This window comes from Watersipora subatra, chromosome 2 (assembly GCF_963576615.1).
Source record: "Watersipora subatra chromosome 2, tzWatSuba1.1, whole genome shotgun sequence".
In the NCBI taxonomy this organism is placed as follows: Eukaryota; Metazoa; Bryozoa; class Gymnolaemata; order Cheilostomatida; family Watersiporidae; genus Watersipora; species Watersipora subatra.
The window spans coordinates 41,269,141-41,557,498 of record NC_088709.1 but is presented as its reverse complement, the minus strand read 5'-3'; the positions used below and the strand labels follow the sequence as shown (position 1 = coordinate 41,557,498).

The 288,358-nt window shown below is 35.2% G+C and overlaps 8 protein-coding genes across 9 annotated transcripts; 6 read left to right on the top strand and 2 right to left on the bottom strand.

Moving 5' to 3' along the window:
• The first annotated feature begins 101,381 nt into the window (after window positions 1–101,381).
• LOC137387586 (tetratricopeptide repeat protein 28-like) lies at window positions 101,382–105,494 on the top strand. Its single transcript, XM_068074054.1, has 2 exons — window positions 101,382–102,214; window positions 103,803–105,494. The coding sequence occupies exons 1-2, from the start codon at window positions 101,450–101,452 to the stop codon at window positions 105,132–105,134; spliced, it is 2,097 nt and encodes a 698-aa protein (XP_067930155.1). The 5' UTR covers window positions 101,382–101,449; the 3' UTR covers window positions 105,135–105,494.
• Window positions 105,495–127,249: 21,755 nt separating this feature from the next.
• LOC137387417 (band 3 anion transport protein-like) lies at window positions 127,250–146,824 on the top strand. The gene is made up of 23 exons (XM_068073836.1): window positions 127,250–127,369; window positions 128,130–128,171; window positions 128,958–129,015; window positions 130,101–130,289; window positions 131,757–131,846; window positions 132,726–132,818; window positions 135,581–135,684; window positions 136,872–137,064; window positions 137,275–137,410; window positions 137,516–137,560; window positions 137,816–137,900; window positions 138,325–138,448; window positions 138,763–138,947; window positions 140,049–140,247; window positions 141,137–141,358; window positions 141,697–141,845; window positions 142,244–142,438; window positions 142,653–142,916; window positions 143,347–143,606; window positions 144,160–144,413; window positions 144,525–144,697; window positions 144,802–144,975; window positions 146,193–146,824. The coding sequence occupies exons 2-23, from the start codon at window positions 128,169–128,171 to the stop codon at window positions 146,286–146,288; spliced, it is 3,291 nt and encodes a 1,096-aa protein (XP_067929937.1). The 5' UTR covers window positions 127,250–127,369; window positions 128,130–128,168; the 3' UTR covers window positions 146,289–146,824.
• A 1,055-nt stretch (window positions 146,825–147,879) lies between these two features.
• On the top strand, window positions 147,880–165,214 carry LOC137386734 (ankyrin repeat and BTB/POZ domain-containing protein 1-like). Its single transcript, XM_068072857.1, has 11 exons — window positions 147,880–148,051; window positions 151,635–151,697; window positions 151,930–151,985; window positions 153,272–153,416; window positions 155,394–155,553; window positions 158,441–158,603; window positions 159,759–159,877; window positions 161,350–161,426; window positions 163,375–163,546; window positions 163,867–164,067; window positions 164,550–165,214. Exons 1-11 carry the CDS (start codon window positions 147,996–147,998, stop codon window positions 164,754–164,756), a joined length of 1,419 nt encoding a protein of 472 aa, XP_067928958.1. The 5' UTR covers window positions 147,880–147,995; the 3' UTR covers window positions 164,757–165,214.
• On the bottom strand, window positions 165,135–171,840 carry LOC137386735 (uncharacterized). The gene is made up of 4 exons (XM_068072859.1): window positions 171,656–171,840; window positions 170,903–170,957; window positions 165,921–166,022; window positions 165,135–165,386 (listed from the first exon to the last, which is right to left on the bottom strand). The coding sequence occupies exons 1-4, from the start codon at window positions 171,740–171,742 to the stop codon at window positions 165,337–165,339; spliced, it is 294 nt and encodes a 97-aa protein (XP_067928960.1). The 5' UTR covers window positions 171,743–171,840; the 3' UTR covers window positions 165,135–165,336.
• A 5,586-nt stretch (window positions 171,841–177,426) lies between these two features.
• Window positions 177,427–242,878, top strand: LOC137387678 (protein Abitram-like). 2 transcript variants are annotated; one of them, XR_010977938.1, is made up of 8 exons: window positions 177,427–177,529; window positions 178,887–178,938; window positions 182,050–182,179; window positions 185,823–185,969; window positions 199,973–200,054; window positions 210,936–211,007; window positions 216,599–216,711; window positions 242,819–242,878. XR_010977938.1 is itself a non-coding variant. In XM_068074165.1 (7 exons), exons 1-6 carry the CDS (start codon window positions 177,442–177,444, stop codon window positions 210,989–210,991), a joined length of 555 nt encoding a protein of 184 aa, XP_067930266.1. In that variant the 5' UTR covers window positions 177,427–177,441; the 3' UTR covers window positions 210,992–211,007; window positions 216,599–216,840. The 2 variants fall into 2 exon arrangements, 1 of the variants encoding a protein (XP_067930266.1); XM_068074165.1 differs by lacking the exon at window positions 242,819–242,878 and having other exon boundaries at window positions 216,599–216,840.
• LOC137387501 (growth/differentiation factor 8-like) lies at window positions 233,517–239,373 on the bottom strand. The gene is made up of 3 exons (XM_068073940.1): window positions 238,789–239,373; window positions 236,117–236,493; window positions 233,517–234,546 (listed from the first exon to the last, which is right to left on the bottom strand). Exons 1-3 carry the CDS (start codon window positions 239,345–239,347, stop codon window positions 234,151–234,153), a joined length of 1,332 nt encoding a protein of 443 aa, XP_067930041.1. The 5' UTR covers window positions 239,348–239,373; the 3' UTR covers window positions 233,517–234,150.
• A 17,948-nt stretch (window positions 242,879–260,826) lies between the features above and the next one.
• On the top strand, window positions 260,827–275,392 carry LOC137388658 (uncharacterized). The gene is made up of 2 exons (XM_068075125.1): window positions 260,827–261,070; window positions 274,574–275,392. The coding sequence occupies exons 1-2, from the start codon at window positions 260,917–260,919 to the stop codon at window positions 275,341–275,343; spliced, it is 924 nt and encodes a 307-aa protein (XP_067931226.1). The 5' UTR covers window positions 260,827–260,916; the 3' UTR covers window positions 275,344–275,392.
• Window positions 275,393–283,504: 8,112 nt separating this feature from the next.
• LOC137388214 (uncharacterized) lies at window positions 283,505–284,953 on the top strand. Its single transcript, XM_068074717.1, has 2 exons — window positions 283,505–283,585; window positions 284,438–284,953. The coding sequence occupies exons 1-2, from the start codon at window positions 283,505–283,507 to the stop codon at window positions 284,951–284,953; spliced, it is 597 nt and encodes a 198-aa protein (XP_067930818.1).
• The last annotated feature ends 3,405 nt before the right edge of the window (window positions 284,954–288,358 follow it).

Below are 288,358 nucleotides of genomic sequence, written 5' to 3'. Positions count from 1 at the left end.
TACATATTATGGCTTGAAATATGTTGATACTCATTTACATCTAGAGGTATCTATTAGCTATATCATTAGGGTCATACAATTTCCATTGGTTGAATATATTGATGAAAATCTACAAAAATACCCTGTAAGTTGTGGGCTTAAAAATTTATGTGTTGCCTGATTGATGAAAAGATTAGACACTACCAATGTAAATAATTATTTCCAAGACCGCGGACATCCTTGGGGCCATGCATATAAAGCGTAATATACATGTAAATTGTCTAATCAGCTCTAAGATCATTCTAAACTCACCCGTTTGGCCCTTCATATAGGAAAAACTAAAATTAACCTGTTAATGTAATGGCTGTACTGTGATTGCGCTACTATCGCTTGATATCCAAAACTTTCCTCTTTTTTATCACTTTTACCTTGTTTAATGTTCATGATTACAGCAGTTTTAATCTAAGCTAAAGAGGTTGCACACCTTCGACGTAAATATAGGTCTTTTTTTTTACTTTTTTGTAAACGGCAAGGTCTATGCTGCAAAAAAAAGATAATTACTTTAAATGTATTTAAATAATTACTTTGAATGAAGTGAAACGACTTACTTGTATTTACTTTAGTAAAAGTTTAATTTATTGGTCAACTGCCCTAAACTACAAAAGCCTTTTACATATCAAATAACTAGTAGAAAGTGTAGCTTTTTATTGAGTCATGAAAAGGTATACATAAAGATTTAGCCAGTTACTGGCCAACTGATGCTTCAAATTAACTGAAATTCGGTGATCATGCATAAAAGATCTTAGCAACACCATTTTGGCAAATAGTTTCACATGAAGATGTCATTATAGGACTCTGATTTATCATTAGTCTTTTACTCTGAGACCTTCAAATTTATTGATGTCAATGATGACTGCCCCAGAGTTTCAAGTTTTACTTTCCTATCACTATTACTCACTTGGTTGGTATTCTAAACTCCATAGACATCAGGGTGTTTGCATTCTCTATTACTTTATTGGCTCATGGTTATATAAGTTTATAGTTTTCTATATCTATCAAGAGTGCACAACTCTTAGTACATTATTGATGTGACCCATTATATCTCTTCTCATATCATCCTGGACAAGCTTATCATATTCATCTATCAGATACATAACCAGGTGCTGACCACACAGAGGTTTCTTTTTCCATCTATTTACTTTGGTTTGTTCAGGTCCTTCTTTGTGTTATCCTTCTATAAGTCCTCCATTTATAATTGGTCTGACAGTTTGCCTTCTTTCTACAGACTACATTTTTCTAGCCTTACATGTTCCTCTATTCTTGCTAGTCCTTAGACAATGTGTCTCTTTAGCAACACATAGATTATTTAGTTGTATCTGTTCAGTCATGTCTACACACTCTGATGTCAATGTTACTACTTCTGTTTACTGTTTTCCTAGCAAGGAGGATTATATGTGTTTGCTATTTTAAAATCTGCTCATGACGTTAGAACATTCCACGCTTTGCCCTTTGAACCTTTCGAGGAAATAAGAGAAGTGGGGTGACATTATAAAACTGAAAAACCATACATACTTTAGTTGACTGCTGGTAGTTTGAAATGACCTCGACACCTACTCCCTTATTACTAGTATTAGACTCGCGAGACTTTCTCACTACTTTTAAAGACTTGAAAGACTCTCCTGTACTGTTAGTAATAACTATCTTGTACTGTTAGTAATAACTATCTTGTAGTGTTAGTAATACCTATATTGTACTGTTAGTAATAAATATATTGTAGTGTTAGTAATAACTATCTTGTACTGTTAGTAATAACTATCTTGTACTGTTAGTAATAACTATCTTGTACTGTTAGTAATAACTATCTTGTACCGTTAGTAATAACTATCTTGTACTGTTAGTAATACCTATCTTGTACTGTTAGTAATAACTATCTTGTATTGTTAGTAATAACTATCTTGTACTGTTAGTAATAACTATCTTGTACTGTTAGTAATAACTATCCTGTACTGTTAGTAATAACTATCTTGTAGTGTTGGTAATAATTATGTTGTACTGTTAGTAATAAATATCTTGTAGTGTTAATAATAACTATCTTGTACTGTTAGTAATAACTATCTTGTACTGTTAGTAATAACTATCCTGTACTGTTAGTAATAACTATCTTGTAGTGTTGGTAATAACTATGTTGTACTGTTAGTAATAAATATCTTGTAGTGTTAGTAATAACTATCTCGTACTGTTAGTAATAACTATCTCGTACTGTTAGTAATAACTATCTCGTACTGTTAGTAATAACTATCTTGTACTGTGAGTAATAACTATCTTGTATTGTTAGTAAAAACTATCTTGTACTGTTAGTAATAACTATCTTGTACTGTTAGTAATACCTATCTTGTACTGTTAGTAATAACTATCTTGTATTGTTAGTAATAACTATCTTGTACCGTTAGTAATAACTATCTTGTACTGTTAGTAATAACTATCTTGTATTGTTAGTAATAACTATCTTGTACTGTTAGTAACAACTATATTGTACTGTTAGTAACAACTATCTTGTACTGCTTGTAATAACTATCTTGTACTGTTAGTAATAACTATCTTGTACTGTTAGTAATAACCATCTTGTACTGTTAGTAATAACTATTTTGTACCGTTAGTAATAACCATCTTGTACTGTGAGTAATAACTATCTTGTATTGTTAGTAATAACTATATTGTACTGTTAGTAAAAACTATCTTGTATTGTTAGTAATAACTCTCTTGTACTGTAAGTAATAACTATATTGTACTGCTAGTAATAACTATCAATAACTTATTGTAGGTAAATAAACTTAGTAAACGTAGACTAACTTATCAACATTCAGAGATGAAACTTACCTGAAGTATGTAAGTATCATTATAAAATACCTAAAAGTAAGTGCAAGTACCTAACGTAAGTGACTCTAGTAATTTGATGTTTGCTATTCTCTGCTATGATTATAATACATGTTGGATAAATACTATCGACTATATTCCATCGGTTTTCCGAATACTTACCATGGAAATCCAAAGAGCAACCCTCACAGGGCTTCAATGGGTAATCAATTGTGTCATGGTTAGAGTGGTGTGATTCACAACTATACCTTTCCTACTACAGTCATACCTCGACATACGGGTGCCCTAACATACTAGAAGTTTGAGATACAAGCAGAGTCTCGAACAAGATACAAGCATACAAGTTACGAGTACACGGTTTTTGATATTGCTGCTAGGTGACCAAGTTTATGAGAGGCCACTTTTGAGAACAATATCGCTTCATCTTTCTTGTCAGATCAGTTTCAAAAAGTTTTAAAAGGCAGACGAAAAGTGACAGCAAAAACAAGTCAACAAGCGCCAAGCCAGAAGAAAATGATATAAAATGAATACGAAAATAGAATTAATATTAGACGAATATTGGTGAATTAATATTAAATATATTTTTAAGTGTTTTTAATAAGCTAAAGTTTATTTTATGTTACATAGTGTCACAAAAGTGTAGGGTACCGAACAGGCTGCCGTGAAGTCTTTCTCTCACACTATCGTTACCCACCACCACCTGTTTTATAGGAGAGATCTCCATTCAGTACTGTACATAATAATGTTAGGCTACCCTTTGTTGCAAATGATTACCACTAGATTGGTAGAATGGTATTTATTACTTTTTGAGTGTAGGTAGTGAATTATGACAATTAGGAGATGTTTTTTCATCGTAATATTCCATTTTTAAGTTTTTCAGAGGGTAAAAACAAATCGATTCGTATTTAGGGTTTTTATATAGCAAACATTGCTTTAAGATCTGAGAAAATTGATATATGAGCTCAGTTTCGGAATGCATTAAGCTTGCACGTCGAGGTATGACCGTATGTTAGAGGACATTGGGCTACTAGAATGTTCCATCAGTAGTCCTAAAGAAAGGTATTACTGATACATCAGTTATTAAAGCTGCTGCTACATATTGATCTTATGATCTGGATACGTGCAATACATCTAGTGGTGGATTTACCATTATTACAGGGTCATGCGACACCCTTGAACACATTGGAATGTTTTGACAATGGTTTTTGGAATGGTTTCATTCGGCGCGGTTTGGGCTACTAAAATATTCTATTTTTAACCTGGCATAGGGAGACATACAGCTGCTGGTACTGGTACTATGAAAGCTACTGCTCATAAATTGACCTTTGACCTAAATACAAGCATTACATTCAGGAGATGGATCCGTAATTGTCATAGGGTCACCTGTGATAATGGAAGATCAAGAGTAGTGTGACTCCTTTAAAGTAATATTGTAAGATATGAAGATATCTAAAAAAAGAAGAACAGTTTATTCCCAATGATTCATCTATTGGTTTTGATCTGATTTTGTCAGTCCTAGCAAATGTGGGGCTAGGCATTTATTTGAGAACCATTATCTCGTTATAATTACATCGCTGTAACATTCTAAGAAAGTCACTCATTTACACACTGCAATGTTTACGGATTTATCTATATTAACAGTCATTGCTGATATCGGCTGCTATGAACTCTGTTTGAAATGAACATTTTCATCCTGTGTCTGCCTTCAAGGTTTCTTCTCAAATAAGCAGTATCATGATACATCTGTATGTGAACTGCGGTTGTGTCATTTGTGTCTAAAAGATAAAATTTATATTTTTGGCTAATGTTGTGTGTCACATATACCAAGTTGTGATTGGCAATCTTCATGTTTTGACATCAGTCATGCCATCAAAACTTTTATATAAATGAAGCACTCTTAGCTATGGGGATCAGTTATTTTGCATGTGATTGCTATGTACACACTGTATCTGACTCAAATACAATATCTGACTTAATGCTTAGAATGAACGTCTTGTTTCACGCCGAACCCATAAGTGTGAAGACAGCACACCCTCGCAATATAATGTATTTGTCTGCAGCACTTTCCATAACTATTTTCCTAACTACACAGCATTTTAGTTAGCAACATGCACTGTCTATTTTATTCTATTTGCTCTGTCTTTTCTATGCAGTCCTACATCAATGTCACTAGTCTGGTTTACTAGCTTTATACACCCTATCACTCTTTCTGAAATTCTGCTCCTCACATTACACCACTCCAAGCATTGCTCTTTGAAATTCATGAGGAAATTTGATAAGAGGAGTGACCTTTCATGACCTGAAAAATCATGTATGCAGCGTATCATACAGATATGGTTTACTTTGTAGAGAAAGTGTAACTCGTTTCATGCACGAGAGAACTGAGGAGCAAATCCCTTTTTTACAACTACTTCTACAGAAAAGAAGTTTTCATTTTTCATTCAGGATACTCGTAGGCAGACCTACTCAGAGACCTAAAAGTGCGGAGAGAATATTCTTGTAAGCTGAACTGTGAGTATTACAAACTTGTAAAGGTCTCACTATCTTCAAAGACTTGAAAGACTATCCTGTACTGTTAGTAATAACTATCTTGTACTGTTAGTAGTAACTATATTGTACTGTTAGTAGTAACTATATTGGACTGTTAGTAATAAATATCTTGTACTGCTAGTAATAACTATCTTGTACTGTTAGTAATAATCATTTTGTACTGTTAGTAATAACTACTTTGCACTGTTAGTAATAACTATATTGTATTGTTAGTACTATCTATATTGTACTGTTAGTAATAACTATTTTGCACTGTTAGTAGTAGTATAGTGAGAGCAGATCTACACATTTATGCACTTAAAGTTGGATTTTGGGTACATTTTAGCCTGAGAACCTCGGAGAATGGTGTTGTCTGATGGAAAGTTTGGGGGGTAGGTGTGTGAGTGTTGGGAGCTAAGGTTATGAAGTTTGAGAGGAATTGTGGGAAGGATGCGGTGCTGGTCGAGAGGAATTGTGGGAAGGATGAGGTGAAGAGGGCGATGGTTTCGGGTTTCGATGCGATGGGTTTGGGGTTCGGGTGTCGACGAGTTGAGCGATCGATCGTCGAATGGTTGGGGTTGGGTTGGCGACCGGTGGGGTGAACGGTGTTATGTCGTTTCGGTTGAATGAACGCTGATGTTGGACGAGTTCGGGCGTGTCTATTCGTGGAATCGATTACCTGTCCATTCACTATTTATAAGTTAAGAGTTATATATATATGAACATTATATCATTGAGAAGTTCAACTAGAAGGAATATAAAATTATGGAAACTATTCATAAGGATAATTCTAAAGTTTACAATTCTTGTGAAGAAGAAAAAGATGAAACAGATGGATTAGTTGAAGAGGCTGTATTATTACATAATCATTTTGATAACATCACTAAATCTACATCAAAACCGCTTCGACAAAGTTTGCTTCAATTTTTTGGAGTGGTTTTAATATTACTTGCAATAACTGTAGCTTCATCTTTGATTGAATATTTTTTTATTCGGATTACAGGAGAAAAGATGAATGCTACTGTGAACTATGTAGAAGTATTTTTTCAAAATCTTGTGAATAATAAAAGTATGATTATAGTATAAATGAAACATTGAATATATACATAAGAAAATGTTCATGTACAATCTTTATCAGTACTTTATAATAATTGTACATATACTTATTCTCTGTACTTTATTAACACACCTGATGATCTCTTACAGCACTTTATAATAATTGTACATATACTTATTCTCAGTACTTTATTAACACACCTGATGATCTCTTACTACACTTTATAATAATTGTACACATACTTATTATCTGTACTTTGTTAACACACCTGGTGATCTCTTACAGCACTTTATAATAATTGTACACATACTTATTCTCAGTACTTTATTAACACACCTGATGATCTCTTACTACACTTTATAATAATTGTACACATACTTATTATCTGTACTTTGTTAACACACCTGGTGATCTCTTACAGCGCTTTATAATAATTGTACATATACTTATTCTCTGTACTTTATTAACACTCTTGATGATCTCTTACAGCACTTTATAATAATTGTACATATACTTAATATCTGTACTTTATTAACACTCTTGATGAACTCTTACAGCACTTTATAATAATTGTACATATACTTATTATCTGTACTTTAATAACACTCCTGATGATCTCTTACTACACTTTATAATAATTGTACATATACTTATTCTCTGTACTTTATTAACACTCCTGATGATCTCTGACAGCACTTTATAATAATTGTACTTATACTTATTCTCTGTACTTTATTAACACTCTTGATGATCTTTTACAGCACTTTATAATAATTGTACATATACTTATTCTCTGTACTTTATTAATACTCCTGATGATCTCTTACAACACTTTATAATAATTGTACACATACTTATTCTCAGTACTTTATTAACACTCCTGATGATCTTTTACAGCACTTTATAATAATTGTACACATACTTATTCTCTGTACTTTATTAACACTCTTGATGATCTCTTACTACACTTTATAATAATTGTACACATACTTATTCTCTGTATTTTATTAACACTCTTGATGGACTTTTACTACACTTTATAATAATTGTACACATACTTATTATCTGTATTTTATTAGCACTCTTGATGGACTTTTACTACACTTTATAATAATTGTACACATACTTATTCTCTGTACTTTGTTAACACACCTGATGATCTCTTACAGCACTTTATAATAATTGTACATATACTTATTATCTGTACTTTAATAACACTCCTGATGATCTCTTACTACACTTTATAATAATTGTACACATACTTATTCTCTGTATTTTATTAACACTCTTGATGGACTTTTACTACACTTTATAATAATTGTACACATACTTATTCTCTGTACTTTGTTAACACACCTGATGATCTCTTACAGCACTTTATAATAATTGTACATATACTTATTCTCAGTACTTTATTAACACTCTTGATGATCTCTTACAGCACTTTATAATAATTGTACATATACTTAATATCTGTACTTTATTAACACTCTTGATGAACTCTTACAGCACTTTATAATAATTGTACATATACTTATTATCTGTACTTTGTTAACACACCTGATGATCTCTTACAACACTTTATAATAATTGTACATATACTTATTCTCTGTACTTTATTAACAATCCTGATGATCTCTGACAGCACTTTATAATAATTGTACATATACTTATTCTCTGTACTTTATTAACACTTTTGATGATCTCTTACAGCACTTTATAATAATTGTACATATACTTATTCTCTGTACTTTATTAATACTCCTGATGTTCTCTTACAGCACTTTATAATAATTGTACACATACTTATTCTCAGTACTTTATTAACACTCCTGATGATCTTTTACAGCACTGTAGAATAATTGTACACATACTTATTCTCTGTATTTTATTAACACTCTTGATGGTCTTTTATTACACTTTATAATAATTGTACACATACTTATTCTCTGTACTTTTTTACCACACCTGATGATCTCTTACAGGACTTTATAATAATTGTACATATACTTATTCTATGTACTTTATTAACAATCCTGATCTTCAATTAAATTAAACTAGTAGACTTGCTAGCATCACATTCTAACTGATATCTTCAAAATATGGAAAAGACTGTGAAGTGATATATAATACACAATCTTTCGATAAAATCATGACAAAATACTTTTGGTAAAGGGAACCCTGTTATCATTCATCAATCTTTGAGAGAATAAATAATACATACTACATTTATTCAAAACAATACATATATTCATTTTCTTTATATTCTCTTCAAAACGAATACTTACCTATACCTACCTTAGTACAATTCCTCCATCTGTCCATTGGGCCTTCTTTTTTTTGCTCATCCCTCTATTTACTGGGTAAGAGACGGTTATGGAATGGTTAAGCCAAACCAAACAGAAGAATTCCATAGGCAAGCCTGGGAAAACACTCAGGTCGATTGCCAAGGCGCTTGTCCACACGACAGCCTGAACACAGCGACACTCAACGAACTTAATTGCGAGTAGCCGGCTAACAGAATTCTAGCTGAAGCATACAAGCCTTATGGTATCAACGCTCGATTGCCCCAAAATCTCAATCTGTATATAAGTAGGCATCAGGAGCAGGACTAAGTGATGAAAAGGAAAGTTACACTGAGCAAGCTTCTTATACAGAGTATTGAAGAATAGTGGCGTATCCAACAAAATCAATGAAGCGAAAATAGTAAACAGATTTTCGCGAAATTGAATTTCGCGAAATTACACATTATATATATATATTATATAGTCATCTTTCGCGAAATTGAATTTCGCGAAAGTGAATTTCGCGAAAGTGAATTTCGCGAAATTACACATTATATATATTATATAGTCAACTTTCGCGAAATTGAATTTCGCGAAAGTGAATTTCGCGAAATTGGATTTCGCGAAATTGGATTTCACGAAATTACACATATATATTATATAGTCAACTTTCGCGAAATTGAATTTCGTGAAAGTTGACTATATAATATATATGTGTAATTTCGCGAAATCCAATTTCGCGAAATCCAATTTCCCGAAATTCACTTTCGCGAAATTCAATTTCGGGAAAGTTGAATATGTAATATATATAATGTGTAATTTTGCGAAATTCACTTTCGCGAAATTCAATTTCGCGAAAGTTGACTATATAATATATATATAATGTGTAATTTCGCGAAATCCAATTTCGCGAAATTCACTTTCGCGAAAATCAATTTCGCGAAAGTTGACTATATAATATATATAATGTGTAATTTCGCGAAATTCACTTTCGCGAAATTCAATTTCGCGAAAGATGACTATATAATATATATATATAATGTGTAATTTCGCGAAATTCACTTTCGCGAAATTCAATTTCGCGAAAATCTGTTTACTATTTTCGCTTCATTGATTTTGTTGGATACGCCACTATTCTTCAATACTCTGTATAAGAAGCTTGCTCATTGTAACTTTCCTTTTCATCACTTAGTCCTGCTCCTGATGCCTACTTATATACAGATTGAGATTTTGGGGCAATCGAGCGTTGATACCATAAGGCTTGTATGCTTCAGCTAGAATTCTGTTAGCCGGCTACTCGCGATTAAGTTCGTTGAGTGTCGCTGTGTTCAGGCTGTCGTGTGGACAAGCGCCTTGGCAATCGACCTGAGTGTTTTCCTAGGCTTGCCTATAGAATTCTCCTGTTTGGTTTGGCTTAACCATTCCATAACAGTCTCTTGCCCAGTAAATAGAGGGATCAGCAAAAAAAAAAGAAGGCCCAATGGACAGATGGAGGAATTGTACTAAGGTAGGTATAGGTAAGTATTCGTTTTGAAGAGAATATAAATAAAATGAATATATGTATTGTTTTAAATAAATGTAGTATGTATCATTTATTCTCTCAAAGATTGATGAATGATAACAGGGTTCTCTTTACCAAAAGTATTTTGTCATGATTTTATCGAAAGATTGTGTATTATATATCACTTCACAGTCTTTTCCATATTTTGAAGATATCAGTTAGAATGTGATGCTAGCAAGTCTACTAGTTTAATTTAATTAAAGATCAGGAGTGTTAATAAAGTACAGAGAATAAGTATATGTACAATTATTATAAAGTGCTGTAAGAGATCATCAAGAGTGTTAATAAAGTACTGAGAATAAGTATATGTACAATTATTATAAAGTGCTGTAAGAGATCATCAGGTGTGGTAAAAAAGTACAGAGAATAAGTATGTGTACAATTATTATAAAGTGTAGTAAAAGACCATCAAGAGTGTTAATAAAATACAGAGAATAAGTATGTGTACAATTATTATAAAGTGTAGTAAAAGTCCATCAAGAGTGTTAATAAAATACAGAAAATAAGTATGTGTACAATTATTATAAAGTGTAGTAAGAGATCATCAGGAGTGTTATTAAAGTACAGATAATAAGTATATGTACAATTATTATAAAGTTCTGTAAGAGTTCATCAAGAGTGTTAATAAAGTACAGATATTAAGTATATGTACAACTATTATAAAGTGCTGTAAGAGATCATCAAGAGTGTTAATAATGTACAGAGAATAAGTATATGTACAATTATTATAAAGTGCTGTAAGAGATCATCAAGAGTGTTAATAAAGTACTGAGAATAAGTATATGTACAATTATTATAAAGTGCTGTAAGAGATCATCAGGTGTGGTAAAAAAGTACAGAGAATAAGTATGTGTACAATTATTATAAAGTGTAGTAAAAGACTATCAAGAGTGTTAATAAAATACAGAGAATAAGTATGTGTACAATTATTATAAAGTGTAGTAAAAGTCCATCAAGAGTGTTAATAAAATACAGAGAATAAGTATGTGTACAATTATTATAAAGTGTAGTAAGAGATCATCAAGAGTGTTATTAAAGTACAGATAATAAGTATATGTACAATTATTATAAAGTTCTGTAAGAGTTCATCAAGAGTGTTAATAAAGTACAGATATTAAGTATATGTACAACTATTATAAAGTGCTGTAAGAGATCATCAAGAGTGTTAATAAAGTACTGAGAATAAGTATATGTACAATTATTATAAAGTGTTGTAAGAGATCATCAGGTGTGTTAACAAAGTACAGATAATAAGTATATGTACAATTATTATAAAGTGTAGTAAAAGTCCATCAAGAGTGTTAATAAAATACAGAGAATAAGTATGTGTACAATTATTCTAAAGTGTAGTAAGAGATCATCAAGAGTGTTAATAAAGTACAGAGAATAGGTATGTGTACAATTATTCTAAAGTGCTGTAAAAGATCATCAGGAGTGTTAATAAAGTACTGAGAATAAGTATGTGTACAATTATTATAAAGTGTTGTAAGCGATCATCAGGAGTATTAATAAAGTACAGAGAATAAGTATATGTACAATTATTCTAAAGTGCTGTAAAAGATCATCAGGAGTGTTAATAAAGTACTGAGAATAAGTATGTGTACAATTATTATAAAGTGTTGTAAGCGATCATCAGGAGTATTAATAAAGTACAGAGAATAAGTATATGTACAATTATTATAAAGTGCTGTAAAAGATCATCAAGAGTGTTAATAAAGTACAGAAAATAAGTATATGTACAATTATTATAAAGTGCTGTCAGAGATCATCAGGAGTGTTAGTAAAGTACAGAGAATAAGTATATGTACAATTATTATAAAGTGTAGTAAGAGATCATCAGGAGTGTTATTAAAGTACAGATAATAAGTATATGTACAATTATTATAAAGTGCTGTAAGAGTTCATCAAGAGTGTTAATAAAGTACAGATATTAAGTATATGTACAATTATTATAAAGTGCTGTAAGAGATCATCAAGAGTGTTAATAAAGTACAGAGAATAAGTATATGTACAATTATTATAAAGCGCTGTAAGAGATCATTAGGGGTGTTAATAAAGTACAGAGAATAAGTATATGTACAATTATTATAAAGTGCTGTAAGAGATCACCAGGTGTGTTAACAAAGTACAGATAATAAGTATGTGTACAATTATTATAAAGTGTATTAAGAGATCATCAAGAGTGTTAATAAAGTACAGAGCATAAGTATGTGTACAATTATTATAAAGTGCTGTAAGAGATCACCAGGTGTGTTAACAAAGTACAGATAATAAGTATGTGTACAATTATTATAAAGTGTAGTAAGAGATCATCAGGTGTGTTAATAAAGTACTGAGAATAAGTATATGTACAATTATTATAAAGTGCTGTAAGAGATCATCAGGTGTGTTAATAAAGTACAGATAATAAGTATATGTATAATTATTATAAAGTGCTGTAAGAGATCATTAGGAGTGTTAATAAAGTACTGAGAATAAGTATTTGTACAATTATTATAAAGTGCTGTAAGAGATCATCAGGTGTGTTAATAAAGTACAGAGAATAAGTATATGTACAATTATTATAAAGTACTGATAAAGATTGTACATGAACATTTTCTTATGTATATATTCAATGTTTCATTTATACTATAATCATACTTTTATTATTCACAAGATTTTGAAAAAATACTTCTACATAGTTCACAGTAGCATTCATCTTTTCTCCTGTAATCCGAATAAAAAAATATTCAATCAAAGATGAAGCTACAGTTATTGCAAGCAATATTAAAACCACTCCAAAAAATTGAAGCAAACTTTGTCGAAGCGGTTTTGATGTAGATTTAGTGATGTTATCAAAATGATTATGTAATAATACAGCCTCTTCAACTAATCCATCTGTTTCATCTTTTTCTTCTTCACAAGAATTGTAAACTTTAGAATTATCCTTATGAATAGTTTCCATAATTTTATATTCCTTCTAGTTGAACTTCTCAATGATATAATGTTCATATATATATAACTCTTAACTTATAAATAGTGAATGGACAGTTAATCGATTCCACGAATAGACACGCCCGAACTCGTCCAACATCAGCGTTCATTCAACCAAAACGACATAACACCGTTCACCCCACCGGTCGCCAACCCAACCCCAACCATTCGACGATCGATCGCTCAACTCGTCGACACCCGAACCCCAAACCCATCGCATCGAAACCCGAAACCATCGCCCTCTTCACCTCATCCTTCCCACAATTCTTCTCGACCAGCACCGCATCCTTCCCACAATTCCTCTCAAACTTCATAACCTTAGCTCCCAACACTCACACACCTACCCCCCAAACTTTCCATCAGACAACACCATTCTCCGAGGTTCTCGGGCTAAAATGTACCCAAAATCCAACTTTAAGTGCATAAATGTGTAGATCTGCTCTCACTATACTACTGTTAGTTATAACTATATTGTACTGTTAGTAATAACTATTTTGTACTTGTAATAATAACTATCATGTACTGTTAATAAAAATTATCTTGTACTGTTAATAATAACTATCTTGTAATGTTAGTAATAATTATCAAAAACTGATTGTTGATAAATAAGTTTACTGAGTGGAGATAAACTATCAGAGATGTTACATACAATATAATAATAATGTAATAATAAGCAGGGTTATGACTATTACAAAAAACTCATAACTTGCCAATACTGTGTGTTGATAAGTACTCACTGATTCCTCGATGTAAAATACATTTCGGTTGCAGTAGTTGCATTAGCAGTACAGTAGCAGTAGTAAGATTGTTACAGTCATTCATTATGTATAATTACATTGCATACTTTTACTACTGCACAGTAAGCAGTATTGGTGCAGTGATGGTATTAGCCACTGCATAGTATGTAGTACTGAATGCAGTGTGAATATTGCTAACATGTAATTAGCACTGTTGGATGCAATAGGAACTATGTCAGTACACTGGACATACATACACAGAAAAGTTTTGTAAAACTCATCACATAATCGAGTATTGATTTGATTTGGACGCAACCACAACACAATTGCATGATGGGAATGCCGGGCAACTTCATTATGAGGGAGCTAACAAATTGATCACAATCAGCATGTAGTATGTATTTGAAATGAAAATCTATTATGGTTTTAATATAAAAGCCTAATGTTACATGTTGGATTATTAATATTGCTCAACTTAACACAGCGTACTTATTATACTAAATTTCTTTTCACCTAGCTACAATGTAATACTCAAAGTCTATGAGTTCTTAACAAGCTGTCTGGCTCCATTCTGTTAGCGATTTTACTCACTTTTGTTTTTCAACAAGCAGTCAATATCACTCTTTGTACTTATTGTCAAGAGGTTATCAGGAAATTAACATAAAATTGTTAGATATCTACAGCGTAGCCAGTGTAACACCTCTATTTGAACACCATGACATTTTATTTTCCCACTCTTTCTCTGTAAAAGAGTTTTATTAGGTGTGACGTTCAAATAGAGGGTGGCATTGTATTTTTCAACTAGCTGGTCAGAAAGTTGGAAAGCTGAAGTTAACCCTTTTGCAAGCGAATGTGGCCTATATTTTGCACTTTCCTTCAACTAGAGCAACATTAATTTTTTTGGATGCAATAAATTTCCTTTAACTCATCTCCAACTGGTTTCCAAATAAAAATGCAATGGAAAGCCGAGAAATATCCCTATTAGCCCATATCTATTGCTTGTAATTACCTAAAATGGTATTACAGCCTGCGGTGCAATTTGTTGAAGATTACAATTTTTTATTTCATTCAAAATTTGAAAGTATATTATTTTATATCTATAATTAACAAGGTTGCATTAAAGCTCATTGCACTCATTGATATTTTGTTTACAGTTTGCAGCCAAAACTAGTTCTTTACGTGCAATAGAAGAGGAGTTATGAGCATTGATCCATTGTATGCCACGTTTAGATAACCGGAAAGATGATCTCAAATAACTTGTGAAAAAGTAACTTGTGATATGGAAAGTTATGTATATTGGTAGTGATTGCAATATATTGATATATAGTAGTAGCTGTTGCGAGATGTCATAACTCAACAATCATTATACTTACAGGTAAAGAAAAAGTTATTAGACTATATTTACATGTACATGACTATATGACTATATACATGTACGCTTAGCCAGTTACCAACAAACTGAGGCCTCAAATAACTTGAAGTTTGGTGATAATACATAACAGACTATATTTAACAACATGGTGTTTACAAATTGATTTATAATGTTGTGCTGTCTGTAGAAGTTTCTTTTTCCATCTATTTATTTTGGTTTGTTCATGTCACTCTTTGTCATTCATGCCATTTCTACACACTCTGATATCAATGTCACCTGTCCTTTTTACTGTTTTCCTAACAAGGAGGATTACATCTGTTTGTTATTTTGATAATATACTCCTGACATTAGAACATTATAAGCTTTGCCCTTTGAACCTTTCGAGGAAATAGCAGAAGTGAGGTGACATTTTATGACTGCAAAACCATACATACTATAGTTAACTGCTGGTAGTTTCAGATGACCTTGACACGTATTTCCTTATAAGTATTTATCGAGTACAAATTAACTCGTGCTGACAGGTATGCCTGCTATCAATGTATAACAGCTGATCCTCTACAGCTATAAAAATATGATCCACTAAATGTCTTCCTTAGTCACATTCTCTCCTCTCTCTCTATCTACTCTAGTGTAACATATCAGCCTGTATCAACTCTAGGGGATAGTATACTAGTATGTAACATTCATATAACTCTCCTAACATTTGTATATTTACAAATGTAGTAGTAAACAGTTGATATAAATATAAAGGAATAGTAATAACTAATAGTAATAATAATAATAATAATAATAATATTAATAATAATATTAGTAATAACTATCTTGTACTGTTAGTAATAACTATCTTGTACTGTTAGTAATAACTATTTTGTACTGTTAGTGATAACTATCTTGTACTGTTAGTAATAACTATCTTGTACTGTTAGTAATAACTATCTTGTACTGTTAGTAATAACTATCTTGTACTGTTAGTAATAACTATTTTGTACTGTTAGTGATAACTATCTTGTACTGTTAGTAATAACTATCTTGTACTGTTAGTAATAACTATCTTGTACTGTTAGTAATTACTATATTGTACTGTTAGTAATAACTATCTTGTACTATTAGTAATAACTATCTTGTACTGTTAGTAATAACTATCTTGTACTGTTAGTAATAACTATTTTGTACTGTTAGTGATAACTATCTTGTACTGTTAGTAATAACTATCTTGTACTGTTAGTAATAACTATCTTGTACTGTTAGTAATTACTATATTGTACTGTTAGTAATAACTATCTTGTACTGTTAGTAATAACTATATTGTACTGTTAGTAATAACTATTTTGTACTGTTAGTAATTACTATATTGTACTGTTAGTAATAACTATCTTGTACTGTTAGTAATAACTATCTTGTACTGTTAGTGATAACTATCTTGTACTGTTAGTAATAACTATCTTGTACTGTTAGTAATAACTATCTTGTACTGTTAGTAATAACTATCTTGTACTGTTAGTAATAACTATCTTGTACTGTTAGTAATAACTATCAAAAACTTATTGCAGGTAAATAAACTTAGTAAGTGTAGACTAGGTTATAAATAATCAGAGAGGATTCTTACCTAAAGTACACATGACCTTAGTAATTTGATGTTTATTATCATCTGCCATAGTTGTAATATCTATAGCCCGAACTACCGAGTAATAGTACATGTCATACATACCATGTACATATTATGGCTTGAAATATGTTGATACTCATTTACATCTAGAGGTAATTATCTATTAGCTATATCATTAGGGCCATACAATTTCCATTGGTTGAATATATTGATGAAAATCTACAAAAATATCCTGTAAGTTGTGGGCTCACTCATTTACACAAGCAATGCAATGTTTACGGATTTATCTATATTGACAGTCATTGCTGACATCGATTGCTATGAACTCTGTTTAAAATGAACATTTTCACCATGTGTCTGCCTTCAAGGTTTCTTCTCAAATAAGCAGTATCATGATACATCTGTCTGTGAACTGCGGTCGCGTCATTTGTGTCTAAATGATAAAATGTATATTTTTGGCTAATATTGTGTGTCACATATACCAAGTTGTGTTTGGCAATCTTCATGTTTTGACATCAGTCATGCCATCAAAGCCTCTACATAAAAGAAGCACTCTTAGCTATGGGGATCAGTTGTTTCACATGTGATTGCTATGTACACACTGTATCTGACTCAAATACAATATCTGACTTAATGCTTAGAGTGAACGTCTTGTTTCACGCCGAACCCATAAGTGTGAAGACAGCACACCCTCGCAATATAATGTATTTGTCTGCAGCACTTCCCATAACTATTTTCCTAACTACACAGCATTTTATTTAGCAACACACTGTCTATTTTATTCTATTTGCTCTGTCTTTTCTATGCAGTCCTACATCAATGTCACTAGTCTGGTTTACTAGCTTTATATACCCTATCACTCTTTCTGAAAGTCTGCTCCTCACATTACACCACTCCAAGCATTGCTCTTTGAAGTTCATGAGGAGATTAGATAAGAGGAGTGACATGTCTTGACCTGAAAGTTCATGTATGCAGCGTATCATACAGCTATCGTTTACTTTGTAGAGAAATTGTAACTCGTTTCATGCACCAGAGAACTGAGGAGCAAGTTTCTTTCTTACAACTACCTCTATAGAAAAGAAGTTTTCATTTTTCATTCAAGATACTGGTAGGCAGACCTACTCAGAGACATAAAAGTGCGGAGAGAATAGTTCTAGTTAGCTGAACTGTGAGTATTACATACTTGTAAAGGTCTCTCTATTTTTAAAGCCTTGAAAGACTATCCTGTACTGTTAGTAATAACTATCTTGTACTGTTAGTAGTAACTATATTGTACTGTTAGCGATAACTATTTTGTACTGTTAGAAATAACTATGTTGTACTGTTAGTAAAAACTATCTTGTACGGTTAGTAATAACTATCTTGTACTGTTAGTAATAACTATCTTGTACTGTTAGTAATAACCATATTGTACTGTTAGTAATAACTATATTGTACTGTTAATAATAACTATCTTGTACTGCTAGTAATAACCGTCTTATACTGCTAGTAATACCTATTAAAACTTATTGTAGGTAAATAAACTTAGTAAGTATATACTAGGTTATCAACATTCAGAGAGGATATTTACCTAAAGTACACATGACTCTAGTAATTTGATGTATGTTATTGTCTGCTGTGGTTATAATATCGATAGCCAGAACTACCTAATAGTAGTATATGTTATACACACCATGTACATGTTAAGGCTTGAAATATGTTGATAGTCAGTTACATCATTCTGAAGGTAGTTATCTATTAGCTATATCAATACGGCCATATCAATTTCCATTGGTGGAATATATTGATGGAAAACTACCAAAGATGTCCTGTTAGTTGTGGGCTTATAAAAATTATGCGTTGCCGAGTTGATGAAAAGAATAGACACTGCCAAAATGTAAATAATTTTTTCCAATACCACGTACATTCTTGGGGCCATGCATATAAAGCGTAAGATATATGTAAACTGCCTAATCAGCTCCAAGATCATTCTAAACTCACCCGTTTGGCCCTTTATATAGGAAAAACTAAAATTAACCTAGTAGTGTAATGGCTGTACTGTAATTGCGCTACCATTGGTTGATATCCAAAACTTTCCTCTTTTTTATCACTTTTACCTTGTTTAATGTTCATGATTACAGCAGTTTTACCCTAAGTTAAAGAGGTTGCACACCTTCGATGCAAATATAAGTCTTTTTTTTACTTTTTTGTAAACGGCAAGGTCTATGCTGCAAAAAAAAACAAATGATTACTTTAAATGTATTTAAATAATTACTTTGAATGAAGTGAAACGACTTACTTGTATTTACTTTAGTAAAAGTTTAATTTATTGGTCAACTGCCCTAAACTACAAAAGCCTTTTACATATCAAATAACTAGTAGAAAGTGTAGCTTTTTATTGAGTCATGAAAAGGTATACATAAAGATTTAGCCAGTTACTGGCCAACTGATGCTTCAAATTAACTGAAATTCGGTGATCATACATAAAAGATCTTAACAACACAGTGTTGACAAATAGTTTCACATGAAGATGTTATTATAGAACTCTGATTTATCATTAGTCTTTTACTCTGAGACCTTCAAATTTATTGATGTCAATGATGGCTGCCCCAGAGTTGCAAGTTTCCTTTCCTATCACTATTACTCGCTTGGTTGGTATTCTAAACTCTATAGATATCGAGGTGTTTGCATTCTCTTTCACTTTATTGGCACATGGTTGTATAAGCTTTTAGTTTTCTATATCTGTCAAGGGTACACAACTCTTAGTATTTTATTGATGTGACCCATTATATCTCTTCTCATATCATCCTGGACAAGCTTATCATATTCATCTATCAGATACATAACCAGGTGCTGTACACACAAGGGTTCCTTTTTTCATCTCTTTACTTTGGTCTGTTCAGGTCATTCTTTGTGTTATCCTTCTATAAGTCCTCCATCTATAATTGGTCTGACAGATTGCATTCCTCCTGCAGACTACATTCTTCTGGCCTTACATGTTCCTCCATTCTCGCTAGTCCTTAGACAAGGTGTCTCTTTAGCAACACATAGATTATTTAATTGTATCTGTTCAGTCATGTCTACACACTCTGATGTCAATGTCACTTCTTCTGTTTACTGTTTTCCCAGCAAGGAGGATTATTATGGCGCCTTACAGTGCCTCGCCTTGCGCGTTCACAGTTCGAGTTGTACAACTCGAGTTGCCATGTTGTCCAACTCGAGTTGCCGAATTGTACAACTCGGCCTGGGTTTATGATAAACTCGCGTGGTGTTATACGCAAAACTAACACGGGTTTGTAAAAAAAGCAAAGTGAGTAATTGGGGTGTCTCATTGACAGAACATTTACAGAAATTTAACACTCTTTATTTAAATGTATATACACATTTAAATTATATAATTATATTGGTGATGTTTATTTCTATAAATATAACGAGACAAAAACAATTGTAGAATGTAAAAATCAAACTAAAAACGATCTATATGAGAGCCGGGCAGCGAAATTTTTTTTCCCAAACAGGTTTACATACGGCAGTAAAATTTTGGCTCATGATTGGCTTTAGTAATTGAGTTTTAGTAATCAAAACCTACATCATTACATTGAAAGTCAATAGTTATAATTAGAGAGGAACACAAAATTCCAAAATTTTATTCAAAATGGCTTAAATTAATGAGTTTTAAGTGAGCGCCTCTTACATTTTAACATCACTTTTTGAATGATAACATCAGTTTTGCTACGTTATTTAGAGTTTTGTGTTCCTTTCTAATTAAAACTATTGATTTATAATGTGATGATGTAAGTTTTGGTTACTAAAACTCAATTACTAAATCCAATCATGAGCCAAAATTTTACTGCCGTATGTAAACCTGTTTGGGAAAAAGAAATTCGCAGCCAGCCGGGCAACTTCTTTTTCAAATAAAAAAAGAGTCATCTCTCTAGAATCTGACAAGAAACTGAATGAACACCGAAAATGAACATAGAAATTATTTCAACGGCGTTTAATGATGCACCAAAATAAACTCCATATATAAAAAATATTGCTAGAAAAAATAAAATGATGAGATGTTCTCAAGTCGAGCTGTTGAACTCGAGTTGCTGTTGAAAGAACTCGGCTTGGGTTTTGATGAACTCGAGTTGTGCAACTCGAGTTGTACAACTCGAGTTGCAAACTCGGCACAGTATAATTCTAATAATTCGCTATTAGCTCTAGTTTTACAGTACATACATAGTTTAATTTCTATTAGCTAATGGGTGCCTATTGATATACCATTGTTAATATAACCAGATCTACAGTTATTCTACCGTAATACCAATATATTGCACCTTACTTTTGAAAAATCGTGTTGCGCGTTCACAACTCGAGTTGTGCAACTCGAGTTGATCAACTCGAGTTGCGAACACGCAACGCGAGGCACTGTAAGGCGCCATAAGATTATACCTGTTTGCTATTTTAAAATCTGCTCATGACATTAGAACATTCCACGCTTTGCCCTTTGAACCTTTTGAGGAAATAAGAGAAGCGGGTGACATTATACACTTCAAAACTATACATACTTGAGTTGACTGCTGGTAGTTTGAAATGACCTTGACACCTACTCCCTTATTACTAGTATTAAACTTTTTAGAGTTTCTCACTACTTTTAAAGGCTTGAAAGACTCTCCTGTACTGTTAGTAATAAATATCTCATACTGTTAGTAATAACTATCTTTTAGTGTTAGTAATAACTATCTTGTACTATTAGTAATAGCTATCTTGTACTGTTAGTAATAACTCTCTTGTACTGTAAGTAATAACTATATTGTACTGCTAGTAATAACTAAATACTAAATTAATTACTAAAGTAATACTAAGTAATTACTAAATAAACTTAGTAAACGTAGACTAACTTATCAACATTCAGAGATGAAACTTACCTGAAGTATGTAAGTATCATTATAAAATACCTAAAAGTAAGTGCAAGTACCTAACGTAAGTGACTCTAGTAACTTGATGTTTGCTATTCTCTGCTATGATTATAATACATGTTGGATAAATACTATCGACTATATTCCATTGGTTTTCTGAATACTTACCATGGAAATTCAAAGAGCAACCCTCACAGGGCTTCAATGGGTAATCAATTGTGTCATGGTTGGAGTGGTGTGATTCACAACTATACCTTTCCTACTACAGTCATACCTCGACATACGGGTGCCCTAACATACTAGAAGTTTGAGATACAAGCAGAGTCTCGAGCAAGATACAAGCATACAAGTTACGAGTACACGGTTTTTGATATTGCTGCTAGGTGACCAAGTTTATGAGAGGCCACTTTTGAGAACAATATCGCTTCATCTTTCTTGTCAGATCAGTTTCAAAAAGTTTTAAAAGGCAGACGAAAAGTGACAGCAAAAACAAGTCAACAAGCGCCAAGCCAGAAGAAAATGATATAAAATGAAAACGAAAACAGAATTAATATCAGACGAATATTAGTGAATTAATACTAAATATATTTTTAAGTGTCTTTAATAAGCTAAAGTTTATTTTATGTTACATAGTGTCACAAAAGTGTAGGGTACCGAACAGGCTGCCGTGAAGTCTTTCTCTCACATGACCGTTAGCCACTACCACTTGTTTTATAGGTGAGATCTCCATTCAGTACTGTACATAATATTGTTACCCTTTGTTGCAAATGATTACCACTAGATTGGTAGAATGGTATTTATTACTTTTTGAGTGTAGGTAGTGAATTAGGACAATTAGGATACGTTTTTTTCATCGTAATTTCCTGTTTTAAGTAGTTTTTCAGAGGATAAAAACAAAATTGATTTTTATTTAGGATTTTTTATATAGCAAACATTGCTTTAAGATCTGAGAACATTGATATATGAGCTCGGTTTCGGAACACATTAAGCTTGCACGTCGAGGTATGACCGTATGTTAGAGGACATTGGGCTACTAGAATGTTCCATCAGTAGTCCTAAAGAAAGGTATTACTGGTACAGCAGTTATTAAAGCTGCTGCTACATATTGATCTTATGATCTGGATACGTGCAATACATCTAGTGGTGGATTTACCATTATTACAGGGTCATGCGACACCCTTGAACACATTGGAATGTTTTGACAATGGTTTTTGGAATGGTTTCATTCGGCATGGTTTGGGCTACTAAAATATTCTATTTTTAACCTGGCATGGGGAGACATACAGCTGCTGGTACTGGTACTATGAAAGCTACTGCTCATAAATTGACCTTTGACCTAAATACAAGCATTACATTCAGGAGATGGATCCGTAATTGTCATAGGGTCACCTGTGATAATGGAGGATCAAGAGTAGTGTGACTCCTTTAAAGTAATATTGTAAGATATGAAGATATCTAAAAAAAGAAGAACAGTTTATTCCCAATGATTCATCTATTGGTTTTGATCTGATTTTGTCAGTCTTAGCAAATGTGGCGCTAGGCATTTATTTGAGAACCATTATCTCGTTATAATTACATTGCTGTAACATTCTAAGAAAGTCACTCATTTACACAAGCAATGCAATGTTTACGGATTTATCTATATTGACAGTCATTGCTGACATCGATTGCTATGAACTCTGTTTAAAATGAACATTTTCATCATGTGTCTGCCTTCAAGGTTTCTTCTCAAATAAGCAGTATCATGATACATCTGTCTGTGAACTGCGGTCGTGTCATTTGTGTCTAAAAGATAAAATGTATATTTTTGGCTAATGTTGTGTGTCACATATACCAAGTTGTGTTTGGCAATCTTCATGTTTTGACATCAGTCATGCCATCAAAACTTTTATATAAATGAAGCACTCTTAGCTATGGGGATCAGTTATTTTGCATGTGATTGCTATGTACACACTGTATCTGACTCAAATACAATATCTGACTTAATGCTTAGAGTGAACGTCTTGTTTCACGCCGAACCCATAAGTGTGAAGACAGCACACCCTCGCAATATAATGTATTTGTCTGCAGCACTTCCCATAACTATTCTCCTAACTACACATCATTTTATTTAGCAACACACTGTATATTTGATTCTATTCACTCTGTCTTTTCTATGCAGTCCTACATCAGTGTCACTAGTCTGGTTTACTAGCTTTATACACCCTATCACTCTTTCTGAAAGTCTGCTCCTCACATTACACCACTCCAAGCATTGCTCTTTGAAATTCATGAGGAGATTTGATAAGAGGAGTGACCTTTCATGACCTGAAAAAATCATGTATGCAGCGTATCATACAGATATGGTTTACTTTGAAGAGAAAGTGTAACTCGTTTCATGCACCAGAGAACTGAGGAGCAAATCTCTTTTTTACAACTACTTCTATAGAAAAGAAGTTTTCATTTTTCATTCAGGATACTCGTAGGCAGACCTACTCAGAGACCTAAAAGTGCGGAGAGAATATTCTTGTAAGCTGAACTGTGAGTATTACAAACTTGTAAAGGCCTCACTATCTTCAAAGACTTGAAAGGCTATCCTGTACTGTTAGTAATAACTATCTTGCACTGTTAATAATAACTATATTGTACTGTTAGTAGTAACTATATTGGACTGTTAGTAATAAATATCTTGTACTGCTAGTAATAACTATCTTGTACTGTTAGTAATAATCATTTTGTACTGTTAGTAATAACTACTTTGCACTGTTAGTAATAACTATATTGTATTGTTAGTACTAGCTATCTTGTACTGTTAGTAATAACTATTTTGCACTGTTAGTTATAACTATATTGTACTGTTAGTAATAACTATTTTGTACTGGTAATAATAACTATCATGTACTGTTAATAAAAATTATCTTGTACTGTTAATAATAACTATCTTGTACTGTTAGTAATAACTATCTCTTACTGTTAGTAATAACTATCTTGTACTGTTAGTAATAACTATCTTGTACTGTCAGTAATAACTATATTGTACTGTTAGTAATAACTATCTTGTACTGTTAGTAATAACTATCAAAAACTTATTGTAGGTAAATAAACTTAGTAAGTGTAGACCAGGTCATCAACAATCAGAGATAATACTTACCTAAAGTACTCATGACTCTAGTAATTTGATGTTTGTTATTGTCTACTGTGATTATAATATCTATAGCCAGAAGTGTTTGAAAAATACTATAGCCTATTAGTTTTTCTGAATGTTTACCATGGGAATCCTAGGAGAGACCCTCAGAGGGCTGACATGGGTACTCAATTGTATCATGATTGGAGCGATACGGCTCACAACTACAGCTTTCCTACTACAGTCATACCTCAACATATGAGTGCCCCAACATGCTAGAAATTTGAGATACAAGTAGAATTCTGAGCAATATACGAGCATACAAAATATGAATATAGGTACGCTATTCGATTTTGCCGCTAAGTGACTAAGTGTGCGAGAGTCCATTTTTGAGAACAGTATCATTTGGTCTTATTTGTCAAATAAATTTAAAAATGATTTTATAAGGCAGGTCAAAAGTGACAGCAAAAACCAGTCAACAAGCGCCAAGCCAGAAGGAGATGATCACAAATGAAAACAAAATTAGAATTAATATTAGACGAATATTAGTGAATTAATAATAAAACTCATTTTTAAGAACGTCCTTCTTTAATAAGCTAAAGTTTATGTTGCATAGTGTCATAGTTACTTCTACAATGTAACCCTGAAAGACTATGAGTCATTAAAAAGCTGCCAGGCTCAGTTCTGTCAGTAATTTCGCTCACTTTTGTTTTCCAACAAGCAGTCAGTATCACTCATTGTACTTATTGTCAAGAGGTTATCAGGAAATTAACATAAAACTATTAAGTATCTACAGTGTAGTTAACATAAAACCTTTATTTGAACACCATGACAGTCCTTTTTTCAACCCTTTCCCTGTAATAGCGTATTGTTAGGGGTGACGTTCGAATAGAGGGTAGTGTTGTACTTTTCAAAAGGCTCGTCAGAAATTTGAGAAGCTGAATCTAATTCTAAGCAAATGTCAAATAGCGAATGTCGCCTATCTTTTGCACTTCCCTTTGAACAGAGCAACATTAATCCTTTTGGATGAAATAAATGTGCACTAAAGAAATATCTTGAGAAATAGCCGAGAAATATTTTTATTAGTTCATATCTATTGCTTGCAATTACCTAAAATGATATCATAGCCTGCATTACAATTTGTTGAAGGTGTTAATTTTTTATTTCGTTCAAAAATTGAATGCATATTTTCATTTTATTGCTATATTTAACACAGTTGCATTGAAGCTCATTTTATTCATCAATATGTTTGCTACAGTTTGGCTTTTTATGTGCAATAGAAAAGGAGTTATGAGCGTTGATCCATTGTAAGGCGAGCTTAGGTAGCCGCAAAGATGCTATCAAACAATGTGCTATAAACCTGCAAATTTAAAAGTTATATAATAATAATCTATCGAATGCTATAAATCTATATTCAAGAAAAAGTTACATAAACAAACCATAAGTATAATGCATGCTGAAACAAAATTAATGTTTTTGAAATAAAAAGGTTAATGTTTTCGAAACAAAGGTATTTGCATCGTTTGCTCAGCATGTTGCATTTTGATTTTGATTTTCAAATCGACCCATTTTGACTTCTTCCGGTAGTTCAATGCCTTCTACAGTGTCTGCTGACCTCAACTTTTCCTCTGCACTGCTGAACTAGTCGGTATTAATTTTTTAACAGAGCAAAACTTTGATGCATCGTTAGTTGGAAAACCTTTCATGAAAATAATAATAAACTTGTAGCCGCATGAGCGCTAAGCCCAAGTTACAGTCTGAAAATAGTAGTACAAATTCTATCATAACTGTATACCGTTTTTCATATGCGTCGAACTATCAAAACCGCTTTACACAAGGAACTGATATTAGTCTTATATAATTATTATACATTTCTATGACATTGCTTTCAAAGTTTTAACGAAAACACTATAAGCTTTGGAGTTAGAAAATTGTCTTGGATACAAACAGCAATCGCAAAAGAATTAGTCATTAATGATGTTACCAAGTCATTATTACTACTACTTTATAGACATTTTTCTACTGATCACTTCTTATTACGGGTTTGTAAACATCAAAGAATGTCAAAGTGGTTGTCGAATGGAAGAGTTCAATTAAAGGTTATTGCTCTGTTTTTCAACCCTTCTCCTTTAGTGGCAGTCAATTAGAGGTGTTACGGTGAGTTGTCATTACATTTTGTCAAATTAATTAGCATAAAATTTTACATCATCCAATGCCAAAAAAGGCTACAATTGTGTTGCACAATAAATTTGTCAAACACTTTTTGTCCTTTTCATGCTACAGCACACCCTCGGGACACGATTTTAGGGCCTTTCACGGTTGGCATCATATAGCAAAAATGTCATATAGCGGTGTATAAAAACCATAGTAATTATATATGCAAACATACCCTGGTAAAAATCATCAAAATTTGATATAAGTACCGCTCATACTAAAAACTAGTAACAGCATAATATGTTAACCTTAGTAACTATAGTTACCTACAGTAACTTTATTATATTTAAGGAATTTATTGGTTATGATTTGCATTAAAATGTAACATTACAATGTTCTATGTGCAGTACGTACCATAGGGAGTTCTTACCTTTAAGATAAACATACGTACAACATAAACTGTGAATTCAACTTAAATGTTTTAGCTTTAACACACGCACGCATGCACACACGCAAATACACTTAAAGCTAAGATTTAGTACATATGTTCAACTATTTTACTAAACTTTGAACCATCAAACCATATATAGTTAGGATTTCATTCCTCCATGGATGAAGAGTTGTTTACTTTTTAGAAAAAGTGAACCTCATTCCATGTACCAGAGAACTGAGCAGCAAGTCTCTTTCTTACACTAGCCTCTACAGAAAAGAATTTTTCATTTGCGTTCAGTTCATTCAGCATACTAACAGACAGACCTACTCGGAGACCTAAAAAAGTTCATAAAATGTTCTAGTAAAGTGAACTGTGAGTAATAAATACTTGTAAAAGTCTTTAGACTTGAAGGGCTTTCTTGTATTGTTAGTAATATCTATCAAAAACCTATTGTAAATAAATAAACGTAATGAGTGTAGAGTAGGTAATCAATAATCAGAAATAATGTGATAAGATTAACATAATAAAGTGTGGCAGAAGATCCTTACAAGATACTCTCGTAAGGTTTGGCCACAATATGGCCAGCAGACGCGCTTAGAGTGCGGATCGAGGTGCAGACCGTCTTGTTGAAGTACTTGAGAGGCTGGTGATGGTGCCCCGGAGCTAACTCATCAGGCTAACTCACCTAAGTACTCTGGCTCAGGAGGTGTAAGGTACTTCATCAGTTGATTCTAGAAAGTAACCAAAGCAAATAGCTGAACAGAAGCCACCAGCATACTCTACCTGCAAGAAGTTCTTAAAGAGGAGGCAGAGAACTGTGGTCAAGCCAACTGAGTTGAAGCAAGCTTAAGTGCGCTGTTGCTGGATTCAGCTTCTCTTCAGGCAGACTCAATGTGAACTGAACTCTCTGAGAAAACCCACAGCTACTACCCTCCTAAAGCATTCTTGCCAAGTGAAACAACTAGTTGGAGTGGCCTACAAAGACTTGCCAGCACCCTGCAGAGCAGGCATGGCCAAAGAGCTGTTCTGCCGCACCGTGAACCACAACGACATCCGTTGGCAGTGCCAACTCCCACATTGACAGACTCGGTCAGAGCTAGGACAGAATTTGTTAGGTCAAGCCTGAGAGATGCCAGTTGACAGCTGTCAAGTCCAAGGATGAGGTACAGACCGAAAAGTCTGCTGTAGCGCAAGACCAGACCATTAGCCAGCTAGCACTATTTGTGCAGCAGCTGACAAGGCAGATTTAGTAGCGACAATAGAAGCATTGCTTGCTTTGAGAGGCCACTTAAATAAACTTCTGCAAAGTGAGTAATGCAGAAAACAAGGTCATGTTTGCAAAGCTGCCCCTGTCAGAAGCCACACTGCCGTCTACCGATTATTGTGAACTACCCTTTGCACTGAGGCCTTAAACAGACCCTGTCCCAGCAAAAGATACTCGGACCTGATGGTTGGAAACATTGTGCCACGAAGGTACCTGATGGTGCCAGAAAGGTACCTTGGTCTATTTGAGCTAAAAAAGTAATAGAGAAATGAGCCAGAGGAGGTCTGCATTCACCACACCAGCCGAGATGGGGGTGAAAGAGACTCCAGGCGTAGATCTACAAAATTGCTACAACGCCCAAGAGGAGCTAGAACTCAATTGCCTGGAGGACGGTACAGACATAGAAACATACTCTGACCCAAACCAAGCCATTCTCTGCTGTGTTGCCAATAGTGTGCTCAGATATCAGTCAGGAGGACCCTGGTCAGTGCACTGTTGAAAGCCTGTCTTACAAACCTACAGGACCTCATTTCTGTGTTGAGCCGACACATCAGGAACTTGCTTTAGGAATGTACCCCAAGGTTACTCTTGAAACTGAGTACAATAGATCTTGGTTAGTGTGTAGTCAACAGTCTGCCTTAAAGGCAGCAAGGGTGACTTTCCTTACACCCCCATTTTGGACTTGAAAGACACTCCGCAAGGCTGCACCGACTGATTCAACAGTGTCAAGCTCTACAGATTTTGTCTTGCGAGGCAAGAGTGGCTGATCAAGACACAGGCTTTAGACCGGCTTCACATACTTTCTTCCCGGAAAGCCCATCCAGTTTTTTATTAACAAACTTGTTTGACAAGCTTCTTCAACATTTGAGGGGCTTGCTCAAGGACAGTGCCAGTCATGGTCTCGGGGCCAATGGGACCAGACTGCCATTCTATTGAGTCATGCTTCTGCCTGTACTGCTCTGTGACGATGAAGACTGAGGAGGTCTTTGTGGTGAGCTAAATTAGCGAGGATGCTATTCTAGAGATGCCTTTTTGGCGGCCCTTCAAAATGCTATGGAGTTCTAGCACCCCATGGTTTCCATGAACAGTTAATTATTGGCCTGTATAAATAAACACTAGGGGCTGCTACTCAACCAAGTGATGGTAGTGCGAAATATGGTAGTTCTAGCTTAGACAGAGATGGCTATTTCATGCCAAGTCACTACACAGCATTACTGCCCATTGGAGTTGATAGAGAATTTTCTAGAGCGTCACCTGCTTGCTACAGCTTGATCCGGCCTGTGCCAAAAAGAGCGTAGTCATGCGGTGCTTGAACCTCACAAAACCAACTCTACATTGCCGAGCCAGTGCCACAGTCAGTACATACACGGGTGTGGAGGACTACCAGTTGGATGATGAGACCCCTCTTCAGCTCAAGTATCACATTTCAGAATGCAAAAACGTGGTGTCAGGATGTCAGCCTACCTGGAAGACCTGTTCATTGCAGTTAGGAAAAACTGCATAAAGCTGGGATAAGCCGAGTAACTGGTGAGACTGCTGAAGTGCTACCAGAGTGCATTCAGCATCAGTGACAGAGATGTGGGACAGAAATGCGAGGTAGAGCTCTCCATTCGACTAAAGAAAGAGACCCCATTATTGGGCAGCCTTCCCATTGACTGGAACCAAAGAAGAAAGCCAAAACAGAGCGAAAAATTCAAGACCTGCTCAACAAGAACTCATTAGGCCAGATGGAGATGCGTCAAGCTCCCTATTAGTGTTTGCCCATAAAAAGGAAAGAAAGTTGCGTTTCTGCATTAAATACCTCCGACTAAATGACGTCACATGACAGGACGCCTACCCCCTTTACCCAGGTTGACGACAGTCTCGGTGCAACCCAGCAGGAAATTCTGCTGCACAATAGACTGTCAATGGCTATTAGCAGGTACTTCTGGAACTGATACTCCAGAGATGTTGCCATTTGCTACTCACTCTGGCCTGCAGAAATTAAAAGTTCTGCCATCCGGAGTCACTTCCGAGCCAGCAACTTTCTAGAGGCTGATGGAATGTGTACTACACTGCTTGCATTGGAAGACGCTGTTGCTTCACCTTGATGACATTATCGTCATTGCCCCTGATTTTGACACCCACCTGCACCAGTTGAAGAAAGTGTTATAGCGAGTGAAGGGAGCCAGACTGAAGCTGAAAGCTACCAAGTGCAAACTACTCAGGTCACCGGTGCATTAGCATGCCATGTGGTTAGCGTTGAAGGAGTAGCTAAAAAAAAGAAAATCTTGAGAAAATATTGAGGTAATGAGAGTGGGCCGAGAATGGCCCACCTCCTGAAAACTCGAAGAGTTGCAAGGCTTCTTGGGCATGGTAGGATACTACGGCGCTTGTGAAGTGTCTGGCATCACCACTAGTGCCTGAAGGAGTAGGCAGCAAGTATTGTTACAAGTATTGCAGCACTTCACCATCTATGTGTGCCTCTGCTGTTGGCAACAGGTCTCTCATGACTAGGTGATGTCACTCTGAAGGGCCCGAAGTGGCGAGTGTAGTAGTGTGGTTTACTTAGTAGATGAAGCCAACTGGCCTACCTTCTTACAGAAGAAAGAATGGCCTACCAACCTTCCCATAAAGCTGTGTACCACACACTGAATGTGGCCATCAGGCCCTTTAGGGAGCCGAAAATCAAGTCGGTGAGTGTGGACCGGCATGCGCTTAAGGGAGGCCAACCCCAGCAACAGGCTAAGCCATCAGAGCTAAAGCTGTCTCAACAATCTCAGATTGCCTTTCCAGATTTGAGCTGACCTGGATCGATCGAGTCAAGAGCCGCTAGCCTACTTGCTAGAACTAAGAGATAAACTGAGGAGCCAACCGGTAGCCGGCTGCCCAGTCCATGAGACAAGTTTCATGGAGTTTCACGGCAGTTTCTTTTACAAATGAAATTATAATCAGCTGTGGCCATTACGATAAAATCATAACTGTGCATTGATAAGTACTCTCTGATGCCCAGATGTCAAACATATAACAGTTGTAGTAAGCATATATGCTATATACCGCAGCCATGCAGTGTTATTGCACTGTATAGTTTTACTGCTGCTCATTACGCAATATACACATTGTACAACTATTTTCTTTTGTGCAGTAGACAGTATGGGTGCAATGACGATATTACCTACTGCACATTATGCAGTGCTAAATAGAGTGTGAATGTTGCTAACATGTATTTTTTCAGTGTATTATGCAGTGGGAACTATTGAATTACACTGCAAATGCATACACAGTATCTTCTTTTAAGTTCATCACACAATCAAGTAATGATTTGATGTTGATGCAACTACAGTTGTAATATACTTCTCCAACATCAAACAGTAAGAGCACACTCATTCTATTGAGACTACACTTTAGTGATTAGATCAGTTGATGGAAGTTACCTGAAACAATCAGAGTTGTAGCTGTGCCAGTTCACATTCTGTATTCAGAAAGAAACATATGTATGTTGTTAGGGTACTACATCCTAGCATCTTGGCATTCTCAGCTAAAGCTGAATGTTATGAGAAGAAAGAGTTTGTTCCTAGGTTACCCGATTCATCTTGGTTTCATCTCTGTAGTCATTTTGTAGCACTTGATGGGTGACTTTCCATATTTGGAGTTTTTGACTAGATCATACTTGTCAAGAGCAAAAACCTCCTGCCACTGGAGACACTACCTTCAGGTAAATTGTTTGTAGAACTTAACTTAGACTAGACTTTAATACAGTGATTGCCCAAAAAACTAAATCTACTTAGTGAGTGTGTGAACCTGTTTTGTCAATGACCTCACTAGTAAGATGTTTAAATATGATTAAGTTAACGCAAGCAGAATAAAAAGACATGACTAACTAGCTCAATCAATATATAGCACTAGTTTGGTCAATAGTGATTTTATGGTACAGTTTAGCCTCTGTGGTGATAGAGTGAAGATGATAGAGATTGGTTAACAGCTCAACAGGAAACATTCGAGACTATATCTTACTATTTCACCTTATATTTACAATGCTCTTTCTAAAAATACCTTTTTGTAGGCTCACGGGCTAGCAAACTATTGCTTCTCGTATGATCCCACAGATGATAGACAAAGACTTGTTTATGAAATAGAAAAACGCTGGTACCGAAGTAAACACCCCATCGATTATAAAAAGTTTCGAAAGCTTATCAGAAAACACAAGCTATTGCTTGAAGATTACAGAAGAGCGACCAAAACTGACTTTGAGACTTTGGGTAGTTTCATGGAAAAGTTTGATGTCGATGAAGCATTCTCTGAGACCAATCTGACTCATGCTAAACAATTTTCTGACAAACTGTTTTCTATAAGTGAATCATGCAGTAAAAACTTTATAAGACTTTCACAGAAGATTATCGAATGTAGTTACCAACTTGCCAAACAACGAGGCTATCAGGCTCCTTGCAAATTTTCAGTCGTTGCTTTAGGGTCAGTTGCCAAAGGAGAGGCAACGCCATATTCTGATTTAGAATATGCATTCATCGTCGAAGAAAATGATGGGTACTTTGAGAAGCTTGCAATGGATACATACTTCAGAATAGGAAACCTGGGTGAATCTCCATTAAAAAATTTTGACATCGAAGAAATTGCATTACCACACAACCTTCATCTACGGGAAAATGTTTTCATGAAACCAGGTTATCGCATCGATGGGATCACGAAACATTCCGGAAACGTACCAACAGGAAACGGCAGAGATGATGGTCAACGACTAACATTTACATTGGATGAGCTGAAGGAACTTTATATGAAATCTGCTGAGGCTCCTTTTGATGGATTTGCTGGTGACAAATCTGATATGCTCTCATCTTCCATCCTTCTCTTCACAAACGAGTCAAATGCAGACAATGATTCTCTGCTTTCAGCATTCTCTAAAGCAAGACATGACTATGAGTGCACTGAAGCCAGTCAAAATGAAACTGTTATGAAAAAACGCTTCAAGTCCTTTACTCAGGACATGAGAAAATACAGTTTCTTACCTGAGTTTATTCGGTATCAGCCACCAGAGAACCGGGATATCAAAGTCAAAGCAGACATTTTTCGATATCCTACTCTACTTGCAAATAACCTTAAAATGTGTTTGGGGTTGCAAACCAGTAGCTCTTGGGAACACTATGACTCTCTACACAAGCAAGGTTTGCTCTCAGATGATAACCATATGTACTTAAACATCATACTGGCTCTATCTATCTATATACGAACTGCTTCCTATTTCAAAGAGGGTTGTCAAACAGAGTCGATCCAAGTTGATCCAAAAATCAATCCAGATGCAGCTACAAGATATTATGTTCCAGTCAATTTTTTTGTGTTCCTTGGATGCCTTCTTATCCCAGTCAAACAGTCAATCGAGTCTGCATTAGTACAAGTTGAAAATTACAGTACTAGTTCGGTTTATCAGAACAACTTTGCTGAACAAATTGTAAAAGCTGTTTTCGTCTCTCGAGAAAGTTTTTTGCCCAAGATTCAAGTTCTCTACTTCACTGGCCAGTACAAAAAGGCTAAAGATCACTTAAGTAAAGTAGTTGGTAAGCCAATTCAAAGCGCAGGCTACTCAGAGTATTGCCAACGCATAGAGAGCTTGACTACGGAATGCAGTACCTCAGCGAGACCGCTAACTTCAACTTCTACAATGCCCACAGGTTTCTCGACCCACAGCAAGTATTCCGAACTTTGTGCTTACATTCTCTACTACACAAATAGCTATGATCGTGCTGTAGAATATTTCAACCAGTTCCTTATTGTTTCCCCTGAACAGCAAGGATTATGGAGACTCCTCATAGCTCATTGTCATCAAGAGATGGGAGACCTGATAACTGCAATGAGTTTCGTGGATGAGGTGAGTATTTCATTAGATGCATAGACTTTGTTACAGTCACAACCTTTTTAAGGTATTTAATGAGTAATAATTTAAACTGATTCAGTCAAACCTCAATTTATAGTCATCTCTACATACAAAACTTGTCAACATTCTTCATAAAATTTGAGTGATTCACATATCAATGTATGAAATATGTTTTAACATTTTAACACGCACAATTTGAAGTTTTTCAAAACAATATTATTTTTAAAGTAACACACATGCACAAAGTTGTCCTTCACATAGTTTGGTTCTACATTTCTCCAATAATATTAAAAAGTACTTCATTCTTTAGTTATAAAATCGTGGATCTCAAGACACCAATTATATATGTGTAGTGATATTATTGATGAAAAAAAGGCAATGCTTTTAGAACTTTGATATGCACTATAATTACAAGAGCCGTGCCCGTCCGTCTGTTCATTTGAAACCATGCTAAGAGCGTTAAAAAAAAAAAGTGCACCGCATGAGACTCCAACCCGGATATGCAGATTTGTAGCCAACATGCTACCATCTGTAGCACTCTATTATATTTCCACACCTATGGATAATTGGGCACAAAGTCATTATACATGACAATCTCTCACATACACTGAACTGCCAGTATACTGGTAACAAATATTAGAAAGTCATAAGCAAACATACTTGAAATCTATTCTTTGACCAATCTCTAAGTGGAATTGATAAATAAACAATAACAATTATCTACTATATAAACGGCAAAAAATCGGTCTATATATTTGTGTGTGGTGCGCAGTGCGCGGTGTGCGGGGTGCGGTGTGTGGTGTGTGTGGCGTATGGCATGTGGTGTGTCTGTTTGCGTGTGCGTGTGTGTGTTTATCCACCTTAGAGAGTGGTCTTTCCTTTTTTCGTCGTACGAATTTTGGTCATACAAAGCAAACTGAATTAATATGAGTAGTAAATTATTATCAGCCGCTACTTTTTTCTGATGATTTGAGCTATGCAGCTTATATAAGGGTGCAGCTATTTTGTGATTTTTCTTTCACCGCTAAGGTGCATTAACCAAAATATCCAGTTAGTTGGCCTCTAGCGATGAAAGAAAAAACGAAACAATTCATAGCGGTACAGTTCCATTAGGCACTAGCTTAAAAAGCATAGGTTAATACGGAACAGTGCCCAACGGCGCTGTTCGGTTTTAAACAGTAAAGTTGCTGTCGTGTTAAAAAGCACCGTCCCGAGTTCTGTGGCCTATACAAAGGGGCCTATACAGCTATACGAATGTACTACTCATTAACTAAATTAACGAGTAGCAATTTACAAGTAGTTAATATTTACTACCATTGAGAAAAGTCACAGTGAACGTTTGTTTTTTTCCGTCCACCTAGACAATTGTTTTCGGGTTTTACCTACTAACTTTCTACATCAAAAAGGTAAGTACTTCTCATTAAATGTTGTAAGGTTTATGAACTGCTACACCTCCACTACTTAAAAACGTTGGATTTGCTACGGTTTGTGATAGTTTGTGAATGCTGTGTTCCTTCAGCAGCTGAGTTACTAGTTTTTTTCTAGCTACGAGTACCAGAGCTGTGCTACTCGAGTACAAATTCGAGTACAAGTACTACTCGAGTACCGATTTCAACTACTCTCTACTCTACTCGAAGGGGCCATAATATGGGATAAATATACTCTAATTGTACTCCCTTGAGAAGAAAGTACTCGGAATCTACTTTCAAACTTAAATATTTGTACTCGGAATCAAATTGTGATACTCTACTTGTACTCGGAAGGCAGAAACATGTGTATACTTGTACTTGTACTCGATTTTGTTTTGAGTACTCGCTTACTCTACTTGAACTGAAAAAAAGTACTTGAGCACAGCTCTGACGAGTACTGTAACTTACTACTACATAACTTGCATGGATACTCCAAGCATTCGATAGGCGATGTTGAGAAGAAAGAGAGTAGCTGGTATCTAATTACTGTCATCCTGCTTTGGCCATGACAACCTGTACGTCGCCGGCTCAAAAGTAGGCACAAACCAAAATCTGTTTGTTCATACACCCGACAGAAAAACAAAAAATGTCGTCTATCTGCAAGTATTGCGTTGAACTAACAATGTGTTATTGTTATGTCATGCTTATATTGAATTAACAATATGTTATTATTATTTCATGCTGTTTTTCATGTTCTGCTATACCTACATGTACATATTATCCACATGCAGCATTTTCCAACATATTTTTCAGTATATATATATTTTAATGCGTTCTTTTTTTTATTGTATCTCATAAAAAGGCTATCATGTTGGCGTTATGTTTTATAATTGTTAGGTGCTAATGCTGTATCTGCCTTGATATCATACTGACTGTGGTGTTATACATATAAATTTTATCAACACAACAGCATTACTGTTTGGTTTATACCATGTTAAAACACAGGCTATAGACGGAGAACTGATGAGCCATGATTAGTGTTTTAAGCATGTAGAAGTCTCCATTCAATAAATGATGGCGATGGCAAAATATTTTGTAGAATTTCTTAAAACATGCAAAATTTTTCAATACTGCCAGTTTGAAGAACTTCAGTTTGCCTAGCAATGTCCATTTCATTATCAGTTCTCTGTACACAATTAGGACAACTCCGATTTGAGTGGTTTGAGATTGATGCATTGTAGACTAGTTGTAAACATATTGCAGATTTTCATTGTTCTCTCCAACATTATTGACATGTATGACTGCATATGTGTACGCATAGTCTAATCAGGGAAAAAAATTTCAGTTGACTGCACATTTGGAGTTGTTTTACAGTATGAAAGACAAGTCTCAATAAACCTTTTGCTCTACGTGAATCTGTTCCCGCGGATGGGTAATGCAGCTAGCGGTTCGGGTTTGGGGCTGTGACGTAACCCAGGAATTTGCGTAAGACCTTTTTTGCCTCGACTGCAGCAAGAGTCTCCAAGCGCAGCACTCTGGATGGATTAGTTGGCGAGTGCGAGGTGATTGATTGCAAAGCGATTCTGTGCTAGGTGGTTGATTGCAAGGTGATTGATTGCGCATGCAAGGTGATTGGTTGTGAGGCGATTGATTGCAAGTGGGAAGTGATTGATTGCAAGGCAAGTGCAAGGCGATTGATTGCGATACAATTTATTGTGAGGCGAGTGCAAGGCAAATGAGCGCAAGGCGATTGCTTATGCGAGTGCGAGGTAGTTGCAAGGCGAGTGCGAGACGATTAATGGCGAGGCGATTAATTGCAAGGCGATTGATAGTGAGGCAATTGATTACGAGACGAGTGCAAGGCGATTGATTGCGAGGCGAGCGCCAGCTGATTGATTGCAAGACGATTGATTGCAAGTGCGAGGCTATTGACTGTGAGGCGAGTGCCAAAGCGCGATTTTCAACTGCTCGGCGGGTAAAGACTGGTCAGCTGAGTTGGGGACTCGGCGGAAAAAGTGTACGATCATCAACTGAAAATATAGATGGGTATGAACGGATGCATGAATTTAGACGAGTGATTTTAGAATATTTACTAGATTTTACACACATCTAGCTGCAAAACACATTGCAGATTGTCATTGTTCTCCCCAACATTATTGACATGTATATGTGTATGCATACTCTGATCAGGGCAACAATTTCAGTAGATTGCATATTTGGAGTTGTTTTATAGTATGAAAGATAACTCTCAAAAAACCTTACGTTTTACGTGAATCTGTTCCCGCAGACTGGTAATGCAGCTAGTCAAATATAAAAACACAACATCTATATATAAACAAGTTGTCTTGAGCTAAATTTCACATAATCTTAGTAAGACTAACTCCATACCTCTTTCATTATTTCTAGTTACGCACCATCCATATCCTTTCTCACCAAGGCTATATCTCAATTCACCAGCTGCTAAAACAAAAAACTTTTAATTGCACCTAATTTATATTTATTTAACTTTCCATCAGTAACTAATTTTTTTCAATTGGGCCTTGTACATAAATTTATATCATTTATTGTAATACTAGATGCAATTATCTTACTTAATATTTTTTTAATATAGAGCAATTATATGGAACAATGTATTTTATAAGAATACTTGCTACAACATGTAACAGTTTGACATATAAAACAATATTCACTTTATTGGAGAATAATCATCTTTCTGCTCCTATAAGTTTACAAGGTGTTGAGCATCTGACCATCAAGGGTAAGATTACTCCAAATCTCTCACAAGAAAATAACATTTTTCTTTTTCATATAATATAATGCAGGCAGATGTAAGATATTATAATAACTCAAAAAAAAAGACCCCCTCCCCCGGAGTTGACTTAAATATGTCAGCGTTATATGACAACCATTATCTCTTTATAATAACATCACAGTAACATTCCAAGAATAACACTCATTTACACAAGCTATGCAATGCTTACTGTTTTATTTCTATCGACAGTCATTGCAGACATTAGCTACTTTGAACAATGTCTAAGACCAACAATCTCATCCTGTCTCTGCCTTCAAAGTTTATTCTTGATACATTTCATCATACTTAATGATATATTTTTCTGTGAACTTTGGTCGTGTCATCGGTGTCTAAAACATAAAATGTATATTTTGGCTAATGTTGTGCGTCACATATACCAAGTTGTGTTTGGCAAAGTTATCCTTTGACGTTAATCATGCCATCACAGTTTTTGTATAAAAGAACCATTTTTAGCTATAGATCAGGAGTTCTTTACATGTGATTGCTATGTGCACAGTGTATCAGACTCAAATACAATATCTTGCTTAGAGTGAACGCCTTGTTTCTTGCTGAACCTATAATTGTGAGGACAACACACACACTCGCACGCACGCACACACGCAGGCACGCACGCACGCACACACACACGCTAAAGATGTTTGAGCAGACCACAAAATGTTTAAGTAAGGAAGTATTTCACACATAGCTTGGCATATCAACTGTGAATATTCTTGAAATATTTTATCACGGGAGAACAATAAATTGCTGTGAAACTTTTCAGCGCAAACTGTGAAAAGCTGATGACGGTAGTGATCTTCAAAATTCTATGTTCACTTGCTACTCTCACAGCTGTTGGTTTGTTCTGCTCCAATCAGGGCATAGGTTCAACAGTTATTACTTACCATTCTCATAGCAACAGTTTACTGCAGTGAGAGCTATTGATTTAGCCTGTGATTTTACATATAAATTTTGAGATTGTGGTATCAACCTACCATAGTGAAGAGTCAGCAGGTTTATAGGTACTAAAGCTAATTATTTCTTGACATCTTTACTCTTAGCAACTTAGTCAATGCGTTTCCCATCATTGTCAATTCTCACTGGCTTCAGAAACTTTGTAGCATTTTATCATTCATATTAACCAAACTTTTCATGATCTTGAAAAGACATCCTTTTCCTACAAAAGACAGTAATAATAGTATTATAAACACTCCTAAAAGGTTGACTTGCAACAAAATTCACACCACAGTTTTTTTGTAACAAAAAATTCATCATGTCTTACTCTGTTGTGTTGTAGGTGCAAAATATGTGGGAATACGATCACAAGCTCTTAAAAGCTAAAAAACAAACAGTTAATCGCAGCCACACGATACCGCCATAGTTCAGATTCTCTTTCCAAAACGGTTCAAATGTGACGTAGCTGTGGTAGACGGTTTCTGTTTACACTTTCATGCAACCTTATTCGTCAAAATATTTTCACAAATATACTTCACACATTCAATAAAACCATGTCTATTGTTCTTACGCGCCTGTTTTATCGTCATTGTAATGCTTTCACTTTTAGCACTGATATCTTATAACTTGCCTTAAAAATTTGTTTAATTTTTTAGCCTTAGCTTGAAGGAGTACATATCAATGTCTGATAATCATAACGAGCCCGTTGGTCACTTGTGATAATTGAAAAGTGCTGCAGAAAATATTTGCGAAGTATTGGCTCACATGATCAGATTACGACTAGCCGATTAGACCAAACCTAAACAAAATTGTTAAGTAGCGAGCATCTATATTTGGTACGGGGTCTTCGGTAAAACCCGAAGTGTTTGTCATAAACTAGGGCTATGATAAGTTTTATATTGTGCTTTTTAATGGTCTTTCAATTCATGTGAGAACATCACGTGACAAGACAATAACCAAATTTCATGGCAACGTCAGAGAAATAAAGAGATTCCAACGTACGGCGGATTTTCGTTTTTGAGCTTTGGGAACCTTGTAATCACATTTCCACATACATGTATTTGGCACCTACAGCACAACAGAGAAAGACATGGTGAATTGTTTGATACCAAATAACTGTAATGTGAATTTTGTTGCAAGTCAACCTTAAAGGTAAGCTCTTGTACTCTAAGATTTTTTTCCGGAAACGGGTAACCTAGTGCATACGTACAGTGTAGATAAATTTTAGCTGCCTCAGTACGTGGTCTGAAAGCTAAAAGCTTTTCCTACGACCAAACGAGCAGAGCGAAGTGTGGGAGTTTTTATGATAAATGCATGTGCACACAACTTACGAAAATTATTCATCAACAATGAGACGAACCCTCGTCAAGAAATTTCATCATCGATTTTAAGCATCGCTTTGTAAAGTCGTTAAAGTATAATAACGATACAAAACACATTTAAACCTATTTAAATATGTTACCAAGCCTTTGAAGGGGTACCACAAATTCCTAAAACTAACCCATCTGATCGGATTATACACAAATAGACAGATTAATTTGGCCGAAAATCGCCACAAAACGCTTGAAAAGCTTGCTTTAATAAAAATTAAGACCGGAAATTGAAACGCCGAGCGACAGATAATAGAACGATAAAGTCTTGCGCATTTCATGAAAAAATAATGTGCACTTTTCACCAGTCTATAGCATTGTCGAATTGTCGAAAGTTTTGGCAATTAACATAAGAGTACAGAAATCAGTTTCATTTTTACCGATTTCAAATTTTTCATTTTCATTTGCCGACACATTTGAATACTTTCGCATTCTAACTGATGTCCAACGCAGTGTAAGTAAAGCAACTGACAATGGTATTTTTTTAATGTTTCTTATGAGATTATTACAATAATTAATTATAAGTTTGGATGACTACAGAACAATGACTACATAGTACAGATTTTCTAAAAATCTACATAAATATCACAACTTTGTGATATTGTTAGCTATGCCGTTTTGAAATGTAAAAAAAAATTGTGCATTGGTTTTATATTATTACTATATAAATAATATTGGTTTTTCTAATAATATCAGTGCATTTTACTTCTAATATTGGCCAATATTGCATTTCTCTTTTTGCAGGAGGAGAGATATAAACATATAATCTTTTCCTTTCATTATTGCTATTTGTTGCATATAATAACACCCACACCCAGTACATTACAGCTACTATTGCAGTTATCCTATTTGACTGCTAATATTGCATTTCTCAACCATGAGTACCCTTTCTTTTTTCCAATATCTCTTTGGTCGTGGGCTGTATGACAGTGGAATTTCTAGTTGACAAAATGTTGGTTTATGTTTAAACTAAATGCATTGCTGTATATAATTATTGAGTTATTATTCATTACACAGATCTTGAATAAATTGTAGGCAAAGGTGAACTTAAAAAGTCTGAGCACCACTTCTGACCAGAGTTCAACTGATTTATTGAGTTTAGCCTTTAAACCCAACTGCAAACATGAGGATGCATCTACAACCTACAACAACATCGGTTGGCTTTTTCAATGCTTAAGTGACTACAATGAGGCACTGGATAATTATCTAATGGCTTTAAAATTAGATGTTGATTGGCATGGGGAGATTTGTGATTCTAGCATAGCCAGTGATTATCACTACATTGGTATGGCATATTGTGAGCTTGGTGAGTATGAAAAGTCTCTAGAATATCATACAAAGTCATTAGCTATGAGGCAAGCTATATATGGTGCAAACACTAACCATAGTGACATTGCCAGCACCTACAATAGCATCGGCGTAGTATACTGGAAATTAGGTGAGTATGAAAAGTCTCTAGAATATCATACAAAGTCATTAGCTATGAAGCAAGCTATATATGGTGCAAACGCTAACCATAGTGACATTGCTGGCTCCTACAATAAAATTGGCTTAGTATACAGTGATTTAGGTGAGTATAAGAAGTCTTTAGAATCTCATACAAAGTCATTAGCTATGAAGCAAGCTATATATGGTGCAAACGCTAACCATAGTGACATTGCTAACTCCTACAATAACATCGGCTTAGTATACACTGATTTAGGTGAGTATGAAAAGTCTTTAGGGTGTCATACAAAGTCATTAGCTATGAGGCAAGCTATATATGGTGAAAATGCTAACCATAGTGTCATTGCCGACAGCTACACTAACATCGGCTCACTATACTGGTATTTAGGTGAGTATGAAAAATCTCTAGAATATTACACAAAATCATTAGCTATGGAGCAAGCTATATATGGTGCAAATGCTAACCATAGTGACATTGCTATGAGCTACAGTAACATCGGCTGGGTGTACAGTGAATTAGGTGAGTATGAAAAGTCTCTAGAATATCATGAAAAAGCATTAATTATGTACCAAGCAGTATATGGTACAGATGCCCATCATAAACACATTGCTAATAATTACCATGGCTATGCCGAAGCATACCAAGGTATGGGAGAATACTCGAAAGCATCAGATTATTGCCACAAAGCCTTAGCTATGTATCAACAAGTAATTGGTGCAGGCACTAATTTTATTGGCATAGCTGAGTGCTTCAGTACCATCGGAGAAGTTTGTAATATGGTAGGTGACTATGAAAAGGCTTTGCAACATCACACCATGTCACTAGCTATGTACCAAGTTGATGGCCCAGATGCTAACTATGCAGGTGTTGCTATGTGCTACAAAAGGTTTGGTGATGTTTACAAAAGGCTCGGTGAGTATTCCAAGGCTTTGGAGTACTTTAAAAAATCACAGATATTGTATAGCGTTATATTTGGGGTAGACACTACCCACCCTAAAGTTCTTGAGCTAAACGCAGCCATAGCCAATGTAGAGGTAACACAAGAATGAGAGTCTATGATAGGCTGGTTGTATATTATTATAGAGTTGCATAGACATATTCATTTGGATGTTTATCTTGTGATTGGAGTTTTATAGTAGTATGTGTTAAGATATCAACTATTCGGCTAATGCCGCGAGTACACAAGACTCATCTACTACCTGTTACTAACAATTTTACTAGTTTATGAACAAAGAAATGAAACTGTATTATCTTAATTCACACTTTACTAACATATTTTGTTCTGTTTATACCTTTATTATTTATATTGTTATACTGCTCCATTTGTATCATTGTGTTATGTGACACGGTTTGTGATTTTTAGCTGCTATAGTAATAAATGTTAGATAAGTCATTTATTGGTTCATATCTGCACAAACTACCAGACAAGTAGTTTGATATGTTTGTTATCAAGATTTTAAAGTGCTGCTGATGGATGCCAAAGACTGTTAGAAATAAAAATAAACTTTTTATGTCGATATTTTTACTCTTATAGCACAATTGTTAACAGATTGTGTCAGCTCTAACTGCTAAGCACTTGCAAAAGCTATCATGTGTAGACAACTTCTGTTAATCAGTCATACCAGCGCACTGCTGTTAAATTTTTATTCACCTGAAATATTTCTTCATCTTTGTCTTTGACTAATGATATTAGGTTAATAAAAACCCTCTAACACCCTTCAAATACAAATTCCTTATGACCAGGTTGAGAGGTTCTGTTTTTGTATAGAGTACAGCATATTTACTAGCCTATGTACAAATGTAAAATATGACACTCTAAATGCTGACCTGTCCAGAATAAAGACAGTCATTGTTACAAAAAGACTGCTATAAAAATGGTATATTAACCAGCTCTATTGCTGTTGAGTGTCCACACACAATGACATTCTTCTCTCTATTGGTACATTAACTTACCAGATGAGATCTAATAGCTGTTTAACCATTTAGACAACTTCCTATGTAGGCTAGGGGTCTTTATAAAACGTTGTCTATATATTTAGAAAAATTCTTATGCAGGCTTCCTCAGGCTATTCACTCTGGCACACACCAGTGACTTGGCATATTAGCATAGCACAAACTATATTTCTGCTCATAGAGAGTGGAGGTATCAGCACAAGCATTGTTTAAAAGAATGAGGGTTATGAAATGATAGAGAGCCATAATCGCCCATATCCTCACAGGATGTAGCACTTAGAGAGAGAGAGAGAAAGATAACTGAAGCAAATCCCATTTAAAGGCTTGTCTCATTGTACATGTCTGATGAAATCAATTACTCCATTGAAAACACTAAATGGTGCATTTGTTGGCAAATGAATTAGCCAATAAAAAGTTGGCTAATCAAATAAATTAACCAATAAGAATTTGCCTAATTCGTGTGAGGCCCTTGACATTTTTGTTGGGTTTCCCACTACTATGATCTTAGAATCGACTTGTCACATTATCAAATAGCCAATTGGTTTACTTAGTTTATCCCTATGCGTGATAAACTTTCAGTTAACTGCACAGTAATAGTAATAGAAGTAGCAATAGTATAAAGGAAAGCATTGGTGCACTCTGATTCGAGTAGTTTTACTTATTAGAAGTAGAGAACTAAGTCAATTTCTTTATGCTGAGAGTTAAGAGTCGATTCAACTCAATTTCTACTGGTAAGATGCTCCAAGGCAATATATTCAACAGTAAATAAACTATTGTGGTAGACTGTGTGAGCCGAGGAGGCGAGGCCTCCCGCTTTATAAGCACAAGCATCTCGAAGAAGAAGGTAGAGCTGATCTGCGCCTGTTATACGACTTGTTGCATGCTATTCTTGTAACCACTGTATACTAAGCAGATAAAATATATGTATGAACTCTTGCATTGAGTCTTGTACTTTGGAGCAGTAAATGGCAGCGCACAAAACCTTTACGCTATAACATTTAATCAATTCAATAAATTTGTGAGATGAGCCTCAAGGCTTTTTTTAGCAAGCATGTTAACTCGAGTACCCATCTCTGGTTAACAGTGAAAACAGCAGAATATAATAATACTGCAAGTTCAAGACATGAAGTTAACCGCAAAAAAAAATTGATAATAACACAACTAGTTACCAAAAAATTATCTAAAATGCCTCATGAAGCATCAGAACTTGTAATAGTAAATGTTACGGAAAAAGAATTTTTTTTTCACATATATAAATAGTTGTTTGTGTGATCATCATTCAAAAACCAATCTCTGATGGAATTTGTCCCAGTGAAACTGGGCAAAATTGAATTGAGATTGTCACCATCAACTATTTGAGCCAATCACAGGGCTAGTATGTTGGTTTTACTTCTGCTGATGTCAGCAATGTTCATTTCAGAACAACTCATTGAATATGTATCACCAAGGCACTGGCCACAACAAGTCATTTCATCGGTGTGGGTAGCCAAGACTTACTTCTATGTTATTGTATTATGTGTTATTCTTTTTCATGAGTAAGTTTTTTGTTATCCATACAAATACTGGTAACTTGTAATATATGTTTAACTTTATATGATGACTTGCATATAGGGAGGCCATATTGAATATATGTAGTGCTGTCAAAACTTATAGAGTTGGCTACGTAGATATGTCTTCCGATATATCTCTGTATTATTGAAAAGATAACTCCATTCGCAATTGTATGCCAAGCAGACAACTCTACATGAATATTTTAGTTGCTTTGGCAACTCACAATACTGCAACAGACACTACTGATAATTCCTGTTTGCTTCAGCAAGTCACTACCATAAACAGTTGTAGCTGTTTGATTATTATATTTTGATATGCCATTTGATACTCCGTGTTCAACAGAAAGAGTCATACCTGCAACATGGGCTAGTAGTGTTAAAAACAAATCAGGCATGATAAAATTGAATATTTGTTAATGCAACTAATTTTATTTATAGATACTGTAAGCTTCCTATGCCAGTCATCCTCAAAAGCTAGTAAAACTATTAAGTGTGAGGTTGAGTATACATAATAGTCTGTTAGAGTACTCTAGACAGCAGAGATTTAGAAATACCAAAAGTTCACCAAGTCCAAAAATCTCCAGTCATTGGATTTAAGTATATGCAAATGGAAGGCTTCATAACGTTTTTATTATCTCTATAGCTTCTCTATACCCTAATAGGCCATATCAACCAATATTACTCATAGAATGGTACAGAGTTGAATAAAGCAGTAACTTGTTCTATTATTTTGAATATATATTTTCACTAATTACACCTTCACATCATTTGTACAAACAGATTGGTACAGCTGGAAGTTGTGTACTCATGATACTCATCAATAGCCACATTTAGCTAAAAGTCTTTCCTTACAAATTGCATATTTAGGATCACTGCATGTTATACTTCCTAAAATTCAGAATAGGAAAAATCAGCTATAAATTTTCTGTGGCTTGTGTTTTGAAAGGTGCAGCAAGTCTACAATAAAAGGTTGTGACCTCCTTGAATGGATCTCGACAGAAAAGCTATGAATTGTAGTACTACATGTGCTTTCACTTACATTTATATTAACATTTGTTTTGAAGGGATAATTGGATTTGTGGCCATTTTTTCATTGATTAATTTTGATTGCATCTGTTAGGCAGTCAAGCTTCCTCTTCTCTTCTTTATGCAATACACAGAAAGTAAAAATTTCTCATCATCACACACTTTTGTAGCCAAGTTACAGTTACATAATCATCAGGTTTGGTATATTCATCTGTTCATCTCTCTTTTGAAGTTTATCAAGGAGCGTAAAGCTATTCTCCGATGTACCAAAGTGATATCAGCCAGATACTAAAGCTATATTATTAGATAGGCAGTGTCAGGTCTACTATTAACCTGTAACAAAAATTCTGTAGGCCATGTTTATTATATACTTGATGAAAAATTTGACTACTTGACTACGAATTCTAGTCTGCTTTGTTGAAGATGCTCCAAAGAAGATCGTAGTTAAACGAGATGTAACATTGACTTTTGCTATTTCGACCATCAAGCGTTTTTAATCTGGAACAATATGATAGATATACTGCCACTGCATGCTGTCACTGAGTAACTTCAATCAATCAAGTTAGAACTTTCTTTTTATGTTTATGTGGCTGTTCCATGTGGTGCCAGACACCGTCAGACTAGTTGTTTGGCCCAGATTAATGATGCAAAAGCAGAGGAGTAGTGCCTCATGTCTAGTTTCTGTCTAAGACCACACATTTAGCAGATGAGTAGTGCTTCATATCTAGTGTCTGTCTAAGACCACACATTTATCAGATGAGTAGCGCCTCATGTCTAGTTTTTGTCTAAGACCACACATTTAGCAGATGAGTATTGCCTCATGTCTAGTTTCTGTCTGAGATCACACATTTATCAGATGAGTAGTGCCTCATGTATAGTTTCTGTCTAAGACCACATATTTAGCAGATGAGTAGCGACTCATGTTTAGTTTTTGTCTAAAACCACACATGTAGCAGATGAGTAGTGCCTCATGTCTAGTTTCTGTTTAAGACTAGGCAGAAAAGGTCTCAAGACAGAAACTAGATGCTACTAGATGCAAACAGTGCTAGTGTTTGACAGTGATTTGCAAGTGACTTGATATCAAAAAGGTTTAACTAATGACTCAATCTAATTATTTTTATTTAACATTTAACTTTTTCATCTATTTTCATTCATTCATACATAATTTCCGTTGTACACATTGCTGTAAATCATAATTGGGAGTTGTGTGCCTCCGTATCACAAGATAACTGCTATTACTGTTCGTTTTTTATAAAATCAGTTCGTTTTCGGTTTCGGACAATAATACACATCTTCATGAAATGTTCTAACTAGAAATTCCCCCATCATACAGCCCACGACCAAAGTGATATTGGAAAAAAGAAAGGGTACTGATGGTTGAGAAATGCAATATTAGCAGTCAAATGGCACTGCAGCGCAATAGGATAACTGCAATGGTAGCTGTAATGTACTGGGTGCGTGTGTGTTATTATGTACAACAAACAGCAATAATGAAAGGAAAGGATTATATGTTTTTATCTTTCCCCCTGTAATAGGAGAAATTCAATATTAGAAGTAAAATGCACTGATGTTATTAGAATAACCAATATTATTAATATAATAATACAGTAATAATAGAAAACCAATGCACAATTTTGTGTACATTTCAAAACGTCATAGCTAACAGTATCAAAAAGGTGTGATATTTATATAGAGTTTTAGAAAATCTATTTAACAAAGCTATTTAGTAACAATAATAACAGTAACATTGCCCATCATCGAAGTTGTTAGTGTGACTATAACACTTCAATAGTCATTCAAACTTATAATTAAATATTGTCATAATCTCATAAGAATCGTTAAAAAAAATATCATCATCATTTTTTTTACTTTCACTGCGTTGGACATCAGTTAGAATACCAAAGTACTCAAAAGTGTTTAAAATGTCAGTTACTTTGAAATCGGCAAAACAGAAACGACGATATTTCAGTACTTCTACGTTAATTACAGAAACCTTTGGCAATTCGACAATGCTATAGACTGGTGAAATATGCACGTTATTTTTTCATGAAATGCGCCCGATTTAATGGTTTTATTCTCTGTCACTCGGCGTTTCAATTGCCGGTCTTAATTTTGATAAAGGTAAGGCTTGGCAAGTTTAAATAACGATTTTCGGCCAAATTAATCTGTCTACTTGTGTATAATATGTTCAGATGGGTAAGTTTTAAAATACTGTCGACACTTTTCAAAGACTTGGTAATATATTTAAATAGGTTTATATGTGTTTTGTATCGTTATTATACTTAAACGACTCCACACAAAAATGGTTAAATTTGTTGATGATATTTCGGTACAAGGGTTTGCAACGTTGTTGATGAATAATTTTCGTGAGTTGTGTGCACATGCATTTATCATAAAACTCTCAAAAATATTCGCTCTGCACGTTTGGTCATAAGATTAACTTTAGTTTCATCTGTAAACGCTTACTAAAGTTATAAAAGATTGGCGACGAGGATTGAGAATTTGAACTCACAACTATGTTTATCACCATGCCTATTGGAAATGTTGAAGATTTCAAGCCAGAATCTGAAGATTGGCCAACCTACAAGACCAGATTAACTTCATGACTGGTGGTAAATGATATCGAAGATTTTAACAAGAATAAGGCTTCATTGATTGCCTTGGCTGGTGCAGATTCAGTACAGCTGCTCTTAAATTTGGTTTCGGCAGACAACTTGGAGGGTAAAAGTTATGAGCAACTGCTTTAGCTCTTGGATACTCATTATGTCGTAAGAATGAGGTAGCAGAAGCATACGTTTTTGACACTCACACTCAGTCAGCTACTGAGTCTATTCCAGAATTGGTACTACATTGTAGCTCTTTAAAATCTTTCAACACACTGTAACTTTGGCCTGTCAGCCCAGTTAAAACAGAAACTCAGAAAAAGACTTGTTGCCGGGGTACGCTAGGACATTATTAGACAGGCTCTAATTAGAGAGGGGCCAACTTTAACGTGGGATGCAGCAGTAACGCTGGCTACTCAGATGCACGATTATCAATCTAGCACTATAGCGCAGCAGCATGCGCAGCAGGATGTTAAAGCTGTTGGAGTTGGGAGAAAACCTAGTGGGAAAGGTCCTACAGCCAACAGGTCCCAGGCTCCTGTCAAAGGCCTGGGACCGTCGTCAAACAAAGTTAAGTATTCTAAATGTTGGAGATGTGGAAGAATCAATCACCCTACAGAGAGTTGCCGTTTTAAAGAGGCACGATGTCATAACTGTCAATAAATAGGTCACATTCGACCTATGTGTCAAAAAATGTTCAGGGGTCACACTCCCAACCTCATGTAGTAACTGCCCACATTGAGGCAGAAAACTTTGAGCCAGACTCACTTGATATCTCAAACACACTTGTAGTTTATAAATTAAATGCTGATAACCCTTATGTGTTAAAAATTGATGGCAACGGAGTTAAAGTCCTAATAGAAATAGCTATTGGTGCATCTATATCATTAATACCTTACGCTGTCTACAAAGACAGATTCAGTAATTTGAAATTTACTAAATCTAATGTTCAATTTTGTAGTTTTACGGGTGATATGGTGAAATGCTCTGGTAAAGTGTCAGTAACTGTGAAATATTTTGGTCAAGCCAGGGATCTCTGTCTGCATGTGTTGGAGGCATCCCGGTTCACACTATTGGGTAGAGACTGGTTGCAGAGACTTCACTTAGACTGGCAGTCCATCAAAAATGTAAGTACATTAGGAGCTGTAAATGGTCTGAATGCTATAGTTTCTAAGTACGCTGATATCTTTACAGGGCAAGGTCTATTAAAAGGTCTGCTAACTAAACTTGAATTGGTCGACGGTGCGAAGCCTAAGCGTTCTAAAGCATATCGCGTGCCAATCGTGTTACAAACTACTGTGGATAAAGAGTTAGGTAGATTGGTTAATGAAGGGATACTTAAACCGGTAGAGCACAGTGAGTGGTTCACAAGCCTGATATTTGTTCCAAAACCAGACGGTTCAGTTAGACCGTGCGGTAATTTTAAATCTACAGTAAACCCATTATTAAAAGGAGTAGCTCCACCGCAAATAAACATAGATGATATTTTATCGGATCTGGCAGGAAACAAATATTTTTCAAATTTAGATTTTGCTCAGGCATATAACCAGATGCCAATTGATAAAGAGCCTCAAAAGCTCTTGACCTTAATCACCCAGAGAGGTCTATACCAATTATACCCATGCTTACCTTATGGTATAAAAACTGCTCTGGCGTTACGACAAAGAGCAGTTGAGTGGGTACTGAGTGGAATTGATGGTATTCACAGTTACTATGATGACATTTTTGTGGTTGGTCGGACCATAGAAGAGCCCAACAGTAGACTCAAGCTGGTGTTTAAATGCATATCACGTCAGGGTCTGAAGCTTAAACAATCTAAATGTGTATTCCTTCAATCTGAAGTCAAGTACCTTGAGCACATTATCAATGACAAAGGCATTAAAACCGTACCTGCTAAACTTGAAAGTATCATTGAAACTGACACACCTAAAGATAAGTCTAAGGTTACAGCATACATAGGCCTCTTAAATTTCTACAGGCGTTACTTACCCAATCTAGTGGCCGTATTAGCCTCCCTCACAGTGCTACTTAAAAACCATGTTAAGTTTCAATGGGGCATAGAAGCTGATCAAGCCTTCAAGCTATTGCAAGAGATAGTCAGAACAAGTGAGCTTTTGGTCTACTTTGACCCAAATAAACCAGTTAAACTAACTTGTGACGCCTCCCGTGTAGGCATGGCGGTTGTATTATCTCACACTATAGATGGAGAAGAGCGGCCAATTCAGTTTGCATCTCAGAAGCTAACTTCAGCACAAACAATGTATCTTCAAATAGAAAGGGAAACCCTCGCCATTGTATTTGGATTAGAAAAGTTCAAACATTACCTTTATGGTCGAAAATTTGTGCTAGCAACTGATAGCCAAGCATTGAGTAAAATATTTGCCTCAAATAATAGCTTGCCGGTCATGACATCTGAGAGAATCCAACATTGGGCTCTAAAACTTTCAGCCTACAATTATTCAGCAGAATGGCAGCGCAGCTCAGAGAATAATGCAGATTTTCTGTCCTGTTATCCTGAAGTAAGCCAAATGGAACATTCACGCGAAGAACCAAATGCGTTTATATTCAAAGTGGAAAGTCTAAACATCCCAATCAGCTTCATTCAAGTCGCTAAGCTAACGAGTAGAGATTCTATTTTGTCTAGGGTTATAAAGCTAGTTGTGAATGGTTGGCCAAGTAGTTTATTACCTGAAAATTAAAATCTGCAAGCCTTTTTTTCTCTCGTAGAAATGAGCTATCGGTAATGTTGGGGGTACTAATGTGATGTGTTCGAGTAGTAGTGCCAGAGGGTCTACGCATTAAGCTTCTCCATGAGTTACACATCGGACAGTAAGGAATGTCCAAAATGAAATCTATTGCTAGATCCATAATGTGGTAGCCGAACATAGGCCAAGACATAGATTCTACTAGCAAGGCTTGTGAAGCATGTATGGTGATAGGTAACGATCCAAAAGCTGCCACTGTTCACCCTTAGTTGCCCAAGTCCCGACCATATCAGCAAGTGCATGTTGATTACGCAGGACCAGTAGAGGGTGATAATATGTTATTAGTCATAGTAGATTCTTACTCTAATTGGCCGAAGGTGTACATTACAAAATCCACAACATCTACTAGCACAATTAACATGCTGAGATCAATTTTTTCTAGATGGGGTATACCGGAGGAACTAGTTAGTGATAATGATCCCCAGTTTACTAGTGCAGAGTTCGAGCAATTCCGCACTTAGGAATAAGACATAAGCGGGGAGCCCCTTATCATCCAGCAACTAATGGCCTAGCAGAACGTTTTGTTCAAACTGTAAAACGTGCGCTCAAAGCTTCCCAATTAGAAGGTTTAGATTTGCGTTACAGATTAAATAAATTTTTGATGGCGTACCGTAACGTAACGCACCCCACTCCGTGACAGGCCAAAGTCCAGCACAATTAATGATGAGTAGATCCTAGAGAACACGATTAGATTGTTTAAACCCAGTAATTGGGTCAAAACAAAGTCCATTGGTACTAGTGGTTGAGGGGGTAAGATAATTCAAACCTGGAGATCCAGTTTGGGTGAGATGCTATCTAGGCGGAATAAAGTGGAAACAAGGCACCATTAAGGACAAAATAGGAATATTATGCTATGAGTTAGTTGTTGATGGCAGAGTCTGGAAGCGCCACGTAGACCAACTCAAGAATTGTGTGCAAAAAGCGGACTCAATTTTACCCAATGTGGGTTCTCGTCCAGATATAAGCGAACTTGCATCAGACCAGTTACCACTATTATAGAAATGATGAACATTTTCTCAATTCAGATGTAGAATGTTTGCCAGATTTTACACAAGTGAACTCTCCTCTGCTAGCCTCTACTTAGGTGAGCCCATTGCAGCCACAAATGGGGGTTAGTTTCCCGGGTTCTGCACAACCAACAACTGTAAGTACTAACCCGCCGCAGTCTAGCAAATCACCCGTTCTAAGGCGTTGTCAACGAGAGCGAAAGGCTCCTATGCGTCTCAATTTGTAATAAAGTATGAAGTTAGTAATTATTGTTTCATGTTTTTTTTATGTTTCATGTGTGTGTGTGCGTGCGTGCGTGCGTGTGTGTGTGTGTAGCAATTCTAGCGATAGTCTAGCAATAGTATAGCGATAGTCTAGCGATAGTCTAGCGATAGTCTGGCGATGGTCTGGTGACGGTCTAGCAACGGTTCAGCGACGGTCCAGCGATGGCCCAGCAATGGTTCAGCAACGGTCTAGCGACGGTCCAGCGAAGGCCCAGCGATGGTTCAGCGACGGTACAGCGACGATCTAGCAATAGTCCAGCGATAGTCCAGCGATAGTTCAGCGATAGTCCATCGATAGTCCAGCGATAGTCCATTCTAGCGAGTTCTGTTGATGAAAATAAATAGTGTATTTATTTTCATCAACAGAAACAATACAGAAAAATAAACTGCATTTTAGTAAATATATCAGGTTAATTACAAATTAGTGAGAAAATGAAAAGAGTATAGCAAAATTCACTCAACCTGAGCACGAGATAATGATGATGGAGCCATAGGTGCGCTGTAGCCCAGCTAATGTTGCGCGAGCCCCAAAAACAGTCAACAGCAGCAGAACAAAGGCAGATCCAACTTTGCAGATCCAACTTTGCATTTGAAAAGGGAGAATATGTTGTAATTCATAATTGGGAGTTGTGTGCCTCTGTATCATAAGATAACTGCTATTACTGTTCGTTTTTCTTTGAATCAGTTCGTTTTCGGTTTCGGACAATAAAACACGTCTTCATGAAATATTCTAATTAACTTTAGTTTCATCTGTAAACGTCTACTAAAGTTATAACACACATATGCACAGCTACACTATATATAGCACTATTTTTAAATTAGCGAGCTTTTAATCTTTCAGACACATTTGTAAACCTTTAAATCTAAAAAACTTAGGCTAGCTTCATGAAGCATGTTTTAGACACAATTGTAATTAATTTAGTCTGAGATACACTAGCTAACTTCATCAAACTTTTAAATAACAAACCAATGTTATAGTATCAAAAAGACATTGTATAGTTAACTATAAAGTGTTTTGGTTTATTCACCATGCTCCTTATTAAAAGATGCAAAACACTTCTCAATTTCAATTTTGCGATTGAACATAAATTAAACACAAATAACTTTAATGCATTAAATTTTGAATTTAATAAATCCAATTAAAAAGAAAAATGTTTTTTTAATTTTTACCTCATCGGATAATAATTATATAACAATAATTTATCGTGTTCAGTTAAGCAAGGTTTCTTCACAAAAACCAATTCTTACTGACAAGCAGACCACCATGTTAACCAGCAGTAAACCTGTCCTCAGTGAGTTGAACTTGAAATTAGTTCTGTCACAATCGACCACTCGTAACTCGCCCACCTTGGCCATTTTTAATTATCCTGCAAGCGAGGAGTGAAGATGTAATTGTTTATTCGATAATTCGATAATAGTTTATTCGGTAATTGTTTTCATTGTTTAATGGACTATCGCTGGACTATCGCTGGAGTATCGCTGGACTATCGCTGGACTATCGCTGGACTCTCGCTGTACTATCGCTGGACTATCGCTGGACTATCGCTGGAGTATCGCTGGACTATCGCTGGACTATCACTGGACTCTCGCTGTACTATCGCTGGACTATCGCTGGACTATCGCTGGAGTATCGGTGGACTATCGCTGGACCATCGCTGAACTATCGCTGAACTATCGCTGGACTATCGCTGGACTATCGCTGGACTCTCGCTGTACTATCGCTGGACTATCGCTGGACTATCGCTGGAGTATCGGTGGACTATCGATGGACTATCGCTGGACTATCGCTGGACTATTGCTAGATCGTCGATGTACCGTCGCTGAACCGTTGCTGGGCCATCGCTAGACCGTCGCTGGACCGTTGCTAGACCGTCACCAGACCATCGCTAGTCCGTTGCTAGACCGTCGCCAGACCGTCGCCAGACCGTCGCCAGACCATCGCCAGACCGTTGCTAAACCATCACTAGGCCGTCGCTTGACTATTGCTAAACTATCGCTGCACTATCGCTAGACTATCGCTAGACTATCGCTAGACTATCGCTAGACTATCACTATACTATCGCTAGACTATCGCTAGAATTGCTACACTATCGCTACACTATAGGTCACAAGGTCACAGTAGCTCTTTGGTAGGGAAAGTTAGTTATGTGGTTCTTGTAAGTAACTGTAGTAAATATGAACGCGCACAAAATTTTACTTGATTTTGTCAGAAAGTATCCATATTTTTGATCATTTTTGATTGTTTTTAATGCTTGAAGTTATCTGACTGCCAAGATGTTTCAAGATGAAAATCTATTAAACTTAGTAATGGCTAAAATACTCAAATCAAGCAAAAGTGTGATTTTAAAAGTGATTATGGTGTCTATAAAAGTTGGAGAGATTGACAAAACGGATAACAATGTAACTCAAACAAAATAGTTTTTATCAACTATCACAACAATAATAACTAGTGATGTGATTTTGCAAATATTTTTCTTATGAGTTTTTTAACTGTCGATTTTAATCTTGAAACATCTAGGCAGTCAGATCACCTCAAACAAGAAAAACAATCACAAATGATAGAAAATACCGATACATTCTGATAAAATCTACTAAAATTTTATGTAGGTTCATCTTTGAAAAATATGTTTCAGAGTTTATCTTTTAAATAAAGATTTTGAGAAAATAATTGCTGCGCTTTTATTTATGATTTAAAACTTTATATGCAGAGTCACAATCGAGAGGTATTCTTTGTTGGCACAATGAACTGTGAGTTGGCAACTTGACCAACTCTATACGCATGGAAAATAGTTCTATTAATGGACAGGATAGGAAAGGCATGTGTGGCAAGGCAGTTAGTTTTTATTACAAAGGATAGCAGAAAGGAAATGACGAGTAGCCCTTGTGGCAGGTTGTCACACTCAAATGTTAAAGCTGTATTATTTATCCATCGACAGCTTTCAACTTTTTAACTAAGCACTTCTTTTCCATGGAGAAATTGATAATTATGTAAAAAAGCTGATGATACCCGTAGACTGGTACAAGCGTGATTATATAATCATTAGGAAGTTATGAGTTGTAGCCACATGTAGCGCCGACATATATAGTGTGCCTGGCTCCTAAACCGAATCTCAGAAATCAATTCCTAAGTAATGCATTCTTTGTTTCCTAACGCTCTTAGAGTGGTTTCATATGATTGTAAAGTATTAGTGACTCTCAGTTCAGGAAATCAGTCAATAATATTCATTATGCTTCCATGGGTCACATGATACACAAGTTTTCACCAATCCACAAGTAGTTCATGAGATAAAAACAGTAAGAATCTGCAAGTTAATCAAGTTTTGTCACAAATCTTTATTGAATGTTCCATGCTTGCAAATGATGGAAATGGCATAGGTATTTTATATTTACTAACTTTCCATTCAGAGATACCGTAGCGGCACACCCCCATATGGCACTGCAATACTACCATAGAAACAGCCGTATCACTCTCATTCTTTCATGATTGACTGTTGCTGTTTGGAAGTGAAACGCCTGTGTGATGCGTCATCTTTGTGTCTTGGAAAAGGCTTTAGCGATCAGGCAATATCAGGCAGTTCAGATCTGCTTAGTTATTGGATATACATGTAAGTTACACTATCTTGGTGCCACCGTATATAAAGCAAACCCATAACCACACAGGCGGATGTTGTTTGACACCAATGTTTGACATCAATGTTCATCACCAATATTGGACACTGATTCTGACACTTGTATTTGGCATTGTGTTCAGAACTCACTTGGGGTGGTGACGTCACAAGGTCTACCCTGTCAGCATTTGTTCAGAACATGCTTTGGCATGTTCTAAACAGATGCTCGTAGCTCATAGGCTAATTTTGATTGAGCACTATTTTACGTTTCATTACTAATAAAATATAGTTAACAATTGCCGTTAATGCGTAGTTTTATTAGTCAAATTTTGTCAATTTTATTAGTCAATTCTATTGGTCAATTTTATTAGTCAATTTTATTATTCAATTCTATTGGTCATTATACAGTGACCAAAACCAGTGTACAGTAAAAAGTTAATAAATTATAAAAGAAACAATGGAGATCAATCATATGATCCGTGGGTGTATGGCCACTCAAGCATCAGTACTCTACAAAGCTCAACCTGTAGTATAGAATTCTTTAAAAGTTGAAAATTGAAACTACTGGTTGATTGCCTAAGTTCAAATAAATTGGGAAAGAGGGGACAAATCTCTTAAATAATATAAATTCCAGTTGTAAAAGGAGACAGTATTAAATTATGATAATAATCTACATAATAGTTTAATAATTTTACTGCCAATTGTTATACACTAGAATGACTATGTTTACAAATTCAATCATTCTTGTCAAGTTAAATATTTCAAGGCGCCTGGCTGAGCGCATAGAGTGCATTGTTGGTTTGCTCATTGACAACTTCAAGTTCCATAACAGCTGTTTTTACCAAAAACTTATTAAAAACAAATCAGCTGCTTAGCTTTGCCAAAAATAATGGCTATCTTTACAATTTCATTCAGTGACACTTTTTCCTGCAACTCCCTGGTTACAAGCCAAACTGAATTGTGAAATCGTTGCCCTTTGAGGCGTTCCTGGGCGGAGCAAGGTACAGTCAAGTATTTGCATTAGCATATGACTTGTGTCAAGGGAGAAAATTGAAATATTTAAATTTTATTATATTTAAGAATTTTAAATTTAGATTTTTTTTAAATAATATTGAAGAGTGTATTGTTTTTGTGTGTTTCTTCTGATTGTAATAATAATATGGTTCTATGGTTCTATGCGTAATGGTTAGCCTCTGGACCTTAAGTTCAATTTCTCCCAAGACAAATTTTGATTGCGGACAAAGTGGCACTTCTGCCCCACACAAATCAGACTGCTGCTATAAGGCCAAATTGTAATAACAACTCAATCAATGAAGATGGGCACTCATATTAGTTCTAGTTGCAAATTGTTTTGACAGTAGCTTGCTATTGCAATGATGAGCCCCAAGTATTAAAGTTCAACACAAGTAGTATTGAGATTCAAGGCCTACTACTGATTGTAGGCAACTATCTAATAACAACAAGAATGCGCCAGTGGTTTATTCTCAAGTGTCTGCAAACTCTATTTTCTTCAGGTCAAAAATAACAGTAATGCTGTCAATACTCACTAGCCAAAGCAAAAATAACAATACGCTTGTATAATTAGCCTTATTAGTTATGGCCTTTCTAGGTTTAATAGTTACGTGTCTGCAATGCGATGCTGTAGTGAAGCGGCGTGTAGCGATGGCTCCTTCTGCTGGCAAGAGGGGCTGAATAAATTCTATTCTCTCAGGGCTTAGTAGCTTTCCTGGCTTCCCAACTCCTGGGGTAAAGTGCTCTGCTGTATGTTTTCCTCCTTAATGGGGTGATCCTCTGCAGGCTATTTGCTGCAGGCTCCTATGGCTTATATTAGCCTCTCTCTATGCAGCCCTTTTTTCTGCTTGGCTCGCAGCCAAGTTGCTGTCTCTGGCTTGCTGCCAGTTGCCCTGCCTTTCTCTGGCTCGCTGCCAGTTGCATTCTGCCTTTGGCCTGCTGTCAGCTCCTCTTTTTATACTTATTCTCAGATCGTTGACAAGTGTCATTAGCTGCCTGAGTTCATTCTTGCGTATCTCACAACATTCCTGTATATGTATATGTATATTTTTAGGTGTCAATAAAGCCGATATTATTTACCAATATTTAGTCAGCAATATTTTTACGCCAATAAAGCCGTGCGACAGATAGTAGAACCATTAAGAAGGGCACATTTCTCGAGAAAAACGTGCTCATTCCACCAGTTTACAGCATTGTCTAATTTTGCCAAAGGTTTCTAATATTTTTCCGTTTTTAATATCTTGCAAAAATGTTTAATTATAAAAACAATTATTTGATTTTATAAAAGTATCATAAGAATAATTATTTGAATTTATTTGTCCGAAGGTTTCTGTAATGAACGCAGACTGTTTGAGGCGTAGACCAATTTACAGGTATGAAATTGTGGTACACAGTCTATCAGCCTATGCGTTTTCCCAATTACCAAAGGTTTCATTAAATTATTTAAAACATTAGCCAAAATTCTTTACATCTTATGTACAAGCTAGGGCTGAACTACAACGCCCCTTTATGAGGAAAACATTATTTTATTTTGCTCCAGTTTGCAGAAAACTTCCAGACGAGTGAAAGCTCATACTTGCTTTCTGCTAGAGAGCTATCAAAACCATTCTACATTCTACCCAACCAAATTTCAAACTGTGTATATTACACAGCAGCTTGCCATTTTACTTCTAACACTGCATTTCAGAGATATAATAAACATATTTCCTTATTGCTGTTGTTAAATTACATACATTACAGTAGGTTAGGCCTACAGCTTTAATTAATAATCATTTTATTGTTGTAAAACATAGGTTTGAGATAGTAGTAGATTAGGTGTGAATTTTTTACACCCTTTTGTTTTGCATAATTGACTTTTTGAATTTAATTTTAAAACAACTTGACAACTACCATGGACATACAACTTCCCAGAACACCACATCATGGCCGTCGCAGTGGCCGTCCACGTGTCTCTCAATTATTACAGCTCAGTAGGAGAATAGATAGAACGCCCTCACAGCAACCATCAACATCAAATGATAATGTTCAACAACACACTACTCAAATTAATTGCGACAACTCATCTGATTCAGAGAATTCTTTAATAGATGTTGTAGGCAATGTAAATGGCATGGACTTGGCAGCCCTTTTGTTTCCAGATGATTATCATGATTTTATGGACATCATTGACCATGAAAATATTGCACAAAACAATATTGCTCCTACCAATGCTGCCCCTTCATCACATTCCTCATTTTCAATCTTTAGATTGTCCTGATTTTCAAGAACCGCATAACAACTTTGTAGGCTGACTGGACAACAACATATCACAGCTCAGGTGTACTGGATGTAATGAGAAACATTTCATTACATACAATGCTCAAATACAACTATGTCATACGTGCCAACAAGTTCCCCTGTCAAATTCCTAGATTACTAAAATTTCCTTTTTGAAGTCGTGCTCCCTCAAATTTATTTTATATCATCTCGAACAACTCTCATTTACACTATACTCTGTCAATTCCTGCTGACAACTACTTTTTCAACAACCTGCACTACCCTTTCTTTTTTCCATTATCACTTATTCCATTATCAGGTCATGGGCTGTATGCCAGGTGAACTTCTAGTATGATTTTTCTCTGTTTTATGTATCATCTAGAGGAAACTAAAATAAATAGTAGAATATCTGAGTGATCTACTATTTGACCCATTCGGGGAGAAGACAACTTCTATATTCAAAACTTCATATTGTTGCAGATACTGCCCTGTGTTGAGAAGACAAATGGGAATAAAGAAGCCTTGTTTAAGTCCTTCTCAAAATATTTCAAAGCTCACCAAGATAGCAAGTTAGTGTGATGATAGCCAGATGAGGTTGTACATACCAGAATCCAAGATGTTCTTCTACGGACACCATATGCTACAACTAAACTGTATTTAAAACTGTTATTAAAGTATACCAGTATATCTGTGTAACTCTGGCTTAAAAATATTATTTTGCTTTTTGCATGTAACTGTTTAGCTTTATTAACATGGTAAATACTTGAACTGGTGTGCTGGAAGTGAGTAAATCTATATGGCATATGACTAGCTACACATATTACCTTATAATGGCTATGATTGGCTACATACACCAACCTATATGGGCTATGATTGGCTACACATACCAACCTATATGGGATATGATAGGCTACACATACCAACCTATATGAGATATAATTGGCTACACATACTAACTTATATGAAATATGATTGGCTACATGTACCAGCTTGTATGGGCTATGATAGGCTACACATACCAACTTGTATGGGCTATGGTAGGCTACACATACCAACCTATATGGGATATGATAGGCTACACATACCAACCTATATGGGATATGATAGGCTACACATACCAACCTATATGGGATATGATAGGCTACACATACCAACCTATATGGGATATGATAGGCTACACATACCAACCTATATGGGATATGATTGGCTACACATACCAACCTATATGGGATATGATTGGCTGCAAATACCAACCGATATGAGATATGATTGGCTACATATACCAACTTATATTAGGTATGATTGGTTACACACATCAACTTATATTTGATATGATTGGCTATTCATAACTACTTTATGGAATATGATTGGTTATGCATACCAATTTAAACGGAATATGATTAGCTTCGCATACCAACTTATATGGGATATGATTGGCTATTCATAACTACTTTATGGAATATGATTGGTTATGCATACCAATTTAAACGGAATATGATTAGCTTCGCATATCAACTTATATGGGATATGATTGGCTATTCATAACTACTTTATGGAATATGATTGGTTATGCATACCAATTTAAACGGAATATGATTAGCTTCGCATACCAACTTATATGGGATATGATTGGCTATTCATAACTACTTTATGGAATATGATTGGTTATGCATACCAATTTAAACGGAATATGATTAGCTTCGCATACCAACTTATATGGGATATGATTGGCTATTCATAACTACTTTATGGAATATGATTGGTTATGCATACCAATTTAAATGGAACATGATTAGCTTCGCATACCAACTTATATGGGATATGATTGGCTATGCATACCAACTTATTTAGGATATGATAGGCTATGCATACTAACTTATATGTGATACGATTGGCTACGCATATCAACATTCATGGAATATGATTGGCTATAGCATTTCGGCTGATGATTGAATGCTCAACTGCTCTGCATATAAGCTTGAAGATAGCTAATTATTGAACACAAGCAGAGTTAATACTAAATACCAATTCTGAATGTTTTATATTTTTATATGTAAGTTTATCTTTAGTATGTTTCTATGCCTGCTTGACATATTTTTGCATACAATAATATCATATTATATTGTATTAGACCATAGTATATGTATTAACAGTATTTCAAATGTTTATATTTTCACACGAAAGTTTGTCTTTAGTACATTTCATCTTGTAATAATCCTACTGAGTGGTATAGCATCTACTCTTTGTAGTTATCTCCCCTTAGTTAAAAGTCAAATCACTTTAACGAATCAAATAGATAGCTCTGATGTTTGTGTGATTCTCCTAGAATGTGTTGTCTTAGTAAAATTCATTTTGCTTTTGTGTTCTCTGAATACTTCTATGTTTCTCTTTAAACACTTGTGTGTACATTTATATAACTCACTTAAATAAAATATGGTTTGGGAGCGCACAATTCCAACAAAGGGTATTTTATGTTTGACAAATGATTCACTTCAGTTACCTTAAATGCTATTGGCTCTTGCAGCTGTCAGCGTCATAGTATCAGGTTTAATAACCACCTGGCACTGACAGTAACCTGATGGTAGTCTGGCATGTGTGGACACTGGTGTAGCTGACAGAAACCTGCAGTGTGAATGAGAGTGCTTGGTGTAGAACTGTTCAAACCAGTGCACCAGTACAAAAATCGACTGCAATAAACAGCATTTGTATGAGTGGAATTACACTGTATTTGATAATTTAAATGAACTTTAAGCAATTTAAACTTTTAAAATTGAGTTCATTCAGAACAAGATGTTAACAATGTGGATTTTTCTATATTCTCAACTGGAAATAATTTACATACCAGGTGATATTCACAGAGAAGGAACTTTCTAACAATTTACACGTTCCTATATTCGTACAGATGCTATCTCACAGGTGAGCCAGAGCACTTCTCCTTAGAGCAACTCGGTCATCTCAAATTATTTTTCAGGAAACCATCTTGACACAGTGCTTAGCTCAGTTACTTATTCAACATGGCTAAGCAATCCTTAAAGGTCATGACCTCAGGTCTTCCATTAAATCAAGCTTGCACATAGTCAGATGAAAGGGATACACCACCACTCCTAGCAGCCTCATTGAGCTGTTCTAATTTATTAGAGAATTATTGTATTAATAGTCAGCACAAAGGCAGCATGTAGATGTATGCTTGTGTCCGGCCTAATGGTATGGTGCTGCTGACTGTGTGTTCAATACAAGTTTCTTGCAGATCTTTTAATAGTTGAAAACAATGTTGACCTAAATCTGTTGTTACATACTAGGATTTACTTTTGGTAAAAGTTATTTCTGAGTTGAAATAAAATTGTTTGTTTTTGATAAGCATAGTAACAATATTTATCGGGGTGTAGATAAACAACCATTTTATATCTTTGTTAATTAATGCATACAAAAGTTGAAACTATAAACTAAACTATGTTGACTATATTTTGATTACTATAACATACTTCCTCTGGTGTAATCATGATCAACATCACCATAATAATTGTGATGTACATTAGACAATGCTTTGAATATTTTAATAAAGCTAGTCAGATAGATCTAATGAAGAGTTGCTTCCTCAATTAGTTTTGCTACTCCTAGCTCAATATTCTTATTTAATAGCAACTAGTTTATCAGTATTGGTCTCTGTTGAGTTTTACCAAATAAAGTCACACAATAAACCTGCTATTGATGATCACTCAAAAAATTAAATGATTATTGTAATTAATGATAACCTTTAGCTACTATTGTCATTAATGATAACCTTCTAGCTACAATCTGTTCCACTCATAGCTTAGTTTTTAATTGAAGGTGCTGCCTTTTAATACGCTGTGAGCTTTTGCATGTAATACTGCTGACAATCTGTGGCAGAGATAATCTTTTTAAACAGAATCTTTTGAATGGTTTATTTGGCGACCCAATCGGACCATCTTGGTTTTTTCGACTCTGAAAAATATAAAAGCTATTCAGCCAATTACACTTATAAACAGCAATAAGTGTAGGAAAATTGCTAAAAATGTTACATAATGTTATATTAAGATACAATATAACTCGTTGCACTAATAAAAATACTAAATTTTACTTTGGCATATTGCATATGTGGAAAGTATTTTATTTGCTAAAAAGTTCCAGAAATATACTTTATCATCTTGTAGGATTTGCTACACTTTTTTACAATAATATTTTCAGCTCCATTTTTTCACACAAACTGATGGCAGTTCACTTTCAGCAAATCTCTTGAATACTCTAAAAATTAGACCCAACAGTTTAGAATAGCTGACACTACCAACACTCTACGAAGCCACTATTTTTTCGCTAAAATTAATTTCTCATTTTCAGAGTTGTGTTTCCACAGTGGGAAAAATCTGCCTAAAAATAGAATTACTATAATTACAAAGTAAAATATGCTGTTTTGCAGTATTCCAGCAAGGTGACCAGTGAATAGCATATAAATCATAAAACTTTTCATATGTTTGTTTACACAATATCAAAGGAAGAAATCTTGATATGAACAACTATTAGTGTAATTACTATAATTAGTATATCACTTTAGCATTGGTAGTCATAGTAACAGCATTCAGAACAATCAACTATGGTGCTCAATCTTTGATACAGGGTTATAACAACTGTTCCCTCTAAGCATGGATTGTAAACAAATGCGTACTGCTCTCTGCATGTCTGCGCACAAAATATCTGAGCCGCGCACCAACTTAAAACCCATCCAGGATTGAAAATAAAAGAAATGTATAGTTTATTCGGTATTATGCAACAAGTGATTGGCTGTTTCTGGATGTTATCCGATGTGATTCATTTACACATTTATGTCACAATGTTGTTTGCCGGCCGCTGCGTCTGAGTGCTGCTGACATCAGGTGCTTCAAGCAGGTGTGCGTGTTCATTGTGGAGGCTGGGCCGACTTGAGGAAAGTTATTTTTTCTCATCGTAAGAATGGCAAAACGAGAGTGCAGTGGCACATCCAGTCACCTAGTAAAGAAAAAGTGTAGTTCATTTAAGATGGAATGGCTGTAAGACTACAAGCAGAAGACAAACCAGTAAAACTTGGTGAAACTTTTTCTGTTTCGAGTGAGAAAGGTCTACTCTGTAAAACGTGTTGCAAAGCGAAAGTACCAAGCAAGTTTTCGGAGGATAAAGGTGTGGAGCGATTGAAAACAGGACTACCTCCAGCGACACATTGAGCATAAAAGTCATTTGAATGCAGTAAAAACTGTACAATGATGCAAGATGGGAATGGGGATCAACACATTATTGGCTGAGAGCACCAAAGATCGAGAGAAAATAAATGAGCTGTCACTCGTTAACAAATGTAACCAGAGCAATTCAAGATTCTCATCGGCAATGTTTTACTCGCCATCAAAATGAACGCATCAATGCTGTCGGTACAAAAATTTCTCAACCACATCATGGGCAAAGTATGTGAATATACAAGACAGTTGGCGAAGTGAGAACTATGCTTTTGAATTTGTTGATTCAATCAATACAGCAGTACAAAATGAGACGATGTGCATTGTTAAAAATGCACCTTGGCACACCCATATAATAGATGAGAGCACAGACATATTGGTATATCTTTACACAAATATCGAGGGGGGGGGGTTTGGGTGGTGTTTTGGCGACCTACCCATTTATTTTCAAGGTCATGTTTATGAAATACTTTAGACTAAAGAAGAATTTATCGCTCTAAGTCGAGATGAATTCATGACACACGAGTGAGATACAAGTGGTTGGGAGCACGTTAATACCTGCTGACATCGAAGCAGAAACCATGGACCAAACTGAGTGCTAAACTCACCTCATCAAACAAATTGCAGCAAGCCACAGGTGTTCAATTATTTCACATCGTTAGCAGCAGCAAGACTGAACTCATTAACTTGATACAACCATGTCCACTAGTGCTAAACCTTCACGAAAAACCTAGTGTAGCTTATAAGCCCTCTAACAGTGCAATAAAAATCTAGCTGAGACATTGCAAGTAAGTTCTTGATTCACAGGTTCAGGAATTTTGATTCGAACTTGAAAGTAAAAGAAAATTCTTTTCACATGTACTGATGTATCCTGTTTTTTTATTCAAGAGGACGGGGAGGGCGGGGTATAGCGAAACCCGTCTCAACACTTTAGCTCCCGAAGGGGTCAAGGACGGCAAAACCTCAGTCGTTAGCCCCGGTCTGTGGGCATATGCGGCTTGTTGGTAAGGGCGGCTAGATACCACATGCGGTTTGTTGGACGGTTATTTTTTCCTTGTGTGAGTCATCTGTTTGTGAGCACAAGCCGAGCGACTTGTGCATGAGGACTTGCGGTAGTTTCAACTTGAGCTCTGCCATTACTTTACTACTGTGTCTTAAATGAACTTTTACAGCTGATAATTACATAGAGTTGCATTTCTACTTCACAGTAATGACTAGGAGCCTAAAATATTATGTTATTCACAACAACAAAAAATAAAAATGATTTCATAAAAAGCGGTCTTTTTTGACTGGTTTAAACAGCTCAGTTTAAACCATCAAGCCAACCTTAGAGCCAACCCTGTTTGTAACATAAATGATTATTTGAGGTAAATTATACCTCAAATTTGGTTCAGTGAGGTAAATTTGATTCAGTAAGTATGACTAGTTGCTGTTAACCACACTATAGTTTAACAATTCCTCATTATAACATTTTTACTATAACAGAGTTCCATGCTTTGCTTGTTAACCTAGAGACTAGATTTGTTCTCTCACAAGTTCATCACCACATATGGCCAAGCAAATTAAACAGGCAATGATGAGTTAATTTCACAGTAATAGCACAGGTAAGTTATTTGAAATTCATGACATATATTGATAGTTTCAGGTGTCTTTAGACCTAATGACTTCGTTCACTGAATCTGTTTGTATAAACTTATTTTTACTTTTTGCCGAAATTACCGAAAACAAATTAATATATTGATTAGTTGTAACAAATGCTTGGCTAAACCAAGCAAGTTTGAGCAGGCTAGATGAGAGTTGTCTGCTCATGATTAAGGCTGCTGTCTCCATGAGTAGGCAAGTCTTTCCTATCTTCTGGTTTAACTCAAAATGTAGTAACACTTTCAAACAGATAAAGTACTGTGGATCATTTTGTCTTGTTGAAGTCTGCCAGTAATACCAGACAGGATGGTATACTAAATATATGCCTGTTAGTGTAAGAGCATTCGTTTTTTATTCATTTATTGGCTAGTACGGAGTATTTGAGTTTTTGTTCATAATTATATTATCCCATAAAATCACTCCTTGCATCTTAACAGAGAGTTTTCCTAGTTTGTTTTGTCCCCTAAGTTGCATATTTAGTTCTACTAGCATCAAACTCATTGCTGTATAACAAAATAGTTTTTACCATTTCTTAGTTTTTCACAATGTCACTTATCTCGACCAATATCATAATGGTATGGTTATACATGTAAATAATCATCATTTTAAAAAGGGGTCTTGCAGTTGTTTCTAAAATACCATTAATCTATTCTGTTTTGTCTTTTGATTTTGAGTGAGTCCAGTTCACGGTCCAAGTTCGCTTTGATATTACCATCAACAGATCACAGAGTCTATTTCAGATGTTGACTGGCATTGACTTAGGATCTCGTCACTGTTTCCATCGCCAGCTGTATGTTTTCTCTGGTTATAGTCCAATGGTCTATGTTTATAGACTGAAATGAAAATTATATGGTTTCGACATATAGAGTATGAGTTGTTAGAGTAATATACTACAGTGATGTACCATTAATAGAGTGGGCTACAATACAATGTAGCCCACTCTATTAATAGTACAACCACGCATATAGCATTTTTCGGAGTTGTGTTTCTCCAGGTATTCATATATACTTTACAGCCTTTCATGTTGATTCACTGGACATAATTTGAGATGATAGCCTGTACAGTCTTTAGAATCTATACTAGCTTTCAGGGTGGGTTACCTGCTCTCTCACCACTCAAACTATTCTCAATAATTCTCTAGTCTCTGTTTTCATGGACCACCTGACTGACTGAAATAACATTTCTTGTGAATGTATACTTCTATTGATACATTTATAGTTTGTGATGAACCCAAGTATACACAGTGAGAAAACTGCTAGTGAGGAAGTAGGGGGACTTGCATTTGCTAATAATATACACTGAACACGGTCTTCTTGTCTACATACTAGACTTGACCATTGTCGTTCATCTGTTCATATAGTGTTACTTCAGCAAGTAGAATAAATGGCTGGTTTAAAATCAGTTTTTTATACATTTAATAAAAATTCTCATGTGACTGCCAAAGTTTCAGGAGCAGCGAAAGATTCACAAACAAGTTTAGTCTGTAGTATAGACGGACATCTACCTGAGCTAAGTGAAGTACTGTGAAGCACTGCTCTGGTAGTTGTCTACTCATGACAACAGCATGACACAGAATCGCAACACAATAGTTGTTTTGCAACTCCGTGTATACTGTTTTCATTGTAAAGATTTGATATGTTGTCATAATGGTTCTCCTTTAGGGTTTAGTTTCAGACTTGACCAGCAAAGTTGGGATTGAACAGTGTTGCTTATGTTGTAGAAATTTTTTGTTATGAAGAAAAGGTTCAACCAAATTCCTTCATGTATCGCACTATAAAAGAATGGATGCATCCTAGTGGTTTAGTGTCAAATTTGTACCAGGTAAGGGCTTGCATTCTTACTACAGTCAATGCAGTGCTGCCTTAGTCATGACAACCTTACCTTAGTCAAAACGATACTACCTTAGTCATAACAAGCCTACCTTAGTTATAACAATCCTACCTTAGTTATAACAATCCTACCTTAGTCATAACGATCCTACCTTAGTCATAACAATCCTACCTTAGTCATAACAATCCTACTTTAGTCATAACAATCCTATCTTAGTAATAACAATCCTCAATTAGCAATAACAATTATATGTTACTCATAAAAATCCTAGTCATAAAAATCACTTAGTCACTTAGTCACTTAGTCATAAAAATCCACCTTAGTCATAACGATCCTTCGTTAGTCATAACGATCCTACGTTAGTCATAAAAATTATACCTTAGTTCTAACAATACTACCTTAGTAATAACAATCAAACCTCAGTCATAACAATTTACTATACTATCTTACCAAATATAAAAGAGGCATATAATCTAAAAGAGGCATAATTAGTTAATATATGATAATATTTGATTAGGATGAATGTAGATGTAATACGTGTCCTGTAGAGATATTTATAATTTATAAATAGATTTGGAATGAACCACTTTCATGCTGTTTCATACATGTGCTCATATACATGTAGTATAGTCTAGCTGTTGTGGATCCTCAGTGTCAGAAGTATATCTGGTGGTAGAAGTACCTTACCAAGATGCATATAGTAAGTTTCAAATAGCCTTTTTTTCTTTCATTTTTTTGCAGAATGATTTTAATCTTTTTGTTATAAAATATGTTTTTTGTGTAAGCAAACTCCTTTAGCTTAGGTGTAATTAGCTTCATCAAGACTTTGAAATAACATAAAAGCTGTACGAGCTGTAGATGGTAACGATTTAACTAGCTCCAGCTAGTTTTTAGTACTCAGTACAGTAGCTTTGGATAGTACTAAGTATAGTAGCTTTAGATAATACTAAGTACAATAGTTTTAGTTAGTACTCAGTACAATAGCTTTAGATAGTACTCAGTACAGTAGCTTTAGATAGTACTAAGTACAGTAGCTTTAGATAGTACTAAGTACAGTAGCTTTAGATAGTACTAAGTACAGTAGCTTTAGATAGTACTCAGTACAGTAGCTTTAGATAGTACTCAGTACAGTAGCTTTAGATAGTACTAAGTACAGTAGCTTTAGATAGTACTCAGTACAGTAGCTTTAGATAGTACTAAGTACAGTAGCTTTAGATAGTACTAAGTACAGTAGCTTTAGATAGTACTCAGTACAGTAGCTTTAGATAGTACTAAGTACAGTAGCTTTAGATAGTACTCAGTACAGTAGCTTTAGATAGTACTCAGTACAGTAGCTTTAGATAGTACTCAGTACAGTAGCTTTAGATAGTAGTAAGTACAGTAGCTTTAGATAGTACTAAGTACAGTTGCTTTAGATGGTACTCAGTACAGTAGCTTTAGATAGTACTCAGTAAAGTAGCTTTAGATAGTACTAAGTACAGTAGCTTTAGATAGTACTAAGTACAGTAGCTTTAGATAGTACTCAGTACAGTAGCTTTAGATAGTACTCAGTACAGTAGCTTTAGATAGTACTAAGTACAGTAGCTTTAGATAGTACTCAGTACAGTAGCTTTAGATAGTACTCAGTACAGTAGCTTCAGATAGTACTCAGTACAGTAGCTTTAGATAGTACTAAGTACAGTTGCTTTAGATGGTACTCAGTACAGTAGCTTTAGATAGTACTCAGTACAGTAGCTTTAGATAGTACTCAGTACAGCAGCTTTAGATAGTACTAAGTACAGTTGCTTTAGAGAGTAACAAGTACAGTAGCTTTAGATAGTACTCAGTACAGTAGCTTTAGATAGTACTAAGTACAGTTGCTTTAGAGAGTAACAAGTACAGTAGCTTTAGATAGTACTCAGTACAGTAGCTTTAGATAGTACTAAGTGCAGTAGCTTTAGGTAGTACTCAGTACTGTACCTTTAGATAGTACTCAGTACTGTACCTTTAGATAGTACTCAGTACTGTACCTTTAGATAGTACTCAGTACTGTACCTTTAGATAGTATTCAGTACAGTAGCTTTAGAGAGTAACAAGTACAGTAGCTTTAGGTAGTACTCAGTACAATAGCTTTAGATAGTACTCAGTACAATAGCTTTAGATAGTACTCAGTACAGTTGCTTTAAATAGTACTAAGTACAGTAACTTTAGATAGTCCTCAGTAAAGTATACAATGGTCTCTCAACAACCATATAACAACAATGCCTTTCAAATAGTTTACTTCCCTCCATCACATGTAATGAATAATCCTACATCATTCACAGACTGTTTACATACATGTACACACTGTTAAACGGGTGTAAAGTCTGTTGTTCACTAACTAATAACAACTATAGATAATAAAGATTCAACATTTCTGGTCTCTACTCATTGCTAATAACCTGCATCTCTATTTCATGATGGAAAGATTCGACAGCTTAGGTTTGTATGCAAAGTCACACACAACTTTTTAAGGGATGCAGTTGGTTTTCCATATATTAAACAACTATTCTTTTTGAAGATGCAGCTTGGCTTGCTTATTTTACCTAGTAACTAGTTTATCATGTAGGTAGCAACTGAGAACTTCTTTGATACTAAGGCTCTGATGAACTAAGTATACCCGATGACCTAATTACCTAACGTAGATTGACAGAATTATTGTCGGTACTCGTATGTTTACACAGCATTTAGAGGAAACTAATGGGACAAATTTCAATTATTTTATTTGAGACACCTATAGCAATATATATGTAACTAAATTAAAATTAAAACTATGTTTAGACAGTAAAATGAAAGGTATGCCAATAGAGCCAAACTTGACTTTCGTAGCAATAGCTGACGTAAATACAAGCGAGAAACCAGCAGCTTCGCTGCTATGTACATCATTTTGAGTAAGTCTGGACACATATTTCTGTTCTGAACATATTAACAGCAATAAAGTTTTATCAATTTTAATCTATAAACATCTTAGAAGTCAGTCAGGCCTCATCAAACATCAAAACAATCACAAATAATAGAATAATACTTATATTTTCTGATAGAATCAGCTAACATTTGATGCAGCACATTTTTATACTATACAAAACGTCATGGGTGACTGATTTGGTTAGTCGCTTGCAGGGAGATTCTTGTTACTGATCGTTCTTTGTTTTATTCTGATTGGATAATAAAACTGTCATAGAATGACCTAAGCCCGTAGCACAGCTAGTCTTAGTGAGTAGTAAGTTCAACATTGTTGCTAGGTTGGAGAAAATCCGCCAACCAGTACTTACATTTCCAAAAGAAAAGATAAGACGGATATATAAATTTTGTTAATGAGATACATTGGACCTTTGAATTTTTATGGAGTCGAGCTGCTAACAAGGATTATGCTTGTCTTTGCTTTCAGCAGGAGTTTACCACTTCCCACTTCATTTATCATCAGAAGGAGCTCATCATACCTACACAGAGCTTCTATCTACTGTAAGTATTTCTATAGATGTTGATAAAAGTCTGTTTAAAGTAACAAGTGAAGTTAGCATAACCAGACATGAATACTCTGTCTTGTTCCCCTCACCCACAATGTAACCATGAGTTATTTAGCAACTAACTGGCTCAGCTCCCTCAGTCATTTCACTTACTTCTCTCTTCTGATGGAAACACAGGAACTCATTGAACTTATTGTTGAGAAGTTATCAGGATATTTACACAAAACTTTTAGTAATTCTTTAGTTATATTTAGTAAGTAGGTCCAGTCAATCCCACTTGTTTTACCATCAAACTATATATAATTATGATTTTATTATTACATGGATAAAGACCTTGTTTACTTTTTAGAGAGTTTTACTTTTTTTTACTTGTTTTTTTATAAATGTAATGACTGTACTGTAAGTGTGGTTGATATCCAAAACTTTCCTCTTTTTTATCACTTCTACCTTGTTTAATTTTCATTATTAAAGCAGTTTTACTCTAAGTTAAAGAGGTTACGCACCTTCGATGTACATATAAGTCAGTTTTTTTACTTTCTTGTAAACGACAAGGTCTATGCTGCAAAAGAAAAACAAATAATTATTTTAAATGTCTTTAAATAATTACTGCTAATGAAGTGAAACGATTTACATTTGCTTTGTGTAAGAGATTAATTTATTGGTCGGCTGCCCTAAACTAAAAAAAAACATTTTACATATCAATTAACTAGTGGAAACTGTAGCTTTTTTGATGAGTCATGAATAAGTATACATGAAGATTTAGCCAGTTACTGGCCAACTGATGCTTCAAGTCAACTGAAATTCGGTGATCATACATAAAAGATTTTAGCAACACAGAGTTGACAAATAGTTTCACACAAAGATGTTAATGCAAGACTCTGATTTATCATTAGTCTTTTACTCTGAGACCTTGAAATTTATTGATGTCAATGATGACTGCCCCAGAGTTTCAAGTTTTGCTTTCCTATCATTGTTACTATCTTGGTTGGTAATCTAAACTTCATAGACAGTGGGGTGTTCACATTCTCTATCACTGAACCAGCTCATGCCTATGCCAGGTTTTTGTTTTCTATATCTATCAAGGGTGCACAACTCTTAGCAGTTGATCAATGTGACCCATTTTATTTCTTTTCATATCATCCTGGATAAGCTTTATATTCCTCAATCAGATAGATAACCAGGTGCTGTCCACACAGAGCTTTCTATTTTCATCTATTTACATTAGTTTGTTCAGGTTTTTCTTTGTGTTATCCATCTATAAGTCCTCCAATTGGTCTGACAGATTGCATTCCTCTTACAGACTACATTCTTCTAGCCTTCTATTCATGCTAGTCCTTAGCCAATGTTTCTCCTTAACAACACATAGATTATTAAATTGTATCTGTTCAATCATGTCTACACAATCTGATATCAATGTCACTGGTCCTTTTTACTGTTTTCCTAGCAAGGAGAATTACATCTGTTTGCTATTTTTACAATTTGCTCATGACATTAAAACATTCTATGCTTTGCCCTTTGAACCGTTCAAGGAAATAAGAGAAGTGAGGTGACATTGTATTACTGCAAAATCCACACATAATTGAGTTGACTGCTGGTAGTTTGAAATGACCTTGACACCTACTCCATATTTACAAGTATTAGACTTTCTAGACTTTCTCACTACTTTTAAAAACTTGAAAGACTCTCCTGTACTGTTAGTAATAACTATCTTGTACTGTTAGTAATAACTATCTTGTACTGTTAGTAATAACTATCTTGTACTGTTAGTAATAAATATCTTGTACTGTTAGTAATAGCGATCTTGTACTGTTAGTAATAACTCTTGTACTGTTAGTAATAACTATCTTTTACTGTCAGTAATAACTATCTTGTACTGTTAGTAATAACTATTTAGTACTGTTAGTAATAACTATCATAGCCTTTTTAATTTACTATTAGAAGTTAATATTATACAAATATATATTGCATATGTGTAATATAAATAAAATCGTATGCGTATACAATCATCTCTCAACAACCATATAAAAACAGCTTCTTTCTAAGAGTTTTCTTCTCTTCATCATATGTAATAAATAATCCTACATCATATACAGACTATTTACATACATACTAATACACTGGTGTAAAATCTGTTGTTTACTAACTGATAACAACTATAGATGATAAATATTCAACATTTCTGGTCTCTACTCATTGCTAATAACCTGCTTCTCTATTTCATGATGGAAAGATTCGACAGCTTAGGTTTGTATGCATAGTCACACACAACTTTTAAAGGGATGCAGTTGGTTTTCCATATATTAAACGACTATGCTTTTTGAAGATGCAGCTTGGCTTGCTTATTTTACCTAGTAACTAGTTTCTCAGTGGGTAGCAACTGAGAACTTCTCTGATACTAAGGCTCTGATGAACTAAGTATACCCGATGACCTAATTACCTAACGGAGATTGACAGAATCTGTTTACACAACATTTAGAGGAAACTAATGGAACAAAATTCAATTATTTTATTTGAGACACTTCTAGCAATATATATGTAACTAGATTAAAATAAAAATGTTGTTTTGACAATAATGAGCAAATAAAAGATAAAATTTATGCCAATAGAGCCACGTAGGACTAGACTTTTATTGCAGTAGCTGTTGTAAATACGAGCGAGAAACCAGCAGCTTCGCTGCTATGTACATCCTTTTGGGTAAGTCTGGGCACATATTTCTGTTCTGAACATATTAACAGCAATAAAGTTTTGTCAATTTTAATCTATAAACATCTTAGCAGTCAGGCTACGTCAAACATCAAAACAATCACAAATAATAGAATAATACTTATACTTTCTGATAGAATCAGCTAACATTTGATGCAGTACATTTTCATACTATACAAAAAGGTCATGAGTGACTGATTTAGTTAGTCGCTTGCAGGGAGATTCTTGTTACTGATCGTTCTTTGTTTTATTCTGATTGGATAATAAAACTGTCATAGAATGACCTAAGCCCGTAGCACAGCTAGTCTTAGTGAGTAGTAAGTTCAACATTGTTGCTAGGTTGGAGAAAATCTGTCATCAGTACTCACATTTCCAAAAAAAGGTAAGACGGATATATAAATTTTGCTAATGAGATACATTGGACCTTTAAGTTTTCATGGAGCTGAACTGCTAACAAGGATTATGCTTGTCTTTGCTTTCAGCAGGAGTTTACCACTTCCCACTTCATTTACCATCAGAAGGAGCTCATCATAACTACACAGAGCTTCTATCTACTGTAAGTATTTCTATAGATGTTGGTAGAAGTCTGTTTAAAGTAACAGGTGAAGTTAGCATAACCAGACATGAATACTCTGTCTTTTTCCCCTGTTTTTTTTTCTCCGTTATTTAGCAACTAACTGGCTCAGCTCCCTCAGTCATTTCACTTACTTCTCTCTTCTGATGGAAACACAGGAACTCATTGAACTTATTGTTGAGAAGTTATCAGGATATTTACACAAAACTTTTAGTAATTCTTTAGTTATATTTAGTAAGTAGGTCCAGTCAACCCCACTTGTTTTACCATCAAACTATATATAATTATGATTTTATTATTACATGGATAAAGACCTTGTTTACTTTTTAGAGAGTTTTACTTTTTTTTACTTGTTTTTTATAAATGCAATGACTGTATTGTAAGTGTGGTTGATATCCAAAACTTTCCTCTTTTTTATCACTTCTACCTTGTTTAATTTTCATTATTAAAGCAGTTTTACTCTAAGTTAAAGAGGTTACGCACCTTCGATGTATATATAAGTCAGTTTTTTTACTTTCTTGTAAACGACAAGGTCTATGCTGCAAAAGAAAAACAAATAATTATTTTAAATGTCTTTAAATAATTACTGCTAATGAAGTGAAACGATTTACATTTGCTTTGTGTAAGAGATTAATTTATTGGTCGGCTGCCCTAAACTAAAAAAAAACATTTTACATATCAATTAACTAGTGGAAACTGTAGCTTTTTTGATGAGTCATGAATAAGTATACATGAAGATTTAGCCAGTTACTGGCCAACTGATGCTTCAAGTCAACTGAAATTCATTCATCATACAAAAAAGATCTCAACAACACGGAATTGACAAATTGTTTCACATGAAGATGTTATTGCAAGACTCTGATTTATCACTAGTCTTTTACTCTGAGATCTTCAAATTCATTGTTGTCTATGATGACTGCCCCAGAGTTTCAAGATTTGCTTTCCTATCATCGTTACTTGCTTGGTTGGTATTGAAAACTTCATAGACATCGGGGTGTTCGCATTCTCTATCACTGAACCAGCTCATGCTTACGCCAGGTTTTAGTTTTCTATATCTATCAAGGGTGCACAACTCTTAGCGGTTGATCAATGTGACCCATTTTATTTCTTCTCATATTAGCCTGGATAAGCTTTATATTCCTCAATCAGATAGATAACCAGGTGATGTCCATACAGAGCTTTCTATTTCCATCTATTTACTTTGGTTTGTTCAGGTTTTTCTTTTTGTTATCCATCTACATCTGTATAAGTCCTCCATCTATAATTGGTCTGACAGATTGCATTCCTCTTACAGACTACATTCTTCTAGCCTTCTATTTATGCTAGTCCTTAGCCAATGTTTCTCCTTAACAACACATAGATTATTAAATTGTATCTGTTCAATCATGTCTACACACTCTGATATCAATGTCACTACTTCTGTTTACTGTTTTCCTAACAAGGAGGATTACATCTGTTTGCCATTTTTACAATTTGCTCATGACATTAAAACATTCCACGCTTTGACCTTTAAACCTTTCGAGGAAATAAGAGAAGTGAGGTGATATTGTATTACTGCAAAATCCACACATAATTGAGTTGACTGCTCGTAGTTTGAAATGACCTTGACACCTACCCCCTATTTACAAGTACAGTGCAACCTCGCTTCTCGACCATAATCTGTTCCTGAAGGTTGTTCAAACTCCGAGTTGTTCGAACACCGAAATCATTTTTCCCATTACAAATAATGTAAATCGTTTTAATCCGTTTCAACACCCTGAATTTTTACCTTGTTAGTACATGTACATGTATTTTATACATTATTTTATGCATGAAATTGCACATTAAAATGCTGACAACACATAAAAAGCAATGTATATCTCAGAAAATGTAAAGCAAAATGGCAAAGACACATATAACATAAACATAAATGTAACCCAGGCTAATCGTACGTTCGCGTTTTTGTAATTTTCCATATGAAAGATTACGTTAACATGAACGTGTAGAAATAAAAAAAGGATAAGGAAAAGAATTATGAATAGGATTTTTACTCGGCTACAGGATGTTCTTTTCTCTTAAAACATCTATCCAATTACACTTGCTTCTGCCTTCTTTTTAGCACTTTTCGGAAGTGTTTCATGATAGTGTCGTTAACGTCATTGATGACTCTGGTGGCTGCAGCTTTTTCGGGGTGGTGGAGTTCGACGAAATTCTGTAACTCGGTCCATTTGCTACACATTTGTTTAATCTCGGACAATGCGACAACAGTTAGTCACGGAGAGAGCGATTTACACCCGTACGCCGATCAGCATCCCACCATCACGCCTTCACGTACGCACTCACGCGTCGTACTGGCGTTCGAACTCCGAGTTTTGTTCGAACTACGAAGCAAGAATTTCTCGATTTTTTTGTTCGGACTCCGATTTGTTCGAACTGCGAGTCGTTCGAAAACCGAAGTTGCACTGTATTAGACTTTCTAGACTTTCTCACTACTTTTAAAGACTTGAAAGACTCTCCTGCACTGTTAGTAATAACTATCTCGTACTGTTAGTAATAACTATCTTGCACTGTTAGTAATAACTATCTCGCACTGTTAGTAATAACTATCTTGTACTGTTAGTAATAAATATCTTGTACTGTTAGTAATAACTATCTCACACTGTTAGTAATAACTATCTTGTACTGTTAGTAATAAATATCTTATACTGTTAGTAATAACTATCTTGCACTGTTAGTAATAACTATCTTGTACTGTTAGTAATAACTATCTCGTACTGTTAGTAATAACTATATTGTACTGTTAGAAATAACTATCTTGTACTGTTAGTAATAACTATCTTGTACTGTTAGTAATAACTATATTGTACTGTTAGTAATAACTATCTTGTACTATTAGTATTAACTATCTTGTACTGTTAGTAATAACTATCATGTACTGTTTGTAATAACTATCTTGTACTGTTAGTAATAACTATCTTGTCCTGTTAGTAATAACTATCTTGTACTGTTAGTAATAACTATCTTTTACTGTTAGTAATAACTATATTGTACTGTTAGTAATAACTATTTTGTACTGTTTGTAATAACTATCTGGTACTATTAGTAATAACTATCTTGTACTGTTAGTAATAACTATATTGTACTGTTAGTAATAACTATCTTGTACTGTTAGTAATAACTATCTTGTACTGTTAGCAATAACTATCTCGTACTGTTAGTAATAACTATTTTGTACTGATAGTAATAACTATTAAAAATCTATTGTGAGTAAATAAATTTAGTAAGTGCAGACTAGATCATGAACATTCAGAGATGACACTTACCTGAAGTATGTAAGTACCATCCTAAAGTACTTAAAAGTAAGTGCAAGTACCTAACGTAAGTGACTCTAGTAATTTGATGTTTGCTATCCTCTACTGTGATTATAACATTTGTAGCAAGAACTGTTTGATAAATACTATCAACTATATTTTATTGGTTTTTCTGAATGCTTACCTTGGAAATCCAAAGGGCAAACCTCACAGGGCTTCAATGAGTACTCAATTGTGTCATGCCTGGAGTGGTGTGATTCACAACTATACCTTTCCTACTACAGTTATACCTCGACATACGGGTGCCCTAACATTTTGAGATACAAGCAGAATCTCGAGCAAGACACAAGCATACAAGTTACGAGGATACGGTTTTTGATATTGCTGCTAGGTGCCCAAGTATACGAGAGGCCACTTTCGAGAACAATATCGCTCCATCTTTCTTGTCAGATCAGTTACAAAAAGTTTTGAAAGGCAGACGAAAAGTGAAAGCAAAAAAAATTCAACAAGCGTCAAGCCAGAAGTAAATGATATAACATGAAAACGAAATTAGAATTAATATCAGACGAATATTAGGGAATTAATATTAAATATATTTTTAAGTGTCTTTAATAAGCTAAAGTTCATTTTATATTACATAGTGTCACAAAGGTGTAGGGTACCAAACGTGCTGCCGTGAAGTATCTCTCTCCCACCGTCGTTAGCCACTACCACCTGTCTTATAGGTTAGATCTCTATTCAGTACTGTACATAATAATGTTACATTTTGTTGCAGATCATAACCACTAGATAGGTATTTGTCACTTTTTGAGTGTAGGTAGGGAATTAGGACAATTAGGACACCATTTTGCATCGTAATATCTTGTTTTAAGTAGTTTTTCAGAGGATAAAAACAAATTAATTTGTATTTAGGGTTTTTCTTGAGCAAATATTGCTTTGAGATACAAGAACATAGATATATGAGCTCAGCTCCTGAATGCATTAAGCTTGCACGTCTACGTATGACCGTATGTTAGAGAACATTAGGCTACTAGAATGTTCCATCAGTAGCCTGTCATAGGGAGAAGATAGTATTGTTGGTACTGATGCTACTAATACTGGAGCTACATATTGATCTTATGGCTTAGATTTGTGCAATACATCTAGGGGTGGATTTACCATTATCACAGGGGTCTCACGACACCCTTACACGCATTGGAATGTTTTGTCAATGGTTTTTGAAATGGTTTTGTTCAGAATGGTTTGGATTACTAGAATATTCTATTTGTAACCTTGCATCGGAAGACATACCGCTGGTGCTGTGGCTGGCGCTATTAAAGCTACTGCTCACAAATTGCCTTTGGACCTAGATACAAGCATTACATTTAGGGAGGGGAATGGATCCATCATTGTCACAGGTTCATCTGTGTTAGTGAAAGATCAAGGGTATGTTGTGACCACCTTTAATGCAGTAGAACGTATTTGTCTGCAGCACTTTTCATAAATGTTTTCAATTACACAGAAGTCTCCTTATAACAACACATTGTCTTTTTAATTCTAACCACTCCATCTTTTCTATACATTCCTATATCAATGTCACTAGTGTGGTTTACTACCTTTATACACCCCTTCACTACTTCTGAAAATCCGCTCCTGACACTGCACCACTCCAAGCATTGCCCTTTGAAGCTCATGAGGAAGTTAGGATGATGTGTGACATTTCATGGCCTAATAGTCTATGTATGCTGATGATAGCTGCTTGTAGTTCTGATGCTCTTTCCACTATTGCATATCCTAATCATGATGCATGTCTATATTTCATCCCTTCGTAAACTAACCACAATACAATGCTTGTCGTACTATGAATTATTGTGAAGATAGTTGGCTCTGTTTTTACTGGGATTCAACCAGTATAAACAAAGCCAGCTTCACAATAATTCAAGTTAATTCAGTTGATAATAAGTTGAATGAGTGATATTGTGTTCCTGTTTCAACCGGAACACAATATCACTCGTTGAACTTATTATTAAGAAGTTGTCAGGATATTCACACATAACTCTTAGGTAAGTATCTACTTATATTTAGTAAGTAGGTCAAGTCAACCACTTGATTCACCATCAAACTATATGTAATCATGATTTCATTACTACATAGATAAATATATTGTTTACTTTGTAGAGAGCGTGTAACTGATTTCATGCACCAGCGAACTGAGGAGTAAGTCTATTTGTACAGCTGGCTCTACAGCAAAGAAATGTTTACTTACATTCAGCTCATCCAGTATACTAATAGACAGACCTACTCAGAGACCTGAAAGAGTAGAGAGAATTTTCTAGTAAAGTGAACTGTGAGTAATACATACTTGTTGAAGGTCTCACTACTTTCAAATACTTGAAAGACTATCTTGTACTGTTAGCAATAACTATCTGGTACTGATAGTAATAACTATTTTGTACTTTTAGTATTAACTATTTTGGACTGCTAGTAATAACTATATTGTACTGTTAGTAATAACTATCTTGTATTGTTACTAATAACTATCTTGTACTGTTAATAACTTTTTTGTTGTTAGTAATAACTATCGTGTACTGTTAGTAATAACTATCTTGTACTGTTAGTAATAACTATCGTGTACTGTTAATAACTTTTTTGTTGTTAGTAATAACTATCTTGTACTGTTAGTAATAACTATTTTGTACAGTTAGTAATAACTATCGTGTACTGTTAGCAATAACTATCTTGTACTGTTAGTAATAACTATCTTGTACTATTAGTAATAACTATCTTGTACTGCTAGTAATAACTATTAAAAACTTATTGTAGATAAATAATTTTAGTGAGTGTAGAGGCATCAACAATCAGAGATCATATAATATTAATCATATAATATCAGAGAGCTACATATAATATTATAATAATGTAATAATAAGCAAGACTGTGACTATTATGAAAAACTCATAACTTGCCAATATTGATAAGTACTCACTTATGACCAGGTGTAAAATGCATTGCAGTAGCAGTAGTTGCATTAGCAGTACACTAGCCGTAGTAAGATTGTTACAGCCACGCAGTAGGCATTATAATGCATTATAATTGCGCTCTAATTGCACTATGCATTACAATTGCATTGCATATTTTTACTACTACGAAGTATGGAGTACACATTCTGTACAACTATTTTTCAATGCACAGTAAACAGTATTGGTGCAGTGGTGGTATTACCTACTGCACAGTATGTAGTACTGGATGCAGTGTGAATCTTGCTAACATGTAATTAGCACTGTTTGATGCCGTAGGAAACTATTACATTACACTGGACACACATACACAAGTTTGTAATACTCATCACATAATCAAATGTTGATTTGATTTTAATGCAACCACAGCACAATTACATGCTGTGAATGCTGTACAACTTCAGTATGAGTAGACAAACAGATGGAGCATGTTGAGCATGTTTTATTTGGTTGAAATGAGGTTCTATTATAGTTTTAATATATAATGTTAGACGTGGGATTATAAGTAGTTCTCAAATTAACACAGCGTATTTATTGTACCAAATTTTGTTTCCCTTCAGCTGCAATGTAACCTTGAAAGACTGAGTTATTGACAAGCTCCATTCTGTCAGTGATTTCACTTACTTTTGTTTTCCAACAAGAACACAGTATCACTCATTGTACTTATTGTCAAGAGGTTATCAGGAAATTAACACTAAACTATTAGGTATCTACCATGTAGTCAGTGTAAAACCTCTATTTGAACACCATGACACTCTATTTTTCAATTATTTTTTGCAATGGGGTATTATTAGGGGTGAAGTTCAAATAGAGGGTAGTGTTGTATTTTTCAAATAGTTCGTTAGAGATTTCACCACTAGTTCATATCTGTTGCTTGCAGTTACCTAAAATGCTATTACAGCCTGTGTCCTTCTTTGCAATTTGTTGAAGATTTTGATTTGTTATTTCATTTTATAGTTTTTCATTTTTTATAGTTTTCATTTTTTATTTCATTTTCATTTTATAGATATATTTAAGAAGTTTGCATTAAAGTTCAATTTACTCATTGATAGGGTTGCTACAGTTTATAGTCAAAACTGACTTATTATGTGCAATAGAAGAGGAGTTATGAGCGTTGATCCATTGTAAGCCGAGCTTAGGTAACCGCAAAGACGCTATCAAATAATATGCAATAAACCTGCAAGTTTATAAATTATAAAATAATAGTTTATCAAACCCTACAAATATATATTCAAGATAAAGTGACATAAGCAAACCATAATTATAATGCATGCAGAAGCAAAACTATTTGTGTTGAAATAAAAAGTATTATTTTTGAAACAAAAATATTTGCATCATTTGCTAGGCATGGTGCGTTCTGATTGTTTCTTTTGTGTGGAACCGAATCATCTTCTTCTGGTTGTTCAATACCTTCCCCAATGTCTGCTAACCTCAACTCTTTTTCAGCACTGCGGAACTAGTCAATATTCGTGTCCAAACAATTTTAGCAAAGCAAAACTTATATACTTTGCTATTTGGAAAACTTTTCATGAAAATAATACTAAACTTTTAGCCGCGTGTGCGCTAAGCATCAGTTACCGTTTGAAAGTAGTGATACAAATTCTAAGGTAATTGCAAATCATTTTTATATTCGTCAAAGTATCAAGACCACGTTAAACAAAGAACTATTATTAGTCTGATATAGTTTTTAATTATTTCTATGGTATTGCTTGTCGTTATTGATGTAACCGAGTCACTATTAACATTATTTTGTGCACACTTTTCTACTGATCACATGCTAGTATGGGTTTGTAAAGATCAAAGACTTCAATGGGTACTCGATTGCATCATGCTTGGAGCAATACCGCTCACAACCACAGCTTTCCTATCACAGTCATACCTCAACATAAAATTTTGCTTTGAGATGAGAAGCAAATTTGACATAAAGTGTATGGTTTTTGATACAGCCGCCCGGTGGCCAAGTATGCGAGAGGTCGTTTTGAAAGCAACATGCTCAGTTTTTCTTATCAGAACAGTTTTAATAAAGCCAGCATGATAATGGGTACACCTACTAAGAGACTTGAAAGAGTGGAGAGAATATTTTAGTGACCTGTAAATAGTACATACTTGTAAATGCCTAAGTTAGTGTGTAGAAAATATGATATTATTAAAAATGATCAGAAGAGATGAAGGTGAAGGTCCTTCATTTGTCTTATCTATGGTTTAGCTTTATTCAATTAAATTACTGAGTAATTGAGCTGAGTCTTTGTACAATGGCTTATTTTTTAAACTTCAAACACTGTTAGTTCATTGGTCAGCTGCCCGATACTGCACAAGACATTTTACCCATCATACAATGACTAAAATTCATTCTAGTATTCCTAAATGCATATCTGTCAGAGTGCTTGCATTTCCTTTTACTTTATCAGCTCATGGTTATACCAGTTTTTAGTTTACTGGTGCTACATATTGATCTTATGGCTTATATGTGTGCGATACATCTAGGGGTGGATTTACCATTATTACAGGGGTCACATGACACCCTTAAATGCATTGGAATGTTTAGTCAATGGTTTCTGGAATGGTTTTGTTCAGAATGGTTTGGGTTACTAGAATATTCCATCTGTAACCTTGCATAGGGAGACATACTGCTGGTACTCGCGCTATTAATGCTACTGCTCACAAATTGACATTCGACCTAGATACAAGCATTACATTCAGGGGATGGATCCACCATTGTCACAGGGTCACCTATGATAATGGAAGATCAAAGGTAGTGTGACTCTTTTAAAGCGATATAATATATTTGTCTGCAGCACTTTTCATAAAGATTTTCAATTACACAGAAGTCTCATTATCAACACATATATTTAATTCTAACTGCTCCGTCTCTTCTACGCAGTGTTACTACATCCATTTCATTAGTCTGGACTACTACCTCTTACACCCCTCCACTACTTCTAAATATCCACTCCTGACATTACACTGGTTAAAGCATTGTCCTATGAAGCTAATGAAGAAATTAGAGAAGAGTGACATTTCATGACCTGAAAGTCCATATAATCACTATACATGCATTTTATAGCTGCTTGTAGTTGTGATGCTCTTTCCGCTATTACATATCCTAATCACGATGCACGTTTATACTTCCTTCTTAAACTACATACAATGAAATGCTTGCAGTATCATGAATTGTTGTGAAGATATTGACGCTGTTTTTAAAAGGATTTAACTTACATGTAGTTTTCTTTTTCAACAGGAACACAGTATCACTCACTTAAACTTATTGTCAAGAATTTAACAGGATATTCACAAAGAAATCTTATGTAAGTATCTAGTTATATTTGATAAGTAGGTCAAGGCAACCCATTTGCTTCACCATCAAACTAAATATAGTTATTGTTTCATTACTACATGGATAAATTTATTGTTTACTTTTTAGAGAGAGTGTAACTCACTTCATGCGACAGAGAACTGAGGAGCAAGTCTCTTCCTGACCACAGTCTCTACAGAAAAGAAGTTCTCATTCTTCATCTAGGATACTAGCGGGCAGACTTACTTAGAGACCTCAAAGAGTAGAAAGAATGTTCTAGTAAAGTGAACTGTGAGTAATATATACTTGTAAAGGTCTCACTACTTTCAAATACTTGAAAGACTATCTTGTACTGTTAGTAATAACTATATTGTACTGTTAGTAATAACTATATTGTACTGTTAGTAATAACTATCTTGTACTGTTAGTAATAACTATCTTGTACTGTTAGTAATAACTATCTTGTACTGTTAGTAATAAATATCTTGCACTGTTAGTAATAACTATCTTGTACTGTTAGTAATAACTATCTTGTACTGTTAGTAATAACTATCATATACTGTTAGTAATAAATATCTTGTACTATTAATAATAACTATCTTCAAAAACTTATTGTACATAAATAAGTTTGGTGAGTGTAGACTAGGTTATCAACAATCAATGATGATACATATAATATTATAATAATGTAATAATAAGCACGGTTATGACTAATATGACAAAACCATAACTTGCCAATACTGTGTTTTGATAAGTAGGGGAAGGTGGGCTAGTTGAGACAAAAATCAGTTATTTTGCAATAATTTTTAGGTCATTGTGAGTAAAGATTATTAGATATGTGCAAAATGACATGCCACATGTTGCTCAAATTGTTCATTGGTCAATTTGGTATATGATCAAAAAATTTAATTTCTGTGTGCATTTTAGTGGAGGACTACTAGCTGTCTCAAATTGCCCCGGAGTGGGGTAAGTAGAGACAGACACTGGGGCAGGTTGAGACAATATAAAGTATCATGAAGAATCCAATTAAATTTGACCATATATTTGGAACTATAGTATTACAACCTATATATTATTTATATTAGACTCAAATAATATGCAAATACAGTGTTGTATACTGTCACGTATTTGTGTGTGATACATATAAACAGTCAATTTTTAACCATGTTCAGATCTACTTCAGAGAGATGTTTGAAGTAGATCTCGACCTTGCCCGAGAATTGAGAAATACCCGGACAAGGTCGAGGTGGTGGCAATATGAGCTTAATGGCACTAATGTCAATGACGTCAATGTCCTGCTCCTTTGGCCATATGAATCCTACACCTAGTTATTTAAGAAAAGTGACTTCAGACACATCTTCGGGGGTAGAAGTGCTTAGTATCTTTCCAACATAGTATTTTTCACTTTTCTGCTCAGATATCCTGCAACCACATAAGCCCCCTCTGTTATCGAGTCTTTTTCTACCTGCATTTCCTCACCTTCAGAAGCAGATGATGAAGAGTTATCGAGAGGGACTGGCTCGTCATCTGATGATTCGGAACTGCTTACACCCACTGTTTGTCACTTTTTTTTTTGACGCTGTTTCTCCTTAGCCAAACTCTCTTGTTGGATTCTCTTTTTTATCGGCGTGTTTATTTTCAATTTGGTGGTGTTGCTCAGCACCGATGTCTCACCTCTTCTCCTTTCTCTTTGCTTGATGCTGCTTTGGGGTAAGGCCTTATCATTTCTGGTGTTACTTTAGATATTGGCAGTGGCTGATCCGAAGTAAGCAGTAATGTGGAAAAACTACACTTTTACTAGCAGATGTAGGGGTGCAAGCCTCACACATAACTGAAGCTGGACGATCGGTGACAGTGGCTGGCATAAAAACAGCATCTGTGAATTTATCTGGGTCATAAAGAAAGATTCCTGTCACTCTAAATCCAGAGATAATGTTTTCATGTGTCTGGGATCGGTGTAGAGCTTTGGCAGCAAGGCCAGCTATCTGGTATAGGCTGATCGTTTTTCTGGCATTGTCCAACATCCAACCATTGCGGGCGGAAGAGTAATACCTACAATTAAGACAACATTGTGTCTAAAATGCATCATAACTGAATCTGACATTGTCAAGAAATATTGACTCTATAATATATATACATATATATATATATATATATATATATATATATATATATATATATATATATATATATATATATATATATATATATATATATATATATATATATATAGTTATATACTTTAGTTTAGTTTCAATAGCCCTACTTTTTCAAAGTAGGGCTATTGAAACTAAACTAGTAGGGCTATATAGTTATATACTTTAGTTTAGTTTCAATAGCCCTACTTTTTCAAAGGTCCATAGACAGATTCGTCTAATGGTTAAAGATGGTTGGTCACATGCGGCGGAAATATGAGAAGCACCCCGTTGTTTTCTTTTGCCATTTCAATTGCTTCATAGGAGAAATGGCTTTGGTAGTTATCCAAAATGAACAACACTGGTGACTCCTTTAAAGGGTTTGCTGAAGCTGATGGAATGTGCCATCCACTTATTGAAGTTTGAAGCAGTCATTCAGCCACTCTCATAAACTAGCCCTCAACTGCCTGCTGGAGAATTGGTCATATATGACTCCAGATTACGCTCAGTTTTGCGTGGCCCAATAAATGTAGGTGGAATTGAATTACCATCAGCGCTTATGCAACAAGGGAGACTAAGATGCCTCTTTCTCCAGAAGTAACCTGACCAACTTGCTTCATGAACTGTAGTTAAGCCAGTTTTCTTCATTTTGTAGATTCTGTTAGCAGTGAAATTGTTCTTGCCATGGATTTCTTTGAGATTTTCAAAAAACTTGTCAACTGTATGTTTGTTAAATGCTGTAGATCCGGCAAGGTTAGTTGCCTGCGGTTCCCTGAGAGATATAGCCGGATTCTGTTCCATAAACTTCAAAAACCAATCTTTTTCTTCAATTTTCTTTTCATTCCAGGACTGTGGGACACTGATATTTTTAGAAGATGCAAATGAATATGCAAGGCGCCTTGCTTTTTCCATCGTCAATCCATGATTCATGTGAGCAGACGTTATCAAATATTTGACAAGCTTTGCCTCTGACGCAGCGTTAAAAACCTGGTGTGGAGCAACGTAGCTTATATGTTTTATTTTACAAAAGCTAGACAAAGCAGATTTGTTAACACCTGCATATTTTGCTGCCTCACTCAAGCTAAAATTGTCCGCAGTCATTAAGTGAACAGCTTACTGAAACTTCTCATTCAAATTTTTGGTACCTCTGTCAGTCGTCCTCTTGTCGCTTCTCACCATGTTTTTTGCTGATCTGCAATCAACACATTTGACATCTACACGTAGGCTCGCCTGCATAACATTTACTTTACAGTAAAGAGATAATACTACATGGAGCATGATTGCAGTCAAATCGTGCACTACACTAGCAAGTTAATTATACATGGTATTGCATAAGGGGCAAGTTGAGACAGTGTCTCAACTGCAGTGTGACTGCTGCTAACACGTAGTTGGCACTGTTTAATGCAATAGGAACTATTGCATTACACTCAACTTTACATGCACAGACAGATTTTTTATAAACCTATCACATAATCAAGTAATGATCTGGTTGTGACACAACCACAACACAATTGCATGATGTGAATGCTACTCAACTTCAGTATGAGTGGGAAAACAAATTGATTACAATCAGCATGTTGTATTTGGTTGAAATGAGAATCTATTATAGTTTTAATATATAATGTTACGCATTTGATTATAGATAGCTCTCACATTAACACAGCGTACTTATTGTGCCAAATTTCTTTTCACTTAACTACATTATAACTTTGAAAGACTGAGTTATTGACAAGCTCCATTCTGTCAGTGATTTTACTCACTTTTGTTTTCCAACAGAAACACAGTATTACTCATTGTACTTATTGTCAAGAGGTTATCAGGATATTAACACTAAACTATTGGGTATCTACTGTGTAGTCAGTGTAAAACCTCTATTTGAACGCCATGACACTCTATTTTCAACCTTTTCCCTGTAATGGGGTATTATTAGGGGTGAAGTTCAAATAGAGGCTGGTGTTGTATTTTTCAAATAGTTCGTCAGATATTTGGGAAGCTAAATCTAACTCTTTCACTGACAAAGCGCATGTCACTTATATTTTGCACTTTCCTTTGAAGAGAACCACATTAATCTTTTTGGATGCATTAAATCTGCTCTAACCTATTTCCAATTTGTCATAGACCTTTAAATAAATATCTGTTGAAACGCTGATGAATATTTGTACTAGCTCATATCTATTGTTTGCAATTACCTACACTGATATTATAGCCTGCATTGCAATTTGTTAAAGAGTTCAATTTTTTGGCTCATTTAAAATTTGAAGGCATATTTTTGCTTTATAACTATATTTAACAAGATTGCATTAAAGCTCATTGTGTAAGATATCATAATATCTCAAAGAAGAAGACAGCAGGAGTTGACCTAAATATGTCAGCTGTATAGGACAACCATTATCTCTTATAATAACATCGCAGTAACATTCCAAGAATAAGACTCATTTATACAAGCTATGCAATGCTTACTGTTTTATTTATATTGGCAGTCATTGCTGACATTAATTACTATGAACAATGTCTAAAGCCAACAATCTCATCCTGTCTCTGCCTTCAAGATTTATTCCTAATACATTTCATCATACTTAATGATACATTCTCCTGTGAACTTTGGTCGTGCCATCGGTGTTTAAAAACATACAATGTATATTTTGTCTAATATTGTGCGTCACATATACCAAGTTGTGTTTGGCAAAGTTTATACATTGACGTCAATCATGCTGTCACAGTTTTTGTATATAAGAACAGTTTTTAGCTTTATATCAGCAGTTATTTTACAAGTGATTGCTATGTACACACTGTATCTGACTCAAATATAATATCTCGCTTAATGCTTAGAGTGAACATCTTGTTTCATGCCGAACCCATAAGTGTGAGGACAGCACCCCTCACAATTGTACTCACTGATGTGTTTGCTACAGTTTGCAACCAGAAGCAGCTTTCAAGTACAATAGAGGAGTTATTCGCGTTGATCCATTGTGAGCCGAGTTTAGATAACTGCAAAGATGCTATCAAATGGCATGGTATAAACGTGCAAATTTAAAAGTTACAAAATAATAGTCGATCAAATGCTGCAAATATATATTCGAAAAACAAGTGACATAAACAAATCATAACTATAATGCATGCCAAAACAAAATTAATGTAATTGAAATGAAAATTAGTATTTTTGAAATAAAGGTATTTGCATCGTTTCCTCTGCATGCTGCATTGTGATTGCTGCTTTTGTATGAAACCATTTCAACTTCTTCCAGTAGTTCAATGGCTTCCACATTGTCTGCTCACCTCAACTCTTCCTCTGCACTGCAGAACTAGTCGATATTAGCGTCTAAACAATTTTTTTAGCAAAGCGAAATTTTTATGCATTGTTGTTTGGAAAACTTTTTATGAAAATGATAATAAACTGGTAGCCGCATGTGCGCTAAGCACAAACTATAGTCTGAAAATAGTAGTACAGATTCCATCATAACTGTAAATCGTTTTTCATATGCGTCGAAGTATCAAGACCGCATTAAACAAGGAACTACTATTAGTATTACAGAGTTATTAACTATTTTTATGACATTGCTTTCAAAGTTTAAAGAAAAACCATAAGCTTCAGAGTTAGAAAGTGGACTTGGATGTAAACCACAACCACAAAAGAATAAGTTGTTTTTGATGTAACCGAGTCACTATTAATACCATTCATGTTGTGGACACATTTCTACTGATCACTTGCTATTATGTGGTCATAACGATCAAAGACTGTTAAAGTGGTGGTCAGATGGAGGTGGCGTTCAATTAGAGAGTGGCCCATTATTTTTTAAACCTTGTTCTTTAGTGGCAGTCAAATAGAGGTGGTGTTCAAATAAAAGTGGTGAGTTTAAATAGAGGTTTTACAGTAGGGAGTCATAAAATTTGATCAAACCAATTAGCATAGAATTTTATATCCTTGGTTGCCAAAAAAGACCACAAACATGTTGCAGAATAAATTTGAACACTTTTTTGTTTTTTTCATATTACAGTGCACACTCGGGACACGATTTTAATTCATTTCAGAGTTGGCATAGTATAGCGAAAATGTCATAGAAGGGTATAGAAACCATAGTAACTATATATGCAAACATACCCTGGTAAAATAATCAAAATTTTATATAAGTACTGCGTGTACTAAAAATTAATAAAAAATATTATGTTAACCTTAGTAACTATAGTTACCTACAGCAAATTTAGTGTATTTGTTGATTATGATCTGCATTAAAATGTAATGTTACAATGTGCTATGTACAGTACGTACCAAAGAGAGTTCTTATTTTTAAGACCGATGTATGTATAACATAAACTTTAAATTCACCTTAAATGAATTTAGCTTACTAAACACCCACGCACGCACGCACGCACGCACGCACATGTAAAGCTAAGCTTTTACTATGTATTTTTAATTATTTTACCGAACTTCGAATCATCAAACTATATATACATGTATATAAAGTTATGATTTCATTCTTTCATAGATAAAGAACTGTTTATTTTTTAGAAAGAGTGTATCGAATTTCATGTACCAGAAAACTGAGGAGCAAGTCTCTTCCTGACCACAGTCTCTACAGAAAAGAAGTTCTCATTCTTCATCCAGGATACTAGCTAGCAGACCTACTCAGAGACCTCAAAGAGTAGAAAGAATGTTCTAGTAAAGTGAACTGTGAGTAATACATGTTTGGAAAAGTCTCACTATTTTCAGTGACTTGAAAGACTCTCTTGTACAGTTAATAATAACTATATTGTACTGTTAGTAATAACTATCTTGTACTGCTAGTAATAACTATATTGTACTGTTAGTAATAACTATCATGTAATGTTAGTAATAACTGTCTTGTACTGCTAGTAACAACTATCTTGTACTGTGAGTAATAACTATCTTGTACTGTTAGTGATAACTATTTTGTACTGTAGGTAATAAATATCTTGTACTGTTAGTAATAACTATATTGTACTGCTAGTAATAACTATCTTGTACTGTTAGTAATAACTATCTTGTACTTATAAAGCAAAAGCATAGATTGCTTGTTGCAAGTTAAGGGCCTGTCATGTAAAGTTTCAAAAGTATTTATCAGGAAGTATAGATACTTTTTTATCACTTGAGATTTGTTTGTTGTTTTAGGTGATGTACTGCCATGACGTTTTCAGATCAAAATTGGCAAAACTTGATCGCCGTTAAAACACTCAGAAAAAGACCCATATTTTTCTTCTAAGTGTTTTAACAGAGATCAATTTTACCAAATTTAATCTTAAAACATCCTGGCAGTCGCATCACTTAAAACTACAAACAAATCTCAGCTGATCGAAAAATATCGAAATTTTTGGTTAATTTTCAAAACTTCACAGTAGTACACATTTGCGACCAGTGCAAAAATGCATGCTTTACATCTGATCAGTTGTTTCATTTAAAAAACTTATCTAGTGTAGTCTGTGAAAAGATGTTTTGTTGAGAAAGATCAACAGTGTAGCTGAGTGTAGATATAGCTTTTAAACAGTTATTATAGTCCTTGCACTCTCTCGTATCTATAAAACGTCTGAGGACATCAAAGCGTTGTTTGCATCAGCCATGGTAGGTGGATCAAGTTCAACAATCTCAGCCTCATCCTCTTTATCGGAATCATTCAGAGTATCCCAATATGTCACAGACTGCACAATCTCCGCATTACTCAAATGCTCAGCAACAGTGACGTCTGCATCAACCGCTAAAAGTTCATCTGCAAAACAAAACTCTTATTTAAGGGAGAGTAACAATATGTTTAAAACATTTGGTAGGCACCATTCACAGTTGTAGACGTAGCCCTTTATTGGGTCGAATTCATGATAATTTAACAGCATAAGCTAATTCAATATTACCTACTAGCTGTCACATTTGATGTAGGATCTATGGTATGTAGTATCAGAGTTAGATCTCTCACAGTGTCACCTTCTTCATTATCATCAACAGTTTAAGTCACATCTGTTTGATCAAGGTCGGTACGACCAAGCCTGTGGTGAAAACAGTTGGCAATCGATTCTTTTATGACACTGTTCCACGCTCTGTGCACCCAGCGTATTGCTTGTAAAACATTAATAGATGCATCTGGCTTCTTTCCATGAGTGTCAATGTAATCAACAGTGAATTGCAAAACTTGCTGACAATAGTAAGATTTAAAATATCGAATGATTCCTTGGTCCATACGTTGCAGCACAATAGTGGTATTGGGTGGTGTAAATAAAAGTCTGATTGACATAAGCCTATTCATAGTTGGGTGTGCTGGACAGTTGTCAACGATGAGAAGCACTTTTCTGTTTTTTTCTGGTCACCTGTGGATCAAAATCACTTTCCCATGCTTGAAAGATGACACTCACCATAAAAGGCTTCTTGTTGTGGTAATACTGACAAGGAAGGCTAGTAACATGTTTGAAACAGCAGGGCTTTTCAAACTTTTCTATTACAATAGGACCTTCTTTCTTGGTGCCCGACATATTAGCGCAAAGTGCCACAGTAAGTCTTTCTTTTGACAACTTCCCTCCACTAAACTTATCCACTTTCAAGTGCAACGTTTTGTCGACCATGAGCTTGTAAAACAACCCGGTTTTGTCAATATTGAATATGTCATCGTAAGTGTACGTTTGGAGTAATGGAGTTAGCACTTACTCCTTCCACTTTTTCACCTCTTCAACATTAACTGCAGCTGACTTTCCAACAACTCTCTGACCGCCAATAGAATGCCTTTTTTCCACCTGTCAATCCAACCGCGAGAAACAGTAGCATCTTTCCTTAAATCCTGTAGAAACTTGTTAGCCTTTTCTAATAAAATTGGCCCATCGATAGGTACACCTTCACCACGCATTTGTCTAAACCAAGTCAATAACCCACCATCCAAATCATCGTGCAACGTTGAACGATCTCTTGATTTGAACGATTAGCCTTGATGAACTTTGGTCACATAACGATCTTATCTTTTCTTTCTGTTTAATCCATGTTGACACTACTTTTTGGAAGATTTTCTCTTTTTGATATTGCAGATGGCTTTTGTCCTGCTTCAATCTCCTCAATTATTTTAAGTTTTTCCAAAGGTTCAACGCTTTTCCTTGTTTTTGTGAAACCATTGCAAAGCGGATGTTTAGCATAGTGGACAGCGGGCCACGAATCTATTTTTGACATTTTATGCTTATATATTCGCATATAATCACTCTTACAATATGCATTTTGCATGTTGTATATTGCATATTTTGTGTCAATTTTTATTAAATATTTTATTGCTAATACTTTTTAACACTTTTAGTTTGGCCGTAACTTACCCAACGCGTTAGCGACACCATTAATCAGGTTTTATACAGTTTCCTAATCGGTTCCATTATACGGTACAGTGGAAATATATGCACTCTATATACATATAGAGAGCGCTTTACTCGCTAGGAAGGCAGAGCAGTCGTAGCTCTGCGACTAACGTAAAATCCTTTGGATTAAAACAAACTTTGGTTTGTTTTAAGGTTGGCTCCTACGGCAAAAAACTGTTTGAGTTATCTAAAGCAATGTATCATTGCGTTGGAGCGGATCAAAGAAATCCGTTTGAGTTAACAATGTGTTCAAAATATTTGTGGCCAAGTTATCCATGTTTGACTGTATATTGTATTGTTAGTAATAACTATCAAAAACCTATTGTAGATAAATAACCATAATGAGTGTGGACTAGGTTATCAACAATCAGAGATGTGATATACAACAGTATAATAATGTGTGGCAGAAGTTGCAAAGGTCACCATCAGTTGCCAATCCGATACCGAGGTGACTGGCAGCACCACCGAGCCGAGCCCTGACTGGGCAGGAAACATGACCGCCGGGAAAACTTTTGGTCAACCGAGGATTGGCTGCTGAGTGTAATATGCTACGAGGGGCGGAGCCAATGGAGAAGAAAGAATATAAAAGGAGTGCCTGAAGTGACAATGAGCAGAGGAGATCTTCTGACAGCCTCTTGAATGCCGTTCAGTGTATGCGTACACTCTGCATTGTTCGTGTTCTTCTATGTAGCCTATTGCAAAATAAATATCTCTTATTGCCTAACACTGAGTGGTTTTGATTTTTGTCAGACAGCAAAAAACACTACAGTTTCCTTTACATGGGTGAAAGCAGTGAGATTGCAGATCTCAACTCCACAAGAAGTGGCAGGCCTCTGGATGCTGTAACCGAGGCTATTCTATTGATAGTAAAAGGAGAGCGCCAGAGAAAAGAATGCTTCTAGGCAAGACCACTTTCTGATCATGGAGTGTACTAGCTTTCCAAACAGCAGCGAAGCCTGCAAGGGTCGGCGAGGTACTCTCGTAAGGATTGGCATCAAGATGGCCAACAGAGGCACTTGGAATGCGGTTCGAGGTACATACCATCTTGCCTAAGTAATTGAGAGGATGATGATGGTGCCCAGGCCCTGTCTCTAAGTCACCTTAGTACTATGGCGCAAAAAAATGTGGAGTACTTCATCAGTTGATTCTAAGAAATAACTGAAGCAAATGGATAGATAGAAGCCGTCAGCCTGCTCTACTTGCGAGAAGCTTTTACAGAGGAGTTAGAGAACTGTGGTCAGGCTGACTGAGTTGAAGCCGCTTTAGGGACACTGTGAGCTTGATTCAGCTTCTCCCATGGCAGACTTAATTTCAACTGAGCACCCTAAAGAGAGCCACAGCTACTACCCTTCATAAACACGTTTGCCAAGTGAAACAACACTTGCCAGCACCCTGTTGAGCAGGCATTGCAAAAGAGCTGTTTCACAGCATCGTGACCTACTCAGGAATATGAGGACACCTGTTGGCAGTACCAACCTCAACATTGACCAACGCGGTCTGATCTGAGACAGAATTCCTCTAGGTCAAGTCTGTAAGATGATAGTTGACAGCCGTCAAGCTTATGGATGAGGTACAAAAAGACCTCTGTAGCGCTAGACTACATTATAAACCAGCTGGCACTACCCGTGCAGCAACTGACGAAGCAGGTTCAACAGCTGCAACAAGAACATTACTTGCTTCAAGAAACCACTGAAAAAAATTTAGTTGGCTGATAGGACAATCAGCCAACTGCAACTGTCAGTGGCTATTAATAGGTATTCGTGCAGCTGTTGTGCAGGAGAAGTTGGCTTTTGCTCCTTGCTCTGGCCTGTGGAAATGAAAGATTCTGCCATTCGAACTCACTACCAACTTTTTGAAAAATTCACAATTTTTTTCACTTTAGAGAATAGGACAATCAGCCAACTGCAACTGATCTGGCACTGGCCAGGAATCATGGTCACGGTGAAAAGACTAATCAAGAATTGTGAAGTTTGCTAAGCAATAAAGCAGTAAGGCACAAAAATGGCCAGCGACAAACAAAGGCTATATGCAGGATGTTTTTGGCAGAAGGTAGCTGTGGACCTGGTGGGAGTAATGCTAACAACATTAAAGAGAACAAATGGATCTTAGTACTGGAGAACCCCTCGCCAAATAGTAGGATGCTATGGCCCTCCCGGAAGCCATTGCTCTAATAATTGCCAGTGTATGGGACAAAATGATCTTCTGATACATAGGCCTGTCAGAGCAGATCTACGCCAACGAGAAAGCTCAGCTTGAAAGACAGGTAATGACCAAGCTGTCCCAGCTCCAACATGGTAGAAAAAATGCATAAAACTCTCTACGAGTTGGATACCATCCTCAAGCCAATGGTATAGGGAACGCAACAACTGGCAGTTGGGTGAATACCTCCGAGCTCTGACGCTGAGCCAAAACCAAGAAGAGTCTGATACGCTTCTCCCTTAACTGATGAGAGCGTATCGAGGCACACCCCTATCAAAAACAGGAGAGCCAGCCAATCTAATGATGATCAGCTGGAGTTGCATCCACCCCCTGCGGAAACTCCACCAAGTATGTAGTGGAGCGACTAAAGAACCCAAAAAAGGTGCACACAGCCCTCAGGAAAAAACCAGGTGGCTATCTAGCAAGAGGACAGAAAGGAATAGCTGAAACAAAAGAAGCAAAAGGGGAGACAACCAAGAGCTCCAGAGTATACGGTCCTCACGTATAGGTACGGAGGCCAATAATTGGCGGCAATCTCCGGAGCTTAGTAGGCTAGAGCTGTTTTCATTTGCATCCTACAAAGAGCATCTACTCTCTCAAAGACATACTAATATCTACACACTTTACACCGCTTTATATTCTGACAAACCTGCTGTCATGGTTCAACTAAGTGAGACTGTAAACTCAATTGCAGGTATGTTGAGCCTGTTTAAGCCAATACAGACTAAAAAAAGGAATGCTTGTTGAGCGCCATAAACTCGGATGAGGAGTTTGTGTACGTGTGTAAGAACATGGGCATAGAAAACTCGATCGAGGCACTAGAGCCTTCTAGCGTGGAAGAAAAGAAGCATCTTGGTCAGGCTGCCTGCATGAGCGCCTCTGTTTCAAACAGAAAACCTTGTGTCAAGTTGCACCTGGTTGATGCCTACTTTCAAGTGATCAAATGAAGCAAGCTCGGATCAAATCCTTTAAGGAGATGACGAGCAGCCATCCAAATGAAGACCCCTCGAGATCTACAAATGACTTGATAGGTGAGTTAAATCTCTTACATAAGTGAGACTGGCCTGACTGGAGGACTATTCCTGACAAAGATTCGGTCTTGACGACTATGAGTAGATCTGAAGAAGTTGCCTGTCGAAGCAGATCAAAAAATACGTCATCCAGACTTAGCATTTTTTTAGTGGTGTTACTTGGACAAAAGTGACTGAGGCAACGCCTGAGCCCAGCACTTGTGGATTGTCTAACATCACTAATAGTTCTTGGAGGAGTTAGCAGCAAGTATTGTAGCAAGCATTGCAGTCCTTTACCATCTGCGTGTGCCTCTGCCACTGGCAACAAGTCTCTCGTGACCAGGTGATGTCACTCTGAAAGGTCCGAGAAGGTGGCGAGTTCGGCAGTGCTGTTAATCTGGTTGATGAGGCCAAATGGCCTACCTTCTTACAGAAGAAAGAATGGCCTGCCAACCTCCCCATAAAGCCGTGTACCCCACACGGACCATGGCCCACCGGCCCTCTAGGGAGATGAGAGTCAAGTCGGTCAGTGTGGACGTGCATGTGCCTTTGGGAGCCCAACCCAAGCAATGGTCTGAGTCACAAGAGCTAAAGCCGACCCGACTCTCCAGAGTTGAGCTGACCTAAATCGATCAAGCCACCAGCCGATAACCCGTTTGCTAGGGCTAAGAGATAGACTAAGAAGCCGACCACTAGCCGCCTACACAACCCAAGAGACAAGTCGAAGAGCCATAGGTATGGACCGGATTGTGTATCGAGCACCTAGCTTAACTGCTAAGAGCACCGATGACTGATGAGCCCCTCTAACACCAGCAAAAGAAGAGAGTCCATCAGCTGTTAGATGTCAGCGGCCGCTGACAAGAGATAGCTTTTAAGGCCGCTAGTCTGATACATACCCGGCGTCTTACTGGAGACGACCCCATGTTCACAGAGACTCAGGCCCGACGTTTAGAGTATGGCATGACAGAACTTCAAAGAGCCTTCCAAAGCTGAGTGGACAGCTATTCGGGCCTCCATTGGGGGAAGTGTAGCGGAAGATTGCCAGGGCCAGTTGCCAAACTAATAACGAGGAGACTGACAGCATGAATTGGCTGAGCCTCGGTTTGGCAGGAGACATGACTGCTAGCGAAACTTTCAGTTAGCCAAAAGTCGGCTGCTGAGTCTAAAACGCTACTGAGGGACAGGGCCAATGGAGAAGAAAGAATATAAAAGGAGTGTCTGAAGACTGCAAGAGACTGCCACGGGATGAGCAAAAATCACCTGGCAGTCTCTTGCATGCAATTTATTTTACGTACACATTTTTGCTTTTTGTATTTTAAATATATTGTAAAGATATATAAAAATTGCCTTTATTGCCTTGATGAAAATTGATTTAGATTACGGAAGAATATCAGAGTTGTAGCTGTGTAAGTTCGCCTTCTGTATTCAGAAAAATCATAGGTAAGTTATTAGGAAACTACATCCTAGAGTCTTGGCATTTTCAGCTAAAGCTTAAAGTTATGAGAAGGAAAGAGTTTGTTCCTAAGATACCTAACTTGTCTTGGTTTCATCTCTGTTGTTATTTTGTAGCACTTGATGGGAGACTTTCCATATTTGGAGTTTTTGACTAGATCATACTTATCAAGAGCAAGAATCTCTGGTCACTGGAGACATTACCTTCAGGTATATTATGTGTAGATCATGACTTAGATTAGACCTTGATACAGTGTTGATCCAGAAAACTAAATCTATTTAGTGGGTGTGTGAACCTGTTTTGTCAGTGACTTCACTAGTAAGAAGTTTAATTAAATAGGATTAAGTTAATTCCAAAAGGATCGATAAACATGACTAACTAGGTCAATATATAGAGCTAGTTTGGTCAAACATGATTTTATGACACAGTTTAGCCTCTGCGGTGATAAAGTGAAGATGATGAAGATTTGTTAACAGCTCAACAGGAAACATTTGAAACTATATCTTGCTATTGCACCTTATATTTACAATGCTCTTTCTAAAAGTACCTTTTGTAGGCTCACGGACTAGCAAACTATTGCTTTTCGTATGATCCAACAGATGATAGACAGAGACTTGTTTATGAAATAGAACAACGGTGGTACCGTAATGAACACCCCCTTAATTATGAAAAGTTTCAAAAGCTTATCAGTGAACACAAGCTATTGCTTGAAGATTACAGAAGAGCGACCAAAACTGACTTTGAGGCTTTGAGTAGTTTCGTGGAGAAGTTTGATGTTGATGGCGCATTCTCTGAGACCAATCTGACTCATGCTAAACAATTTTCTGACAAGCTGCTTTCTATAAGTAAATCATGCAGTGAAAACTTCATAAAACTTTCACAGAAGATTATCGAATGTAGTTATCAACTTGTCAAACAACGAGGCTATCAGGCTCCTTGCAAATTTTCAGCCATTGCTTTAGGGTCAGTTGCCAAAGGAGAGGCAACACCATATTCTGATTTAGAATATGCCTTCATCGTTGAAAAAAATGATGTGTACTTTGAGAAGCTTGCAATGGACACATACTTCAAAATAGGTAACCTGGGTGAATCTCCGTTGAAAGGTTTTGACATCGAAGAACTTGCGTTACCCCACAACCTTCATCTACGGGAAAACATTTCCGTGAAACCAGGTTATCGCATCGATGGGATAACAAAAAACTCTGGAAACATACCAACTGGAAGCGGCAGAGATGATGGTCAACGACTAACATTAACACCAAATGAGCTGATGGAATTTTATGTGAAATCTGCTGAGGCTCCTTTTAATGGATTTGCTGGTGACAAATCTGATATGCTCTCATCTTCCATCCTTCTCTTCACAAATGAGTCAAGTGCAGATAACAATTCTCTGCTTTCAGCATTCTCCGAGGCAAAACATGACTATGAGTCTACTGAAGCCGGTCGAAATGAAACTGTTATTGAAAAACGCTTCAAGTCTTTTGCTCAGGACATGAGAAAATACAGTTTTTTACCCAAGTTTATCCAGTATCAGCCACCAGAGAATCGTGATATCAAAGTCAAAGCGGACATTTTTCGATACCCTACTCTACTCGCAAATAACCTTAAGATGTGTTTGAGGTTGAAAACCAGCACCTCTTGGGAACACTATGACTGTCTACACCAGCAAGGTGTGCTTTCAGATGATAACCATATGTACCTAAACATCATACTGGCTCTATCTATCTATATACGGGCTACCTCATATTTCAAAGAGGGTTGTCAAACAGAATCAATCCAAGTTGATCCAAAAATCAATCCGAATGCAGCTACAAGATACTATGTTCCAATCAATCTTTTTTTGTTCCTTGGATGCCTTCTTATTCCGGTAAAACAGTCAATTGAGTTCGCACTAAGGCAAATTGAAAAGTGTAGTACTAGTTCAGTTTATCAGAACAACTTAACAGAGCGAGTTATAAAAGCTGTTTCTGTCTTTCAAGAAAGTTTGTTGCCAAAAATTCAAGTTCTCTATTTCACCGGTCAGTACAAAGAGGCAAAAGATGATTTAAGTAAGGTCGTTGGTAAGCCAATTGAAAACGCAAGCTACTCCGAGTTCTGCCAATGCATAGAGAGCTTGATTACAAAATGCAGTACCTTAGCGACACCGCTAGCTTCAACTTCTACAACACCCACAGAAGGTCCCTCGATGCTCCGCAAGTATTCCGAACTTAGCGCCTACATTCTCTACTACACAAATAACTATGACCGTGCTGCAGAATACTTCAACCAGTTTCTCGTTGTCTCCTCTGAACAACAAGGATTATGGAGGCTCCTCATTGCACATTGTCATCAAGAGATGGGAGACATGATAGCTGCAAAGAGTTTCCTAGATGAGGTGAGAGTTTCATGAGATGCGCAAATTCTGTCACTGTCACACCGTCTTTAAAGTATTTGATCACTAATAATTCATACTGATTCAGTCAAACCTTAACTTAGGATCATTTCAACAAACAAAATTGCCAAAATTACAAAACAAGTTCTAACATGCCACATTTGAAGTTTTTCAAAATAATGTTAATTTTCAATTAGTACTCATGAATGAAATTGTCCTTAACATAGTTTGGTTCGACATTGGTACAATAATATTAAACAGTACTTTTTTTAGCTATAAAATCAGGGATTCCAAAAACCACAAATATATAAAGTAATATTATTGATTAAAAAAGAAAAAGGCAATGTTTTAGAATTATAACCTTTACTATAACGAGAGTCATGTTTCAAGCCATGTTACGAGCATTAGCAAAATAGGTCCTACTGCATAGGAGCTTAACCCGGATTTGCGAGTTTCACCCTACCACATTTCCACATTTAAGAATAATTGAGCACATAATTACTACACATGACGATCTCTCACAGCGCATGAGATTGCCTGGATACCCATAGGACTGTATAAATATATATAATTAATATAATAAAGAAAGATAAATGAAATGATAAACTAATGAAATGATTGAAAGCAGTAAGGTTAACCATGATAAATAAAACTTACAAACTATCAAATATGAAAACACAACATCTATATATAAATTGGTTATTCTGAACTAAATTTCACATGATCGAGGTAGGGTTAACTCCGTTCCTCATTCGCTGCCTCTAGCTACGCACCATCCATCTTACTTCTCACCAAGACAATATATCTCAGTTCACTTGCCACTAAAACAAAAAACTTTTGGTTGTACCTAATATATTTTTATTTACCTTTCCAGAGGTAATGTGTTTTTCAACTTCAATTTTGTACATAAATTTATATAATTGTAATATATAATAATATAATACTGTTAGAAGATGATGATAGGAAACAATCGTATTCTAATCATATCAAAATTATATGTTCCCTTGCTACTCTCACTCTTAGAGCTGTTGGTTTGTTCTGCTCCAATCAGAGCATAAGTTTAACAACTATTACTTTCCGTTCCCATAGCAACAGTGTAGTGCAGTGAGAGCTATTGATTTAGCCTGTGATTTTATATACACATTTGGAGGTCGTAGTATTGACCTACCATAGTGAAGGGTTAGAATGGGTTATGGATACCAGAGCTAATTAATACTTAAAATGTTTCCCCCTAGCCAACTCAGTCAATGCTGCCCATATCCTTGTCAATTCTCGCTGACTTCAGTAACTCTGTAGGATTTTATCATTTATATTTACCAAATCTTTCATGATTTTGAAAATATATCTTTTTTCCTTCAAAAGAAAGTAATAATCGTGTTGTAAACACTCCTTAAAGCAAGCTCGCATACTCGAAGATTTTTTTCATGAAACGGCTAACCTAGTGTATAGACAACTTTTCTTAGCTGCTTCAGTACGCGGTCTGACAGCTAAAAGCTAGTTTATGACAAATTGACGTATATTCGAACTCAATTACTTGCTGTAAATCATCATTGAGTTATGATCCATTACACTGATCTTGAATAAATTGTAGGCAAAGGTGAACTTCAAAAGTCTGAGCAACCCCTCTGACCAGAGTTCAACAGGGATATTGAGTTTAGCCTTTGGACCGAACTGCAAGCATGAGGATGCATCTACAACCTTCAGAAACATTGGTTGGCTTTTTCAATGCTTGAGTGATCACAAAGAGGCTCTCGATAATTATCTAATGGCTTTAAAATTAGATGTAGGTTTGCATGGGCAGATTTGTCATTCTAGCATAGCCAGTGATTATAACTACATTGGTATGGCATATCGTGATTTTGGTGAGTATGAAAAGTCTCTAGAATATCATACAAAGTCAGTAGCTATGCAGCAAGCTATATATGGTGTCAACACAAACCATAGTAGCGTTGCTATCAGCTACGATCACATTGGCTTTGTATACTGGTATTTAGGTGAGTACAAAAAGTCTATAGAATATTACACAAAGTCATTAGCTATGCAGCAAGCTATATATGGTACAAACACCAGCCATAGTGACATTGCTAGCTCCTACAATAACATTGGCTTAGTATACAGTGATTTGGGTGAGTATGAAAAGTCTTTAGAGTATCATACAAAGTCATTAGCTATGAAGCAAGCTATATATAGTGCAAACGCTAACCATAGTGGCATTGCTATGAGCTACACTAACATTGGCTCAGTCTATTGGCATTTAGGTGAGTATAAAAAGTGTCTAGACTATTACACAAAGTCATTAGCTATGCAACAAGCTATATATGGTGAAAACACCAACCATAGTAGCATTGCTATAAGCTACTGTAACATTGGCTGGGTGTACAGTGAATTAGGTGAGTATGAAAAGTCTCTAGAACACCATGAAAAAGCATTAGTTCTGTACCAAGCAGTATATGGTACAGATGCTTACCATCTACACATTGCTAATAACTACCATGGCCATGCTGAAGCATACCAAGGTATGGGAGAATACTCAAAAGCATTAGATTATTGCAGCAAATCATTGACTATGTATCAACAAGTATTTGGTGCAGGCGCTAATTATATTGTCATAGCCGATTGCCTCAGTACCTTTGGAGAAGTTTGCAATATAGTAGGTGATTATGAAAAGGCTTTGAAACATCACACCATGTCACTAGCTATGTACCAAGTAGTTTATGGTTTAGATGCTAACCATGCAGAAATTGCTGTGTGCTACAAAAGGTTTGGAGATGTCTACAAAAGGCTTGGTGAGTATTCCAAGGCTTTGGATTACTTTAAGAAGTCACAGACAATGTATAAGGTTATATTTGGGATAGACACTACTCACCCTAAAGTTCTTGAGCTAAACGCTGCCATAGCCATTGTAGAGGTAACACAGGAATGAGAGTCTATCATAGGCTGGTTGTATGTTATTATAGAGCTGCATAGACATATTCATTTGGATGTTTATATTATGATGGGAGTTTTATAGTAGTCTGTGCTGAAATATCAACAAGCCAACCACTCCGACAAATACACATGACTCATCTATTACCTGTAATTAACAACTTCACTGGTTTATGAACAGACCATTGAAACTGTACTATTTTATTTAACACTTTGCTAACATCTCTTATTCTTTTTATACCTTTATTATTTATATTATTATACTGCTTTATTTTTATCATTGTGTTATGTGACACAGTTTATGATTTTTAGCTGCTATAGTAATAAATATTAAATCATTAATCTGTAGGTTCATATTAGCACAAGCTACCAGACAAGTGGTTTGATATGTTGGTTTGTATCAAGACATTGAAGTGCCGCTGATAGATGCCACAGACTTTCAGAAATAAAATAAAATTTTTATGTCTATATTTTTTACTCTTACAGCACAACTGTTAACAGATGGGCGGCAGCACCAACGGCTAAGCACTTGCAAAAGCTATTGCGTGTAGACAACTTCTGCTAATCACTCATACCAGCTCATTGCAGTTGAATCTTTATTTATCTTTGATACATTAACTTAACTGATGAGATTTGAAAACTCTTTAAACATTTAGACAACCTCCTATGTAGGCTTCCTCAGTATACTCGCTCTGGCATACACCAGCTACTTGGCATATTAGCATAGCACAAGCTATACTTCTGCTCATAGATAGTGGAGGTATCAGCACAAACATTGTTAAAAAGAACAAGGATTATGAAGTGGTGAAGAGCCATAAGCGCCCATATCTTCACAAGACATAGCGCTAAAGTCGGGTTCCCATATACGTCGCAAAGCACCGGCGACACACCGCAGGCTATTAGCGATGAAATGGGAATGTATGCGCCGAGGGCCACCGACGACCGCCGGTGGTTGCCGGCGGCATCGCAATAGTTTAGCGCTGTTGAGATTTCGCAAACGGCCGCAGGCAAAACAATCCTGAAATGCACTGTACGGGTAAAGGTTACCATTATAGGAACGGCATGGCGAGCGAACATTTTATTTGATTACGCAGTTATGTTTACGATATTATTAACGATGTGGCTTTATGTGAACATATCCCGCAGAGGCTAGCGTCGCAAGCGTTTTGCTGCGCATGTTACCGCCGGAGTCTAGCAATCGATATGGGAACCAGGCTTTAGAGAGAGAAAAAGATAGCTGAAGCAAATCATATTTGAAGGCTTGTCACATGAATGTCTGATAAATTCAATTGCTCCACTGGAAGTACTAACTGATGCATTTGTTGACAAATAAATTAACCAATAAGAATTTGCCGAATCATATCAGCTAACCAATAAGAATTTACCTAATTTAGGTAAACCTTTTGTTGGATTTTCCGCTACTATGATCTTGGAATCAACTTGTCAAATCATGTGCATCAAATAGCTGATTGGTTTACTTAGGTTATCACTATATGTGATAAACTTTCAGTTAACACAGTTAACTAAAAGTTAACTATGTTAACTGATTAACTATTACTATTGCTATTAACTATTATTAGTGTTAACTTTCAGGTAACACTAGTAATAATTATGGAAGTAGCAACAGTAAAGGAAAGCATTGGTGCACTTTGATTCAAGTACTTTTGCTTATAGAAAATAGAGAATTAAATCAATTTCTCTATGATGACAGTGACGACTCGATTCATTACAATTTTTACTGGTAGGATTCTCCGATGTGATACATTCAGCAGTAAATAAACTATACCAGATAATCGATTTAATTAATTTGTGAAAGTAGCCTCAAGGCTTCCATCAGCAAGCATATAAACTCAAATATCCTTCTCTGATTAACAGTGGAAACAGCAGAGTAGGATAACACTGCAAATTCAGGACATGAAGTTAACCACAGAAAAAAGCATATTAACACATTTAACTAACAAAAAAATATCTAAAATGTCTCATAAAACTATAAACATGCTTTTGAAAAAAAGAGCTTTTACTGCCAATCTCGTCGAAATGCTATTTGAACATAGGCCTTTGAAAAAGAAAGCACTACACCTCTGAAACAACAAGCTGCAATCAATCACCAACCGAAGAAGTCTTGACTTATGAAAACCTAATTATCCGACACCTAAAGGATCATTCCCATGGCTAGGAAATTACACACGCTGCAACTTCGTGAGAGCCAACACTACCATAACCTGCAATTCCACTATCTCATATGCGGTAACAAGACCCGTCCCTTCAAACACCTGAGCTACCAGACCAAGGGTTAGGAGAGACCAAATCCAGTAAATAAAGGATAGCCAGCAAAATACACACTTGTGACGGTGCCCAGGGACTACCCCCTAAACGTCCGAACCAAGACCAAACCAAAGCAAGAAATGACCAGCCAGAAATGACAATTTAATATCAGACACAGCCACAAAAGTAACTATTTTTGAGATTTTAATATTCATAATTTTTCCACAGGATCTTTCACAACATGTCGTAATCTTTTGCACGTCACACTTCTTTTAGCCAATGATACGCTGACTTATTTTTGTCTCCTATAAATAGTAAAAAAACAGAATAAATACGACAGCATTTTTCTAAGTTCAGTATTCAGTCACTGGATCTACACAGAGCAAGGCAAGTTGAGCTATTTTACAATATAATGTAAGACAGTTGCTGAGTTCTACAATTTTTGGGAGTTATAGACCTATTTTAAAACTTATGTATTCAAGTCTTGGACTTTAATTAATCGGTTAACTTTTTCTCTTGCCTTAATGATTTTTATTTGATTAATTTTGTCTAAACTACTTAAATAGTATCTTACACTTTATATTTTGTGACTGATTGTTTTTTGACAAATTCTGTCTTTATTAAAAATAGAACATTGTGAACTTTGCTGAAACAGTTTAATTATTGAGCTGGTAGGTTACCCCACAAGTTTTGTCTTGGGAGTAATTCGCAAGGTCAATGAACTTTCATGCAACATGTCGATGCATCAAAGTCATAACTGCATGTCTTGAGTTCGGGTTGTTGGTATTTAAAATCTAGACATTAAGCAATAGAACTAGGGTTTGCTTTTGAACATTGGTGGAGTAAATGACAATCAGCGCGCACCCTCAAACATCTTCACCGATGTATCAGAGGCAAATTCTTTACAAAACATTGCAACTTGTCATAGTAAATGTTACCAAAAAGGATATTATTGTCCGCATATATAAATGGTTCTTTGTGTGATCATCATTCAAAAACCAATCTTCAATGCAACTTGTCCCAGTGTCACTGGGCAAAATTGAACTGAGATTGTCATAATCAATTATTTGAGCCAATCACAGGGCAAGTATGTTGGTTTCACTTCTTTTGATGTCAAGCGCAATTTCTTTTCAGAACAACTCATTGAATGTGTATCACCAATTCGCTGACCACAACAAGCCGTGCAATCAATGTGGGTAGCCAAGATTTACTTCTATGTTGTTATATCATTCCTTTTTATGAGTTAATTTTTCTGTTATCTTTACAAATACTAACAACTTGTAATATCTCTTCAACTTTATATTCACTCATAATTATCATGTTTTGCAAACAGGGGGCCGTATTGAATATATGCTGTGCTGTCAAAACTTATAGAGTTGGCTAAGTTGATTTATCTTCCTATATATCACTGTTCTATTGAGAAGATTACTCCAGTCACCATTGAATGCCGAGCAGACAACTCTATACGGATATTTTAGTTGCTTGAGCAACTCACAATTATAGTGCAACAGACACTACTCATAGTTCATGTTCACCTTAACGAGTCACTACCAAAACAGTTGTAGCTGTTTGATTATAATATTTTGATATGCCAATTGATACGTTTGAACAGGAAGAGTCATACTTGCAACAGGGCTAGTAGTATCATTAGAACCATAGAATGGGATGAATTAAAAAATAAATCAGGTTTGATAGCCTTAAATCTTTGTTATTACAACTCATTTTACTTGCAGATACTGTGAGCTTCTTATGCCAGTCACGCTCAAAAGCCAGTAAAGCTAGCCTGTTAGAGTACTCAGAGTCAGCAGATATTTGGAAACACCAAAAGTTCATCAAGTGCAAAGGTCTCCAGTCATTGGTCATAATTATATGCATAAAGAAGGCATCATAACTCTTATATAGTCTTTATATTTTCTATATATCCTAATAAGTTATATAAATCAATATCACCCATGGAGTGGTACATAGTTGGATAAATCAGTGACTTGTTTCATTAATTCTACTGTATATCTTCAGTAATTGCACCTCCACATCATTTGTACAAACATATTAGTATTGTAGGAAGTTGTGTACTCCTGATGCTCACCATTAGCCACCTTTAGCTAAAAATCTTTGCTCACAATTTGCATATTTAGGATCACTGTATTTTATAGTCCCTAAAACTCAGAATAGAAAAAATCAGCTCGTGTTTTGAAAAGTGCAGCAGGTTTACAATCAAAGGTTGTGACCTCTTTGAATGTATTTCGGGAAGCATTTACTGAAGTGGTGAGTTCTAGTACTACATGTGCTTTCATTCACATTTATATCAACATTTGCTTTGATTGGATTATTAGACTGGTGGCAGGTTTTTCATCGGTTAATTTCGATAGCACCTGTTAGGCAGTCAAGCTTCCTCTTTTCTCCTTTATACAGTACACAGGAAGTAGAAATTTCTCATCATCACACACTTTTGTAGCCAAGTCAGCGTTACATAATCATCAGGTTTGGTATATTCGTTTGTTCATCTCACTTTTGAAGTTAATCAAGGAGCGCAAAGCAATTCTCCGATATACCAAAGTGATATCAGTCGGGAACTGAAGCTAATAATAAATTGGCAGTGTCGGCTTTACTCTTAATCTGTAACGAAAATTCTGTGACCCATGTCTATTATATATTCAATGAATGAGTTGACTACTTTACTATGAATTCTGAACTGCTTTATTAAAGATGCTCAGAGAAAATCGTAGTTAAACAAGAAATAACTTTGAATTTTGCTGTTTCGAGCATCAGGTATTTTTAATCTGAACTGCTATGATAGATATGCTGCCACTACATGCTGTTGACAGGTAATGTAGCTTCAAACAATCAAATTAGAACTGTTTTTATGTTTATATGGCAGCTCTACATGTATGTGGTGGCAGACGCTGAAGGTAAAACATGAACTACGCGTGGGCAGGAATTATTTCTTAGAGGCCCAGATTAATGATGCAAAAGCAGATGAGTAATTTATGTTTAAGACCACACATTTATCAGATGAGTAATGCTTCATGTCTAGTTTCTGTCTAAGACCAAACATTTAGCAGATGAGTAGTGCCTCATTTCTAGTTTCTGTGTAAGACCACACATTTAGCAGATGAGTAGTGCTTCATGTCTAGTTTCTGTCTAAGACCAAACATTTAGCAGATGAGTAGTGCTTTATGTCTAGTTTCTGTCTAAGACCACACATTTAGCGGATGAGTAGTGCTTCATGTCTAGTTTCTGTCTAAGACCAAACATTTAGCAGATGAGTAGTGCTTCAAGTCTAGTTTCTGTCTAAGACCAAACATTTAGCAGATGAGTTGTGTCTCATATCTAGTTTCTGTCTAAGACCACACATTTAGCAGATGAGTAGAGCTTCATGTCTAGTCTCTGTCTAAGACCACACATTTAGCAGATGAGTAGAGCTTCATGTCTAGTTTCTGTCTAAGACCACACATTTAGCAGATGAGTAGCGACTCATGTGTAGTTTCTGTCTAATACCACACATTTAGCAGATGAGTAGTGCCTCATGTATAGTTTCTGTCTAAGATCACACATTTATCAGATGAGTAGTGCCTCATGTCTAGTTTCTGTCTAATACCACACATTTAGCAGATGAATAGTGCCTCATGTCTAGTTTCTGTCTAAGACCACACATTTAGCAGATGAGTAGTGCCTCATGTCTAGTTTCTGTCTAAGACCACACATTTAGCAGATGAGTTGTACCTCATATTTAGTTTCTGTCTAAGACCACACATTTAGCAGATGAGTAGTGCCTCATATTTAGTTTCTGTCTAAGACCACACATTTAGCAGATGAGTAGTGCCTCATGTCTAGTTTCTGTATAAGACCACACATTTAACACCTTTATTACTGACGTTTTTATTTGAAATAATGAAGGCTGCCTTTTAGCACAGAATGTTTTTTACTGCTTCCTTTTTCAATTAAGTTACCATAGCCTGTGTTCCTTCATAATCAAACTTGAATTTATTATTAACCTTATCGTAGCTGGTGTCTATGACAGCAAGTAAAACATATACTTGGAAAAAAGAAACTTGGGGTATGGTAAAACTATTCTCGTGCTAAAATAAGAAAACAGTACTGACAGCACAGGATACTACAAACATGCTACAAAGCCACCAGTTAAACAAAGCCTGAGGAACTAAATAGGAAGAACTAAACTCAAAGAGGGCTGCAACACTTTCCTATCAAAAGATTAGCTACTCATTGTTAATGTTTTACAGTCTTCCAATTGCTTTTTACCTGCCACATTTTGTTTTGCACATTTTCTGAATTTGTTGAAACTTTTTTCTGCTTTTTGAGGATTTTATAACAAATGCTGGTACATTTTTCATTTTGGATTCTCAAAAGCTAAGTCAAATAGAGAGGAGTAACACAACTTTATGTTTGTCAAGAAGAATCAAACACAATTCAAAAAATCAAACTTGAAAGTTATTTATAAAATATTCAATTCGTGCTAGATCTCTGTCACAGTTTTGTCTTAATGCATGCACACCAATTTCATATACGTGTATATGTGCATGCATAACAAACTCATGTGTGCGCACCACTTAGGCATAACAAGGCACGGAGCTTTGGCTGATTAAATACCTACTTAAAAGAAGCACATTCCAAGGAGGATTTCTAAAAAGCGAATTATCACACCTATTGAGCATATTGATATGATCAAGTTTCACTCTTTGTTCTTTTTGTTCAGCTCTACCAGTGTTAAGTGACCACCTGTAATGTTAGGTAACCCAATCTAGCTTTTAGGATTAGCGACTGAAGAATATCAGCTACTATACGCGTGCCATTGATTGCTCCATGTTTTCACAGTCACTTGTACACACTTGTCACATGTGTATCATTTGCGTACAGGTACTTTTCATGGTTTAAATAATACTAGTACTTGACAGCGGGTTACAGGTGACTTGGTATAAAAAAAGTTTGTTGACTCAATTCAATTATTTTTATAAACAAAATACATCTGAATTGTTCATCTATTTTTATTCACTCATACATAAGTTCTGTTGTACACATGTGTAGCCTTGGCTATATATAACACAATTTCTAGACGAGTGAGTTTTTAATCTTTTAGACACAATTGCAAATCATTAAATCTAACAAACTTAGGCTAGCTTCATGAAGCATGTTTTAGACACAATTGTTATTAACTTAACTAGAGAAACACGAGCTAACTTCATGAAACTGTTAAATAATAAACCAATGTTATAGTATCAAAAAAATGTATTGTATAAAAATGTATTGAATTGTATTGCATATAAATTGTTTTTGTTTATTTACCGAGCTCCTCATCAGAAGATACTAAACACTTCTCAATTTCAATTTTGCGATTAAACATAAATTAGACACAAATAGCTTTAATTTATCAAATTTTAAAGTAAATAAATTAAATTTAAATCAAGAATTGGTTACTTTTAATTTTTACTTCATCAAATCATTATTATATAACAATAATTCATCGCGATCATTTAAGCAAGATCTCTTCACAATACACATTCTTACAAACAAGCAGATTATCACCTTAGCCAGCACTAACCTGGCCTCAGTTGTTTAAATTGAAATTAGTTCTGTCACAATCAACCACTCGTAACTCACCCACCCTGGCCATCCTTAATTATCTTGCAAGCAAGGAGTGAGGAGGTAATTGTTTATACTGTTTATCATATGCATATGGTTTAATCACAACCAATCATAAGTACCCAGTAATTAGCTATTGATTTTGGGCGGCTAAAAACATGAATTCTCCAAATTCCTATTCACCTCAATTAAAAAAATATCAGCGATCAACCGATAAAAAACAAAAAATTATTTAATCATTTAGTACTAATTTGAAGCTTGTTCGAATCTAGGGCTTCAACAGGTCGATTCCAAGTTTGTGATATATCATGACTATATTTGTATAAGATTATACCAGTGATTGATTAATGATGACAATCAATTTATATGCTTGATATTCCAGTGCACTATTAAAAGTTATTATTAAAAGTTAATATTTAATATAGTATTCAAATATATTGCTGTTATTTCAGTAATGTATAACCAGTTTTTTAAAATTAAATATTTATATAACACTTTGTTTAGTTTATTGCATGACTTTGATATGTCCAACTTTGTAACAGCTTATTATATAATTTTTCATGCATGTTGTTGGTTGCTAAGCAGCAACTTAAAGAAAGACTGACTGGCTGTTAAATATATAAATATTAAGTTTGTTCACACCAGTCGATGCCATTTAGAGCGAATTTAATTATGAGACAAAAAGTAAAATACAAACAAAATGAAATAAAGAATAGTAAATTATGCGTACTGGAAGAAAAAGCTCATTTTGCATATCGCTGTTCTATAATGTAAATTGGAAAGGTGTTGGTGTCTGGTATAAGGTCTAGGGGTTTTTTGGTGTGTTGAACACTTTTATGTAAAGACTAACATGAATTGGAAGATTCCATGGCTAGTAAATCCTGTTACGATTACACAATGCATGACATATCCGAAGTCGTCTCACCATTAACTTTTACATGACATGAGTCACTATTAGTTTTGAGATGAGGCAAGTTTAGTACTTAGAGATAATTTGACAGAAAACTTTAGGCATTATAGGTCAAGGTCACTGTGCCCTGGTTTTTTTTCTATTGTAGTATCATTATCCTCACTATTTTTATAAACATCAAATGTCGGGTGTTTTGCTCATAATTGTGGACAATAGATGGCATGTGATCAGCAACAAAACCTCTCGATAAGGTAAAGATTAATGACTCATGCCACCTTTTCTCACAAAGAGTAGTTTTAGTGATAAACCCTCTCGGGCACAGACTAGAAAGCGGAAGTGTTATCTTAACTGCTTCAGAACCATAGTATTGTATATGACATGCTCAAGGGTCTCTCATGCTTCCCTTGGGTTTGGCAAACAAGGTTAAACTCATTATGTTTAAAACTATTACCGTATTTTCTGGACTATTAGCCGCTACCCTATATAAGCCGCATCTGCTTAATTATTCTTTAAAAAACCGATAATAAAACAATACATAGGCCGCACCTCTTTGTATAGGCCACAGAACTCATAAAAGTGCTTTTTAACACGGCAGCAACTTTGCTGGTTAAAACGAAAACGTTCGCTGAAACCCATGAAGTCGTCTTTTCCAGTGTTGGAGTTGAACAATCTCGTCAGCTCCTGCAGCCACGCAGTTTCCTTCCTGGATAGCAAGATCGATGGCCTTCGGCTTAAAACTTGCTTCAAACGAACTTCTTCATTTCGGTTCCATAATGATGGGGCAAGAGTTTGAAAATAATTAATAGTTGATAATTTGTTGTCTGTGTTCTATTTGCTAGATGAATAAAAAAGCAACATCTGCTTCTTTGCTTAATTTTTTTTTAGTTTTGATTCTAATTCCGGTTAGTGCGCCCCCCTAGCTGTGAAAGAAACAACCACAGAATAAAACCACAGAGCCTCTAAATAAGCCACATGACTCAAAACATAGGAAAAACGTAGTGGCTAATAGTCCAGAAAATACGGTATATATATATATAGGATTTATAAAATTATTTACTATGCATTACCTCTATTACAGGGAATATAAGTTTCAGCTAAAAACTAGTTTCAAAATTGAAAACAGCTGTTGGTAGTTGGTAGTTGCTGTCCGCCAGAACTTGCAGAACACTTCAGTTTAGGACTGATGGCAGCTTTTCTACAAAACAGTTAAGTAGTTTAAATAGTTCTATGGAAAATAGTTCTATGGAAAATAGCTCTATGGAAAAGCATTACTTGAAGATGAACATGTACAGTATTTTAGCACATTTCATCTGAAAGTACTGGTATTTTTTTATCAATTGAGATTGTTTTGATGTTTGAAGGGATCTGACTGCCAACATGTTTTAAAATTAAAATCGACAGAACTTAATCGCGTGCAATGATCTTAGCGACCAATGGGGTCACAATTGTGCGTGAGCATAGGCTATGGATATAACCTTGACATAAGGCGTCACACAAGCGTTGCTGTTATATAATGCCCTGTAAAAATGTGATCTGCTTTTTGGCCCAGCGTAGTGTGTAGGCTTTGGCACACCCATGCGTCACTTCACTATCGCTACACTATCGCTACACTATCGCTGCACTATCGCTACACTATCGCTACACTATCGCTGCACTATCGCTACACTATCGCTAGACTATCGCTACACTATCGCTACACTATGGCTAGACTATCGCTACACTATCGCTACAGTATCGCTACACTATTGCTAGACTATCGCTACACTATCGCTACGCTATTGCTACACTATCGCTACACTATCGCTACAATATCGCTACACTATCGCTACAATATCGCTACACTGTCGCTACAATATCGCTACACTATAGATTACACTATCACCGCATGGAAACTTAGCAATTGTTCATCATGTCTTCTTTAACTGACTAAATAATTGATATTTTCTAGAATTGAACTCAAACCTGTTGGCTGCAGTAGTGATGCTAAAGGTCACAAGGTCACAGTAGCTTTTTGGGAGGAAAATTTAGTTACAGTCAAACATGGATAACTTGCCTTCGCATCGCTCAAACACATGGTTAACTCGAACGGTTTTGTTTGGTCCGTTCCCACGCAATGATAAATCGCTTCAGATAGCTCGACCTCAACTCTGTTAACTCGAACAGTTTTTTGCCCAACGGCTACCGAAACGATTGTTATCGCTTCAGAATATAACTTTATTCCAAGCCATAGAGATAAACCCCAACTTTTAGTAGTTCGTAGGCATTGTTATTACCATCATAGGCAAAATATTTTCGTCAACGACTTTTCTAAAGGTTTGGTGAAATTGGATTTTTACCAAACATCCACTTAGTGATGGTCCTACAAAGACTAGGAAAAGCGAGGTAATCTTCGCATGAAATTCAAGAAAAATCAGCAAAATTGATCTTGGTTAAAACGGGGTTAAAAAGCTCAAAAGGAAAATATGTCTTTTCTTTGGAGCATTTCAACAGCGATCAAGTTTTGCCAATTTTAATCTGAAAACTTCCTGGCAGTCACATCACCTCAAACTACAAACAAATCTCAAGTGATAGAAAAATCTCCTAAACTTTTTGATAAAAAAATATTAAACTTTACATTAGAAGCATTTAATTTGACACAAGCCATTCATGCTTTTGTTTATATTATAGTTTGTATATGTACATGTTTCTACTAATAAATACATGACACTTATGACGCTCTGATAACTCGAACACTTTCACTCGGTCCTGTGAAGTTTGAGTTATCCATGTTTGACTGTATATGGCTCTTATCCTTCATTTTTTCATGACGTCCTTTTATCGTTATTGGCCATCTTTATAGACAATTTTATCGTTAAAAACACGAAGCTTTTACAATGAATTTTTGAAAACGATGCTTTTGTTTGCAATTTTTTATTACAGTATGAAAATAACACCAAAAAGTACAGTTAAATAAAAGAATAAGGATCGTTTTCTACAAATATGGCGGTTGTGCGCATGTGCAAATGGCTTGATGACGTCAAAAAATGATGGTAACTACACTAAATATGAACTTACCCAAAATTTTAGTTGATTTTATCAGGAAGTATGGGTATTTTTATCATTTTTGATTGTTTCTGATGTTTGAAGCTATCTGACTGCCAGGATGTTTCAAGATTAAAATCGATTAAGCTTGATCATGGCTAAAATAATCAGGTCAAGCAAAAGTGTGATTATGATGTCTATAGTTGGAGAGACTGACCAGACAGATAACCATACAACTCAACCAAAACAGCAGATATCAACTATCACAACAATAATAACTAGTGACATGATTTTGCACATACTTTACTTCTGAGCTTTTTAACAGCGGTCAATTTTGGTCGATTTTAATCTTGAAACATCCTTGCAGACATATCACCTCAAACAAAAAAAACAATTGCAAATGATCGAAAAATACCGATACTTTCTGATAAAATCTATTAAAATTATATGTAGGTTCATCCTTGAAAAATATGTTTTAGATTATATCTTTAAAATACAGGTTTTGAGAAAATATTTGCTGCGCTTTTATTTAAGACTTTTAAACTTGATAAGCATTGTCACGATTGAGAGATATTCTATGTTGGCACAATGAACTGGGAGTTGGCAACTTGACTAACTCTATACGTGTCACAAGGCAGATAGTTTTTATCACGAAGGATAGCGGAAAGGAAACAACAAGTAGCACTTGTGGCAGGTTGTCACACCCAAATGTTGAAGCTATTGATAGTTTTCAACTTTTTAACTAAGCACTTCTTATCCATAGAGAAATTGATAAATTATGTAAAAGAGCTGATGATACCCATTGACTGGTACCAGCGTGATTATATAATCACTAGGAAGTTATTAGTTGTGGTCACATGTAGCGCTGACATATAGTGTGCCTGGCTGCTGAACCCAATCTCAGAAATCAATTTCCAAGTAGTGCATTCATTTTCCTAATGCTCAAAGCATGGTTTCATTTGATTGCAGAGTATATGGGATTCTCAGTTCAGGAAATCAGTCAATAATATTCACTATGTTTCAATGGGTCACATGATACACAAGTTTTCACCAATCCACAAGTAGTTCATGAGATAAAAACAGTAAGAATCTGCAAGTTAATCAAGTTTTGTCACAAATCTTTATTGAATGTTCCATGCTTGCAAATGATGGAAATGGCACAGGTGTTTTATATTTACTAACTTTCCATTCAGAGATACCGTAGCTAGACACCCTTATATGGCACTGCAATACTACCATAGAAACAGCCGTATCACTCTCATTCTGTCATGATTTAACGTTGCTGTTTGGAAGTGAAAAACTCAGGTGGCCATCTTTATGTCATGAAAAAGGCTTTAGTGATCAGGCAAAGTCAAGCAGTTCAGTTCTGCTCAGTTATTGAATATAGATGTCAGTTACATGATCTTGGTGGTCACCGTATATAAAGCAAACCCATAACCACGCAGGCGGATGTTGTTTGACACCAATGTTTGACACCAATGTTCATCACCAATATTGGACACTGATTCTGACAATTGTATTTGGCACTGTGTTCAGAACTCACTTGGGGTGGCGACGTTACAAGGTCTACCCTGTCAGCATTTGTTCAGAACATGCTTTGGCATGTTCTGAACAAATGCTCGTAGCTCATTGGCTAATTTTGATTGAGTACTTTTTATGACTAATTAAAAATATAGTTAACAATTGCCGTGAATGAGTAATTTTATTGCTCAAATCCATTAGTCAATTTTGTTGGTCAATGTACATCGCGCAAAAAATATTAAAAAATTATAAAAGAAACAATTGACATCAATCATATGATCCGTGTGTGTATGGCCACTCAAGCATCAAAGCTACATCGGTTGTATGAACTTACTTAAAAGTTGAAATTTGAAACTACTGGCTGATTGCCAGAATTCAAACAAATTGGGGAAGAGGGGGCAATTCCTTAAATAATAGAAATTCCAGCGGTTAAGGGATACAGTATAATGATAATAATTTACATAATAATTTAATAATTGCACTGCCAAGTGTTATACACTAGAATGTCTATGTTTACATAGTCAATCATGTTTGTAAAGTTAAATATTTCAAGGTGCCTGGCTGGATGCATAGACAGCATTGTTCGCTTGCTCATTGGCAACTTAAAGTTAAATAACAGCTGTTTTTGCCAAAAAATTATTAAAAACAAATGAACTGCTTTGCTTTGCCAGAAATAATGGCTATTTTTACAATATTATTCAGTGACACTTTTTCCTGCAACTCTCTGGTTGCATAGCCAAACTGAATTGTGAAATCGTTGCAATTTGAGGCGTTTCTTGGCGGGGCATGGTACAGTCAAGCTTGTATCTGTATTAGCATATGGCTTGATCATGATTGCTAAATCTTCCTGCCGCCATAAACCAAGATTAATGTTGACCTTTTATGATCTCAGCTTTGGCATTTTGTAAATATTTAAATTTTTGTGCAGGGTCTTTAACCCCATTAAAATGATAAACACCAGTATAAGTTTGAGGAGTTTAACATATATTTAGATGAAATAGAAAAATGAAATTTATGCATCATTTTCGATTTTGGTTATCCCAGTCTCTTCTTTTGAGTAGATATTTGTAAAAAATAGAACTATTCGATAGAATTCATTCAGAAAAGAGACTTTGACCTTTGACTTTGACATTAGTTATATCGATCTGGGCCCTAGACATTTACAATCTGTCTAGAAAAATTACGAAAATTTGTAGATATGAAAGTTGAAGAATTTATTCAGGTTTCTGTCCGCGCAAGTCTCAGCAAAAGTATTTATCTATCGGCTCATCAGCTATTAGCTATGAAACTATTGGTCGCATATAACATGCCATAGAATATACATGGGAGATGGCAGCATTTAACGTGCCATAGAATATACTTGTGGGATGACAGCATATAACTCTTTCACTACTGCACTGAATTCGCTGTTCTGACCAAATTCATTCAAACGGATTTTTGAAAAATCGATATATGGCTAGTATTTACGCAATATATCGAGAATCGATGCAGATATTGCTTTACTCTAAAATGCATCTTATTCAAACAAAATTTTCTACAAGATAAGTATAAAATTCTTTAGTGAATCCACTCTCACAAAATTGCTTAGGTTTTCTATGCATTCAACGAACGCGGTGAATTTTTTAACGCTATGAGGATAGCGATCTGGTTTTCCCGTTTTGGAAAATAATTAGAAATGAAATTGCTTACCACAAAGATTTTCAGTCGGTTGCACGTGATTGGCAACAAAGTTGTTCCGTTGGAGACCCAATCTGATTAGTCTAGCTAATGCGTAGGCTTCATAATGAAAAGAAAGCCCTATTGATTAGCCGATACATCGGTTTACGGTCTATACTTCTATTACTGCGATTACCAATGCATCGGCAATTGCAGCGGTAGCAAAAGAGTTTACATGTCGCATAATATACATGAGGGAAAGTAGCATTTATCATTCCATTTAGTAAGATTTTATAATGAAAAACATATTTATAAGGTGAGACATATTTATTTGCTGTCAGCTTAGAAACTAATAGAAATAAAGTCTTCACAAACTTTTGTTGAACTGTGAAAGCATGCATGTATTCAAACTGCATTCAGTGCCCAAAGCAAAGTGCTGTCACTTTTACATATCTATATTTGATGTATATCTTTGGCAAAGATCCAATTTATACAGAGCATGAGAGAAGCTGAGAGACATACTTCAAATATTGAATGTTTGTTTTTCTCTATCGGCTCGGATTGATTATGTATCTCAACTAACTCTTTGTTGAAAGGGCAAAATTGCTGAAAATCCAGCATCCGCATAAAATATCCAAACAAGGTGAATGCTGACGCAAACAATGACATCCGACATTTTTTTTTAATTTAAAGTACATTGTTTTCATTTAAAAGTATGTTATAAAAATTATGGTTATATACAATGTGATAAACCTTGCTAAGGTCAAGGCTAAAAAGCTTTTCTACAGTGTGACTTTCCGTGAACAAACCTTTTCATCTGTGTGACTTTTTGGCAGCATGACTCTTTGACAGCGTGATTCTTTGACAGTATGACTCTTTGACAGCGTGACTAAAACAGATTTTAATAAATTGCCGCATCAAACTGGTTTGTTCTGGTTTAATCTTCAAATAAATGATGAGGTTAAAATAGCCTTTAGAACAGAAATTTTCTGAAGGTACAACAGGTACTGAGAAATGGAATGTTATCAAACCTGCTCGAGTTGTCACATTTCTACATTTTAGAAACAAAGAACTTTCAAAAAGCTTTAAACGAGAAAAACATTAATACTTTTTTGCATTTATTCAACTCGAGGCTATTATGTAATAATATTAAAAGTGGAGGTAAAGCTTCGAGGCTATTTATCATCTTTCTAAAGACCACCGGACAATTAAAATCTGATAATCGAATTCAAAGTTTTTCTGAATTAATACAAATGATACACATAATATTATAAGTGTTTTCCCGTAAAAATCTTTATGGAAATCCAATTTGTGAATCAGATATTGCGTATAAATTAGCTCGAGTTTCACTAGCGGTAAGGGTGGGTTAGCAACCGTTGACCATCTGGTAAGACATCTGTAATCCAGCTGCTAAACTATTATGTGGGTGATGCGTGACTTACCAAGCATTGTCAGAATGCTGCGCTCGTCACGGATTGATGAGTTGTGAGGCGTAGCCCGTCTGAATTCCTCCTCTTCTCTCTACTTGTGGCATAAAAATTAATGAGTTGGCAACCTTATGGAACAGTTTGTTGCGAGCTTGTTGTTCTCACCCATTATATTTTTTTATGTGCTTCCTGCAAAGGCCAGCATTCAAATCTCTGTATATCACTTTTCTCTTTCTGTACTCCAGAAAATAAGTCAAAATAACAGCTCAATGGCCAGTGAAGATTGCCAAATAGGAGGGGAGTGTATTGGCACATTGACATAGAGAGCCGATGCCAATTACACAATGGGTGTCACTAATATTTTATACATCTATTTTACCACCTTGCCAAGTCTGGTCAATAGTGGCAGCTAGCTTCTGCAGACGTGATAGCAGTCAGCTAAGCTCTGCTATGGTCGCTCGCCAACTTTCCAGACCAGCTTGTTTTTTCTGGAAGCGAACCGCCAGCAAGGTATTTAGTAGCTTCCAGGGCATCTGCGTTTCTTCAAACACCTCTTTTAGTACATGTGTACCTTTTTTATATTTTACTAATAGCAGTCTTAACTCTAGCATCAATTGGAAAGAGTGCTGTCCCAGCTATTAGTACTAATATTATAATAATAATAATATTATTATTAACACTACCAATATTAATACTATTATTATCAGCATTATTATTATTATTAGTACTTTGGCAGTCGAGCATGAAGCTAAAGATCATCAGGTCTAGTAACTATCTGTACAATTATTTGGAATATCTAGTAGGCTGCTGATTAATACAGTTGTTAAAGTGTATGTTTATCACTCTGAAAGTCATGAGTTCAAATCCCATAAGGTGCAATTTTTTTTCAACCTTCAACTTCAACCTGTCGGTTCTTATCATAGTAAATATTTTTAGTTTTAGAAGGGATTTTATCATAGCCTGTGAGATTGGTATTAACTGAGACCTGAACCCTAGCTAAAAGGTTTGCTATAGACCCTTCCTCCAAATCTGTGCTGTCTATGAAATTGCTCATGTTCACACAATTTCAAAGAATATATTTGGTTTTAATTTGGCTAAGTTTTAATTCATTTTGCTACCGCCAGTGTTGAGATCACCAATGACGACAGTATCAGCGTTGGTCAGAAATACCACAACTGTAGAATTTTTATTTCCAATTCTCTGTAAAATATCCATCATTTTGCTTGTTCTGTTTCCATACACATGTGTCCTTATTGATATTATTAGTAGTATGGCTACTACTCTATTCATGACATGGCCTTCTGCATAGCCCAAGGTCCTTTATCAATACTACTATGCTTGTGACTCCTATGCACTGTGAGATCCTCATGAGTAGTCAATACAATATCCTATGATGTGGTAAGGAGATCGAATGGTATAGTAGTAACGTGCTTGCCTTTTGGTCTGGTGCCTCAGGTTTGATTCCTGAGCAAGGTAATCTTTTTTCCTAACGCTTTTAGCTTTTCTTTAAAATTGACAGACATGACTGTTATTACTATGTACTACGATGTTACTATGTACTACGATGTTACTATGTACTACGATGTTACTATGTACTACGATGTTACTATGTACTACGATGTTACTATGTACTACCATGTTACTATGTACTACGATGTTACTATGTACTACGATGTTACTATGTACTACGATGTTACTATGTACCACGATGTTACTATGCACTACGATGTTACTATGTACTACGATATTACTATGTACTACGATGTTACTATGTACTACGATGTTACTATGTACTACGATGTTACTATGTACTACGATGTTACTATGTACTACGATGTTACTATGTACTACGATGTTACTATGTACTACGATGTTACTATGTACTACGATGTTACTATGTACTACGATGTTACTATGTACTACGATGTTACTATGTACTACGATGTTACTATGTACTACGATGTTACTATGTACTACGATGTTACTATGTACTACGATGTTACTATGTACTACGATGTTACTATGTACTACGATGTTACTATGTACTACGATGTTACTATGTACTACGATGTTACTATGTACTACGATGTTACTATGTACTACGATGTTACTATGTACTACGATGTTACTATGTACTACGATGTTACTATGTACTACGATGTTACTATGTACTACGATGTTACTATGTACTACGATGTTACTATGTACTACGATGTTACTATGTACTACGATGTTACTATGTACTACGATGTTACTATGTACTACGATGTTACTATGTACTACGATGTTACTATGTACTACGATGTTACTATGTACTACGATGTTACTATGTACTACGATGTTACTATGTACTACGATGTTACTATGTACTACGATGTTACTATGTACTACGATGTTACTATGTACTACGATGTTACTATGTACTACGATGTTACTATGTACTACGATGTTACTATGTACTACGATGTTACTATGTACTACGATGTTACTATGTACTACGATGTTACTATGTACTACGATGTTACTATGTACCACAATGTTACTATGTACTACAATGTTACTATGTGCTACAATGTTACTATGTACTACAATGTTACTATGTACTACAATGTTACTATGTACTACAATGTTACTATGTACTACAATGTTTACTATCGAACTTCCAAACTTTTTATAACTTTACTCTTAAATATTTTTGTACAACCAAAGCAAATTTTTCGTTATTCTCAAAATCAAGCATGGCTAAAAATGACAGGTGATAAGTAAACAAATAATTATGTAAGTAATAACATTTAGTTTGTTAATAATAATTATCATTCATATTACTATTATTGTTACATCACTATTATTATTAGCACTACTACACTGGCAGTCCCATGCGCTGTGAGAGATCATCATGTGTAATAACTAGGTGCACAATTATTCTCATGTGTCTCAATGTCTTCGAGTAGCACGAATGGTAGTGGGCTAGGCCGGGAATCAGGATGTCTGGGTTCGATACCTGTGCAGTGCCCATTTTTTCCTATTGCCGAGTATGGCTTTGTACAGACAGTTGGGTGAACACAGCTCTTATTATAGTAAATAGTATTATTACTATCAGTGTTGTTATTATTACTAGTATTATTATTACTAGAAACACTGACAGTCCGGTACGGTGTGAGAGATCATCGGGTGTAATAACTAACTGCATAGTTATTCCAAATGGCAAGGCGGTCGATTGATGCGGGTTATGGAGTGTAGGTCTAACATGCGAACATGCTTTAAGCTTATGAGTTCAAATCCTATTAAAAGCATGCTGTTTTCCTGACTCCCAAAGTATTGCTTGGGGCAGACTAATGGACTGATGAATGCAGCTAACAGTATAGGAAAAATTATTATAAATGGTTATTTCACAGTTTAAGCCGATGTCTTCTCCTATCATCGACCTACATGTAATGCTACTAGGCTGGAATAGACAGGACCTTCATGAGGATGTTAGCCGATCCTAACAGATCCTAACAGTCAGCTGCACCAATGGGTTTTTCTTAACATCAACTCTCAATAGAGCCATTCAATCAGTCATCTGACATTTGGCACCGAGAGTTCCTATGTTGTTAGGGATAGCTTTCTCTGTTGTCGTCCACATTCCGATTACCTCCAGTGACAGCTTTTGGTATTGATTTGCCAGTCTCTCCTCACGGATGTCAAACCCCTTTCTTTCTAGGTGTTGTACTGTATATTCTCTTTCTGTATCTCCTCATTTACAGTCCACTCTAAAGGTAGCATTCCATCACAGACTTGTCATCTTTTCTTGATTGCTTTCATCTAGTCACGCCAGTAACAGGATGATATCAAATAACTATTAATATAAAAATAGTAATATATTAAATATCAATCGTTAATATTAATATTAAATAATAATTTTTAAAAACTAAAATAGTCATTAATTAATAAATACTAATTAATAATTATTCAATAATAAATACTAATTAAGTATAATTATTTTATTCCTTAATAATTATATAATAAAGTAATAACATAATTATGTTATAAAGTAATAACATAATTATAACCCAGTAACTATGCCGGATCCTCCACATTCCCACTGTTGGACGAGAAATAATTAGCATGCCTATCCATTTCATAAATGTCATTATCTTTAGTTTCAATGTTATTATTATTATTATTATTAACAATCAGCACACCCACAAGTATTCCTTCTTGAAGCAAGGTGGTCTAGTTGTGCAGTTTCTAGTGCGCTAGCTGTCAATCATAGTAGCAGAGTTTGATTCCTGTGCGGTGTAATTACTTTTCCTAAAGCTTTTAGTCTGACTTCAAACAGGACAGAAGGACATGGCTCTCATTATAATACAGATGACTATTAGCAGTATCACCATTAGTATTACTATTATTATTATTGTTATTATAACACTCATTTCATCCTGAAAGTTCAATAGTGCAGACAGAATGATGTCAACTTTTTACATGATTTTAAAGGTCTGGCTATTGACTACCTTCACAAGTTGAATATCTTACAGTGATGAGTCATAAAACATGGCAATAACAAAATGTCTGGAACCCATATTTTCAGTTGAAATAAATTGTTGCTGCTAATATTTTGGAGCGAACTAACAATCTAAGCGGATGCAAAATTTAATATCGCATAGCTCATAGCATTGTTGTTTTGTCAAAACATGTTATGTAAAATTGCAAACTTGTTTGTCAAATATTTTAACTACGATTCGTGTCAATTGAAATTCTTATTTTTATATAAACCTAGTTCCCAGAAAGTCCGGTGCACCATGAGAAATTGTGTAACAACTACCTGCAGCTAATTTATCCCGAAATCTAGTCAAGGATGTAGAAAGGCAGAGTGCCTGCTGTTGAGCCGAATGTCAAAGTTTAAAACCTGTGCGATGCAGTATTTTTCCCAACATCTAACGATGACTTCAGACGAACGGACAAACAAATGAACAAACTGACAAACACAGCCCTCATTATAGAAAATATTATTAATTCAACAGTTGAAGGTGTCAGATCAGGCATTCTGTAACTTGTTTCATTTTTAATGAAGAAGTTTAAGATGCTGTGCGACACTGCAAAAATGAGCCAACAAAAACATTGTGTGAACCATTCCTGTGACTGGATTTTTATAATCTAATATAAAAAATTCAAGGCGGAGACCTCAATGATTGAAAAGAGCTCTAAAAAACTAAAAACAAAGAAAGATAAAACTAGTACAAATGTATTATATGTTAATAACTAGGTTTTTGCATTAAAATTAGTTTATAAATAAAACACATGTTATTTTGCACACAGCTTGCTCATTTTGTTTTTTCAAGTTTTTGTACTTTTTTTGTTCTTTATTAGCAAACAGCAATTATATAAACACTTTTCTCTAAGGCTATTTTTTATTCGTAGGGATGCCCTGCGAGTGGCGCTATTAGATTCTAGATTTTAAGCTATCCTTATTTGAATATATGAAGCCCATTACCATATTAGGTAATCTATCATAAGTATGCTAATAGACAGGAATTCGTTTGCATACTCATCGAGGAACAAACGGCAGAATGTGAGTTACCTGTCAGCCATTGTCATAAGTAATTACTATTAGTTAATAATATATTTTGCTCAATGATGGTTGGCAACCTCAGATGCCAGATGCATGCTGGGTAACAGGTGTCACAACTGAAGTCGCTTTAAAACCGAAATATTGTTGCCAAACGTCATTCGTGAGTGAGAAAAGGGTTCAGTTAGGAAAGAGTAGGGATCTTAAACGGAGCTATCTGACAAGCTGCAGACGTGTAGCGTTCTGTAATTACCTACGGATAGACAACGCAGGCCATTGAGCTGCCGGTAACTTACTTTACTTTTTGTTTTGTCTAATTTGCTTTAAACGACCTTGACCAGTGTGAATAAGGTTAATATCATATATAATATATTAATCAGGTTAATAAGGTTATTATCTATCTAATTCATATATTTTTATAATATTATATTATATTTTTATGTTCACAGCAGCTTTCAATTCATTTTAAACTGTTTGTTTCGTTGCTATAATTTAATTTTGTTGTATTATTAAACAAAAGCAGTATTAGATTACCAAAAGAAAAATCAAGGGGTGAAGAATTTGTCATCCTTTTTCTGGCTGCTATTTATTGGCATAGTTGTTTAGAGTGCTTGACAGGTTGGGTTCAATTCCCTAAAAAGATGGGGGTAACAGGAGTGACATCCTACCTTAAATTGCTGTCTGCAACTGGGCATGTCTCCAGTCGCCGAGGTTCCCTTGTCACTGGACTCAGACATATCCAGCTAAGATTACACAGCTATTGTCTGTATAACACTTGCTCTGAAAAACAAACACACACAGCCTCCGCTTGCCGTAAGCTAAGCAGACATCATAGTCAGCCTTCAAAGGATTGCTCATACATCGCTTTATTGGACCAACGGTTACGGTATATTATTAGTGTGTTTTCAAAGATGTCATAACTCTAAAGCAAGCAGCAATGTGCTAGAAAGTCCTGCGAGTTTGTGAAACCAAAATCAGCAAGTACATCCGCTTGATTTACATTGGTAATGCTACTCTTGTCTGCCATTTTTAATTCTTTTTTTGCAGACGTAAGAATTCTGTCAGACGATTCAAGTCAATCTCATAATGGTAATGTATATATAGACATATATGTATAGACATAGACATTTATATATAGACATATATGTATAGACATAGACATCTATATATAGACATATATGTATAGACATAGACATCTATATATAGACATATATGTATAGATAAGTATTATTGTAGTTTGAATGATAGTTGAGCTCTGTCTGTTTGTCTGTATGTTTGTTCATCTGTCAAAAGTTAGACTCTCTTTTGTCCCTCTTTGCTACGAGACTCGGTCTGTAAGTATTTACGGTCTCATAAACTTCCACCTTCCAGATTCTTTCATATAATGATATATGATTAGTAACAACGCATGAATATCTTATATAGCAAGACTATATGTATCCTTTATATAGGAAAATTATATGTGTATCTTATATAACAAAACTATATCCGTATACTTTATTTAGCAAAACTATATATATTATACTATACCTATATAGCAAAAGGATATATATGTACTTTACTTAGTGAAACTTTATGTAGTAAATCTAAGAGTGTACATTATATTGTACAAGTACATGTATATTTTATCAAGTGTATAGTTTTTTAAGTATTTTTATGTGTATTTTATATAGTAAACCAGTTGGTATATTTTACGCAAGTTTACAAATGTTGTGTACATTTCACGTAGTAAAAGTATGCGATATAAGGGAATACATAGTTCAATACATTGATCCATATTGAGCTTAGGCAGTCTTGTGTTTTCATGAACGTGCTAGCAGCGTTGTGTGATGCAGCAATAGACATCTATAATGTTGTATTGGCGGCCATTTGTAGGCTGAAGCAGACGATAAGTCTAAAGGAGAGGGTCACACCAACAGCGCTTATGATTCAGGTAAGCAAGAACTCTATCACTAGCATTAGCAGCGTAACGTCAGCAATGAATACTTTTGTGTTAAATAAGCGCTGCTGCAATATTCTACATACAATATCAAATCGAACCAACATAAAAAATGTTTCAGGCATTTTCCGATGTCAAATACATTTTAAAATATAAATAGCTATATATAATCGGTGGACACAAAACAAATCATTATTTAAATTCTTTGGCTATTTTTGAATCAGTAAAAGAGGTAGCTTCTATGCGCCACAGAGGAACATCTTTTGCCATCAGAAACACACCAACTCTCTAAGGAACTTAGTTGATAGCATTCCATTTGTAACTCGCTAATGCAACAACTAGCCTGAGGACCTTTCATTTTTAACAAAGCCGACAGCTATTTATCATTTCATGAATATCAATTTAAATCCCAACTTAAATAAAAAATTCCAACTCCTCTGCAATACTAATAGATCAGCAACTTTTAAACATGTTTGTTGAACTCACTCAATAATTTATAGTTTCTGTCTTTGCATTTTTTTACTTGTAACAAAAAACTTCATTTTGTTGCTATTTACTAAGGCCAATAAAAACAATTAACTGTAAATGTACGCAGCTAAAGAGTTCATCGTTAGAAAGGAACTTGTACAAAATTCTAGCAGGTTTATCAGAAAGTATTGATGTTTTATGGTTAAAATCAATAAAACTTGATCGCGAATAAAACGTTCAGAAAAAATACATGGGAAATGACATCACTAGATGATGTCGTTACGATAGTTGATATCAGCTATTGCATTCAAGTTGCAGCATTTTGTGTCTCTACACAGTCGATCTCTTTGTAACTGTAGACATCATAATCACACTTTCAATTGATCTGAGCGATTTATTCACGATCGTTTTGTCAATTTTAATCATGAAGCCTCCTAGCAGTAAGATCACCTCAAACATCAAAAACAGTCGCAAAGAACAGAAAAATACTGATACTTTCTGTTGAAATCTATTAAGATTTTATGTAAGCTCATCTTCAAAGTTTAAAAATAGAATATACAGTCAAACTTGCTGTCCAAGTCATATTCCTAATGCCTTTATTCAATGTGCAGGCAGCGAGAATGGATCTGGGTCGAGCTCAGGCGCAAGCCACGGTACCAGCAGCACTGTTGACATTTCAGATGTGAAACCCAAGAGATCGAGTATGATAAGTCAGCACACCGGCAGCATTTCTGATTTAACAGAAGATCGCAAAAGAATGAGTGTTCAGAAGAGTCGCTCCGGCAGCATGGATGATCAGAGTAAGGTCAAAATAAGATCGCTCAGTAGCAGCTTCCTTTTAATATTTTGCTCCTTTTTTTGGGCTATATTTAAGCTAGGGTTGCCATGATGCCGTCCTCCTGTGTAGTTCATAGTATAATTCTTAGCGCATGAAGATTTTATATCAATGTTTGGTGTTTTTTTATGGTACTATATATAATAATTAAATGTGGAGATATTTCAGGATGTTGATTAGGTTGAATTTTGTGATGGTTAGAAATTACAGGAGGTCATTCCTCTAGTTTAGCATAAATATTAACTGACAGCACAAAATATTATTTCGATACCGTTAGCAAATAACAATCCAGATTAGGGTTTGAATAATATTGTGTAATAATAACAATGATAATAATAATGATGTGTAAGTTTGACTAAATACCAGGTTTTATCAGCTCTTTCAAGTCATTAACTTAGACGAACCATTTGTGATCTTTGAAAAATATTGACCAGAGACAGCTGTGTCATTATATAATTATATTAAAATTGCTCATTCTTTTAATTGGATAGTCAAAAAGTTTTCAGTTCAGAATCCTTATTCATAAAAGCAGAACACATTTTAATAGGTTTTAAACGGATAACTTTCGAGAATAGTTAAATCTTATAGACAATTTTTAATTTTCCGGCTTGTGTGAAGCAAGAGATTTTTGCTAGCTTACTCCACAAGTTGATACGTACAAACCAATTGGTGTAATTACATAACTTGCACTTGGAAAATTAATACAGGACGTGTAAATATGACACAGACCTTTTCGGTATTTGTGGAATCTGCTTCAACCTTGCGTTATAATCACCTTCCATGTTGGCTAATCTAAAATGGCCGAGATTGGCGAGTAGATGATGCAAAATGTGTAATAATAACAGCCAATTGAAGTACTTTTGTCTCGTGTTCACGTGTATTGGCTAATTGTCGACATTGACATCACATATCATACATCTATGTTTTACTAACAAATTGACCCTTTTATGTGACAGCTTGAAGCTTGCACCACGAGTGTTACCGACTTCAAAACTGGCTTTTAGTTTTTCTAACATCAAAATCATTGCTGAAAATGAGACATGGTCATATTGTTACAAATAAATGTAATTTTAAAATACTGCCACTCAATCTTTAACATTATGCACATCACAGTGGTCATTTATCCAGCTAAGGAAATCTTTATATACGGCTAACCAGTGATGACATCATTATTTAAAACTTTAGGATATTGTGATCTATTTCCGATGATCATCTCTTAGCTCTGAATCTGTGCAGCCGTGTATCTATATATAGGCTCAGTATGATCGGAATGTGCCACTCTTGTTTTGTGATCGATATAACATTTAACTGTTGGTACATCATTTAAACTTGACTAGGAATTTAAATTATGCAATCTTTTGTTACATGTATTAGCATCTTCAAATTTCTACCTCTGAATAACAGGTGTTGGTATTATTTATGTTGTTATTAGCGGTAGTGAAGATGAGACGGGGATCACCACCTACGTTCTCTGAGGCTACGTCGGCTGATGGTGAAAAGAGGGTCAGCATATTTATAAATGGTATGAAAATAGTTGACTAATTGAAGCTATTGATGGTTGGCTAGTGCAAAGTGGGTGTGATAGAACCAGGTTCTCAGGCTATTTCAGTGTACAAGTAGGTGTTATATAAACAGGTTTTCAGTCTATCACTTTGTACAAGTAAGTAGGTGTAATAGAGACAGGTTCTCAGGCTATCACAGCAGACAAGTAGATTTTATACAAACAGGTTTTCAGGCTCAGATTGTAAAATAAGGTGTGATAAAAAACAGATTGTTAAGTTTTTAGACTTTGAAGTATGTGTGACTGAAGCAGGTTCTCAGGCTATCACACGCCACAAGTAGATGTAGTAAAAATAGATTCTTAAGCTAATGAAGGTGTGATCAATCAGATGATAATCGATGAAAAATATCTTCTATTAAACTCCATAAATATCCAAGTCAGCCATAGTTGAAATTTTCATGAACAAACTGGATTCTATTGGTTCCCAAGTTATCTTTATTCTGTTGGTTGCACAAAAACACAGTAAAATTCTAAACATGGCTTTATACAAACAACAGAGCATAGCTATACTGTAGTTTTTTTTTTAATAAAAGTCGTGTCCATCTACTCGAAGCTAGGCTAAGAGAGTTAAAAAAAAAGAAATGCACTGCACAGGACTTGAACCGATGTGTTCAGAGTTCCAATCCGGAGCACTACCAACTGTGCCACTCCACCACTATAATGCAATGGCTGAATAACTGTGAAGATAAATATTACGCATGATGATATTTCAAGACTGCCTGGGTACTAGTACCTACAACAAACCAATAGGCCAAAATACTAAACAGCCCTGAGGCTGTCTCAATCATATTAGGACCTGCTGGGATTTTCCATCTCTGAACGAAGCTTTGTGTTATTCAGATAAAGAGTTTAAAGCGGCAGCGAGGGTCAACTATCGTAGAAACTCTCTGTGGTACTTGCCTAAAAAGATGGAGGGGGACGACTGGAATGTTGGTGAGTACATCTACGTAAAGTGCAGAAGGAAGTCAAGTGCATCGCTTAGCACTTAGCATAGCTGAAAACATTTCCAAAGCGATTTGCAATATAAACCTAAAGATTATAATTCTAAACAAGGCAACTGTCCTAGAAGTCGAATGTTAATAATCCACAGCAATAACAATTAGCATTTATTTGGCATGAACGTGTATGCATTTTGGTTAACCTACATTTGCTTGTTTGCATAAATATATTATGCTAACAGTTTCCAAAATTCCACATTTTACTTCAACCCGCATGCTAATCAAAGCATGCTTGAACCACCCTTTTGTTTGGACATAGCGAGCCGTGATTACGCTGTCACCACTGAAACAACACGTTAGATGAATCTCCGTAATATAGAATTAGGATTATTATATGCATTAGGTTGATTATCTAGGCACCGCCCATATATAATTATTTATGAGCAAATAGAGTCTATGTAAGTGTTCGTTTAGCTGCAAAAATATTTGCATAATTTCTTTACATGTCCGCCCAAAATTCTACAAACTAACGGAAGGGCCAAACTTGTTTTAAAATATTTAATGAATTTCATCTCATGAATATATCTGTATGATTTCAATTTAAAAACTGATTGCAGAATGTTCAGATTTGCTTATAAACATCGGGATTAAACTAAAAACAATTTTTGTTGAAAAATACCTTTACATAGAAATGAAAAATAGCAACTATTAAGCCAATGTTGTTGTCACCAACTTAGCTTGCAATGTTATTGAAAATTATGCAACGGAACCACAATAGAAAAAGAAACATATATTCTGTAAAACCTCTAATAGAATGCCACCTCTAATAGAATGCCACTATAAGGGAAGGGTGGAAAAATACAATGCCATGATACTCAAATAGTGGTTTTACTGTATGTACAATTGAACATTCTTAACCTTGTAAATGGAAGCTCCTCTTCCCAGACTTTCTTAAAATCTACACTATTGTTTCTTTCACTTTTGGAAAGGTCTGCAAGGTTATCTTCTCCGTTTTCAAAAGAAGGTGTCTTTATATGTGCGGTATAACATATTCCTTATGCGTAAACACTTAAAAAAATGAAATGGCTTTGGAGACATCTCATTTTTGCTTGCCAAAGCATTCCTGTCTGTTGATTGGTCTATATACGAAATATCGTTTCTCTGTTGTCATCAATACAGTTTCATGTCTATTTCAACATGTTTGCTAAAAAACAATTAGCCAATTAACTATGAAGACACTTTTATAATGTCTAGCCATAATAGGTTAGCTCAGGTTTCATTGCTGTCTCGGATGAGAGACAACCACTGTTTAAAAATGTTTTAGCAAAATATTGTTTATAGTTTTATGCCAGTAGGTCAAACATAGCAATGAATCTAGTCATTTAGTCATGTGATACTAAGTAGGACAATATTGTCATGTGATACCAAGTAGGAAAGCGTGGAAGTCTTTACTCTGTCCAAAGAGAATAACATATTGCATCATTATGCATAACAGTTATAAAATCATTTTTCATGGGCTTTATATAACATCTATTATGGGAGTATCCACTTGTGCCTGTATATCCTATATTCTGTGGAAATATCTATTAGGAAATAGTCATCACAGAAGTTTTCTTTGTTGCCATTGTTTGTATGACTAGCCATGGAAGGTGGTTATAGCCTCTGTCAGCATATTACACAATTAACAGACACATTAGACATTCAATAAACATATAATAGACCTAGAATAGACATAAAATAGACTTAAAATAGATATAGAACAGACGTAGAATAGACATATAATAAACCTAAAATAGACATAGAATAGATCTAGAATAGATCTAGAATTGAATTAGAATAGACCTAAAATAGACATGCAGTTGACCTAGAATAGACATAGAATAGACTTAGAATGGACATAGAATATACTTAGAATGGACGGGGAATATATTTAGAATAGACCTAGAATAGACATAGAATAAACATACAGTAGACATAGAATAGACCTAAAATAGACATAGAATAGACCTAAAATAGACATACAGTAGATCTAGAATATACCTAGAATAGACATAGAATAAACGTACAATAGACATAGAATAGTCATAGAATAGACATATAATAGACATAGAATAAACTTGGAATTTGTTGAGACTTGATAGCTTTACTGTTAAGACTTGTCTTCCCGCACTGATGTTCAAATTGAGGCTATCAAACTAAGTCTAGATAGTCACGCTGAACAATAACATCTCGCGTCTTGTTTTCTTCTAAAAGCTTAGCGCAAAATCGTGATTTAAAAATGAAACAGGCCCGTGTTTCCTATTGAATAGTTGAGTAACATGTTAGAGTTTATTATTTCAGTCATGTGCATATGTATTGCAATGGCCGACATCATTTTGAGAACATTTTAAAAACCTTAATACATGGGCTCAACAAAAATTTAATTAGGCAATCAGATTTGAGACGCACACAGAAAACCTTTCACAAAAGGAAAACTGTAAGTAGCTGTTATTCCGGGAACCAAAGCCAAACTTTTCTGCAAACATGTCATTATTTTTTGCGCAAGATTGCATAATTTAAATGCATGATCAAATTTAAATAATGTACCAATGTTGAAATGCTACATTGGTTAGAGTGCCAATGTTGGTTTTTGCATCAGTACTTGTATTAAATAATAACGTTGCCCTTTCTAGTCGGTCCTTAGGGCGGGTCACACGCAACATACTATTGTTTTAATAACTTGCTTTTGATTGTCATTATTTCATGTTTTTAATTTAGGTGAAAGGCGACCTGAGAGTCATTGTCTCAGCTCCGACTACCAGGAGGACCACAAGCTAACTATCTGCAACACAAACGGGGCCGTCGATAGATCCCCCCATCAGGTACGAGCTGCCTTATTCGAGCTTTAAGGACGCGAGTGTTTATATTAGCTTACGACCTGTTAGCTTAGCTTCTTTCAATGGCTAAATTTGCTAGATGCCGGTTCAATAGCCAAGCTATTAAGGCTTGTTTGAACATAACTACTCAGATTTAAAAACAAAGAAAAGAGATTAAGGAATTTGAAAGGCGCTATTTTAATTGTGCAGTCTTACGTAACCTTATGTAACAATTTTTAACAATGTTAGTGATTTTCCCCCGTCATTTAAACGCTGTACATCGATGTACAGTGTAGCAGTTGATATTTGCGTAAGACGAGGGTAGAAATGGAGCCAAGTAAGAAATCTCCGAGTGATGAACGCAAAACACTACTCGGTCAGTCAATCAACTTAAAAAAGCAAAAAAACCAGGTGAATTGCAACTTTTTTACATTTGCTGTTTCTTTGCAAAAAGATTTGTGCCAGTAACTATGCATTTTTGTTGAAGTTGTCTTATCTAGTGGTAAAAGGATATCTAGAGATTTTCTAAAAAGCCGTTCTATAGCGTGTTTTTAGTTCAAAACATTAGAAGTCGTTTCAAACAACATATAAAAAAAATTCTCACTGTTTAGGAATGTAGGTTTTCTCTTTGTTAACAGGCATGTATATATTTTCTCCTGTATATGAATTTTTAGTTAGTCTAGTTCTACAATCGGAAATATTTTTTTCGAAGCATTGAAATTATTCAAATATATACAAAAGTAGATCTCAGCTAGCATCGTAAAAAAATTTTAAACCACCAAGTACTAATTTGCACTACTTTTAATTAAAAACATTAAAAATTGTTCCGAGTAACGGATTGAAAACATTTCAACATTATGTGAAGTATAGGTTTTTATATTGTTAATAGGCGCATAATTATTGTATCCTTTCTTGTATATGAACTTTTGGTTATTCTAGTTTTCCAATCAAAAAATTATTTTCAAAGCGTTAAAAACATTTGAATACGTAAGCAAAAGTGGATGTCAGTTAGCTTCGTGAAAAGATATTAGAGAACTGATTCAATTGTGTGTAACCTTGCGTTGCCATAGCAACAAGAATGATTGCTAAGTTGCCACTATAACTCAATGGTATGACTCTAATAGTTATGAACAGGGCTGCATATATTGACAGTTTGAAAACTTTCATTCACTCTGCAATTTGCTACTCTTTAGTTGTTTGTCGAGTTGGATGAACTTTCTACTGAGTTTCATGAAGATGATGTGGAATTATGGGAATGGAAAGAAAAAGCTCGTTGGATCAAATTTGAAGAAGATGCTCTTAATTCCTCAGACAGATGGGGTCGACCTCATGTAGCTTCTTTATCCTTTCAAAGCTTGATCCACCTGCACAAAGCACTCGAGAATGGTAAGAAAACCTACATAGTGTGTCATTGTGATATCAAAACGTTAGTTTATTTTACAAACAGCAGACAGAATGCGTTGCTACAAAGTATATTGCAACCTTTGACTGACAACAAACCCTTTTGACATGTCATTTGATGTAGGCTTGGCTTCTACAGCACAAATGTGACATCATACAACAGTTGTTTAACTATCAAAGCACTATTATTGGCAGGTATCATCTTCCTTGACATGGTTGTTCAGAATGGGTATGACATGATGCATCAGGTGGTTAATGTGCTACTCGAAAGAGGACAACTCTCGAAACGAAATGAAGATTATTTGAAGAATGCTCTACTGCTTAGACACAGGTAAGGTTTACCACTGTTGGGACAGATGGATCTCAGTCTATGAGCGCTCATGCTTGTTGTCATTTTGTGAAACAGCCTAGTTCACCATACTCTTAATTATTTCAGCCACTCGACAGGGAGGGCCAAGTATATGAAGGCAGACAAATCCAAGTGAGTGTTTTTATTGAGCCTTGATTGTACTTCTCAATTTAGCAAATATGATCACATTGAGACAGCTAAGTATTAACCACTAAAGGAAAAATAATAGCAATTGTCATTTCAGATAGTTTAACAGATGTTTAGAGCAGATAACTTCTATTGATGGTTAAGTTTGGAAACCCAACAACATACTCTACTTTGTCTGTTGTACTTATTGGCTAGAAGTGGTAGATGCAACAATACCAATCTCTATATTGTGTGTTGTAGCTCCCAGTTTCTTTTGGCAAGCAGTGCCAATCGAGGGGCAGAACCAATTGACGCAAGCGAGTCCAAGGATTTCAGCATCGCTATGGTAACTTCTTTTCTTTCCTGCACTGCGTACACATTCCTGTGTGAGTCTCTAAATAAAGCTGCAGAAGTTTTCCAGTGAATAAAGAAAAAACACAGACAAAATACGACTAGTTTAAAATTTGCTAGTTAATTTACCAATAGCCTTACTCGCTTGTAATACTGACACCAGCTTTATTGGATGACATCATAGAGCAGGTTCTGTGTTATACAGGCTGCTTTTCCTATGACTGCTAAAGAAGCCTGTGGTGTATTATATATTTGTACATTTATCTTGTTAGGTTTTAATTAACTGTCTCTAAATCATGTGAAATCTGCCAGCCGATCACGCTTGCCCTTGTCTTAATCAGAGCATTTTATGAAATTAGGAAATTTCTTTATTTGGAGCCAGCCAGATAACTATATGATAGTAAGGGTTTGCTCTGCAGGATAACCATCAGGTGCTGATGCAAAGAATAAACTCGCTCAAAGAGGACCAATCAGATCGGCAATATAATTTTGAACTCCTTAAAAAGATTCCAAAGGGAGCGGAGGTTGCGTCTGTCCTCGTTGGTAAGTTTGGGAAGTTTACAAATATGTGATTCATCATGAAGCTAATCTAAATCTCAAATCTAATTAAAGAATTAGAATATAATTAATCTGAATTACATAATTCTATTTTAGAATATCTAAATTAGAGTTCTAATTAGAGATTGTAATCTGAATGAAAGAGGAAACAGACAAATCTCTGCATTTAATCGCTGCTCAATGAACTGATGTTAAAACTTATCAATCGTTTAATTTGAAAGTTTGGTAAGCGGCTCATGTTACGCAGTACTATGTTGTGCCATGGAGAGAGGCATACCTAGTCTGCTTCTCTTGAACAGGGACAATGAAGGATTTGGAAAAGCCATGCGTTGCTTTTATAAGACTTTCCAAAGGAGAGATGTTGGACCATATTTCTGAAGTACCACTTCCTGTAAGGTTCATGTTCATATGTGTCGGACCACCGATTGAGCACATGGACTACGTCGAGATCGGCAGATCGCTCTCCACACTGATGGCTAATCAGGTAGGCGGATCATCACAACTTGTTAAGCGCTACTAAACAAATGTAAGTGTGATATTTCAGTTTTAACATCGGAAACTATAACAACTTTGTTGTACTTCACGGAACTTTACCATCTTGTTGCACTTTATAGCACGTTAAATCAAATGATTTAATAAGCATTTTTCACATTTCGATCTTCTATAGCAAGTTTAATAGAGGCTTTGTTAATGTTTCATGATTGGCTTGATTCTTGTTTGTTATTGCATTTTTAGTGTGGTTGGAGATAGCAGAGAGATTTCCATCCTGTTCATATTTAAGGCTGTGTATATATCATGGAATGACGGGGCACTACTAGCTTGAATATTTATCATAGAGTGACTATGTGCATTTGATGACCATGAAACAAGTTTTTTTGTTTTATGATTCTTTTATGGCATAATTTGGAATATATGTATGTATATATGTGTGTGTATATATATTTATATGTGTATATATATGCTTGTATATACCTATCTATATGTGTATGTACATGTATATATATTATAAATATATTATATGTGCTATATATTATAAATATATATATATTTATAATATAATATATATTTAAATAACAATATATTAATATATATATAATTATACATACTGTACGTTACTCGTTAAAAACTTTAAAGCAGTAACTGTCTTTTATTTTAACTTCCATTTCAGAAATGAACGAGTAACTAACTAATTATGATGTTATTTCCTGTCGCTCAGATACACATTCCCACAATTTACATCAAAATAAAACGTAATGCACAAGTTAGCATGGAATTATATTTTTGTTAAACTTAACTAACATTGTAATAAGAAAGAAATTACGTATGATGATGTATTTAGCTGCTGCTCAAGGAATTTGTCGGAACCCCTATCCAGTCGAAACTTCTAGTAGTCGCTCAGTTTAAGCATTTGAAGAATAAATAGTTAGATGATAGAGTAGATGACTTACGTGCTTTTTTTCTAACTAAAAAGCACCGGAAAATGAATTAAAACATCATAGTCTGAATAAATAAACAGCAAAAATCTGAGCCACTGAGCACATTCAAGTAAATGCATGTAAAGGTTGGCACCCGTATGATATTTTAGAGATTCCACGATGCCGTATACGAAGCTCTTGATCGACCAGCTATCTTGGCTGCCATGAACGAGTTTCTTGATGAATCGATGGTTTTGCCCCCGGGTGACTTTGACAGCAACACTTTGTTACCTATCATGCATATGGCGCAACAAAAACTGAAAGAGAAAGAGGCCAAAAAGAAAGCTGAACAGGAAGCCAAGAGACTTGGTAAGATTTAAAATTACTTACCGAACTTTCCGATTGACTGATGGAAGTTACAATAGTCAAATAATTCAAGTATTAATGGCAGTTTATAATAGAAATAAGTCTCTACAAATCTACAAACTAACATTCCACAACTTTCCAAAAATCAAAGTAGAAGAATCTTAAGTAGTCAAAAGGTTGCTATAAGGTCACGGATAAAAAGGTGGCAGCAGATTCAGAAAAGTCATCGCAGCAGACTCTATACTAATATGAACACGGAACTTTAGTTTGTCAAGTTAACCAAAGCGTAGAAGCCCAAGCTTGATCTCAGCAGGTCAATGTAACTCTTTTTCAAAAGATGTTTGTGGTGTCAACACACATCATTCTTCATTTTATAGAAGCAAACCTTTTTCTTAAGTCAAGCATAATACTGAAGTTTTCTTTAATGATTCTAATCCAGATGAATAACACGGGAAGTTGGACTGTGTAAAAGACTGTTGCAACGAGTGCAAGTAACAAAATACGATAAAACTAATTTAAATTAACTCGGTAAACAAGTTTTCATTTTATGGTGGGCCCCCATTGACACTCACACGCTGCCATGGTCTACATTAGACACTCACGTGCTGCCACTGTTCACCTAGGTCAAGCCGGCTAAAAGTGTTTTACCCAGCCAAGCATATCCTAAATTTCTATACCAATGTTCATATACACACTCGTTCAGTTTTCTGTCAGTACAGAGCCTGTGAATGACAATTATACATATAAACTAAGCTTCACAGAAATTCTTATTTATAGCATATTTTAATTGCTGTAGTAATCAACTGATTCATTGGTATCTAAAATTGCAAACAATATTTAAACAAACTACATAAAGTAACACTGCTTCTCATTTGTCAATATATTATGACAGCCTCGTCTAGTCTCAGCATTGAGAGCGGAATTGAAGAGGAGGAGAAGGACCCGTTGAAAAGAACTGGCAGGCCATTTGGGGGGCTCATAACCGACATTCGGTGCAGGTACCCTAAATACTTGAGTGATATAAAGGATGGATTTAGTATGCAAGCACTGGCTGCACTCATCTTCATCTACTTTGCTGCAGTGTCACCTGCCATCACCTTTGGAGGTCTTCTAGGTAAGTCAAATGGGTGGTCTATTGCAGGCATTGTCACAGCTAGTACAGTATGAACTAGTTTAACTATCCGCTAGCAAACGTTTGTGTTTAAAATGAACTTATTGTTTATATATAAATATATAATATATATAAATATATATCATATAGTAACAGATACATAAATTATAAACAAATGGTATGAATATTATAAGATAAATATTATAAATATATAATATAGATATATATCAGTTAAGCATTTAAACTTTTCACGTAAACATCCAGCGATTGCCAGCGATGCGACATTTTAAGCATTTTTTACGGTATTTTACCATGTGATAGCATAAGGTTCATTAATGCAGATGAAAAGACAGACAGCTACATTGGAGCTAGCGAGCTTCTTCTGGCAACAACTATTGGTGGAGTTGTTTTCTCTCTCTTGGCTGGACAACCTCTACTTATTGTTGGGTTTACTGGACCTCTACTAGTCTTTGAAGAAGGAGTCTATACAGTGAGTTGACAGAAATTTATTCAAATTATACTCACTAAAAGTGTTTGAATTAGTCTGAATTCTTTTTTGAATTTGTTTTAACACCTGATTATATCAAGCTGCCACTAAAACCAGAGAGCTTGTAACCATTTATAAAACTGGCAACTATCATTACAACTTGATTAACATCTGCTGATGCTTGTTTCCTACTGTGCTCTAGCTGTTATATATCGAAAGAGACTTACATGCCAAACAGATATTTTCAGAACCTGTCTATTCAAACCACTAAATCTCTAAAGAGACTCATCCAACAAACTTGTATAGTTAGTATCTGTCTGTTCCAACTACTAGATCTCTAGAGGCTGGCCTAATCAAGCTGCTAATAAACTGTTGATATCTATTTGTATACTTGTCTGTAGATTTCGAACAGTTTGGGAATCGACTACTTGTCATGGCGGCTTTGGATAGGCGTCTGGATATGCATTATTGCGACGGTTCATGTGGCAGTCGAGGCATCCTTTCTAGTCAGATTTGTTTCTCGTTTCACACAAGAAATCTTCGCTTTCCTCATATCACTCATCTTCATTTATGAGACGTTTGCCAAGCTTGTCTATGTAAGTTGCTCAAGATGAGTCTTTTTGAACAGTCATGTTACATAAATGGTGTTTGATTAGTATTTCAGTAAAGGAATAGCTACTAGTATGTCAGTAAAGGAATAATGCAAGAAAGTGGTATGATAGTCATTGTGGCAAGCTACAACAGAACTTGTTACTAACAGCGCCAAAAGATTTTCAGTAAATTCTGTTCAAAGTATCATCATCTCTACAGGTATTCAAAGAGCATCCCATGTGTTGGAACTATGAAGACTGTCTAGAAAAAACTGGTCGCGAGTTTAGCTACTTACCCCATATTGGACCATACAATGATTCAACAGTTTCCCCGAATGGCACTGTCACGGTTCCCTCCATCATAGATATTGATCTTCTAGTCCAACCAAACACTGCTCTTCTCTCCATGACTCTTACTCTTGCAACTTTTGCTCTTGCTTACTACTTCAAAGGTCTCAGAAACGCCAAAATCCTCGGCAGAACTGTAAGTATCTGATATTCTATCACAACCTTAATAGCATGGTTACCAGCAATTCTGTAAATGTCCACTCTCAGCTTCGGAGATCAGCTAAACTTTTTAACATATAATCTTTCAGAAGGCAGTAAGCAGTTATTTGAAGTCAATTGTCAACCTTTGATGACCGAGTTTCGCACTTACGATTGCTGTCTCAAAGTTTATCAATAAAATACTTGATAAATGCTCATAAATATTCTTACAAGAATGTTCGTAGCTAGTTCTCTTTGTTGTCTCAAAATTTATCAATAAAATACTTGGTATCTGCGCATAAATTTTGCTTCAAGAATGTTTGTAACTAGATCTTGTAACAAGGAATTTTAATTTTGCAGCAAGTTTTTGTAATAAGAAGTTCTTTTCATACAACTGAATTTTGTAAAAAATGTCTTTGTTCACTCAGGTTCGACGAGCTCTTGGAGACTTTGGAGTACCTATAGCTCTCTTCATCATGGTCCTCCTTGACTACCTAATTGGAGATGATGTCTACACACAGAAACTTTCTGTGCCTTCAACTTTCAGTCCAACTTCTCCTGAAAAGAGAGGCTGGTTCATCAATCCAATGGGAGCAGAGAAGCCTCTTCCTGTTGGTCATATTTTTTCTGCAGCTATTCCAGCTCTTGTTGGTGCTATTCTCATTTTCCTGGAAACTCTCATAACAGGGTACGAATTTTACCGCATCCATAGCTCTCTAGTAAAATACTCCATTCAATAACCATGGTAATGTTGTTGCACCGCTGTATCATAGTAGAAACATGCAACATTTTACTAGCAACGTGACTGTATCATACTAGCAACATGACTGTATGATACTAGCAACATGACTGTATCATACTAGCAACATGACTGAATCATAGTAGCAACACAAATGTATCGTATTAGCAACATGACTGTATCGTATTAGCAACATGACTGTATCGTATTAGCAACATGACTGTATCATATTAGCAACATGACTGTATCGTATTAGCAACATGACTGTATCGTATTAGCAACATGACTGTATCGTATTAGCAACATGACTGTATCGTATTAGCAACATGACTGTATCGTATTAGCAACATGACTGTATCGTATTAGCAACATGTCTGTATCATGCTAGCAACATGACTGCTATCATACTAGCGACGTGGCTGTATCGTACTAGCAACATGATTGTACCGTATTAGCGGCATGTCTATATCGTACTAGCAACATGACTGTATCATATTTACAGAATGATTGTTAACAAAAAGGAGCACAAGTTGATCAAGGGAACTGGATTTCACCTCGACATTCTTCTTATGGGTGTCTTTGGACTTGTCAATGGATTCATGGCACTACCGTTTGTCACCTGCGCCACGGTTCGATCGGTTGCTCATACTTCAGCGCTGACTGTTATTTCTAAGAATAATGCTCCTGGAGAACAGCCAAAACTTGAAAAAGTCATTGAACAAAGAGTTACTAACTTTGGAGTGCACGTGCTCATTGGTAAGTTTTAATCCACAATGAGCGGAACAACCACAACTATCTGCATAAAACAACTCCTTACTGTTGAGTTTCCTTTAATAGGTATTTACTATTTTTATTGGTCTCGTTTAGGGGCATCTATGTTTCTTGGAATGGTTCTGAAATACATACCGATCGCCACACTTTTTGGTGTCTTCTTATACATGGGCGTAGCTTCTCTTGGTGGCATACAGCTTTATCAGAGGATCGTCCTTCTAATCACGCCAACTAAACATCACCCAATGGATGTCGGCTACATCAGATATGTACGTACACATTGTCTAGAATCTTTTTATTTTATCTTTCATTTCTCATTCTATAGAAACGGCACAATGTAAACAAATAAACACAATTGTTTTGTCTGTTGTAGGTGCGGCTGCTCAAGATGCATTTGTTTACCGGGGTTCAAATTCTCTGCGTTGCAGTTTTGTGGGCTGTAAAATCTTCCCCAGCTGCCCTCGCTTTCCCATTTGTACTCATCCTCCTCGTTCCTTTCAGAAGCTTTTTGCTGCCACGAATTTTTACAGAGCAGGAACTTAAAGAGGTTTGTATTTATGACACTGCAAATTATTTAGTGTGTAAGGGTTAAATTCTACCTTTGATATACGTATTTCTCAAAACTGAGAGTTTATTGTCATGAACTTGTACAGTTTTGTAATGTTATCGAACACTTTTTCCATAATTATTTTTGGTCCAGTAGATTTACTCTAACACAAGTTGCAACATGTGCCCAGGTTGAGCAAACGTTTACTTACGTGATCCCACCACCTTGCAAAGTTACGCTGTTTGTCTCACAAGCAATAGTATGCAGATTATAATAGAGCAATGGTGTTGAAATTCTAGCATAACGTGAAACTAACGTAGCATATGACTAACTTATTGTATGAGTAATGTAACATAAGGCTAACATAACGTATGACTAACATAACGCATGATTAACAGTACATATGACTAACATAATGTATGAACAGCAGTACGTATGACTAACGGAATGTATGACTCACGGAATGTATGACTAACATAAAATATGTCTAACCTAACGTATGATGAATTAGTACTACACCCTATCTTTAAAAGTGACTTTTAAGTTTTGCGCTTTAATTGTCACAACTAGCAAGTTAAAATAAAATTTACTGTGTGACTACTTAAACTATATTAGCTTATCAGAGTTTCAGCACAATAAAATCATGTCGCTGTATATAGATTTCATGTTTACAAAGTCTGCAAGTGGTTATTGATTTATTTAGAATATGCTTTCACATGTGGGCAGTATTAATATGAAGAAGGCAACCAATATAACTGAAGTGAAGACAGATATATTTAATGCGTGGAGTGTTTGTAACTAATAAACATGAATGGAAATAGCTGGTGCCTTTATCTTTTATGTTTTCTGTTTTAAATATTTTTGTTTGTACTCATTTTTGTGTTGTGATTTAGCAAGCCATAATTTTTATAATTCATTGTGAGTTTTTCGTGCTTTAATTCTTCAGCAACTTTCCATACAGGCAAATTCATAAGGATTTTAAAACCATAGTCATTTGGGAATTTGATAAAAATACAATTCTAGCAATCTTTATGAAAAAAATTGAGAATTTCTAATTTTAGGCTGGGCTTTTTTAGACGTTTGGGAAAGAAATAATTTCGTAAATTTAGCAATATTTCTAATAACATTTTTAAAATATGTTTTTGTGCTGAGATTTTTTGACTGTATAAAAAGCGAAAGCTTAGTTTTTGGCTCCTTAAGAATTGGTGGCATTTTAGCTGGACAAAGCCGACTCCAGTTCAATCAACGCGCGGGATAAAGCAGGAGAAGAAGATGAGCCAGATTTCTATGAGCAGGCGTATATGGCTAGCTAAAAGACTCCTTCTACATGTATCTATTCCATTATTTTTGTGCTTTACATATTATTCGCTGAGCCTGCAATCATCTTTCACGCTATGCGTGGAATATTCAGACATCTAGGGACGACGATTCCCAGTTTTGTTTGTGTCAGTTTTTAGACACATGGCTTGATTTACTATTCAATACACAGGAAGTTACTTTTATTATTTTGTCGTATATCATATTACACACTGCAATATTTTAAATAACCTTGGCTAAATTTTTATACCCATTTTGTAATTTTACTAATAAATGCAATTTCATGCATGTATCCGTAATATTTTTTTTTACCAATGTTTGTATGATACTGGGTTATGCATTTTGATCATAGTGGTTTACTTTCTGCATTTATAACTAACAATTTTTATTATTCAACTTTTTTATTATAGTTATGATTGATATATTTGAACAATTTGTATATTTTATCAACAGGCTGTATATATTATACAAAAATATCATCTCTATGGAATACTAAATATGAACTACTTTACAAAAAAGAAACTGTTTTTCTACCAACCTACAATTTTTTGCACAAGAAAACAACAAATTAAATGTAAATCAGAAGGTTTAGTACTCAAGACCATGCAGGTCTTACGAAGCAGAGGGCTGATGCAAATGCAGCTAGCATCTGTACTAGCAATCAGGAATTTCAAAGCATGTCAGCTACCAGTGTTTCATTAGTAAAATTACCAATGCTAAAATATTATTAGTTATTAATAATGTCATGTAATAGTTGGAATATTCAAACCAATAATATTCTATATTGAGTAGAAACTGCCTTCAAACTGTTTTATTTTGATTTGAGTTTGTGCTTCAAACCGTTTTTGAGCTCTCATGTTTTACAAGAAGAAATATTATCAACAATATATTTCTTGCAACTAGACAAAGAAGCATATGCTAAGGTATGAGTTTAAAAGTTTGTTCATAATGTTTCCCTAACAGTTTATTCAGTTATGGTAAAGGCATCTAGGGCTACAGTAGTTATTAAAAAGTTGATATTCGTTATCGCAATTTGAACTGTTTAAAATGAATTTAGCATATTGTTGCATTATACTACTTACTAAATTATTCTATTATAACATCCCACAATATAAATGACTTTGCAAGTTTTTTTAGTTACCGGTATTCATGATGTAAATATGAAATATCGAAGGAATATTGTTGCAATACTCTTTAGATACAAATACAAGCCGAAAGCAAAATTAAAAACACTGAAAAAAGGGAAAAAGGGAAGAAGGGGAAGAGAGAGGAAAGAAAGGAGGAAGGGAAAATTTTTGCTGGTATACTGTTTAAAATAAAGAGTTCCCACGTATTTTGCCTCCTGCGTGAGGCTTTCAGTGGGAAAAACCCGATCCGATCCGGTAAGCCCGTTAGTAGTTTGCGGATATACAAGTTGTCATTCCTTATCTGATTTTCATGGACGTACATCAAAACATCCGATTAAGATTGCTTTGTGTAGCTCATAATCTAATATTTTTAATTTATGTTTCAAAATCGTATTTGAAGCTACGACAGTTTCAAGACGCTGAGGCTGAAAATATCTCGCAGGAGTTTCCAAGAGGGGCTTTTGCACAATCGATGTCCCCGTTCATCAGGAGTTGTATTCAAGGACAATTTGTACTAATTGAATAGTACGCTGGTCAGTTGTTGTTGCAGGTATATGCATAAAAAGTTATGGTACCATGGATGCTCATGACTTATTCTCAAGTTGCAGGGTTGGAGATCTGGAAAAAGTTCAGTAAGTTTCCCACCTCGTATGATCATCGGGATCGGGCAATATTAATGAGTGATAGCTACAGTCCAGAAATGCTTTGTTGCACTATTGTGCAAGTATTATATTTGATCATATGATCATGACGTAAATAAAAAGTCAAATATTAAATGAGTATTTGCAGAATTGGATTTCGTGTACGAACCATTTTATCATTCACTTTGGCGTATTTTGTTGAGTTTTATGGCGCTTTAAAGTTTACAGGCGTTTACATGGCACCTGATGCGTCTTACAGTGCCCTGCATTGCGTGTTCGCAACTCGAGTTGCTGTTCAAAGAACTCGGCCTGGGTTTTTGATAAACTCGAGTTGTGTCACGCAAAACTAACCCGAGTTTGTAAAAAAAGCAAAATGAGTAATTGGAGTGTCTCATTTACAGACTTGCATTTGTGCAAGTTATATAAAATTTAATAATTGATTAATAATAATTATAATTTAAATATTCATGTATGTCTAAATTTTATATACTGGCGATAGAATATGATATAGAATATGTATTGGCGATTGTATTGATAAAGTATAAACCTCAAAAATTGCCAATCTAATACTCCTACAATCTTTATTTTCAAGTATCATTCTGTAAACTTTGTACCATTATAATACTGTAAAAGTCTGTACAGGAACAATTACACTGTAGATTGTATTTATACCCTCTCGAAAGTTAACCTTCCATCTTGGCCCGCAAAAAGGGGTATTTTTTTGTTTTTGTATTATTTTTAATTATTAAAGAGTTCGTCATCATCATATATTGGCGATATTTGCACATATTTATTTATATCAATATAAAGAGACAAAACAATTGTAGAATGTAAAAAGCGAACTAAAAACAATCTATGTGTGTGAGGGCCGGGCCACTTCTTTTTCAAATGAGAAAAAAAGTTATCTCTCTAGAACCTGACAAGAAACTGAATGAACACCGAAAATGAACTAACATAGAAATTATGTCAACGAAGTTTAATGATGCACCAAAAAATTCCATATAAAAAATATAGCTAGAGAAAATGAAATGATGAGATGTTCTCAAGCCGAGTTTTTGAACTCGAGTTGCTGTTGAAAGAACTCGGCTTGGGTTTTGATGAATTCGAGTTGTGTAACTCGAGTTGTACAACTCGAGTTATATTTACAAACTCGAGTTGGTAAATATAACTCGAGTTGTACAACTCGAGTTGCAAACTCGGGGCACTATAATTCGCCATTAGCTCTGATTTTACAGTACATACATAGTTTAATTTCTATTAGCTAACGGGTGCCTATTGATGTACCATTGTTAATATAACCAGATCTATGGTTATGCTACCGTAATACCAATATATTGCACCTTACTTTTACAAACTCGGGTTGTGTGTTCAGAAATCGAGTTGTGCAACTCGAGTTGTACAGCTCGAGTTGTGAACAAGCAACGCGAGGCACTGTAAGGCGCCATAGAGTTTGGAAGACAATTATACATAAAAATTTAAATAATATTTACAATAAAGCAATGTAACATTATAGGAGAGCAAATACAATAAACAGAAATCATTAAAATGTCAGAGGAATAACCCTGAAATGAATAGCAAACATACAATGACATGTAACATATTTGTTGTACTAATGTAATTATTCTTGGCCGTTAATCATACATAACGTATGACTAACGGTCAAGCATAATTAGGTCAAGCATAATTAGGTCAAGCATAAGCAAAGGCTACCTTGATTAATTAATTAAAAATTAATTATCTTGAAAAAGGTAGCTAACAAATAGCACAATATGTTAGATTGAATTTGCAATATAATACTTGATATTCGTGTTTTACATATTTATGCACTTGATGTGGCTTCTAATAGATAAAACATCATTTTCATTCTTTTAGCCTTGCAGTTTAAAAGTTTAACCACATTTCAAATTTTTTTCGACAAATATTGATAGCTAGCAAAAAAATATGTTTTTTGTATTTCTGACACTATCTTTTAACTAACAAGTTTACAACATTGTTTTCCAAGCTTAAATAAAAAGTGATATGGTAGATTTGATCTGCTTGGAACATTTATATCGTCATCCCTGTAACCAATTCTTGCTGCTATTGTGAGACTTGTTGAACAGGATGGCTTTGTTGTGGTCAGTAGATCAAGATAAACAAGTAAACAGTTGTAATATAAAGGCCATGTTCATTTTCAGTAACATTTTTTTCAAACTCAAAACTGGGGAAGCTATGGGCTGCTTGAAAACCTTTTAAAATACTCATATTATATTTTTTGAGCTAGCATCATTTCCCAATGAATTACATTAGATAGAACCTCCTACAGTTAATATAAGTTAATAAGTATCGAGAACATTCACGTTATAGGAATGTTACGCTATACAAACTGTAAAATACATATAAATTGCCTAAATATATATATATTTTTTCTTATTTCAAAAGCCAAAGGGCAATATATATATATATATATATATATATATATATATGTATATATATATATATATATATATATATATATATATATAAATTACCCTTTGGCTTTTGAAATAGGAAAAAGTAGACCTAACTTTTCAATTTAATGATTTCACAGTAACTGGTGTATTATTGGTTTGTGTCAGACTTCTTTTTTTATCATTTTCATTTAGTTTAGGGTCCAAGATTACAGCAATTTTACGTAAAAATAAAGGGAGTGTACACCTTCAATTTCAATTTAAATAATTCTCCAATAAATTTAAATTATATTTTGTTTGTCATTTTTATCTATAAAGCTGGGTCGGTACTGCAAAGAAATGAATAAAAAATGTTGTACATGTATGTCTAAAATAAAGTACAATGTACATGTATAACTTATGACATGAATTGTTATTGTTTGATCTGAAAACCTAAAGCTAATGTTATCGTGGGACATCTTGCTGTTAATTATGTCACTGTATTTATACTCGTTTTATAAGTGACATCTAAAACAGCAACTTTTCAAATAGATTTTTAGGCTAATTCAAAAACCCAAACCTGGCAATTCTGCAGAAGAAGATTATTTTAATACCACAAGAGTAACTTGTAAATAACTATGGGTCGTCACGAGTGCAAATTGTACAGTCAAACCTCAACAGGCAGTTTGGTACGGTCAAACCTTGACAAGCATAGACTTTAATTCATTTTGATCTTTACATTGTATGTTAAAACTGTCCCAAGTTGAAGCACATATTGTCATAAAAGTATGTTGTACTTCGGTAAAAAAACGATGGTACATACATAAAATGGTTACAAGTAGTATTAAAAATAATATATATGCCCAATAAACTATGCAAAATGATCAAAAAAATTATAGTTGTATTATATAAAAAACTAACAGATGTTAGTTAAAATGTTATTACAATATTTGACCAAGGCAAATAATATTTTAGGTCATATATTTCATTCAAAGGTCAAATATAGGTCATATCTATTTAGGTCATATGTTTTTCTATATTGAAACTATGCGTTAATCTGCCTAGATTATATGAGATGAAATCTCTGATCACACTTACGTCCTCTTACCAAGAGTGGCTGTTTGCTACAACCTTGGTATGACCTTGTTTCATTTCTACTTCTTTAGATATCTGGTGGAGGCCAGAGATGTTGAGCTTAACATGAGAGATAAATGGGATACAACTCCACTGTAAGTAATCTGATAGCCTGTGTACTTAGTAATACTTTTCTGACCGTAATCGATGTATTGTGGGCAACCTTTGCGATGTGGCTTCTCGGAGTTTCCAAACTCATGGATTACGGTGAAATATATATTGGGAATTGTATTTATACATGTGGCTATCTAATTATATCATTATTATATTTCATCTTTATATCTAATTATATCATTATACAAAGTCATCACTGTTTCTCCATTTTAGATACTACGCTTGTTTGTGTGGACACGAAGCTCTGGTCAAGTATTTGCTGGAAAATGGTTAGTTGAAAAAGCCCATTAGAGTAAATGCTTGCTAGTTCAAGTCAGAAAATATGGAATAAGATATATTAAATTATATGAGCTAACTCTATTGCTAGAGTGTATGGGGTAACTTTATTGCTAGAGTATATGGGGTAACTTTATTGTTAGAGTATATGGGGTAACTCTATGCTAGAGTATATGAGCTAACTCTATTGCTAGAGTGTATGGAGTAACTCTATCGCTAGAGTATATGGTGTAAAGAAATGTTCACAGTTAGATGCTGTTTTATGTACAGATCAGGAGCAAATACAGTAGAACTTTGTGCAATTTGTAAGCAAACTCTTACGCTTTGAGTAACTCCGAATACATTCCAACTTCGACTTGGGATCATATAACTACATATAACTTTGTCTATATACGACTTTGTCGACGTATGATTATGTCTACATAAGATTTTGTGTACATATGACTTTGTTTAAATACAAATTTGTCTATATACCACTTTGTATACGTACAACTTTGACTACATATAACATTGTCTGTATTTGACTTTGCCTACAAATATGTGTTGATATAATTATGGAAATATATTGTAATTGTGATATACATTTATATAATATATATTGTTTGCGTGTCTGTTGTCGTTTGTATATTCAGTTTATAGCGATTTGTTAAAATATCGCAAGCTTGCAGTTCAGTGCGGCATGAGAGATCATGACAGTAATGATCAGAAGCACAACTATTCCAACATATGGCAATGTGGTTGCATGGTTTAGTAGTAGTGAGTTTGACTTCACATCCGTGCATCCTAGTGTATGGCTTCAATTCCTGTGAGGTGCAATCTTTTTTTTTAACGCATGTAGCTGGCTTCAGACATACACGGCTCTTAATATACTAAAGATTAAAACATTAGCTCCAGTTACTAGCTTAAGTTACTCAAATTCATTGGGTAAAGAAATTTAGCCGTTGTCAATTATATAACCTGCCACTGTCTACAAGCTATTTTAAATCTTGAGTGAATGGGTAGCGTAAGTAAGAACTGTTTTTCAACAACCTGTTTTGGCTGTTTCGAGCTTTCGAATATTTGAATTATGTACTGGCTGGACACACACAGAAATAAACAAACACCTTCATTTACATACAAGTTAAAATGATAAATATTGTTTATGCGGATTAAAGATAAATGTTTTGTGCAAAACATTTCTTATTACCATGCAATGCCGGGCATTCATCTAGTACATGTACGTGTATAGTCACTATGTATAGTCACTACGTATAGTCACTATATTGGGTGTTCTGTACAGGAGCCAAGTGTGTGGCAAATACATTCGATGGGGAACGATGTCTGTATGCAGCTCTGAATGATAGAATAAAGAAGCTACTAAAGAACTATAAGATGATTACTTCAGCGACGATGAGGAGGGATTTATACGATGAGTTCTTGCGAAGGTCTGATTGTCTTTATATCTACAATATCCACAGCGCACTAGCTGTGTTTGTCTTAATATCTACAGCTCACTAGCTGGGCTTTAGTTGCCCTATATGTGTTCTAATCTCATTATCACATTTATGTACGATAAACCATCGCATGTCTGCGATTTCAAGTTAGCACATTTGAGAATTCGCAAACATTTTGCACAAAGTTTTCTTATTAATGTTAAAACTCATTAGTTCATCAGGAAACTGCTGGACTTGATGCTCCAACATTCTAACTTCTGTTGTCATATGCACTGTTGCTGCATGCTATTACCAGGGTATATGCAACTTGCAGTCTGAAATGGTTATAGAAATATTAATGTATATAACAAAGCATTGTGCAGTCACAATCAAACCACGATTAAAGGGCATTACAATGCATGATCGAACAAATTCAGTTTCGTAATAGTTGGCCGCTTTGTGACATGCTCTACTATTTCTGTAGTCTATCTGCACTGCAAACTGCAAATAACCCAGCAGTAGCTCACGGCTGCCAAGGATGAGACAACTTCAACTTTTGGAGTAACTGGTTTTATCAGCTTTTTGGTTGAAAGCCTATGTCCACACCGACAAAATGTGTTGGTAATTGCTGTTGCTATGTGTTGAATGCCGAACATTGAAAATTAGACTGACTAATGAGAACTGGCCTCAGTTGTGTAAAGAGCGTGCTTTCCTTGCTGGGTTTTACAGTATTTAAATATTGTCAGAATACTTAAGTATTGTAACGTGGATCATTGTTGATTTGTGATAGCAATAGCTTTTGTGCAGCTGTTTGCATTGTTCTATTTTCCTTAAAAATATTGCAAGTTAACTATGAAAACAGTCAAAGTACAAAAATCTTTTTTCTTGACATAAATTTAACTATGGAAAAAGGAATTAACATAATTGTATAATTACTGAACAAATTATCTGGAATGTTTTATAAACAATTTCAATTTATACTAGTGACTCCACATATACGGTACTAGTGACTCCACATATACGGTACTAGTGAGTCCACATATACGGTACTATTGACTCCACATATACGGTACTAGTGACTCCACATATACGGTACTAGTGACTCCACATATACGGTACTAGTGAGTCCACATATACGATACTAGTGACTCCACATATACGGTACTAGTGACTCCACATATACGGTACTAGTGACTCCACATATACGGTACTAGTGACTCCACATATACGGTACTAGTGACTCCACATATACGGTACTAGTGACTCCACATATATGGTACTAGTGAGTCCACATATACGGTACTAGTGACTCCACATATACGGTACTAGTGACTCCACATATACGGTACTAGTAACTCCACATATACGGTACTAGTGACTCCACATATATATTTATATATATATATATATATATAGATATATATAAATAGTGGTTTGTTTGATGTCCTGTTGTCATCATCAGTCGAAAGCCAACCTTTGATGCAACTAGCCTGTGTTGGACGCAATTAAAATTGAATCTGAGATTGTAATAATGAACTATTTCAGCCAATCCCAGACTCATCAGTTCCATCTCTAATGAGATTATTCGTTTTAAAAGGATGCGTTGCCAATGATGCGTAGCTAAACAAATGACACATTTCACTATTGTGTCTAGCCAGAACTCAAATGATGAGTTGTACACAGTGTGTTAAGGAAGGTTGAGATAACAATCTTTGATCTAATTCGTTCAGATTTGTTTGCATATTATAAAATCAGTAGCTGCAGATTCTCCTATTAGCTGCAATAAAAATGTGAAAACACTAGGGTTTTTATCATTCTTTTGCTATATATCTTATAGGAAATATTATTTAGGCAGAAGTATTCATAATATGCAAACATGGCCATCAGAGGTAAACTAAATCCGTGTTGGTTTTAATCAAAATGTGAATTAAGTTTGTAGAATTTTCGCCTCACATCACCTTTAACATCAGCGATATTTACATGTCTCAGGTTACGGAATGACTCTGTCTACTCTGATGCAATATTCCAAGTGGGAGTAGAGAAGTTTGAAGTGCACAAATGCATTTTAGCATGTCGCTGTCCGCAGCTGCATGAGAGATTGCAAAAAAGACTTGAAGAACGAAAGGTGGTCAACGTGAAGAGCCCACAGGTGAGTAAGTATGCTATTTTCTCAATTTCTTTTTTGTTAGTCAATTTAGCCTTAGGCCTACTAGTTGTAACTGGAGTTCAAAGAGCTAGCCTGAGTTTTTAAAGTTGAAGCTTATAGTTGGAGGTCGCAGCTACAGTCCGATAGCAGATCTAATTGTATAGCCTTTGAGAGATTATTCTGTGAAGCATGTAAGTCTGATTTTTAGATTGATTTTTGAAACTGTTTTTCATAATTCTGTTTCAACTTTAATTCCAAACTAAGACCCTTGCAGTCCGCTGCACTGTGAGAGATCATCAGCTGTAATAACTATGTGCACAATTATTCTAAATAAGGAAATTTATTATAATAATTTATTTTATTTATTATTATAAATATGTGCTTGATTGGCTCAGGTGATGACTTTTGGTCAATTTAGTCAACGGTAGCAAGTTTAAATCTCGTTGAAGGCAATTATTTTCCTAATCACTCAAATGGCTTCAGACAAGCAGATGGGCAGACACAGCCCTTATTATAATAAAGATTTTGGCATCTCGCTGCTAAAAATTTCTCTTACTCTGTATATTTTTGATTAGTTGTCATTTGAAATTGTCATTTTCACTTTTGATGAAAATGATACTTTGTTATGGAATTACTCAAATTAGATAAAATAAAAATGTTGTCAGTTTGACTCACTGTGGATCTTAAAATCTTCAAATGTTTTTAAAGTGGATTGTCAGCATTGTAATGTGGCCATGTGGAAATTAAACAAGAGACTGTTAACCTAGGAACTGAGTTAGTTTTAGGTCTATTTCATTTGGTGATCTCACCTTATCTTTCACTCATCATAAAAAGAAATGGAGTGCTGTGATAGCCAACAGAAGCTGGCATTTTTTGAATTTTTGTTGGCGGTTAGCGCATGTTTCCATTTAATTATTTACTATAATAAGAGCCGTGTCTATCTGTCCGAAGTCACGATAAGAGTGTCAGGAATAAGGCTTGCATCCCCTTGAAATCTAACCCAGATATTCTGATTCCCAGCCAAGCCCGCTGTTACTCAAGCATCTTGCTGCAGCTCAGAATAATTGTGCGCAGACTTATTACACATGATGATCTTTCACAGCACACAGGACTGTCAGTGTACCAGTATGCATAATTATATAGATAGTATAGTTGAAATTTGTTTCAAGCAGATATATGTCTGCTCTCATCAAGTTATAACTTCAGAAAGAAGTTATGTGAATTATACTACAGTGGATTCTACAATTTGTTCCAGTGTTGGCATCGTAGGGTGAGGATTTCATATAGAAACCCATAGCCAATATCTAAAGCAAACACTTCCTCATAAAAATCATCACAATTTTATTCGTACTATACATATTAGAAATGGGTTACAAAATAGTATGTTAACCTTAGTAACTATAGTTACCTACAGTAACTTTTGTGTATTTAGTGGGTATGATTTGTAATAAAATGTACTGTGTTCAGTGCATACCGTAGGGAGTTCTTACTTTTGAGACAGCCATATAACATAAACGTTGAGTTTAACTTAAATGAATTTAGCTTACTAAACACATATTTAAAGCTAAGTTTTAGTACGTATTTTTAACTATTTTACTGAACTTCATTTTCATCACTAAGATTTTATCACCTTTTCTGTTTCCAGTTTCGTTTTTGCAATAACGAATAATGCCTAACTGAGTGAGACTGAGTATTGTATTTCTTTCGGTCGCTGTTAGAGGGATTTCAGCGAATAGTATATCGGCATAATTGTTGTTCCGACATAATCTGTCCACTTACTGCCATATTTGAATTTCAAGAAAAATTTTTCATGATTTTGTATGGCGAAAAATATTTCGTATGGAGAGGGTGAAAAATCAGCATATTCCACATCGTAGGGTAAAAAAATCACGTAACAGGATCATCGGAGCCTGATGGCGCTGTATACTGCACTGTATACTATAATTAACTCTGCACATTGTGTGTTCAGTGCTTCTTCTTTAGTATCCTTAACTAGTGGTTAGTTGACTAGGGACTAGTGTTTCTAATGATAATATATATATATATATATATATATATATATATATATATATATATATATATATATATATATATATATATACATATGTGACTGCCTTTTCCTTGACTGCTACTATATAATAAAATATTCACTGTCACATGTGGCAGATCATGTCACACGTAGAACATATCCTATGGATTTTATCTTTCTATCACTGTCTTGAGGTCCTGAATCTCTACGGCGGTCATTGGCTTTATAAGTAACATAATATATGCTGCCATTCTGATGCCCTTAAATAGTATTGAACTTTGCTGTCATTGAATTGAATTGCTTTGATTGTGACTTGGTTGTTACCGATTATGCCGATGTGACTGACCCCAATGCCAATATGCAGTGTAGGAATGGTGGATGGGGTGTGCGACTCCAAAATAGTTAAGTTTCATATGGTCAGACTTGCTATCATGGAAAACATTTAATAAACTAGCATAGTTCTGTAGTAAATATGCAGGCAATTAGTAGTGTAGCTGCTACTGTAGCACAGTAAAGTTATCTGATTGGTTGTCATAACTAAACAATATTCTTATTGGCCAACATTATAATCAACCTGCAATTTTATTGGTCATCTCTTATGACCAGAAGTTGCTGTACGGTTTTTTAATATGATGTTGTATTATTTTTTCTACTACACTTATCGCCTTTGTCAGATGAAGCATCTAGCATATTAATGTAGTTATGACTTGCTTACTCTCGGCAGCATCAATTATAGTGCTGCCGAAGGAACCAAAACGTTTACCCTGGTTTTGAGCTGATAGTCTGTTAGCAAAAGAATTATGAATTTGTATAACATTGGCAATGCTTGTGTATAGGTAATTATTTTGCTATGGTTTACAGGTCGATCCAAAGTCGTTCACACTTTTGCTTGACTTCGTTTACCAAGGTCATATGCAGGTTGCCCAGGAGAATATTCCCACTATGCTGTTGTTAGCAGAGCACTGTGGTCTCTCGCAACTTCAGGCATTGCTGGAAAAGAAGCTCAAAGAGAAGAATTCATTTGGTAGGCCTTTGTTTGTCACTTGTCACATTTCATCGCTTTATTCTATCTATAAGTCTCAAGGTTGGTTGTTCGTCTGTCTGTTCGTCTGTCCAGCTATAACGATTTCAATCTAGCAATGAAAAATTGGTATCGCAGAAGATTTGATCGCGAAACCTCCCATTCACAAGGCAGCAAGGTAACTCATTAAGCTGCACGAGATGCAATGGACTCACTGGGCGATACGAGTCATTACCTGGATTAAAATTCACATAGTGACTCAGTGTTACGCGCAACGTCACTAAGGCTTGCTCTCACAGCTCTTGGAAAGTTTAGCAATATGGACCCTGGCTTTCTTAAATTAGCCAATGACAACTACATTACCTACTACTGTTTATAAACTGTTTTAATACCCGTGACTGGACAACTGGAGGTTCCGAGATCAAATCTTCTGCGATACAGATTTTTCATTCCAAGATTTTAATAGCTATAGCTGGACATATCGAAGAGTACAAGATTTTGAGATCTATAGCCGGACAATCAATCCTACAAATCTACATACGACAAACTTTGAGAAATATATATATACTAGCTGTGCCACCCGGCGTTGCCCGTGTAATAGAAGAGTATTTGGACAGAAAATTAATTTGTATTTAACATATAACAACATTTGCCATTCTAACTTTCAAACTACATATCGTGGGAAAAGTTTTTTGTCTTATAAACAATGAGAAGTAGTGAGAGTTTGCTATTAGGGCCATTAGGCAGTTTAATAATGTGAGCGAACAGCTTCTCGTGACGTTATGCTATGTCCCCCCCCCCCCCCCCCCGTCATACGCAAAGCAGTTAGGTGTAGCTCTGATATAATGCCTTATATTGGTTGGCCAGCAACTTCGACTTCCATAGTCCAGTGGGCTAGATGTAAGACCTGTGAACGGCTTGGTGCGAGATCGAATCCTCGTCGGTACGTAATATATATATATCGAGATTTTAAGTTCTATAGCCGGATTTCCGACGAATACACGAACACACGGACTTTGAGAAATATATATATAGATATATACATGTAGAAGAAGAAGATAGACATACAAGGTGGTAAACAAGTAGCATAGCCTCCTTCCCTAAGTTACTAGAGTTACATTTTTATTAAATTCGATGGCTTTAGTGTGGGTTTTGCAGAGAGCAGCAAACCAGGAGTTCACATAGAGGTTCTCTCCATTGAAAATGATGACTGTAGGAAAAAGCTGGTGGCCGATCTGTCTAAACTGGCGGACCATGCTGTTCCAAGTGAGATTGAGGTAATAAAAACCTTTCTTATCATATCTTACTTTTGTCAACTCATCCGAATGTTGCCTGTAATTTTCCCTGTGAATGGAGAGCTGTACTAATAATGTCTGTCAACTTATTTTTATTATCGGCAATGAAGCGGCTCTATGGAATTATAGAAAATGGAATGACCAATAGTATGCTATCAACTGAGTGTTCAGTTAGCGCAGAAAGGTTGCATAATTCTCAATTATCACCGGCACAAACAATTAAAGTTATGAGAAAATTTATTAAATCATTCACTAATCCTAAAAAACAAGCTTTTATTTGTGTGCCATGTTTTATGTGAGATAGCAGATTGGCATTCCTGATGCTTTGGAGTTGTCTTCTCCCTTGTGAACTTTTTTACATTCATACCTCGACATACGAGCTTAAAGCGTTCCAAAACCAAGCTCATCAATTATATTGCATCTCAAGTCTATTTTTCGTATACAAAATAGCTAAATATAGAATAATCAATTTCTACCTTCAGAAGAAAATTACTTAAAAACATGGTATTATAAGGGAAAATGTGGTTTTATTTGTTCCAGTTTTCAACGTACGTTCATAAAGTAGCAAATGCATATGCAGTGGTTATGGTCTGCCTGTAAAAAAGTGTACCATCATCATGTACAGTACTGTACGAAGTTCTTACCTTTGAGACAGTGTCTAGTAGCTAATGGATGTGTGAGAAAGACATGACGGCAAAATGTTCGGTATGTTACACTTTTGTAACGCTGCGTACTAAACTAGCATAAACTTTAAGTTTAACTTAAATGAACTTATCTTATCATATACGTTTTTAAAAGTTAGTGTTAATTCTGCGTTATATTAAACTTAACTGTTTTGTGCTGTCATTTTCAGTTTCTTACTTTTTTTTGCCTCGCTTTCACCTTCGCTTTTAACCAGCATTTTTAAAACTGTTATAAACTGTTTCGATGAAGATTATCTAGAAGTGCTGTTCTCGTAAGCGGCCTTCTGTTTATTTGACCACCCGAATTGAGAATCACCTCGTACGCTCGTATCTCAAAATTGTCTCGAAACTCAAATAAATGATTTGCTCTTTATCTCAAATTTTTTGTATGTTAGGTATGACTCGCGTGTCAAGGTATGACTGAAGCTCTATTAAAATAAGCCATGAATACTGGCAAAGCAAGCTTTCATCAAAAAAAGACTTAGTCGATGTTAGTATAATAAGTGTTCATATAATTGGCTTTGAGTTATGACCCAAGTGTGTTGTTGAATGCAAGAAATAATTAATCTGCTAATATCGTCCATTTTTCTGCAGACGATAGCTAACATCGTTCATTTGCTGCTAGCCAGGCTCTAACAAAGATGTTATGCTCGAAGAATAATAGTTAGACTCTATTCTATTCCATGATTTTATGTTACTGCCACAATAAATGTGGCAGTGTTCATTAACATGAGAAGGCAACTCCTTGTTTTCATCTATGACGTTTTGCAGCCTCTGATGCAGATGCCCTTTTGTCCATCTCGTAAACTGATTTACTGTGATCTCTGCATCATGGTTAATGATTTCAAGTGAGTCAAATTTTTTCTGCTTTGTATTGTTATTATTTGGTATGCTATGATAGCACAACTAGCTGATTGCCTGGTGTTGAACAGGTGATAGAATAATTACCTGATGAATTTGAGTAATTTACCTGGAAAGCTAGATCTTTACTAAAGTCTTTACTAAAACAATACTTGCATTTTGGGCCAGCTTGACAATCGTTACTCATAACAGTCAACAGTGCTTATTATTAACCCCGAGTAAGTGCTTTACCAATAAAATTACTATATGCCCAATGAATCAATTGTGTTGATTCATAGCTCAATGGCTAAGTTTGCCGCCTCTATATCTGGAGAGTCCCGAGATCAAATCTAGTCCCATGCGGATTTTCCATTGCTAGATTTTAAACGCTAGAATTGGAATTAACAAAAAGGGTGCAATAAAAAGACGAAAACTGAGATTTACATATTTATTTCATATTAATATGTAAATAACAATATTTAATATTAATTGATTATATCACAATATATAATATATAGATTATTGTGATACTGCTCTCTCTAATTACTGTTCTTCGTCTTTATGAACAAGTGGGAATAAGAGGAAGTGTGCAGTTTTCAGACAGCACAAGACGTCGCTGCATTTGACTGTCTATCCACAGGTATTATTTGAAATAACCCTTTCGTGGGCAGAGCGAAATTTTTGTCGCTATAGTAATATATTTCTTTTATTGCGGCTTTTGGTTTGCTAAAAGCCGTTTTTTGTTTACTTTTCTGATCGATAGCAAGCTCCGATATATTGGCTTCAGTTAGCCTCTAAAAAATTTTTTCTATTTGCACAAAACAATTGTTTTTAGCAGCAATAAATATTGCGAAAAAAATTAGTAAATCGTTCTAAATAATTTTTAATTATTTATTTCTTTTTGGTTCTGTTTTAGCCGTTATTTACTGGAAGCTTCGTTAGTTCTAATTTAGTTTATCGTCATGACGACTTCTAAGAGAACTCTCAGTGATTATTCTAATACAGCAAGTACTAGTACCGGAGTTACTAAGAGAATCACAGCTGACTGTGACTTTTTAGATTTAGTAGTTAAAAATGACAATGAATCAGGTTCAAGCTGTGATTGTAATTATTTTACATCTGGAAGTGATATTGATGAAGAAGCTGGTAGCAGTAATGATGATTTGATGCCAGTGCCTGGAAGAATATTACCAATATGAAGAGAGATAAATCTCCTACCATTCATCAGTTTGTAGTAGTGACAGGTCCAGTATTTACTTCAGTAGATGCTGTGTGATTGGTACAAAAAGACAAGAATAAGCACATGGTGCAAAGACTGTAATGTAGGCCTTTGTAAAGGAGAATACTTTTGGATATATTATACAGAAATCATGCTTATTAAAGCGAACACTTGTATCATAAAAAGATATACAATATATATATTTATCTTGGTAGATCTACATTTATAAATATTTTTGTTATACATTTTTATTCATTTATAATATATACATATATGTACATCTGGACATATAAATGTATACATATGCATGTTTATACATAGATATATGCACACAATAACATACAAAAGAGTGTATAAACCTTTTAAAAGAAATTGATTTTTCGGAAAATTAATTTGCCCAGGGGAGTCTGATATAGTCCTGAAAATTCGCCCGCGAAAAGGGCGATGAATAAGTTGATGAATAAGCTGTTTGACTTGGGGGTGTTTAGGATGCTTAGTTGGCATAAACAACATAATAATTATAGATATAATTATTGTTAATATAATACAGTATTTGTTTGTTAATGGCATTAGTTTAATACGACTACATCAAGGCTTTTTGTAACTCATATATTTCATAAACTTTATGGTAAACTTTATGGATACTTCATATTTCTATTAGCTAGTACTCATACCGGTAGGATTTAGTAAGTCAGCGTGCTGCCAGCATTGATGACTCATGCTGCACCTTCTTACAGGTTTATGTGTCACAAGGCATTCTTCTGCCTTCGAAGCGACTACTTCAAAGCTTTGCTCAGAGATCATTTTGATGAGAATGTAGGAGGGCAAGTTGAGTGTATCAACCTACAGGATATTAACGTGGATGTATTCAAATGCATTCTTTACTATATATACACCGACAACTGTCAGGTTGGTCTAACATTTTGAGAATATGTTAGTCATCTTGGCATTTTTACATCCACAATGTTTCAGATCATGATAAATTCATGTAGTCCATGATAGAAATTTACTTCGCTTATGGGCATTGAGTTAGCAGCAGGTACCGAAAAATTGAGATTGAGAATTATTGGTCTGTGTGGTGAACAAAACACTAAAAAAACCATCTACTTTGGCAGTTTGCGGAGCCAATGCCTAAATGTCAATTGCTTGTCAATGCATGACATTCGTTTAACCACTTACAACTCAAATTCCGGGAGGATTACTCTTGAATTTCCGCTGATTGCTTGTAGCTGACAGAGGAAATAGTTTTCGAAGTGCTGTGTAAAGCTGACATGTACCTTTTACCGGGTTTGAAGAAGTTGTGTGCCCTTTTTGTGGAGGATATCATTGAAAAGGAGAACATATTTGCAGTGCTTGAGATGAGCCGTCTGTTCAACTTACCCAAGCTTGAAGACCGATGTGCAGCTTTTATAGCTGAAAATCTTGAGCAGGTACCCTAACATATGTCAAAAATTTTCTGACTGCCCTAATGTAGCTAATTTAACCAAACTACAGATGTTTATTGTTTGTTAAGATTTGTGTTCCCACGGTTCTTAATATGGCACCAGAATCAATTTTCTTTCAACTGTAGATTTTTTTGGCACTGATCTTTGAATTCATAAAGCAAAATTAGAATTCACTACTGCTCTATCCCACCCTTAGCAATTATTGCTGCGGGACTTTAAAAAGGGAGACATCCATTGTCTATTTGAGGCTGGTTATTAACTACCCAACACACCTAGAGAATAAGTAGCCAATTTAGCAGACATTACCGATAGAACATGGAGCCAAATTTACCTGCTTGTGTGTTTTTGTTTAAATTGGCTTTGTGAAAGAGTTGTTGTCAACATTTTCATATTATGTAACAAAAATTGGCCAAATCAATGTGATAGTCAGAAAAGGTCAGCATCCCAGATGTATGCACCCATTACAGGTCCTCTCTGACCCTGAGATGTCAGCGATAGTTCAAGAGGATGCCCAGAGTGTAAAGATGCGAGAGGACTCAGACACCATAGACATAATTGACAGTATCCGCTACCACATTACGAGTCAGGTCCAGACGTACAGTGAAATCGAAACAGCCAACGACAAGCTTGCTATTATTGATGATTTTCTAGATGAACTCGGATTGGACTGTTGAATTTCATAAAAATTTGAAAGCTTCTATGCCCTGCTAGAAGCTTCTATGCTCAACTCTCTCAAAGATAATAGTATTCAACAATACTAGCTTTATACCCGCCCTTCTTCCTCACCAAGGTGACAGCTACGTTAATGCACTGATGTCTATTGCAGAATTACTTTATTTGCAGACCTACAATACTATGTTATATTATTTATTTGTTGCAGTTCTTAATTATATTTGAGCCCCTTGATTATAACAGGCAATCAGATACACCTTAGATCTTGGGATTATTGAATTAGCTTACAAAAGGGAATTTCTATAAAAATATATTGTTTTATTTTTATTACGAACGTTTGTAGCTGTTTTTCATTTATGCTTTACTCCGCCATTAACATATATTTTTTGATGTTTTATTTTTATATTAAAGAAAACAATATATATGTTTGTGTCTTCGATACACAACTTGCAAGACCATATTAGAACACTTGTATCCCACTGCAGAATAGGAAAGGGACCATCCTGAAATGGTGCCCGCTCATATTTCCAACTGTCCAAAAAGCTTAACAATGCACACATAATTTAGAGAAAGCTATTCAGGTCACATCCTGTTAGGTACTCCCACTTCCTTTGCCAAGGAATTCATCTCCACTAAAACACAAAAAGGATTAGTTACACATCGAGTCTAGCGGTATAGGCCGAGCAAACAATTCCTACAATTGTTGACAGTTGCAGATCGAAATACAGAAAAGCTCCAGTTATGTAGATTCAAATCATCTCGGAGAAAGTTTTCAGCTGCTTTTGGCAGACCAATTGCCAGAATGTGAGCTGTACTGTATCCAAAACAAGAGCATAGCAGAGGGCATTCCTTAAGTGTCCAAGACAAGTGTTGAGCAAACAATAGCTCATTTGAAAGCCAAGACTCTGATGTATTGAAATATACAATAAAAAAATTATGTAATTTATGTGCTTTAACATACTATTACAAAACTGGCAATCTAAGAGTTTCCAATCTGCTTGCACATTTTTGTGCGTAGGCCAAAGGTTTCAGGTAAACAGAGGAGACAATACATAATTTTGTTTGATTTATCTGTCATACATGTCCTTTCTCATCTGACATGATAAAAAACCCTCAATTGCTAATCCGAATATGGCTGCCTTATGAGAAGCCAATGGTCTACCCACCTTTCATATTAGCCTCTTTCTCAGCAGCCAACCTCACATCTCTCCTCGCCCTAATTTCATTTTCTTGCTTCTGTATCTCCAATTCCTTCTTTTGCAAGGAGGCTGGAAAGAGATGAACACAAAACTATAAACTGCAAAGCTCTCACATTAGCAACTCCTTCATGGCATGCATATAACCAATCAACTAAATGTACCTTGGAGGAGGCCCAGGCCTGTATTCCCTGGTTGCAAATTGGGGCAGCTAATGTTAGGCGACTAGTTATAAGCATCTGGGGGTTTGGAGGGGCAGTATCAGCTCCCTCAACAGGTTTCTTTCATGTAGGGCCTCAATCGGGCATATCACGTAAAGTTTTAAAAGATTTTATTGGAAAGTAAAAACATTTTTTCTATTATTTGAGATTTGTTTGTTTTAGGTGATGTGACTACCAGGACAATTTCAGATTAAAATAGGCAAAACTTGACCGCAGTTGAAACGCTCAGAAAAAAGAGATCTTTTTTCTTTTGAGCGTTTCAACAAAGATCAATTTTGCCGATTTTATTATAAGTTCATCCGAAGGTTTTTACGCTTTCGTTGGGCCATTGCCAAACGGATGTTTGGTAAAACTTGACCTTTTGCAAACCTTTATAAAAATCGTTAACAAAAATATTTTGCTGATCATGATAATAATGACGCCCAAAAACTGTTAAAAGTTAACGTTTATTTCTATGGCTTGAAATAAAGTGATATTCTACAGCGATGAAAACCGTTCCCGTAGCCGTTGGTCAAATAACTGTTTGAGTTAATGATGTTGAGGTCGAGTTATCTTAAGCAGTTTATCATTGCGTGGGAACGGACCAAACAAATCCATTCGAGTTAACCAAGTGTTCGTGATAAAATTTTACATTTTATCCGAGGGCGAGCTCTCCGTGTTTGATTATACTTAGCCGCCAAAAATTCCTAAAAAGTTGGGGCGGCTCAGCCGGCCAGCCACTCCGGGGAATACGAGCCTGTTGATAGTCGAAGAAACAAATGGCAGCAAGCGATCAAATTGCATTTTCGACCTTGCCCACACCATTCTACCTGCAGTTCACAATTACAAACTAGTCCCAAATTGAAATTTTTTTTATTGATGAACTGAAAATGAGGAATCTAATTACGTTTGTTCCACTGGATTTATTTTCACATCACTGTATTTCCGTACTCAGAGCTGCGAAATTAAGTTGCTGCAAAATTTTACTCTGTATGCTACTCAAGAAACTAAATACTAGCGAAATATAAGTGTCCTAGAGTAAATGGGAAAGAGAGACTTGAATGTGACTTCATTGAGATACTCTGATCAAGGCTATTAACATATGAGTAGGCGATTTTAGAGTTGTATAACTTCTATATGATAAGGAAATTACCAATGTGTTCATCAAACATTTTTCAGCAAATTCTGACAGCAAATCGTTAAACAAATTGGATACATATCACTAATAGCTGTCATTACAAGCCACAGACAAAACGAATATTTCCTTTTAACTCAACAAGGATATTAAGAATTTGTAAACTTTTTGGGAAACAGTTGTATTTTATTAATGACCGAACAGACAATGTTCTGAACAAAATTTATAAAACTCAATTCAGGGAAGCATGCCATAAATCATCCATCATCACCAAAATGAAAGATTGTCTTGCACAGCACGAGGCATGCTTTTAGCAACAATGTGTATAACTGCTGCGAGAAAATATGATTACAGAAAGTTTCAAAACAGACCGCCTTTTATGTCATGCTATCAAAATCATATGAAAGGTAAACTCTATAGCTCCTGTAGACAAGGTAGTGATATCACGTAAATGAACCTCACTATAATGATAGGGGAGAGTGGGGTACATTGGGACAAAAAAATGAGTTTTCACAATTGTTCGGAACAGAGTGCTCGGAAAAAGTTGAAAATTGCAGAATATGTAGTCTGACCGTTCGAGTTCACTTACCTTTAATGATTACTATGTAACTTAATTTTTTTATGTGTTTTTGCCGATTTTATTAAGTCACACTGCTGTCCCAATGTACCCCAGATGTCGGGGTACATTGGGACAGGTCATGGGGTTCATTGGGATGGTATGCTTTAGTTGAAACAACATTTATTTTTACATGAATAACAATCATCTAAATTATACACATTAATTAATATGAATATTTATGCTATTGCAGCTTCATATACACATACACTAGTATGCCTGACAGGTTTATTACTACTAGCCTAATAATAATGTTAGTTAACATTAGAAACATCAGCTGCAAACTGCAGTTTCATACACACACGCGCAGTCCCACCCACTGAGGTAGGATTAGGCAAGATAGTTTCTATGCTGTCTTGCAGCACAACATCCTCATCTTTTACATCAGGCCAAACAAAAGAATCCCCACACCGCTTTAAAAAGTTGATTTTAACTGAGTCGTCTTCAATATTTTGGATTTGTCCTACATGATATGCCACAGATTTGCTGCTGCTATATTTGACAACTACGAATGATCCTATGCTTATTGCGTTGACATCGCAGTTCTCTTCAGCATAGTCATCACTGTCAGACTCCAGAGCAGTAGCCAGTAGATTTTCAGCTTCTGCCTCATCATCTTCACTGCTTTCTTCAGGTGTAAGCACTCTTTTCAGTTTCTTTCTCTGCTTGCTCGCATTCCTTGCTAAAATTAACAGTCACATTTAAACTTGGATAAAAGCTAGAGATAAATAATAAAACCAGACTGATGTCAGTTCAATTATTCACACTGTATTTCTATATGCTACTAAAACAACGCATTACCTGTTTTTGCGGTTAGTCTGGCTATCAGTTGTTCTTTCACTGGAGTATCTGTTAGCACCATCGACCTGCCTTGTCTGCCCACAGCTTTGTTGCCCTTTCTAGGTGGGGCTTTTGGATATGGTCGGACTTCTTCTGGTGTAGGACAATTAGGGTGTGCAACAGCTGCAGCTGGTTGCGTTGGGGTAGCTATAACTTGACTTGATGTACCTTTGCTTGGATCGATATCTAACTGGTCTCTCTGGTTGGGATTGTCCCTGTCAGTAACGTATGATCCCATAAAATCATAATCTGTAAATATATCAGGATTGAACGGCCATATGCCAGCAACTTTGAAGCCTGATGTTATGTTTTCACATGTAAAAGCTTTAGGCTATGCCTGTCCAACTAGTCCTCCAATGTCATGTATGGAAATGGTTCTTCCGGGGTGGTTCACCATCCAGTTGTTGCATACAGTGTTATATTGACGTTTAAGTGGCCCATAGATACTTCTATCTAAGGGTTGCAATTTATGCGAGCAATGGGGAGGGAAGGTAAGCAAAGAGATTCCATTTTCTTTCGCAAATGTAACACTTTCAACTGTTATGTGGCTTACATGGTTGTCCATCAGGAGTAAAACTGAGTTTGCTGGATTACATGAAGTATGCTTCTTGAAATGTTTCAACCAGTCAATAAAAACTTCACCAGTCATCCAGCCAGTAGGTTGGGCAGCTCCAGATGTTCCAGAAGGGGCTCCATTGATCATAGTAGGCTTAAAGTGTACTCGGGGAAATATCATAAATGGAGGTATGGCATTCCCTAAAGCATTTATGCATCCCACAAACGTCACAAGTGTTCCTCTCTCAGCAGAAGTAAGCTGGCCTACTTGTTTAGACTTTTTGTCCGCCAATATTTTGGGTGGTTTGTGTGCCGTTGTTAACCCAGTTTCATCAACATTATAGATATGTTGAGCCTCAAACTTGTTATTAACCAGTAGTTGTTCCAGATTTCTGAAAAATTCTTGAACATTGGTTTTATTAAAACTGGTCAGTCTACTAAGACTGGTAGCCTCAGGTGTTCGGATGCTGATTTGAGGAAACCTTTTTCTGAAACCATATAGCCAGTCTAACCCTGCACACTTAGTATTGCGCCAACTGTGTGGAAAGTCGGCATTAACTTTTTCGGCGTATTCATATGCAAATTTTCTAGCAGCAACAGGAGTTAGACCATGATGATGCTTGGCAGCTGTAAGCAGGTAATCACATAACATCTTTTCTTGCTCTTCTGTAAACACCTTGCGATTGCTCAAATTTGGCTGGAAATTGTGAATATTTTCTAACCCCTTCAGTTTAGCTTCCTTTACATGCCTGTGCAGGACTGATCGTGATATGCCGTGTATGTCAGCAGCTTGGCGAATTGAGTGGCTTTCCTCAAGCACTAGCATTATAGCAACTTTCATAGTCTCATTAGAAGGAGGCGGCGCTCTTGGATTTTTTGCTTGTTTGGGTTTTCTAGGCATTTTGAATCTGTTTAAATCACCTGCAGCAAAAAGAGAAACCGTCATAACACCATGCAGTAAGAATTTTTGAAAATATTTTAGTATTACAAATATTGGTGTGGTTTGGGGTACAATGGGACAGTGTCCCAGTGTACCTGTCCCATTGTACCCCAACCTGCTATATTTAACTTAATTTCAAAAAAATTAGGTAAGTATTAGCTTCATGAAGTAGCCATTTAAACTTGTATAAGGCTATATGTACTGTTAAATCATACTACTGTTAAAGCTTTTATAAATATATTTATATTTATTGTACAACCTTTTATTCATGTATCAATATTTTTACTTTTGGCCACAAAAATATATATTTACTTACCACTCAGCTGTTAGTGTAGCACATGGCAAATCCAAGATGGAGTACCTCTTACATCACTTCCTGCTTTATAAAATCTCAAAAACAATCTGATTGGATAATTAGTTTGTTAGTAAACACACCTGTCCCATTGTACCCCATGTCCCAATGTACCCCACTCTCCCCTACTGTATAATTATACACTTGTAAGCTTTATGATCATCAGACATATATGGGGTTCAAATCTTGTATTTTTTGGTGATGCTCTAGATAACATAGGTTGTCATAAATAATCGCAGCAACAATATTTGTTAGATCATGATAGAGATAATTGCATCTTTATGGCTGACAAAATAGGCCTACTATAAACTTACCAAACCGGTAGCTGCCATAGATGATCCCAGCGGTAAGGGCAACAAATCGAGATCCCTAAAAGCAGAAGAGTAAAAAATAGCTATTTAGTGGTGATTCAAATGCTAACGTTAAAAACAGCCCATGTATGAAAAACGCACCAGTGCATATGCCTACAACCAACGGCTTACATATCCATAATAAAGGGGGCATTTTGAGTAACAGTTGCAAAAAAATGCCTAACCTTCTGTACATATTTTGAGCTATTGCACGCAGCATGCAAGGCCATACAAAAAAACCAGATTCGTAGAATTTACTATCATCGACAGAACATTAACATATCGAAAAAAAAACTGGTGAAATGTGTAAGACAGTTACATTTCCTTTTAAGACCTTATTCGTATGATTAATCAGAGCGAAAATATATCAAAATCTATAAAAAAAATATATAGCAAAAATATATATAAAAACCAGGTTTCAGTAATAAATTAGAGTTTTTAGAATAACAGAAACGGTATGAAATGTAATTGTAATATCACGTTCAAGGACTCATCAGACACACGGTGAGTCAACCCAAAATGAGGCAAGTCATTCTACACATATGATGAGTTATCCCACACACGCAGCGAGTCACCCTACACATTCTAAAATGCTTAAGGCTTTTCTAAAATCTTTAAAAAACGTTTTTTGAAAGCTCTACATCCCCTGAGATACTCATAAAATGATATACAAAAAGTAATGGGCCTACTGATGACGAAACAAAGAAGAAAGCTTACACGAATAAAAGGCGATACACTTTTATTTGGAGGTTTAAATGGCGCTGTCTTTTGAGGTCCAAACCCTAATAGATCAATCGTAGCCATTGCGGTTACTTCAGCGTCTGAATCAAATGTTTTTAAATTAAAACCTGATAGCAGTGCCGGTAGCAAACATCAATTAGAATCGCTAGACTGAGGCGGTTAATTTTTGCTGTTTCTCAAATAAAAGCTGGAATAAACTTATGTCGTTATTATTCTTGAGAGCAACTGTTGTTTCCGGATACTTTCTACGTTTACCAAGTAGGTCTAAAACAAATATTCATTTGTTATAAAGTATCAATGCTAAGGTACGTGTCGCTACACTTCGACGTTAAGCGTGCTATTAGCTGGTACTCAGCTATGTCTCAATGACGAATTCAGATCGCTTCTCGATAGCATGGTTGCAAAACATCTGACGATTGAGAGTACAGTACCGTGTGGTTTAGTTCAAAGACTATTCAAAACGACATGTATTCACTTGTTTAGTTATTTGTAAAATGATGCATGAGTAAAATAACATGTAGTACAGTCGATATCCAGTTCAATGTTCATGCCTACACTGGCTATATGTTGCACTGCTCATCGGTGATGATGTTTGACAAAATTCAGTGCTATGCAGGGTTTTTAAGTGTCGTACTGCTAAGGCAGAGTTTGTCGTTTGTTTTAAGGAATTTGCTGCAGGTTAATGTACTGCATGTTTTACGTGGTTGAAGATGTTCAAGTTCGTTTGTAGTTGTATAGTCGATTGTGCTAGCACTCGGGTCTTTTAGCACCGTTTTAATTAATTATCTTGACTTCTGACTCTCAATGATGTAGGGGGAACATAGTTTATATGCATAACCAGTGGGTAAAGGTTCAAGTCTTTAGCCATGTATGAAATCACGTGCTAAACTTTTGCAAATCTCTGGCTATTTGTTACAGGCATTTTTGGTTTGTCATTTATTCATCATTTTTGTTGAAAAAACCCTTAGCTTTCTTTTTTCAAAAGGGTTTCAAAATAAAATATCAGGATAGATCACCTTCATTTTAGGTTCGACTTTAAAATTAATATAGCCACTATATACCCAATAAATTAACAACAACTTAACATGAACTAGTTACTTAGATTGGCTCAATAAACCAAAACTTTCGTTTATTCCGTTGGGCTATACTCATATCGACCTCGTATCTTAGCAAGTAGTAAATCTAGTTTTGTTTGAACCATTCGGTGAATTTTTCGTTTTCAACAAATCACTTTCATTTTTAGCTTTACATTTTTTAGTTTATCATTTTTTTAAACTTAAGTTTTGTCCAAGTTAAAAGTGTGGTTGCATCAAATTTGAGATTATTTTAAAAGAAACTGTTTGTTTTGTCAATCAGTTGATATGTTGTTTGTTGTGTTAGGTGATTCCATTGTCAAGATATTTGAAGATTAAAATCAAAACAATTTGATCGCGGTAAAAACGCTCAGGCCAGAAATAACATGCCCAGACTTGCCTAAAATGATGTAACGTGTGATACAACTTGTCTTTATCGCTCCTATTAACATCGGCTAATGCGACAAAAGCGTAGTCCTACGCGACTCTATTGGCATATATTTTATTTTGTATTTGCTCATGTTGGCTAGAATAAAATTTTAAATCTAGCTACAGATGCATTATTATAAATGTTTCAAGCGCCTCAAATAAGGGAAATTGAAAATTTATCATATTAACTACCTCTAAATGCTGTGTAAACATTTGAGTACCGGTCTACGATAATTAGGTCGTCGAGTTAGCTTATTTCATCACGGCCTTTGTATCAGTTAAGTTCTCAGTTGCTACACGCACACCGGAAACTAGCTACTAAATAAAATGGGCACGCCGCCATTTTTGGAAATAATATGTACGAATATATGGCGAAACCAACTGCATCACAAAAAGTCATGTATAGTCTATGTTATCTAGTCATTATTAGTATCAATTTGTAAAAAAATTTACTGGTCCCATTCCATTAGTTAATTCAAGTTCAAAACAAATGGTTTTATGAGTTGACCGAAATAGTGAACGCAAAACAACGTCAATTTCGTTGAAATCAATTAACCCACCGATTCTGGCAAAGGGTTGATAAAACCATTCTTGCACCTGGTTGGCAGTTTGTGGACTCAGCCGTTTTCACTTAGTGGGGTGGAACATAAAATTTTTTATACTTAATATTTGGTCCGTTGGAATTGAGTTGAGCTATTCAAAAGTACCTGTCAATACAGCTCTGATTACACTTTATAAATCCAACTTTTAGAGAAGATTTCAGCACAGATGATAACAGGGCTATAATGTATTCAATATGTTCTGCAAATCATGTTTTGCATTGTCTTCAACAATAATATTTTACATAATTTTTACAAGCCAAAAAGTTTTCATCGCAGGACAAAGCTTTTTTTAAAAACATCCATTCAAATTGTGGCCATTCACATAGTTTCGGTTCATATAATATGACAAATTAATCTACTGCAGCAAACTCAAACAAAACATATTATGGTTTGTGCAGCCCACATTCGTGTCTCTCTTTCCCATTTATGGCAGTTTCCAGATCGACACGACTGCTCTGCTGGTGAACCTGTGAACATAAACATCCTGCAAGATTAAAACAATTGTAATAAATGTCATTCATGTATATATGCATGTATATATGTCGTTCCAACGGGTATCTACTGAAAGCTTTCAATTTGAGAGTTGGATAGATTGCGAGTGTAATTTTAAAAACGAATAAATGTTTAACAAAAGCATAAATACGCCAAGTCAACAATTCGAAGCTTTGTTTCTAAGAGTTGAAGACGAGCATTGATCAATCGATGTTCCTCACTTTCTACAAGGGAGAAATGAACATAAATTCTAATCATAAATCTAATTTACTAGCTAAAAATGCCAAAGAAAATGCTATAGCTAGGTGAAATGATAAAAAGTTGTGAAACGATTAAAAAGTTATGAAACGATGACTCGTGATAGCAAAAAATTATAATTTTACTTATTAGTAGATGTATTCATGACTACTAAGATTATTACCGTTAGCTTAGAATATATGTATAGGATACTCAAAGTTGAAGATAAATTTGCCTCCATTCTCTTATCTTCCTCTGCAGCATAACGCTGCTGATGCCTGTCAGCTCTAACTATAACCTGTCCTGCATGTCTGATGATTAATTATGTAAAATAAATATGTTGATGCATGTAGCTACTAGAATCTACTAGTAGTCGATGCGCGTAACTAACTAGTAATAGAGTAATCTCCCTAACAACGAGAATCTTCGACATCACAGACAATTCGTTTTACGAGTGATAATATTTAATACCACCTATATAAAAAGTTCGTGCTGATGATTGACTAATGAAGAGATCTTATATTTATCACTCGTGGACTCTTTTCACTTGTATCACTCATTATGTCACGAATGAAGCACCCGCTGAAATCTGAGCTTTTTAAAATATGGCCTCATTCAAACGCATATATCTCTGGACAGGTTTAGTCTACAAAGACTAAAATCACATCAAATTGTAGCTGATGTTTTAGCCTTTTATTGGTCTTAATTTCATTAAATCGACCTTTTTGACGCAACTACATCTTTAAATCGACCTTTTTGACGCAACCACATCTTTAATGACAATTGAAGCAATTTTGATGCATATTTTATGATTTTCAAAATCATCATTTTCAAAATGCATGATGTGCAATTGAAAAAACCGTGCATTTCAATAAAAAATATCTTTTATGCAGAAACTGGTCAATTGTAATTGCAGACTTGCTCATCATCACTTGGGATGCTGTGATTTGATCATATGTGCTGCCTCCCAGTTTAGTTAGTTTTTCCTATTCTAATGCATCACTTTTTCTGTCCTTATTAATCTTTTGTCCAAGTTTATTCCTACTGATTCTAAACGTGTCAAAGTTCTTTTGATATACGTGTGAGTTTCATAACAGCTTTAGATCTTTTTGGGTTTTTTTGCAATCTCAGAATGTGACTTATAAATCTTAATCTTCTTAATCTTTCATCGTGTCATTCTGGTATCCTTCGAATATTGCATATTAGGTTTGCATATGATCTCCCTTTTCTATTTGGTACTGCTCTGTTTTTTGCTTTGTTTACGATCTTAATTTGTTTGCTTAATATCTCAACATTGGTCTGTTAGATCAGGTCACTGCAGTTTATTCTGAGCCAGCAGATGTCTTCTGTATTCTGTAGCCGGTTGGGAGTCTGTTTTTTTTATCGCAGAATAGTGATTCTCACTGAGATGCGTTGGCGGCATTCTCCATCACCAATTTTTTCAGTCTGTTTCTTTAATTGTCTCTCAATTATTGTCACGCTATCAATATAAAAGCATTAAATGTTTACTTGCAACAAGATCCACATTACAGTAATTTGATATGAAAAGATTCAACATGTCTTACTCTGTTGTGTGGTAGGTGCAAAATATGTGAAAATGTGATTACAAGCTCTTAAAAGCTCAAAAATGGACAGATAATCGCAGCCACACGAGACTGCTGTAGTTTGGATTCTCTTTCCAAAACGGCTCAAATGTGACGTAGCTGTGTTAGATGGTTTCTGTTTACACTTTCATGCAACCTTATTCGTCGAAATATTTCACAAATATACTTCACGCATTCAATAAAACCATGTCTTATTGAATGCATGTCTTATGTTCTTACGCGTCTATTTTATCGTCATTTTAATGCTGTCACTTTTAGCTGTGATATGATATCTAATAACTTACCACAAAATTTGTTTGATTTTTTAGCCTTAGCTTAAAGGAGTACTTATCATTGTCTGATAATCATGACGAGCCTATTGGTCATTTGTGATAATCGAAAAGTGCTGCAGAAATGATTGGCGAAGTATTGGGTCACATGATCAGATTACGACTTGCCGATTAGACCAGACCGAAACAAAACTGTGAAGTAGCGAGCATCTATATTTGATTCAGGGTCTTCGGTAAAACCCGAAGTGTTTGTCATAAACTAGTGTTACGATAAGTTTTATATTGAACTTTTTATTGGCCTTTCAATTCATTTGAGAACATCACGTGAAAAGACAATAAATCAATTTCATGATTACATCAGAGAAATAAAGAGATTCCAATCTACGGCTGCTTTTCGTTTTTGAGCTTTTAAGAGCTTGTACTCGCATTTCCACATATTTGGCACCTACAACACAACAGAGTAAGACATGGTGAATCTTTTGATACTAAATAACTGTAATGTGAATTTTGTTGCAAGTCAACCTTTAACATCTAACATTAAAAAACGGTTTAGGTTTTGAGAAAATCTATTTTAGGTTGACACTGAAATCTTACTTGTGGTATCTTGGCTTGAAAGTTTGAGCTGTCTTATTTACATATGGTGATTGTATTGAATTGTCCTCATATATACACCGTAGTTTTTTATGCTCATAATATATCATGTTGTGATCACATCGTGTCTCATCACAATCTAAATGATATGATTCGAACAATATGAACATTATTCATATAGTTCATTGTACATACCATTGTTTTCCTTTAAATGCTGCTTAAACATCTGAGTACCCGATACTATATATAATATAATAGTATTATTATCACTTGCACACGATATGCATGACTATTGAGACTATTTTTGGGAAGTCTTGGGCGTCGTTTTCTTCTGAGCGTATTAGCTTTATGTTGTCTCAATCGTAATCTTAAAACATGCTGGCAGTCAGATCTCTCCATAGCCATAGGTTAAAGGAATTTCGGTGTATTTACATAAGTAATTTGTTTTATAGATTTTTGGGAAGTATGTCTGCAGAAGATGATGTGTCACAGGTTCCCCATGCTACATATCCCTCTGTTGTTGACCGATACTACGCCAAAAAATATAAGAGAGGTATTGAACATTGTCCCATCTCTCTCTCTCTTCAACATTTGTTGGTTGTAGGCTTGACAGACACTTACTGTGGTAAAATCACTACTTCAGTTAAACCTGGGCATACGAGTTTAATGCCTTCTAGTACTGAACTTGTATGTCAAATATATTATATCTCAAGTCAATTGTTCCTATGTAAAATAACTAAATATAAATTAATTTGCTCACACCTTCTGAATAAAACTATCTAAAACAGGATATTACGCATGAAAAACATATGTTGAGTTGTTTTAATTTACCGCCTATGCTCACAGTGTAACAAATAGTACTATGAATAAATGTTGCGTGGAGAAAAAGATTTTAGGCGTTGTTATAAATAGCATCAGTGGAATACACGGTTCCCAGACCAGCATCATAAATCATCCTTCTCCTGTTTTAATAAGCATAAAATGCGTCACTGATATACGAGTCCTGCTCTTGTACTCTTTTATTCATGCAGCGCACTAACCTAACATAATCACTCAGAACCAAACATAATCACCAATAACCTAACATAATCACCGATAACCTAACATAATCATCGATAACCTAACATAATCACTGATAACCTAACATAATCACTGATAACCTAACATAATCACCAATAACCTAACATAATCACCAATAACCTAACCCAATCACCAATAACCTAACATAATCAACAATAACCTAACAATCACCGATAACCTAACATAATCCCAGATAACCTAACATAATCACCAATAACCTAACATAATCACCAATAACCTAACATAATCACCAATAACTTAACATAATCACCAATAACCAAACATTATTTAAATTCCTTTGAATGGCACGACTGCTTTTTTCTAATCTGTGGGTTGAAAATCATTTAAATGTAACACCACAACGTCTACTATAACGTTAAAAACTATGTATTCAGTACAGTGTATAAGTAAAAGGTGAAACAAAGCCAAAATTGAAGTTGTCTTCTCATTAAACTGTGGCAAAGCAACAGTGCTTTTAAGAAATATACTTTCATAGATCCTATAATAATGCATTAATTTAATTTAGCTGCCAACTTGCAGTCTACAAACTACCATCTTGAATCATGTACAGTGGAATTTGTATCATTTAAATGTTAATTTGCTTCTAACTGTGATGTGCTTCAGCCGCCTATATAATGGTTGACATTAACATTGCAAGTTAGCATTACTGAATAGTGGGGTCTAATGTTATCGGTTACATATATAGGTCCTTAGCAGTTGCCTCTGTTACTTTTAGCCTGTTACTATTACTTTGTTCCATTGGGCATTTAATATCTATTTGACATATATAGTTTGTACACTTGTGTGCTATATATTTGGGTCTATTTTAGGTGTGAAAGGTCAGACAGGAAATGACTTTTGCATACTGTGCCACAGTAACAAGTTAGTAGACATTATTGCAATACCTTTTTTAATTTTAGCTACAGTTTGTCATGAAAATTATGAGTTCTTAATTCTTTTGCTTCCGAGAGGCTGTCCAAGGACTTACCTTAGCACCTATACAAAGACATTGATCACAGATCACAGAGTTTACAGATTCATCAAAAATTTTGCTACAAATAAATATAGGATATTGGGTTATCATTTTTTAAAAATGATAACCCAATTCATTATCAAAAAATTGAAGCAGTTATTTTTATAAACAATCCACAGCATGATATCGCGATTTTCCAATTTTTTACTGGTTTACGATTGACAAAAAAATTGTAATCAGCGGCCTAAATGTATTTCTGCTAGCGAAATTCGTTCACACTAGGCCTGAGATATTTCTGACAACTACATTTTTATATTGGAGAATAGGGGTGTGCATTTAGGTCAAACTTGGAAACGATAGCTTGTTTGTGATTGGTTTGTTTTTTAAATTTAAACATGACTTTGTTTGTCAAACATATTTATTCCTGTTCAGAGTTTTCTGCTGATTCCAAAAGCCTTTGATTAAAGCTCTATGACAAACGCTGTAACTTTCAGAGGAAAAATACCGAGTGTGTGCCAGGAAAAACATTTTCAGCAGGAATTGTTCTGTCAGAACAAGCAAAAAATCTGTATTGAACGAGTTAATTGGGCAGGCAAACCTCTACTTATAGTTCGAACACCGGTATCCTCCAACATACATTGTAACATTGCGAATAATATTAGACTTCACACCTGAAGTAACCTCTTACACATGTCTTTCAAAGTTTCTTGAAACATTTTGGCTCGCAAGTGAAAATAAAAAGACTGACATTGAAAATTGAAAGGAAACTAAAAGTTATATAAAAGTGATATTAAATATGTCGGAGCATTTACTATATGTCAAGGCTTTCGATGATGGCTGCGAGCCGCCTTATTAGATGTGAGAAGCCCATAGGGGTGCGAGCTGTTGTTGGAGTTAGTGCGAAAACCATTTTCATCTTTTATGTGCAGCGAAAATAAATATAGTAATGCCATCAATCCTGAAAATTATTATGGAATTAAATTTTCTGAATATTATCTGCGCATTTTACTGATCTGCAAGGAACCATGTTTCAATTAGAGAGAAGAGGGTGGAAAACAGTGAAAGATTATTTTCTGCGGCATATGATAACATTAGACTCTTCCTAGAATAACCTTCCAATATCATTGCTTTCATACATATTCCGATTATGTCTGCTCTTTAGTATGTTCTGACTGCTGTTTGTTTCATTTAAAACTTTGGGGTGCAAGATTACCCTCGTCAATCGTATGGTGATTAAAAAGAATGAAGAAGCATTGAGTCGAAGTTACGGTCACTTATCTTTAACCCCTCCAAACTTATGCATAAGCAAGCCTTCCTTCCGTTAGCCTGTTTCTAACACAAAGTAACGCTAACAGATTCTTATTTATGACTAGTTATCTTTATATTTCTGTTATGTAATTCTTTTGTGTTATTTCTGTCCTAATTTTCTATTTAACTGTCAGCAATATTTATAAAGGGTGTTATTGGAGGTGTTTGGGATGTGGAATGCTGGGTATTCCTTAATGAGTATTTGATCTAGCATTTAAACCATAACTGTCACGTACAACTTTTATCGTAGTTTTTAGGTAAATCAGCCACGCTGATTCCAATTTTGTACTCAAAATAAAGATTGGTCCACTAACCTTCAAAGTCATTTAAGCTTTTTTAAAGCGTTTCAATATTTGTTTCGAAAACAACACAATCGGCATTACAATCTCCGCCCATAAATATGTGACGAAACCTAACTTTCTCAGAAACGGATGTTTTGAATGTTTTGTCCGATTTAGAATAATAGAGATGGGTGTCTTAAAACCCATTATTATCTAAATCTAGCCTGTGTGTGGTCCATATATATATATATATATATATATATATAATATTCTTTTGCTAAAAGACGTCTAATGTTATTATTATTATTGCTGATATCCTTGCAGTCGAGTGTGCTCTGAGAGATCATCATGTGTGCCAATAAAGCACAGGGAACAAGTATGTGAACAGTAATTCTAAAATATGAAAGGTGAATGTTTGGCACGGGGTTTAGTATCAGGCTGCTAACCCTAATATCGCGAGTTCAAACCCTGTATGGTGCTATATTTTTTCCAATGTCCAACCGTGGCTTTGAGCGGACATGGGGACATGACTCTTATCATAAATTAAGAATATTATTATTTATGTTCTCCTGTCTTACTTAACTACGAATCTGCTATCTTTAAATTCTTTGGATTCAAACAACTCTTGCTAAGTTCTCTCTTTTTTCAGAAAGTATATGAATGGGTCCCTTAGTACTCATTTGAAAGCGTTTTGCAAATGTCTAGATATTATGCACTGAATTAGGAGTTGTCTCCTCCTTTATTCATCGGACAGAAAGCAAATAACTGACTAATTCACATTTTATTACAGTTTGCCAAATATGAGAGAGCTTGTCAAAATTATTATTCTAAAATTATTTGGTGTCAATTGTTTGATACGCAGGTCACAAATTTCCATATAGTTCCAGAATTAGATTGCCATGTTTACATAAGCATTAAAATGTACCTATATAGAGTTTGTTAAACCAGGATTAAATAAAATCATCAGTACACAGCTCTAAATTCAAAGCCAACTACTTAGTGCATTTACCTTTTGGTTGCTCTCTTCACAAAAAATTTGAAATCCAGCATGGGACTGTAGCTTCCTGTGGAGGATCATGGGTAACAATCTTGCAACTCAGAAACAGCTATCTGTGATTGGTTGATAAAATATCAACAGCTCGTGCACTTACCCCACAAATTATCTGTGTGTTGATCTATATATATCGCTTTCAATATGTACATCTATTCGATAGAAGTTATAGCATTATAAATAATTGAAATGATTATTTAATGTTAATTTCAGAATGATTGTGCACATGCTTATTCCCTCTGCCGTACTGGAATGCCTGACGATCTCTCACGGTGTACCAAACTGCCGGTTTCACTCGTGTTGTGATTTTTTTATACAGTATTATGCAATATTTAGCAGTTTGCTATTGTTTCTGTTACTGTGTCTCTGTTATATTGCAGAATCTGCTTGGTAACACTTGCTCCTTCGCATTCCATTTTGAGAGACCGGAAAATTCCGCAATCCGTCTCCTTCCAAGTCGACAAGAAACGAAATAGACTAGACAATCAAGCTACAGGCAAAGGAAAGAAGGTTAGCTTAAGGTCTTCTGTGTTTCAGAGTCTAGATCTTATATGGTTGGCATGGTTGAGTTTTATCAAAGCTTTGTCAAAGCTTTGATAAAGCTATAAGCTAAACAAAGCTTTATCTAATCTCTGCACGATAATCACCCTGTTCTAGTCAGTAGTAGACAGTTATATTTGTGATACAATCAAACCTCTACATACGAAGTCATATAAACACTTTTATTGGGCAGTCTGTAATCATTTTTATAGAAAGAATGTTTTACATATACATACATTTATATCAGACGTTAAAAAAAAGTTTAAGTCAATAAGTAAAAAGTCATTATCATGTGGTGTTCTTACAAACAAAAGTTTATGCAAGTTCATCCAAGCCGAGATTTTTTCATACTTGAAAATTCGTTTAATCCATTCCACCACCCATAAACCTAGAATAACTCCATAAATGTTCTTTTGGGTCAAGGTCAGGTAAAACAATCTATTAGTACCGTGTTGCTAGGCGGAGTATTAGGTATTAGCCTGTCTTGAAAAACTGTTGTTTTGTGGAGTTGTCCCCTGTCAAGCGGAGCGAACAATAAAACAGCTTGTCACAAGACGTACTGCACCTGATGCATCAGCTGCACTGAAAGGGAGTTGTTCTCTTTTGTCCATGTAGCTTGGTTGCGATGTTATGTCGGTCACCCCATTGGTAATCATAACGGATTTAGCCCAAAAATTTATGTAGAAAAAATAAGATTACAACGTTTAACCAGAGACCAGTCTCTGCGGTAAACTTTAGGAGAACTTAAAAACTTAGGCAATAACAGCAACTAAACATGTTATTTGTGCGCTCAGTCAGTTCCATTTGTATTTTTGTATCAGTCAGTTTTATTTGTTCTTATTGATTTTATTTTCAATTTATTCTATTCTTATGTTCTACTAATGTTTAACCAGAAACTGGTCTCTGGTTAAACATTTTTAACTTATTTCTTCTACATAAATTTTGTGCTAAATTCGTTATGATTACCAACGGAGTGACCGACATAACATCACAGCCAAGGCACATAGACGGAAAAGAACAACTCCCTTTCAGTGCAGCTGATGCATCAGGTGCAGTGCGTATTGTGACAAGCTGTTGTTTGATTCGCTCCGCTCGACGGTGGACAAATCCGCAAGAAACAACAGTTTGTCAAGACAGGCTAGGTATTAGTATTAAGTATGAGGTTATTTGAAGCATCTGCGATCTTGTCACTGGCTGAAATTTACATACATTTGTAGCCTTAGTAGAAGAAATAAATTGGTTCAAAGGCTCTTTACTCATTGGTCAGCTGAGCTAATCAATAACGTGCAATTCTTATTGTGGGTGGTTGAAGCTGGTCGAAATCGTTTTCGAATGTGTTTACCTTGTAGCCAACTACAAGAAAACTGATGCTTTAACGGATCTGAAATTTGAGAATTATACATAAAATACCCTTCTTACCAACATGTTGTTACGAGATCGCTTCACCTGAAGGTGGTCCAACAGGACTTTTAATAAATAATGTAGGTAATTACACACAGCATTAAAGCAAATACATTATGTTATAATATACTATGTAGAAGTTCAAACATAAAAATTAATAAAATTAATTTGTTAAGAAAAAATTAATTTTATTAATTTTTATTAGTTAAAAGTTAATAAAAATTATTTTTTAAGGTAATAATAAATAAAAAGGTTTTTATTGTGTTACTTTAGCATGAGTGGACGAGTAGGCTCGGTTGGAGTAGCTTAGGTTTAGAGGTACTCTAATTGAACTTAGACTAGGTGAACTTTGAACTAACCTTTTCTATTTTTATGCATATTTTCTTTTTCAATTTTCTACTTTTAGCATTATTACATTAACTAAGGAAATCATGATGCTTCGAACATTACATTGCAATTACTATAGAGTATATAATTACTGGAGATAAGGTCACATATTTGTTAAAATTTTATATCTTTTAGTATGTTAAAGTGGTTGACTGTACTTGTAAGCGGATGTTTGACTGTACTTGTAAGTAGAGGTTTGACTGTACTTATAAGCAGAGGTTTGATTGTAGTTGTAAGTAGAGGTTTGACTGTACTCGTAGGTAGAGGTTTGACTGTACTCGTAGGTAGAGGTTTGACTGTACCTGTAAGTAGAGGTTTGACTGTACTCGTAGGTAGAGGTTTGACTGTACTTATAAGCAGAGGTTTGACTGTACTTATAAGCAGAGGTTTGACTGTACTTGTAAGTAAAGGTTTGACTGTACTCGTAGGAAGAGGTTTGACTGTACTTGTAAGTAGAGGTTTTACTGTACTTGTAAGTAGAGGTTTGACTGTACTTATAAGCAGAGGTTTGACTGTACTTGTAAGTAAAGGTTTGACTGTACTCGTAGGAAGAGGTTTGACTGTACTTGTAAGTGGAGGTTTGACTGTACTTGTAAGTAGAGGTTTGACTGTACTTGTAAGTAGAGGTTTGACTGTACTTGTAAGTAGAGGTTTGACTGTACTTGTAAGTAGAGGTTTGACTGTACTTATAAGCAGAGGTTTGACTGTACTTGTAAGTAGAGGTTTGGCTGTACTCGTAGGTAGAGGTTTGACTGTACTCGTCGGTAGAGGTTTGACTGTACCTGTAAGTAGAGGTTTGACTGTACTCGTAGGTAGAGGTTTGACTGTACTTATAAGCAGAGGTTTGACTGTACTTATAAGCAGAGGTTTGACTGTACTTGTAAGTAGAGGTTTGACTGTACTCATAGGAAGAGGTTTTACTGTACTTGTAAGTAGAGGTTTGATTGTACTTGTAAGTAGAGGTTTGACTGTACTTGTAAGCTCGGGTTTGTCTTTAGTCGCAAGTAGAGGTTTATTTTATGCTGTATGCAAAAAATGTGTGCATAAATTTGCAATCACGACTAAAAGCCTGACTGTATTGTAGTGTGTAGCTTGAACAGGTGCATCCAGCTTATCAGCATCACATTTCAGCACTTCATTTGCATATTCTTCGACATATATACTGAATCCATTTGTGACCCTTTCTCTTCTGCTCTGCTGGTGGTATTCAGTAAATAATTTCCCGTTTGTCAAAACCATCACAGGAACTCTTTTCTTTTAACTGATATACAGGATTGAATTGAGAAAGAGGTGAGTTCTCGAAAATTTCTCAGCCATAGTGGTTATACAATGTGTCGGGAAGATTAAGCAAACCATGAACAGAGTCGTTTCAACATTAATGTTTCAGCGGTCATCACATCTTTACAGCTTTTTTAGTGGGTGAGGTTATGTTCTTTTTTACTGGTAATTCTCCATTATTAAGATATATTCTCGCACTTCTATTTCTTCTCACAGCTCTCTTTTTTGTTGTCTCATCTTCAGACATCTCAACCTTCCCTCTCTATATCATCTCTCCTGAGCATCATATTTCCTCTTCTCTTTTCGGGTCGATTAACTTTTGAACAAATGACTGTTTCGTATGCTTCTTGTTACGACTATGTTGTTTCTGACAAGCCAAGATTAGGATCAGCTCAACAATGAGAAAGCGTGACATGTTCTTATTGAATGTGCGGTCTTTTGGCACTTTTTCCATTTGAACTATATTCGAATTCTCCGAGGTCGCCCTTCGCATTACATCTTTACAATCCATTGGTTTCTAAGCTGTTATAAATATTCTTTGTCGAAGGGTGCGCAGGTGCTATCAGAAGTTGGAGTTGTCTGCATCGTCACTTGCAGCGACGGGTCGGTCTATTCGGTCTATTCTTGTATCAAAGGGAAGCTAGTGGAAGTCAACAGTGCTCTCATAGACAACCCTCTTCTCCTCACTGCCAAGGTAATCTTGCATTACATGACCAATTCTACAGATGAACTTGGACAAAATTTTAGTAGATTTTGTCAGAAAGTATCGGTATTTTTCTATTATTTGCGATTGTTTTTGATGTTTGAGGTGATCTGACTGCCAGGATGTTTTATGATTAAAATTGACAAAACTTGATCAAGTTTAGAACACTCAGAATAAGATTATGTGTAAAATGAGGTCACTAGTTGCTATCTTTGCTATAGTTGATATCAGCTATTGTTTTCAAGCTGCAGCATTACGTGTCTCTACACAGTCGATCTCTTTGTAACTATAGACACCATAATCACACTTTTGCTTGATCTGAGTATTTTAACCAAGTACAAGTTCTATCGATTTTAATCTTGAAATATCCTGTCAGTCAGATCAACTCAAACATCAACAACAATTGCAAATGATAGAAAAATACTAGAGCTGTTCAATGTCTACCTGCACTATGCATTCAGTTTCAGAGTTGTTTTCTCCTGAAAACTGAATGAAACCGAATCTTTATTTGTTACTTCGGTTTACTCAGATGGGCATTATGAACCGCATCGAACCGAGATTTGTATATTTATTGATAAACTAATAATTAATATTTGCAAAAAATGTTTAAGTAATGGTGACATTTTCAATTATATTAATATTAACCAATACAATTTGAAAAATGTTATCCTCTTTAAAATTTAATGAATCAACATCAAATTAATTAATTTAAAAACAATTGAATAAATATAAATAAAAAGATTACAATATGCTAAGGACAAATACAATTAATGAAGATTAATGCCATAATAAGATATTACAAATATAAGTCTCTTAACTACAAAACATCACATGAGTTAATTTGGCAAGAGTCAAGACTATTGCTACAATTTGGAGTAAAAAAAACTCTAAACACATTTGCTGACCGATCAATGCTCTCACGAAAATTTGCTTAGGAAGCTGCTGTGTGGGCATGCGTAAACACTGAATCGAATCGTGATGTACAATTCGTTTCATATGCAGTTGTCTTCTCCTTTTGAACTGGTGAACCGAGAGAGAGCAACTCTCAAAAAACTGAATGCACTTTAATCGTTGTCCAGCATTAAAAAATACTTACATTCTGATAAAATCTACTAATATTTGGGTCATTTAATAGGAGTAAAAATATCTCATCGCTGTCTAGCAATTCGAATGGAAGCGAAAAAATGCACAGCGATATGGTACACACATTATGGTACATACATTATGGGACATTCATTATGGGACATACATTATGGTACATACATTATGGTACATACATAATGGGACATTCCTTATGGTCTCTCCATTATGGTCCCATCATCATGGTACATACATTATGGGACATTCATTATGGTACGTACATTATGGGACATTCATTATGGTACGTACATTATGGTATGTACATTATAGTACATACATTTTCGTACGTGCATTATGGTACATACGTTATGGTGCGTACATTATGGTACATACATTATGATACATACATTATGGAACATTCATTATGGTAGGTACATTATGGTACGTATATTATTTATGGTACATACATTATAGGACATTCATTATGATACATACACTATGGTACATACATTACGGTACATACGTTACGGTACATACATTACGGTACATACGTTACGGTACATACGTTACGGTACATACGTAACGGTGCATACGCTACGGTGCATATGTTACGGTGCATACGTTACGGTACATACGCTACAGTACTTATGTTACGGTACTTACATTAATGTACATACGTTATGGTACATACATTATGATACATACGTTATGGTACGTACATTATAGTACATACTTTAAGAAATCAAGTTTAGTTATTTAGAATAAAGATTAAGCTTCCTTGCGCATGTTGATTCCACAAAAACCAGTCAGCCACCAACTGTGTCAGCTATACTAAAGCACATGATTAATTAACAGCCGCATACTTGAGCGAACAAGCAGTAGGAGTTCCCAAATATGTGTGTAATAATTACACTTACTTGGTACACTTACATGGTACACTCGTATGGTACACTTATATGGTACACTTGCACGGTACACCTATATGGTACACTTGCACGGTACACCTATATGGTACACTTATATGGTACACTTATATGGTACACTTACACGGTACACTTACATGGTACACTTACACGGTATACTTACGTGGTACACTTATATGGTACACTTACACGGTACACTTATATGGTACACTTACACGGTACACTTATATGGTACACTTACACGGTACACTTATATGGTACACTTACATGGTACACTTACACGGTATACTTACGTGGTATACTTACGTGGTACACTTACATGGTACACTTACGTGGTACACTTACACGGTACACTTACATGGTACACTCACATGGTTCACTTACATGGTACATTTACATGGTACACTTCTATGGTACACTTACATGGTACACTTACACAATACACTTACGTGGTACACTTACGTGGTACACTTATGTGGTACACTTACGTGGTACACTTACATGGTACACTTATGTGGTACACGGTACACTTACATGGTACACTTACATGGTACACTTACACAGTACAGTTACATGGTACACTTACATGGTACACTTATATGGTACACTTACCTGGTACACTTACATGGTACACTTACACGGTACACTTACATGGTACAAAAACGAGAAAATCATGTTAACATTAGCATAATTAAAAGCAGAATTTTGTGCTTTGTTTGTGGTTAGTTTAGTTGATGGATTTTTTATTTAATTTCCAAGGTCATATTCCTTATTGCCATTCCTGATGGGTAGTGTTTATTATGAACACCGTAAATCTAGCTTCAGCATGTGTGATGTACTTTGCTCGTAACACACTTTTATATGGATCATAACAGTACAAGTGTAAAAAGTTAATTCTATGTTCAAGAGTGATAATTCTATGATCACAAACATTCTTAACAAATTAGCATGTCCTTAGTACTGTTCCAGCAACAGCCTTCTAAATATTCTTCTTCTGACACCATAATTTGCCTTTTCTAAAGGGTGACTTTCAAAGTTGTAGTTGTTTCCCGTTTCATGCATGGCTGTTTATAGGGTGTTGTCAGGCTTCAAACTTGTTTAAACCGGTGTCAGGTGACCGAGTAGACTATGCGCTGCGTGTGTACGTTGGCTGACTGATATTTCATTTGCTTCTGTCGAGTACAAAGTGCATTAGATCCCCTGGACAAATAACTTTCTCCTCACCAACACAAACAATCCTTTTAAGAATAACAGGAAATGCTCATCTACCCCTTCAGCATTTTAGGTTGACGACGATTTATTTCTTATGTTATGGAAAGTCTTTTTTTTCACCAAATTCAAAGCATTTTGTTAGTTGCTAGAGGTAGTTGGCTTTAACTTGTTATGTTTATATGAGACCACATTTCATCAATCACTTCAATTTTTCTGCATATGCAATACTGTTAGATTACCAACTACCGTATAAAACACTTGCTCAACTTACTCAGTAATTCCTGATTTCTGTCTTTTCATAATTTTTTTACATGTGACGAAAAACATTATTTTACCAGTAAAAAGTTATACATACTTCAAAGATTATGTTAATCTACATATATAATGAACATTTGCTTCCAAGACTGATCCATTGAAGTGTTATAACTCAATTGGTCGAGGCGATGTCTAGCGTTGTGCCCTGTATAGAGAATCAATTTATTTTAGCAGTTCAAAAAACTTGCCGTCGGGAGGAAAACAAAACTTTGACACATCAAAATATTCAAATTATTTATTCACACCAGTTACGCATTTCAATTTATTTATTTAGTGTCAGCCTCCTCTGTAATACTTTAAATATTTTGCCACTATGGTGTAATTGATGGTCAGCTATGCTCTCAACTACATGCAGTACTTGCATTGACAAAAAATATCGATCACCTTGCGGAGGCTTAGTGAACGATAAACTTACTAGCTTGCATTTAACACTCACTACAACCCAAAGTATTCCTCGACTTGTCGCCGGTAGGAATACTCACTAGATTAAAAGGATGCTTACTAAGCACTCATTCACTACCAGCCCAATCGGAGAATGGCTATGCGATAATAAGGTTGGACCGTATCGTGAGTTCTACACCTGGAAAGAGCATAACTATTTTCTAAAGTCTGTTTGAGCTAATTCCTTCTTCTGCTGGGCACTTCTTTATCATTTAAAAACGGCTTCAATTTTTGAGTCTTGAAAGAATCTGTTGTCCGATTATCTACCAGCCGATGTAATGAATTTTCGTTGACAAATGTTTGCCAAAGTTTATTTGACTAATTTCACATAATGTTTTCCTTAACAACCTTAATAAACAGCCAGTGAACAGAGCAAGTGCGTTATAGTATAGTATTAGTTTAGTTTCCATAAATATATATAAATAAACATAATTATATATAATATATTTATGAATAAATATATTATATATATAAATATTTAATATATATTTATATAAATACATTTGAATATATAATATTTGTATATTTATATATTATTTATAAATATATTATATTTACTATAAATATATTATATTCATAGTTTACTATTGATTAATATTTGTATTTTATTTCATAAGTTAACAGTTTTATTTCTGAAACATTCAGCAGCGAGTTGTTTTAAACTCTCCTATTGGTGAATCACTCGGTGGTATTCCTAAACTGTGACAACTCACATTATTTTAAAAACATTTCTTGTTTGGTTATACAAATTCCATCTACAATTCTTTTTCTTTTTTTTAAATATTTTTTCGCTCATCAAGACTTAACTTTGGCTGTCATTGTAAAAAGTTAAATTTGCTTCTTGGAAATTTCGGAGGTGAGCACTCAAACGCTGTGAAAATGTTAAGCGTTAGGAAATATATTTAGGTTTTAGAGAAATTTTGTTTTTTATTCAAATAAAAGAATATTGCGTACTGTTCAGAGAGGTATTTGAATGTGTAGTGTTAGGGCTTTAGGTTTTGAAGCTGCGAGTAGGTTGTTTTATTAGTAGCCAGTTTAGTAGACATTCCTCAAGACATGGATTTATTATTTGACTGGTCTTACTGGGTCTCGTAATATCTGGTCCTATTTAAACCCCTTTCTTACGATCATCTCTATATATGAGCTTCCATAAATGCTACAAATATTTGGCTTAACAGCAGTAGTTATTTTCAGCGTATGAATTTTAAAGGTTCTCAAAACATTACAGCTTCACGATCAGATGGAAAGTGAAGAGGTTGAAAATTCAAGATGAAAAACAGAGTTATAAATAAAACAAAATAAATAAACTGAGTTATTTTAGGGTTTACCTAGTTTGAAGTAGAGTAAGTCATCTTGTCTAAATTAGAGTAAGTCATCTTGTCTAAATTAGAGTAAGTCATCTTGTCTAAATTAGAGTAAGTCATCTTGTCTAAATTAGAGTAAGTCATCTTGTCTAAATTAGAGTAAGTCATCTTGTCTAAGTTGGAGTAAGTCATCTTGTCTAAATTAGAGTAAGTCATCTTGTCTAAATTAGAGTAAGTCATCTTGTCTAAATTGGAGTAAGTCATCTTGTCTAAATTAGAGTAAGTCATCTTGTCTAAGTTGGAGTAAGTCATCTTGTCTAAATTAGAGTAAGTCATCTTGTCTAAATTGGAGTAAGTCAAACCACATACATATATTCTATCACCACCCCAACCTGTGAACCTTTGCCTTACTGACCCTACATTCCAGTTTTGTCTCCACATTGAAGAAACAATTTTTACTATAATAAGAGCAGTGTCTGTCCAAAGCCATGGTAAGAGCAATAAAAAAAATTCCTCCAATCAAATTCCCGGCATCAGATTCAAAAAGCAAGCGCACCGCCACTACACCACTCAGGAGCCTTGCAGCTTACAGGGATAATTTATATACTGATTATTCATGATGATCTCTCACAGTACACGGGACTGGCAAGCTTTACTAGTAACAATGATAAACAATTGGTTATTATTGCTTTCAATATTTAGTTTTTTGCATTTGAGTTTTTACATACTTCTGTATAATGCATTTGTTTAAATCTTGGTGTGTAGTCACCTGAAATAATTATATTGAAGTTTTATAGCGCTGGGGAACAAGTTGAAGGAGCCAATACTGTATTCTTATTTGACTAATGGCTCCAACATGAGACGTTTTTGACATACATAACAGTTATCCATATAAGTTAAGTCAGCATGTAGCAGTTTAACTGTATCTAGTTCTCCCTCATGCTGAACGTTGGTCATCAATATGACGGCGCCAAGAGAGAGTCCTTCATTCTATCTAGCTGGAATGAAGTAGGAACTATGGTTGCCTAATTCTAAAGTTGGAGTTGTCTCCTTTTCAACTATTACATCGCTGCAGACAGATTTTGAAAAATGTACACTGCAATGCATGACACGTTTATGGCAGTTGTAGAACAGTATGAATTATTGGCAATGAGAAGTGTATGTTTTTTGTTTTCGCTGTGTAGCTATTGTCTCTATCAAGTGATCAAAGCTTGTCTTCTAAAGAATATTACAATGGATGTTAAATTGTGGGAAGAGAAGTGAGTCGGCTGTTTTGCTTGACCATCTCGGTTGCTCCTAGGCTTAGTTTTCAATTGTTATTTAAGGTCAGTGAAGTTTTAAAAATCAAAATACATTTCATTAGGTTGTTATAGCCGCAAACGTTGGGATGACAACTCTGTCCTGAACGCTCATGTATGTGAAAAATGTCACTGGTTCGTTTATGGTCTACCGCGGCGACTTCTAGAAAGCTTCCTAAATTCTCAATTGATTTCTACCAGTAGGCCACATGTCAATCTGGCCTATGGCAATGATGTCTGCGTGTCCGGGTGATGTAACTGTCTGGGGCATTCCTGTGTGGTCAACGGTCAGTCGCTCTGAGGTATCAGATTCTTTCATAAACACTCTGGATATCTTTAGCCATCTGTTTATTTAAAGCTATAAATAGTGGTAGTCAGAGGTTTTGTAACTATTTGTATCTGTTGTCATGCATCCCTTGAAGAATGACTTCATTATAGAAGAACTGGTTTGAGTTTGACCGATGTCACCTAAGCACTTCTTCCTGTTTATAGATAGTCAGCATCATTTGAGCCGTTGGTCTTTTTTTAATGACATCCTGACAGCGGTAGCAGGTGAATCATTGCCTCGATATCAGACGTCATAAGCTTGTCCAAAGGGCATAGCCTCTTTTCCCACTCTTGCAATTTTTGGGTTCCAAAGGCTACACGAAGTTGGTTGCAGAAGTCTTGTCTGTTTGCGTAGAGAAAATACTGAAACATTGCACCCTCATTTGCTCACAGCTTTTCAGACTGACCTTCGCTTGTAAACAGCTGGTTGTGTTGTCCACTCCTGTCGTGTCCTGTCACAACATTCATCATCGACTAGTCTAGGCGGGTACTCGTCCTGATAACAAGTTGATGTGTCTTGAATTATACGAATAACAAAAGCTAATCTCTGCTTTGTCTGTCAATAGACCCATGCTAGGGCTGAAAAAGTGCATATCCTACCAGACGCATGCAAGGGGAGGTTTCTTACCGGTCCCATGGGCACATAAGCGGACATTTCATAACAATGTCATTCACGACAGACTAATATACATGTAAGTTGTTTGCTTATGGAACACCGCGCGGATATGTCTAGCCAAGTGTATATATACATATTGAACCACATTCTAGGTTTGAGACAAAAAAGCTTGAACAACCGTAGTGAATGTTTATTTGTGGTCATCATCGGTTTCGCAAGTTCTAGCGTTCACCTGCTGTTGGTCATTGTCCTCACAATTACACACAATACTTATGTATATAAACTGACACTCCGAAAATATTGCTCAGCAACCAAAAAATGACAGTTTTAGACAAAAACTGAGCAATTGATATAGAACTATATTTACCAGATCTTCGATATAGTCGGACCGTGTTTGAATCTGATAATTTGTTTTATGAAAGGCTTATTGGAGATACCCGACTCATAATATATCATCTGATTCAAAGATCTTCGCTAAAATGAATCTGATACAGAGAGCAATCAGAATTTTTGTGCTCCATCATCAATTGTTCCCTTTTGTTAGAGAAAGATGTTAATAAATATACAATTATGTATTTGCTATTTTTAAAAGCAACAAAATATAATAGTTTAATTTTGTAATGCTAATAATAGACATAACACTGCATTCTTCACCTGTTATTGATTGTAATAAGTTTTGTTACTGTAAATAAAACATTTTACACAAATTTTCTAAATCAAGAAAGTTGTTTGCCGAATATATCAGCTGCATTGATCAGGTATGAATAAACTTAATTTACCGGATCAGACTAGAGATTCATACCAGAGTGATAAAAACATGCAGTTTATATTTACTAGTAAATATAAATAAAGTAAATATATTTATATTTACTTTATTTTGCAGGATAATATAGAATTACTATGATCTTTGGGATTTTTAAAAAGCATCCAAAGTTACGAGTTTTATTATCAGAGATCCAATTGAGCAATAGAAAAACTATTATTATTAAAGTTGAAAGTCGTAGACACTGCACGAACATGATAAAACTATTATTAAAGTTGAAAGTCCTAGACACTGCACGAGCATGATAAAACTAGCAAAACAACATGAATCATCCGGTTTTATTGCAACTCTAATAGTCAGCGAATCTAAAGCTGCAAACATTGTGGAATCTTTTTTATTATTTATTTAATATTTTTTTACTAATTTGATGTGTCTCATAAATGCTCATTACAGACAGGACAGACAGACAGGACAGACAGGACAGACAGACAGGATCTCCCCTTCACTTCACTCAAGCTAAAATTTTGTCATCCATGCTGGAAAATTGTTTAAGTGTTATAAAAAGGTTTTGAGCCTATAATTTCATTCTTGAAACATCCTGACCATCAGACCATCTCAAACATAAAAACAATCGCAATTGATAGAAAATTTCGATACTTTCTGATAAAATCAAGTGAAATGTTGTATAATTTTATCTTCAAGTTGAAGGACAATAGGAATTTTCAGCAGTTGGGCTGTTGATGTGCCTATCGGTGTATATGTGAGTTGGTTTGGTACGAGGGAGCAATACTTCAGTACTTCTTGTTTATTTAGCATATTGCTTTTGTACGTGTGCATGAATTTTACTGCAAACGCTTATTTGGAGTTGACCAAATCTCTGTTACATTTTATTAAAAAGATGTTTGACTTTTATTGGCCGGTAAAACGTTTGGCTTTTAGAAAACGTCTGCATCGAAGAATCGCTATGGTAGTAATTGTACGACTCAATTGGGAGTGTGTCAGGTGTCCTTGCAAAGCAGCGAATCTTGCAAGGAAAGTAATTAATTCGTTGTGCAACGCCCTCGCAAGCATTCGTCAATTTAGCATTGAATCATTTGAGACTGGACAGGCCTGTGGCCATGCGGCATTATTGACAGAAGACATGCAAACAGCTGACCCACTTAGCATTGATTTCAGTTAAGTCTGGCCAGCCACTCTGCCATGCTTCAATCTTTCCACAATCTCCACCAGCTTTACAATGTTTACTGATGCTGTTAGTGCACTATGATTGTTCTTGCCGGCGAGGAAGGCATGGACCTACTTTGATTTATTAAACAAAATAGCATAATGTGTTAAGACACAGGTGCAGTATGCATTCGAGTCAGTAGTATGTATTTCCTTAGAGGATGCTTTTGCACAATTTGAAAAAGAAATGTCCTCATACCAATTCATGTCCATTGTGCAAAACAGCTAAAATTCTTCTTCTTTGACTTATATCACAATCGTGTATGTTTGCTTGTTCACGATTTGTACTATACCAGTTGTGTTTCCCCTAAAACTACCCACTTTTACTCTACTCATAAATTCTCTTTCGATCTACCACTTCAAGGATCTTCTTGAGCATCAGGACATTGTCAGTTATCATACCAAGTCTCAGAAGCATGGAATCAGCTGCCTGCTGACATTCGGGGAAAACGCCAACCTGTTTAGGATAGTCTGGAAGCGACCCCTGCTGTCGAGGCTAGAGTAGTCTGCGCATCGATGGGCTGTCTTTTTTCTTTTTCCTTAAAGTTTCAGTGATTTTTCATTCATGCGAGCCACACCCTGCTCACTGTCTACCAACTGGGCTTGCATCTCGATTAGCCAAGCTATTGTATATTTTATAGTATATTTCCTAGCAATTGTCTTACTTAATTGGAAATAACATTTGAATAGAGAAGCTGATGTGTTCATTAAATAACGCACTTGCAGTGCACTCTCGCCATATGACATTAATTCGTTCCAGTGTTGGCATCGTGAAGCAAAAATGTCGTATAGAGGGATATAGAAACCCACAGTAATTATCTAATGCAAACACCCTTTGATAAAAACATCAAAATTTTTTATACATACTGTACATATTAGAAATTAGTTACAAAATATTATGTTAACCTTATTAACTATAGTTACCTACAGTCGCTTTAGTGTATGTAGTGGTTGTGATCTGCAATAAAATGTAACATTACAATGTACTACGTGCAGTACATACTGTATGTAGCGCTTACCTTTGGGACAGACGTATCACATAAACTTTGAATTTAATCTAAATAAATTTAGCTGACTAAACACAAACTTGAAGCTAAGTTTTAGTACGTGTTTAGTAAACTAAAGTTCGACTTTGTCATAGGCCAAAATTTTATCACCTGTTTCCGGTTTCTGATGAATTTTTGTTGATGTCATACGGCGAGAAAAAATGTTGTATGGCGAGGCGAAAAAACGTCATGTTCCACATCGTAAAGCAGAAAAACGGTATATCATAGTAACCCGGAGGTATCTGTTTGCTATTGCTGAATCTGTCAGTAGAGAATATTCTCTCTGTTACATGTAGCGCTCAGGTTCGTGACAAGCAACAGATGCTTGTCTGACTTAACCCTTTCACTGCTGTATATGTACAAATTTAGCTATCGGCCTACTGCCAGCCATTTTACCAAAAATTGCCAATTTTGCTTCATGATATGTATACAGCAATTTTTTCAATTTCAATCGCTATCTAGAACATTTTTGTTGCATATTTTATTTTGCCAACATTTTAACCAACATTGCTATTCAAAAATTCAATGGGTCTATACTTTGTGCGATGATAAAACTATGTGAAGCTACGATCGATGCAAATCTAAAACGATCCTCTACAATATTCCTTAAACTTACAAAACTATTACTTTCATCACTATCAGAGTCAGAGCTGCTACTTAAATTATCTGTGCAATCACAAAAATCTCAATCTGAATTGGCTATAATGTCATCAACAAAAGTAATTATCTGTTTTGTAACTCGGGAGGTACGAACAAAACTTATAAAAAAATGTTCATCTTTCAGTTGGAAATCTCCAAACAAAAATCTAAAATTGCTTCGTTATTTTAGGCTAGTTTTATAAAGAGATTTTCGGACAACACTGTCAATACCATAAAAGTCTTAAAGGTCGTTGGTTATGTTGTCAACGAATAATAAAATTAAGTTACTATACGCAGTTGCTGAGAAAGTGACAAAAATGCGTCTACGGCAGCCGACCATAGAAAACGCTTAAATGCGTCTACGGCAGTGAAAGGGCTAAACTGTTCATACTGTAAATTACTAGGTATTCGGAGTCGTTACGCCTTCGCTTGTTCTCCAATATAATAAGGTATCATTGTTATTTTTACTGTTTAGTTTGGTAATTACAGATTTGGTTTTTTTTAACACGATTTCAAATATTTTTTCCTCGTGATGATTACCCAGTGACGTGTACCTATGTGGCTCAACCCTGAACAGTTCATGTAGGCATACCAGATGTAATAGTCAGTTGGCAGTATTCACTTATCAGGGGCACACAGCGCTAAGGGTAGCCTTACTGTAAGGTTACAGTAGACGCTTCTACAACGTAAATAATCCATTCGAAAAACAATTACGTTATAGGGAATTTACGTTGTACGAACTGTAAAATACATGCAAATTGCCTAATCCTTTCCAAGATCTTTCCAAACTCACCCCTTTGGCCATGCAAAAAGGCAAAACCTGACTTAAATTTTTTTAATTTGTGGGCTTTACCGTAACTGCTGCATTATTAGTTTGCATTGAGAACTTTTTTTCCTTTTTATGATCAACTTCACTGGTTTTATAGATCAAAATTTTAGGCTACTTTTTCTACAATAACTACAATACTACAATAGTTGATGGGGAGTGCACATCTTCGACATTCATTTACAACGATTTGCTTATTTTTTCTAAACAGCAAGGTGTACTCTGGTACTCTGCTAAGTAAAACTAATAACAGATATTTTATATGCCTACAAGAAAGCAAAACGACAAAGTATTTTACAAACAAGCGATACTACTGTCCGTCGTCTATCTGTATTCAGGGGGTCATGGTTAGGATAACATGGAACTTTCGACGAGACTCCAACTCGTGATTGGTAGACTGACGCTGTAACACCTGTACCAATTGATCGCCTCTGTATTTATGAACAATTGCACAGCTACCCTATTCTGTTTTGCCGGCATACTGAACGATCTATCCCGATGAACTAGATTGTTGCGAAAGCTGTAGGCCTATATATAATAGATAAAAAGCTATACGCGCGTCGTTTTTCTTTCGCAAGTTTGGCAAGATAGATTAACATTCAAATCGAATTTGAGAACTCGCCCTGTTTGGCACTACGTTATTTGGAATCTTTTATGTAGTAGGAAACAAAAACTTGACTTGAATTTTTTATGTCTCTGGAATTTATGTTCTCGGAGGTATACGTTATAGGAGCGTCTACTGTATTTACCATGGATTGGCTAGTCATATATATTATGAAAATTATTTTTACGCCTGTTTACTCAAGTAGGGTGGTAATGTTTACTTTAGCTCGGGTCTCCTACCAGAGACCTTGGAGTTGGAGCACGCTCCTTAAAATCTTAACCGTTACCAATAGAGCGTTTTCTTGAAAGCCCCTTGTGTTGGTTGTTGCAAATCAGCATTTGGGCAAACTACATTTGATGGAAGGTGTTATTATACCCAATGCTCCAATGACTGGTGAATTTATTGTGTTATTATATGCCAGTATTTCTCAATCTCTCCAGGTGGGATATTTCTTTTTCGCTTTTTTGCCGGCTATGTTACAGTCATTGGGTACTGCTATATCTATGATATATGAAAGCATTTCTATGTAAATGTGTTCAGTAATCTCTCGCGGGAGAAAAATAATAATTAAAAAATTAAAAATTTAAAAAAATCAATAAAATATGTTTGAACTACATGAGTATCTCTTATTCTTTGGGCCAGTGATATCACTCTGTGAGCATCATTGTGCTAGCAGCTGTCGAAGTTTGTTATTTTTCTGTTAGGTTACTCGAAGTGTAAATATAGAATGTTCTATTGGCACCCTTTATCACGCTTCTTAGACGCCAAAGACCCTCAAAAGTGTATATTAAATCTAAGATAAAGAGGAATATCCTTACAATTAATGAAAGTGATACTTATATATATCAATTTAATGATATTAATATGATTAATATCATTATATAATTAATCTATGTGATGGTCTATTATTATTGAATCTAAGATAAAGAGGAAGATCCTTACGATTCATATAAAAGTGATGGTCCCACTTCATCCTCTAACCATTCCCACTGCATACAGCACTGCTCACTGTACAGTAGCTGATACCATCACTGCACCAATACTGCTAACTGTGCATTAAAAATACATGTAGTTGTATTGCGTATATACTGTGGACTGCGCAGTAGCAAAAGTGTGTAATGCTATCATACTGCATAGCTATGACTTGCTTGCTACTACACTGCTAATGCAACTACCCACATATTCAGGCCAAAATTGCGTGTCATTGCAATGCATTTTACATTTGAACATCTTTATCAATGCATCTTTTTCAATTTATGATTTGTTGTAATTTTTACATCCCTATTTGTTATCGCTTTAATAATGATGATTTGGACTATTTGTTGATTTATATATAGTTGATAGTTATTAAAGTTAGTCTGTATTCTTACCTGCAGACATGGACAGACGGTTATGTGGCAATTGTGCTGCCGAGTGTACAAGACTACAACTCTCAAATGGCTGCCCTACTTTCTCCAGGTTGGTGCAAGGATGCTAGCTATCTCTCTAACCTATTTTTAGACATAAGCTTTTGTTTGAAAGCATATACTATTCGTTATTAATATTTAGCCTTAATACAAATAATAATATATTATTATTTATATTAAAAATTATATTAGTTAATATACTTCCTTGTTATCATTATGTGTAATTAAATGTTAAATACTCAAACATCTATTTACTATCGGATAAAAAAGATAAGTTATACTAGACTCTGTACAGTAAGTCATTTTTGCGACGTTTTTACAGTTGCTAAGTTGCAGTTAACGCGTCAGGTCTAAATTTAAAAGAAAAAGTGCTTAACATAAAATGATTGAGCAAAGTTAGTTTAACCTTGACCTGGTCTGAGTTAGAGTAGGTTACACAGAATACCTCTTTCACCACCGCTACCTAGAAGATGTACACAGAGCCTACACATGTCATTAAAATAATAATAATAACAATAACATAGGCCTACATGTATTTGTTATAGATTTAATATTCTTTTGGCCTTTTACCTATTCTGTGTTATAAATTTAATATATATAACTAATTAACAAGCTGAGTTTATTTAAACTTCATCTGAGATACATTAGAGTAAGTTACATAATGTATATCTATCACCATTCCTACCTCTACATCATTCATTTCCTGTATCATCTAGCCCTCGCTTGTCCATCTTGCCCTATCTGTTTGCCTCTAAGGTTACTAGCAATAACCGCTTTTTGTTATTCCTACTTTCTTATTTATTAGTTTTATATATCTGTTCATAGGGTCATTTGTGTCAAATTTTGAAAGGTTCTATCTAAAAATCTAGATATTTTTTTTACAATTTCATTTGATTTGTTGTTTTTAGTCAGTTTAATGCCAGGGTGTTTCAAGTTTGAAATCAGTGAAACTTTATTGTTTAGAAGAAAAAAGACCTGCCCAGACTTTTCTAAAATGATGTCCGTACTTGTGTATATTGTTTAAAAGTGATAAATTTATGGTTTCATCGACACCGGGTAGTTATATGTTTCCACAGCATTTAGAGGAAAAAATGGGACAAATTCTATACAACCTATCTTTGTGTCGTTTGAAACACCTATAGAACTGCATCTGAAGATATATATGGAGTTTTATTTTAACAATCATGAGCAAATATAAAATAAAAGATGTCAATAGAGATGTCAATAGAGATGTCAATAGAGATGTCAATAGAGATGTCAATAGAGATAGTAGCGCTGCAACATGAACGCATTAGCTGATGTTATAGCGAGAGAGACGAACGGGGGACATGACTACTGACATCATCTTTGGAGATGCTTTTTTTCTTCTGAGCGTTTTAACTGCAATCAAGTTTTGTTGATTGTAATATTGAAACAATTTGGCAGTCAGATCACCTTAAACATAAAAAATAACCGTAAATGATAGAAAGCTATCAATGCTTTTTGATAAAATCATAAATTTTGTGTAAGTTTGTTTTTAAACCGTGTCTTTGAACTTGGAGTTATCTTCTCAATCCAAGCAAATTTTATTACCATATTTTTTGAACTATTAGTCGCTACTTTTTTAGACGTTTTGAGCCTTGCGGCTTATCTAGAGGCTGCGGCTATTCTGTGTTTTTTTCTTTCACCGCTAGGGTCGCACCAACCGGAATCTCCGGTTAGCGCCTCTAGCGATGAAAGGAAAAACGAAACAGGGCCTAACAGCACCGTTCTGTTAGGCATGGGGTTAAAAAGTTGCTGTCGTGTTAAAAGGCATTGTTATAAGTTCTGCGGCCTATACAAATAGTGCAGCCTATGTATTGTTTTATTAGCGGTTTTTAAAAATAGAGCAGATGCGGCTTATATAGGGATGCCTTATATAGGGATGCGGTTAATAGTCTGGATAATACGGTAATTAGAAAATGACCTGCGACAAGTCCTATTACAGCATGTTTGGCATTCTCAAACATGTCTGGCATATCGAGAGTGGCCAGTTACACAATATACTGTAAAACCTCTATTTAAACGCCACCCATTATTGAATGCCACCATAGAATAAGGGTTGAAAAATACAACGCCACCCTTTAATTAAACGTCACCTCTCTTTGCCTAACACTTTGGTATATTTTGATCTTTACGAACCCATAATAGAACGTGATCAGTAGATAAGTGTCCACAAAAAAGTTTTACGTGTAATAAAAGAATGCAATGGTTGCGAAAGAATTAATTTTTTTGGTGTTGCTGTAATGGTTGCCATTATTTTGGTGACGGTGTCCCTGAAAATATTGATCGTCACAATCATCAGAACTATACTCTGATTCGGAGTCACTAAAGTTTAAATCATATCCATTGTTTTTAGATTTCTCTATAATGTGGTCTACAATATGATATGAAGACTTCAAAACGTTTCGATGAATGATGAGAGTACTCTTTAGGAACGCTGTACAGCTTAATAGCAGCCATTTTTATGGTGTAGTCTAAATTTGAAATGTTGAAAAGTTTTTCAAAGTTGAAAATGTTATGTACGTTTTCTAACTCCAAATCTTTACAGTTATTTCTATTTGGAACTTTGAAAGCGCTACCATTGAAATACTTAACAGAACTATGCTAATATTTTATTATCAAAGCACCTAGTTCCTTGTTTATCTCGATCTGATGCTTCGACATATGGGAAAAACAGTCTTTTAAAAATACCGGGATCGACGACATTAATGTCGATTCGCCCGAAGGTGAGTGCAAAATATAGGTGATATCAGCATCGCTTCTCTCGTAAAAAGGTTAAATTTATCTTTCCAAAATTCTGACAAGCTAATCGTAAAATACAGTGTGCACCTCCTTCTATTTGAACACCACCTCTAATTAAACGCCGCTGTAGGGAAAGGGTTAAAAATATGGCACCATGGCATTCAAATAGGGGTTTTACGGTATAAGTAGTTTCAAGAACATGATTTTAGCAACGCACTGAGGGGCATACGCCTGCCCACTGACACAGAGGCCTGTATCACAAAACTCTCATAATTCTGGAAAATGCGTGAGAGCATGCTATTGGAATCTGGATGCGAACGTGCATACCAACTACACATAAAGACCCAGAAAGCAACATGTAAAATCATAGCTCAGATCCTTTAGGATGATTTAGGGATGATACCTAAAATAAACAGTTCATAGACGTGTGGGTCTAGCTCAGCAGCTGGCTCTAGGCATCGTGTTCTACTGACTAATGGTGTGAGTGTATCTGGAGATGGGTTTTCTGCATTACTTTTCACAATAACCTTTGACAGTCTTTCCATGGATTCTTATTACTATTGTTATTACTATTACTATTCCTATTACTTATTATTATTTTAGTGAGGGCAATCTCCATTTCAAGTATTAAATCTATTCAAAGACTGATTTACTGTGAATCTATTCCATAGAATCCTTAACAACTATTATTGGTATTATAAACCATATGCGTTTCTGATGGTTGTCTTTCGTGAAGATAAAAGATTTTTGAAGATATTGTTGAATGAGTCTTTCATTCAATTTCTGCACCTAAAACTTTATTAAAACATCTGCAATGACAGTTCAGTTTTGGTTACCACAATTTATAAGTGACGAGTTTTCTTGGGTCTATTTGGCAGAAGTAGAGCCTTGTCTCTTGCAACCGCTTAGGAGAATTTTTTCACACCAAACATTTTAGTACTGATGGCTTCCTATGAATATTCATGAGGTTAGTTTGACGTTTATCAATATTCCATAATCAATTTAAAACGCTTAGCAGTGATGAGTATTTTTTCTTCGCTCCTCTTAGATAGACATAAAACTCTCTATCATTCACTAGTGTTACATGCTTCGAAGTTGTGGTTTCGATCGTAGGAATGAGGAGGACGTATTTACATGATACTCAGGAGTGGTCACACAACTCCCAATTATTCGTAGCTGATGAGTTTACGTGCTACGGAAAAATTGTCGTACAACACCGCGTTTTCTATATTAGTCTGTTGCGCTTGTATCTACAACGGGTCGTATAATTTCTCCCGCAGCTGCCACTCATAGAATGCGTCTAAGGTCAAACGTCAATGTCAAAGCGCGTAAGAACTTTTTCTTTAAATTTCGGAGTTAATATTTTTTATTTTGAAGATAATATTTTTAAAACATGTGCATTAGAAACAGAGATGCTGTAAGGACGTCACTAATGGAAACGATGAAAATCCAACCTTTGATCGCAAAGATATGTGCAATAATACGAATAACGATGTTTACATGATTTGCAGTACTTCGTTGTTGCTACGATGTTTTCAAAAATACCCCCTTGAAACGGATTTTTGAATCGCTTCGAAGAATTAAAGATTCGACATTTTGAACCAGTTACATGCTACGAAGATGAAAAATATGACAAAACTTTGTAGCATGTAACACTGGTGATTGATTGAGGTTTGTAATGAGCAATTATTAAGGTGTACTCATAAACACGGAGTCATCCTCTCTATTTCGCTTTGAATGAGGCGCTTAAAGACGCAATCTTAACTCTATGGTCAGAAATTGACCCGCTGAAAAATGCAATAGGCTACTATTAGAACTTGCTGAAGGTTTGTTTTATGGTTAAAAGTCAGTTCGCTGCAGCCTCCAAACATTAGCCATTGCAGTTCTCAGGCTACCTTCTTTAGAGATGTCTCATGAAGAAGCATGCATGCATACCTACTGGTGCAGCGGATTCATGGCTAAGCTCCTGCACCCAGGTTATTGCAAAAAGTTGGGCCATTTTTTTAGATTTGTGGCTACTTGCGAGTGTCATCTGAATACATAACCTTGGTATAGGGTATGCGGATGCACCCTAATATATTCATGATTAAACATGGCCGGTCTTTCGGCCGCTTGTTCAAGCGGCCGAAAGACCGGATTTCCACTGGCCAGTAAAAATAGAAAGATATGTAATGCAGCAACTTAACCACTCGCATTGTCTAACCTTGGTGGTAATTGGCTGCTGCGAGAGAAAGAATAAAAACGTGCTTATTCTTTTGTTTATGAGGTAGCTTTGTTGATTTGTGTTCATAATCATCCTCGTAAGACAGTGGTCCAATAGCCGAGAGAAATAGTAAAAATAATGACTACTGTAACCCTTTCACTGACGTATGCAAAATCTATGATCGACTGCCGTAGATGCACTTTTGCTAAACTTCCGTCAGCACAAGTGCTGGATATATCTTAGTATCCTATTGTTGAATAAATTATTTTTAACAGTTGCGTTTTTTAAAAGGTAGATTTTTGAACTGCATCTATAGCCTCGTCCCAAACTTTTAAACAAAATTTTAGGTTCACGTATGCAGTTCCTAGATGAGGATTTACGATTGTTCATAGATTTACAAGGTGTCTATAGATTTACAAGGTGTCTATAGATTTACAAGGTGTCTATAGATTTACAAGGTGTCTATAGATTTACAAGGTGTCTATAGATTTACAAGGTGTCTATAGATTTACAAGGTGTCTATAGATTTACAAGGTGTCTAATAATAAACCCAATAGAAAGATTTTGGTAGTCTAGCTGCTATTGCTGAAATGCAGTCAAATATGAAAAATTCTCACACGTTACTCCTAGCTTTCTATTCCGCATTTCTTTCAAATGGATTGGCTATTCATGTAACATATCAGCTGGTAGATAACTCAGGCAAATACACCATGTGTGGCCATACTCTTACCACATGAGCTCTTCCATACACTGTGGTAGGCCTATTTGGTTTGTGTGACTATGCGATATAAATAATACACTTACCTACCCAAATTAATCCATTGATAATCTACTTAACAGCCGTTTCTGCCCAGATAAAAGGAATTCTGGTGATTGAGGTTAAATGTTCAACTAGGGCATGGTTCATTTCATCCAATCATTATTCCTTGTGTACTTTTTGGGTTACATGTTTTGCGGCGCCTGGTCAGGTAAGACCGCAACGTTAATCCTATCAACATAGCTCAAGTTCTCCCATAATTATTAACTTGTTTTTCAGCATTCAAAAAGAATATAGGTATAATTAGGTTATTGTTTATTACGCTGTGGCGTTATGTAATCGCCTCGTTATTACACCAAGTTATGTAATCGCTTAGTTATTGTACTGAGTTATGCTAATCAAGGTATTTATTCCCATAGCTAATCTTTGTGTTTCTATTGTATGGATGATGAGGATATGGAATTGTGCTTACGTTGAGTTATTCTGCTTGTAAACGGATGGGTTGCTGATTAACACGGGCGTTAAGTTGAAAAAATAAGCAATTCTAAAGTAGAATTTATAGCAGCTCACTCCGGTCTTGCTTAGCAGCAAGTGCTCAATCCCATTTAGCATCAACTGAAATATAGAAAATATTGAAAATGTCCCATTTGAGCCATTTTGGAAATAGATTCTAACCTATAGCGATCTCGTGATGGCGGCGATTAACTGTTCGTTTTTTAGCTTTTAAGAGCTTGTAATCACATTTCTACATATTTTGTACCTACAACACAACAGGGTAAGACATAGTGAATCTTTTGATACCAAATAACTGTAATGTGAATTTTGTTGCAAGTCAACCTTTAAACAAGCATATGGTACTGCAGTGTGATCTTTGCATACTTTTTTGATCGTCTGTTTGCGCTTGAAGAAATCATCCCAAGAGCGACCAAGAATAAAACTATATTGATTCAATAGTCTTGTGTTATGAACTGAAGTACTTATACAGTCAAACTCGGATAACTCGCGCTCGGAGAGCTCGAACACATGGTCAACTCGAATAAATTTGTTTGGCCCGTTCCCATACTGATAAACTGCTTTAGATAACTCGACCTTAACATGGTTAACTCGGACAGTTTTTTTCCCAACGGCTACCGAGGCGGTTGTTATAACTTTAGCATATCACTTCATTCCAAGCCATAGAGATAAACATCAACTTTTAGTAGTTCTAAGGTCTTGTTATTACTGTCATCGGCAAAATATTTTCGTTAACGACTTTTCTAAAGGTTTGCAAAAAATCGAATTTCACCAAACATACACTTTGTGATAGCCCTTTGAAAGCAAGGAAAAGCAAGGAAAAGAGATAACATTGGATAAACTTAAAGTTGTTTTATGATTAAAATGGCCAAAAGTGATCTTGATTTTTTTTCTGAGCGTTTTAACTACGTTTTAACCATGTGTTCGAGCTATCCATGGGCGAGTTATCCATGTTTGACTGTATTTTCTTTTGAGCATTTCAACAACGATCAAGTTTTGTCAATTTTAACCTGAGAACGTCCGGGCAGTCACATCACCTCAAACAACAAACAAATCTCAAGTGATAGAAAAATATTTATGTTCTAATAAAAAAATTTTCAACTTTATATAAACTTTTATTTTAACCTTTAACTTGCAACAAGCAATTTATGCTTTTAATTTATATATAATTTGTATATGTAAATATATCTACTAATAAATACATGGACTTGTGACAGTGCTCTGATAACTTGAACGCTCTGATAACTCGAGCACTTCCGCTGGAAGTGGAAGTTTGAGTTATCCGAGTTTCACTGTGTCATCAAAAAGTAAAAGATGCAATCGTGAGCAACTGTGCTCATCTACAGTGTACATCGTGTTATAAGTAGAATAGTCACTAGGGTTGCCTGGTGGCAATGTGCAAGATGTGCCGCGTGTGGCCTTCGGCAATGTTATCTAGGTGGTCAATCTTGTATTTTTTGTTCGCTGAGCCGAGACTACTCTCTAGGTTATTAAGGAATAGCCTTGCTCAGGTCGAATACTTGCTGTCGTTTGTGGTGTATTCATTTCCTTGTCTCTAGCTTCTGAACCGGCTGGACAAGATGAGTGTTCTAAAACATGGCTGTCTGCCAAGTCGTTCTTTGAGGGATCATGAAAACAATATTAACTGCTTACGAGGTTGATCCTTGGGTTACTCATGGCGCAAAATTTCTAGAATTCATTTAGTGTTCAGGTTTATGTCATATTTATACTGGTCGTCTAGTTGTCTTTGCTGGTGCCCGGTTTATACAATATTCAAATAAGGGTTTTTATCCCCGTTTTCTGTTGAATAATGGGATTGCTTGGGTGGTAACAGAATGTTGCTGGCTGCTACTGTTTTCAATTTCAACTCCCAGTATGCTCGCTTGTACATAACTAGGCTAGGCTTCGTGTTGTGAAGACACCGAACTGTATAGTTGTAAGCTGGATAAAATATTTCTACAAGAATACACCGAAATTCATTGTATTTAGTATTTGTTTGTATTTGATTTTGTTTAAATTATGCTGCTAAATAAAAATTGTTATTATTAAAAAAGGAACGATTCGTAGCCAGAGTGTCCGAACAATAAAAACCAACGATAGCGCAATCTAAGCAGTTGCATCGTATGTACTATGTTGAATTGCACTGGTACATTTATTGTGTGTCGTTATACGTTTCTTAGACTAAACTATTTGCCAAAGCTCCTAGAATCGTGCTCGCTAATAATTTGTTTAGCTAATTAAAAGCATTTCCGTTGACGATTTCTGTGTGCATGCACAGCTCGGACAATTCTGCGAATTTTCGGGCGAATAATTCTGTGTTTTCCATTCATTTCGTGATTTCGGTCAGAACCAACGAAAAAACTGTTACATGTGGCCGTACCTTTACTGTGCGATCAGTATTTCAGTGGACATGCTGGATGTTGCTGGTTCATACAGGCGCCTTATTAAAACAGATGAGCATTTCTACACCAGGGATGTTAAGCCGCACTGTAGGATTGCTCACATAAAGATAAGCGTGACTAAAATGTGCAAAATGTTTATAATGGAATAGCTTGCGCAGCATTTTCTCGCTCATCAATCGCAAGTACCGTTTCCATTTGTCGCAAGCATAAAACATTTGGTTAACTTGGCGAGTAACAAGATTCGCTTAACTTACAGTTTTTTTCGTTTCCATTTTGCTGGCGCAAACTTGCAAATTAACTGCCCCATTAGAACCTAGTGGATGCCTCGAGTACTTTGGGCATGAAAATGGTAGCTATGCATTCTCAAGTTGTGATTAGGAAATCCCGAGGGCTTTGTGCTTGCATTTAAACAATAGAGCTGTCATTTTATCTTAGAATTAGAAAGACTACCTAGTTCATTCATCAGCCATTAGCTGAGACTCACTAATGAACTACTGAATTAGTTTGCATAAATTTTTATCATTCATTTAATGGTTGTATTTCAAAGATTAATCTGTTTTATGTGTCTTTCTAGTTTGAGGTTTCCAATAGCCTCTGGTGAAGGAGTCAGCCTAAGAGATCTTCACCTCCTCTTTTTCACTCATAACAACTCCTCTTCTTCTCGTATACATGTATATCATATATTATGTCATATTCTTCTTGGCACCTCTCAAATTCATTTGTAATAAAAATTTAGAAAAGGATTTTGGTGCCTGTGGAGTTGTGTACTCTAGTTCTACTCTGGTCATTAATTCTTAATCTATGTAAGTTTTAATACGCTTTCGTTCTGTTAGGAGTTGTCCCCCATCTTAGAGTATAAATATTATGTTGCTAAACAATGGGTAACTTGATATGAATGCATGGTAAAGCATCGTAATTACAAAAATAGGCATGTAAAATTATGTTACATGTTTTCCAAATCATGTTTACCAACTCGGAATGCCATGTATCTTAAGGGCTGTGCTTCATGATAACAGTGGTTGAAGATACAGGCATTTTTCTGACAAAACTCTGAATTTCTCGCAATAGTAGAAACATCTACCCAAAAAAATGGTTCTATTTTCTCAGCACTGGTAGTCTCTATTAATAACACTCTTTAATATTTATTATTTTACGTAATTACCACACACTCTTACATCATAGTCAATTCAGGGATAATCAACAGTCTCTTGTACCTAAATGAATATTAGTCTCCGATAATAATAATAATCCGATAATAAGCGTAAAGGTCTTTCATCTCCGGTAATGAGTTCTTTTAGAGTGATATATAACCACTTATTCGGGCCGTCGAGCTGTCATGTGATTAAATCGTCCCTCTAGGGTTAATTAGTGAGAGACTTAGACCAAGGGCTAATAAAGCTAGCCTAGTTATTTAATGGGTCTTGTGAACGCAGATACCGTGCTATCGTTTTAACTGATCAACTATTACCATTGATTCTATCTTTACCTCTACACTGCAATTCTACATGTTTGAAATCCTTACAGCCTTGTCTTTCTTTTGATGATATGGTTTTTCCTGCTACAGTGGACCCCGAGTTATAGTATCCCCGGAGTCGTATAGCCTCACAGAGTCCCACGACCAATGGGAGCCTATATGGAGCTCGCTCATTTCCAAACAAACAGGCCACGACTACTATTTTATATATAAGTTATAATGGAGAGGCCACAGCATTAACCAACAAAAATTACTCCCATTGACAGTCGCTTCAAAATTGATTGTTTTATCATACACCATTTGAAAGAGAACAAAATTCTCTACAAAAAGCTACTAATACATTTTTTGTAAAAACGTCAAGTAAATGCAAAAAAGAGCGGTATCGAGAGCGAGGTAAGAATATTCCATTAGAGATCAATAGGTCAATCGGGTTTGTTTAGAATCAAAAGTTTTTGTTTCCGGTTTTGGTTGCGAGACTTTGTAAAGCTATATGACTCTGCCGGTATCCCTGTCTTACGGTTTTTTCTCCTTATGTTATGGAACGCAAAGTTTTTCCGGTCCCCTCATGGAATACAACATCAACAAATATGTATCTTAAAACGTCGCGAGAGCCACCAAGAGGCGGCCCAACAAGAACCGTTTCGTATGCTCGTATTTCATGGCAAAGTTTTCTCAGACTTTCTCGTATCTCATATTTCTCGTATCTCGTAGGGACTCTCAAATGTTGAGATTTGACTGTAATTATCTACTATTAAGCTTTGCGTTGCTTGTATAAGGTTGACTCAATTTTTGCATTTAGTTTATGTTGTTGCTGTTTTTAGAAGATTATGAAAAGACAATCTTAGCAGATGCTAGTAAAGAGGAGGAAGAACTCTAGCGATCGAAAGAAATAGGTATGTGATCTCCATAGCTCTTTGTAGCGTTTACTTGTAATGGAACAACTGTTGAGATTTTACGCATTGAAGCATTTTATTGCACACTGAATCCATCTGAAAGCTAGAGTTCCTTTAGACCACAAAAAGGTATTAGTCAATGAAATCGGGAAAACCGATGCGCTGTTCCAAAGGTCAATGCCCTGACACATGAGTAGGGGTGAAGCTCTTGAGTTGTCTTCCTTGGCAAAGATCTGGTTCAAACGTTACTTAATAGACTTTCTTATGTTTGACATGCCTCTTCAACATGAAGTTAAAATACACAGTCTCTAGATGCTTATTATTATAAGGGCGGTCGCATCTAGATAGCTCTACAATAAAAGTAATTACTGCAATGTACCGCAATACATGTAACCATGGCAATGAACTGCAATACAAATAACCACTGCAATACAAATAACACCACAATGCAAATAACTGCTGTAATACATTACAATACAAATAACTACTGCAATACATTACAATACGAATAACCACTGCAATACATTACAATACAAATAAACACTACAATGTATTACAATACAAATAACCACTGCAAAACATTACAATACAAATAACCACTGTATGTCACTGGAATACCCTAGGTACGCAGTCAACTCCAGGATCTGCAACTCAATTCAATTTAGCATAATAAGCTATTTATAGACATATTATGTCTTCTATTAGGTCTCAGGTCCCATATTTAGGGTAAATTCAATTGTCTTTTCTCGACTATTCATTTGAGATGTCCTTTGTACTAGAGCTGGTGTACTTTTGTACTAGAGATGATGTCCTTTCTATTAGAGCTGGTGTACTTTTGCACTTGGCCTAGTTATTGCCATCATACATATTATTATTGTGTTATTATTGGCAGCGTATCCTGCTGCGGTTTTCAAGTCTCTTGAAAATCCTCCAGCATTTTCAAGACTCTTATCAATCTCAGGTGCCTTAGAACATTAAGAGTACAGTGGCATGAGTTTTAGAAACTTCAAACTATAACATACAAGCTTTACCTTGAAACTCTAAATTTGAATTTGCCTTCTCTGCCTCTAACACTTTCCAGTGCTGCCTGTAAGACATTACATGGTTGTCCATATAGGAAACATTAGAAAGATTAGAGTTTTTGTTAAATGCGTATGGTTTTTTATCAGTTTTATCATTCAATGTTCATCTGTTATTGCACTGTCATTGCATTTAAGATTTACTGCTCTCCTAAAAGTAAGTCTTGACTTGACACAGCTAAGTCTTTAATAGGCCCATTACTTAACACAGCAAAGTTTTTAAAAAGTGTTTGAGTTGTGGAACGAATTAAATGAAGTACAATATATTCTTACAGGAATATTTGCTCCAACATATGATGGTTTTAACATAAGAAGTTGATCTCTGAGCCATTTAACTTGGTAACTAGAGGCTGACTTGATAAACAATAGACGTTGGTGTTGAAAGTTCATATCTGCTGTTTTGACTGCATCTAAAACATAGTCATAACATTTAGAATAACAATGCCATCGTGTATCGCCTGTCTAAATTCAAATTTGATAGGTCAGCTCGAAATTCCTTTGCCCTTTCATTGCGTATTACGAAATTCGTAACAGAAAGGTGTGTAGCTATTACCGTTAGACCTTTATTTGAACGTCATGGCGCTCTATTTGCCAACCCTTCCCCTATAGTGGCGCTTTATTAGAGGTGATGGTCAAATAAAGGTTGGTGTTGTATTTCTTGAATATCTGCTCAGAATTTTACAAGGATAAAGTTAACAATTTGGTTCGCGAAGCAAACACCAATTATATTTTGCATTCTCTATTGGGCAGAGTGAAATTAACCCTGCTGACATTTGTTAACTTACCTCTAACTTCTCGTAGATCTCTAAATAAATATGCATTGGGAAGCTGGGAAATAACTTTACCAGTTGATATCTATTACCTGTTACCTCTGATGATCTTAAAGCCTGCGTTGCAATTTGTCAGAGATTTCAATTTTATATTCCAATCTAAGTTTGAAAGCATATGTTTTTATAATTATATTTAACATTGTTGCAGAAAAGCTCATTGCACCTATTGATATGTTTGTTACAGATTTCAGCCAAAACTAGCTTTTATATGCTGTCGAAGAGGAGTTATGAGAGTCGATCTATTGAAAGCCGAGTTTAGATAACGACAATGTTATGCTATGAATCAATTCTATCAAATAATACCCTACAGGATGAAAATATTTGTTGGTCATAAAAATTCGCGATTTCGCGAACAGTCAATTCCGCGAATTATTAAATTCCGTGAATAATTAGTTCAATTTTTAATCACAAGAGAGAATAACTACTGCATCAAATTGAAAACTAGTCGCTAGCCTAGTTTTTAATATAAATACTAAACGAAATTGAGTTCCAAAACATTTTTAAAATCATTGCCTGAGCTTTGAGCTAACACCATTGTCAATGCATCACATTTATTTACAAAATTATTCAAGGTTGTCACAAGATGTGCAGAATGGCGTCATCGCAAAAATAGCCGCTAGGCAGAAGTACTAAACGTAGCCGAGTTCCAAAACTTCTTTAAAATCATCGCCAGGCTTCGAGCTTTATTGCTATTGCGTCAAACTTTACAAAATTATTCAAGGTTTTCACAAGTTATTCGGCATGGCTTCAGTATCGTAAAAAAGCTCTCCTAGTCTTTTTACATTAAAATCAACTCCATCAATCTCTAATACCGAAGTTGAGGACGATCATGATTCTGATCTGGCCATTATGGTATGTATTTGATTTGCAGTGCAGATACGTTTTTCCATAATCAACTGCATTAGTTAATTCTTTTGTTTAAAAACTGATCGCTTTCATTAAATATTTCAGCTATTGTTTTTGTACTTCCTTAACACTCGTTAATATTTTTCTTTTTTGTGTTTACTGCAGATTGCGAATGAAACAACCTACTCCGATTACGAAAACTAGAGACAAGTAGTAATATTCATCAAGGCAGGAATATTGGCAGAGAAGCAACCAGTCAACCTAGACCCCTTTATCGACAACAATTTCTTGATATCGCTGCAGCAAACATGATTAAATTATATATTTTATTTCATGTATAGATATATTAAAATCTATTACAAACTTGAGTGTACAAATAAAATACTTCAAATACAAATAAAATTTTACAAACGATGAATGGAGTAAATATAAACAGTTTAATCCATATGGCGGTTGTCTAGCAATAAAATTAAACTGGTACACTTGATATGTGCATACTAGAGGTAATGGTGCTTTCTGACTAGTTATTTTGGTAATAGCAGCTCTGTCGCTGTCTCTGTCTTGGGTAAATGTTGAAGGCGATTCTCTCGCTACTACATTGCTGGTAAGGAAGTTATCATCAGAACTCTTCTCGTGGCTTACTATTGCAAAGTTCTGCCGGTTGGCCAAAGATTTGTGCTCGTAAAGGCGTTTTTGTTCCTTTTTTAAAAACAGATATATTCTCCTCGTAAGTAGCTGCGGTCACTTCAACCTCAATTTCCAGACCTCCCTGAATGATTGGTGATCTTCTAAGAATGACATCTACCACCCTAGCAATCATTGTGCTTCCGTGTATGATGAAAAATCTCTCTCTCACACTAAAACAAATAATGAAGCGGTCGGATGGAAAAAATAAGTTTTGCGTTTACCGAAGAACTAAAGTAAAATTCAACTAATTTAGTAAATGTGAAAAACTCATTACTTACCACAAGTTGTTGGCTTATCAAATGCCTCCAAAGCGATGAATATTCGTGAAAACCTCTGAACGCAGCAAAAATTGTTTACCATAGCTTAGCACGATCGCTTCGCAGTTGTAAGCTAAATAGGTATAAACCAGAACACGCGGTGTGCGCATGCGTAAGAATAACTCTATTACTAGCCGCAATAGAGTTAACTTTTCCTAGAGAGTGGCAGTTTTCAGCCGCGAATAAATTCATCCGCGAATATGGATGAAAAGACAATTTTCGCGAAATATAGCTCCGCGAATATATTCATCCTGTACGGTATACTATAAATCTGCAAATTTATAAGCTATATAGTAATAATCTATTAAATACTACCAATATATGGTCAAGAACAAGTGACAAAAACAAACCATATTTATAACACATATGGAAACAAAAATTAACATTTGTGAAACAAAAATATTTGCATTGTTTGCTCGGCCAGTTGCATTCTGATTGTTGATGTCGTGTGGACCTATTTTATCTTCTAGCTGTTCAATACCTTCAACAATATCTTCTGACCTCAAATCTTTTTTTGCACTGCTGAACTAGTCAATATTAGCGGCTGAGCAGTTTTTTTAGCAGAGCAAAACTTATGCGTTGCCATTTAGAATGTATTTTTTGCGCACATAAAAAGAAACTTTTATCCACATGGAAGCGTTTTTATCCACGTGCTTGCTAAGCAGAACTTTTAACCTCGAAACTGTAGTGCAGATTCTATCGTAATTGCTAATCCGTTTTTCACGTGCGTCGAAGTATCACGTCCAGCGTTAACCAAGGAATTATTATTAGCCGGACATTTATTAATTATTTTTATGGTTTACGGTTTTTATGCTTTCAAAGTTTTTATGAAAAAACTGCAAAGCTTTGGAGTTAGTAAACGGACTTTGATACGAACAAAAACTACAAAGTAATCATATTTTTTGTTGATGTAACAAAGTCATTATCAACACCATTTTATGGACACCTTTCTACTGAGCACCACTCGCCATTATGGATTCGTAAAGATCAAAGAATGTCAAAGCGGTGGTCAAATAGAGGTGGCGTTCAAGTAAATAGCGGTGGTCTATTTGTCAACTTTTCTCCTATACTGTTGCCCAAATGAGTTGTCAGTTGTGCCTTGATTCCTTGAAGGAATCTCTGTAGATTCGTATTGTTAGTCTGCTAGGTAAGCTGTTGAAATACTTGGAAAATTTCGATTTAGTTAGATTTTTACCCGAGCTCAGATATATTGCAAACGAAAATCGAATTTTATTTGCGGTAAAGTTTGTGCCAAAAACTCAAGCATTGTTATTATATAAACTATTAGTTGCTTTCACTTTAGACTGACAAATTTTGCAACCTGCTTTCCTCAAAATACTTGTCAATCGCAAGTAGTGCTTCAAAAATTAGTAATATCTCTAAATTTATGTCGATTACTCTGTGTTTTTACATAAGGTTATTGAAGAGGCCAGCTGCACACCGCTCGACCTTATTTGTTGACTTCTTCTTTTCCTGTTGCGTTTTAAAAAACGCAACAGGAAAAACGCATTGCGCACGGTCAAAGCATATGTCTGCATATGAAGCAACAAGAAATGCAAGGCCTATGACAAGCTTAAGTGTGACACTGTTGGTCGCTAAGGACGTTTTTATGTCAAAAAGATGTCACATCGCGCGGGTCTTTCGCTTCCAAACAGCGATACTGAAACATGACAGAATTAGAGCGGCACGACTGTTTCAACGATGACATTGCATAGTCAGGGTGACTATGCAATGTCATCGTAATGGGTGTTGTTTTTTGCTTTTGCTGTATGTAAACCTAGAATTCATCTTGTATGTCATTGCTAGACTAAAGTTTATTGTTACCGCTGTAGATGAGAGCACGCTGAATGACTTGACCTTCCGCGCTTCACCAGGAGTTTGTGAAGAACTGGAAGAGCTGTGTTGATGACGAGACATGGCATTGCGCCGGGAGCGTAAAGTCCAGGTCATTTCCTGTTTAACCTATATTTGTTGGTTATTTTAATACGTAAAATATCTGTACTTTGTCTTCACGGTTGCGTGACTAGCTGTCCGTATTGTTGGTATTTTGTTGATGTTGGCTAATTAGCCTTGTCGGCTTTCTCTTGTAAATATACTTGTTTTATCAGAAGAGTGAATGTAAGGGTGATTCAAAATTTGTGGTTTTTTGCTGACGGATGTTTGACAAATTCCTCGTGGCTTTATCTTTAATTTATTGTTTTCATTGTGTTAATTGTTTGGATTCTAAAACCAGCCAATCGTCTTCTCTTTCAACAACCATTTACGCTAGTTATTAGGGTTCAATTACCGGCAGCCTAGTTCGGCCGTCGGCCGTAGCAACATAACAGGATGTCTGGCCGTTTGTGGCTTGCCGATAAGCATTGTTTGAGTTTAAATTCATATTCTGTACATATTTTACTACAAAGATTTGTACAAGGATGTACAAAAATTGTACAGAGTATTTGAATTTTGTACAAAGGTTCACAAGCATAGCATTTTTCGTTAGCAGACAAGCCTAAAATAAGGTAGTTGGACTTTGGTTCATCTCTCCAAGAATGTATCCATCCTCATTCTTTTCCTAGAGCATCCTTCCAGTGACGCCGCAATCTTTCATTATTCAAATATAAACAAATTCAGTCAGGCAAGTAAATATTCAGAAAACTAAACTTTCTCCTCGACACGCCATCTGCCAAATATCTTTCCAGACTTGTACTTTGTTCCTGTTTCAACCTTGCTCTCACGCGTTCCTATTAATAGCGTTATTATAAAGAACGCTTAATGAGTACCTGCTCACTGACATGTGATCTAGTCAATATTCTAAGTAGAGCCACAATTTAATTTTAATAGAGCTACATGTATGTGAATGGCATAGAGTTATTCTTGCCATAAATATAAGGCATTGTGGTTGGTAAGCTGTTGAAATTATAATGGCATTGCTTTTGACTACCCGAAATCCGGTCTTTCGATGGTAAGAACAAACGAAAACTAAAAATGTTGTCTTCGACAAAACTGCCTTATAAATCAAATAGCAACGATACACATTGCGCTACCTACAAGAACTGCAGAAATTAAAGCCAATCTTAAGATACGAGTTAAACTCGCATCTTATGGTGTCACTGTACTCCCTTTTTGGCTCCTGAAGTTCGACACGCTCCTAGAACATTCCAGAATAGTTTTTGTCACTATAGCGCTTTCGGATTTTATAAGCATGCCTCAAAACAATCTGAAAAAAGCGGTTGACGACATCATTCAGATACTGCGTGTTGACAAAATACAAAAGTAATTTATTTATTTATGTATATTTTAATAACTTTGAAGAGCAATGCGAGCAGGTGCTGTAGCGAATCATTACTCGAATGATATCACCTGACTGGAAACCCCAGATTGGAGTGGATTTATTACTATTGCTCTAGCTACTAGCTTTCAGTTTTAACCTCTGCTATAAAAATAATTGAAATGTCATCTGATTCCTCTCTTGTGCTAAGCGTGTGTTTATATTGTTAAATTCATCGTCTGCTATTTCAGTGAGTTATAAATGTTCATAAATTCTGTCATGTGTTTTATTACAATCATGAACAATTTCTTCAACCCTTTTGCAGGCATAAGCGACATTATTGTCGCTTCGCGATACTGACACCAATGGGCAGAGCGACTATTATGTCACCACACGAACATTTTTTATAAATTGATTTCTGGTTAGACTATTGCCTTATTTTATTTAATTCTTTTACTAATAGTAAACTAAAGTATATTGGTTTCTGTTAGCAACCAAAAAATTGGCTGTTTTGAGAAGAAAAAAAGGATCGCTTTGCAATACTAAACTAACGAAAAACACGAAATAAAAACGTATTTGAATAAAATGGAGAATTTTGTTTGTAGCTTGTTTATGCTTCTGTTACTGCTTTCTGAATATTTCCCCAGAGTGCAACAACTTTCCTTTACTGTCATGGCGTCCTCCAAAGGCTATAGGCAAAGCTATAAAGGAACAACAATAATAAGCACATGATGTCAAGACGGCGGTGTAGGCCTCTGCAAGGGCAAATGCATCCAAAATTACTATAGCTAGAGAAACACTTATATAAAAATTTGATTTATAAATGTTTATTTGTATTTACCTGTATAATAAAAACATAATACGCTTATACAATATCATAAATAAAAGTGTATCAATGATTTTTTTTAAATCAATTTGTAAAAAATTAATCTGCCCAGGGGGTCTCAAATAGCCCAAAAAACGTGCCTGCGAAAGGGTTAAAATATTACATCTTTCACGACACCAAAATATTGCAATAGAGTTGAATAGTCTCCAATTTCTAAATATAGAATAACTCTGCGTTGAGTCGCTAGTCATATCTCACATGAAAAATCATTACCTCCAAAATAAGGTACCTCCTTCCAAGGTGCAACCATTGTACCACAAGTAGGCCAATGCATTTTCTGTGATGACCATGACCCGGGTGCATATGGTATCTGAAAGCAGAATTTGTGGTGTTGCCCAGTCTGGCGCGTGCTCTAGCAATCTATGGAACAACAAACCTAGTTGATAGTCTGCGCTTGTCTATGCAATTAAATTGTCATACGTAAATGTTTATATCGCTAGCATAACATGGTGTCAGACAGACTCCTCACTATTATCTTTCAATTTCATCATACAACAGTTTTAACTCATTCGCTACCGTAAGCCGATGTATCGGCTTTCGCGGTAATACAAGTACAGACTGCAAGCTGATGTATCGGCTTATCAATAGGGTTTCGCCTTTCTTTTCATTACGAGGCCTACACATTAGCTAGACCAATCAAATTTTGTCTCCAATGAAACAACCATGTTGTCAATCACGTGCATCCAATTGAAAATCTTTTTGCTAAGTAATTCCATTTCAAATCATTTTTCAAGACCGGAAAACCCAAATCGCTATCGTCATTGCAATTTGACCGCGTTTTTTACCGCATTCTTTCAATGCAAAGAAAGTGTCAAAAATTTTGGAAGAGTGGGATTCACAAAACCATTTTATATCTTGTAGAGAATTTTTTTTTTGGAATATATAATTTTGTTTGAATAAGATGCATTTTACACTAAATCAATATCTGCATTAATTCGATTCTCGAGATAATGCGTAAATACTTGCGGTTTATTGATTTTTTTTAAACCCGTTTGAATTAATTCAGGCAGAATAATCGTTCGGGCAGAATTTAATGTGGTAGTGAAAGAGTTGAAGATTCGCTAGTTGACTATAAATTGTACGTTCGTCTGTACATCTGTGTATCCATCCGAAATCTTGTACTCAGTTGTTTTTCAAAACAGATTTTAACATGTAGATGTCTTTACTGCCTTAGTTGGTTTGTTATTAAAAAAATCTACCAAAAATAGATCATAATAATACATTGTTTGTTTACTTAATGCTTTTTAATTCTTTATTCATATGTGGTTCATTTTGTTTTATAAATACCGTTGACAACTCTACTACTGTAGATATCATTCTTATATCGGTAATAGTCGCCAAAAATAAGGTTAGACTTTGACAAACAGAGTTAGTCTGTTCAGACATTGGCTTCCCGTGTCGAACCGATATATGTTTGAGTAAATAGTTTTGTAAACATACATCCCCATATATATATGCCTAAATTTTTTGAAACGAGGAAAAACTTAATGTTAGTTTAAACTATTTAAACTCCACCTTTAACCCTTTGGCTGGGTTAAAGCCCCATAAAAACAGCTGAAAGTCGCGTAATTTATTTTTGAAAATTCAATAAAATCAGTATTTTATAAGTTTTCACTTAGTAGAGTGGAGCATAAAATTTTTTGAACTTAATATTTAGTCCGTTGGAATTGAGTCGAGCTATTCAAAAGTACCTGTCAATGCAGCTCTGATTACACTTCATAAATCCATCATTCAGAGAAGATTTCAGCACAGATGATAATAGGGCTATAATGTATTCAATATGTTTTGCAAATCATGTTTTGCTTTGCCTTCAACAATATTATTTTACTAGAAATTCCCCTGTCATACAGCCCACGACCAAAGTGATATTGGAAAAAAGAAAGGGTACTGATGGTTGAGAAATGCAATATTAGCAGTCAAATGGTACTGCAGCGCAATAGGATAACTGCAATGGTAGCTGTAATGTACTGGGTGTGAGTGTTATTATATACAACAAACAGCAATAATGAAAGGAAAAGATTATATGTTTATATTTTTCCCCCTGCAATAGGAGAAATGCAATATTGGCCAATATTAGAAGTAAAATGCACTGATATTATTAGAATAACCAATATTATTAATATAGTAATACAGTAATAATAGAAAACCAATGCACAATTTTGTTTACATTTCAAAACGTCATAGCTAACAATATCAAAAAGTTGTGATATTTATATAGATTTTTAGAAAATTTATTTAACCCTAGGCAGGCGAAACGACCAAATTATCGTTTACCGGTTGCGTGGGGCAACGACATTTATGTCTATTTCGGTAGACGTTTATAAAGCTGTTGCATAGTAACGTTAAACAAAGGATATGCACACTAGTAAGTTTTAAATATCATCAACAAGATATCAGTCGATGATTTACAATATGAAACGATTATCTTAGAGGCTTTGCTTTGTGCTAAAAGCTAAACAAATCGCGCCTCCTTAGAAAAGAATAAAATTTGGAAAAACTAGTCAACATCGGCTCGACTTTCAAAACGGTAAAATAAAAGATTATTTGATCCTGCGATCATTAGTGATTTTTTGTCTGATCAGAATAAAAATAATTCAAATGATAGAAGTGATGTAAACTTTTTGGACTTTTAATATACTTGGAATATACAGAGTAAAACGATCGTTATGGTGGCTCGCACTGCTACGTTATAGCGTTTGACTCTACCGAAAAAAAATGCTTCCAAGCATTTCATACAGGGACAATTGCACATAGTTGTATTTTTTAGTAGTAGATATGTGAATGAATGTTTATGTACAAAAAATTTTGTTCATAGAAATAAATTTAAGATTTGAGCTATGCCTGTTCATAAAATATCGATTTTCTTGAATTTTCGTAAATAAATTACATGGTTGTTTTTTGGGGGCTTATACCTGGTCAAAGGGTTAACAAAACTATTTAAAAAAAATAATAACAGTAACATATTGCCCACCATCGATGTTGTTAGTGTGACTATAACACTTCAATAGTCATCCAAACTTATAATTAAATATTGTAATAATCTCATAAGAATCGTTAGAAAAAAATATCATCGTCATTTCCTTTACTTTCACTGCTTTGGACATCAGTTAGAATACCAAAGTACTCAAAAGTGTCCAAAATGTCAGTTACTTTGAAATCGGCAAAAAAGAAACGATTATATTTCAGTACCGCTACGTTAATTACAGAAACCTTCGGCAATTCGACAATGCTATAGACTGGTGAAATGTGCCCGTTAATTTTTCGTGAAATGCGCACGACTTAATGGTTATATTCTCTGTCGCTCGGCGTTTCGTTTGCCGGTTTTAACTTTTATTAAACCAAGCCTTTCAAGCATTTTATGACGATTTTCGGCCAAATAAATCTGTCTATTTGTGTATAATCTGATCAGATGGGTAAGTTTTAAGAGACTGTCGACAATTTACAAAGACTTGGTAACATATTTAAATAGGCTTATATGTGTTTTGTATCGTTATTATACTTTAACGGCTCTACAAAACGATGGTTAAATTTGTTGATGAGATTTCGAAACAAGGGTTTGCGACGTTGTTGATGAATAATTTTCGTAAGTTGTGTGCACATGCATTTATCATAAAAACTTTCAAACTTCGCTCCGCTCCTTTGGTCGTGGGATTATATAATTTCTACAAACCAAAAGATTTTCATCGCAGCACAAAGTTTTTATTAAAAACATCCATCCAAGGTGTGGCCATTCACATAGTTTCAGCTCATATAATAGGACAAATTAATCTACTGCAGCAAATTCAAACAAAACATATAGTTTGTGCATCCCACATTCGTGTCTCTCTTTCCAATTTATGGCAGTCTCCAGACCGACGCGACTGCTCCGCTAGTGAACCTATAAACATAAACATCCTGCAACATTAAAACAAATGTAATAAATGTCATTCATATATATATATATATATATATATATATATATATATATATATATCTATAGTAGATGTCGTTCTAACGCTTATCTACTGTAAATTTTAACTATAAATCTAATTTACTAGCTAAAATTGCCAAAGAAAATGCTATAGCTAGGTGAAATGATAAAAAGTTGTAAAACGATTAAAAAGTTTTGCAATGATGATTCGTAATAGCAAAAAGTTATAATTTTACTTATTAGTAGATGTATTCATGAGTACTAAAATTATGGCCTTATTCAAACACATATATCTCTGGACAGGGTTAGTCTACAAAGACAAAAATGACATCAAAATTGTAGTTATGTTTTAGCCTTTTATTGGATTAATTTCATTAAATCGACCTTTTTGATGCAACCACATCTTTAAGTGCAGTTAAATATATGTAGCATTGAGACAACTATGTAAAAGTCAATCATTATTTTTGGTTATGTTTATATACACATATACATGTACTTACATTGGGCAGTCCATAATCGTTTTTATAAAAAAAAATTTCTACATATGAGGGAACAGAATAAATAAAAAATAGTATTGACATTTGGTGCCATAAGCGTAAAGACTATCGAAACTAGTTTAGAAAATCAAAAACTGGTTATTTCAACATCATTCAAGCATGTAAAGGAGAATCACATCCATTTGTACTGATTTGCTAAACCGCAAGTTATAAGAAACTAGCCAAATTACCGGCGTTGCACGAGTATTAAAAACCGCTTATAAACAGTGGCAGGTATTGTAGTTGCCAATTTGAGTTGGCTAATTCGAGTAGGCTAGTGTCCGTATTGCTAAACTTAGCAATAAGAACCGTGAGAGCAAGGGTTAGTGATGTTATGCCTAATGCGGAGTCGCTATGCATCTTTTAACCCAGGTAATGTCTCATATCGTCCATTGAATTGCATTGCATCTTGTGCAGCTTAACCAGTTAGCTTGTCGCCTTGTGAGTGGGAGGTGTCGAGATCAAACCATCAGCGTTACTGATTTTTCATTGCTCGATTTTAATGGCTATAGCTGGACAGATGAAGACAAGCTGTGAGCTTTATATATATAGGTTTAGGACATCATATGTTGAAAATTATTTACAAATATTTACTCAAATTTTACGATGTTTGTTGAACAAGTCATTAGTCGAGGTTTGATTATAGTAAAAATAACAATGTTAATTTATCATGATAGAACACGAGCTAAGGCATACCAGTCCGCATTGTTAAACATTTGGGGTAAGAACTCTTTCTACATCATTCACATGATTGGCTTGAAGATGAGCTTGCTCAAAAATTTAATAGATTTTGTCAGAAAGTATCGGTATTTTTCTATCATTTATGATTGTTTTTTGATGTTTGAGGTGATCTGAATGCCAGGGTGTTTTAAGATTAAAATCAACAAAACTGGATCACGGTTAAAATGCTCTGAGGACTGAGAAGAAAAATACGTTTAAATGGAGTTGCTATAGTTGATATCAGCTATTACTTTCAAGCTGCAGAGTTATGCGTTTCTATTCTGTCAACGTCGTTGCAGCTATAGACATCATAATCACACTTTCACTTGATACCATTGTTTTGTCGATTTCAATCTTGAAGCATTCCGGCAGTCGGATCACCTCAAACATCAAAAACGGTCGCAAATGATAGAAAAATACTGATACTTTCTGATGGATTTTACTAAAATTTTGTGTAAGTTAGTTATGAAACTTTATATGGTTATTAAACCAGCATTGTTCAGGCTGGCCCCGTTACAAGTCCATGGTCAAGCCAGTAATTATGAACACGCTACAAATTGTTAACCTCTAGTGGGAAGGTCAGAGCTACTCTAGGTAGTAAATATTAGATGTGGCAGTTCTATGGAACTGACTGATATGAGTACACGCGAGTACTCAGAAGTTTTTGCAGCATTCATACACTGAACCTAGTGATACCCGTAGCCTGTGGATCAGCTATTAGGTCTTTTGAAGTTCTGCAAGTATTCAACGGAAATGAGGCTATAAAAATGTCTGGAGCTTTTTAAAAAGCTGGTTGGTTTGCTCCATTGGTTTCCTGTTCCACGAGATTTGCACAATGTTATCAAATATATAAACAAACCTTTTATTACAAACGAAGTGCTCTAGGATAATAGCACTGGAAAACATAATAGTTAATCATGGTACTGTAGCCATAGTGCAATAATTTAATCGGAAATAAAATATACTGCAGGCCTATTATTTATTGTATCATCTGACGCAATATTATTTTACAAAAAACTTCACTATTATATGAATCATGTTCGTCTGTCTGTCCACAGCCACGCTAAGAGCGTTTGGAAAGAAGATTGCATCGCATGGGATTTGAACCCAGATTATCGGAATTCCAGCCAAGCGCATAAACCATCTGCAGCGTTCCAGCACCTTTCTACATGTCAGAATAATTATGCACAGACTTATTACACTTGGCACTCTCTCACTGTTCCCAAGACTGTCAGCGCACTACGTAGTACATATAATGCATGAATAAGTAGTTGGTATTTGGCTATAAAGCTATAGGGTATAGCTTTATAGTCCAAGTTAGCTACATGTATATAGCTAACAAATATAGGCTATCAAGCTATATTTATGTTCAAACGTAGTTCTATGACAAAATATAAATAAGTTGGGCATTCACAAACTAAGATGAGGTAGTTACATCCTCCTCATTGGGTCATGTAGTAACAGTAAATCTCCTGTGTCACTTGCTATGAGAGTAGCAGGCGCTCAAAGGGTTCTTGATGTAAAACTAACTGCTGATAGACTGGGATACAATAGGAGCGGTAGTTACCGAAGGTAAGTTATGAAGCTTATAATCTTCAAAGTTCAACCGACAGAATATTTAGGCTCCCGTGTTTTTCGATGAATAATATTTGTGCAGATTTGTCTGATTAATGACACATAGTGTCAAACAAGATGGATTGGATTATTAACAGCAAACATGTTTTTCAGTCCGACCTGGGCAGCAAAAAGAGCTCTCAGACAAATATTTTCTTCGCATCCATCTGTTGTTTGTCTAAATGTGAAAATTTTACAATAGGTCTTGGAAATTCATATCGATTGATAGAATTTTACTCTTCATAACTCCAAGTGGTATGTTACATATTTTAGACTCAATTATAAATAATCTCAAAACTAAATTTAATTTATTTCAGGGAAAACATAAAACAGCAAGAGTTTTTAAAGCTCTCAAGTTGCTTAAAGCTCTTTGTTAAGCAGTTAAGTTTGTTATTTCTGTTTGAACAGAGAGGCCTAATAAGGTACATATTTGACAACGACGAGAACTCAAATAAGTTCCTCAAATACATGTTGCCCAATGCAAAAGTTGTAAAGCAACTCGTGTGTGTTTTGGAATTATCTTTCCATTTCCCTGTACTCTTGTCCAACTATAGAGACCGGCTGTGGCTGATTGGTCTAGAACGCCCGACTTACAAACCCCATGTTGGGGTTCAACTCTCAAGAAAGGCTGCTGGAGAAAACAAAAATGATATCCTACCTTAAATTGCCTTTGCAACTGAGCATGTCTCCAATCGTCGAGGTTCTCTTGTCACTGGGCTCAGACATGTCCAGCCAAGATCACAGAGCCATTGTGTAACAATACTTTTAAAAACACTGGCAGCCTCTGCCTGCAGTAAGCTATGAAGACATCATTCTCTATCTTCAAGCGATTGCTCATACACACCCTATAAAGCCATGATTGATTGCGGTTGGTGCTCACAGTTGCTTCAAGTTGGAGCTATGACGGGCACTCAAGTCGTGTACTTAGTGGAGAAGGTCAGTCAGTTTTTTTGGCATACTCAGTATGCAAGAGTCGAAAACATTTCATTGATATATTTTGTTTATAAAAAAAGTAATGAAGTAGTCTGCAAAACATAGTATCGAGTTTGTCATTATTTCGGGATTTTTTTTAAAGGTTTTTTTGGAACTTTTTTAAGTGGAGGTTTTTTGTTTAACGTTGATAGATGGACCTCTCAGGAGAGCTTGATTGTTGTTTGCCACCGAGCATTTATTGGCTATCTGTGTACCACCCCATGTGATGAACGAATAACCACATACACCGCTAGCTATTCTGTAATTTATTAGGCATGTTCGTCAGCAATCATAGGCGAGGTTTTGTTTATAATCAGCATATTGCAAATTTCAATAGTATGTTATTGCAACAGAAAGCATTATTGCTAAGAAGGTATACTGACTTTCCACTATACCATAACTTTTGAAATCGTTACTATAATAAGAGCCGTTTACGCCCTGTGTGATGAATTTTTTTGTAAACCTTCATTTGTGGCTTTGAACAGACCGACAAGAATGTTTTCAGACAGACACCATTTCAGAATGTTTTTAGGTTTTTCTAAAACTTTCAGAAAACATGGGTATAAAAATCTGCCTCAATTGGTAAAGTTCTTGCTATTTTCTTTTTAAACAATGTCAGTTGGAACCGGTTTCTGTGTTGCAAATGGGCTGCTAGGATGTAGGTAGCCTAATATACTAGTTTATTCCTAAGTTGCTCATAAATAAACAACTAGGTCACATCGAGAAGGATTCCCTTTAGACTAATCCGGTCTAAAATTAGCTCGAATCATACAGCTGATATAGAACCTTCCGGAAAAATTTTGGTTCTAGAATTGTGAGCATACTGTCAAATATTTCAAATGATTCGCAATTGTTTTTCGTTTGCTCAAAATACAGTAAATCGAAAATAGGGGTGTCGAAATGTGTGCAATGTGTAATAATACTGGTGTTGCTCTAAAAATAACTTTGTCGATGTAAATACATTAAAAACATCAAATATTTGTTTGGAAATGCTGTCATCATTCCTGCACGTTTGTTAACACGACCATTGAAACATACCTCAATTGCTCTTCTAATATTGAGGCTCTCGTAATATTTGCTTTGTAGGAGTGAGTTAACCCCCAAAGCGTATGTACTATAGTAGTGGGGGTCAAACCTGATACGTCTTGTACCAACAAGCCTTTAAACCCCAACGTGCTTCTGAGTAATGTAGCCGCACACAATTGGCTAATATGTTCCTATGGTTACAGCAAAACATGTTTGTATTGTTCAGATATCTCTATGCTAATATAGAGGTGTCAAGGTATAAATAGCATAGCTTTGAGGCCTAGTTAATAATTGAATAGAAAAGAATTAGCCCCATACACCTATGTATCTCTTTTCGTTGAATACCCTCAACTGGAACTCCTATGGGAAATCCGTGACAAACAATTTAAAGAAATAATCACAGATATATCTGCATATATTCAGAGAAGACCGGGTTCAACCAAAAAATGAAAACTTCTTGCTTATTGTCATTTCAGAACCAAATTAGGTACACCAGCTAATATACCGCTCACCTTTTTTACCCAGTTTTATTATGTTTTGGTTGTTTCCTGTTACTGGTTTGCAATGTCAGCGGCTTTTATTTGAGGCCATTTCCACTTAAAACTATTAATAATCAGTTTTTACATTCCTTTTGTTTTAAATTCAAATGGAATTACATTTTATGGTCACAGAAAAAAGAACAACCTAGATAAAAACACCTCGTCTCTGACCTATATTACCATCGTATCTGTAGGCTTGCTTACAAACTGTACTATACCAATTGTTCTCGCCCTAACCCACCCACCCTTACTCTACTCCTAAATCCTCTCTCAGTCTACTACTTCCAGCATCTACTTGAGCATCTAGACATCTTCAACCATCAGACCAAGCCTCAGCTGCCTGCTGATATCCGGGGGGGGGGGGGGAAACATCAATCTGTTTAGAACGGTCTTGAAGCAGCATCTGCTGTCGAGACTGTTAGGCTGTCATATTTTCTTCCTTTAAACTTGAGTGATTTTTCATCAATGTGAGCTCACTGCCTCCCAACTAGGCTCTGCATCTCTATTAGCCAAGCTATTGTTCACATGGAGCCTTCATCAATGAGTTTATGGTGTATTTCTTAGCCATGGTCTTAATGAGAAAATAAAATTCAATTCTGAAAAATTTAATTCATCAGTTATCAATGTAAACAAGATATCTTCAACAAGCATAAACATTTTAGAAAAGAAAACTTCATTTCTAGCTTTGAATCGAAGTTAGAAATGAAGTTTAGCAATCTTTCACAGCTTTGCAGTTTTACTAATATTTTAGCTTGCAAGCGAGCTAAGAACAATCCATCTTTAGAACAGATGAACATACGTGTAGATGAAATACAGTGTATCTGTGTGTATGATCGGCAGCTTTACTTTGGGGTACCAATTCGACTATTCACTGCTTGCATTAAGTAATAAAGGAGAAATGTTTGACCAAATATTGATAAGCTATAGTTGGTCCATTGAACAAAACAAACCACATTGAGGACACCAGTTGACCTGATATAAACCTACAATTATATTCCATTCACCGTGGTACTTCTGTTAAGATGTTTAGTTTTGTATTTATACCTTTAGCTTACGAGTGGCAGACAGTAAAATGCAGTCAATAAATTTTTTAATTTAACAACTGCTGTTCTGATAATTTACATATTTTATACATATTATTGTATCTATATAGAAATCTCAAGTTTGTCATCTGCCGTCGTCGCCGTCTCTCATTACCTGTCTGTCCAACTATGACTTTTATAACCTAGAAATTAAAAGCTCACTTCGTGCTGGATTTGAACTCACGAAGCCAGGTATTTAACTAATTACTATAACGCTGGCTGTGCCGTGTGAGTTCGTCATGTGTAGTAAGTATGCGAACAATTATTCTTAGATGCGAAAAGGTGGTAGCGTGCTTGGCTAGGGATCTGGAATACATTAGTTCAATTCTTGTGAAGTCCTATCTTTTTCCTAACTTATTGTGGCTTAATACGGACTTACTATTCAGTGTTATATATTAATTTATATAAATTTGCTAAGTAGAGCTACTTTACTATCGAACACTTTATGCTGACTTTTAGCCTATACTTTATTGTATTAATTTATATATATATTATTGTATTATAGTATAGTGTAATGTGTAATATGGAGAGTACTTAGCTGTTGGTTAATGACTTAGCTGGTCATTAGCCTACAGCTAAATATTCTCCATATTACACATTACACTATATTATAATATACCTACCATAATTCACTCTGCGTATTGAGCGCTTTTTTTTTATTATTCTTTATGAAACTAGCTATTCTAGAAATAATAAATGTATATAAATATTATTTATATATAAATGATTAATTTATATGTAAATGTATATTTATTTATATATATTTACATATATATTCATTTACATATATATTTATTTACATATATAATCATTTACATAGTACAGTATAATATAAAGGGCACTTACCTGTTAGTCACTACAAATTTGGTTCCAGCATATACAGATTGGCTCTCAAAAAATATATATAATTAATATATATGTTTGTTGATGTATATTATATTTATATATATATACAGAATAACTGAAATGTATTTTCCTAAGATGGATTCGAACTACAATCAGATTCTTTTAAGAAACATATAATATCTTGAATCTATTTAGTAAAATCTGTCTTAATTATTTTATACTTGGCTCAATACTTCGTATATCAAGTTTTTTTGTTTTTCGTGCAAAAACACACAAAAGTACTAAAACAACAGGTTTCTATAAGTAAAGTTCTACAAGGTAACACGAAGCTGTGTAAGTCATATATTAAAAAATTCGAATGGGTGGTGATTGTAGGCACAGGTTTTGACTTTATTCATTTATCAGTGTAACGATTATCTCGCACAAAAAGTTTGTGTTACAGTGTTTGTGCTCAACAGTGACAACCGTCTACAGGTGCTTAACAATGGCAAAATTATAGTTCATGTCGAAGTGGCTGTACAGGTGCTTTGGTATTAAAGTTGTTTGTAGGTTTGAAATGCAGAAATGAAGAATCAGTACAGAATTGTTTTGTCTCAGCTTGAAAATGGCTTATAAACACTGGTCCAGTGATAAGCATTGTGTCGATAAGCAAGACACTCTCACTCTTGAGGAGGTAAATTTGGCAAAATTCTTATGGAAAGGTCGAGCCAACCTTGAAATTTGGCTAGTCAGGGTAGTTTATTGTTCTACATTTATTTGAAGATTAGGTATTCATAAATCACAGATTTTGTTGATCAGTTGCTAGGTAGCTGAAACAACAGGAAGTACTTGAAATGTAGAACGTAAAAGTAAATAGCGCATGATTTCAGTTAGGTAAAGAAAGGTTGTAGGAATAGCTATCTATATTTATAAGTACAATTTAGGGAGATATATACAAAGTTGATGTTTAGTACCGATTCAGGCACTACAGTGTTGTGTTTGACTCAGTTTGACCATTTTCTTTCTCACATGTACCTTTTTGGGCGAAGCAGATCAGCCCATGTCATATGGAAAGGTCTTTTCTAAACTTCTGGAGTGAGCTGTCATTTGGCTTGACACAGAGACGGCATACTATTGGAGTCAGTGTGTGGGAAAAGTGGTGAGTGTTACCACTCTTCGTTATATAAGGCAGTTTTGGTGATGACCCTATCCCATTTTCATTTGTGATCACGATTCAAAGAGTATATTGTTGGGATTCCAACAATCTGATTCTTGTATCTGAGCTACATTACTATGACAAAGACAAGCGAAACATCAACTCACAGATCATTCTATTTATAAACGGATTAGCTCCACTGTCTGTCCTGCACATGACTTGGTGAAAATAAATTGGTTGCTACCTTCTCGTAAGATGTCCTTGTTAGAGGCAGTGGATCTGTTGTTATGATACCGAAGTTACCTTGTGAAATTGGTACATGTTGCTATTTGTTTAGAAAGCTTGCGCGTCATTTTTGTCTCAATGGCTAATTATGCACTTACTGAACGCATCTACTTTGTTTGCGAAAGTTGCCATAATCTTTTTATAACAAGACCCGTTTCCGTTCATCCGTTTTTCCGAAGCCATGCTAAGAACGTTTATCTCAAACAGGTAAAAAAAAAGATTACCTGACACGGGTATCAAACTTTGTCATTTTGTTTTGCAGCTAGGCATGCTACCGACTGCACTACTCATTCACCTTGCCAAAACAAAGAATAATTATGCATATAGTTATTACACCTGGCAGACTCATAGGACTGCCAGCATACGAGTCTTTACTATAATAAGAGCTGTGTCAATCTATCTGTTCAAAGCCGTTGCTGTAGGTTAGGAAAAAGACTTCATCCTACTGAATTTGAACTCATGACATTAAGCTCTGCCACTGGCATACCACCCGTGTTAATCAAACACCTTCAATGTTTATAGAATTATTGTACGCATACTTATTCTCTGCGCTTTATTGGCACACCTGACAAGACTGTATGGGTATTTGTTTGTTTAATTGTTGCTTGTAACCAAAAGCATCACCAAAATAGCCTTCATCTCATGACTTTAAGGACGATGATATATCGCTGGCCTGAATATTATAAAGAATAACGAATGCGTATTAGGCACTGGAGACAACATCAGCAAACATGGGTATCTATAAAGCCACCCAAGCGTGAGCACAAAGCCTTTTGTCTTGCGTATCTACAGCTTTGCTGTTAGATGTACTATTATAGAAGAGTTCTGGCTGGCAACTTTAGTGAAGCACTGTTTGGACAAATCATTGCACTTTGCAGGGTTTGATACTTTTACAGATGAACTCGGATAGTATCGGTATTTTTCTATCATTCACAATCGTTTTTGACGTTTGAGGTAATCTGATTGTCAGGATCTTTCAAGATTAAAATCAATAAAACTTGATTGTGGTTAAAATGTTCAAAAGAGAAAAAACTAAAACTCGCTAAAACTTGTGAAAGAATTTATTTTTGTTTATTTTTCTACGAAGGCCAAGTTTATAGCATCACATCTCCTCCCAACATCATTTTGATTCTGTATTTCTCATTCACGATGTCTGTGTTTAGGTGTTTGGTTAATCGCTCTATTAAATCATAGACATAGAAAATGAGCAAAGCAGCTGTTGGCATTCGCTTTTATTCAACGATTTTAAACTGTTTTTATCTGTGAGTTGCAGTATGTAGATTGAGATGTCTATGGCCATTATATACATGAGAATGTATTATACAATGTGTACCAGAAGTCTTCTCTTCTGTACCAAAACACGCCTCTTTGACCTTTCAAAAAGGAACAAGTTTAGTGGCTGTTCCGGGAGGGTAGTTTATTATTGGTTGGTGTTGGCTACTTTTCTCCTTTTTCTTATCGCTGCATTCAGTCTGGGGTCAATGATTGCGGTAATTTTACAAAAAGTTATGGGAAGAGGAGAGCACACTTTTCAATGTTTGTTGACGGCTGTAGTTTGAGGATTAGAGATATGTATTGGTAATCCTCCGACAATCTGCTGACACTGCTGTTGTAGGACTCCTGTCATATATGTCATAATGGGTGTTGTTTTACATGTGTAGCTGAATTGCGACCTTTTGACTATAAAATATCACCTTTGCTGACAACTATAGTACTGTCAGACCATCAGCTCCAATGTTCTTGTATTAAATATGCTTTCATCATTCTTTCCTCAAGATTGGCATACATTGTCACTATTATTTATTATATAGTATGTCATTAACACAAACTGTTCGTCGCAAAGTAAACTCTTTGTATTGAAATACCGTGCATAATTGTCTGTCTGTTGCGATTTGTTTTATTTCATGTTGCTATAAATATAAGATCGTGAAGTATTTATTGTAATTTATTACGCATTGTGCAATATAGCCCGATACAATTTACATAGTATGAAATGACTTGGCAATACTTGCATTGAATGACATTGAGATATACGTAAGAAAATATGATAAAGACGCTACGGAGCGCAGAATGTGACTATGTACAGAATCGTGTAATTTTAATGTTACATATTATGTTTCCAAATCTACATGAGTTTTTAAAACTCAAAAAAAATATTCACAAATGATGTTTGGTGCAGCTCTTTCTAAATATTAAATAAAAGAAATACTCCATAACCTGACAAAGGTTGTAAAATAAATAAAAATACTGCAAGAACGTTTTAAAAATACAAATCCAAGAAAATTTGGACAAAGAGAGGGCCTGTTAGAGTGAGGTCACACTCGGTATAAGGAGAGGGCAGCGTAAGCTAGGAATGTCAACATCCTTTTTCCTTTCAGGTTTATTAGCATCTGGCATAAAAACTCATACAGAAGCCAAAATATACAAAGGCTCCCACTGTTCCTTTCATCGTAGTTGTACACACATACATTACCCTCAAGAACTTTATGCAAACTCTGAATGCACAAAATGAAGCCGGTGCTGATTTGACTAAACGTGGACTGGACACGGCTTGACAGGAATGGTCGGTGGAGTGTAGAGCTAATCACAACCACAGGATGTTATGGAAATACCAGGGATATTGCCTCGGAGGATATCACCCTCGTCGGTCATATATATCATAGTTAATGGTTCGACAGAAGACGGACTGCAACATCGCTCCGTCTTGTGCACCCCTCGGGTTAGCTGCATATTCGGGTTGGCAGGCAAAACATATTCATGACAAATTCCTTTGCAGTAATTTGCCCAGAACCTCTTCGGAGACATGATGAATTTGAAGTCTGGACCGAGCTCGTCAAAATCTACCACAAATGGATATCGGCAGCAGCGCTGCTCGTTATCTTCAGGGTGACAGGATAAGGGCGCATCTGTGTCTAAGGAGCGCTTGTTCCTTCTATTATATTCTTTCTCATTTAGTTGCAGTTTCACCAGCGGCAGCTGTCAAGTAGAAACATGAAAGGGTAATATTCTATAGAGTTTTTCATGAATAGTAACAATAGAAAGTTGTAGTTTGTTTTAAAAGTCAATAAGCTAGCGGATGTGCTGCTGTTCTTAACTTCCCACGCGCCTTCTGTTTATCACATGCCGCTCTTTTCGCACAATCTACCAGCTGAGTGCAATGCTCTTTTTGTTTTAACCCCTGCCACAGGGGACTGTCATGCACTGGCTACTAAAGGAGTGTACTTAACAAAGGTTGTGCAATGTAGTGACGGAGAATTAGATAAGGGGTAGACCATAGTGGAGGTAATCCCATATGCATGTTTCCTGCTGCCATTGACAAATGTCACTGCTTCATTGAGCCAATGAAAAGAATATCAGGTGTTCTGGGATTTAAGAAAAATTTGTATAGAGAAGTCCTTCCCTGGAAATCGCGACCTCCCTTCAAGATTTGCAATTATAGTGGCATCAGTAGACAGTGTTAAATTACCATCCTGACTAGACAGCTGTTTCTCTTTTCAGCACATGCCACTACGCTTTGCTTTCGCTATGCGCCCAACCCCCTATTGGACTTCTAGAGTTTCCTGTTACATCAGTACATTGCCCTTTGGGTTTCGATAGATCTTGCAGACATTTGTCTGCCACGTTTTTGCTGACATAATTGATATAAGAGATTAAACCAAAAGATTTAAATGTTAGTGAGCTAATGTAACTCAGCTGCAAAGATGTCGATTTTTTTCATCACTTTCCGTTAGTTAGCGGTACAGTAATACAACCATACAAACTTTAACTAGCGACCTGATTGGTCAGTCTTTTTATCTATCAAAACGCTGCACATGTAAGATCATTTTATGCCATGCAGTTTTGTGATTAATCACTTGGCTGATATGCTGAAAGATTCTTGTGTAAAAGCTACAAACTCTGCCACTCGCGAAGTGTAAATAACTGTAATTTTTCTAAGCAAACTCGAGGAAATTTACAGCAGGAAAAAGAGCCAATTTTATGGCGTTCTTAATTTGCATTAACTATTTACATTTGTGAGTATATTGGTTTGTATGGATTTTTCTTAATGAAGATAAAAATTCTTTGCTGGCATTGTCGGTTGTGTTATATCCCTTTGGTCCACCACAAAAGTAAAACAAACGTGCATCAAAATCCATTCATCAGGTTATTCATACGCCTCATTTTTACACGATTGTTACAGGTTTTCAACTCATGTCAACGTAAGTGATAAAAACAAATTACAACATCTGAGAAATATTGTGAAAATATTATTGCTAGCTGCTTTAACTATCTGTTCCCTAATATCCATTCTCTTAGCAGAGAAAGGAAGATATTTTAAATGCCATATATAAACTATTTATTTGATTTTTGTGGCTGTTGCCCTTCTTTGTGATTGTTGTATGGCATAATTTAAAAAACATTTCCATTTGAAATGAAATTGCTGCCAATGAACTAATATACATTTGTGTATATATATCAATATGCCAACTTTTAAAGATATTATGTTAAATAGATTTATGGCTACAAATACATAATTCACTGTCTGTAATAAAACAGACCAACTCACCCTTGACATGCTGTCGTTGCTTGATATGTTGTTGTTATAATTTATGAGATTCATTCCCGCTATTTCTGCCTCAACAGAGACGCCCAAATTGTTCTTCCACTCGTGTTTCACCCAACTCCTGCATTGTTCAGTGATGTCTATGTGTTCCCAATGACCTCCTTGTCTCAGTACAACCTCTCGACTAGTTATAACTTTAGACCAGGGATTTGATATGACATAGAGTGAAGCGCGCTCTCCCTCATAGCCCGCTGGAGACTCTATATAGACAAGCAGCGTTGCTGCCTCTAGACTGTTTTCTGTGACGCTGAATGGCATCGGGAAGTATAAGGTCGAGTTAAGCTTGTCAGGTAGAATCCGTACTGACTTCTCCACAGGAACTGAATGGTATAAAAACGTTTTACGTTTACATACGGAGTTTATTTTAGAACGTAACATTTTTATTTTCAATAAATCTTTGTTGCATTTCTCTTAACAGTTAATTAGATGACATGATTTCAAGGACACGTATTTGTCATCAAGCAGCAAAGTTTGTGAAAATACCCGTGTTTATATCCATACATTACAAAAGTTTATAATGAAAAACCAAAGAAATTGGCTGAAAAAGCACAAACATTCGACAAAGTCAGACACAGATTTGCTTATTGTGTGTTTCACATTGCAATGTGAAAAACCATAAATGTCACATTGCAATGTGACATTTAAGCAAATAATTGTTTTGACATGAATTAATTTGACATACGATGTCTTAAGTTTGTGAAATACTACGATTGCATATATTAGTGCATATACACATATGGTTCTCTATCACAGGGTTTGGTTCTGTTACTCAAATAATATAGCCATGCTTCATATCTTGTGTTTTACTTTTGCTGTCAAGGATTCCGAAAGGACTCATGCATTTGGCAATGGTGAAATGGGCAAAGGTAAAAAACAATCATGTTTTTAGAATTGAGACAACAACTTTTCCAGATAAATTCTTAGAAAGACCCATAAAACCGTCTATGTAAAGATATAAAAACCTAAAACTAGTGAAGGTGGAAAAGTTAAATAATAAGTAATAATAAATAAAGAACTAAATATATAAATATACATTAGTTATGTTAATTTTGAGTTCACGCTGTCTACATTAAAATACTTATATCTATGTGGCAACAGTTTCCTGTGTCACCAAGGCTATAGGCTACATCAAATCACCAATCTTTAAAAATCACTTTTGTATTGATTATAACATTATTTCTTTTCTTTCTTTTACATATACTTGTCATTTTCGCATAGTTTTATACAATAGATTAGAAAATAAATTAATACATTTGTCATTAAGTTTTTGAGCCTCAGAACCAATTGAATGAAGAACAATGTGTTCGTATAAGAACGTTAGATTTGGCACATGATGGTTTCAACATATGAAACAAATAGGACTACTGAAATAGATTAGCTATGTATGTGGACTTTTAAGTATACTCAGCTGCTGGGATATAAATAGTCTGCATGTTCACCTTTCTAGCTTAATATAATTTGTGAGATACCTCGGCGATTCAATACATGACAAGTGCGTTGAACCTGCAGTTATGAATTACGACTTTGTTCATTGGTCAATAAGTGAAAACAATACAACTGCTCAAGTAACTATACATACCGGCTTAACATCAGTGCAGCGCAGTTGCAAAGTCACAATGAATCATTATTATCCTGTCCGTATTATAAAGAAATTTTATCAGGTGTAATTAAATTTGGGCCCTGAGTAAGTTGAGCATTGTATCCATCTCTTCAGGCAGCAAGATAAACAAAGCAGGAGGCTATAGCTACAGGTTGTTGGCCCGCGGCAGCACCTTTATGGCACCGCTGCCAACTGAACCATTCCGCTTTTTTGGTCACCTCATTTTGACACTTGATTTTACCATTAATAAGTCAAATGGATTTGTAATAGGATTTTAATGATGACCACGCGTTTTGTCTTTGGCTAGCCTGACTGAAGGATGGAGATGAAAATGGGTAAAAAGCAGTTTGGTTTGCTAACAAGTTTCGTAGCAATAAAAAAGATTTTTCGTCATTCGAAAGTTCGACGCAGAACCGTAGCATCTATTATTATTATTATTATTATAACCTGGGTAAATCGCTTGGCTACTGGACTGCAAACAAAGGTTATAAATTGCTCCCTATAAATAAAAGCCAGAGATAAATAGCTAATCGTCGGCTAGTCTCGTTTCCCTCGACGACGAGTCAATAATAATCACTTTATCATTGAATCAATGCTCTCAGACTAGGGTAATTCTTACCAAATCAATAAGGGTGCGACAAATTCGTGCTCGCTACAATTTGCTGCAGGAATAGTATACGATACTAATATAGACATATTTGACCTGCAAGCGCATACATGGGCTGTCTAGACTGACATGTTGAGAGATAGCCCTGAGCTACTGTCTAGCTATTATTTCTCTCAATAGTGAGAGGCAGTAAAATGGAATGCAGGCTAGACAGTCATTATGTCTTGTTAGATACAATGCCCATTAAGCAGCAAATGGCATGGCAAACTGATTGCGGGACTTCGGTGTCCTCTCTCGTATGATCACATTAAAACAGCAATCCTTAGGTCCGTAGCTATAACAGAAATTTTGTTTTTGCAAAAACTGTAAAAATAATGAACAATCAAGTTTTCATATGCGCATTATTACCTTGCTGGGCAAACCGGATCAGTTGATCAATCTTAGCGTGATAGTTGTCTTCTTTCTCTGGTTCATCCATAGATAGTCTGTCATTCGGCGTGCCATCGAGAATGTGATGAGGGAATATGGCCAACCGGTCTGCAAGGGGAGGGTTTGGCAGACGTTCCAATCTCAATTTGCTCAGTAATGACGACTTTATTTGCTTTATTCTCAGCTCTTTGGCATCTGAATGCGATGTCTCGAGCTCTCTTTCATTGTTTATCTTTGATCTTAAAATCGGAACAAGACGTTGAGGCTCTGGAAGGTCCATATTGCTTGTCTCGTCTGAGCTGAGATACTCTGTTGTATCAAATAAATGGGGATGTTCGATTGGTAGATTAGTTGATTGATTCGCACCTCTCTCTTCGCTTTCAAAACTTAAGTTGGATTCATCTTCAGACGACGATGACAGAATATCAAACAAACCCCTGATCTCATTGTCTCGATCAGACAAAGCCGTGCCGCCTTGTGACCCATAGGTGACTATCCAGAAGACAATTGTTGCGATTATTTTTCCCTCCAACTTCATGATTGCCAATTTGATCAGGCCTCCAAGCACTATGCACTACTTGACTAGATTGCTGTGAAGCACTGCAGACTATTTATATTAGCTTGATCACGGCCTGGTGATTGCGCAAAGTTTAAAGCCAGTTGATTGTCCAATAGGAATGCAGAAGGAAAAATCTTTTTATCCTAGCAATGGGAATAGCATGGCCGCTGTGGAGAAATGCATGACAATATTTTCAGTTTCAGCTTTTTTTGTCCAATTGCTTCATTTCCTGTGGAGACACCGATGTAAGACAGTTTCTTTGTTATTATGGTTTGCTAAAGAGTGGATACTGAGTACAATAACATTTATTTATTAATTATAAGCCTTGTAATGCAACAAAAACATATATTTTTTGTAGGAACTTGAGTCACCCTGCAAAAAGTAATAAATTCATCCAAAATACATCAAGGACGAGATAGTAAACCTCAGACTACATATAGGCAGTAAAAAACATCTGATAACAAGTACAGAGTTTTATAGCATTGTAAATTGACGCAAGCAAATAAGTATATAAAGCAAATACATATATATATATAAGCGAATAAAAATAATAATGATGCAAAGTTGATGAATTATGCTTGCCGTTGATAATATCTTACTCTGTAATGTTTTATAAATGCGGCTCCAAGTGGAGAACTTGTTTTTCATGGTTTTAATAATTTTTCCGCACAATATTTTTATGATAATTTTTGTGTGAAAAGAGCTCTGAAAACCACGCCAGCTCCAAAAAAGCTATCTAAATCTTTTATACCACTTCTACTGGCCATGGTCAAAATTCAGTGCTCGAATATAAGTGAAATGAACAATTATTACTCATTGATGGAATATTGATTAGGCCTAATTAGTGGCTGTAGTGTTGTCAGTGTCATCTCAAAATGACTGCAGTTATAGCCAAAACTATGCTTCAGTAGCTGAAAAGTTACTGAGTCGCCTGTAAAGTGACTTTTCATTCTTATATGTATTATTTTTATTGTATTAATAAAGAAGTACCAAATGTTAATAAACCAAATATTTTATTACCAGAATCTATGATTGATTATTTTCTACATGTACTAGTTAACAACAATAAATTAGAAATGGTCAGACTTCTATAATACTATTATGTGGTAACAGCCGCCTCTGCCATTCCCGGAGGTTAATTACCACAAGGTAAGTTAATGAAGTATTGCAGGTGTTAGTGAAGTCAGCAAACTGTTCATCAAACTATAGGCAGCAAGTCACTAAGCGGAACACTAATACAGTGGACCCAGAGTTACATTCTCCCTGTGTTACAATTTTTTACCTTAAAATGCGGACCCAAAGTTTTTCTGGACCTTTGTTATGGCATTTTCCCTTCCATGACATCAAAATTTTTTTTTGGAATTCAAATTTGATCTACATCGTTCAGTTTTTTTTGTCAAATTAGTTTGAAAAAAAATTTTAATAAGGTGGACTAAAAGTTATAACGAAAGCGAGGCAAACAGAGCTATGCCAGAAACATTGTATAAAAAGTAAAACGATGACCAAATTAACGTTAAGTTTAGTAAAATATTAAAACGTAGCTCAACGTGTGTGTTTAATAAGTTAAGTTCATTCAAATTAAAGTTAAATTCAAGGTTTGTTATTTTACGTAGCGTCACAAAAGTCTATTGTACCGAACGCATTGATTTCCAAGTTTCTCTCAGACTCTAGTTCGGCATTATGTCTGTCCTAAAGGTGAGAACTCCAAACAATGCTGCACATAGTTATGTTGCATTTCGTTACAGATTATAACCACCAACTAGGTAACTATAGTTACTGAGCTACTATACTATTTTGTTACTGATTTTTAATATGTACAGTACGTATATAAAATTTTGTTGTTTTTATCGAGAGCTTCGCATTAGATAATCGCTGCAGGTTTCTACACTCCTTCATACGACATTTCAAATTACGATCCCAACACCAAAACGAATTGATTTTGTATGGCGGGAACCCACTCTATATAGAATTCCTGTTCATTATTAATGTGAAAAACTACTATAAGAGTTGCCTTCTTTTGTATTTAAATAGGTAGTTATAAAAAATAGAGCAGACAACTCATCAAACATACATAAACATTTGACCAACCGATATTATTGCTCAATTTGATTGTTACATGAAAAGGTAAATAAAATATGTCAAAAGATTGAGACCTTCATAGTAGAAACTACATATATGACGAGTTCATGATTTGCCATAGCCAATTTTCAGCAGTGAAAAAAATATAAATTTTACAATATTTCTAAAGAATTTATGAGTTCCTCAGTGCCATGCAACATCTGACCTTGCTTGAGCTTCATCGAAGGATAGAAACTGGTATGTTATGTAACACTAATAAGCATAGCATTCTATAAATAACTAAACATTGTTCATTATTTTTACTCCAATACAGAAGGTAAACTAATTTTTTACGATTCATAGAATATTATATATACGAATGTTATACAATTTTAAACACAATGATCACTGATGCTCTGAAGTTGTATGAAACCAAGTAGAATGTTGAATTCAATATGAAAAGTAGCAATATTTCAGCTGTTTTCAGTCTTTGTTTTTCAAAATGACATCGTTTTTTCATTCATCAAATCATTAGGCTAAAAACAATTAAAAAAATTGAAGAACTTCTATAAATCTTAACAGAAGCACCCGGCGTTAGCTGGGGGCGCTTTTACTGGGGACGTTAGCTGGGGGCCGCTTATACTGGGGGCGTTAGCTGGGGGCCGTTTCTACTGGGGGCGTTAGCTGGGGGGCCGCTTCTACTGGGGCCGCTTCTACTGGGGGCCGCTTCTACTGGGGGCGTTAGCTGGGGGCCGCTTCTACTGGGGGCCGCTTCTACTGGGGGCCGCTTCTACTGGGGGCGTTAGCTGGGGGCCGCTTCTACTGGGGGCGTTAGCTGGGGCCGCTTCTAAAGGGGGCGTTAGCTGGGCTGGGGGCCGCTTCTACTGGGGGCGTTAGCTGGGGGCCGCTTTTACTGGGGGCGTTAGCTGGGGGCTGCTTCTACTGGGGGCGTTAGGTGGGGGCCGCTTCTACTGGGGGCGTTAGCTGGGGGCCGCTTCTACTGGGGGCCGCTTCTACTGGGGGCGTTAGCTGGGGGCCGCTTCTACTGGGGGCGTTAGCTGGGGCCGCTTCTAAAGGGGGCATTAGCTGGGGGCCGCTTCTACTGGGGGGCGTTAGCTGGGGGCCGCTTCTACTGGGGGCGTTAGCTGGGGCCCGCTTCTACAAAGGAAATTGGCATGTTCTTGTTGCTCAACTTCATTCATCAACCACATATTCTACAATAATTTCTTATATAATCAACAATTCAATCTGACTATAAATTCATAATTTGTAATAATGAAATAACACTTAAAATAATATTACAAACTGTGAGTACAAGATAATACTTCCTTTCGGACACTAATCTTTGTTTCTTTTCTCACGCATAAATGAATAGATTCTTTGGATTTCTAGCTCTTCAGCATCCGACCTGCAGCTGACCTTGGGAGAAGCATGAATCTGTGACATCCGAGCTAGCATGACCTTTATCGAAGGATGGAAACTGGTATGTTATATAATATTCCCATGACCAAACGAGCGGATGCGAAGTTTGGGAGTTTTTATGATAAATGCATGTGCACACAACTTACGAAAATTATTCATCAACAATGAGACGAACCCTTGTATAAAAATTTCATCAACAACTTTTAACCATCGTTTTGTAGATTAGTTAAAGTATAATAACGATACAAAACACATACAAACCTATTTAAATATGTTACCAAGTATTTGTAAATTATCGAAATTCTCTTAAAACTTACCCATCATTAAGTCGTGCCCATTTCACGAAAAAAAAAACGTGCACATTTCACCAGTCCATAGCATTGTCGAAGATTTCTGTAATTAGCGTAGGGGTACTGAAATCGTTTCATTTCAGTAAAGGAAATGACGATGATATTTTTTTCTAACGATTCTTATGAGATTACGATACTTAATTATAAGTTTGGATATTTTTCTTGATATTGTTATCTATGACGTTTTGAAATGTAAACAAAATTGTGCATTGGTTTTCTATTATTACTATATTAATAATATTGGTTATTCTAATAATATCAGTGCATTTTATTTCTAATATTGGCCAATATTGCATTTCTCCTATTGCAGGGGAGAAATATAAACATATAATCTTTTCCTTTCATTATTGCTATTTGTTGTATTTAACAACACCCACACCCAGTACATTACAGCTACCATTGCAGTTATCCTATTGCACAGCAGTGCCATTTGACTGCTAATATTGCATTTCTCAACCATCAGTACCCTTTCTTTTTTCCAATATCACTTTGTTCGTGGGCTGTATGACAGTGGAATTTATAGTTTTAAACATAGCATTCTATAAATAACCAGACATGGTTGATTCTAGTGGTGAAGGTCCTTGAGGCTTATTGACGGACATTGCTAAACTGACCCTAAAAGGCTATTTTAATTTTTCAAGTTGGAGAAAAGACTCTGAAAGGATAAGACAAATTCATTTCACCCTCAAAATCAAGTACTTACATAAATACGCAAGGTGTTACTTGCAGGAGCGAGTTGTACCAACTCATTCAGCGCCAAAAATGCTGCTTTTAAAAGAAGAAGAACAACCAAGGATGTAAACTGATTCTAAGCCAACCTCAGGCCTGCCTAAACATCTCGTAATGTCTGTGAAGAGAGCTATTATTTAGCAAAAAGTATTTCGTGTCTCTGTCTACGTGTATTTATACATACATGTACTGTATATACACACATACTTGGTCATATGTATGTATGTGTGTGTACAGCTATAGCTATCAAAATCTTGGATTTAAAATTCCGCGTTTGGATGGATACTAACTCACGACGAATTGACAGGTTTTATATCTAAGCGCTTTACCACTGAGCTACAAAAGGCATATTTATCAGTGCTGTTATCATATTCCCTATATCGTATGCATGCGGTAACTATTTTAGCAATGCACTAACTCATTTTTATGCCCTGTTGAGAAATATTTTTTATAAGTTTCAATTACTATATCTGGGGTCAAGGCCAATTCTTCTCACACGGACCATTATATTATCTCCGTGGAAAGAGCCTCGTCATTCTCTCTCTTCGTTCGGTCAGACAAATACAGTACGATATCTCATTTTTAAATTTGTGCCAGTATCGAGAGGTACCAGTATTGTCGTATTTAAAGCTTTGATGGATAGCTTCTGGTGGAAAAGTAACTTTTTTTATACCCACACTTCTATGCAAGAATTGTTATTATCGATTCAACATATTCAGGATTTTGATTTTGCTTTCTCTGTTTGTATTAATTGCATCATTACCGAATCATTTTTATTGTAATCGTAGCAGAACCGACTTAATTTAGCTACTACTTGCTAATTATTCCACATTTACATCTAAAAATTTTTATTATCATTTCATTTATTTTTAATTTAGTTGTCCTGCGCAAAAATGTTTTCTAATGATATGAAGTTTGAAAGTTAGTTGCTTGACAAAGTTGGATAACCTTTACGATCGTTTTATTTTTTCTCTTAATATATTTCAACTACATAAAACACTTTTCTCATAATATATAGTTTGAAAGTTAGAATGGCAAATGCTGTAACAAATTAATTAAAAATAAATTTTCTGTTCTAACACTTTTATTACGCGGGCAACACCGGGCTTTCATTGGTTAGTATAAATATATACATCCATGATATTGATATGTATATGTGCATATCCAGTTATATTGTGCGTTGCTATAACTGGATGTACAAACGACAAAAAAACACTGACAGATATATATACTATATATACTATATATATTATATATTCAATGTATATTTATTTCATATAAGTAGAATATTCATATCCTCGTGATATATTTGTACCATCAAACATCTTGATCATATAAAAAATTTGTAATGTCACAAATATTATGAGTTACTCGTTTGATGAAAATACTTAATTATTTCATAAATTACAGATCAATGCAATTTAAAAAAGAATTTACTTATGTTAGCTTGAACTTTAAAATGTTTTTGCACTGCCAACATTAGGAATTTGGTCTACCTGATATCCTGATATTTTTTGTTAGTGTAACAGAAGAGCATAACTCTGGAAAAATACTTATAAAAAGATCTTTATTAAAATATTGGTGAGATCACAGAATCCTACCTAATTTAACCACTAATCCCCAGTGGCAGTCACGACAATATCATAGCGACTGCATGCTATAAAATTCAATGTAGTAAAATATTTAATTTGGAGTTTTCTTCTCAGTGGTTTGGGAAAAGAAAACTCCAACGCATTGAACTCAAAACAGTTCGTGTTGCTATTATCAAACTTTAGCATTAATTGTGGTGATTATGAGACCACTTAAAATAAATACATTATTTGTTGATTTATTAATTATGGCATCAATTAATATGTACATCAATAAAAAGCTAAGGATGGTCTACACAAAATTGTTGAATATCAATTTGCTTTTCTAGCCTGGTTTTAGTATAACAGCTGCATCTGCACATTATGGTAAAAAATCTAAAAAAACTAAGTTTATATTCATCGAACTTGCGTGTTCATGAATATACACAATTCATCAAAGTCGAATACATCAATTCATCGAAGTTACAAGTTCATGTACTGCATGAACTTGTATCCATGTGACTACAGTCCACTCTCCGGATACGATTTTGATCCGTTCTAGGGTTGGCGTCATATGGGTAAAAACAGTACGTAGAAGTATAGAAACCATAGTAATTACATAATGCAAACATCTGGTAAAAATTGTCAAAATGTTATATACGTACTTGTACCTAGTAAAAATTAATAACAAAATAGTATGTTAACTTCAGTAACTATATAGTCACCTACAATAACTTTATTGTATTCAGTGGTTACGATTTACAATAAAATGCAACATTGTTATGTACAGGTGCAGTACATAGCATAGGGAGTACTTACCTTCAAGACAGATGTATGTGTAACATGAACTTTAAAGTCACCTTAGATAAGTTTAGCTTACTAAACACACAGACTTAGAGCTCAGTTTTATCAAGTATTTTTAACAATTTTACTGAACTTCACTTTTTTATCAGTAAAATTTTATAACTTATCTGGTTTCTGTCACCGCTTTCACTATAATTTTTTGTGGACCTGTTTAAAACCTTTAACATAATTTGGCAGGAATGTCCGAATGATGCTGTTTTCATAATGAAGTAGGTTTTTGTTAGCAGGTTAAAGGAAGTTGTCTAATCTTTTAAAGTAATCATACCTCCAACTTTGCTACTGGTTTTAAATGGAGAATATCACCGTTTTACACATGAGAATTGGTGAACTAAAAAATCGGTCATTGTGTCTCATTCAGACATTGTGAAAATATTTTCGGTGAACAGGCGTCTTTGTTATTTTGGTGTACGTAACAAGTAATAAGCACACCGACTGCCAAACTTGAACTCTGGGAACATTTTTGTTGAATTCGTATGGTGAAATAAGATTCATATGGTGAGGTGAAAAAATCATCATGTTACACTTTGTAAGGTTAAAAAATCGTATATCAGGGTAATCGTATCCTAAGGGTGCACTGTTTATAAACATATAAACACATGGAACTATATAAACACGTGTTGACATGTAACTACAGGAACATATGTTTACATACACGTATTTATGCATACATTTATTTATGATTAGATGTTCTGACCAAAAAAGATCAGAAAACATTGTGGAAGGTTTTGGACAACTAGAAGATGTTTGTTCTATCGGAAGCAACAATCAGAATGTGGTTATCCGAGCAAATGATGCAAATATTTTTGTTTTAAAAACGTTAGTTTTTGTTGCTGCATGTAATATAAGAATGGTTCGTTTATGTCCCTTGTTTATGAATATGTATTTGTAGCATTTGGTAGATTATCATCACATAACTCATAAATCTGCAAATCTATAGCATATTATTTGATAGCATCATTGCAGTGATCTGATCATACAATTGATCGATGCTCAGAACTCCTCTTCTATTACACATAAAAAGCTAGTTTTGGCTGCAAACTGTAGCAAACATATCAATGAGTGCAATGAGATTTTATGCAACATTGATAAATATAGATATAAAATAAAAGTGTTTTCAAATTTAAAATGAATTAAAAGTTGAAAGTGCCAACAAATTGCAAAGTAGGACACAAGATATAATACCGTCGCAGGTCAAATGCAAGCAATTGACATCAACTAGTAGAGATATTTCTCGGTTTCTCAACGCATGTTTATTAAGAGATGTTTGACGAGTTGGAGGTAAATTGGCACATTTATTGTATCCAATAGGTTTAATATGGCTCCACTGAAAACAGAGAGCAAAATACAGGCGACATTCGCTCCGCTCGTAAAAGGGCTAAATTTATCTTGCGAAAATTCTGACGAGCCGTTTGAAAAATACAATACCAGCTCTGTTTTAACGCCGCCTTCAATTACCCGCCACTATAAAAGAAGGGTTGAAAAATAAAGTACTATGGCATTCAATTAGAGGTTTTACAGTAATATTGTGCAAAGAAACCTTACTGGATACAACACATAAAAATAAAAACCTAATGAAGCATTTTGATGTTATCTTCTCTTTCTGTATTTTAAGCTTTGTATCAACTGATATGCCAAGGTGTATAACACTGGTACTTTGTATCAACTGATATGCCAAGGTGTATAACACTGGTACTTTGTATCAACTGATATGCCAAGGTGTATAACACTGGTACTTTGTATTAACTGATATGCCAAGGTGTATAACACTGGTACTTTGTATCAACTGATATGCCAAGGTGTATAACACTGGTACTTTGTATCAACTGATATGCCAAGGTGTATAACACTGGTATTTTGTATCAACTGACATGCCAATGCGTGTATATAATGCACTGTTTGTTGTTGAAGAGAATAGCTTGAGGATATTTATTAGCTCAGCTCTACTAAATAATCCTGTCACTCAGGCTTTAGTGTATCATAAGTTAGTGTTAGTAGTTGCGATTCCTTGACTAATAAAATACTTCAACTAACTTGTAATACCGGTACATAGACATTGGCATAGTTATTCTTACAAATTAACATAAATTCTGAAAAAAAGATTAGTATAAATCTAGTGTTTTGGCTATTCTCTACTTGCAGACAATGATAGTGTTTTAAAGATTTTTTGTTGCTGAAAGTCACTGAAGAAAACTCAAGGCAGTATCTGTCTTGTTAGGCTATCTTTGACGTGTATGCCGGATCCATACACCGACTGTATTGCCGCCATGGTCTCGAATAGAAGTATGCTCCAGAAAGAAGATCTGCAACATGACTACCAGGTCGAATGGGAAACTTCTCTATTTTGCAATTGTCTCCCTCTACCAAGTTTGATTTTCAACAGCTTTACATGCCTTTAGATAAAAGTCTTTGGCTTTCCAAAAATGTTTTTTCAATACCTACAGCTCTTGTGGGCACTAAGCACGCTGTCTTCCGCTACTGTAAAAATATGCATATAAACAAACAGATAGCTCACAATATTTTAAAAGCATGGTAGCTTTTGTGACCGATGATATAAGCCGTGACAGAAGGTACAGCGTACACCTTTATGCCACTGAATACTGCGGCCTGAGGTCTATACAAATAGCTGACATGTATGCTACAACAAATGATCAGTTCTCATGGGAAAACGTGTGCAGAGAATGCTAAAAATGCTTTTATTGGACTCGCTCACAGATTCAACAATGTAATCATGTTGAAGTGTATTGGTATATCAGGTACTGTAGAGCTTTACTCTTGTGATCACTCGTCACCATAAACTCAAAAATTTTACACAATTATAACAAAAAAAATTTAATTTCAACAATATATATCATACACTTACTTATAAAATGAAAATATATTATACCCATTTCCAGCAGTGTTTCCAACTACCCAATAAGTGTGAAGTGCGAGTGATATATATACGTTGTTTTGTAGCTAATGTCAATTATATAAAAACCTTCGATAAAAGTCTGCTCTGTCTAAACATACCTACATGTAATTATTGAAGACTAAACTGGAGAAAATGGTAAAAAACTAATTATCGAACTATTTAAGGTAAATACAAACTCAACTTGTTTGGCTGTGTACATGGTTCAATAGGTAAAGCTAGATAAAGGGTGGATTATCTGAAGTGTAGTGGATGATGATACCTAAATGCTACAACTACCAACTTATAGGCCTGAAAGCGCAGATATAAACACCGTTACTTGAGGATACCTCTATGTTTATGAACGAATAGATACAGGCCCCAACTATTTCTCATTGAGTACCTCATCAATGATCGACATTATCCATATGCCCTCCAGACATGTACCTATTAGAGGGTCGAGCATCCATAAACCATAAACAGAGATGTGACAGTTATAAAACAATGTTACTGAATTACAAAGTTTGTCACTTTATAACCTTTAGCCCTGGTTCTTTCAATCGCCCTTTCAACACTACTCAACTCTTTAATGGTATAGCAATGCTATGGGACACAGGCAATGAGTTGATAACCTTTACACTAACACATCACTATTGGTTTGATATGCAGTACCACTGACATTCCAAAACAGTTATGACAAGTATAAACGTTGGAAGCCATCAACTTGAAAGGTACTGAAGTGTTCTGGACAGAAATGGTTTAGGAGAATTACTGAGCGAAGGCTAAAGCTGTGAATAAATGACATTAGTTAATTTCAGTGTGTAAAATGGACACTGAAAGTCTATATACAATAAAACCTCTTCACTTTAGTGGTGGTCAATTGGAGGCGGCGTTCAAATATAGGTTGGCGTTGTATTTTTCAAATGGCTCTTCAGAATTTTGGAAAGATAGATTTAGCCCTTGTACGGGCTAAGCGAATTTCGCCATTTTTGTAACCTTGTAACCATTTGAATGCAATAAATATGCAAACTTACCTCCAACTTGTCAAATATCTTTTAATAGATACGCATCAAGAGACCGATAAATATCTCTACTAGTTGATATCTATTGCTTGCAATTAATCTGCAATGATATTATAGCCGGTGCCTTGCTTCGCAATTTGGTAGAGCTTTCAATTTTTTATTTCATTCTAAATTTGAAGGCATATTTTTAGTTTATATCTATATTTAAAGATAATAAATAAAAGCTTATTGCACTCATTGATATGTTTGCTAACATATCAATGAGTGCAATGAGCTTTTATTCAACATCGTTAGATATACATGTATATAGATATATAGTTAAATGTAGATATAAACATAGATGTGATTAATAATCATTATCGAAATAATGGGATTTAAAACTATAAACCTAGTTTTTTAAAAACCATCAAGCATTATAGAAACTTATTGCATCAGTTTAAAAATAGATAATTATTTTAAAAAATTGGTTGAGCAGTTTAAAGATTCGTCAACCAATTTTAAGAAATTAGTTTTACAAACAGCCAATTATTTCTAAAGTTCATCAATCAATCTAAAATCCGTCAATCTAAAATCCATCAATCTAAAATCCGTCAATCTAAAATCTGTCAATCTAAAAACCGTTAGTCAATTAAATAAGTCATTGACCCATTTTAAAAACAATGTATGTGCAATAACTAGAGCACATATTATGTAATTACTAGCTGTGCTACCCGGCGTTGCCCGGGTAATAGAAACGCCTTTGAATAGAAAATTGATTTGTATTTAACATATAACAACATTTGCCATTCTAACTTTCAAACTACACATCATGAGAATAGTGTTTTGTCTTAGAAACAATGAGAAGTAATGAGAGTTGCTTGCTATTAGCCTGGCACATTGCCAATGGAAAATTTGAGTACGCTTAATAATGTGAGCCGGCAGCTTCTCATGACGTTATGCTATGACCCGCGTCGTACGCAAAGCCGTTGGGTATTTACAAATTAAAAAATACAATGTTCAGATTTTAGCCTACATAATGATTTAAAAACGTAATTTTACAACTGTTTTATTTACATATTTGAAATAAGGACAAAACAGGGATACATTTAATATTATAATATATAGCTATGGACCAAATGCACAGTGGGTAACTATGTTGTAAATGACAATTTTATTATTCCCATAAGAGGTATGTATGCAAAAAATATATGTATGATTATATAAAATTATATAAAACTTGCTGGTACTATAATATTGAATAGCTGGGATCAGTGTCTGCTTCAGTTGATTGACCATATATAGGTGCCTGTGGTTGTTCTTGAAACTGAGCCTCATGAAGAATTTGTTGGCTCTTCAACAATGCGGTCGAGGCTAATCGTTTGTTTGAAATTTGACGGAGCTGCTCAGTAATCATCTTGCCAACCCGTCTAATTTGGCTTGCCTATTTTCTTGCGCTGTCATATCATGGTGTATGTGATAGCTTTAGCTCTAATTTCGGGCTCTGACCTCTTGCGCTTCAGCGACCGGGGATGCCTGAACCAGGGATGCCTGAACTGCAGTTTCAGGTTTGGGCACACTTTCATCATTCAATTCCTCGATGCTTGGAGACGTGGCAATTGGTACAGCTAACACCAGTGAATCAGTTGTAGCTGACCTATCCATATCAGCTTGGCTGGCTGAGTCTGTGGGTGCTGAAAAAAGATGATAAATATGAGTTATTTGTAGATTTGTCATACAGTAGCGTGGGTATTGTTGAATGTACCATGTAAAATTCTGTAAATGAACTACATACCTTCACTAGGCATCGCAATACTACATGTGAGCCAGCAGCTTCTCATGACGTTATGCTATGACCCTGCTTGATACGCAAAACCATTGGGCATTTGCTCTATTACATGTATAATGACTTATATTGGCAATCTAGCAACTCTATCTTGATGGTCTAATGGTTATGGTGTTGGACTTGTAAACGGGTGGGTCCGATATCAAATCTTTTTCAGTATGGATTTCTTTATTCCAAGATTTTAAGATCTATAGCCGAACGTGTAGAGATATACATACAACAACATAAGACTAAACATACTTTGAGAAATATTTATAATATAAATATACAGCTACTCAAATTATGAATAACTATTTTTAAAGCACCGCTTAAAACAATGATAAACTAGTTTAATATTTTAATGAAATGCATTTACAGACTTGAAGAAGGAAAAGAAACAATATTTTTTATATTCTTGTAGTATATATATGTACTTTTATTGGCAGTCCATAATCATTTTTATAGAAAAACGTTTCACATGGAACTACCAAAAAGTCAATAAATAAAAAGGTATTGCAGTATGGTGTTACAAATACAATAAAAGTCTTTATATCAAGAAAACTTAGAGCTATTAAGTTTAGCTATACCTTTTATAATATACTAGCTGCATTACCCGTCTACAGGAATAGATTCATGCGCAGCATAAGGTTTATTGAGAGTTGTCTTTCATACTGTAAAACAACTCCAAATATGCAGTTACATCTCCCTCTCTCCATCTCTCCCTCTTTCCCCTCTCTCCCTCTCCCTCTCTCCCTCCCTCTTTCTCTCCCTCTCTCTCTCTCTCCCCCCCCCCTCTCCTCCCCCCCCCCTCTCCTCCTCGCTCTCCCTCTCTCTCTCCTTCTCTCCCTCTTTCCCCTCTCTCCCTCTCTCCGTCTCTCCCCTCTCCCTCCCTCCCTCTTCCCCCTCTCCCTCTCTCCGTCTCTCCCCTCTATCTCCTTCTCTCTTTCTCCCTTCTCTCTCTCTCCCCCCCCCCCTTTCCTCCTCGCTCTCCCTCTCTCTCTCCTTCTCTCCGTCTCTCTCCCTCTCTTCCCTCTCTCTCTCCCTCTTCTCCCTCTTTCTCTCTCTCCCCCCTCTCCTCCTTGCTCTCCCTCTCTCTCTCCTTCTCTCCCTCTCTCCGTCTCTCCCTCTCTCCCCTCTCTCTCCCTCCCTCTTCCCCCTCTCCCTCTCTCTCCCTCTTTCTCTCCCTCTCTCTCTCCCCCTCCCCCCTCTCCTCCTTGCTCTCTCTCTCCTTCTCTCCCTCTCTCCATCTCTCCCTCTCTCTCCCTCCCTCTTCCCCCTCTCTCTCCCTCTTTCTCTCCCTCCCTCTTCCCCCTCTCTCTCCCTCTTTCTCTCCCTCTCTCTCTCCCCCCTTCTCCTCCTCGCTCTCCCTCTCTCTCCCCCCTCTCCTCCTCGCTCTCTCTCTCTCCCTTTCTCTCTCTCCCTCTCTCTCCCTCTCTCTCTCTCCCTTAGTTCAACGCAACACATGCGGATAGACAACATTTTTGGTTTTTCTGTCGGGCGTATGAAGAAACAGTTTTTGGCGTGTGCCTACTTTTGAGCAGGCGACGTATAGCTGGTCATGGCTGATGCAGGGTGACAGTAAGTCGATAGCAGCTGCTCTCTTTCTTTTCACAATAGCGTATCGCAACCCTCGGAGTACTCGAGAAAGTTCTGTAATAGTAAGTTACAGTAGGCCTACTCGTAGCTGGAAAAAAATTAGTAACTCGGCTGCTGAAGGAAATGAACATGACCCACTATCACGAACAGCGGCAAATCCAACGTTATTTAGTAGTGGAGATGTGGCAATTCATAGACAATACAACGTCGTATAAGAAACGCTTACTTTTTTGATGTGGAAATTTAGTAGGTGAGAAACGCGTTTTTCCAGTGGCTCAAAGAAACAAACGTTTACGTGACCTTCTCGGTACACGTTGGCAGTAAATATTAATTGCATGTAAATAACTACTCGTTAATTTATTTTATTTAATGAATAGTACATTTGTATAGCTGTATAGACACCTTTGTATAGGCCGCAGAACTCAGGAAAGGTGTTTTTGAACACGGCAGAAAATTTGCCGTTTAAAAAGCGTGCTAACCGGGGATTTCGGTTAATGCGCTCGAGCGGTGAAAGAAAAACAACAGAATCACCACACCTTTATATAAGCCGTTTGGCTCAAATCGTCAGAGAAAAGTAGCGGCTAATAGTCCATATTACGAAATTACGATAATTAGTACTCATATTAATTCGGTTGGCTTCGTTTGACCGAATGGAAAAAGAAAGACCGCTCTATAATTTATTTACCGTTACTACACATATTAATTCAGTTCGCTTCGTACGACCGAAATTCGTACGACGATAAAAGGAAAGACCGCTCTATAAGGCGGACAGACAGACAACGATTGCCGTTTATATAGTAGATAGTGTAATTTATTAGAATATGTTTGCGTATTTTCCAGTTTGCATTTTATTACGCAATATTAAAAAGAGTTAAATGAATAAGTTTGTACAATTCTTTTTAATGTAACATTCTCTATAAAATTTAGAAATTTAATAACATGTATTATTATGTAATTGGTGTATTATGGGATTTGTTAGGCTCAGGCTATATTGGTGTCTGAGCTCAAGGCAGTACAGGTGGTCTTGGGAATTACGGTGAGTGGATAAAGCTGGATAAAGCTAGTGGGTTAAGCTAGTAGATTAGCTAGTGTAAGGCAGTATGGGCAGGATATAAGGAAGTGTAACGAAAGATGGAGGATCTTCTTCATATCAAAACATGTAAGTGTACATACTTATACAACAATAATCTATTAAATAAAGTTTGTTTATTCATCAAAGGAGAATTTAATTTGACTTTTTCCGAACTTTCTAGCTATCTATAAAGTACAGATTGGTGTTGGTTTTTACGCCATGCTACAAGAATTCATCATATCATCAGGGTCACTTCCTTTTTAACTTGGTTCACTTCCTGTTAACCTGAGATAAACATGGACTGATACAATTTATTGTTGTGTAGCTTCCTTATAATAAAATAGAACTGTAATAAAATAACTATTTTTGGTTTGTCATTTGAGCAATGGTTGAAAACCTTTTTGTGTTTTTATTAGTCAGTTGTAACAAAAATATGCGATGAGCGGTTTTGTAAATGAGGTTAGCTTTACATTGTTGTTTGAGGGAGAGAAAATATACTCAAATCTTGTTAAGTGACTAATTTGATAGCAAAACAGGAAATCTTTAGCTACATTTGATTTTATCTGCAGAATACAAATGTTATGTTATCTAATAATGTAACTATATTTTAAACAAGTCTGAAAAACCACTGAGAGACCATTAGTCACATAGACAACTCAGTTGATGCTGCTTTGGGACTATGGCCACACGCATATCATACTCTAAAGTATAGATCGGGTGGTCTATGAGTTGAGTGGTCCATCAATTTACCGGAAGTCTGCCCTTTCTATATAGAATTCATCCATCAATAAGACAACAAAGACATCAAGTAGAAAAAACTATTTGATTTCTGCATTTTCATTAAATTATACAAGCTTGGAGTTTCAATATGATATTCAGTTCAAGAGAAGTTGTGCTATCCTGAGTGCTTCCAAGTTGTCAATACTGTCCATGCTCAGGTGGCTTGCTTGTATGTACTATGTTAGGCTTCTAATTGTAACCCATGATTGACAAGCATTTGTAGGCTGTTCGGAAATTTGTTGCATCGGCCAACGTATCACTGGATGACAAAATGCATGAACTTGTCTGATGAAATCTCGGTGATTTTTTTCACGAGTTTCAATACGTATCCTTCTCAAGTTACATTTACTAATGAAGTGTTTTCACAACTGGCTCAAAAGGTGTAGCGAAAAGAGGTTTGTTTATACAGACAAGATTCCTACTGTATCAGCTGACCTCTGCGGTGTAATAGAACCCAGCAAGCTTACGCTTTGTGATGACAAGTGCATGTCAGCACATTCTAAACGAAGTCTCAATAGATGGATTAATTTAGATTGCTGTTATTTTGGTTTCCATTTAGCTTTATGACACCTGCTTCTGTGTGTCAGTGTAGTGTCATCAAGGCTGATGAAGTAGATCTGGAAACATGCATTTATATTAAAATTTATGATAAACTAGAAATTCCCCTGTCATACAGCCCACGACCCAAGTGATATTGGAAAAAGAAAGGGTACTGCAGGTTGAGAAAGGCAATATTAGCAGTCAAATGGCAGTGCAATAGGAGAACTGCAATGGTAGCTGCAATGGACCGATGGCAACACCACCGGTCACAATATACTTCGATCTTGTAAATTCAAATGATTATTCTTATAACTAAATCTCATAATAATCTTATAAAATCGAATAATTATTCTCACAATTAAATACTGTAATAATCTTATAAGAATCGTTAGAAAAATATCATCGTCATTTCCTTTACTTTCACTGCTTTGGACATCAGTTGGAATACCAAAGTACTCATTATAAGTGTCCAAAATGTCAGAGTCCAGTAAAATCGGCAAAAAAGAAACGATTACTTTTCAGTACTTCTACGTTTATTACAGAAACCTTCGGCAATTGGACAATGCCATAGACTGGTGAAATGTGCACGTTTTTCTCGTGAAATGTGCATGACTTAATGGTTCTACTCTCTGTCGCATGGCCTTATCGGCGTTTCGTTGGCCGATCTTAATTTTGATTAAAAAAGGCTTGTCAAGTTTTCATTGCGATTTAAGGCCAAATTAGTCTGTCTAATTATGTATAATCAGATCAGATGGGTTAGGTTTAGGATATTGTCTACAAATTTCGAAGACTTGGTAAAATATTTAAATAGGTTTATATGTGTTTTGTATCATTATTATACTTAAACGACTCTACTGAAAAATGGTTAAAATTGTTGATGAGATTTCGGTACAAGGGTTTGCGATAGTGTTGATGAATAATTTTCGTGAGTTGTATGCACTTATGCATTTATCATAGAGCTCCCAAACAATCGTTTCCCTCGTGTTTGGTCGTGGGATTAATTTTAAATGAGGCTTTATGAGTTCTCCTGTTATCTAGGCTCCGTTTTACTGTGATATGTGATTCTCTGTCATGAGCGGTCTACATATATAACAAATATTAATTAAAAGGGGATAGTAGTACAGCCGAGCATACTGTATTATAAACCTTTTATGTAAATTCCGCATAATTTAGAGAGTTTATGTAAAGTTTTAACTTTGCATTACTCAAAGTTCCATTATAACGTGAAGTGTCAAGTCGGTAAAAGTTTTCAACGTGGATTTGAATAACAATAGTTCTATAGTTAGACATAATATGAAGAGCTGAAAGAGGAACTTGGGACACTCTTGGAACTGATTAGGCAACTTACATGCATTTAACTGTTAGTATAACGTAATATCACTATAACATAAATGTTCTCGGAACAGATTATGTATGTTGTAGGAAGGAGTCTCTACTGTGTGGATAATGCACATACGTACATACTTACTTGATCGGTTCATTTGCGGACTACAGCATTTAAGTACTGATGGGTGTGAACTTAAGTTAATGTATTCATCATTATTATTATTATTAATATCACGCTAGTTGCTGCTAGTCTTTTGTCTGAAACAATTTTTGTGAAAAGCTATTTTTCACAGGCAGACAAAGGTTTTAAATTAACAATCAGTGCGCTCAAAGTGTTTTCTCAACATGTATGCCTAACAATCACTGAGTTTTAATACAGCGATAGCGCAGAAACACACCCCATATCACATATGGGGTGTGTCTATCCTATCCTACATGGTGCTGCAACGCCTTCACGGAAGCAGTTGTGTCACTCTCATTGTGCCGGGATTCAGTATTACTGTTTGGAAGCGGAACACCCATGTGATGCGTCATCTTTGTACTATGGAAATGGCCTTAACGACCATTGGCGTTGCACTTGTGCTTGCGTATAGATCTTTGCTTTCCCGTTGTTTCGCGTCACACAACCATCTCTCTACTATAGTGCCCTATGGAAACATGATCTGCTTGTCAGCCTACGGTAGGACTTTGATGCCGGTGCACTTAGGTGTCACTGCACTATTGCTGTATGGGAACTTGTTGCCTACCGACGTAAGTTGTTTTAAATTCCTTTTTTCGTTTTCTTTTTCAATTTCTAATTTTTATCAGCTTCAATATTAACTGCAGAGCATCAGGAATGCAAATCAAATTTAAAATCAGTCAACTAAAAGGTTTCACATTGGTAGCATTCGTGTATGGTGTTACCATAACTGAAAAGGAGACAACTCCATATCCCACTTAGTAAATACAGACACTGCAGCACCTTATGAAGTGTTAGGAACTCAAAGCCTTTGGCTTTTTAATCTAATCACTGATGTGTGGAGGCAACGGAAATTAATGGCTAAAAATGGCAGGTGCGCTCGTCATATCATGTCATTGATATCTGATGTGATTTGTTGCTGATATACGCATGTGTTCTGTTTTATCACCACAAACTGAAGAAGCGTGTTTCAGGTGTTTGGTTGAAACATTCTTTGCTAAGTAATTTGGTGTTCTATGTACATATCCTTTTACCTTGGTCTGAGCTAAATCTGAAATAACACAACAAAATGGAATAGAAAATAGCAATGTTCATGATGTTGTCATCATGAAAATTACTATTTATGAAATAGAATTTGAAAAAACTTTCAAATGTGTACTTAATCAGTCAGCTAAGGCTGTACGAAAGATCTGCTAAAAATCTTGATAAAATACCATTAGCTAGGGACCGGCATTGTGTTGCAATGTTCACTGCCTGAAAATTAACTGGTGGGTAAAATAACAACACTTGCATCACCTCCAAACACCAAAGGCTGGTGTCTATAATTACGGTACTGCTATAATAACTGTCGCGAACACTTTCAACACTAACACGGCAGCCCGAGATAATTCGGGAGTTGTCTTTTCAACAAATCCTACAGCCTAAATAAACTCAACTCCACTGTTTCACTTTGCTTTATTGTAGTTACAGTTTAGCTAAAATTACGAAAATTTGGTCATTTTGTGCATATATGTTCATATATTATATATATTATATATATGTTTTCAGTTGCATTTAGAAAACTTCAGATTGAATGAACTGATAATTCTTGAAATATTGCCAAAACACAAGGCATTTTAAACTAGCCTGGAAGTTAAAATTGACTGGCAGGACATTCATTAGTTTTGAATGACTCTGAGTAAAGCACTCTGGGTAATGAAGGCTGAAAACAGACAAACTAGAAAGACAAAAAACTAAAAACAGACAAATTGGAGAGCTTCTTCTCCTCAGCAACAAAAGCTTTATAACAAAGCGAGTTGCTTTTCTATTCATAACAAATATACTCACTCTATCAGACTTCGTGTGCTGCATTCATTATGTCTCTTCAGCTACTTCTATAACATCCCTTATCTCCGCATTATAGAAAACTTTCGTTTCTTTCAAATGGTTTCCTCTTGTCATGTTTTAAGCTTTAAGCATTGTGTATAGGTTTGACATTTTTATAACTTAATGAAAGGACATGTTTTATATTCACTAGTAATCTGACAGTCCAGAGTGATGTGTGTCCTGTCAGGTGAGCTGATGAAGCGCAGAGAATAACTATATGTGCATTATTTACTATAATAGAAGCTGTGTTTGTCTGTATGTATGTCCAGCGCCATAAAATGAGAATCAAAACATGAGAATCAAACTCTTATATTCCGTTTTCAGCGTCGTGCACTACACCACTTGTTCTCGTTTACACATTTAATTAAGAATAATTATAACTCATGACAATCTCTCATGTTTCGGGTTCGAATTCAATAAAAAGAACTATTTTCTCCTAATTTCTAACCGTGGCAGACATATGGAAAACCACAGGTCTCATTAGAGTAAAGATTGCCATGTTGATGAAATGATCTAATCGGCAAGGCAGCTTTGGTCTTGTGTCAAAATGTATGTTAATTAAAACCGTGTTGACAACAATCCATCGTTTTTTTGACGTCATCACCCTGTTTGCACATGCACTTGTCTCGAAAAAGCACTAATCTTTGTAGAAAACGATCGTCATTCTTTTGATTAATAGTATTTTTCGGTGTTTTGATACTTAAATAAAAAATTTGCAAACAAAAGCATGGTTTGCAATAATTAATTGCAAAAGCTTCGTGTTGTTAACGATAAAAGTTGTCCATAAAGATGGCAGACAACGATAGAATGACGTCACAAAAAAACAAAGGGTGATAAAAAACTATTTAAAAAATTATCTCGATCTCTGTGTATTAAAATGATTATTCAACTACATAACTTTTGCATTTTTAATATTTAAACAATTTTTGGTGTATTACGCAAAGAGATACAAGACAAAAGCTGAATGAACTTGACACAATGCGAGTGATTCAATTACCATTGAACATGAGTGATCTCACAATGCTGCCCTATCCTTAAACTAAAGGGCAGCGTTGTGAGATAACTTCATGTCACAAGCATCTCAAGCTTTGAAAGCATCTTACTAAACTATTTAAAAGTAGCATCGCTGCCGGAGAGAAGAATCAGTATTTTAGTTCGATCATTCTACTCTCACTGTATCGGAGAGTGTTTTGACAACTTCAGATCATAGCGGCAACTGATTGCCTACAGGTTAATGCGCAATTTATACACGAAGAGCGAATGAGAAAAGAGTGAGTGAATCATAGGCTTTGAATGGAAGACAGCGGAATCTGTCAGCAGCAATCAAATACTGTCTAGATTGCGTATTCAACAGCCTGTCTACATACTTGATGAGTGCTCACTTCGCCGCTGCCTCGCTGATTAATAAGCACTCAACCTGGAGTAAATGGCAGCACTCACCATTTTACCTTCAAAGAAGAGGAAAGTCATTTCGTGACAAGCTGATACGATGCAACTATTTCTGTTGGTTCATTTATATGTCGTTGTTCACCTGGCTGCTGTCGAGGTACTAGCTGGCAGCGATGAGTATGACATACCTTCTCTTCTTGCCAGCTCACTCAAATTAGACAAACACAGATCTCTACTCTTTCAACCTTATGGAGGTAAGACAACAAGCCGTAGATATCTTGTCTTAGCCTAAGAAACTAGGTTTTCTGCTTGGTTACTAGTTGTTCCTACATGTAGTTCAGAGCATTCAACTTTCTATTTGTTAGGAAATAAGTTCCGCTGAGGTTTTATGATTGTAAAATGAACTTTTTACTAAAATTAAATTTTCACCAACAGTTCGCTTGCATATTTCACAAACATAACTTTTTTAAACATAGCAAAATCATAAATAAGCGGAAAATATTTTTAGTAGAATAATAACTACAAAGTAATACAGCTTTTACATTATGCGTATTTTTATAGAAAAGCATACTTCTCATTGAAGCTATAACTATAAAAGCCTTAGGCTATGTCAGGTAACTCTTGTATGAATAACACACACTATTAACTCTTTACATAATAAGGTTAGATAAATTTCCCTAACAATAATAAGACAACTCCCAAACGTATTCGCTAAACACCCATGTAGCAAATTTAGATCACGATAACAGTTTAATCTGTATGATTGAACAATACAAATTACCAAACACAAAATTGAGTTATTTAATAAATTATAACAAGAGCAGACAACTCTTCATGTCATATGTTGTAGTTTTTGGAAGTTACATAAAGGGTTTTTAACCAATTTTTTAAGAACGACTCGGCAAACAAGCTATATGTATTAATTTTTCTAATCAGTTTTGACTCATGTCACCAAGTGACATACAAAAGGTTGTGTTAAAATGTTGCTCCTTCTACCTACTGGAGAAAGGCATTGACGAGAATGTGGAGTGGCAGCTGCATACCTCAGTAGAAGTTGTATGTAATCTAAAGTTTGCCACTTATCATGACAGAATTCTGTATTTTCTGGTGTGGTTCTGTACCTCTGATTTATCAAATATTCAGAGCGTAGTGTTTCCGATGTATTACGTAATGGTGCTCATTAGCTTTAGTAAGGAAAGCACTTTATTGACACATTCCTCGGTGCCGAAAGTTTTGCAGATGAACTCGCTATGAGATTTCTGTGCATACCATAAATAGCTCATCAGATGAGTATCAAATAGCCTTTTTATTGAGTGCTGCCATACACGCATCGCTTATGCACATACTAAGAATGCTGACTCTGAAATCTGTATCCCTTAGATCTCCATAAGTAGTTGTTAGTTTACACTGTGTTCTCATGAAATAATTGTATAGAAATATTTGCATAGAATTTTAAAATTGTGTTTGTTGTATACTGCAATACCTATTAGGTATCTCTGTAAAAATGACATTTTAGGTTAAAAGGTACGAAAAGGAAATTATTGAAGCATTTGTATTTTGAGAGGTAAATCCATGACTAGTAGGGCACAGCTTTATGGTTATTAGATTTATTGAGCTGAAGCTAAAAGTTATTATACACTAGCAAATGTGATGAGTAACTGGCAGTTTTCATTAATAAATAGGCTACACGATTGACCATTTTCTAGAGCTTATATATGATGTGACAAAAACACAAAAACACCATATTATTTACTCTTTCCTCTTTCTCATTTCTCTCTTTCTCACTTTTGCTGTTTTCTCTCCCTCCTCTCTTTCCTTCTCTTTCTCTTTCTCTCTCTCTCTTTCTCTTTCCTTCTCTCTCTCTCTCTTTCTCTCTCCTTCTCTCTCTCTTTCTCTCTCCCTCTTTTTCTCTCCCTCCTCTCTTTCTCTCTCTTTCTCTTTTTCTCTCTTTCTCTCTCTTTCCTTCTCTCTCTCTTTCTCTCTCCTTCTCTCTCTCTCTCCCTCTTTTTCTCCCCCTCCTCTCTTTCTCTCTCTTTCTCTTTTTCTCTCTTTCTCTCTTTCTCTCTTTCTCTCTCTCTTTCTCTCTTTCTCTCTCTCTTTCTTTCTCTTTCTCTCTCTCTCTCTCTCTCTCTCTCTCTCTCTCTCTCTTTCTCTCTCTCTCTCTTTCTCTCTCTCTCTCTCTTTCTCTCTCTCACTCTCTCTCTCTCTCTCTCTCTCTCTCTCTCTCTCTCTCTCTCTCTCTCTCTCTCTCTTTCTCTCTCTTTCTCACTCTCTCTCTCTCCCTCCATCCTCCCTCTCTATTGCTAATATTATTAGAATTTTGAGAAAAGGAAAATAAGACACAAAACAAGGAGAAAGATTTAAACAAAACAAGTCTGTTTAATACATGTATTTGACAGACCAACCATCTTTTATTAACTGGAGTGTCGAGCAACCCTTTACTCAAGAAACTCCTTTTATCGCAAATTCAATCCCTTTTTCGGTATTTGCTACAATCCGGATTTTTAACTTTTCAAAAACTTTTTTCTCTAAATTCTTGCAATGCAAATAACTGTTTTCATTGTCACACAACCAGCCAAAACCGCAGCACAGACTAACTTCAGCTAGTTTCCTTCTATCAAATGATGTTCACTATTGGATTGATAGTTTATTGTTACAACAAGAAGGTGAGATATTTCCTCTCTTAACAAGCCATAGCCGGTCGCCTACACAGTATGCCTCAAATTGACATAACCTCGCTGTCGAAATATAAACAGATTCTTGCCCCATAGATTAGTCAGCAGGCTGCCACTGCTCACAGATCAGCTTTATACTCTGAAAAAATTAAAAAGCTGTCCGGAAAATGTTGTCCTACCTCTGAATCTAACGTGTGATATGATCAAACAGGAGTATTGTTATTAGTATCCAAATGACGCTTGTTTTAGATAATAAAGTAGATGATCTGATAAAAAGTTCTGATAAAAATCTTTAAATATTCCGTAATGTCTGAACTGTATCATTAATGATATGTAGAGTTGTTTTAGTGAAGACCTCAAGCATATTTAGATTTTTGAAATTTGTTTTTTAATACTCAAGAATATTTTGTGATATCTTAACTCAATAGAAGATGAAACTAGCTTTGAAAAAATACATCTTTGAAAAAGGCAAATCTTTTCAAAGATGTAATTTAAAAAAAGATTGGCTTAGCATTTATTTGTTGTGACTTTAAAAGCCTGGCAGTGACAGTTTGATCAAAATGATGAAAGTTTGGAATAAATAAATATCTTATGGGGAATTATATTTTTAATTGAGACAAGTATCTGGTAAATAAATATTCAAAATAGCAGCCAATCGCCCAAGCAAGAGTCATCCTAGAATATCCTACTATAGGCGAACACGATATATAATAAATTATATAACTACTTGGCACTAATCAAGTACTTAAGGCAGAGGCTAAAAAACGGTAGCCGTTCTGTAGACTCGACTACTTGCAACTTAGCTGAATAACTTGTAAAGCGCTTAACATAAATCATAACATATAGTGAAAATGCAACATATGTTACCTGTATAACATTGAAAGCAGTGAGGGAAAACATCAATAATTTGTGTTAACAGATGATTCAGAGCTTTTAATACATTTTTCTTAATGAAAGTTCAGCTGTAAAGAAAATTGTAAAGTATGTTAAAAATTACTGCAGGTCATAAGTATGCATACATTTATATTGTATCCATATGACATTTTACTGTCAAAGTTTAAAAAGCAAGAGTGACAGGAAGTGGCAGTTTGTGATATTCTAGTCTGAGTCACCGGATACAGCTCTTGCTAGGTGTGTTAGGTTTGCTATTGTGGAGAATAGTTGACAGAAAATTTGAATATTTTTAGTAAGCAAGAGTTCAGGGAGCGCCTGTGTTGTTTAATATCTTTTAAAGCACTCTAGAGAAGATAACTCTGAGTGAATGATGGCTCCGACTGTATAAGTACTCAAAAACTTAGTAAACCTCATCGATGATTGGTTCTTGCGTAACAGCAGCCAATAAAATATGTAGGAAATCTAAAGGTAATGAAATTTTTCATACTGAAGTTACCTATAACTACATGTACTGTTTGTTGATCGACCTGTATGGACCTACAGCATTATGTTCAGAAAAGAGCTGTTCCATTTTAAACATTTTCCACACCTCAGTCGTTCATATTTTGATTTAAATACATAGTTCCAAATGTGTCGCTTTGACCTTTTGACCCCTGGCATAGATATTCTCATCTCATTTTATTAACGAAGCGCTTGCATTAATCCGAAACATGCGAATTTCCATTAAAACGCTTGCTGCATGGTAACACACCGTGTGCACAACTACAAATACACATCATCAGCATCATGAAAATATCGTGATTGTGATATTCACTGAGTTTTCAGGTTCAGTGTGTCAAATTTTCACGGATTTTTTGTGAGCTCTTTAACATTGATGCCAACTCAAAGTTTATGTTCACCTTTAGTGGTTTGTGGAAGTTTCTATATTTACACTAGAGCAGGAAGTCGAGACTTTTACTATAGATGTAAGTTGACCTTTACACAGTGAGTGCCAGTCACAAAAGTGCTGCCGTAGAGCACCATGTGTGTATGTATAACTTCTTATTGGCATTAGTTTTTGTCAACAAAATAATGTTTATTTCAAAAAAGAACTAAAAGACAAAAATCAGGAATTGTTGAGTGAGTTTAACGAAAGTGTTTTAAAAGTTGGAAAGTCTAATAGTATTGCGGAGGAGTCAGGATAGTGAATTGAAGGTTGTAGTAACTAAAAGTTCATAAATTGAAACATATGTTGGTGGATGTAGTATGTTGGTGTCCTAAAATAGAAAATGATGTTTGTTAGCTATAGGTGTGGAAGGAGAAATACAAACATTCTGAGCATAGTTTATGCAGGAATTTGAAACCTGTATAGTATAGTGACCAAAAGCCACTAATGCAATGAGTTGATCAAAATGGTCTAGTAGTTTCTCACCTGAATCCAGAGAGCTGCCGTGATAATATAATGATTCAGTGATAATAAGTAATATATAGACTATAAGTGATATAGTGGTAATAATATAGTGATTTATTTTTATATTAATTTTGATTTTAGTTTATTAACCAGGTATAAAGGTTATACAAATATAAAGTTATATAAATAAGACTAAAAGTAAACATAATTTAATGATTTGTTTTATATACCGGTAGGTTTCTATTTAATTTAAAATGTCAAAAGGCTGCCACTTCAGTTAACTATATTCAACTCAAACACTTCTATCCTTGTTTGGCCTCAGCTGTTTTTAAGCTGATGTTTGCTCTGTTAAAGAGGGCAGCATTTTATATGGCTCACATGTTTTGATGTCATACGTTTAGCTTGTTGACCCCAAGCACATGTATATCACATCTACTGACAAAGAGACTTCCAACTTTGTTGAGGATCTGGTGAGGCAGAACAGGAGATATATTATGAGTAACTAGTGAGATAATAGCTAGCTCTAAGCTTATATGTTGTTACAACACCCTATTCAAAGCACTTTAAAATTAATATTCATCAGGTTTTGCTAGATAGTTTATTGCTAATGCAGCTACAAGAATTGTTTCAAACCATGTCAAGTTGATATTACAAGATTTTTAAATATTTTCAGTGTCAGCAAATTTGTCAATGATTAAAAATTAACTTAACTTAAATTAAATTAACTTGGAGGTTTTATCAGAAAGTGTCGGTAGCAGTCTATCATTTGCCATTGTTTTTTATGTTTGTGGAGGTCTGATTACCAAAATCTTTAAAGATTAAAATCGATAAAACTTGATCGCGGATTAAAACGCTCAGAAAAAATAAGTGTGAAATGACATCACTAGTTATAAAACCCTATAACGTGTGATGTCGTTGCGATAGTTGATATCAGTTATTGCATTCAAGTTGCAGCATTACGTGTCTCGATTCTGTCAGTCTCTTGGCAACTACAGATGTCATAATCACATTTTTGCTTGATCTGAGCATTTTAACTGCAATCAAGTTGTGTCGATTCTTATTTTGAAACAACCCGGCAATCAGATCACCTCCAACATAAAAATTTATCGCAAGCGTTAAAAATGGTACGGATACTTTCTGATAAAAACTACAACATTTTTGCATAAGTTCATTTTCAATTTATTAACACTTCGGTAAAAAGGCAAAACAGAAGACTCCGAGGCTATTGTAATATCTGGTCAATTCTTTTGATAGAAACAGTGTCATGGTAACGATTACGGAAAGCTCTGAGCTTATAAGCGATAAAACATAATCATATCTGTCTGTATTTCTAACAATAATTTCGGAGACAACAAATGTTTTAATTTTCAGCATTAGATAGCGATAACACTGCTTTGTAGTAGTTTTAACAGAAATAACAATGGCCTAGCCTTTAGCCCTCATTTGTAACCAACTGTCATATCCTTTGAGCCACTACAACTTGTGGTTGACTTTCTGAGTTATAAAACACATCCACATAGTAGAGCATGTAATACTACTGCAGGTGTATCTACTACAACTTGTGGCTGACTTGAGTTATAAAACACATCCACATAGTAGATCATGTAATACTACAGGTGTACCTACTACAACTTGTGGCTGACTTGAGTTATAAAACACATCCACATAGTAGAGCATGTGATACTACAGGTGTACCTACTACAACTTGTGGCTGACTTGATGAGTTATAAAACACATCTACGTAGTAGACCATTGATACTTTGACAGCACTTAACAAGATATGTAAACAAGCTCATTAGCAGCATGACGTCACGCTCTAATCAAACATAAACAGAAGTTGTTTGTCAAAAGGCTTTTGTTGTCTGCGGTCGTCTAGTGGCTAGAATTCGTGGCTTTGTTTCTATACAGGTGTAATAAAGGAATTAGGTTGGGTAGAAAACTCCTTGTTATGACAATGGGTGGGACTGACAGCCCTCCTAACTTGGTTGGCATCAAAAGCCAAAACCAGTTCTTAATTGTATCAAATGAGGGACATCTAATCGATTTCGGTTAAGTTTTAGGAAAAACATAGCGAAATCTATTGATCATAATTGTAGTTCACATGATTCATCAGGAACTTTGTCTTTTGTTTGTAGAACTATACTCTATATGTCTTTAAGTGCATGAGTCTATACGTCTATGAGTATGTAAATCTAGTCTATGTGTCTATGCGGCAAGAAGACGAAATGTTTAGAAATCTAGAATCGTCAAAGTCAAAAAGTAAAGCTCATGGTAACTGCGTTTATTCTGTAACATCACGGTATTAATGAGAAATAATATAATAAAAAATTATTTGCATAAGTTAAAAGTTTAATGAAATAAAACCCTGGTTGTCCAGGTTATTGTCAGGTGTGACCATTTTTATTTTTTCTATGGAAATCCAGCATAATGTTTTAATAAAAAATATTTTGCGACTCAAAACTATAATAGAGAATCTGTGCATTATTAAAGAAATTGCTCTAATTTTGGTTATAATTGATTAAAGCATGTTCCAACTTAATTTGTATGCATCTGATATGGTATTAATTTAATTTGATGGTGTTTTACTTGGTGAGTTGTGCTTGTATTTCCTGTCAGCTTTTTAAACTGTCTTCACAATGTAAACACTGTGGTCTCAAAAAAATTTTGTAGTATCTACATTTAGATTGAAAACTCTGCATCTTTTAGTATCTTTTTGTCTCATTTATGTGTTGATGTTGGTATTATGACGAAAAAACTTACAAAAACAAGATACTGAACAAAAACCATTTAGTTATAAAAAAAATATTAAAATTGTGAATTTTGTGTTATTGTAATTTAAACTTGTAAATGGACAGCTGTCAACTCGGAAGGTTTTCAAAATTTCCAGCCCAGCTTTACAATAAACGAATGTGTCTATGACTTCCTATCGGTATTAAAATGTTTTCATTTGCTGGAGTTTCTTGTGGAGCAAATTCATACCAAAAAGTTTCACATTAATGACTCTTAACAAATAATTCCTGTCAAGAGCCAAAAGCGTATTATCAAATCGAATCAACTCAAATTGAATCAACTCAAATCAAACTCAAACAAATCTCACTGAAAAGTAAACTTGCATGATTTAGTTAATTTCTCGTTTTATATCTCGAAACACATTGAAGGAGAGGTTCAGTGTGGAGAGAACCTGTTTACATTTTACACAAGTAACTAATTCACCTATAACCAAATGATGTTTTAGTTATTGGTAAAGGAAGTGAAATACTAGCAATACTAATAGGTAATCAGGTTATATCGGCAATAATTGGCTAACCGAGTACAGCAAGGCAGCAAACAACTTCAACCTAGAGCCGATGGAGCAGCTTGCCACTTGCAATTTCTTTTCATGTTTTAGATTTTTACAGTTTTATAGAGAAGCTGGTGTGAGTCATACTCATGACTAACACCTGCTATTTCATAATCACTGATGAGCTCATCATAGAAGAGTAACATTAAACTGTTTAGTAATTAGATAATAGTTTGTTACTGACATCTGGCAGCGGTACGTGATACTTAGGAACATGCTGTAACAGTTTCCAGCTGCCAGGAAATAGATATGTTCATAACTTAGAGCTTGCAACGTCTGAGTAATTAGTTTATAATTTCCTGTTTCGATACATGATGGTGATTGGTTGTGCAGTTGTGGCAGCTAAGGTGATTGGTTGTGCAGTTGTGGCAGCTAAGGTGATTGGTTGTGCAGTTGTGGCAGCTAAGGTGATTGGTTGTGCAGTTGTGGTAGCTAAGGTTGACCTTCAACTTTGATATGCGCTATGCAAGATCTCACAACCATGAAAATATATTTTCTATAAAAATTTTAACTATGCAGGGAAAAACATTTGTGTGAGTTCATGTTATGTTTGTATATATGTTTATTTGTTTCTATGGTTCGTCATGTTCTTTCAGATTTAGTAATTTTTAAACAAACTTTTAAAAATTGTAGATTATTTAGAAATTTTTTATTTAGAATAAAACGACAGTTTCAATTAAAATATTAAATTAACATTTAATATTTAAATTTAATGGAAGCATACTTTAAAAGGTGGTGAAATTTCAATAATTTTTGAAATTTATTGAAATTATTTTTAAAAAAGTGAGTTCAAATTAAATATTTCTGATTTTGAATTATTGAATGCCATCATATTGAAGTAGACTTCTCACCTAAATCTTCCCTGTAACCGCTGCCAATAGTCTTGTTTTATAACTGTCATTCTTCCTGTGAGACAAATTCCTAAATTAACAGGAATGCTAATAATAAAAACGAGCAGACATACCAAGCGGTGCCCGTGTCAAAAATACAACTTAAGTTTCTAATTCTTTTTTAGTCTCATCATTTCAAACAAATAAACAAAACAGAGATATAAATTAGCACTCTTTATCTATGATTAGCACAATTATTCCACAACTGAAAAGGTGGCTGATCAGCTTAATAGATTAGAGTGTTAGTCAATTAAGCCGAAGGTCATGGGTTCAAACCTCATTGGTCAACATTTTTTGTCATTTTGTTACTAAATCTACATTTTTAAAATCACAAAAAATCATTTTTATTTAAAGAAACATCTCTTTTAGCTCTGACACTCCTTAAGGATGATGACCCAAAATATTTTTGTGTTTAAAATCTGAAGGATTATTACACAAAACCACATGCAAATGATCAGACATTGTTTAATTAGAAGTTAGTTTTTATAGAGAAGAAACAAACAGACAAACAAGGCCAAATTAGGTGTATATATAGACGATTATAACTATAACAGGGTTGGCAGCTAAGGCACTTGCCTAGTGCTGATGAGATCCAAATACTAAATATAAATATACAACTAATTTGCTAACTCTTTTAGCATTTCCTAGCCTTTCCTCTTAGAGTATAGCCTAATATAATGCCTCTAATTTTAGAATAAGTTAATACGTGATAATTCAATCTAAACATATAAACTTAAACAAGGGAACCAAGGATATACAAAAGATAGCAGAAAGTAGTAAACTGTTTATGATTTCATAATAATGCTAAAACTTGTCACCTGTTAGTAGATGTCAACAGTACCTAAAGGAGGGCAGCTGTTGTTCACTGACACGCTTTTTATAGATCGGCGTTCCTGAGGAAACAGCTAGAAATAGCGGTGCTGACAGGATGATTACTTTAAATAAGATTTTTGTAGCAACACATAGGGCAGCGCACGGGTCAGTGTCGGTGCAAGAGTACAGTAAAATGTGCAGCATCTTAGAAGGAATTTGTAAACTGACACCTGCGATAAGGTGCCGGATTAAACAGAGCAAAGGTTTTAAGAACAGACTAAACATGTTTTGACATCGGCTGGGTTTTCGTCCAAACGTACCAGTACTTTGCAGTCACTTGGCAGTGCAGTAGAACATGATATGTTTCATTTTATGAAAACTAATGACAGTCACCTTCAAGGTAATTTGTATAACAGTCATCTGTGGTCATATTTACAAAAATCCTTCAGAAGTTGTTTGTGCGACTGTCGTTAGAGGTTGACTGCGGTTATCTGTGCGACTGTCGTTAGAGGTTGACTGCGGTTATCTGTGCGACTGTCATTAGAGTTTGACTGTGGTTATCTGTGCAACAGTTGTTAGAGGTTGACTGTGGTTATCTGTGCGACAGTCTTTTAGAGGTTGACTGTGGTTATCTGTGCGACAGTCTTTTAGAGGTTGACTGCGGTTTTCTGTAAAACAGTCGTTAAAGGTTGACTGCCGCCATATGGACACCTAAAACTGTAATTCTATAATCTAGATAACCTCAATACTGCAATCACACCAAGTAGCCATACAAATGCTTTCTGTTTCCTGTTTACTATTGTCGACACTATCACACTTACTTGTTTTCACAGTAAGTTAGATCTGTACTAGTTGTTTAAAATTTATCTCTTACATATGACCAACTCTAAACAAACTTAACTTTACATGTTTATAGCAAATAATATTCTATAAAATATGCGACAGGTTTAATTGTTATTTTACCTAAAAACTCAGATTTTTTAACTAAAGCTATGAAGCACCAAAATTGTATTTTATAAATTTTTTGTGTTAGCTTGCCATGGACTCAGATTTCTCCATATAAATTCTGAGCCTCAGCACGTAAGAATAAAAAGGACACTCTTATTGAGTAGGATTTGTGGTGTAACATGCTTTTACATTATCAGTATAAACTGTATTTAAGATTAATTTATATTAAATGTCATATCATATTAAAGATATAGATCTTAGCCAATTACAGCTGATAGCAATCGAAACACTAACCAATGAAAAGTAACGATATAGAGCCTGACATAATAAAAACATTATGCCAGCCATCAGCAGTCAATAAAAAATCACACAGTCAACCTTTTAGCTGTTTCTGGAAACTTCCAATTCAAAAATTTTGTAACACCTGCGGAGACCTCGATCAGGCTGCAGATGATGTTAGCAATACTTATATAGCTCTCGACTCTGTCTAGTTCTGTAAACACAGAGCATATCAGTAATGAGAGCTTGATTTACAATATCCATGTATGCCTGCAATCGTAGCAACATTTACTGCTGCCAGCTTCATAGCTGCCATTATTGAATGGGTATTATTATCACATCTGTTATAGGAGATTCTTTAGTGCAGATAATCTACATCTCAAGCAACCCAAATGTTTCACAATACCATTTCCTATGCTCTACTGCTAAAGATTATGGCTTTTTTATAATAAATAAAATTTTAACAATAGAGTGACAATCTGAAAGCAATCATTTAGAGCTCTGGCCATGTATTTCCTGTGCAATTAATTGAAATGTGGGCTTTCCCAATTTGCATGCGTGCAATTAACTTTGTGCTTTATAAAAAATAGCAATTGGCTATTCCATTTTAAACATTTTCCACACTTCAGTCACTCATATTTCGATTTAAATACATAGTTTCAAATGTGCCGCTTTGACCTTTTGACATCTGGCATAGAAATCCTCATCCCATCTTTTTTAACAAACCGCCTGCGTTAATCCGCAACATGCGGATTTCCATTAAAACACTTATAGCATGGTAAATCAACGTGCACACAACTCCAAATCTACGTCATGAAAACAGTGATATCACTGTGTTTACAATGATAATGACCAGTTCACATTTCACAAATAATGAAATGGTCAAATTTATTTTTATGATTGGTCAGTTAGTTTTTAACAATAATTATTATTATCAGGATTATTGTTACTATAATATGTGTTGTATAGCCCACTAAGGCCTTGTTCTTAGTGTGCCACTAAAATTTGCTAGCATCTTCATAATTTCTTTATGGGCTGGTTAATGTTTGATTAGACCTTCCTCACTATACTCTCGCTCTCTGCTAACACAGTTTCAGCAAGTCTCTCCATGTCATATGTATTAGTTTCTCATTAACACTCAGTACTCCCTTTATCTTCATCTTATCATTATTATTATTATTATTATTATTATTATTATTATTATTATTGTCTTCCTTCATTTTATCATTATTATTATTATAAAAACTGTCTTCACAACCAAGTGGTTGGTAGTAAGTAAACCCAGGACTTAACTCAAAGCAAAAGGTCATCACTTTAATGATTCCTGGGTTAGAATAGATTTCCTTCGATTCTAGGCTGAATGACTGGCGTTGTCTGGGTAATAAAAAACTCTTGGAACAGAAAGTTTATTTTTCTTTGGCATATACAACATTTTTCACCATAGCTTTTTAACTTCATATCATAAGATAAATGTTTTGTGCAGGTAAAATAAGTTAGGAGAAAAACTAAAACGACTGTAAAAGTGTTTAAATGTAAAATAATTAGCAAGTAATGGCTGAATAAAGTCTGTTTTGCTACAATGATTACAATGAAAAATGATCTGATACTGATACAATTAATACAGACAGAAAAAAACAAAATAAAATCATGAATATGATGAATTTGTAATAGCAATGACTACATAAAAGTCTGTGTAAAAGAAGGTTACTGCTTCAGCTATCCATCCAAATTTTGAATACAGTATAGGCCTATCTCAACACTGGTACAGATGTAAAAATGAGATACCGAAATTAAATACATCAGTGAAGCGCATAAGAGTATTTTGTCTGCCCAAACAGAGAGAATGTAGAGGCAACTCCAATGGCTAAAGAATGCTTTCTTTAGCCACCAAATTTTTTTTCAATAATGACTTTTATCTCCTTTTGATAAGGCACTCAGTATTTAGAGTTATTTTCTCTTGGCAAAACATTTTTTAATTTGAGCCTATCTTTTCCTGACAGTAAACATTCTGTTTTTACTGTTATGTATGCTTGATAGGAAATTGCTTGTGTTTACGCTTGGCAGGATATTTCCTGTGTTTTCTTTTAATTATTTTCGTTTCAGAGAGCGCTATCCTGTTGTCTAGGAGTTTATACAGATCGTTCGGCACCTTAAGGATTTTTAACCTAAGAAAGTTCATTTGTCCTTAAATGTTGTCTTCAGGCAAAATTAAATGTTAATTCATGATTGCATTGTTTGGAAACAAACTTTTTACTCTTACATAATATTGCAGTCATCATCAACAAATGAAGGTTATTTTTATCTGCCCAAAAGGAGAGCCAAAAGATTTGATGGTGTACATGTACTTAGTTTTGGCAAGGCTATCACTCTTACATACAAACATCTACAAGGACCTTAGACTACAATGACCATAGACATACACATATAAACCAAAAGAACAATAGGCATACACATATGAACTACTAGGACCACAGACTACAAGAACCATAGAAATACACGTATATAATTTGAGCTTATTTTTATTACAGCTTCAATCAAATCGAAGAGATTGGCGGTGTTTCATTTCAACATATCATCTGAAACCTTCAAGTCTGTGGATAAAATATCTTTTTACTATTCCGGTAATTTCTCCACTTCCATTCGTATGTCCCAACAGAAAACCTCCAGTACACATTGGACCGATATCCACTTTGGATACAACACAACGAAGGCCTACTTGGGTCGACTCCGCGACCATACTATTTACGAAAAATGGTCAAAAATCAAGTTGCCAAAAAAGCTTATAAAAAATATAATTACAAACAACTTTGCCGAAAAGGGAGACGTAGTATTTGATTTGATATTAAAACGACAAAAAGAAAACTGGGAATATATCAGTTGGAAACAAGCAATATTACAAATTGAGCCCAACCCAAACAAACAAGACAATGTTAAAGTTGCAACATTAGACGAACCTGTCGCTCTTCCTAGATGTGCGGGTGAATGCTGTCTGGAGCCATTGACTGTTAATTTAGACGCCATCGGTTATGATTGGATTCTCTCACCGAAACAATACACAGCTAACTACTGCTCAGGTAGATGTAACTACAAAGCGATGACTAATACGGACAAATCCGGTTTGGATATGCAAAGTCGGATTACAGAGATGACTTTAGCCGCACTGAATGTAAACCGCTCTGTCCTCTCATGTACTCCCGCTAGCGTGAAGATAATTCCAATGATATACAGAGACTTCACTGGTATGATACGCACTAGTAACAGCTCATTGAAAACAGTTACAGGATGTAGGTGCAGATAGCTCCAACTTCTACTTTTTATGGTATGTTTAATAATGAGGCAGCACTGTAGGACCAAAGATATTTGATTATATTATAATTAAGATGTAGACGCAAAAAATAAATACTTTTTGAAGGTGACGAATTACATTTTCAATGACTATTTTATTTAACATTATTCTAAATAAATTATTTATTATATTTATACAATGTAACGAGTGAGTTATATACTGTATATATGACATCAGATCATCAGATGCATGTGGATGGTATATAAAGCTTTCCATTGTGGCGCCTAAGAACACCCGCCATGCTGCAAGAGACGCTGAGAGATAAATTAGCAGGGACTTGCCTACTTTTAGGGAGCTACAAAGAAAGCTGAAGTGGAGGATAACCCATCATGGGGAAGTTAGTCAAAAAAGAAAGCGATAAAACAAAACTTACTTATTTTCATGAAACAAAAAGAGACCGGCTAATAATGTTACATGTTATGTATGTGAGAAACGTAGTCATTTTTATTTCTTTAAAAGATTTTTAATTAATTTTTTTAATGAAACATTTATTTTATGAAATTTTTTTCTTTCTCAAAAAAATTGTTAAAATTAAAATTTTTAAATTGGTGTTTTTGAATTTTCTTATGCAAAAAAAGAGAATGTAGAGTTCAGTTCTTTTTGTTTCGCAAACAGGCAACCTTCATAAATGACCTTCAAATTATAGTGTTTACATTTGACGAACTCCACGATGTTCATGTATCCGGATACCGAGGCAGTGTCTATTGGTAAATAAAAGGGTTATGACTTTTCTTTTTGTGTACAGCTTTATTCCATTTTAAACAAACAAATGAAAAAAAATTTTTAATTCATTATTTGAGGGGTATGCAACGGGTTGCTACGGGAGAAAATGTTCAGGGAGATATTCTACCGCAAGCAGTTGTTCGAATACCCTTAATTGTCTTCTCCTGATGTATTCGAAGAAAAGGTAAAGAGAATGTCTGAATAATGTAGCAAATTGACTCATTATTTAAATAAATAAAAGTTCTGCACTAACATTTTGACTTTACATCTAGTTGGCAACGAGGGCAGTCGTGGCTTAGTGGTGTAGAGTACCTGACCTGCCAACTACAGGCTGGGGTTCAATTACCAATGCCATTTTGTGACAATGTCACAAAACATTGTTTGTGAATTACCAACTGTTAGGTGTTCGAGGTATCAAAACCATTTTGCTAGTTTATAACATCTGGGTCTGTGGTATTTTAGACTTTCAGCTACTGATTGCTATCCTTTGACAAGTATTGGGCACCTGTATCAACCTGTCAGCAGTTGTGTGAACACTCTTGACAACCAAGACAAATTACAACATATGCTCAGCAATGTAATAAATAAATCAAACCCTGAGGCAAATAATTGCCTAATAATTAAATACCACCAAAAACAGACACATTCTCCTCTCAGTATCTAACCTAATGTGTGAAATACAATGTACATGTCATTGGTTAGCATTGGATCCTATCACCAGTAGAATAGACTGATAATTCTTGCTCAAGTAGGTGGAGCTAGTTTTAATATAGACAAAACTCAACTCCTACATGTACATCTGCCTCCATATACATAAAATTTTAGTAAACTTTATCAGAAAGTATCAATAATCTTTATTGATTGCGATTTTTTTTGATGTTTGAGGCGATCTGACTGCCAGGATGTTTCAAGAATAAAATTGACTAAATTTGATCGCATTTAAAACATTCAGATCGAGCGAAAGTGTGATTATGATGTTTATAGATGCAAAAAGACCAACGGAATAGGAAAGCATAATGCTGCAACTTGAACGCAATAATTGATACTAACTATAGCAACCATAGCAACTAGGGAATCATTTCACAGGTAACTTTCTTATGAGTGTTTCAACCGCTATCAAGTTTTGTTGTTTTTTTTAAATAATAATAATAATAATAATTTTTTTTAATAATAAATTCTACAAATATTTTGTGCAAGTCCATATTTAAGGTGACCGAGGTTTGACCCTATATGGAGGCAGATGTAAGAGTTTTGTCTATACCTATACCTAAACTAGCTACATCTACCTGAGCAAGAATTATCAGTCTATTCTACTGGTGATAGGATCCAATGCTAACCGATGACATCTACATTGTATGGACCTCGATACATCTCAAAATAGAGAGCAGATATCTATATAATTGTACTAGCTGTGCCTCCCGGCTTTGCCCGGGTATTAAAAATCAGCTTGTAAACAATGAGAGGTGATGAGATTTGCTTATGACTCCCTGGCAGGCAACTCCAGCAAGTGGCAGGCCATTGCTAAGTAGCCTGGCACATTGCCTATGGCAAGTTCCACTAACCTAGTTAGTAAGCTTCAAATGCCGGTAGGCAATGACACTGCATCAGCATTGTTGTCCAGCTGCAGTTATTCTAATAATAGCTATAGCCGGAATGCAGGCAGACATACGACGTATGACACACAGACATACTTTGAGAAATACATATGTCGAAGAATAAGTGTACTTTGTAAGTTCCTCACAGATAAACAGAATAAAAAAAGAAGTGGTAATCAACAGCAGTGACAGACAAGGGATTCTTTTCTATGATGCTATTTTGATTTGAGGTTTCACATGACAAAAACATTTTAAACTATGTTTTTAGCTTTAATCTTTATTAAATAAAAATATAACACATCTAAAAAAATAGTCTCATTTAGAAAAAAGATATTTGTAAGACAATCCCTCACAGGTCTGCGCACCAATATTCAAGACATTCTGCATCGTCATTTGGAAGTGTGCAACATCAAGATCGTGTAGACATGTAGACATATACATTACATATGCAGAATATATAGTAGGTTATATATGCACAATATATAGTAGGCTATATTATATATGTAGAATATATAGTAAGTTATATATGAAGAATATATAGTAGGTTATATATGTAGAATATATAGTAGGTTATATTTGTAGAATTGCTCCAGTGCGCGTTATTTTAAAAGGTGTTTTTATTTTATTGTTTACTCAGTCTCTACCTATGAACAACCTCTTTGAACAAAATCTCACAACATTCGCGCTATTGAATATCACAGAGGGTTGGGCTGGTACCCAATACAACTTACCAAATCCTACGTTCTTTACTGGTTGCGAGAAGACAACTACTGTACAAGTAAGTAGCGGTTTAAATGTTAGATTACTGGTAGATAATAATGAGTAACTACATTATTATATTAACAAGTGTAGGTTACATAATCGTTACTACAATAAGCACTGTGTCCATATGCGTGATATCCAGATGAGATTCACAGAACTCATTATCATAAAAAGAGCCATGTCCGAAGCCACGATTGCAGGTTGAGAAAAAGATGGTATCGTATAGGATTCGAACTCGTTACTATAAATAGAGTCATATTGGTCTGACATGTGACTTTCTCGACATATGAAAAAGTTTCAGACCTAATAAACGGTTGAGGTTACGCTATACATTCTTTTTCTCATCATCTCATGAGTGCCATAACAGCTTGAGTGATGAGACAGATCTGTGGGCTGTTCAGAGCTATCATCAGAGTGTTAAAACATGACATACCTTGTTTTACAGCTGCTCATACAGTTCACCTGTTCAGGATCTTTTCAAATGGTTATTTTATGAATTCCAAGATTTGTAGGCTAGTCAAGCTCTCTCTCCCGCTACTGAAATTGATGAAGTTTTCCATCTCCAAATTTGAATAATTCTTTATTTTCTGTTATGGTTTGTTGTAGCACTCATCCAACCTCCAGTCAGTAATGTTCATCACCTACTTTGGTGTTTTAGGACACCAAATTAATGATATACGTATCATATATGATCAAAATTTCTGCATTAATTGCAGACATGACTGTAATGCTTTTCATGCCCGCATTGATGCAGAGATTTTAATTACTAATTATGCATCCTATCGGTGTGCTAGTAATCCCATGTAATAAGTATGGGATAATGAACTTCAACAAGAGAGCTTGAAGTGAAAGCTAAACTACCGGTACATTGAGATAGCTAAAGTCAGAGGGTATATAAAAACCGCAGATCAGCTTAAGAATCAGTGAACAAGCTATGACCACCATCAGAGACAACATCAGAGACCATCGTGTCTAGTAACTACTGCATATACAAAATTATTGTGTGTGCAACAAGACGATTGAATGGTACGGTATGTAATCCTACATCCTGTGAAACTACGTAAGCCAAGTTGACTTAGGTGCAGGACCAGGTGACAAAATACTTATCTCAAGCCAGGCTTGTAAGTATTAATAAAAACTTTACATGGAAAGCTGGCAAAAGCTAATTCTGTGCTTATTCATAGTAACTGAAGAGTCTAACCTTCACCCTTTGCCTGCGATCTGAAATTCGTAAGGAGGCTCTGGCAGATCTCCAGACACTATGCCCGGCCAATCACATACTATGGCGTGGTCAGAGACACTAACAGAATAAATAGTATGACTGTTTCTGTTCATAGTGAGTTTTCGGAGGAAGATGTGGGCTGATTGGACTCCGTGGTAAGCTATCCCTCATGTTTTGAAAACATCATCATGGTGGGACAACTTCACAATAAAACAATAAAGTATTTTCTCAGCTTTACTTTATATTACAGTTGTTAGTGCCAGACAACCGTCTTGTGCACTAAGACTCCACTGTCACCAGTCATAAAAATAGTATTTGCTTTCAATTCTTTTTCAGAAAAAAGTTATCAATGTCTAGAATATCGTTTTCAAAGAAGCTATTCATGTCTGTGATACCTTTTACAGCCAGAAACCAGTTCCCTGGCAGTCTTGTGCACCATGAGGGATTGTCAGGTCTAATAAACAGCTATTAAAGTAGGTAAGTCAGTCGTCATTTGGTGCAGTTAGTAGAGCGTTGGGTTATCAAATCAAAAGTTGTGAGTTTGTATCCTGTGGAAAGCAATTTTTTTAACTTCAAAGTGTGACTTTAGACAGACGAATGGGCACACTCTTAAAATAGTGAAGATTATCTATGACGATTATACCTTTGAGAAAAAGTTGTGTTTATGATAACTTTAAAATGAATTTATCTATGTCTATGATAACTTAACGATGAAGTATTTATGTCTATTATACTTTTTAGAGAAAGTTAGCTGTGTCTATGATACTTTTCCAGTTTAGTTTCTTCTGATAACATACCAGAACATTGATTATCACTGAATCTAACCCTCTTGTTTTGCTAAATATTACATTGTTAGTATAGGATAAATATTACATTGTTAGTATAGGATAAATGAGTTGTCTTTCTTAAAGCAACTTTTCAATGTTAAGTTCCTCACAGCTTTGAGATTTGAAAAAAGCAAACCAAAAGACTTCTTTGAATTATTATTTTATATTATTGTAATAGCTTGTTACAATTAATATTATTTCTATCTAGGCCTATGCTTTTGGCTGCACCAATGAATAATTACACCAGTTTATCCATGTAAATTGCTATAACTGTCATGCAAAGATTACATAATACGTGAAATTTTACAGAATGTAATGCAATATATTATATTATATTAAATTATAATATAATGTAATAGAAATGGCATAATATTATAATAAAAGTAGTATATTTTATTATACTTTATGATGTTTTGTAATAATTTACATGATGTTGTATAATCTATTGCATTGATATACAATATGATAAAGCATTATGTAATATAGTTCCAACACAATGCAATGCAGGGCAATATAATAGCAGATGACATAACTCATAGTAACATAAAATATTAAACATAACTAAACAAAATATGAGGGTGAGAGGTGTAATTTATAAAATAAAATAATTATGAAATAACTAAATATCATTATATATTTATTAAAGCCAAAAAATAGTTAGGGTATATTTTCTTGTGATTAACCCAATTTTATCGCAAATTTCTTGTAAATGTAAATGTAACTTGTAAATTTGGTTAAAAATTTATATAGTTTTTATAATTTTTATAAATATTTATACACGTAATATAATATTTATAATTTTATTATAATACATAAGATTAAAAGCGTTAAACGTAGCAGAGTGTCTCAACTAAGTTCATCTAAAGTGACTCTAACTAGAGTATTTGTGGTTTTGTAAAGGGGTTCCAAAACCACATTTTGGAATGGCGTTTTTGTGATGGCTGTGATTAACTCTTCATTTTTTAGCTTTTAAGAGGTTGCAATCACATTTCCACATATTTTGCACCTACAGCACAGCAGAATAAGACATGGTGAATCTTTTGATACCAAATAACGGTGATGTGAATTTTGTTGCAAGTCAACCAAATTGTAATAAAGTCAATAAATAATCAAAGATATTAAAGGTGACTTTAAAATAACCAATTGTAATTTATGATCATTTGTAAACAATACTTTCACTGAATTGCTACAACTTTTAAAATATAGGCTATACAAAATTAATAATAACAAGAGTAATTTTTACATTTATAAAAACGCTGTTTGTCTGTCTGCTGAAAGCTATTGTATTGGCTTGATGATGCATTCCTTTAGACAGGATGATGACTTTGATGACCTCACGGGTTACTGCATGAGATTTTTAAAGTACATGTAGTTGTTTACAGTTGGTTTTTACAAAGTGCCCAAAAATGAATATAAAAACAGTTATACTTTTTTGTATCGGCCATATTTGCTGTTGAGTCCAACTGTTCACTTAATAGCATGAGCTCCAAGCTTTCTGCTGCAGAGTTTTTTTGCATTCAACTGTCACAGATGTCAGACCCACCATCGTCAGCATAAAACTTCAGCTTTGCAGTTCAAAACCATGTGAGCTTTAAATGGGAGTTATCTACTCCTGGCAGTTGATATTATACCAAACCATCCAAGTTTGAAAAGCTGCCTCCCAAGAATTTGTGAAATATCTGCAAGCACAAGCTGAGCGATTGCTAGAACACCATTACACAAACAATAGCTCCGTGAGCTTGGATATGCATGTCTGAGCCCAGGAGAAAAAGAACCATAACGACCAGACACATGCCCAGTTGTGAGTGGTCTAAGTCTAGATACCCTTTCTGGCAGAACCATAAAGCTACATTTACACCGAGAATATTTAACCAAAAGTCAAAAGGCAAAGTCTGTTTGGTGTAAAACAAGAAATAGTTGTCAACATGGCTTGTTCCCGGTCACTCAAATAGGATCGGTGAAATGTTGAATAATATTTTTGTCCGTTTTCAACGGCTGTCATTGGTCAAGTGCAACATGGAGTTGACCAATGCTGCTAGAATCAGAATTACAAGCAGATGGAATGAATGTAAATGTTGTATTTCATTGGCTAAAAAAGTTAAACCATTTTGTGTAGTCAAAGTCTCGGGTTTGATTTGGTGTAAAGTCCTTGATAAAAAGTATTTAAACCATAACTTCCACTAAACGGCTTTCATTGTTTGTTCATGGTAAACCAGACCCGCTGATTCCGATTTTGTACTCAAAATAAAGATTGGTCCACTAATTTTTAAAGTAATTTTTGTTTTTGAAGGCTTTTTACAGCGATTCAATATCGGTGTCGCAATCGACACAACAAGCCCCGCCCATAAACATGAAACGTAACCTAGCTTTTTAGGTATGGAAGTTGGGGATGATTAGTCCTAAACTTAGCTATCAAAATAATCTCAGTCTGTTATGAAAGGTAAATAAACTATTTAACATTGCTTGTGGATTGTTACAGGATGTTTAATAGGCTGAACGCTAAGAAAAATGAGCTCAAGCAAGCGCGATTTTATCACAAGCTAGCGTTGTTATTGCTCCGTTTTCTCAAGGTTTCTCCAAACATGGCAGTTTTGAAAATGAGCCAACATGTATGAGTTCTTGACATGGACTAGTAAGAGTGATAGCTAGCAATAAACATCCTAGCCAACATGTATGAGTTCTTGACATGGACTAGTAAGAGTGATAGCTAGCAATAAACATCCTAGCAAAGTTATAGTTACAAGATTGTTCTAGAATAATACAGACACTCCTTTAGTTTATTCTCTTCTACTCTAAATTCTATTATATTCTATTATGTTTGAAAGGTGATCAACTATTTTAATTCAAATAATTAAATAATTATTTTAAAATATTACCTATAGCGATATACTACATAAATATTATTTATTAATAGGCTGTATATATAGAATCTACATATATAAACCTCAGTTTGTGTGTCCAGCTATAGCTATTAAAATTTAGGAATGAAATATCCATTCCATGATGGCTTTAATTGCGGCAACTCCCATTCGCCAACAAATATCTCAACAATTAAACTACCCTATGTGAGTGATGGATTCATTGGGAGATATATGTCGCTATATGGGAAAAAATAAACATGCCGTGTTGCGGTACATTACGCAAATCATTAAAGCTTGCTCTCACGGCTCTTATTAGTAAGTTTAATGATAGGTTTACTAACTAGCTGACTCAAATTAGCCATTGGCAATAAGCCAGGCTAATTGTAAATGGCAGGCGACTATATTACATATCGCTGTTTATGAGCTGATTTTTAATACCCGTGCGACACCGGGAATTCCGCTAATATATATATATTGGTAGAATCTATATTGAATATTTATATAGAATATATATAGAATATATATAGAATATATATATAATATACCTATATAATATATATAGAGTATATATAGAATATATATAGATTTATATTATTTATCATTGTAAATAATTTATAGAGATTTAAAAATGATGTTATAATTATTTGTGTAGTCCCTTTAGCCAAACTACTTCTGTCTTTTAGATATACAGTTTTCATATGTGTGATTCGGCCATTTTGTGCATCTTATCAATTAGTGAGTATCATCTTGTTGTGCAAACTGTGCAGTGGAACATGCATATTATGTAAATAAAATTGGCTCACTGCAGTACACCATAGAAACATGCTATAAGCTAGAATATAATTCTATTGCATGGTAAAATCGCAAAGACAGTTCCATAAATGTACTTTGATGATGTTTACAAATCTGTGTATATGAAAGAATTAACAAATTGGAAGATAAGAGAGCTTCCATTGCAAACACACTAACAAACTCACTGAAATGGCTTACAATTATCCATCACTCTTGTTATCAAATAGCAAGGTGATGACCTCAAACGAATCATTCATTTAACAGAGAGTATCTCTTGATGGTAGCTCTATTGTTCCCTATACAACAGTGTCTCTTGATGGTAGCTCTCTTGTTCCCTATACGACAGTGTCTCTTGATGGTAGCTCTATTGTTCCCTATACGACAGTGTCTCTTGATGGTAGCTCTATTGTTCCCTATACGACAGTGTCTCTTGATGGTAGCTCTATTGTTCCCTATACGACAGTGTCTCTTGATGGTAGCTCTATTGTTCCCTATACGACAGTGTCTCTTGATGGTAGCTCTATTGTTCCCTATACGACAGTGTCTCTTGATGGTAGCTCTATTGTTCCCTATACGACAGTGTCTCTTGATGGTAGCTCTATTGTTCCCTATACGACAGTGTCTCTTGATGGTAGCTCTATTGTTCCCTATACGACAGTGTCTCTTGATGGTAGCTCTATTGTTCCCTATACGACAGTGTCTCTTGATGGTAGCTCTATTGTTCCCTATACGACAGTGTCTCTTGATGGTAGCTCTATTGTTCCCTATACGACAGTGTAACCACAAACTGTTGATTAAAGAAAACTATAAACTTAGCAGTTGTCTTTATCTTTACCTGAATATTCTTGAAGCGGAATGCTCATAGAACATTCATGTTGAACTGCTGCTAGAATTGTGGATCCAAGCTAACGTTTAAGGAGTTGTCAGTTCCATACTTCGTTAAAATTATTATAACCAAAATACTAACATAAAGACTGGTTCCAGCAACTTCACTAATACTGATATAAACCCTACTACTAGCACTGCTACTAATACTAGTACTAACACTAATAGTGATACTAATGCTGTTCCTAGTAGTGATACTAATACTGATACTAATACAGACACTAATGCCCGATGAATAAATAGGATGCAGTTCCTAGCGTCACAGACAGTAATAGACAAGTGCTTGCAACCATTTGAGACTCATTGGCTGCACACCTACTTAAATCTTAACAGAATGTTTGGGTGGCTGCCATGAGGTCCCCTAGGATTTATAGAACCTTCAGCAGTGCCAATAACTAGAGTGCTAGAAGTGCACTCGATGTATTCAGTAAAAATGTCCTTGTCTAATAATAAAACAACCTTAACATGCTTTGTCTCTTGATTCCAGTTGATTTATTAGCATAACACGAAACATTACACTTTGAAAATAAACCATTTATGAGAGTGTGAGCTATTGATAGCCTGCTGATAAGGATCTTACCCTCTAATAGCCCACGGTAAAAACAAATGGCACCCAAAAATACATAGAGTCCAAGTACATGCTAACAAGTGTTGGAAGAAACGCGCTAAAACACGTATTAGTTTGTGCACTCAAGCTATCAAAACCATCTCATCGATTTCTGAGATGTCAGTCTTGTAGAATTGTAGGTTTATAGCCAGTATGTGTGAAAAATTGCTCGTAAAGGATTGAATTTAAAATGAATTCATATCAAACTTCTTGACACTTGAAATATCAAAACCTTTTACCTGATACCGTGATAAAAGATGAATAATCTTGTGCTATTCACATAACATGTAAGAATAAAAAATATTAGCTTCACATAATCTATAACTGCAGTGAACAAAATTGTTAACAAAATTATGTTTTCTACTTCTATAAGCATAATATTTAGTTAAGAACATGCAGGCAACAAAATTCTAGTCACCGACATGCCATAACCATATATAGCACTTTTTAGTTTTTTACATGATTTAGGAAATACAACTATACATGTACGATCATGAGCTAACAACTCCTAAATTTATACTGTTGCAATGTAAGAGCCTGTCTTTGACTGTGAGATGTGGTCGGCTTTACTAATCTTTGGATCAGACTACGATCCGCTGTCTTCTGTCTGCCCCAAAGATGGGGTGGCACGCCAAACCTCTCAATCTCACTGAGTTCACTAGAAAGTTGGTTATGGCGGCGGTGGCTACATTTGGTTGTGACTGGGGACACCATTCGTTCTGTAATTCTACGAATGTCTTTGCTGGTGTAATGTCGACAGCGGCGAGTTGTTAGTTTTAAACTAGAAGCCATTTCATCGGCAACTTGTTCTGACGAGCTGAAAACAAAATAATATAATAAATAATATGAACTAATAAGGATAACTAGGTCAAGTAACTGGCACTAAAAATGTTATGAAATATTATTCGCCAGAAAACTCAAAACATGTGAATATAAATCTAGTGAAGACTTTCTATATCACTTTTTAATCAGTCAATAATCACTTTTATAACAAAAATGTTTTACATATGGTGCCACTAAGAATCAATAAATAAATGAAAAGGCATTGCCATGTGATGTCATGAACGCAAAATAAAAATTTATACAATACTTAAAACCCCTAAGATTAGGTATATTTCTTATCTCTTTTGACAAAAGATTAAAAGAATTGGCCAAGACATCACAAGTTTTTTCGATTTGTCTCCCCTGTAAACTAAACTGAGCATGGTGAAACATTTTAGCCTAGTTATGAAATAGCTGTACTCATTAATTAGCAACTGTATTCTTTAATATTAAAAAAACATGACATTTGGATTTACACTGCAACCTACTAGCTCTGGAATTAAAAGCATTAACAATAGTATGAGTGCTGACCTCTGGTATTGCTTGTACAAAGACTTTGCTTCTGTGCTGACTGTATGACACTTTGCCAAGGTCTCACAATGTGTGTTGATGTTTGTCCTGCATAGCTGTTTACTCTTGCTATTGGGTGGCACAGGCATGGTATCTAGACAGAAAAGGAGTAAGTTAGTGTGCCATCCAAACATGAACTATATAGCTATTTACTGTTTAAAATAATGTTATAATAATTTTATATAATTCATATATATAATTATATAATATAAATTAGTATCTACATGAAGAACTTCGTTATAAAGTTCCCAGCAGATTTAATCGACCAAAAATACCAGATTTAGGAGGCAGAGGACAGTGAGGATAGATATACATGTATATATATATACATATATATGTATATACACTTTTACTGGGCAGTACACATCACTTTTGAAAAAGTATTTTACATATGATGCCACCAAAACCCCAAAATAGATAAATAAAAAGCTATTGCCATGTGGCGTCATAAATGCAAAAAACTGGATGAAATACACATGTAGGGAGATAATTAATGTGAATGATTTTTGTCTTTTCCCGAAATGCTGAACTTTCCATATATGTATATGTCCACTCTATCGTGCATTCCATGATTGCAAGAAAATATATTTATATGTGCAAGGAAAGTCTCGGCCCTAATGGTTATATAATGAGGATCATATACTGAATGGAGGTTAGATAGTAACAAACATGTTATTGCATAAACCAGAGTATTGTTCAAAGAATTTTAAATGTCATAGATATATCTGGACTACACAGTTGATAAATATCCAGATATTTCTTTTTATCTGTGTAAGCAAGCTGAAAAATGTGTTTCGCCATAGTAACTTTCTCCAAGTAGCAAATGACTCAATCGTTCGTATTAAAGGCTGAAAATTTTATTTAGACTAACAAACCATTTCTGACATCTGACTATTATGTTGAAGTACTTACCGTGATTAGATGACAGAGGCACACCTCGATACCGCAGCGTCACTGCTTTATATCTTTTTACTGATGTATCCGAGCGAAGAGTGTTTTCTCTCATGAATGTTTTCATTTTATAGCAATAGCTAAGGTGTGATCACGTAAAGAATCGCATTATTTGTAACCAGTTGCGTTATTTAATGCTGTAACACAAATAGCAACATATCACACTATAAAACTCTGGTACAGGCTTACAACTAGCTTAATCAGTTAACAAAGAAATGGTTTAAAGAAATATGTGCTATAAATTATGCAACTGGATACCAACTGCAACTACCCTCAAGCCATTGTATACAATATCCACAAAGGCTTTAGCTTTCTATTAGGCACCTTGCGTAAGCCAACATTTATTCTAT

Excerpts from the sequence above, each read along its gene's own strand:
- LOC137387586 (XM_068074054.1), top strand. The coding sequence starts at position 101,450 with ATGTGTTTGAGGTTGAAAACCAGCACCTCTTGGGAACACTATGACTGT. Across the intron at positions 102,215-103,802 it reads CAAAGAGTTTCCTAGATGAG|GCAAAGGTGAACTTCAAAAG; the intron begins GTGAGAGTTTCA and ends AATAAATTGTAG.
- LOC137387417 (XM_068073836.1), top strand. Across the intron at positions 144,698-144,801 it reads ATGTCGGCTACATCAGATAT|GTGCGGCTGCTCAAGATGCA; the intron begins GTACGTACACAT and ends TGTCTGTTGTAG. Across the intron at positions 144,976-146,192 it reads CAGAGCAGGAACTTAAAGAG|CTGGACAAAGCCGACTCCAG; the intron begins GTTTGTATTTAT and ends GTGGCATTTTAG.
- LOC137386734 (XM_068072857.1), top strand. The coding sequence starts at position 147,996 with ATGGATGCTCATGACTTATTCTCAAGTTGCAGGGTTGGAGATCTGGAA. Across the intron at positions 148,052-151,634 it reads GGAGATCTGGAAAAAGTTCA|ATATCTGGTGGAGGCCAGAG; the intron begins GTAAGTTTCCCA and ends CTACTTCTTTAG. Across the intron at positions 161,427-163,374 it reads ATCATGGTTAATGATTTCAA|GTTTATGTGTCACAAGGCAT; the intron begins GTGAGTCAAATT and ends ACCTTCTTACAG.
- LOC137386735 (XM_068072859.1), bottom strand. The coding sequence starts at position 171,742 with ATGGCTACGATTGATCTATTAGGGTTTGGACCTCAAAAGACAGCGCCA. Across the intron at positions 166,023-170,902 it reads CTATGGCAGCTACCGGTTTG|CCTCCTTGCAAAAGAAGGAA; the intron begins GTAAGTTTATAG and ends ATCTCTTTCCAG. Across the intron at positions 165,387-165,920 it reads GAAAGAGGCTAATATGAAAG|TGGAGATGAATTCCTTGGCA; the intron begins GTGGGTAGACCA and ends TTTGTGTTTTAG.
- LOC137387678 (XM_068074165.1), top strand. The coding sequence starts at position 177,442 with ATGTCTGCAGAAGATGATGTGTCACAGGTTCCCCATGCTACATATCCC. Across the intron at positions 178,939-182,049 it reads ATACTGTGCCACAGTAACAA|AATCTGCTTGGTAACACTTG; the intron begins GTTAGTAGACAT and ends GTTATATTGCAG. Across the intron at positions 182,180-185,822 it reads CTACAGGCAAAGGAAAGAAG|GGTGCGCAGGTGCTATCAGA; the intron begins GTTAGCTTAAGG and ends TCTTTGTCGAAG.
- LOC137387501 (XM_068073940.1), bottom strand. The coding sequence starts at position 239,347 with ATGAAGTTGGAGGGAAAAATAATCGCAACAATTGTCTTCTGGATAGTC. Across the intron at positions 236,494-238,788 it reads GATCCGGTTTGCCCAGCAAG|TTCCTGTGGAGAAGTCAGTA; the intron begins GTAATAATGCGC and ends TATACCATTCAG. Across the intron at positions 234,547-236,116 it reads GCAACGACAGCATGTCAAGG|CTGCCGCTGGTGAAACTGCA; the intron begins GTGAGTTGGTCT and ends TCTACTTGACAG.
- LOC137388658 (XM_068075125.1), top strand. The coding sequence starts at position 260,917 with ATGCAACTATTTCTGTTGGTTCATTTATATGTCGTTGTTCACCTGGCT. Across the intron at positions 261,071-274,573 it reads ACTCTTTCAACCTTATGGAG|CTTCAATCAAATCGAAGAGA; the intron begins GTAAGACAACAA and ends TTTTTATTACAG.
- LOC137388214 (XM_068074717.1), top strand. The coding sequence starts at position 283,505 with ATGAAATATCCATTCCATGATGGCTTTAATTGCGGCAACTCCCATTCG. Across the intron at positions 283,586-284,437 it reads CAACAATTAAACTACCCTAT|AGAGTATCTCTTGATGGTAG; the intron begins GTGAGTGATGGA and ends TTCATTTAACAG.